Genomic DNA, 288,358 nt, shown 5'->3' on the forward strand with positions numbered 1-288,358 from the left:
TGATGAATCGAGTCTGACTCAAAGACAACTAAACATTATTGTCTTTGCATCCTTATTGCTTGCAGATGGATTTTATTACACTGGAAATCTACAAACCCACCTAAAGCATTGTATTGGCTTCTGGATTTTATGTTACACTAAGATTAAATATTCAATTAGAAGTTCTCATAAATTCTCTTATCTGGCAACCTTTATCATCATATTTCTCTGCCATAAATGTTCTTCGTGGGGAGTAATGGGATTTACATTAATATTGTAACCTTCTCTTTTTCACACACTTCTATATGGCAGCCTCATGGTGTCTGATGCTTAGGTACCTTTACATATAAAAAAATATGCTGTTTATTTTATTTTCCTTTGATCACTCTCTTCTTTTTTAACATTGTCATTATTTCACTATTGCATAGTTTTTTTTTTTTTAAATTGCTATTATTATTACTATTATTATTATAATTTTCATTATCTTACTATTACTGTTTAATTAAATCATCTAAGGCAGTTTGTTCTGGGTTGGTTGGGAAGGGATTGAAAATGTAAAAAATATAATCTCTGTACAAACAACAGCATATGTCTTTGGAATAAAAATGAAGAGAGAGAGAGAGAGAGAGAGAGAGAGAGAGAGAGAGAAAAAAGAGTATGCAATCTCAATTCAGTCCCAGTAATTATTTCCCACTGATTCAGGCTGAAGAATCCATTTGCAAATCTCAAATAAAAATGATCCATCGTCAACCTTGCTACGTTTCAGTGCTAATTTTGTCTTTTGGACACTTTGAATTAATCAAAAATGACCTATAATAACTAGTTTGACCCTAACTACTTGTAAGCGCTGTCCTAAAATGATTGAAGGATAATAGGTAAATGTCAGTTGGAGGGAAGTGTGGCAGATGTTAATGTAAATGTGAGGGCAGCCGCTGCAGGCGTTCGTGAAAACTCAGCACTGTCTGCTGGCGTTAACTGCTTTAAGTGTATGATGGTTCAGGAAGAAGCTCTAAAAGGCTAATTCCAGCTTTACATGGCCTCAACTCCTGCTGATTTCCGCTCGTAAAAGCCCCCTGTTTTCTTATTGATGACTTTTCCCTCTTCTCATTCACTTTAATAGCATTACCATATGAAACAGAAGGAGCATAACTATAAGGCGAACATCCATATTTTATAACAGTGTTTAATTAGGCTAACCTGTGTACAGGCGAAGCAGTCCTACTGCAGGAGACCTAGTTTTGCACAAATCGAAATGGGTATCATTAATAACATCTTGTGAGGATGAAAAAGGTCTGCTATACAGATGGAAAATATAAAAACATTAGGGCTTCCGGTGTTCTATGTTCAATTTATCTTATTAGTATGCAAGCGTGTGCCCGCCTTGGCATTTACAAAGCAAACTTTATATTAGAACGGGAGGCATAATACGCACACCTTGGTTTCTTACATTGGTAGCTGGCATGCATATTAATTAAAGCATGCATATTTAACTGTGTGTTGAGTATTTGTCGCTATCTACTCTACAATCTACTGTTTTCTTAGCAGTCACGCAAATGTGCATAGTAATTAATGAGCATATGTCTTCTGTGTGTGTGTGTGTGTGTGTGTGTGTTGGGAGAGGTAGAAGGCCAGCTGGGAGGTTAATTAAATATGCTGGTTCCTTGGAGGCAGAGTGGAACGTAGCACACCTGCCTGCGTGCACCAGCTCTCTCGGCGCGTGGCATGTAATGAGAGGCGCATGTGTGTGTGTGTGAGCTGAGAGCTGAGAGCTGTATTGCTCTGAGGTTGGGCCATGCGTTTCATTTACTGCTGCAAACCAATGTAATTAAAAAAAAGAAGTGATTTCATTTCTGTGGGAGTCAAAATATTGACGGTGAGCGTGTGGTATTTGCACACTGTGCGCATGAACGATAATGACCCTGAGCAGGCAGAATGAATGAGATGCTTATCCTGTCGGGAGGCAGATGCGAAGATGTTTGTGTTGTTCTGAACTGTAGAGCATTCAGTCCACCCTGCAGTTTGTATTTTATTTGTATTTGAGTGCGCAACAATGAACTATGAACTGAGCTTCCACTTAGAGGTAAATGTGGCAGGCATTATAGAATGAGGCAATTGTACCATCTGAAGGCTACAGGCAGAACAATGCTTCTTGCACTACGCTGATGGAATATGGTTGCTTGCATTTTTGGTGATGGACTCCAATTCACCCTTCGCCACCAGTTTGATTGTGAGGCGATCTGGCCAATCACATTGTCAAATCTGCTGCTTTGTCTGACAAAGTAGTCAGGAGAGTAAGTAGATTGAGGATGGTGGACTTAAATTGAAAAGACAGACGGCTTTCCGCAGTTGAAACATTTATTTTAGTGCTCATTCGTGTTGATTTAATGCTTCTCAGTGAACTAGAAGGAAGAGATAATCGGTTCACAAGCTGCTTTAATTGAGGCGCTACAGCGATCACTACACATTAAACAGACACAAAATGGTAGTTCTTGTTTAAATTTATTACAAAAACTACAATTTAAAAGTTGAGACTGCTTCATATCAAAAGTAACTTGCTCTTTCCTGCGTGCTGTCAGTATCCTCTTTGCTCCGTGATGTATTTTCTCTACGTGAGAACTTTTGGACATAGCAACAGTAACTAAAGGGGGCGGGTCTTTGTGAACGGTCAATTTAGCTGGCTTCCTCCACTCAGTATCTTTCCTAAATGTTTTTGTCTGTCTGTATCCATCCATCCATCTATCCATCCATCCATCCGATTGATGACCATTAACAATTAAAATAGTTATTAGTATGGCATGCTTGGAGGCTTTTATTTTATTTTTTATTTCATTAAAATGTATTTATTGTATTATATTTATTGTATTATTATTATATTTAATATATATTTAAAATATTTCATTTTTTTATTATCACAAATTGCTTCTTACTCATTAGTCTGTTTTACTCTTTACAAAATTGAAAGGTTGACTGAGTGAACAACATGACATGCCACTCCAATCACTTATTCATTATGGATTAAATCACCAACTCATCCAGTAAAGTGTCCTTATTCTTAAGTGAGATTATCCAATACATATATATATATATTGGACAATCCAAGGCTATTTGCTGAATCTCGGTTTTGCAGTGTATTACATTTGAAAGACTTACGAGTCCATGGGAGAACGGTTCATTCACGACAGGAACATCACTAGAACAGTCTAAGAGCCTTCTCGTAAATGGCTTAGAAGAGACCGACTATAATTCATATCTGCTATTTAACACGCCAATATGGCGATAAAATCTGAATATGAAATTTTAATTAACCTATAAAGAAGCAGCACAAAGCAGTGTCATTCAATATCTGCGAAATACATTAGCTGGCGTATGCCATAAAAATGGCAAGTCCCACAGATATTTGAATGTTCGTGATGAAGACCGTGATAACGCAGTGACGTACGGTGAGACCGGTACTGACGGCATTTGAGGAACATTTCCTTTGTTTGTCAAAACCACAACAAGCAAGTGTCTCTGCAGAATCCCTCCAGGAAGAACTGCCTTGAGGGGTGAATTTCGATGTATAACATGAAACGAATCTGCACGCAAGTCTGCGCTGGTGTTGTCTGCAATTGTTCAGTCACTCGGAGGCTGTCTGTGCACCAGTCTGACAGGATCACTGGGCTTCTGAGCTGCACCGGTCCCAGTGCTCTGCTCCTCAGCCGGCAGCTGGAGATAGCGATCAGACATTTGACACTGCGCGAAACGGCAGGGTTTGCAGACTCTGATTTGGAGCCTCAATACTTAATGAGGATCTGGAGGAGGACGACCTCAATCTTTCACTCATCTGATGCTAACAGATGCCTCCCATTTTTATTTCTGCTTCTCTAGCTTCTTTCAATCCTTTGTAGCTCACAACAATACGCCTTGAAGCAAACAATCACCAATAAACCAATTGCGCTGGTGTTATCTGCTGCCGTGAAGCCTTTTCAGTGTGTCGGAGCAGCAGGAAAGCTTTGTATGTTTGGCAGCTTTTAGATTAACTCTTCAGGGAGAATGTGCTCTTCTGTTAAGACCTCAAGATGTCATCCGAACTGTCATGCTTTCACTTATGTATTATATACACACATGTACCTTATACTTTTGTTGTTTCTTTTTGTGTTCGGGTCATAGGGTTAGGCATTTAGAACCGGTTCGAATGGAATTGGTTCTCAATTCCAAGAACCAGGGATTCAATAAGAAGCACATTTAGATTGTGCTTAATGATTCCTGTGTTCACATTTTAACGTAATGCATCTAAGAGAGCCGGCACTGAATTGCGTTCTTTTTTGCGTCTTCTTGCAGTTGAACGGACAAATATACACAACATTTTTTCAATATAGCCTTGTAAACACTACAGTTTTAGCTTTTTGTGTGAATGTGTGAATTTGAGGAAGAAACCGTGGTAACACTTTACTTGAAGGGGTGTGCATAAGACTGACATGACACCTTCATAATCATGACATGACACGTGTCATGAATATGAAGGAGTTTTTATGCATGTTTATGACAACTGTCATTAAGTGTCATTCGCTTAATTATGTCATTTTTAATGCAATGATGACATTTCGGAGTTGTCTTTATTATGACAACTTGACATAAACCAATACATCACAACCTGTCAGTGTCTTTGTCATGACAACTTGACATTACCAAGACAACACAACCTGTCATAAACAGACATGAAATGACATAGCAGATTAATTATCAAATTTAAGAAACTACTTTGCTTTTTGGGTTTACATTACATTAGTTGCTAGGCAACGTGGGGGAGAGGATGCTGGCGTTGTCTGTTCGCCGCTTCTCCACCCACAAATCATGTTAACTTTACTATTACATTTAGATTTTATTTTATTTTCTTATGTTTGTGACTGTTGCTGATTGCTGGCAGCCACTGAGAGGACGTTGTTTGCCGTTTTTTCACCGCTTCTCTTCTGTTTTTGTTTGAATTTGTGGTTGGAATTGGTTTGAAGGACATTTGATGTTGCTCGCTGCAGCTGCTCTCTTCTGGGTGTCGGCTGCTCACTGGTGGTCTCCCTCGGGCTTGAACTGCATGGTGGCTGAGGTTTGCTCCATGCTAGCGTCATCAGCGTCCGGCATGATGTTGAGATGTAATTTTTACTTGTTATTCAAGTATTGTTATTTTTTCCCTTTGTTGCACTTTGAGATTCTTCGGAATGAAAAGTGCGTTATAAATAAAATCTATTACTATTATTATTATTATTATTATTATTATTATTCTGTCATGTGGTTGGTTTTGACGTTGGCTGTCATTAGGCTATTATAATGTCATGATTTTTTAATAAATATAATTTGTCATTTACATGTCATTAAGTGTCAATACTGTGTCAAAATATTTTATAACATTGTCATGAATATATTTCTTGACCTAAACTACAGTGGGACAAGTTGAATTTGTCATTAACATGTCATTAAGTGTCAATACTGCGTCGAATTATTTCATAACATTGTCATGAATATATTTCTTGACCTAAACTAAAGTGGTACAAGTTGAATTTGTCATTAACATGTCATTAAGTGTCAATACTCTGTCAAATTATTTTATAACAGTGTCATGAATATTTAGCTTGACCTGAAATATGGCATCATAGAGGAAATCGTACAGAGTCATTAAAAACTATTAATATAACTCAAAATGATAGCGTGGCATAGACATATACACCTATATGATGATGTCTATGGTGGCACCTCTGGTTATGTGTACGCTGTAACAGTTGTTGGCAGAGCCTCAGTCAGGTTAGTTTGTTTAGGTGTTTAATGTCAATTAGTTTGCAGTAAGTAAAAACAATACACAATAACGTTATTTTGGGTTTAATATACTTTATTTAAACTTTCGCTCACTCTTTAACGAATAGTTTGAGTTTATTCTTACCATTCCGTTTGCTATGGTGGAGTCTCGTGTGCTGGTGCACCGTCTAAAGGGGTTCGGGCGGAAACGTTGGCCCTATATATGTTCCGGCCTAGGCTCTAGCCACTACCATTCCTTGTTCAGCCCGGGGTGGGGCTCTAAAGACTATTTCTCTTATTTTTATACATCGGAAGATAATTTATAAAGTGAAGTCATTTGACAAAGTGTTATTTTTCTGTGTTTGTTTATGTGTGTATATGATGTTGATATATATATATGTTTATTTTGTGTGGCCATTATTTGTGTACGTGTTTTCCCCTTTTTGCGTTAATTGGTGCTGGTCACCTGTGTATAAATTCATGCCTTGTGTTTTTAAGAGTCAGTTCTGTGAGAGGGCAGGTCTTAAAAATTAAATGATTGATTTTATTTCTCGAACTCCTTTTCATATTTTTAAGACATTTGAAATTGTCTATTATCTAACCTTCTGTTGAAGCTGGTGGAGGAAACTTAAAAAATAAAATAAAACATTATGAACTGAAAAATATTAATGATGCTGTTATTAAAAAATAATTTGACAGCGTATTAACACCTAATTACATTTTAATGACAAATTAAACTTTTGCCACTGAAAAATTTTTATGACATTATAATGGCCTCAGTCAACATCAAAACCAACCACATAACAGTTTAAGGTTAACCCTATAAGCTAAGTAAGTTTCTTAAATTTGATAATCTGTTATGTCATGTTTATGACAGGTTGTGTTGTCTTGGTAATGTCAAGTTGTCATGACAAAGACACTGACAGGTTGTGATGTATTGGTTTATGTCAAGTTGTCATAACAAAGACAACTCCGAAATGTCATCATTGCATTTAAAATGACATAATTAAGCAAATGACACTTAATGACAGTTGTCATAAACATGCATAAAAACTCCTTCATATTCATGACACGTGTCACGTCATGATTATGAAGGTGTCATGTCAGTCTTATGCACACCCCTTCAAGTAAAGTGTTACCATAAATTGATTTAAATTTTTGTATACCTGAGCTTTGTGTTAAATATTTGTTTGTATTTGTGCGCTAAAAAAATCTTATTTTATTGCTGACTGTTTACTTGTCTTTAATAATATTCAAAATGTATATTTAGTTAGTCTAGTTGTTTCTGCTGTTATACTTTTGTGAAAACCACAGGCAAAAGGTCCTTGTGTGTTCTGTAGGTTACTGATTTTTGTTCATGGTTTTCAGCTGCAAAATAATGTTTTGCAAAAAGACACAGAATAAATATTTGACCTATATATATATTATGTTATGCTTTCAGAAATCCATTCAAATGATTTTAAACTGAAAGAGACCAGGATTCCAACCTCTTTCCAACCTCTCTAAGCAAATCTTGCACACTTGATATCGATCAAACAGCTTTCTCTGGAGTATAGCGCACTTCATATACTGCGCCTCGATTCATGATTGCAACATTCTTGAAGAATTCAGAAGAAAAATGTTCTGACTTTATGTTTAAGTTTGGTTAAGACACACCTGGTATATACCCACAATATTCCTATGATAAAAAGTGAGTTCTGAGTCATATATTCTTTCACTGATGCCTATCACCAACTGCTGTGAGTGTGCACTCCTTGTCAGGGAAGGCTATGGGAGCTTCCTGCTTGCAACTCACTTAGGCATCAAGGAGTGTTTTCTTTGGCAGCAGCCATTGTGCAAATAGCTATATATAATATTTACACAAATGGAAATGGATTCGATTTACGCTAAGTGAAAATAACGATAGATTCAATTTACATCATGTAAAAATAGCAGACCTATTTTCTTTGCAATAAGTGGCAGATAAATAGTGGCAGACTCTTTTTGCACCTCCGTGTCAGTGTTGTTGCACATCAAACAGTATGCAGTGATAACAAATTTATACAAATTATTAATATATGGCACCTAATTGATTTAGTGTAATTAGCCTCTTCCAACAATGTGGGCATATTTGCACTTTTTTTTTTTTTTTTTGTTTGTTTGTTTTTTACTGCCAAAGTTTAAAAAAATCTGTGCTTTAAAGGAGCCCGATCTTACGAAAATGCACACTCGTATTTATACGCAATCTCGTGGAATTCAAAATGAGTTTTGCTGTGCATATGGTACGTGGTTTTTTGCGTACATGATACGCACTTTATGGCGTATTATACGTATGAACCCACGACCCCCATCCTACCCAAGAGCATGTGTCATATGCACACGAAAAACTGCGTAGCATTTGTACGCCAAAACTCATTTTTTAGAATTCCATTCTACGAGATTTCACACTCGTACTATTGATACGCATTACCATGAGATCATGTTGGATTAAAGTTTAACTTCACTGATCTTCAACCCGCTTTGTATTGTTGCAATGTCTGTATTATATTATTTGTCTGTATTATATCTGAACAATGTTTACTTGTTCTCTGTTAACTGGACCGAGCATTTCATGTTTATTTGTCAGCAAAGGGGACAGCTCATTTTTGACAGCTCAAGGGCTTTCGTGAAAACTACAGATTATACTTCTGTATTTTGGTATCCATGCCCACAGACAGTTGGATTGACAGTGGGTTATTAACAGAACAGGTTCATCATTGAAAGTGCCTACCAGTGCTTGAAGTATTAAATGTCCCCTTACTTCCAGTGCAGGCTGACTTTTTTGAGTGGCAAAGTACCGGCAACATGTGAAAACAAGTGCTGGTGCAAGAAAAAGTCATGGTATGCTTAAGATTACAAAAGTACCATCAGCCGCGACACGAACGTTGCAGAGACGTTTCAGAGCTCCAACACTCCAAAATATTCACGCCAACAGCTGAGAAAACACAGACACTTCCTCATTCAGTTAAGACAAGCTTTTCATTTTATTTAAAAGACAGAAAAGAAGATTTTTGGTGCACCCAGTCTTAAAAAGTCTGAAGGGGAGTATGCTAATCTTGTACAGGAGCTAAAACTATCATGGCCTCTTCTGCACTTACTTTTCAATGTCAGTGAGACTTTTCAATGTCCATAGGACAAATTGAGGAGCTCCTCCGGAGATCTGACGAGACAAACCACTTACTTCAGGGAACCAATCGATCCCGAGCTGCTGTTTCCAGTTGTAAAGTTTTAAGTGTCACAGACTGATGGCAACACGTTCACTTTCCATAATCACGGATACAAAAACAATTTATAACTCAAAACAAGTTATTGCTGTCTGTAGCATACAGTGGTTAAACACAGCTGCAGGTGCACAGCTGGACATTGTCACCCTTTTACTTGTATGTGATTGGTTAAAGTCGTTTTTGTCACTGCTAGAGTAAAAAAAAAAAACAACGACATCGAAACAAAAAAAAATGTTTTTTTTTTCTTCCGCAGCACATTCGCGTTCGGTGTGGAAGCAGTCATAACACAAACAGCTGATCAAAACATCAAAACATTGCGCAAATCGTTTGCGTCATTCGTTCATTGGCATCATTCGTTTTGTCAAAATCGCGTCCAGTGTTAAAGGGCCTTTACGGTGTTCTCTCGATTTAGGCAGCAGATTTTAACACACAGGACCTTCATTGGAAACCGAATGTAACTCACTCTAAACATTTACTCTTTGAACTCTTGCACCCGGGACACTGCTTGCTAAGAAATATTTTCTACTAAAGCACGGTGGTAGTTTACTGTGTATTGCAGACTAGTGGGAGTGTCCTTGGACGGCAACATGCCCAATGCATTATGGGAGTTTTCCTACCTATATGGAAAAAGGGAAGACAGCAGCCTTTTTTCCCTTTTTGTTTTCTCAGGTAAGGTAACATCGATTTCTACTGTATAGACAGCCAAGTTATTGAAAGACCATTTTTTAAAACCTTCAAAAGAATTAATGATTTAAACAAACTATAAATTAAATGCATTATAATTAAGATATATAGATAAGAACTCATCAAATTCTTTTTGAATTTATGCTGTGTTTTACTGAATAAATCTTACCAGATGTATAATCTGGTAAGTTTGAGTACTGAAGCTCTGACCCTCGCCAGGATCACTGACAAGAACAGAAATGAAAAGGGAGAGATGAAAAAGCCCAGTGTGAAATATTTCACTATCTCATGGCTGAGTTTCTACATTGCTGTCTAACTAATGAATCCCTGGCGTTTGAGTGACATCATTGAAGCTTGTTCTTTCACTCCATGCCTTCGTCGTCCTCCTCCTCTCATCCTCCTCTCATCCTCCTCTCTCTCTCTTTTCTCATTCTCTCTTCCATCTATTGCCCTTCCCATCCATTCACTGTTGTCAGTCTAATTGTTTTTTTTATTGTCAGTCTACAGACAAGCTATACAAGACACCATACATGGCAAACACAATTCATACACAGTAACAGCACTGTGTATCACACTCTGCCACATGCTCACAAACTCATTGACTTCGGTGAGGGTGCACACACACCAGGCTGATGAGAGATATAATAAATGATGACCTTTGACGGCTCTGTCTGAGCCCGCCATGGTAGCTGAATGATCAAGTTTGAAATCTCCATAGAAACTGCAGGCCGCCTGTTTCCTCCCACTCCTCAGCTGGCTTTTTTTCGTTGCCTCTTTTTGCCAGGCTAATGTGGTTTAGGAAGGCTAGGGCCAAGGTTTTTGAAGTGTGAGCATGTGCGTTGTTTTTTTCTCTTTTTTTTCCGCAATAATAAACACTGCACAATAGGCAATCAAGTCTGTATTTTTGCTTTGAGAGTGTTTCTGCACTGTTTGCGTGAGCGAGTGTGTTTTTGTGTGCGCCGTTCATGAGGGAGACAGTATAGGTGGTGAATAGCGGGAAATGAGGGGTATGATGATTACAGAGCATGCTGCTCCCACAGACTCATGTTTCCAGCATCCATCTCTTTCTTCTCGTATTTTCTCTATCCTGCAATCATTTCATCAGGCGCTCTTCTCCTCTGGGCCCCTCATCACTTCCTCTTCATCCTCCATGCCATCCCTCGCCCTGCGCCAAAATAAAGGTCTCTCTCTCTTTCTCTCTCTCTTTCTCTCTCTCTCTCTCTCTCTCCTTTGATTGTCACATTTGCCTCTATTTTGTTCTTATTAAGTCCTATTAAGTTTCCCGCAACAGTTTGGTTTTCAATCTTCATCAACAATAAAATGAAAAATCAGCATTAACACAACAGCACATTTCTTTAGTGCAACTATAAAAATGACAAAGCAAAGTACACAGTAAAGTCGAACAAGCCGATTATTAAAGTCCGAACCAGCGTTCGTTTGCGTCATCAGCTGTTTACCCGGTTTCTTGGTAACGACGGCGGCGAAAAGCAGTGTTGCTCCCGTCACTTTTATATTTTAGTTTTTGAACCGTTGGTTTTGTTACCAAAGCTTCATTACGTAATGGCACTTGCGTCTATCTGCCGCGAATGCACTCCAGCTGCTCTAAAGAACGCCAAATATGAGCAGAGATGAGATCTACAGCTCTCTGCTTGCAGCATGTCAGTGACGCTCATCAGGTAAATGAGTGAAACACGCACAAAACACACATTTTTATCAACTCATATGTCCTTAATTGCGGTTCACGTCAGTGATTTAGTATGATTGCATTCACATCAGCAGCAAACCGTACCGGAGTATTCATGAAACAAACCCCAGACCACGTTTTTAAGCGAACTCGGGTGCGGTTCGTGGTTCATCCAAACAAACCAAGCTCTAACATTCGAACCAGGGAGCACACCAAACGTGCTACAATGATCTTAGATTGGTTAGATGGCCAAATGTAGTTTCATGTATTTTTATTGGCTGAAATGAAACGCCACGCCCCTTACCATTACGGGCAGAAGTCACATCTGCGGTGTAAATAATGCCGTCAATATTGCCATACCAATTTGAGCCTGAATCCGACCCAGATAGCGGGGATGAAGGTCAAGCAGAACCTCTGAATGCAAAGCTTTTAATGGACTGAATGCAAAGCTTTTAATGGACGTTAGTGAATGGTAAGTATTTTCATTTGACAAGTATTTTTTTAGTGTCACTGCTGTTAGTATCTTTTCATATTCTGGTTAAAGTTGTACTGTATCTGAACACATGACTGAGTAGTAGCTTATTTGTAAAGGTATTGTTTTATTTGTAGCATGATCAACTTGTTTATATAATATATTTTATATAAATAAACTATGTTCAGCGGGTGTGATACACATAAGTTTGTTGGTGTTTGTAGCTGTTTGTTGGAGAATTATGAAACAATTTAGTTAACTGCCTAGCATAGCCAAACCGCGTTGGTCATGATGCAACCAAAACACACACAGAAACTACACATTTAAAAGACATTTACTTATAGGTTTAAGCCCATAAACAGCAGCTTCTGCCTTTAATGTGGGAACTGTTTTATCTTTTAGTATGAGCCTTTGAGCAAATCCAGTATTGAACTCCAGTTAAGATTCTTGAAGCTCTCTTCCGTGAAATGTGCAGCAGCACAGATGACAATGTGTGCCTACACTTAGATACGCGGTCTTAGATACTTAGATATGTGTGCCTACACTAAATATAAAATATCTTAATCTGTGTTCTGAAGATGAACAGAGGTCTTACAGGTGTGGAACAACATTAGGGTGAGTCATTAATGACATCAATTTCATTTTTGGGTGAACTAACCCTTTAACAGTGTTTTTTAAAGGTGCAGTGTGTGGTATTTATGAGGATCTATTATCAGAAATGCAATATAATATTATAACTGTTATGTTCAGTGGTGTATAAAGAACTTGCTTAATGTACCGTTATTTTTTTTACCTTAGAATGAGCCATTTCTATCTACATATCCCTTACAGTGAAGTCACCATTTTGAGCCGTTATGTTTCTACAGTAGCCCTAATTGGACAAAGTTCTCTACAGTGCGCTAGTCACTATATGCTCTCTGCTTTCTCCGACATTGTTGTCCTGTGCCGGCCCTCTCAGCTTCTCTATGTGCTTTGAAAGGGAGAGGTGGGCAGTGTGTTATTTCACTCCACAACCTCACCGCCAAGCTACTAAACTTCACACACTGCACCTTTAAGTCTACAGCTGTAACATAACTTTCTAAAATGTTACAATACTAATTTAATGTTGGTCACTTTTAATTTTATGTAATGATGTTAATAATGTAATAAAATATGAATTAACCAAAAAACTTTATTCTATTATCATTTTCTTACTCTCATGTTGTTCTAAACCTGCATGACTCTTTCATCTGTGCAGCACAAACTAATGCATTTTTGAAGAATATCTCTATAGTTTTCTTTTGTCTGTACAATGAAAGATAATGGGCTCAATGTTATCCATTTGAAACATTATTCCTAAAAATATCTTTTGATTTTCACAGAAATAAAATAAAAGGTCATTCAGGTTTGGAACGGTATGAGTCTCAGTAAATGACAGCATTTTCAGGAGAGCATTCCTACAACATCAAACTTACAGTCAGATCTGGTATGCAAAATGAATTTTTCATGATCCAATCACTCACCAATGGGGGAAAAAAATCAAAACATGTTTTATAGCTGAAAATTTCCCTCATTTTGGAGGTAAAATTGGTTCGTGGTTATTCTACCCACTCTGTCAAATCTATCAAAATGTTTCCTTTAGAAATGTGCGGTATGTATCTGTGTGAGTGCCAGAGCTTTCACCATATCAAAGCGTTTCATCTTTTGGGAGGGTTCCTATTCTCATCCCTCATAAATTTACATTCATCCACTTGATAAAACACTTTCATCCAGAGGGACTTTCAGAGCATCCAAAGTAAACATTTAATCAGTTTGTGTATTCCTTGGGAATCAAACCTATGACCTTGGCTTTGCTAGTGCCAACCTCAACTGGTTGAGTTACAGCAACCAAAAATAACACAATCCATAACTGCTGCTGTTTTATTGATATTTTGACCTTCGCGACCACTGCTGAGCTTTAGCAATCATGTCACACTGCATCACACATGCCATGTTTTGTCCCCAATTCACTTTTTATCTGAGTTCAGTTGGATTGAAGTATGGGATTTTGTTGTCTTTGAGGGGGCGAGGAGGAAGATGAGGGGAAGGGAAAGCAGCAGGGTGCGGTTTTAGCATAAGCATATGCCTGCATTAAAAATTGAACCAGGAGATGTTAAAATAACAAGGGAATGCCAAGATGTTCAATGGTAAGTAGGACAGAACGCTAAATCTTTTATTTTGTACCAAGTTGATGTATGGCCACAAAGGGTCTCTGCCCTCCAGTGCGAGTCTTCATTCCACTGAGTCCCCTTCCTACCATCATTGAACTCTCTGTTTCCCCATCCCTCACCCAATCAGGAGTGCCTGCTGCAGGTGTCCAAATGAACTCCTGCTGAGTTGCAAATGAAAGCTAATGAATAATGAAAAGAGCATCCGTGAGGTTGATTGAAATGTTGATCTTTTTTGGGATGTTTCTCTCAGTTTATGTGCTCAACTAGAGCGCTGCTGTATCCATGGAAAAGGCTGTTTAACTCTTTTCTCGAGGAGATAAAATGGTATAGTCAATTGTTTCAATCGCTGGAACTGGAAATGAAAATTTCCAGTCTATTGCTAATCCCCCCCCCCCCACGCCCATCTCCATTGTTCTCCTTCAGTGCAGTACGGGAAAGGTCAGGATGGAGAGATGGATTTAAAGCCTGTGATTGCAGCAGAGAATCATGTGTCCTTTCTGAGATGAGATTGAAGGGTTGTACATCTCCCTCTGTCATCGGTGAGTGTTGACCTCCTCCACCTCTGCCTTTTCAAACCTTAGTGAGAATAATCCATGGTCCATTCAGGCCAGAATCCATGCTGACAGATAGGAGAGAGCATGAAAACAAGCTTATCTGATTGAAATCCATCCAGAATGATGCTTCTTACTGTATGAAATAAAAGGAACTACAGTGGTACCGTAATTTACAAATATCACATGCTCACGATTTCAAACAATTATAACACATGTGAATGATACTGGTTTAACAATGTTTTATATATTTTGGCTGTAGTTTCCCATTTCACTGTAATGTAATATTACGTAATATTACTTAATTCCACTATGGCTGAACTGTATAGTTAAAAAAGTATAGTCCCAGCCAAGTTATAACCATGTCTTTAAAAAAAAAATATTTAAAGGAATTAAGTTATTAAAGGATTAAAAAGGAATTAAATCTGCAAGCAGCAATGAAAGGGCCCTCGCACCCGGGGCCACCATCATCCGGTGGCCTCAGGAGAACAGTTAATAGTGGGCGACATGCATTTAAGAAGATAAATATAGGAGAAAAATATTAGTCCTTTTGGAATATTGTCATATAAAGGAATATTGCCATGTACGTGTCTTCAGGCCAGGACTAGACGATGAGATCCATCTATTAATACCAAGTGGGGATACCTGCTGGACCGTAGGACCAAAAAGGAACCAACTTCGAACCTTGGCCCTTTCACCCTTCCCTCGTCACGAAAAAAGTAAACTCTTATTGGAGTTTAAATCTAAAATCGTCAATAGATCACGGTGTCCTCTCCTATAATAATGTATGCTACCTTTGACAAGAAATGCCACAAGCAAACATCAGAGTGAGCGTGAGAGTTGGTGAGAGATGTCATTTATTATTTTGTTTGTGTAGGTATAAGGGAACAATATGTAATATTTGGGGAATAAATATTTCTTGTTTTGGGAAAAAATAACAAAATTAAAAAATTAAGAGAGTTTTTGCTTAAAATAAGCAAAATAATCTGCCAATGGGGTAATTAAAATAATGTTTTTTTAATTACCCCATTGGTGGAATATTTTATTTTTTTAAGTTATTTTTCCCCAAAACAATTACTTTTGCTTGTATAGTAAATTCTTCTTGTTTTAAGATTTTTTTGATGTTTGTCTGTCTCTCTCTCTCTCTCTCTCTCTCTCTCTCTCTCTCTCTCTCTCTCTCTCTCTCTCTCTCTCTCTCTCTCTCTCTCTCTCTCTCTCTCTCTCTCTCTCTCTCTCTCTCATTGAAATAAACAATAAACAGATCATTGGGCTACCACGTACCGTGTAAAACGGCTTTTAATCCGTTTGCTCAGTGTGACTGAATATTGAGTATTGGATTCTGCTGGTTTCCCCTCTAGCATTAGATCCACTCCAGTGGATTTCCCAAAATTTTCTGCCCTCTCTTCTTGTGTTCTATCCTGTTCTTTCATTGCCCTTTTGCTGGATTTTATCTTTCTTTCAGCAGTCCCTCGATCCTGTTGGCCGGAGAGTAAACACCTGAGTGTGTAATTGCTCCCTGTGGCCTTCATTTTTTTTGGTAATTGCTCTAACGATTGCAAACTGCGCTTCTGATGTCCCAGACCAGCAGCTACTGTCCAAGGGCACCTCAAGGCAAACACAAGATGAAGAGTAACAGGCATGTCACACATACACAACACAAATCTCCTATTGCAACTGTCATTGCAGTGACACAATTCTATGGCCACTTGCAATTTCCATCCTGAACACAGAGTAATCGAAGGTAGGAATGTTAACATGCAACCAGTGAAGTACAATGCTGAAGAGTCCAGTTTAAATCCAAGCTGATGTATGCTGATTAGTGCTGGTTTATCCAGGGGTTTTAAACATTATAAACATTAGTTGCTTACATTAAATGTGCACTATGTACATTTTTGCAGTAAAATATCCAAAAACCTCTAGGCCAGTGTTATATTTTGTTCAGTTGAGTTCTTACAATATCCCAAATATTTCCAACTATTTGTAAATTGTGAGAAAATTGCTATTTTAACCAAGGAGCCGGGACGTCTGAGGGAGTCGCCTGTCAATTGCATCATATCTGCGTTCCCCTCGGTTTCCCCTCGGTTTTATTTGGCAGAAACGCTTTACTCATAGCAGTGTGAACAAGTGTCACAGCAGCCGCTGAGTGAATGCACAAAGTAACGTCAGAACATCATTTTAAACACAATTAAATGTATCTAATATGATAAACAGAGCTGTGCTACCTCATACTCATGACAGGAAAAGCGGAAATGGCGCCTGCGACTGTGTCCCGTCATAATAAAAGTCCCGTCGCTCGCGAGCCGTGTGTTTGCGTAACAATCGCTTCAACGGTTAAATAATTATATTATTTAATCTATTATTAGTTAAATAATCCAAAGCAACAATTACAGACCACTTACAATATGGTCTCTTTAAAGAAATTAATGATCAAATCTGTATAAAATGTATCCTCTTGCACCTTTATACTTTATTCCCCCCACAAAGGGTGCCGCAGTGAGAGCTTTTGTACCTTAGAGCAGATGTCTTCAACCCTGCTCCTGGGGACCCACTGTCCTGAAAAGTTTATTTCCAACCTGCTTCAGCACAGCTCCCTGTGTTTTTTCAACAAGTGATCCTGAAGATCTTGATTGGCTTCACCTGTCTTTAATTGGGGTCGGTGTTGAATTCTGCAGGACAGTGGGTCCCCAGGAGCAGGGTTGAAGTCGTCTGCATTAGAGGGTCCAATGTTGTCCAGTTCAGACCTTATTGATTCTCATTGTGTAGACAAAAACAGATAAAACATCAAAATGTCTTTCATTGTGTTTTACAGAAGAAAGTAATTCAATCTCTCTTATTGGTCAACAAAGCTATAATGGAAGTTTGCACCAAGATGCAAGAATTCTCCATTTCAACAATGTTACCTGACATTTTTGAAAATAAACATTACCTGAAAATAAACAATCTACATATTTATACCGAACTTAAGTCTTAATGTTCAAATATTAAGCCTGTGCTATGTTAACAGAAAGTTCAGAATCATAAAACACAAAAATATCCCAGCATTATTAGCATTTTTTTCCCAAGCAACTTGCCTAATGAGTTGATGTCGCTGTAATGCTGATGACAAGACTTTGATATCCAGCTCAATACATTCAACCAGAGAAGTGGCTTAGTAATGAACACTGAACTCTAAATGGCTAAAGGTCACTTTGAAAGCCCTTGACAATCATTATTGTGAAAATATTTGTTTAAAAGTTTTAAAGAAATGTTGAATTTCTCTGATCTACGTGGGTGCATTTTAAGTAGTTTGAATGCCAAAAAACTGGATAACAATTGCTTTAAAACCATGTCAGGTAACAGTATATCATTTGTCAAAGCATGCTCTCCTCCTCATCTCCATCACTCTTAATTTTTCTCCGTCTCCTTAACTTTCCCTCTTAAAGCTGAGCTTTGACTGATAGTCTTTTCATTTTCGTCTGTGTCAGAGAAGAACGTAAACACAGGTCAACTGATATTTACTGTATGTTTTACAGTATAAATAATTTACTTAGACAAGTTAATTTACTAAAGGCTTTGCCAGGAAAATCTGGTAACAAAGTTTAATAAAATTCATTCCCAATATGTACACATTCATTATTGATATTATGCCTGCAGCATTAAAGAGTTTTCATACTATATTAGAAAAATATTTCATAAAATGTATATACACCTCGGAAAAATACAGAGATCTGGACCTCAGATGATCCCTGTGCCGGTAGTCCGTTTTCCAGTGGACTCAGTTCCAGTGGTCCGTGTTCCGGTGGTCCGTGTTCCGGTGGACATTGCTGGACCGGAGAAGTTTCCCCAGAACTGCCTGTGCCACTGAGGCGTCCTGCTCTGCCTGCACCACTGAGACGTCCTGCTCTGCCTGCACCACTGAGGCGTCCTGCTCTGCCTGTGCCACTGAGGCGTCCTGCTCTGCCTGTGCCACTGAGGCGTCCTGCTCTGCCTGTGCCACTGAGGCCCCCTGCTCTGCCTGTGCCACTGAGGCGTCCTGCTCTGCCTGTGCCACTGAGGCCCCCTGCTCTGCCTGTGCCACTGAGGCGTCCTGCTCTGCCTGTGCCACTGAGGCGCCCTGCTCTGCCTGTGCCACTGAGACGTCCTGCTCTGCCTGTGCCACTGAGGCGTCCTGCTCTGCCTGTGCCACTGAGACGTCCTGCTCTGCCTGTGCCACTGAGGCGTCCTGCTCTGCCTGTGCCACTGAGGCCCCCTGCTCTGCCTGTGCCACTGAGGCCCCCTGCTCTGCCTGTGCCACTGAGGCCCCCTGCTCTGCCTGTGCCACTGAGGCCCCCTGCTCTGCCTGTGCCACTGAGGCATCCTGCTCTGCCTGTGCCACTGAGGCGTCCTGCTCTGCCTGTGCCACTGAGGCGTCCTGCTCTGCCTGTGCCACTGAGGCGTCCTGCTCTGCCTGTGCCACTGAGGCGTCCTGCTCTGCCTGTGCCACTGAGGCGCTCTGCTCTGCCTGTGCCACTGAGGCGTCCTGCTCTGCCTGTGCCACTGAGGCGTCCTGCTCTGCCTGTGCCACTGAGGCGCTCTGCTCTGCGTGTGCCACTGAGGCGTCCTGCTCTGCGTGTGCCACTGAGGCGGCCTGCTCTGCCTGTGCCACTGAGGCGTCCTGCTCTGCCTGTGCCACTGAGGCGTCCTGCTCTGCCTGTGCCACTGAGGCGTCCTGCTCTGCCTGCACCACTGAGGCGTCCTGCTCTGCCTGCGCCACTGAGGCGTCCTGCTCTGCCTGCACCACTGAGGCGTCATGCTCTGCCTGTGCCACTGAGGCGTCCTGCTCTGCCTGTGCCACTGAAGCGTCCTGTGCCACTGAGGCGTCCTGCTCTGCCTGTGCCACTGAGACGTCCTGCTCTGCCTGTGCCACTGAGACGTCCTGCTCTGCCTGTGCCACTGAGACGTCCTGCTCTGCCTGTGCCGCTGAGGCATCCTGCTCTGCCTGTGCCACTGAGGCGTCCTGCTCTGCCTGTGCCACTGAGACGTCCTGCTCTGCCTGTGCCACTGAGACGTCCTGCTCTGCCTGTGCCGCTGAGGCATCCTGCTCTGCCTGTGCCACTGAGGCGTCCTGCTCTGCCTGTGCCACTGAGGCGTCCTGCTCTGCCTGTGCCACTGAGGCGTCCTGCTCTGCCTGTGCCACTGAGGCGTCCTGCTCTGCCTGTGCCACTGAGGCGTCCTGCTCTGCCTGTGCCACTGAGGCGCTCTGCTCTGCCTGTGCCACTGAGGCGTCCTGCTCTGCCTGTGCCACTGAGGCGTCCTGCTCTGCCTGTGCCACTGAGGCGCTCTGCTCTGCGTGTGCCACTGAGGCGTCCTGCTCTGCCTGTGCCACTGAGGCGCTCTGCTCTGCCTGTGCCACTGAGGCGTCCTGCTCTGCCTGTGCCACTGAGGCGTCCTGCTCTGCCTGTGCCACTGAGGCGTCCTGCTCTGCCTGTGCCACTGAGGCATCCTGCTCTGCCTGTGCCACTGAGGCGCTCTGCTCTGCGTGTGCCACTGAGGCGTCCTGCTCTGCCTGTGCCACTGAGGCGTCCTGCTCTGCCTGTGCCACTGAGGCGTCCTGCTCTGCCTGTGCCACTGAGGCGTCCTGCTCTGCCTGCACCACTGAGGCGTCCTGCTCTGCCTGCGCCACTGAGGCGTCCTGCTCTGCCTGCACCACTGAGGCGTCATGCTCTGCCTGTGCCACTGAGGCGTCCTGCTCTGCCTGTGCCACTGAAGCGTCCTGTGCCACTGAGGCCCCCTGCTCTGCCTGTGCCACTGAGGCGTCCTGCTCTGCCTGTGCCACTGAGACGTCCTGCTCTGCCTGTGCCACTGAGACGTCCTGCTCTGCCTGTGCCACTGAGGCGTCCTGCTCTGCCTGTGCCACTGAGGCGTCCTGCTCTGCCTGTGCCACTGAGACGTCCTGCTCTGCCTGTGCCACTGAGACGTCCTGCTCTGCCTGTGCTGCTGAGGCATCCTGCTCTGCCTGGATGAGGGGGGCAGCACTGGCCACTTGAACTTTGTGGACCACCATGGCCTCCTGAATTTTTTGTTTTCCCCATTTTTCCCTTGTTGACCCCTCCCTTGTCTGTTCCTTCCTTGTCTGTTTCCCCTGTCCATCCCATCCCGCCCTGGTCTATTCCCCCCATCTCGCCCTGGTCTGTCCCCCCTCGTCTCGCCCTGGTCTGTCCCCCTCGTCCCGCCCTGGTATTTCCTCCCCACATCCCGTCCCGGTTGTGGGTTTTGTTTTGTGTTTATGTTTTATTTTGTTGTAAATAAATTATCAGTTCCGCACTTGAGTCCTCACACTATTTTCTTTGTGTTCCCGACGGTGACAACAACTAAACCTAAAGTGCCCTACAACCTACATGTTGTCAATTAATATTACCTAAATGCATAATTACATTGTAATAATAACATCTGAAAATATAGTGTATCCAAAGTTATTTTACAGTGTAATTTTAATATCTTTAGAAATATAATAATAATAATAATTTGTACTGTCCTCAATGTTAACCCAACTAGAATCGAAACTTTCTTTGCATTTAAATGCATATTTAGTTTACATAACTAAATGACATAACAAACAAGGTAACAGTTTATTTTAAGGTTCAGTTATTAGCTAGTTGCTAGCTAATATGCTAGCTTATTAGCATGCATATTACTAGGATATTGGCTGTTTATTAGAACTTATAAAGCACATATTAATGCCTTATTCTGCATGACCTTATTCTACATCCCTTAATCCCACCCAATACCTAAACTTAAATGCTACAAAACTACCTTACTAACCATTAATAAGCAGTACATTATGAGTTTATTGAGGCAAAAGACGTAGTTAATAGTGATATGTGTTATATGTGTATGATATGTGATATGTGTATATGTGTTCCCCATAAAGTGTTACCCCAAAAAAATGTATATGCATTTGTAGCCTACTGTTAATCTAGGTTTTATTTTACTTCTTTTTGTAAAATGACAAAAAAAAAAAAATGGATGCTAATAACCTGGCAAAGGTTGGCATCAGTTCCTTCTCAGCAGCTTGTAGCAACCTGTTAGATTTGCTTCCAGGTAGCCTGATGTGCTCCTCCAACTCCTGAAAATGGCATATAAGCCAGTCATATTAGAGCCTGCAATATCCAGAAAATGCTCAATTTTTGTGTGCACTATGCATCAGGCAGTCAGTGACAGACTGGGAGGTCTGTGGGTGTGCCGTCTGAGACTTCCAGCATCCATAACCCAACATATGCTGCTAACCAGCCATGCAGGAATTGTCAGCAGGAAGATTAATTACAAAGTACGCCAGAGTCCGGCGTCCAGTTCTACTAGCAGACCTGTTGCTCTAAATGGTGTTTGATCTTTCTCAAAACAGCGTGGAATCCGTTCTGACACCCTTTTATCACTCTATTGGTGATAAAGAGCCTGGGAAATGGGCTCTCAGAGACAGAACTGCAGCATCCCTCAGCGAAGTCAGGAAAATAACTAACTGCCTGAGAGTGGGTGAGACTGATACGTGAGTGGAATCTTTAGCTGACTCCTAGAGATGGGGAACAGGGCCCCCGGGGGGTCTTGCGTGGCCCGTCGTCGGCACGTGACGATGACGAATGATGTCTGAGCGCTGGAGTGATGACTGCAGTGTGTGTATGTTGGGATGCGGTGACAGGCTGGAAACCGCAGTGCCGTTCTCCCGGTTCTCCTGTTGACACTGGCTAGCTGTGATGAATGCAAAACTGATAGGGCTCATTGACATTCACAGACAACAGGAATCTCCATTGACTAGTTCAGCAGCGGCAGCAGCTTGTTTGGAGGAAATTCATTTAATAACAAGGCGTCGTGATCGTGGCCTCGCCCCAATTTCCATATTAATGAATTTGTGTGTGTGTGAGACATTTCTGGGCTAGATGTCGTCACCTATTAGCTTTCCTGCCCCCGTGAGCTTTGTTTTGTTTGTTGAGTTTGGAAGCATGACACATTGGAAGAATAATGGTGGGGAACACACTCTTTACTATGGGAATCAAGTGTCAGATATTTGCCATGTAAGCATAATCTTGTAGCTTCTCGGTAATATAGATGTTATATACTTTCAAATTCCAGCAGAGCTTATAAACTTGCAGGCACTTGTCTTTTAATGTATAATTTGATGTATTATGTATGGGGTGTGTGGTGAGTTGACGTTTTGAGTCCATAGACATAATAAAGATTTATGTGACGGCTTAGGAGACAGCTGTATTCGCTACGCCTGCATTATACAGCAGAAATGCAAAAGGAATACGCTATGAATTCTGTGTTTTCGCTCATCTGATGAGATGCCCCAGAGATTGGCCTCTATGAATTCGCATTTCTCTGCAAGGGCAAATTAGTTGTTGTGTTGTTTTTAGACATTATCTTATTCTCTGTCTTTTCAAATTCTTCTCTCCTTATATCTGCCTGTGGCTGCACTAGTCCAGACTGTGTGCGTTTTTTTCTTTTTCTAATTTGCTCTCCAACAGGTCTCTCATTTATCTCAGGGCTTGTGTGAGAGGAAAGACTCTTTTTCTGCTGAACTGTGACTGCTCCAAATCCTCAGGCAGAGAGAACAACTCAATCACACTGAAACACTGAGAGCGCTCACAAAGGCTGGTCATTTGTTTCAGGCTCCAGACTTTTCCTGCAGACACTAAAACTGATGGGATAAAACTTCATTCTATGTAATATTACAGTTCCTAAACTTTATGCTTTCTTATTTTCAGCGCATAAAGAAGTATATTACCCAGCATTTAACTCTTTCTCCACCATTTACAGAATTTGCTATCAATTATGAGACAACACTGTTGAAACAGAATTTTCCGGCTTTCCATGTTTGCTCTGTTATATGGTAGGCACTATTAGGCATCTTCAAAGAGTACTGAATCTCCAGATCAAAAGGCATGTAAAGAAGCAGAAACTAGTGCTAGCATATGTAAGCAGATGTAACATTAAAAGGGGTGTGTGTTTGTGTGTTTGGGGGGGGGGGTGTAATCACACACGGTTTGTCAATCTCATGTCAATCTTGAGTACCTAGAGGACTGCTTCCTTCATATGTCCAAAAAGTCTCTAGGTTTATCATATTTATAAAAGAAAGATACGCTACAGAGTCTTTCTGAATAAAACCGAGCGGCTTAAGACATATTGTGGGCTGAGCTAAAAAGTCAGGAGCGTGCACAGCTATTGCGTTGAGTGTCTAAAAGCTGTGACATACTTAGAAAACATTGGTCGTAAATAAACAATAACTATCAATCAGACTCAGTGATCTAGAATCAGATCCTGAGGCTGAAATTGAGGAGGAGCAGCAGCAACGACTACAGCAGGATCTGTGGTAACGCCATGTACTGTAACAGTATATATTTGCTTATTGGCTTGTGGAAAAATGACTAATTTCTACTTTCATTATGTTGGCGAATTTTTTATTTCTCGTTTTAAAAGATGTACATGTGGGAAATGCACAACATATATGCTTCTTTGATAAATTAACTCTACGTGATCATGTTGTTTACTTGATGTGCTCTTAGCCAACAACACACACGCAGACATTTGAAGCGACTTTACTCACTGTCTGCGGTTACAACACATGCCCGTGAAACTTTATCGTTGGGACTGCTCCATCTTTCAGCATTAGACGATCAGCAAATCCCGAGTTTAACTGGCACAGAAATACTTCATCAAATGTCCAACTTATTTTTTTTGTACTTTGTCCATGTTGAGCATGGACAGTATTCAAGAAATAGCATAGCATTATTACCCCCCCCCCCCCCCCCTCAACATTAAACGCCATACAAATCAAAACTGCCTAATGTTACCGAATGAAATTTTCGACCAAGGAAGAGCTTTAGAACTGAGCAAGGGTACAGATGGACTCAGTCTACTCCATCTTTTGATCATTGATTTTAAAAGTCAAGTCATGGGACATGAAAGTGTAACGTATCCGTATAAAGGGGCAGCAATATGCAGGTCCACATGGAATCTGCACCTGCAGAAACAGAAGTTTACATTTTTAGAGAATTTGAAAAACTGTCAATCAAGAAAAATCCCTTACTTTTGAGTTACATTTTTTAAGAAAATATATATTTTAATTAAAGCTGCAGTCTGTAAGTTTTGTTGCAATTGCAGTTATTTGTGTAATCTTTACGTGGGTTGTGCATTGGCATGGCTCCTCAGCGTGAATTAAAGGGTTAGTTCACCCAAAAATGAAAATTATTTCATTAATTACTCACCCTCATGTCGTTCAACACCCGTAACACCTTCATTCATCTTCAGAACACAAATGAAGATATTTTTGTTGAAAGCTGATAGCTGAGAAAGGCTTCAAAAAGGCCTCCATTGGGATTTAGTACATTTCCACTGACCCACTCACAAGACCCATAAAAGGCACTAAAGACGTCGCTACAACGTCCATCTCACTACAGTGGCTCTATAATAATTGTACCAAGCGGCGAGAACAGTTTTTGTGCGCAAAAAAAAAATCAAAATAATGACTTTATCTGTCTTCCGTGTAGGTCTCGGACGTGAACTCACCTGGAACTCACGCGGTAGCGGCGCTCCTCCTCTTCCGGGTCATGTATTTGCTATGATTCGAATGGCAGAGCTACGTCATATTCTTGCGCATGCGTCGAGTTCACGTCAATAATTTGATGGATTATATCGTTTTTGATTTTTGTGCACACAATAACTATTTTAGTGGCATTGTAAAATTATTGTACAGCCACTGTAGTGAGATGGACGTTGTAGCGACGTCTTTAGTGCCTTTTATGGGTCTTGTGAGTGGGTTAGTTGAAATGTACTGAATCCCAATGGAGGCCGTTTTGAAGCCTTTCTTAGCTATCAGCTTTCAACAAAAATATCTTCATTTGTGTTCCGAAGATGAACGAAGGTGTTACAGGTGTCCAACCTGAGGGTGATAAATTAATGAAATAATTTTCATTTTTGGGTGAAATAACCCTTTAATCTAATGTTTTGAGGAGTATGTGTGGCTGTCAGTCACTGTAATATGTAATCAAAGATTCTACATCTTAAAAGTATGACCAAAATAAGAATTTTCACCGGAAAATGTAATCTTAAATAAGTAAAATATCTGCCACTTTTTTGTTCTGACCAAGTGAGAAAAAAAAAAAACAATACAATAAACCGCGCTACCAACGGTGATTAAATCTAACGATCGCTTAGCTCATATAACATGAAACCATGCATATGATTATTGTTATACATTGTTCTCAAATTTCAAGCATTGTGTGACTGTGTATTCTGTGTGTTTTAACGTTACCTAGATTTCAATTTCTGAACAGCCTATTATTTGTCTTTCGACTACTGGTGAATCTCGGGTTGTTGTTTGTACCTTTCTAGATTACAATCCGCCATCAAAACTATACCTTTATTTATTCCAGCTGCTGTGAGAAAAGGCTATAAATGATCTGCCACCTGCAGCATCCTCACATGCATTAGCCTACTAGTCAGACTCCTTCTTTATATACAGACATGACATAATGTCCCAAAGAAGAACGGCACCATGCTCAAATTTCCCGCTGAAATCTACCAGTACCACATTATTACACCATTATAACACATTATTACAAGGTCCCGTTGTGAATTGGGCTAAGGTAAGGAGATTTCAAAAGGAGTTTTAAACCCTGGCTGATTATGTACTTATACCCTGCTACTAACCCTGCTGATTTTAACCAAAAAAAAGTTACGGACTGCAGCTTGAAATGTATTTCTGAGTGAGACAAGAAGTTCAGTGAGAAAAGAAAAATAGGGTGGAACTTCAGTAGAAATTGGTTGGATCAGAAAAAGTGAGTTTGATATGACTGTTATAGTTGATGGGCTGAAAACTTGGTGATGTTTGAACAAGCAGGCAGAAAGTTTGTGCATGAATAAACAACTAACTTCAATCTGTTCATTATATAAATTGATTGAGTCGCTTCAGAAAATTTGGACTGATTGGACTTAATTCATATGGATTAATTTTATGATCCCTTTATGAACGTTTTGAAGCGAACGTGGTAGTTGCATGCAATGATGGGAGAGAAATCTCTCAGATTTAATTTATAACATCTTAATTTGTGTTTTGTAGACTAGATTTGTGTTTTGTGTTCGTAAATCTTACAGGTTTGGAGTGACATGAGGGTGAACAGATGATGACATTTTTTAAAAGTTTTTTTATTTTTATTTACAATTTTGGGTGCACGAACCCTTTAAATCTTACTTAAATGTGCACTATGTAGTATTTTTGCAGTAAAATATCCAAAAACCACTAGTCCAGTGTTATATATTTTGTTCAGTTGAGTACTTACAATATCCCAAATGTTTCCAACTATTTGTAAATTGTGAGAAAATTGCTATTTTAACTGAGGACCGGACGTTTCAGCATAGCGTTTGAGGGAGTCGGCTGTCAATCGCGTCATTTCTGCGTTACCCTCGGTTTTATTCTGCAGAAGCGCTTTTCTCTTAGCAGTGTGAACATGTCACAGCAGCGCCGAGCGAACGCACAGAATAACGTCATAACATCATTTTAAACACACTTAAATGTATCTTATATGATAATCAGAGCTGATTTACCTTATAATCATGACTGGACAAAGCGGAACTGTGCGCGCCTGGCGACTGTGTCCCGTCCCGTCATAATAAAAGTCCCGTTGCTCGCGAGCCGTGGTTTTGTGTAACAATCGCTCCAGCGGCCTTGCTCAGCTCCACAACAATCGGCCCTACTCTGCTTCATACTACAGTAACGTTAATAATCAATCGCTCCAGCGGCCTTGCTCAGCTCCACAACAATCGGCCCTACTCTGCTTCATACTACAGTAACGTTAATAATCAATCGCTCCAGCGGCCTTGCTCAGCTCCACAACAATCGGCCCTACTCTGCTTCATACTACAGTAACGTTAAAAATCAATCGCTCCAGCGGCCTTGCTCAGCTCCACAACACGCGGCCCTGCTCTGTTTTATACTACAGTTACATTAATAATCACATCCATCAACATGATTTCTGCCTGAGTCCACCGGCTGTGAGGTATCATATCACAAGATACTGCGCTCACACTTGGCATCATCAAACTACACCTTTGTTTAGAATAGGCGCCCTCCAGTGAATGGAAAGTTGCACAGTGCAGCTTTAATCTTACTTATTCTTAATATGAAATATTACAATTATATATATATATATATATATATATATATATATATATATATATATATATATATATATATATATATATATAACATTTTTAAATAACTTGTGTGGATGAATAATTAACAAAAAGACCAGGAGTTCTTGTTGACAAAATCTGAAACTGAAAACAAGTCTTCAGATTCTTTCTGGTCCTGGCTTAAAGGAGACAGGGCGAAAATGTTGGTTAATAATTTGAAAACATGTGCTTTGCCCTGTTGTTGGTGTAGGTTAAATTGTGCCCGTCTATCCAGCCCCCACACACCTACGCACACTCCCACAACAACACGAGCACAGATGGCACACTCAAGGGGTTCTGGGAGAAAACAGACAGTCCATCAGAAAACAGATTTCCCACAGAGAGAGGTGTATTAGAGAGGAGGGTATGGGAAATTCAATAGTTGACGGTATAGAGTCTGCTCACAAATTTAATGCAGCTGTTGGTCTGACCAGAATTTGAGTTTGTAAGGGAACGAAATAGAGGTAATACTGTCTGAGACGGACATGGGCGGATTATGAATGTTCTATTTGTGAAGCTCCGGTCCTGTTACTGGTTTAATCATACTTACTGCACGGCTTGGCTGAGCAGCTGGATTCCTATTAAGGATGCTTGGCCTGCTACCCTATTCTTACCTGATAACAATCACCAGTCGTCCCGGCAAGGCTTTCTTTCCCTCGCTGCAGGGCTCAGGGCATTTTTATTCTACCTGATCTCTCTATGAACTTGTCTTCATCTTGTCCTCTTAATTTTGAAACCATTCTGAAATGACAGAATCACATAACCACCTCTCTGACCTAGACACCTGCAGCATCCCCTATATGACGTCAAACCAGATTTCATGGCAAGCTTATATTATTAAACCAGCAGTAATGTTTTTATTGCCTTAGTGGAGTGTGGCGTGTTCGAGCAGAAGGGTTATAAAGACAAATGACCTGTGGTTGCGCTGCAAAATATTTCTGCTTTATTGTCTTTCACAAATCAGCATGTAATGAAATTAGAGCGATGAGTTCAAATCAATGTGAGTTAAAAAAAATGCAATTACGAGGGCAATTACGAAGCGGTGTCCCGTGAGAGATAAGGAGGAGAATAAAAACGTATTACAACCTGTTTTCCTCTTGTCTGTCCTCTTTACACCTCTTTCTCAAGGGGGGGAAACAGCTGGCCAAACTTTTGAGAGCACGAGAATTAATTTCAACCTGTGAGGTGACTCTTGTGCTGCTGAAGGGCAAATTCATTATACATAATGGTGCCAGTTGCCAACCTCGACCAACCAGCGGTAGCAGGTAGAGCAGGACCGATTACATTTGGTGCCGTGTCCCGAGTGGGAGTGAGGTTTAAGGGGGTGAGTGTAATGGACGTTGGCCAGTAAGAGCTGTGCGTGTAAATCTCACTCTCCTGATCGCAAGAGGTTCTCAAGTGACTGATGCCAGCGGCTGCGTTCTTCAGCACCCTTTAGTCCCCGGCTGAAATCCGGCTCTGAGCGGGTCGAGCAGGACCGGTTACATTTGGTTCCGTGAAAATGTTGGGGAAATGTACATCTATCAGGAAAATGTACATCTTTACCCTTCATTCAAATACTATTAAAGATTTTGTAAGCATGTTTTTTCATTTGTGAAAAAGGCCTTAGAAGCATCTGGCTTAAAACAAATACAGCCTGAATGTTTAACTATTCCCAGAATTGAACTGGGAGAGACGGCTCTGGGTCGCTTTTCCCAAAACTAAAATACACTAAACGCGGCCTGACTAGTGGCTATTTCATGTAATTTTAGTGCTTGCTGTGTAGTTTTATGTTAAATTACCAAAATGCTAATGCAAAACTCCAGTGAAACCAATTTTGAGTGAGGAGAGCTATTTTTGTGAGAATTTCTTTCATCTGTTTGGAGTATTCTAAATTGGGGACTTAATTTAGAAGGCAGCAGTGAAATCAAGTCACCTTTATTTATATAGCGCTTTTTACAATGCAGATTGTTTAAAAGTAGCTTCACTGTAAATGACCATTAAAGGTAGCCTGAAAAGCCAGACCCACATCAAGATGTTTGGTCTGGAAACTCACCATAGACAGGGCTCAATCCGAGGGGCGGGATAAACGGTTGTCTTTCAAACTCCCTCTGCACGCGATAGGATAGCGCTACAACCAACCAGAGCAACGAAGGTGAAACAGAGCTTGTTGATAGATTAAACATTCGCCGTATCTGGTCAGCAAAACTCCGAACACATCTTCCCTTCTTAAGAATGACTTCAATGCCGTTCTTGGTTCTTTTCTCAGAGAAAAGCTTAACTCCAAGTCTTCCAGAGTCGCGGTCAAAGCTGATTCGAAAGACAGCCGTTTGCCAGTTTCTGTGTTTACTAGAGGCACGCAAACGCAACTCGGCCGTCGTCATTATGGCCCCGCCCACCGACTCTATACACGATGTGATTGGCCCGGCAAGAGGTAGGCGAATACAGCTCAGAAGGGTATTAAGAGTTGCTAGATGACACTTGCGGGCAGATTAAATTTGCTGCCGCTAGGGTGCATCTAGATTTCTAGGCTACATTAAAGGGATAATTCACTGCTTTTTCATATTAATAAACTGTTATTCCCTTAACTAAGACGAGTTTATACATACCTGTCTCGTCTCAGTTAATCTCTCTGAAGCGCGGTAACATTCTGATAGCATTTAGCTTAGCCCACTAAACCCAGTTCATTCACTATGGTACCAAACAGAGATCAAGTCAGAAGCGACTAAACACCTCCACGTTGTTTTCCCCATCTAATTACAGTTACACGAATAGTTGAACGATCAAGTATGATGACATCAAATAAAACGTGGCGCTTTTCTAAGCGGATTAAAAATCCGTTTAGACATGAGGGAAGAAATTTCAACAGGGACTTTTTACTGTGCAGAGTCGAAGTACTCTCAGAAGTTCTATTCCACCATACATTATAGTTCTCCTTTTTAATCCACTTAGAAAAGCGCCACATTTTATGTCATCATACTTGATCGTTCAACTATTCGTGTAACTGTAATTAGATGGGGAAAACGTGGAGGTGTTTGGTCGCTTCTGACTTGATCTCTGTTTGGTACCACACTGTAAAAAATTATTTGTTGACTTAACTTAATATATTTTGTTATCTTTTTGCATTGATTTTTTAAAGTTTCTCTTACTTATTTGGATAAGTTATCTGAACTAATTCCATTTAGTAATAAAAACTTCCCCTTCAGTTTTCTGAACTTAAATGTTCTAGTCATCATAACTTCACTTTAGTTTTCTGAACTTAAATGTTCTAGTCATCATAACTTCACTTCAGTTTTCTGAACTTAAATGTTCTAGTCATCATAACTTCACTTCAGTTTTCTGAACTTAAATGTTGTAGTCATCATAACTTCACTTCAGTTTTCTGAACTTAAATGTTGTAGTCATCATAACTTCACTTCAGTTTTCTGAACTTAAATGTTCTAGTCATCATAACTTCACTTCAGTTTTCTGAACTTAAATGTTCTAGTCATCATAACTTCACTTTAGTTGGTTGCAAAGCTGCTTTAATAAGTATTAATTGCATTACTATATTGATTTGTAAATTACATTTGATTTAGAATAAAACCTATAGCAAATTAAAATCACAGCAACACATATCAGTACACATTTATATTTATTGCAAAAACAAACACCAAAAACAACCACACAAAAGGTCTGAAATGTCCTTTCTTCAGAAAATTGCAAAAAGAAACGGCACAGACTGTTAAACACCTCTGATTTGGCTTTATACCATTTTAATTTAAACTTAATTTAAGTTCATTTTAATTAACAATGTGTAAGCTCTCAAGCTTCAGTACATTTATCAATGAGCATAAACAGCACATATGCACCAGTGTTACCTCACTGCATTTTTTTCAGCTTTGCAGCTCTCCCCAACCATTAAACCTAGATTAAAAATAAAAATAAAATAAAAAGTTGGATAACCTCATAGCTCGAGCCCAAACAGTGTGGCAAAGGCATTTAGGGCATCTTCTAGATGACCACAATCTCCGTCTAGTATGACATCCACATCCACAACATCATCTGGGAAGGCACTATCATGTCTGATGTCCTCACTCATGGTCAAGATGCCCTACATTAACCCCATGAACAATGTCTCTCTCATCATCATCTGGCTGGAAAAAAATGAGACACAGATACAAATTTTAAGTGGTGCTGTCATAAAATATTTATTCAAACATACATTAAATACTAAAGAACAGCAATACAATAATTATGCAATATAGTAAATATACTTTTTCTAGCTGACAGAATATTTTTTCTGAGGTAAATGTGACGACATTGCTTAAAAGCTATTTATTGACGTTTATTAACGTTTGCGCAGTTGAAACACTGCGATTACATGAGACAATACAGATTTCATACATTGTACTGTATCTTTAAACATATTCTCTGATGTTCATACATGTTTATTTCATGCTGTATCTACTAGTAAAGTGCAATATTCAAATGCAAAAAAGCAACAAAAACAACATTTAAAACCACTGTCATATTAAAGGGTTAGTTCACCCAAAAGTGAGAATTAGCCCATGATTTACTCACCCTCAAGCCATCCTAGGTGTATTACATTCTTGTTTCATATCGTTCATTCACTTGGCCAAATAAAAAATGTGCTTGTCCGGAAAAAAGTTCGATATTTTTTTGTTTTTCCGTGCGTGTGTGCGTTGTAAATATAATTTATTCTGAAGCAATATTCTCCCCATTGTTCAATCAGCTTTGACATATTTAAATATGCATATTTGTGATTTAAAAAAAAAAATATTGAATCATTTGAAATGTAGGATATTTTTACCTTTTATAAAGGGGATTTCCCCCCTAATCTTATTAAATAAAGGCTCTGCTTCAGGTTTCATTCTATATTGTTATATTTGATCAATACATTAAATTAAAATAAGACAATATAAGGGCTGTTACCAATCAAATAAAATAATTTACACTGAAAAATCACAACTACATTAAATAATGTTTTGAGATTTGTAGTTTTGAATAGACAAATACAAATGTTAGAAAGTATGTTTAAACATGAAACTAAACCTCCAGTAGGTGGCAGCAGGTGGCCGTCTTAATGAGTGAGCCATTGATTCGTTCATTCAAACGATTCATTCAAACACTGAATCGTTCAGTTGCTGTGAGACGCGTTACGGTTCTGCTGTGAACGATTTTCGCTGCTGAAATAGAACAAACACACTCAATATTGCATCTAAAATGTAAGTGACTAAGTGAATGTTAATGTAATGTTTATGGAACCGTCATATGAAATCAGAGTCACTTTCTGTCGTGATTGTATTCAGGAAACAGCTTAAATGGCTCTAGTGTTGTAATTTCTCCTCGAGAGGCTGCACGAGTGTCAACAGCGCGAACTTGTTATCGTCATTTCATCATATATTATTATCCACTATCGATCGCCACTTACACTAAATTAATGCACAATCATTCTTGCATTTTGGTTATTCGCTAACGTTAGTTTATTTTTTGTTTTAATCAGGCCCTTGTCCATCGGGCAAGTAAAATTCTCTTTCACTTGTCCCTGACAAGCGTTAATGTCGAGCCCTGAATCAGTTATATTAAAAAAAGTTCTGGCTAATCCAAAAATTATAAATGGCAGTGAATGGCTGCCCAAATTTTGAAGCCCAGAAAAAAAGTGCATCTATCCCAGGGCTCGACATTAACGCTTGTGGATTTTTCGAAGGGACAAGTGAAAGAGAATTTTACTTGCCCGATGGACCTGATTAAAACAAAAAATAGCTAGCGAATCACCAAAATGCAAGAATGATTGCATTAATTTAGTGTAAGTGGCGATTGATAGTGGATAATAATATATAATGAACTGACGATAACAAGATCGCGCTGTTGACACTTGTGCAGCCTCTAGAGAAGACATTACAACACTTGACCTGTTTTCCTGAATACCACCACGACTGAAAATGACACTGACTTCATATGACAGTTCATAGCAAAACAATTAATTAACATTCACTTAAATTAACATTCCCTTAAATTCACTTACATTTAAGAAGCAATATTTAATGTTTTGTTCTATTTCAGCAGTGAAAATCATTCACAGCAGAACCGCAACAAGTCACAGCAACATGTGTGTTACTGAACGATTCAGCGTTTGAATGAATCGTTTGAATGAACGACTCAATGACTCACTCATTAAAACGGCCACCTGCTACCACCTACTGGAGGTTTGGTTTGATGTTTAAACATTATTGGTCTATCCAAAAATACAAATTTCAAAACATTATTTAATGCAAATTAAATTTTTCAGTGTAAATTATTTAATGTGATTGGTAACAGCCCTTATAGTGTCTTATTTTAAATTAATGTATAGATCAAATTTTACAATATAAAATGAAACCTGAAGCATAGCCTATATTTAATAAGATTAGAGGGGAAATGCCCTTAATATAAAGTAAAAAATAATAATTAAAAAATTCACAAATATGCAGATTTAAATATGTCAAAGCTGATTGAATACTGGTCAGCATATTGCTTCAGAATAAATTATATTTAAAACACACACACACACACACACACACACAAAATATCAAACTTTTTTCCGGACAAGCACATGAACATGCTTAATGTCAAGCCCTGTATCCATTATAAAAATAATCCAGAAGGCTCCGGGGGGTTAATAAAGGCTTCTGGCGGACCGCCCTCAACTTACGAAATAAGTGTAATGCCTCTCGAAGTTCAAAAGGTTTACGCCACGTCCGACGTCATCGTCGCGGCAATTACGTTTTTTTTACACCATGTCCGATGCCGTCGCTGCGCCAGTTGCGTTTTTCTTTCCCTCTACATCCGACGACATCGCCGTGCCAGTTACACTTTTTCCGTAACTTTAATACGGAAGGCCGTCGCGCCAGAAGCTACATATTTTAACATTATAACTTTTTACATTACAAACCCATCGATTCACATCAGAATGTCTTTATTAACCCCCCTGGAGCCATGTGGATTACTTTTACAATGGATGGATGCACTTTTTTCTGGGCTTAAAAATTTGGACTGCCATTCACTGCCATTTATAATGCTTTAGATTTTTTTTAAATATAACTCCGATTGTATTCGTCTGGAATACACCTAGTATGGCTTGAGGGTGAGTAAATCATGAGGTTATTTTCCTTTTTGGGTGAACTTACCCTTTAATAGTTATTTATTTTACCTGTATCGATTCAAACTCACATTTAATAATTTTCAAGGAGTTTCATGAAACTTATCTGTATCTGATGGCGATCTGAGAGAGAGACCATGCAGTGAAGCGAGATGTAGTTTCATCCAATCCGTAAACCAGTTCAGTTTCTTGTCAAGGAGCAATAGATAAAAACATATAAAAAAAAAAAAAAAAACATTTTATAGGCTTATTGACAACATGTTGCAATGTTTACACTGTACAATGACTCAATGTGATTTAATTAGGGCTGAATACTTCAAATTTCACAATTTGATATTATTTAAATTCACAAAGTTAATATTTACCAGAAATTGCAGCAAATATAGTGAAACTGCTGTCCACCTCCAACCATTCGAACAAATAGACGGCGCGAGTTGTTGAGAGCTCCATGAACCCCGCGAGGTAAAAGCGTGTAACGTTAGGAACTCTGTATTTCAACGGCTCTGGGAGCACAACACACACACACACACACACACACACACACACACACACACACACACACACAAATATAATTATAAAACAATATAATGTCATAAATACACTTTGTAGATGAGGTTAAACACGTAACTTACTTTGTGTTATCTTGGTTAAAAGTAAACTCCATGTCTGCACTGCACGGTGAGTCATGTCCCCTGAGAGAAAAATTTTGGCTCGTTTAAATGCGCACAGCATATAAGTTACATATTGGTATAAATCAATAAATTATGAAAAACAAATGGTAAATGAGATAAAACACTTACTTTATAATATTTCCCTGTAAAAAAGTTCTCTCGCCTCAGTCGCCTGTTTCTATCCTCCGCTCTGCACCGCGAGTCAAAGAAGATATCTCTAAGTTTAGGTGCGCACGGACACACACACACACACACACACACACACACACACCATCCTACCACAATATAATGTTATAAACTTCATACTGTTAATGAGATAAAACACTATGCCGGTGTAAACACTACTCATTTGCTCAGCATTGCGATTGAATGGAAATGGCGTCTGGTCTGTCAGTCGGTGGGGGAGGGGATACGGGGGCGCGCGCATACAGCACGTGCATTTCCTGGATGTACATAATTATCCTCTCCGCCAGATGGCGCTGTTTTCACTAGCCGTGTTAATACAAAAACTCTTTACTCATTGACTCCTTGAATTAAGACTTGGTTTATATGGTGTGGAATGGTACGTATTAAATACGGTAAGTTAAATAAATGTGCTCATATCTATATAATTAGAGTGTTGTATATAAATCAGCTGCACATAGTAGATTAAGTTTAGTTTACTGTAGTTAAATAAATAGACTAAAGTATAATTGGAGTAAAATCCAGAACAGTTCAACTTATGTTTTTAAGTTAAAACAACAATTATACTTGTTCATTCAACAGAAAATCTAGTTTAGTTATTTCATCATATGTTTTTGAGTTAAAACAACAATTATACTTGTTCACTTAACTTTCAGTCTAGTTGAGGACAAGAAAACTTAAAATGCCTTGTTGTCTGGACAATCTAGTTATCTCTACTGAAAAAAATTTGTTGAAATAACAAAATCGCAAACAAATTTTTTACAGTGCATAGTGAATGAACTGGATTTAGTGGGCTAAGCTAAATGCTATCAGATCGTCACCGTACGTCAGAGAGATTAAGAGCACGCACTCGTTTAATATGAAAAAGCGGTGAAGTATCCCTTTAAATCTTCCAATCACTGAAGTGGGCTGTCACCTTTACCTCCGTCCATAGAGGGCAGTGTTGCATTGAATGCAGGAAGAAGGCTTTCACTAAAAGGGACTTTAATATTAAACTTTAGCCAAATGTTTCGAAATAACCCTTTATTTTTTTGGTTGTCAAATGATGCTTTGGAAATACTTAAAGGGGGGTGAAATGCTGTTTCATGCATACTGATCTTTTTACACTGTTAAAGACTTGGAATCCCATACTAAACATAGACAAAGTTTCAAAAGTTAAGGTGGACGTTTGATGGGAGTATTTCTTTGTCAAAAATACTACTTCCGGTTAGTCATAAGTTTCGGCAAGTTTTTTGAGATCATGCGTCCCCTTTGACGTTAATGGGGGCGGAATTTCCTTGTATGGGCCGTACGGACAATTCTACCGGAAGAGCGTGAGAGAGAGAGAGAGAGAGAGCGAAAGCAACAGGCTACGCCCATCAAAGCGCTGGCTCGTAGGCTGCGCTGCACAGGTGATGTGCACATAACAATGTCACCAAAAAAGTGCGTTTTTGGTTGCCAGACCAAGACAGTCCTGCACAGATTCCCCAAAAACCCCGCGTTAAGGCAACAGTGGATGGAATTTGCTTTTCCGGATCAGCAACTGAGTTGCGCGAATGTTTATATCTGTTCGCTGCATTTCGGTGCCGACTGTTTCATAAACAAGGCCCAGCTCGACGCCGGATTTTCCCGATCGCCTAATGCTGAATGATGGAGCAGTCCCAACGTTAGAACCGCAGGCTGTGAGTGAGACTGCTTCAAATGTCTGTGTCTTTGCCTATGCCCATCAAGTAGCCCAAACATGATCACGTATAGTTAATTGATCAATGGAGCATGCGATGTGTAGTGCGTGTACATTTGTTTAGCTGGCCACTATATGTGTAACTTTATGTTTGTGTATTGTAAAAGCACTCCAAACAACAATACACAAAGAGGGGGGAAATATGTTGAACTAAATAAGCACGCTTCTTCATTCAAATGCGCTACTATTCCGTGTCTTTCTATGTAAACACTAACTTAGCCTGCCGTGCAAAACCAGTCCGCTTACTGTCTAACGTTACACAAACCACGCGTAAACACACAAACACACGTGCACAACTGCACTTCCCACATGTACACCTTCAAAGACAAAAATACGACGATATAATTCAAGTGTAAATATGTAAATAACACAAGCCGCTAAGCATATTATATAGTTAGTGTATAACTTGTACCACATAGAGACGTCCTGCTCTAGTCGTTTTTGCTGCTGCTCCTGTTCAACTGCAGCCTCTGGGTCTGATTCCGGATCATAGATGTATGGCTGTATCTGATTAAAAGCCATATTTTTATTTTGAATAAAGTTTTTTTCCCGCTGTTAGGGATGACACGGCTTTACGACGCACTCGACTCAACACAATAGCAGCAGCGAGCACACGTCATTATTTAGCTCCGCTCACACGACACGCCCCCACCCGCTCGGCTTTTTTCGGAAAGACTCGGAACAGCGCATCTTTCTTATATAATTATAAAAAAAATAAAGACTTTTCGGAGATATGCAGGATGCAATGCTACTCTATAGGTACTCAAGATTGACATGACACTGACTGAAACTGAGTGTTTCACCCCCCCTTTAATGCGGACATTCTACTTTTTCTTGTTTTTAAAGAGTGTTTGTTTCTTACCTCACATACCTTTATTTTGAAGTGTAGATAAGGAAGCGCTGCGGCGGACTATGTGTATGTTGGCGCACATTTCTAAATGAATCGTCATTCTGATTAACGCTTCCAAAAAGGTTATTTTTTGGGTACTTTCTGTGCATATATGTTTAAAGGGTTTCTATCTACTACCTAGCTCATGGCTGATGAAGGGCACAAGGTATGTTTGAATTGTATTCTATGTATGAACTTTGAGAGACTTAGTGTTCATATTTTCTATCTAAAACATTTAGTTGGGAGTTTCTCTTGGTTTGCACTTCAAGTGGATTGTTTACAGCAAATCTAGTCTTTATTCGGTCATTATATGTTTTTTCTCTCTAAATTGAGTTTGTCAGTTGTACCAAAATCAATTAATTGTCAGCGCAGGTGTTTCATTTAGTTCATATTGCATTCTAAAAGGAGATTGTTGTAATTATAGCAATTCATAAATCCTTATAGGTCATTCAGACACTTTGAAGAGGTTCGTCAATTGTTTTAAAACTAATTCTGCTAAGTGCTTTATGTGCATTAAAGCTACTGTCAGTGTTAAATATTTTTTGTATTCAGGATTACTACAGAACAGTAATGCAAGGTTATTACATTAGCCTGTATATTAAAATATGCTTTATTTTCACATGCTGTATTGTGTAGGCCATCTAGATTGCAAATGTGTATTTTTTAGTTTATAGGTTTATAGACATTCATACAATTTGCACAGATGTCTAATTAATGTGTATTTGTTTGTTTTATTTAGCTCTTACAGTGTTTTTTGGAAATTAAACCCTTTACAAACATCAGTTCCTGAGAGTAATTGCATCTGTTCAGCCGAGAATGCTACACTCACAGTAGTAACTTAAAAATCATCATTGTCTTGCTCAATTTAGTTCTCATATGGTGTCAATGCAGGCAGATCAGTAATATAGTTGAATATTAAGTGTCCCCAACTAAGAAAGCCAAAGGTGACCGAGGAAGGGAGAGTCACAGGGGAGAGTCTAGTTGACACAATCTATGCTGACACTTCGGGGATGCGTTGTAGTCGTGTCTAGGCACAGGTCCATCATCTGATCTCGATACGGCTGAATACAGTAAACATTGGGATAAACAGAGATGCTAATATTAACGTAGATGCCTTTCTTGTTATGGTGCAAACGATTACATTGTGTGTTTAAATATGAAGGGTTTCTGGTTCCAGCTGACCTAAATAGCTTAACAATCATTAAACTGATTTGATTAATAGAAATTGGTTACATTGTGTATGCCATAGTAAAGAGATGAGTGTCTGCTTCCAAAACAATGCTAGGAAGACTGTTCCAAAGTTTAGGTGCTAAATAGAAGGATCTACCTCCAGCATTATGATCTGTCCAGAATTTTGTGACAGTAATAGAAGTGAAGAAGTATAATGCTTTAGGAGCTCACTCAAGTACTGGAGAGCTAAACCATTTAATGCTTTGTATACATTTTAAAATCTTGCTTATAACTTACAATGTTTAATAGGGTGCAGTGTTGACAGAACCAGGGTAATATGGTCAGGCTTCCTGATTCTATTAAGAGCTCTAGCTGCTGCGTTTTGGAACAGCTGGAGTTTGTTTATTAAGCTTGCAGGGCAACCACTCAGTAGAGCATTACACTAATCTAGCTTTGAGGTCATGAACGAATGAACTAACTGTTCATTCACTAGCAGTCTATGTAGTCAGCTCTCTAGGTTTTGGACAAAGCCCATGGATTATCTATACAATTTCTAGAAACAAAAAAGAAACTCACATTTTTGCCAAAGTTTTCTAAGTGAGCGTTAATGTTGGACACTGCATGTTCATTTGTTCTAGGATGTGCTTCGTGTGAAGAAGAAAGGGTATATCGGAGAGAGTGCCATTTTAAAATCACAGTGTACACTGCAGTGGAAGGGAGGGCCTGCGGCTCTTTTAATTGGCTGCGTATGAAACAGCTGTCATGCCCGCCATTTGGGCTGTAAGTCTTAATTAAACAGCAGTGCATGCTGGGCCGGCTGCAGCCTCACTGAGAAGCGGAAGATGTTCTGTGAATCACACCAATGCCTCACTCGCACAAACTCGTGAAGATGTATACGATCACAATGGCGGTGTATCTGTGAGTCCGTCTCTTCCCCTCACGTCACATCACCTCCCTCACTTAAACAGACATGCAGCAGGATGCTAACAGACAGCTTTGCTTGTGTCATTGAAAGTTTGCTGTAGTCTCAATGCACTATAAGAGAGAGGACGCAGTGTAGATGCAGTGGAGGCTGTTAAACGCTGCTCATCTTTTATTCAGGAGGGATGCCTGCTGATTTGAGCCGCTCAAATAAGAGATGTGACTGTGCTAATGTTGTTCCACCCACAATCAAGATTCATGAGGCCTAGGTGCATGTTTGTGACTGAAAGAGAAAGGAGAAGAAAGGGAGAGTCTATAGCTTTCTTTAGATTTCTTTTGCACAGCTTCAAAGCATTGCAGCGTTCTCAGCATGAGTTCTATTTTTAGCGGTCTCACTGCATCAAAGCTTTAATTCCCTGTATGTATACAAATGAAGCAATTATTCAGAACTCTTCGCCAGTCTTAGATGAGCAGTGTGACACACATCAGATCATTTTCCTGTTATTTACCCTAAATTGTAGAAAGTCTGTTTTACACCACACAAATGTATTTCATCTGCCATATTAACAAGTTGCAACATTCACACCGGTAAGCAGCGCTTCAAGTGGAGTTAATTTGTGACCTGTATAGCTCAGTGATCTCAGAAGAAAATGTTGAAAATGCACTATGAACCTATTTATCAGCACAATTCTAAGCAATATAGGATTGTGTGAAGTAATAACACAGTGGGTGTTGAGGGTACTCTATTCTTATTAGTAATTGTAAGAAGGTTCAATTGGTTCAAAATAACACAATGAACTACTTACACATGGCTTAAAAAAGATGTCTTCGGAAATTGATGCGCAGGCCTCTTAACAAGCATTTTTGGTAATTGGATCATGATCGAATAGCACTTAGAATTAAAAAGCCCAGTGTACAGTAAATGCAGCAGAAACTGCATTTGGAGAGGGTTTGAGGCAGATTGTAACCACACTTAATCAAGATATAAAAGAAAATGTGTTTTCATTATGAATATTTTACTACATAAAGCATCACATGTGTCACTTTCAAGCGCTGAAACGTTAAAGCGCTGTGTTGTGGGTCTTTGGCTTTGTCTTTATATTCTGGGCTGTAAAAAGGTAACAGACAGTTCTTTAGTGAGCTGCTCACCTGATTTAATGATCAGTACCCCATAAATGATTGCACTGTACTACACTTCAAAATGTTTATTTCTCTCACATTTCTCACATTCACCGCTATTTTTATGAAGATATACTTGAATATCTCTGGAAAAAATTAAGAGACCACTGCAATTTCTTCTTAAATCAGCATCTCTACAAGTATGGAAGCCATTCCATTCCAATGTCTGTTGAATTCCAACACAGGTACACCTCATTCTATTGATGAGAATGAGGTGTACCTATTAGGTGATCACCTGAACCATGTTATTTAATAAGGAAAAGTGTTTTTTTTTTAAAACACTTCTGTGGTCATCCCTATCCTCTTGCAGTAGGACCAGCTAAATGGCAAAAACAATGCTAGTAGTACCTCAAAAGTAATTGGAATCAAAAAATAACTATTGACCATGGCAAAAATGTGAAAAGGAAAGTTTTGAGTGAGGAAAAAGAAAGGTTCAATTCTGGCTTTACTGGTAAAGGGATACAGAGAGCATTGGGCTGCTTCCATCCTTAAAATTTCAAAGATGGCGGTTCATAAGAACAAGGTCAAGCAGCAGACATTGGGGACAACAAAGCTACAGACCGGCAGAGGGGAAAACAACTCTTCACTGACCGGACTGACTGCAAACTCATTCAAATGTCACTCAGCAACCATAGGATGAGATCAAGTGACCTACACAAAGAATGCCAAAAGGCAGCTGGGGTGAAGTGCACGGTGAGGATGTTTCGAAACAGGGCTGAAGTCGTGCAAAGCTAGAAAAAAGCCCTTCATCAATGAGAAGCAAAGAAGAGCCAGGCTGCGGTTTGCAAGAGGTCATCTTTTCTGATGAGTCCAATTTTCAGTTTTGTCCAACACCTGGTCATCTAATGGTTAGATGGCGGCCTGAAAAGGCCTACAGTCCAGTGTTTCACACCAACTGTGAAATTTAGTTGAGGATGTGTGATGATCTGGGGGTGCTTCAGCAAGGCTGGATTCGGGCAGAATTGTCTTTGTGAAGGACGCATGAATCACATCACGTACAAGGTTGTCCTGGAAGAAAACTAGCTTTCTTCTGCTCTGACAATGTTACCCAACTCTGAGGACTGTTTTTTCCAGCAGGACAAAAGCCACACAACCAGGTCAATCAGAGTGTGGCTGGAGGACCTGATGGAAGACCCTGTCATGGCCAGCCCAATCTCCAGACCTGAACCTCATTGAAAACCTCAGGATTGTGATCAAGAGGAAGATGGATGGTCACAAGTTTTTAAAATTTTTTTTTAAAAAAATGTAATCCCTGTTTAGATGTATGATGGATTATTTAGAATGTGTTTGTATCCATACAGGAGCTAATATGTGTCTGCCATGTAGGACACTTCTGTGCTATGTTTAACACTCTTACCATGTGTGGAAAACTACTGAGAAGGATTGTTTTGACAATGGGGGTATAAGAGATTGTGACTTCTGTTATGTCTTCAGTTCACATTCGATGCCAGGCACTGATGACTGTGTTGACTGTGGCTCTTTCTTGCAAGAAATAAACCATTAAAAAATGAATTAACTCAGTCAGAGTTAATTATTTTGCCATTACAGATGTAAATTCCCATTCACAACAGTCAAGTTTGTAATCCTCAGTGGTTCTTGATACTCTTGATAGCCATTTCATAATTTATTTATTTACGGGGGAAAAAAATTGTGGTGACCCAAAAATCACTTTTCTACAGGTGTTGCATAGCACAAACGTTCCCAGTGTAAAAACATCACACGTGCCTGTTGCATTTGTGCCTACGGGTTGTGTCATTTACAGTACGTTATCTCTATGTGAAACCGATTCATTTGGGATTTATGCACAGCTGCTCTTTGCAGAGTGTGCTCAATTCACAGCAGAACTGAAGAGGAGACAGTGGCATCTGAAAACCTTCCCAGTTGGCTGAATTTGCATTTCCTTCTTGACATCTACTCTTACACAAGTACTACCTCTACCTTTACTACCTCTACCTTTATTTATTTATATATATATATATATATATATATATATATATATATATATATATATATATATATATATATATATATATATATATATATATATATATATATATATATATATATACTGTTAGGTTTATCATTTAGTTATTTAGTTTAGCCATTTAGTTAGAGCATTTTGCATTTTGTGTTCTGCCTCTATGAATTAATTGCTTTTTTGCTTCTGTGCCTTTAAGACTTCTATTTAAACAGCATTCAGCTGTGACAGATTCACAAAACAATGTGCTCTGAAATGTGCCACACAATCCATTAGGATCAGTAATGTAAAAAGTAAACGTAAAACTCAAACTTCAGCTGCTTGTTTCCAATCTTGAGAACCTTCAGAAAAAAATGCAGAATGTAGGTGCTACACATTGCAAGGAAATACATTTCGTTGAGCAACTTTTCCATATTATACTTGTCAATTGTGGTATTTATGAATTCTAGTATCTTTCCTATTAATGTCTGAGACTGGTTGGGCCAAGTTTCTAGACATCAAAGTTGATGTGGAATTGTGGATGGTTGTATATGAATATCTTTTAATGGCTTCCTGACACCTGAAATAAATTAGATGAAGAGTTGATTGTGCAGTATATACCATAATTGGTATTTTTACTGACAGATTATTATTGCAGCGTGTGCTTATAGTAAACAGAATGTTGTTTTTGGTTGGTTAGGATGCTATAGGATTGTTTTTGGTGTGAACTGACCATTCGTTATGAATTAAAAAAATTCTAGTATGATGTTCTCTTTGCCATAAGAACGATAGATTCGGCACATGTATATTGAATAGTGTGGGGTATCGAAAATCGATTCCAGTTCTGGGATCGAATACTTGTACAATTTTAATTTCGATTCCCCTATTGGTTCCTTTGTGTGCATTTTAATACGACTAAACCAATAAGGCACAAGACAACTTGCACGCTGTTTTAAATATTTCTTTACACACATTTTATTTTAAACCATTGAAGCATTATACCATTTTCTGTGCTGCACGCATGTAACCATATATTGAATATGTGGATTGGGCCTCATTCATGAGACACGAACAGAACTTATTTGTATGTAATTCGTTCGTAAAGCTGCTCTGACGTAAATTTTTCGGATGCACGAAAATGTTGATTTGACCCATCTTTTTTTTTTTTCACTGTTTAATGTTGGGTAATGGCAGCGATCGTCACTGTAATACATTTTTTTCCAATCACAGTGGAGGAGGGGCGGGAAAATTTGATTCATGATTCGGATCGCATGTCAAACTGCTGAAATCCCGTGACATTGGCAATCTGAATCATAAATCAATACGCTGATTCATAACTGTTTTTAATCCTCAAATAAAGATTCCGGAAGAGAAGACAATGCTGAATAAATGGACTACTTTGATGATGTTTTTATTAGCTTTCTGGACATGGACAGTATAGTGTGCATACATTTGCATACGCTCTCTGACTACATATAAACTATCTTAAACTGTGTTCTGAAGATGAACAGAGGTCTTATGGGTGTGGAACGACATTAGGGTGAGTCATTAATGACATCAATTTTATTTTTGGGTGAACTAACCCTTTAAATCTCACTCCCATCTGGGTCACGGCACCAAAGCAACCCCTCCGGTTCAAACTGCTCGCTCCAAGCAGGACTCAAACCCGGGTCCGCCAGGATGAGAGCCGGACGCTCTAATAAGGAGGCTAAAGGCTGCAACCTCTAGGGTCAGTCGCTAGAGCGTCTCTTAAGGTCAGAGGAGTGAGGTTTACTCTCACAGTGACTAGTTGGCCTCTGTTGCACCTTCTGCCGTCTCTATAATAACACTAATCAAACAAAAAGGAGAAAGTTCACTCGTTCTTGACTAAAGAACTTGTTACTATATTTGTAATATTTTATTAAGTGCTGTTATTTTACATTTGATTAGCTTTTGAACCTGAATACCTGAAAATCTTAAAACACTTTATTTAAATCGTATTTCTGTCAGGACCACTATCATCACTATCAGGTTTTCCTGTAGCTCAACCAGTAGGGCATGGCGTTAGCAATGCCAAGGTCATGGGTTCAATTCCCAGGGAACGCAAGAATTGACAAAAAAATGTAAAATGTGTATCTTAAAAGTCGCTTTGGACAAAAGCATCTGCCAAATGCATAAATGTAAATGTAAATCTTCAAAGATAATTGACAATTAGCATATAGTTTGGATTGGCAGTATGGTTCTGCTCTGGGCATCCGTGCAGCCTAGCATAGATGAGAGCAGGGACAGCAGCGATAAACCCCTTTAGGGTAAACAGAACAAACATAATGTTTTGCAGATATCATTAATGTAAATGTAAAATGTACAGTATAATTTGGGAATTTACTCTGATTAAAGGGAAACAGAATACTAAATCCTGCCTGGATGAGAGGAGGAGCTGGGGGTGGAGGAAGGTAAATGAGCTCTGGAGAAACGCTATAGCTGCTGATAGTGCTGAAGGAGCTTATATACAGTGTATGCTGTGATATGATTATTCTTATAGATAGACATGATCAGCTAACAGCCTGATCTTGACTAACATGACCTGCAAGAATAAATGCTACGCTTAATATTTGGTCGGTTGTATTTATTTTGCGATTTATTTAATTGCAATTGCAATTTTTTTTTAATTGAGTGAGTGAGTGAATGAATTAGTGAGTGTTTACTTCATGAATAATGAATTAGTGAGCGTTTACGTCATTAATAATGCTTGACATGTATATTAGTTAGGCTAGTTGCTATGGTATTTTTAAACTTTTAAAGTGTTGTTTTTCAGCCTGTTGTTGTTCATGATACTGCTCAAACTACCATTAAATAAAACAATTGTTTTGCCACAAGACTTAAAATAACTGTGAATGATATCTAAGGTTTTGACCTTATTGGAATTAGGATACGATAAGAATCGGAAACCAATAAGCAGAATGAGAATCTGAATAGTTAAAATTCAAAAGATGAATGAACCCTTATAGTGAGCCTTTCTTTTCAAGTGCTTAAATACTTGCACACGCACTGATGTCCACATGGATATGAAGATCGATCTGTACATGGATAGTTTGCACAGACATCGGTGGATTATGCTGATGCTTTATGTGGACTGCCTGCGAGCCGAATGCAGGAAGTATACTTTGAGCTTAACTCAAATGAAATTACGAAAACATCTAAATGGTTTCTAATTTAATATTTTTTACACAGCCTCCTGAGAAGGCGTGCCTTGTAAGAAAAATGAAAACAGATTGCGCCTGCCGAGTTGCAAACAACAACAACAACAGCAGCAACAGCAGGCATCACATAACCCAGGACCTCATCTGTCCAGCTGAATGATGTTGCTTTTTATTCATCCTTCCACTGTTTTCCATTTATTCTCTTCCGCCACCTCACCTTTCAGCCCTTCATGTCACGTAACTCTGCTTGACTGACGTCTCTCCTCAGGATGGCTGACACCAAACAGGAGCTAGATTCTTTTCCTGAGGCAGTCAAGAGAAGCTCGGCTCATCCTGCTGCGGCACATCTCTAGTTACATTACAGCCGAAGTTTAGATAAAGGCTCTGTCAAAGAGTTTAATAAGAATATAAAGCAAACAAGCATTTACACAAACTTTTCGCTTTAAAGCAACCATAGGCATCTGGGGGGAAAGAAAAAGATGAAACTTGAAAATGGTAAATTTTGATGTTTATTTATTCTTTTTTTTCCACAAATAAAAAGAAAGTACTCATGCTGAATCATCACAGGAAAAAAAAATGCTCAGTCCATATACCAGTGCTAACCTTGCTCTCCTCAGAACATTAGATGAATAATAGCACTCTATGAAGTTTGGAATGCAGTAAAAAAGTCTTAAGCTTTAGTCATGTCCTCCTCCACATCAATGTTTTGTATATGTGTGTGTGATTTGTGTGGGCATATCAGTGTGTGCACATTTGTGTATGTATGTTGTGTTTGTAAGGTCTGCATGACCTAGTCCTCAGCGGTTTTGATGACCTGGAACAATGTGACATTGTAGAGGACTTGATGTCCGTTGTTCCAAGTGTAGAGCACTCTTTCTCGGGGGTTGTAGTCCATCATGGAGATGTGGGAGTATTGGTTATGGAAGGGGATGTCTGTGTACTCATAGGTTGAGGTGTTGGTGTAATATGCAAAGTAGATCTTAGCACCAGCCAGATGGGAGTTGGTGACGTAGAGTGTGCCACAGATCATGAACGACTCCCCGGCACTCCGCTTAGGGAAGCCTGTGTCCCACGTCTGAAGCACTTCCAGGCTTTGTGGCTCTAGACGGCTAATGACGATGTTTCCAGCGTTGGGAATGGTGGTGTAGACTGCCCACAGCCCGTTCTCGTCGGCCATGAGGTCGATGTCAGATGATCCGCCCCATGAGTAGGGGAAGGTGTTGTTATAGCCCGCGCCACTAAGGCTGCGCTGCACCAGGACGCTTCGAGATCGGAAGTGGTACTTGATGAGGATGTTACTCTGGTATTTGTTGTAGTAGAGGGAGCCGTTGTAGACCACGTGGCCCGTACCAGCCCAAGGGTGGGGCAGGAGATGCTGCACAAAATTTTGGCCCTTCATGAAGTCATTCATTGTGCGGTACTCCAGCACACGCCGTCCCTTAAAGTAACCGTCCATTGACCACACCTGAGACAGAATAAGATATAGAAATGTGAAATGCATGATGGTTAAAATGCATACTGCAGTGTTAAAAAATATTTGTATCTACAGTTATTTAAATAACTAAAACACATTTTCATGACTCCAAAATAAAAACATTTTAGATACATGGTATGTTATAAAATGTAAAATCTTTACAACCTGCTTAAATTAAACATGAAAGTGCCACACAATTACAAAAATGCTTGACTGTGCAAAAAACTAATATTGTTAACTTTCCCTGCCAAGGCTGCCATTGTTTTTTTTTAGTTACCAGCCCACCATCAGCATTTTTTATAATTTTTCAAAATTTTAATGGCCCTCAGAATAATTTGTTGTATGAATATCTGAACATGTAATATATCAACAGAAAGAACAAACTATCGGCTTCTGAACAACAACAAAACATTTTATTCTAGCTCTAAGCATTCTTTTTTATCAACACCTGAATGTGGATACGTTTCGTAAAAAAAACAGAAAGCCTGGAAAATCGCATTTTTGTCAAAGACTAAATCCAGAACAACAATAAAACCACAAATGGAGTGGATCAAATCCATCAACACACCCAAAGCTCTGCAGTTCACTGGTCCTGTGTCCACATTTCATTAACGTTAGGCAGTTTTGATTTATATGCTGTTTAATGTTGATGAACACATAATTTTACATATGCTATCGTTTTTTTCTGCTTCTTTTTTTCCTGTGTTTTGATCTGGAGATTCTGTACTCTTTCAGAAAATGTGTCATGGCCCTACTGTATGACAGTGAAAAACTGAAAGATGGAAAATTCTCTCAAGGGGAAAGAGATTAAACTAAATGTTTACATAAACTCTTAATTTGAAAGGAATTTAAAGGTCACTAATCCATGTTCCATAGCCAAGTGAACTCCTTTGAACAAAAGCACTGATGTTCTTGTATTCATTAAAGCACTTGTGCTCTTCACACAAACTTGTGGCTTCATGCAGCTTGAGTGCTGGTGATATTACAGCTAAATGTGGATGTAAGATATTAAGACATGAATTACAAATAATCAAATGGGAAAAGAATTTAAAAACCAACATTTTTCCCCCCCAGACATTTGGCTCTATGTATAAGAATAAACGTTTAAAGAGTTTTGTGTGCCCGATAATGGAGTGGAGAAAGCATATACCTGGATGAAAGTACAGTACATCAAAAGAGACGCCATTTCCTGACTTACTTTTGAGAGAGTGACAGCAGAGCCTTTCTTCCTGTGTAACCAGCAGTGACTCTCACTGTGCGTGTGTGTGTGTGTGTATGTTGTCAGATCTATTGATCTGTTCGCTGTGTGGGAGTGGAGATGCTGTATATGCTCTGTACTCGGCTGCAGCAGTTGTTCCCTGCCCTTTTCCACTCCACATTCACAGGAAATCAATCCTGTTAGCAGTTCTCCATCTCTCTCTGCCTCTTTTTTCCTTGCTCGCATTCACTGTATGAGGCTAAAGCATCTATCAGGCACACAATAGCCATGCATGTGCTCCCATCTTTCCCAAGCCATGTTCTGTGCACTCTTTATTAACACATCGTAATGAAACTTCAGACAGTCAGCTTATTTAGGATGGTTATTATGTTCTTTCTCCTGCATAATGAAGCCCCTCTGAGGATTTAAAGCTCCCCTGCTATCTTTTGCTTCCTCTCCTCCTTTCTCCCTCCCTCCTGCATTCTCCTTCCCTGCCTCTTACCCCATTCTCATTCCACTGAGAGATGCTGTGCATTTTTTATTTTTAGGCTACTGTGGGGCTGAGTGGTGACTGGAGAGGAGAGCAGGTGACTTATGGACAGGCAGGATAATTGGAACATTAAGTATAGCCTTTCCTTTGTGGGCTGAACGAGTCCCTGTAGATCATCGAGTAGAGCTGTGGTCGCACTGTGGTCGGGCCATCTCCGCCTCTGTGTTCCCTTCTGAAAAGAATGGCTTGTTTTGTGCTGTGGATGCTGGTGCCTGTGTCTTTGCTAGCTTGACCGGCAACGCTGTGTGTGACTTGCTGAATCTAGGAACAGTGACTGCTCAGATGATGCCTGCGTGATTGATATGACCATTGGTTCCATGGCTGTGATGTATTTGTCACTTTACATGACTCTTGATTGATATTGGCGAGTGATGTGAACATTAAAGCCAAAGACAAAAGCAATGGAGATTGACTTTCAGCAGTCAGTATCAATTTAGATGCCCCCATGGAAAAGAATAAATGATGATCCTTGCCTCTTGTCCTCCCCATGACAGTCATTTTATAGTAGACTTAATAGTGGACATTATAATGGAAGACTGAAGGCTTCATGGGCAGACAGAACGATAGCTAGAATGATTGATAGAAAGAACGATAGATAAAACCATAGAACGAAAGAAAGAGAGAAAGAAAGAGAAAATGAAAGACTTATTTTCCCAGAACTGACCTCTATCATTTTTTTTTTAATTTAGTACATTCCCCTTCCTGTCATGCAATTTCATCTTCACACTTATGAATTAAAAACAGACAGTTTGTTTAATTTGTCAACCCATTCCACCTAATTCCTACGCCCAATGGCACTTTGTGCAAACTATTGGTATAACTTCCGTTCGGCTGTAAACAATCAGTGAAAGGCTCACAATGCCATAAAACGGGCTTTTATTCTAGCTTCTTGCATTCCTTTTTTATCAACATTTGTGGGTACAACAATATGGGTAAGTTTCATAAAAAAGCAACATTTTGAACAAAAAGCTGAGAAAATCACATTTTTGTAAAATATCGAGTCCTGTACCCACATTTCATTCACTAACACTAGTTTTGATTTTTATGTTTAATGTTGATGATCACATTATTTTTCATATGCATGTGATTACATACGATCGCTTGTTTTACTGCGTCTTACTCGCGTGTTTTAATGAGGAGATTCAGTACTCCATTCAGAAGATGCATAATAGCGCCCCCTAGCGTCTAACAGTGGAAAGACGGACAATTCAGTTTTTGCCCTGGATGCGTTTTTTCACAAATAACAGAAAATTCTGTGTTTGGCGGGGAAAGAGTTAAATATCACTGTAGTAATATATATCTGTATTATGTAAAACACGTCGCCTTAATAAAACCTTTTCATTAACTTCAGCATTGCGTGATGCTATTTCATAGTGATTTCCGCATCATTCTGACAGATACTAAATTGTATTTACCTGTGAAAACAAACCCAGAAAGATACGTGAGGAGAAAAGCGAGAGATTCTTTGTGCATTCCAGTGAATTATTAATAGACTATATCATAAATTAAATCAGGAGAGGAGACCACAAAGGTGCAGTATATGTAGTCATTTTTCATACTATTACAATGGAATGCAGAAAAAAAGGAAAACATTTAAAGAATCATGAGGAACTGAATGCAGCAACTGAAAAGAGCTCTTGCCATAGATATTATTCTCATAACATGTCACGTTAAAATATCAAGTCTTATGTTATTCTAATGATGTCTGAAAATAAAATATGAATAAATATCATCAAGGATAAGCTTTATTTTTTAGGGCAACCTTATGATTTGAAATGATTCATTACAGTCTTTTTGAAAGTCCCAAACCGGAAGTCCCACACATAATTCAAAATGCAGCAGTCTCATCAGGAATAAGGTGGATTCTCCACCAGCATTGCCAGCGTTGTCGCCAAAACTAAGGTTAATATGGGTTGGCCCCCTCACAACTAGACCTAATAAGAGTAGGTCACACCTTACAGCTCTTCAACCGTGTTCCTGGAGACCCACTATCCTGGACAGAATTCGAAATCACTATTCCATATTTTAGTCCAATAATACAGTTCACTTGAAGGAGTGAATGAAACTGAGTAAGTGGATTTAGACAGCTGTTGAGTGCATACCGGTTGTATTGCTGTGCAATGTGGGATCTCGGACACAGTCTTAGAGATTTTAATTCCAACCCTAATCAATCACACTTAAATCAGCTAATCAGGATCTTTAGGATCTCTTAGTGTGAAACTGAGGTGGGATATATTTTGCAGGACAGTGGGTCTCCAGGAGGAGGGTTGCTGAAGACCTCTGGCTTAAAGGCTTGTTTCCCAACCCTGTTCCTGCAGGCACACCAACAGTTCACATTTTTGATATCTCTTTTATCTGACCCATCCATTTTTGATATTGAAGCATTCATTAATGAGCCGGTCTGTTGAATCATGTATGATTGATTAAGAAGAGTTCCAAAATCTGAGGTGTAAGACCTCCAGGAACAGGGTTGGGAAACGCTGCCTACGAGGACCTTGTTGGGACCACTCATTACAGGGCATGCGACGACTCTGGCTGCTAGTAATTCCAGGCAGTGATTGCCATTTGGCTAAACAAGTTGTTAATATTCTTCTCCCTGATGGAGTAATTAATATGGGGACAGTGTCTCTGACAGGAGACATAAGGATTGAGCGAAGAATGGAGTGAGAGTAAGAGCTTAATAGAGAAGGAAAGAGATGGAGGAAGAAAAATGGTGGAAGAACCATCCATCAGTGACTCAGCTCTCACTGCTGAGGAGCAGCTTCACTGTACCAAAACACTGACTCAGTCACTGTGTGTGTGTGTGTGTGTGTGTGTGTGTGTGTGTGTGTGTGTGTGTGTGTGTGTGTGTGTGTGTGTGTGTGTGTGTGTGTGTGTGTGTGTGTGTGTGTGTGTGTGTGTGTGTCATTGTGTGTCTCCTGGGAGAGCTAGCTCATCATAGCAATGGCAGTGATGGAGTGCGGCGCGGTCGTTCTTACCCTATTATCGGAGCTGGGGATCATTGTGTCAGTCATCCAGGAGCCGAACCTTGACCCTGAGGCGCGAACAGTGATGGGGTTACTGACGCCAGTTAGCTTTCCACAACCTGATGATAGAACACAGGGGTACCATAAATGACGGCTTCAACAGAACTGAACCAGTCAGCATTAAATTGCTAAATGCGACATTTATGGAGCAGAACGAGTATCCATTAGATCATCGTTTTAGATTTTCTTGTGAAGTCATCAGTTAAGCCCTGAATGGAACATGAGCTTGTCTCATCATGCATCTGAAAGCCAATTACTCTTTCAGCCAAATGAACTTTGGACATTTTGTTACAGGGCTTGCTAGCTGGATGCTTTAATGTTCTAACGTTAAATTGTTTATCTAATTGGACAGCAAGCACATTTTGACTTAATTGGGTCTAATGTTATCTCCCTGAACATCAGACATGTCTAGTTTACTTTAGCTTTTTCAATTTAAAACTAAATTACTGCAGTTGCTCTAAAATAACCCAGCAAAATAATCATGCCAATCGAGTGCTGCACTGAGAATCCAATAAGTCAAAATTCGTTCTATTTTCTCACTGTAACATATCACATACTGCACGTCCACAGTCAATAGATTGGTTGCTCCCTATTCCTAATTATTCAAATCAGCTCAAACCCATGTGCACTAGACGTCTTACCGAGTTTCTGCATGCAGGAGTGCAGGCGAGTCTCCAGCAGTAGCACTCGCTGCCTGAGCTCCTCGTAGTCATAGGCTCCCATCTCCTCTTGAATGGCCATGAGTACCAAGGACAGATTCCTCACCTCCTCCCTCAGCCGCAGGATCATTCTTGCATCGGCCTTGTATTGCTCCAGCACTGGCAGCAGGGGAAGCAGCTGAGTAACCTTATCCTTTAACTCCTGAGAGAGAAGGAAGGAGTGCAATGGTGGTTAGGGGAGAAAACAAGAGACGAGAAATGGTTTGGGAATTTGCATGGGCTCTCATTAACTATTCCGAATGTTCATCGCCAACCTTTCATCTCCCTGACCGGTCTCCTGCCCCTGGATCCGAATGCACCCTCACATGAGAACTGAGTATCGATTCTATGCAACTGCAATCTCTGACAATCTACCACCCGTCTGACGCAGCCCACTCATCAGAGAACTGTCAGCTCTCCGCCTCGGTGAGACCAAGCGGCTATGAAAGAGCTAAAACTTGCGGGCTGATCTCCGCTCAGCGAGGGCAATCAGTTACTGCATCCAGGCGAACTGACCGGCCTGGCATAGGCTGAGGTATATCAATAAAGGGGGTATGAACAGCAGGTGTATCAATAAAGCATGCTCACCACAGGAGGGGCTGTTTCCTCCTTGTTAAAGTTTATCGTAAATCTGGTGATGGAGCTGTTCTCAGCCCTGCGGCGCCACATCATAAATCTCATTTTCCTGTTCCGAGACACAAAAATTTAGTCTCGTTAATCTCCCACCCTGCCATAGGCGACTTTGAGCTTTCCACATTCATCAGCAGCCTCGCCGAAATAAAGCCGGGCTTTGAGACTCCCACTCTTTGAAATAGTGCTTTTAATACTGGCACATTTCTACATTTTTTTTCACAGCTCCAGTAGAGAAGGGAGGGGGAAAAAAGGATTATGGTGCTTTGAACATGTATGGAATGATTTCTGGAAAATTTCGGAATCATTTTCTGTGCAGCGTTTGGTGAGATGACTCAGACCACAGCAGAACGGGGTGGATGGTTAAGTGACGGTAGTGCATTCTGAATGATAGCGATACCCCTGGGAAGAGTGGCTGTGGCTTCCATCTCGCTCTTTTTAGCAGACGGCTACATAATACTCATCTTAAAGCGGGCTCTTCCATTTAGTCCGCTGTATATCGGTAGCGAGTCCTTCAACTGTTCTGAGATCACAGAGAGCTACAAGCACACTATCTTATTTAAAAGATAAAGATCTTCAAGAATAAAGCAGTCTTAATCGTAGCCTCTAGGTGAGCAGCTGCTAGCTAAAAAGAACAAAAAACAGGGGCAGAGGTGTCGGAATGAGTTTGAGTAGGGTGGCTGAAGGTAGGCGGGTTGTGATGTCACAAAATACTGAGGCTGTGAATGCTAAATAGTGTGCACTAATGCTGCTCCATCTCCAAGTCATATTCCCAAATGAATATTCATGCGCTAACCTTAGACTTGGTTGATCCCAGCAAAAAACAGGACATTCCCCTAATGTTCCTATGGTTTCCATTTGTTCTTTTTTGGGGGCAGAACTAAATAATAACATTTAGTTCTTATTTAGTTTTTTTGTAATCAAAATCTAACCTTTACAGAATGGTGCAGGTTTTTCTTTTTCTTTTTTTGTAACAAGAGAACTTACACAGGATTTTCTCTAATGGCTATTTCACGAGTTCACACTTACATATAATTTATAGAGAGTTATTTAATGCATATTTGGCGTGCTGTCCGGGGGGAGGGCTTTGAGCTCGGAATTAGGCCAGAACCCAGAGTACCCCCGTATATGTAAGTGGTTTTGAGTTAAAAAGTGTGGCGAACGGGGAGTGGAGGAATGTTGTGATAACACATTCTGGAATCCAAAATCTATTCTTCTCAGAACATTTTGAGAACCAAAAATTGTTAACTGGAATTTGTTTTAGACATTTCAAATTTTTTGACATTGTAATCCAGTATGAAGCCAGTTTTACATTTCAGATTCCTTTTAATATTCATGAATTAATATATTAAGTGTGTGTGTGTGTGTGTGTGTGTGTGTGTGTGTGTGTGTGTGTGTGTGTGTGTGTGTGTGTGTGTGTGTGTGTGTGTGTGTGTGTGTGTGTGTGTGTGTGTATGCCCTTGTTTATATTACACTGTGGGGTCCAAATGTCCCCATAACGATAGTAAAACCTGAGATTACCTACCCAGCCAGCGGTCCCCACTTTTCAAAAGGCGTATAAATCATACAGGATGAGTTTTTTTTCTGAGAAAGTAAAAACGCAGAATGTTTCCTGTAATGGGTAGGTTTAGGGGCAGGGGCAGTGTAGGGGGATAGAAAATACGGTTTGTACAGTATAAAACCATTACGTCTATGGAGAGTCCCCACAGAGTGAACCGTGTGTGTGTGTGTAGTTCCAGTCTCACGTTTTAATAGATCTATTTTAAATGTCATCTACACAATTAAAGCTATCTTGACCTTTTCTGATTGACTAATTGTGATTTTTTTTTTTACAGAGAAAATTAATATACTAAAATGTATTTGAAATACATTTATTATATGCTAAGTATACTACAATATTTTTACATATTTATACTTACCATAATAGAATAGAAATACCCTGCAACTGTATTTGGTACTTTGGTATACTTTTGGTATACTTAATTAATATACTTAAAGTTCACTTATTTTGTACTCAATGCAGTTCTACGGAAGTTATAGTTTTCCGGAAGTATTATTATTATTATTATTATTATTATTGTTATTATACATTTTATTTATGGTACTCAAGGACACCTTACAAAGTCCACAAAAACAATTTCCAAAAGTTGTTAAAACTAAAAAAAAAACTTTTCCTAGTGCGTGGAAAAACAAGTGTAAGCGCAGAAGCCGAGTTCATGAGGATCTTAGATATGTGTATGTGTGTGTGTGTGTGTGTGTGTATATATATATATATATATATATATATATATATATATATATATATATATATATATATATATATATATATATATATTAGGGCCAGGACTCAATTAAAAAAAAAAATCGAATTAATTAGAATGTAATTAATTAATCGAAATTAATCGCATTTTAATTGCATATAAATATTTGACCTGGAACAATGAGAAGTAACTTTTCACATGGATTTTTAGTATAATTTAATATTTTTAATTTATTTCAGTCTAGCAGACCAGTCCAATGTTTGCCATTAAGTGTAGCAAAAGCATATTTGTGATATTTGAGGCTCGATGTGCTGCGGTGATACACAAATTCCTTGTTGTATAGCTTGCACACAACCATGCTCTTGTCGACGCTTCCATCCTTTCATTTTTTTTAACAAAATTTCCCATCCACGGGGCCAAGCAAAGAGGTCTCATCAGCTTCTTCGTTCATGTGTTGTTGTCGTGACTCATGAGCGCTAGTTGGTGTTCCAGTATAATCGGTCCGTCGAAACTCATTCATTGAAAAACGTTCGGCGGTGCAAAAATAAGTGTGGTTAAAATTATGTTAATTATTTTTTTGCGTAATTAATTAACGCGTTAAAGTCCTGTAGTTAATTAATCTTAATTAACGTGTTAAAGTCCCGGCCCTAATATATATATATATATATATATATATATATATATATATATATATATATATATATATATATATATATATATATATATCAAAAAGATACAAAGGAGCTAAATTATTAGGTGCTTCATAAGTTAAAAGTAACATTTTGAAACGCATGCGAAATTTAACTGGAATTCAACGCACATTTTGTAAAACACGAGTAATGTTCAGAAATGGAAGTTTTGGTAATAACTCGAGCTGCTGCATTTTGTACCAACTGTAATTAATGAAGGGATTTGAAAAAAGCTATTTTAAGTAGTGCTGAGGTCTAAAAATATACTTAAGTGTATTTGATTGTGCTAAAAATGGAACAGTTGCAAGTACACCTTAAATATCTTGAATTTAAGGACTGTTATTACAGAGCTCATACTATCCTAATAGTGATACTTTGACACATTTTAAGGCTTAAAGGGGGGGTGAAATGCTGTTTCATGCATACTGATCTTTTTACACTGTTAAAGACTTGGAATCCCATACTAAACATAGACAAAGTTTCAAAAGTTAAGGTGGACGTTTGATGGGAGTATTTCTTTGTCAAAAATACTACTTCCGGTTAGTCATAAGTTTCGGCAAGTTTTTTGAGATCATGCGTCCCCATTGACGTTAGTGGGGGCGGAATTTCCTTGTATGGGCCTTACGGACAATTCTACCGGAAGCGCGTGAGAGAGAGCGAGGGAGAGAGCGAAAGCAACAGCCTACGCCCATCAAAGCGCTGGTTTGTAGGATGCTAAACAGGTGATATAACCAGTAGCTACTGACTTACCCACTGATAGGCCGGCGGTCGATCTGTATTAGCACTTTCCTCACGCGACGGGCGAATCACTTTCCTCACAGAGCGACTCACTTTCCTCACGCGACGGGCGAATCACTTTCCTCACTGAGCGAATCACTTTCCTCACAGAGCGACTCACTTTCCTCACGCGGCAGGCGAATCACTTTCCTCACTGAGCGAATCACTTTCCTCACTGAGCGAATCACTTTCCTCACAGAGCGACTCACTTTCCTCACGCGGCGGGCGAATCACTTTCCTCACTGAGCGAATCACTTTCCTCACAGAGCGAATCACTTTCCTCACAGAGCGACTCACTTTCCTCACGCGGCGGGCGAATCACTTTCCTCACTGAGCGAATCACTTTCCTCACAGAGCGAATCACTTTCCTCACGCGGCGGGCGAATCACTTTCCTCACTGAGCGAATCACTTTCCTCACAGAGCGAATCACTTTCCTCACAGAGCGACTCACTTTCCTCACGCGGCGGGCGAATCACTTTCCTCACAGAGCGAATCACTTTCCTCACGCGGCGGGCGAATCACTTTCCTCACTGAGCGAATCACTTTCCTCACAGAGCGAATCACTTTCCTCACTGCAGCGCGCTGCTGCACACGTCATTATTTAGCTCCGCTCACACGACACGCCCCCACCCGCTCGGCTTTTTTCGGAAAGACTCGGAACAGCGCATCTTTCTTATATAATTATAAAAAAAATAAAGACTTTTCGGAGATATGCAGGATGCAATGCTACTCTATAGGTACTCAAGATTGACATGACACTGACTGAAACTGAGTGTTTCACCCCCCCTTTAATATTAAGAAATGTGCATTGTGCAAAAAAAGAAGTGCTCTAATAAAATTATATTTATATCAATAAGTCATAAGCGATATGTCAGTCAATATGTTTAATAGATTTGTACTATACTAAGTATGAAATAATGTAATTTGATTTGCAACATATTTTAATATCACTGATGAGGATGTGAACTAAACATGGGCGTAGTGAGAAGAAAGACACCTGAAAACTCTTGGGGTTGAGGCTGCGTGGGTTTTCAGACGCAGTCTTCAGTTTGCCGTCCACTGTCTTCATGAGGTTCTCTGTGTCTCTCACATACTGCAGGTCTCTGTACGTCCTCAGATCTAGCACCTCCATGGATTGAGTGATATTCTGAACCTGTTAAATACCACAGAATACAAAGTCAAAACAGTGTGATGCATCAGGGAATGTTTTTTGAGGGCACAACAGCGTGACGCCTTCAATTTGTTGGAGTTCAAATCAGCCTTCCTGCATATTCAGACCTCCCGCTGAGCATCTAACCCACAACAACACACGGGCGACGGGAGCGTGACTTTTGATCAGCACACACACCCAACTAGCTCCTATAAACTCCTACATACTCCCAGAGGCCACACACGCACACAGACAGAAAGAAAGATTCACACGAACTCCTCCTGGCTGGACTTAAGAGAATCAAACAGGATATGGATTGTATGCTGGTATTCTCCTCATGTCCTCACTGATGTGCATGAGGGCTCTTGTCTAATGAGCTGATCTGCATAGCTGTCAGACCCAATGGTCACACTTAGCGCTGAGGATTGTGGATGTTTGGACTTTGGCAAGGGTTAGGTGGGATCACATATTCACTGTGCATTCAGTTACTGTTTGTCATGCATGTTGCTGAATGTTTAGGAGGATTGAGGATACACACGCTCCCTCACACACACAAGTGTCTGGGTGGTGGTGGTTTAATTCTGAACACATCTCTTTCAGAGAGGGACTGACCCAGGTGTCCTCATTAGTCTGCTTTTTATTAAGCAGGTGCATTAGTGCCTCACAGCTGCTGGCATAGCCACACACACACACACACACACATTTTATTGTCTGAGTGCATGAGTTATGTTGGAGTACGGCTGTAGATAAGGTGTTTAGACCCTGACAGTGAGGCAAAGCAGGATTTAAGGTAGAGTTTGTGGCAAGATTTAAAGGGATACTTCACAAAAAAAATTAAATTCTATCATTTACTGCCTCATGTCATTCCAAGGTTTTATAACTTTCTTTCTTCTGCAGAATGCAAAAGACGATATTGTGAGAATATTTATGTCCATACAGTATTATAAAAAGTCAATGACGGGATCATGAAAACTTTGATGAATAGATCGAGCCATAATTCACCCTTGAATCAAATCAAAATATTAAAAATACTATTAAATATAATATACAAAATATTAAAGGGGTGATGAGTTGAGAAATCACCTTTTCATTAAGCCTTTGATATATAAAAGTTCATCGTGATATAAGAATATGCTGTACGTTTTGGAGCTGAAAACTTCCTTGTTTGTCAAAAGCCCCGTTTCCACCACAGGAACTTTACCCAGGAACTAGGAACTTTGGGTGGTACTTCGTGTGTTTAGACCGCAGGAACCAGGGTATAAATGAAGTTCCGGGTAAATATTTCCCCCTCCAAACGGCCCTGCTCGCGAGGTAGTACTTTTTCAAAGTTCAGGAACTTTCGAGGGCGGGACTTGGGCGCTGAACATGCTGATTGGTTGAGCTCAGGCAGCATTTTAGTTCAACCGGCATTTTTAAAAGTCTTTTGCGAGGTTCGTTCTGCGTTCAGTAAATATCAGTCTTGCTCTCTGTCTGGTGGCGCGCGGTCGTCTCAGCCATCTCACGTTCATGTCCGTAATAGCTGATAATAATATACATTGTCATTTTAAATCTAGCTTTACAAGCTTTCTGCTGCATGCTGCTGAATCTGCATATTAGTGCTCTTTTCTGTCGTTGTTAATTACCTCTTTAGTAAACCTATACATAACCAGCAAAAGCAGCACAGCTTGAATCTCTTCCATACTCATTATACATTTTTTTTCACCATGTAAACGACCTGACCGATTACTTTTAAGTGTGTGTCCTTACATGACGTGACGGCGCGCGCCGCGCTCATGTTGACGAGAGGAAAGTACATTTTTCTGAGGGGTAAACTTTTTATTTCGTAAGTTATGAAGATAATGTTGGAGTAATGACTCAGCGTATATTGCCCCAGGCAGTTTTTACTTTAACTGCGCCTGACAGAAGATTTTTTTTTCTGAGATGATTATTACACTTTACAACAAATAGCTATAAATAATACTGTATTAGTCCTGGTGGCCGTTAAGAGTTGCTATGGCTACAGTTAAAACATTCCAGCTGCTGGAGAAAACAGCGTTGACATTTTTGTTGCGGCAGACAAACTGCATGTGACAAAATGATTGCGATTGAAAGTCATCACATGTAAACACCAGATCGGTTTAGAAAACGTCTCATGTAAACAGTCCACTAAATCTTTCAATCGGTACACGCAAAAATGATTACTGTCCTTCACTGATTTGGAGGAGCAGTCGCGCGCAGTCCTACATCACCGGACTAATTTGCCTAATCTTCTCGGAACTTTATCGCGGTCGAAACGCAGACAGCTGCAGGTCTGGGGAGGAGAAAAGTTCCTGTAAAAAAGTTCCTGGTACAAATTGTTCCGGGTAATTTTGGTGGAAACGGGGCTAAAGAAAAGCTTTTATAGACACCAGGCCCAGCAAATGATCGATCTCAGAATAAGTCGACCATTGACGTCATAGGACTTGTGGAGCTAAACGGATCAATACTGAGCAATAAACATTCCGAGGAGCCTGGTTGTGGAAGAGCACAGTCTCTACATAAGCTTCCTTAGGATTCTAATATTAGGAATGAGCGGTTGAACTTTATTTTTAATGTTCCAGCTTATGTGTGTAAGACTCTGTCATTTCACTGTGGAATCATTTGTAAACAAGACACAGCTTGAGCTGGATTTGCAGACATATTGAGATTAAAACACAATGCTGTTCCTTCTAGATCCTACAGGAATGGTGCAACACACTTATGTGAGCAAAACATCTTTTTTATATGTAATAGTATTGCTTTGTTACAGATCGTTTTGATTGTGTACGTGTCTAACCGAACATACATTAGCATGCTGTCACAGACTTTAATATACTTTACTTGTTGGATCATTGTGATTCGGGATCAGACTCGGACATGTATGGGTCAGGAGGACTCGCAAAGCCCAACATCCCAGGGCTAACTTTTATGAGTTTTCCAGACGGGCTACCAAAATGTAAGCCTGTCGGCAGACCGGTGAATCCTAAACAGTGAAATAACATTAATTTCTTGATCTGCGTTGTTCGCTCTCTTGACCTGTGTGTGTGTGTGTGTGTGTGTGTGTGTGTGTGTGTGTGTGTGTGTGTGTGTGTGTGTGTGTGTGTGTGTGTGTGTGTGTGTGTGTGTGTGTGTGTGTGTGTGTGTGTGTGTGTGTGTGTGTGTGTGTGTGTCTGGTTCATGCTTATATCATGATAAATGTTGTAGATTTATGTAGCAAATGAGAATCCATCAAATTACTGAACAAATTTCTTGTTAACGTTTTTCAGTTTTGTTCAATGTAATTAAAGCAACAGTTTTTCAATAACAGAAGAATATGTAAAAGTATGGTATTTGGGATATAAATTGTATAATTTATTTACTTATTTATTTTCTGCAGTGACTATGGAGTAATCAAAAGCTAATTTTTCTTAAGGTGTGTCGTGACCAGCCAAGTCATATTAATTTCAAGCTACCTTTATTTCCTTAGCTTAAATGTTCTAGACCCCAATGACTCTCCTAATATAGTAATATTCCCTAAAAAAATCATCAAAATATCTTTGTTTGTTTTTTTCTAGGAAAGCACTTGTAAATTGAATAGCTAAATACAGCTATACAGCATAGTTAAAAACATAATAATATTGAATAATTTCTAAACATTGACTCTATATTCTATTGATTTCTATATTCCATATTTCTAATAGGGATCATTGTAACGCAGTGTTACTACACACCCTAGTCTTCTGCTGGTTTGAACATTTTAGATCATTCTTTAATTCTGATCTATTACAGATATAAGATAACAATATCTAAAAATAGTCTTATTTTAAACACAAAAAACAAAGATGAAAAAATAACTCTTAAGAAATCTACTTTTGCAATGGTTAAATAAATGTTCTGTGAAAATGTTGCATTTTCCCCCTCTATATAGTGTTGCTATGGCAACTAGTGAATACACTAAGTTTCGTCATTCTGGCATGTGTGGAAAGTTAAACCATGCCTGTTACAACTAACCCCTCTCCCCTAAATAATGACAGACTTTTCATTTTAAGGTGAATTATTCCTTTAAGGTGGAGTTTGAGGCAGAGTTATACTGAGGTAGATTGGCATATGTGTGAGTCAAGTAGCTCATCGACTCACTCTGTCTGGAAATGTGCCTTCTCAGGAATCCCTCTCCAAACTGTTTTATTTTCAGCCTTTTTATTTTCATTCCTCTCTATCAGCCTCTCTATTCGTCTCTGCCTCCATCAGATGTGCTCATTAACTAGTCAAACAGCTGCTTCTTATTGTAGTGTGATTCCAAAGCGCTCTCTGATTCAGTGAGCGTGATGTTGATGGGGATGTGTGGTTCTTAATGGGCTGCCGTTCACAGATGAGGCTGGAAACCACTGAGGGGTTGGTGAGAAAGGAGGAAATGAGTGTCGGTCAACTGGCTGGGAGTCCAACACTCTATTTATGCTGACACTCGGCATTTAACTGCCAAATCGATTGAACTGTTCATATCAACAGACTCAATATCCAACAGTTTCTCTGTAACAAAACTCTCGTCTGGCTATTGGGTTCCAAAGTAAACCAGTCTGAACCAGAATGGAAATTCATGCTTATCGAAGATGGTCTTTTTTGGAGGGCTTTCTGTTTTCTCTTTTTCTTATGTATTTTTCTTCACACCAGGTTAGTATGTGGTCAGCAGTTATATATATATATATATATATATATATATATATATATATATATATATATATATATATATATATATATAGTATATGATATAGTATTTCTCTCAACTCCACATTGCTACCATGATAAAGGGATAGTTCCATTAAAAAAGTGACATTCTTTCATCATTTACTGACCCTCATGCCACTTCAAACCCATTAAACTTAAGTGAAACACAAAAGGAGAGGTTTAGCATAATGTGTGAGCTGTTTTTCCATGCGATGAAATTGGATTGTGACCAAAAGAATGTCAAGGAGCTTTCTTCTACAGCCATACAACAGCTTTGTGAGGGGAACAAAAATGTTATTTACCCTAACATGATCATGTATGACAAGGGTGTCCAGTCCTGTACAGTTTATCTGCAACCACAATTAAACACACCTGAACCAGCTAATCAAAGACTTGTGAAGGTGCAGGCTGCAAAAATAATGTAATCACAGTGTGGATAGTCATGCATTTTTTGAAACTTTGCACGCAGCTCCTCTCTGAATAGCGTTTCTGGACGAACAGTCATGTCAGTACGACACCTAGTTTGCCCATGTCAAAATGTGTTGGTTACATTTACAATATGAGCCTACAATAGAAAATGGCCATTCGTTGAAAATAAAGGTCCATGTTTCGTATTAATGTTTATTAAATGAAATATAAAGTCATAGTTTCAACTTTAATCAACAACATTTTTAACTATGTAACCGTTTACAGTAGCCGGCTGGATCTCTTCAGTTGGTCAGTATCCGCCACTCGCGTTCTGCCACCCGGGAATATCTTGGTGCCGATTGTTTACAAACATTCTGAAATGCCGTATACATCACGGAGCAAAGAGGATACTGACAACACACCGACAGACAGGACAGAGCAAGTTACTTTTGATATGAAACAAAGTCTCAACTTAAAAATTTTGTCATTTTTAAAGAATTTTAAACAATAAATACCATTTTGTGTCTGTTTAATGTGTTAAAGCCTCAGTTAAAGCAGCTCATGTACCGATCATCTCTTCCTTCTAGTTCATTGATAAGCATCAAATTAACATGAATGAACACTAAAATAAATCAGAAAGACATCAGTACACACCGTTCAAGTTTAGGTCCACCAACGTCAATCTACTAACTCTCCTGACTACTTTGTCGGACAAAATGACAGATTTGGCGATGTGATTGGTCAGATCGCCTGACAATCAAACTTGCGGCGAAGGGTGAATTACTTTAAATTAAGAGTCTCCCCCTGTCGCTTCAAACAATAATACAACGGCAATTATAATCGCCTTGCATGTTTGTGGAAGAGCACGCAAAATCAGCGGAACCACACAGAGCGGAGCCAGGTGAAAATATAGAGTCAGGCCCACTGAAGTACCTTGAAACGTACAGCATTATAATGCTTTGATGTAATTTCCACTGAAACAGGAAAACAGGACGGGACATATTGAACATGCTGAACAGCTCCTCCCCTTGTTTACTATCGAATAGCATTTAGTTTATATCACAGTTTGGCAAAAGCAGTTGAGCTCGGTAAAGCCCCAGTTTCCTCTAATCTAACTGTATCTCCTCCTAATCTCCCCTATACGGCATTCTGTGCAGAATTCAAATGAGTCCAATACGTTTTGTGGTGGTTAGCACGACTTGTGCATACGATCCGCTATTTGCTATCGTTTCTCTGGCCGAAAGAGACAGTGCGCTCACTGAAATCAGACTTAATCCGTCCCCTAAATTTTTTCCGATCCCCTATATAGGATTCACTGTGTAGAAAATAGTAATTGTGTGAACAAATGACTGATTTCAGCCGCAGCTTCAGCATCTATTTATAATGTAGGGGGCGGGACGCTTCAGATTCCAGAGAGCATTTGATTGGGCAGAAAATCTGATGAGAAACTGAAGTGCAGATGTCATCTAAAGCATTGATCCATATTAGCAGAAGCAAGAGACTGTACATTTTGAATGCTTATTTCTTCTAAATGCAAATTTTGTCATTGTTTTAGAGCACACTGTCTTATAGATGAAAGTAAGTCTAAGATATTCATACTTCTATCAAAAGCCAAAAAAAACGTCCATTTTGATTTCATGGGGACTTATGCCCACTTGATATCTAGAACATGTCAAATTTAGATGGGCTTAATAGGGTCTTTTGTGTTGTTCAACAGATGAAAGAAATATATTACAGACTTCGAAATACATTCTGTCACCATTTACTCACCAAAAATGACTGAATTTTATTTTTTGTGCTCGGTCCTTTAAAAAAGGTATCAGGCTTTATGTTTTTTTTCAGCTGTTCTTTGCCTGGTCTTAGTCTAATGAGTATGATTAGGAAAAAATAAAAAACCTCCTAACGGCTCAACAGAATGAATCCAATTTCACAGCAGTATTTAGGACGCGTCCTCTTTTAGGTGGTTGTTTGCATCATGTACTTTCACAATCCTTCTCTAATGGGGAACAGTATTATGTAATGTTTGGGATCCATTTTAATGACTGCATATGTAAATGACATTAATCTGCTAGGATTTGCTCTTGACAAGCACGTGTCATTTAGGTTATTGTGCATGTAACAGGCAATTGTCACCTTCTCCATAAGTTGACGGAGCTGTCTGCTGCGTGGGTCTCGATTACACATGTTCTGTGCTGGAGCCACGACGGTGCAGATACATTTTCCATCTGCGTCCTGTGCCGAGCTGTAGATCTGCCAGCCCTCCTCTGGGCTCGGATACAGGGCCTGCATAGAGAAAGAGATGGAGAGATGAAAAAAAGAGATAGAGAAGAATGCATGGAGAGATGCATGAGCGAAATAGAATGTGACATCTGTGAGAAGAGGAGGTTTTGATCAGCTTAGACACTTGGAGGAAATAGAGCTGCTTTGGATCAATAAAGCTGCTTCTTCTAGAGGGTGGAGTCAGGAGATGGATGTCTTGAAACAGTGTACATGCTCAAATGTGTACACACACACACACACACACACACACACACACACACACACACACACATTCTCGGTTTCGCCATCTTTGTGGGGACTTCATAGGAGTAATGGTTTATATACTGTACAAACTGTAGGCTGTATGTTTTATCCCCTTACACTAACCTTCATTTAACCAAAACATCATTTAGTGTGTTTATTCTGTCATGGGGACTGCTGGATGGTCCCTACAATGCAGATACAGTTTCAGGTTTTACTATCCTTGTGGGGATATTTAGACCATCCAGAGCAACGTGAAGCGGAGCTCGTTGACAGATTAAACTTTCGCCGTATCCGGTCGGCAAAACTCAGAACACATCTTCCTTTTTTAAGAATGACTTCAGTGCAGTTCTTTGTTCTTTTCTCAGAGAAAAGCTTAACTCCAAGTCTTCCAGAGTCGCGGTCAAAGCCGATTCGAAAGACCGCCGTTCACCAGTTTCTGTGTTTACTAGAAGCACGCAAGCGCAACTCGGCCGTCATTATGACCCCGCCCACTGACTCTATACACGATGTGATTGGCCTGACTAGAATTTGGTTTTTACAGCTCAGAAGGGTATTGAGAGTTGCTAGACGACACTCGCGGGCAGATTAGATTTGCTGCCGCTAGGGTGCGTCTAGATTTCTAGGCTGGGGTTTTCATGTTTTTAGGGGAAATTCCATTGACATAATTATTTTTCATACAATCTGTTATTGATCAATATTAATATGATTAATGTGATTTATAAGCTGTTTTCCTCATGGGGACCAAAAAATGTTCCCACAAGGACTTCAGGTATTTCCATTAGGGATGCACCGATCATGATTTTTCATAGCCGATTCCATTTTTATTTTTTTATACAAGCTTTCTCCCACAAAGCCCATTTTATTGCCACACTGTAAAAAAAAATCATGTCTTCAATAGAACATTTTCTAGTGACTGATCACATCTAAATTTTTCAGTTGGCCAAATTTAATTTATGTGGATTGATGCAATTTAATTCAGAGAAATTCAATTTGGCTAGCTAAAAAAATTGATTTGATCAGTCACTAGAACATTTTCATTTGAAGACATGATTTTTTGTTTGTCTACAGTACAGTTGCCCCCCCCCCCCTTTGTTTAAGTACATTATTTCAGCCTATATCTGTAGCCAAGGCGTAAAACTTTTATGACACCAAAATTTTAGATAATTCTAGCCTAGTGAAAATGTACAATGTCCGATGTCCAATTTCAATACCACAGCTAAATCTGCTAGCTTAACTTTAAAGGGCTGTTGCAATAATCAATATATCAAAATATATCGCACATTATATGTACATGACCTCAATCGTTTTTTGTGATGCAATATATCGCATGTTATGTTTACGCGATAATTAATGTCACCAACATTTTGCTCAAATTATGCTGTCATCTTGTATGTTTTCCGTGACAGAGGCGAAACTGGTTCTTGGCAGTTCCTTCACAGAGCTGTTATCGACAGGTGAAAAAGGCCTCATTTGAGGGGTTATGATGTTTTCCTGACAACTACTGACAGTTTGGAAGAATAAGCTCAAATGGACTCAATCCCCTGTTCCCGTGCACATATAAATGTCAATGCAGAATGACAAGCGCTAAAGCCACTTCACAAGGGAAAAGGTTTATTTCCTTTTTTTTAAATTTTTTTATTTAAAATAAAATACATTTTGTTACCCTTAATTTCCATGATCTAAAGAATTAAACGGTTGTAATTTTAAAGTGTGTAGGTCTACTTACTTTCTTATGCTGTTATATTAGGATTATATATCCGGTGGCATAAAATTGTCTTAAAATGACAATAAAATTGTCTATCGCAAATATTTCTGGGTTGATATATCGTAAAACAAAAAGTATCGTGCAGGCCTACATAGCCTACATTTTTAAATAAAAGTAAACAGTATTCAATACAGCAATGATGCAAATTGCATTATTAGCATTTAAAAAAAAATGTTAACGGCCAACTGGTGATTTTAACATTTGGCGCTTACTGAGTGGTCATAGGCCCTGTCTGTAGCCATTTCAAATCGGAGGCAACCCCGCAGTTGTTTTTGTTTTAAATTAGATTGCATCATTTCAAGATTTAACACACACAAAAGCCTGACTTCATGCTACATAAGACACACCTGCACAAAACCAAACCAGCTGACAGACTGAATGAAAATGCACTCTCTGACAGTAAAAGAAAATGTCACTTTCTGAAAACAGATGTCTTCAGAGATATATTCATATAACAATTCAATATTTATATTTGTCTTCTAATATGTGAGCTTGTTGTTCCTGGCACAGTATTTTATCTGCTTTCTCTGCACGTCTCTGTTCCCCTTTTTGTATCTATCTTCGGCATGTGTCCCTTCTCTGGCCTGCATTAAACTGTCCTGTTTACGGACTTCACATTTCCACGCAAGTGACATTTTGGGAAATGATTGCAGTGCAGTTTGTGTGTAAATCCGGAACAGAGATCGGGCAAAATAAAACAAAACATCAGATTTATGGCCGGTCGACCGGTGCATCTAAAATTGCCATCTTTACGCCATCATAAAGTAGGGAATATCTGAATCTCAACAACACACACATTAGGTTTTTATCATAGTTATCATTCCTTTTACTTCGTATTGTTTTTATACAGCCATATTTGATATACCCCTACTGCTAAATCAAAACTCACACAAACCTTTCTGCTTTTTCATTAATTTAATAGTAACAAGTTAACCTCAATACATAACATTTTGTGGCATAATTTTGATTACCGAAATATCCTTGTCCTTTAAAAAAAGAAAAGAAAAAAGAAAGCAAAAACAAAAACAGACATCAAAGTTATATTGAGGTATTTACAATGGACCTAAATGGGAACAATTTTGGGAGGATTTAAAAGCAGTATGACACTAAGGCTCTAATTTAAAAAAGGCCCTTACATTAAAACGTGTGTATTATCTGACCTGTAAAGTGGCTTCAATTATAATTTCTTTGGCTTATGCTGTTGCATTAACTTGTCAACAAGTGTTTAGAATTGAATAAAACATTATCAATCAATTCTTTTTACACTAAAATCACATTAACACACATTGTTTACCTCCTGAGGCTATAGTATTGGAATTGAGAGATATTGTATTCTTGGTTGGTCCCCTTTACTTCCATATTTAGTGCCTCACTCAGATTTGTGGAAGTGGAAATTAATTGTTGTAGTAATCAACATTAAGTCACAAATGCTTTCAGTTGAGCTTAGCTGAACCAGGGATGTTCTTTTAAGACACGATTTGGTATGTTTATGAAGATGGTTTTCAGTTTTTACTAGGCTTTAAGACTAAAAGAAGAATAAAACCAGATTGGAAAAGAACAATTGATGATGTCATTAAAAGGCAGATAGCATTTACAAGAAAGAGGAGTGGCAATAAAATGTCTCCTCCTGCTCTAACCTTCCCGTTTTCATGCTCTCCTTCCCCCTTCTGTGTTTTTCACTCTCTTTCTCTCTCCCCACACTTCCCCGATCAGATTAAATGACCGAGGGGACAGAGAGACTATGTGATTGGAGAGTAAAGCAGCCGCCCCATGAGCTCACTGTCGCATCCTTTCACTCCTGCCACTCTCTGCTCTCTTTCTGTTGCTTTCCCTTTTCCCTCCCTTCACATCGCTCCTTGTCTTCCACACTCTGTCCTCTCCTCACCTTCCCATCTGTCCCTTCTTCCTGTGTCTTCGGCTTTGTTTGTCCCTGAGCAATCTTTTGCGCTCACTTACTCAATTTAATTCAAATTACAGCTATTCAAATCAATAATGCTTTATTAGACTGCCAGGCAAATATAATTTCACAAAATCAAAAGGAATTGATTTGTAAATGTAGGTGCAGAGGCAATACAAATACAGGTTCCACAAATGCAAATAAGCACAACAGGCCTCATTCTTGAAACACGTCAGAATGTTTTTTTGTGTGTAATCTGTTTGCAAAGCAGTTCTGAAATCAATTTCGGATTCATGAAAATGTTCGTATTTTCTAAATGTTGGTACGAAGTAAATGTATGCCTGCTTCCTAATGTGACCAAAATATCCAGTTCCTTTTCTTTGAGGCAAACTGATGACACAGAATTTTAATGCACTATAATATACCATAATAATATTTTGATAGCTGAGAGTTGAAAACTGTTGAACTTTGAGTGAAATGCAGCACTCGTCCAATCACAGTAGAGAAGGGGCGGGACAAATACCACTCCAACCAACCATCCTTCTTTTAACAATGGCTGAATAATAATGTAATATAGCTGGTTACTGCATTTTTATATTTAGTAATATTATTCAAAATGAGATGCTATAATATATTACTGCCTGGCATATTTTGTATCATCATAGCCAAAGCGCCTCAACTGGAAAACCAGAGAGCTCCTCTCGCTAACCGATTTTAGAAGAGCCCCATTTTTAGCTAGCATTTTTTTGCTAGGCATATGGCCAAATATAGTCTCTTTAGAATTAAGGTAATATACTGGCCGAACCTGAGGGCAGTCCGGAAGATTCCACTGCGTTCCTGGACAAGTAATTTACATAGTTGATGCTAATTGTGAATGAGAGTGCACATGCACCCTTTCAGCAAATGATTGGAATTCATACATACATTTAACTATCATATCTGATGTTTAAGAAGCGTTTGTGAATCCTTCGGAGAGTTTTCAGGAAGGTCTGTTTTAAGCACAAATTACACAAAATGTACATTTACGAATGTTTCATGAATGAGGCACAACGAGTGTCAGTCATTCAAGTCAAGTTTATTTGTATATCTCCTTTCCCACTACATATTATTTAAAGGTAGTTTACATTGCCATACTGTTATGTCTTAATAATGCCATAGTGCTTTAACATAGAGCAAGTTTTAGGGCTAGGCGGTATGATGATATTTAACGCTAATACAAGTGATCCTTAAGATTTAGATTCTGCTATATTGTATTTATAGGGATAATGAACATGAAAGTTCATTATTTGCATGCATTTTAAAGCCTTGCCAGTTAAACATTTCATTCGTGTGCTTGTGCACAGTTTTAACATGCGCTGAGAAGCCTGTCAAACATGTGATTACTGGACTAAGTAGTCTTACTGATAATACTGTCAAATACACACGGTTAACATGTATAAACACAGTCGGTTATGTCTAAAGTGAAAGTAAAATCTGTGTGTGTCTGTATATGAGATATGAGATGTGAGCAGGTTTTATGCTTTAACACTTGGTTCGATTGCCTGGCCCGAACCTGAGTTCGATTGCTCCTTTGCCCCCCAGCGGGGGGGCTGGACTGTGTTCATATATTATATTATTTGGTTCCGAACTGTGGTTTGTTTGCCTCATCAAAGCAGCAGCTGTTTACCCGGTTGCTTAGTTGCTTAATCACTTATATTTTTGTTTTTGAACCGTTGGTTTTGTTACCAAAGCTTCATTACGTAATGGCACTTGCGTATATCTGCTGCGAATGCACTCCAACTGCTCTAAAGAATGGCGAAGATGAGCAAAGAGGAGATATACAGCTCTCTGCTTGCAGTATATCAGTAACGCTCGTCAGGTAAACACACAAAAAACGATTGCATTTACATCAGCAGCGAACCGTCCCTGAGTACGGTTCCCAAACCACCTCTTTAAGAAGACTCGGGTGCGCACCCGAGTTTGGAAGACCACATTCACATCATCCAAACCAACCGAACTCTGACATCAATCGAACCCGGGTGCGCACCAAAAGTGCTAAAATGTGAAAGCACCCTTAAATTGACAGCAGTGCAGCCTTGTGAACACTTGTCCTTAAAGGGACTATCTGCCACTTCATACTTAAAAGGGTACTTCAGCGCTGGGAAGATGAATCTGTATTTAAACTGGGTCATTAATGTAGTAGAAATGTGAAATTATTTTTGAATTTGGTGCCTTCTAGACTGAGAAAAGACAGAAAATGTATTTTTGTCTCATGGCGATGAAAGACTACAATTCCCAGAATGCTTCGCTGCCCTGTGAGGCCATTCCCAAAGCCACCAACTGGATTACTGTGACTGAGTTGGAGAAGACACTACAATTAAAAACTGAACGTGTGTGTTCAATATAATGAGTGAGTCACCGCGCGAGTATCACAGCACTGAGCACTGACTGCAGGAGTCAGATAAATGAGCTGAGCTCTCATGATGAGAGCTGAGGTAATCGTGACTACACTCGCAGCATACATTCACAACGCGAGTTCAGTCTGCCGCGTTTCAGTTCATGCCTTTGCAAGCTTAACTTTCATAGAAATTAATTTGAGAAGTTAAGACTTCCCTAGTGAAAAAAAAGTATACTTTATTGTATTTCAAATATATTCTCTTTTCCGATAGTATATTAGAAATATACTTACAAAAAATGTACCATTTCTAAATATATAAAAAATATATTAGCATCATATTTCACAATACAACTTTTAACACACTTTAAAATAATTGTATTTTAGTATATTTTCTAAAAATATATTTTAGAAAAATATACTTTAAATGAAAGTTCAGTGTACTTTTGTAAAGTGTACTTATCTGAATATTACTTTAAAATATATTTTTTATATATTTTAAACTTATGCTCAAAATTGTCATTGTTAACAATGCACTAAAAGCATTTTTTAAAAATACATAATTAATATCATTAAGCTGTATAAAAAGTTATAAATACTGTTTAAGAATATTTATTCATGCTTAACTGTTCAAGCTTAATCATGAATAAATAAGTGATAATACATTATTATTAAATAAGTAAATTATTATATGGACTAAACGCCCCATTTTTAAATATATGCAGTGTATGCTATATAAGCCCTACTTTAGTTGTGATTTAAGTGTAAATATGTTTAATAAGTTTACACTGGCAAAGAAGAATCCAACAGCACACTTAAAATACAACGCAAGAAAATATGAGTTAAATAGGCTAATTGTTTCTTATCGGAATTCAAATGTCTCTTCATTGATCTGTGACCAATCAGATTGTGTTGCTCAATGCCTGCAGCCAATCAGAGGTAGAGCTGCTGACGGTACTAGTCTGTATATGACGCTCACTCTCGGGAGGTTTGCAGCCTTGCAGGTGAAGTACAATGTTGCGTTACATTATTTATTTAATAAAACACTGAGAGCGGAAACATACATTGCTCATTCTTCGGACCAGTTCAATTACGTTGCCTGACCTTGATGGTGACGATAAACTGTTTTGGAATTAAATGGCCAAACGTTACGCGATCCCGAAAAGCACTGGAAAAAGTCCTTCTGTTTGGAGGTAAGTAAGTTAATATGTAATGTCACTAAACGTGAATAAAAAGTTGAATGAACATGCACCTGACTTTATCTCTTGTATATTCTGTTAACAGATTGCGTTCTTCACGAGTGTTTGCTGTCAACTTTCCTAGATTATGTGTAAGCGGTCATCAGACGCAAGTGTAATGAGCAGCTCACCAGAAAATTGAATATAATGTGTAATTTATATTTATGTATAGAGATGGTCAGTGGAATTAGTTCAATTATATGTTTTCCAACATCTTCCGGTGTTAATTTAATGAATAACATAGTAAGTTAATTTTGTTTAGCTTTGCTGAAACCATGCGAAACCATTTATAAAAATCGTTGGGCTTGTTTAATGAAATGTCTCTTCATTAGTTATGTGTGTTAGATTTGATTTAATTTATTGTAATGTCCTTGAAAACAAATGCATTCAACATTGGGAAAGTAAGTCAGTAAGTAATTCATTAAAATGTAATGTAGCACATTTAAAATACTGTATTGTGTGACATTATGTAATTCAAAGTATATTGTACAATGTATAGCTAAGTAATAACAAATTGTATTGTTATTGACTACAAAGTGTATATTTTTAGTCATTTGAATGAGTCAAGGTAAATAAAATATATATTATATTCATAGTATATTGCTTGTGTGTTCTGAATATACTGGTAATTAATTTGTAATTTATTAAAGGGGGGGTGAAACACTCAGTTTCAGTCAGTGTCATGTCAATCTTGAGTACCTACAGAGTAGCATTGCATCCTGCATATCTCCGAAAAGTCTTTATTTTTTTTATAATTATATAAGAAAGATGCGCTGTTCCGAGTCTTTCAGAAAAAAGCCGAGCGGGTGGGGGCGTGTCGTGTGAGCGGAGCTAAATAATGACGTGTGCCCGCTGCTGCTTTTGTGTTGAGTCGAGTGCGTCGTAAAGCTGTCATCCCTAACAGCGGGAAAAAAACTTTATTCAAAATAAAAATATGGCTTTTAATCAGATACAGCCATACATCTATGATCCGGAATCAGACCCAGAGGCTGCAGTTGAACAGGAGCAGCAGCAAAAACGACTAGAGCAGGACGTCTCTATGTGGTAAGTTACAAGTTATACACTAACTATATAATATGCTTAGCGGCTTGTGTTATTTACATATTTATACTTGAATTATATCGTCGTATTTTTGTCTTTGAAGGTGTACATGTGGGAAGTGCAGTTGTGCACGTGTGTTTGTGTGTTTACGCGTGGTTTGTGTAGACAGTAAGCGGACTGGTTTTGCACGGCAGGTTAAGTTAGTGTTTACATAGAAAGACACGGAATAGTAGCGCATTTGAATGAAGAAGCGCGCTTATTTAGTTCAACATATTTCCCCCCTCTTTGTGTATTGTTGTTTGGAGTGCTTTTACAATACACAAACATAAAGTTACACATATAGTGGCCAGCTAAACAAATGTACACGCACTACACATCGCATGCTCCATTGATCAATTAGCTATACGTGATCATGTTTGGGCTACTTGATGAGCATAGGCAAAGACACAGACATTTGAAGCAGTCTCACTCACCGCCTGCGGTACTAACGTTGGGACTGCTCCATCCTTCAGCATTAGGCGATCGGAAAATCCTGTGTCGAGCTGGGCCTTGTTTATGAAACAGTCGGCACCGAAATGCAGCGAACAGATATAAACATTCGCGCAACTCAGTTGCTGATCCGGAAAAGCAAATTACATCCACTGTTGCCTTAACGCGGGGTTTTTGGCGAATCTGTGCAGGACTGTCTTGGTCTGGCAACCAAAAACGCACTTTTTTGGTGACATTGTTATGTGCACATCACCTGTGCAGCAGCCTACGAGCCAGCGCTTTGATGGGCGTAGGCTGTTGCTTTCGCTCTCTCCCTCTCTCTCTCTCACGCGCTTCCGGTAGAATTGTCCGTAAGGCCCATACAAGGAAATTCCGCCCCCATTAACGTCAAAGGGGACGCATGATCTCAAAAAACTTGCCGAAACTTATGACTAACCGGAAGTAGTATTTTTGACAAAGAAATACTCCCATCAAACGTCCACCTTAACTTTTGAAACTTTGTCCATGTTTAGTATGGGATTCCAAGTCTTTAACAGTGTAAAAAGATCAGTATGCATGAAACAGCATTTCACCCCCCCTTTAAAACACAAATAAAGTATGCTATAACACAAAGTGTACTTATAATACAAATAAAATGTACTATAACACGAATAAAGTATACTTATAATCCAAATAAAATATACTTATAATACAAATAAAGCACATTTAATATCACTAAGCACGTAATTAGTCACTATATACTTAAAGTGTACTAAGTATACTTAAAGTTGTTCCAATTTAGCACACAAAAGTATACTAAATACACTTAAAGTTGTGCTTTAACACAATTTAATTACAACTTAAATATACTTAGTACAAAATTAGTTGTGTCAAAATAGCACACTTCAAGTTAACTAGTCATTAACACACTTCAAGTATATATATACTGAAATATATACACTTCAAGTATATATATACTGAAAATGAGTCTGGCCGCAAGTATACTTAGTATACTTTTTTTTCACTAGGGTTAACATTGCTCACCATAGCTCTGTTTAAATGAGTGCCTGCAGCCTCGAGCTGAGCTCTGAGTGTGATCTCCATCCCCCATGCGCGGGTTCAAAACATGTGGAAATAGCTCCCTCTGCTGGCTGTAGTCTTTAGCCTTTGGCCAAACATTCCTCCTATGATGCAAATATCGTCAATTTGCTTCATAGGAGGAATTTTTCCAGAAATAAAATGCATACATCTCTTGTCTCAGGGGGATATGAGGGGGGAAAGCACAATCATTTGAATATACTCCTGGGTTTCTACTGATACAAAGCCATATGCTAATCGCTGAAGTAACCCTTTAAATTCTTCCATATATCTCTGAGCTGACACTGGAAATCTTTAAAAATGTATTTATTTTGTATTATACAATGCATTAGGGATGTGTACAAGTTTTTTTTAAAGTAAAGTTTTAAGTTTAAGGTTTTTAAAGTCTTTTGAAAAGAAAGAATATTGCAATAAAACATTTTCTCCTTAACCTCTTTCTGTTCCTGTTGCCTAAGAATAATAGAATAGCAAAAAACCGAACCGAAAACCGTGGTTAAAAACTGAGGTATGCATTGAACCGTGGACTAACTGTATTGTTGCATTCCTAATTTATAGTGTTGTCTATAGCCCCGTTTCCACCAAAATTACCCAGAACAATTATTACCAGTGACGGACAGTAATCATTTTTGCGTGTACCGATTGAAAGATTTAGTGGACTGTTTACATGAGACGTCATCTAAACCGATCTGGTGTTTACATGTGATGACTTTCAATCGCAATCATTTTGTCACATGCAGTTTGTCTGCCGCTTTAAAATGTCAACGCTGTTTTCTCCAGCAGCTGGAATGTGTTAACTGTAGCCATAGCAACTCTTAACGGCCACCAGGACTAATAGAGTAGTATATAATAAGCTATTTATTTGTTGTAAAGTGTAATAATCATCTCAGAAAAAAAAATTTATTCTGTCAGGCGCAGTTAAAAGCGCAGGTGCCGTAAAAACTGCCTGGGGCAATATACGCTGTGTCATTATTCCAACATTATCTTCATATCTTACGAAATAAAAAGTTTACCCTTCAGAAAAATTAGCTTTCCTCTCTTGTCAACATGAGTGCGGCGTGCACTGTCACGTCATTTAAGGACGCACAATTAAAAGTAATCGGTCATGTCATTTACATGGTGAAAAATAGACTGTAATAAAATGAATAACGAGTAGGGAAGAGATTCAAGCTGTGCTGCTTTTGCTGGTTTTGTATAACGTTAGGTTTACTAAAGAGGAAATTAACAACGACAGAAAAGAGCACTAATATGCAGATTCAGCAGCATGCAGCATATTCAGAAAGCTTGTAAAGCTAGATTTAAAATGACAATGTATATTATTATCAGCTATTATGGACATTGATCGTGAGATGGCTGAGACGAACGCGCGCCATCAGACAGAGAGCAAAACTGATATTTACTGAACGCAGAATGAACCTTGCAAAAGACTTAAAAATGGCGGTTGAAATAAAATGCTGCGTGAGCTCAACCAATCGGCATGTTCAGCGCCCAAGTCCCGCCCTCGAAAGTTCCTGAACTTTGAAAAAGTACTACCTCGTGAGTAGGGCCGTTTGGAGGGGGAAATATTTACCCAGAACTTCGTTTAGACCTGGTTCCTGCGGTCAAAACACACCGAGTACCACCCAAAGTTCCTGGTTCCTGGGTAAAGTTCCTGTGGTGGAAACGCGGCTTAATATATCAGTGCCTAGGTGACTCGGGCACACAAACTAAGAGACTTAAATGTTGGTCGGCATTGTTCTAAGTGAGAGTAAGCCATTTTCAAAAAGCTTTAATGAAAATACGATTAGCTGTCGCAGGTGAAAAATCTGAAAAGTTTGATGAAAAGTAAAAAAGTATGCACTCCCTACGCTTAACTCCCTTGACAAACAACTCGACTGACTCAAATCAACTTGCCTTTTAGCTGTCAGTTTTGTTTAATTTGACCATTTCTTTGAATTCTTTAGTCAAGTAACGTGCGCATTTTCAAGGTCTGCGTTCATTTCTTATTGAGTTGCAATTAATTTGGACCGTCCAATGACGCTTGTGTTTTCAATTTGATCAGTTTGTTGAGTCTGGAGATGCAGGCAAACTAAACGTTTTGTTATTTTGATTAGTTCTGGCTGGCGAACATTTCTTTCTGTGTATCGGTTTCCCCAATTTATTCTCCATCTCTGTCTCTCCCCTTGAGCACGTTTTCGTTAAGGTAGCATGGGCTCCCTATTTTCAGTAACAACCTCTCTTTCTTTCTTTATTTCTCTCTCTCTCTCTCTCTCTCTCTCTCTCTCTCTCTCTCTCTCTCAAAAAAAAAGCAAAAGTAGCAAACAAAGCAAACCAACACAATGAAATGACATTAAAGAATAAAAGTCTATAAATGAATCAACCTGCTTTTTTGACCCAGTAGATTTGGACACACATAAAATCTCCCATCTCATTCCGGTGAAGGTGCTTGCAAAGCCTGAAGGCATGAGAGACAGACACACATGCAAGTGCTTGACAAAGACACACACACACAAACACGTGGCTTCTGGTGGTTCAGATTCACACTCCGATTTGGTAAGATTGCTCATAGATCAGTCATTTGTCTCATTCCGTTCATCTATTACTTGTGCATGTTGATTTGCATAAGAATTCCACATACTGTTATAAATGTCTCTCTGGGCAAAGAGCTACTTTCCTGTCCAGTCGGGCTTTCAGCAGCTGTCAAATCTAGCAGGGTTCTTACTTCCATTAGGTGCTTTGTGTCACTGTCATTAAATACTTGCTGAAACTGCTCTGCCATCCTGGGTGGAATTTTCCCAGATGAGCTGATGCAGAAATCCAAGCGTCTCTGCGAGATCAGCAGGGACAGGTCTGCCGCTTCGGCTCCGTCTGAGACGGTGTGTCCTCTCACAGCTGATATGAGACCAGCCCGAGCGTATCTCGCCCTGGTTTGAAAGAATGCGCCGTTGCTTGGGTCTTCGATTCCCAACCGAGTGTATTACCACCCTAACATTTCATCATCAGTCTCATTCCCATCCCGATGGACCTGCGGCTTAGTGTCTGAGCACGTCAGATACGGTTAGCGTCGGGCTCCGACTCAATCTATACGCCAATCTGCCACCCGCAGCCCCTCGAGAGGATAAATCTGTCGCATCAATCATCAGTGCGGTACATGCACCTCACATGTTAAACATCAGCGGGGCACGTGTGCCCATCCGATGGGTGGAAGATATGAACCGAGGGGCCAATGGGAAGCTGTGATTTCCCATAAATATGCTTTCTGCTCATTAATGTTGCATAAATGTTGAGTTTTAATTTAAGAACTGATTAGAATCACCCCTGGACTCATTACCACCCACCAATTCATTCTGCTGTAATTTCCTCTCATCTACTGCTAATGGCAGAGTAGAGAACGGGGGGCGCGCACACACACACACACACACACACACACCATATCACTCACAGGCGTGTGAAGCATCTCCTCCTTATTCTGTTCTTCCCATCCCATCCAGCATCTGTATGTTCCAGAATAGGCCAGTTATTTATAAGCATGCAGGTCAGATGTAATGAGCCATGGTTTATTTAGTAATGGTTGAGCTGTCATCTGTAAACGTGAGGGTGAGTGTATCCGCATGCATCTGTTTATTTACCTCTCATTTGCATTTAACACTCAGCAAATGTTCAAATTACTCTGTCAGTAGTGCGCAGTCTATTTGCCGGCATTTAAGACGAAGGGCAAGATAATTAATTTTCAGTGACGTTGCTGATCATACGTTGCTAATTCTGTATCTTAACCAGTTGAGACTTAAGAAAACGGAAAGCAATGAATGGTACGTGTTCTATGGTCATCTTAACTGTTGCCCTATCCTGCTGTGATCACGGTAGGTGATGAGCAGGACATTTTGTCAGCTGCTTGGTTTCTATTTCTGTCGCAGTGAGCAGGGCAACCCTGTCTGCAGAGAAATCACAGTGGTTCAAAATCCTTCTACACATAACTGCATATTAAAGATGCACTCAAGTGTTTTTTCCTTCTTCTTTTTATACAAAGATATTAATTATCAGGGCTTGACAAACTTTTTTGCTCTAGTGGTTTTCCAAAGTTACTAGCCACTCAGCATTTTGGCCAGAATTTTGTTGATGGGAAATGTGTTGTTGGCTATACATAAATGACCACTGTACACAACCAAATCAATTCTACATGTAGAGTGTAATGTAGTGTGACGGGTCATCAAATAGATCTATTTAGCTCTGTTAAGGTTGTGTGTTTAAAGCTTCTTAATATAGACAGAGAAACACTGCTTGTATTAAAAGAAAAAAAAAATTGTTGCTGTAAATATAATTTATTCTCAAGCAATAATTCTCATCAGTGTTCTATCGGCTATGGCATTTTAATTTAGCATATTTTATGTATGAGCCCATACAGTTCTCTAGTGAAACACATGTCCATATTTTCATGTGATTTGAGTTTATTTTATTAAATATATTTTTTATTATATATCTACAAGATGTGCATCAGCCCTGACACCTAGATGAATACTTTACACTTGGTGCCATGACTCTAAGTCATTCTCTTCAAAAGCTATTGAAGTTAGAAACGTGTATACCAGTGTCGTATGTAACTTTAGAGACAATCCCTAAATTCGCATATCAAACGTCCAACCTGCCAAAATGGATAGAGGGAGTGGGAGTTTTACACGCCACAGCTGAAAACCACACACAAATGGCGGGTTGGCTGGTGTTAATGTCAAGTCCTGTCAATAATAGTTTTGAAAAATGTTTAAAATCATGTACACTTAATTGAGATGAAGAAGCCATATAGTGCAGTCTAATAAGCCATTTTACTCTACATTGAGCAGGTCGCCACGCGAATCACATGACTTACTGGGTGCATCTCAGTCAGCTCCCTAGCTTCCAATAAGTATATGTAGTGAATAAGTATATTGTGCACACAAATTCAGGCACTGGTAAGGAACCTGGCTCACTATACATTGGTACACTGTTTCCATCCAAAGTTGCGAATTTAACTTTTGAACTTTATTCCAAAATGGAATAATCTCATACAACATTTGCCAATAGAGCACCGTTTCCATCCAGTGAGTGGAAGACAATGAAATCGTCACTTCCTGATAAATTTCCGTTAAATATTATTAAGAAAAATGGAATTTGCTGTTGTAGGAGAAGTCACTATATATAATAATTTTCATATATAATAAATTACTTGCACCTCAGAGCATGCACATGAATAAACACGATCATGTTCATTTATCAAAGGTGGATGTCTGCTGTTTGGGAATACACTCAATGCAGTCAAGTAAAAAGTTAAGGCTAAAAATGTATCCAAATTTGATGTACCGTATGTATCATTTGAATGCATTCATTTTTTTATTCGCATATTTAGAATTTATATGGATCTTGGCGTTTCCATCCAGAGTTTTTTTTCCTTGTCTGGCTATTACCAGACCAAGTTTGGGGAGTCTTCTCTGTATTTTCTACTGCACAATAGGCGTGATTAACTGGCATTATTTGAATGACTCTGTCCGCAATTGGATAGTCCTTCAACCAATCAGACCACAAGAGGCGTGATCAACAGGCAACGACCTATCGATTCTCTATCCGTCATCATGTTTAACCTGCCAATAGCGCGCTAGGTGGAAAAGCCAGTCTGTGATTGGTTCCTGCAAAAGTGTAACAGAAGCAGTGGAAATTAATGTACAGGTTTCCAGACTGAGTCACAGGGCGAAATCAAATCCCCGGCAGATCTGGCTGGGTTTGCCCAGTCTAGGACTGAACTTTATACACAACAGAATGATAAAAAGACGTCACCAGCACGCTGTCATGCAGAAGTAAACACAGAGGACATTAAAGTAGCATGAGCGCAGAATTGTGACTAATGTTGATCTAGACTAGAGAGGTGTAAAGTCTCATGAATTCCAATAAGACTGTTTAGTCTATGGTGCAAAACATCTGACCTGTAACAGATTTAAGAGCACATATGGAAGTTGCCCAAATTGAGAAGATCAGATCCCATGCGGTTTGAGTCATGTGAGCAAAAACAAAATTGGGCCACATTTACCTGCAGTCTGAACGTTGCTATGGTGAGCATCAATGCTGCCTGGTTTTCACGGAGCATTGTGGGACTTTTTAGGGAATGAATGTTTCAGTGCACTGGAAGGATTCTGCGATTTGAGACAGCCCTTAAATTGGCTGATTCCCTGATCAGTCCCTGATCAGACTGCTGAACTAAGGAGCTGATAATGACTAACATTATTACACCCCTATCATTGGATGATTTCCAGTTAATCATGGCTGAAAGCAACTATTTGCCAATCAAATGAAATCTTAAATTTCATAATTACAAATTTAATGTGTCGGAAGGGGCAGATTGGTTTGAAACAGGGGAAAAACTGATGAATAATATGTATAGTTCATTTATTTATTTATAAATATATTTTGGATAACTTGCATAAATAAGTGATACAAATTAGTAACTTTCATAATTAATTGCTTATTGCTTACAATATAATTCTTATGTTTGGTGTAGGTTACGTCCATGTTTTTCCCAACTTTAATATGTGATGTCGTAATAATGAATGCCTGACTCTGAGGTACAAGTTTCTCAGGTTTAAAAAACAACTAAAACACACTGTTGAGTATGTTTTTAAACCATTTTGTTTATGAGGACACAGGAAGTGTCATTATACACATTTGTATTATCCTCCTAAACCAAATACCTGTACACACACACTTCCTTTGTCCTCAAACACTCAAAAATGTCAAGTGAAAGGCATGGTAAAGAGCACACCAATAGCTCCACCAAGAGATCCGAAACAACAGACCAAAGGACGATAGAACCTGATGTGAGGGCAATAGATAACGAGATACCGCAGCTCTGTTTGTGTGAGCGGAAGGGAAAGAAATACAGAAGAAGACAAAAAAATTGAGAATGAGAGCGAAAGAGTGAAAGCAGAGAGCTGCTGAGGGGGAAGATGCGGAGGTCTAATTTCAGATTCAGAGTGGCAGTTTCTTACTCAGCTGCACTGCTGCCAAAGCCTGACGCCGGCTCCATTACACAGCCAGCCCTCACTGCGAGCCCCACAAAGCTTTCACGCACCGCTCGACCTTTACAAGCCTCGATCCCGCAGTCTGATCTTCAGCCCCAGCTTGGTTGGGAAGCGGCACACACATCCCACACACTCCCTACTGAGGAGAAGCTACCCAGGTATCGACGTCCAATTGAGAAAACGGAAGGTGATCAATAGGCACTGAGAGCAGGAAGTTGGGGTCAACTCCCCTCTCACTCCCTGTCACCACTTCTGCTTGTGCTCTCCAGCTGCCCTTTACTTTGAGGCCGCTATTAACACACTACTCAAAGGATTAACCAATTACAGTGGCACTCTCGGCCCCTGTGGTGTCTGTGGGATTGAACCTAGGGCGGTTTTCATTAGACTGATCTCTGAGTCCGGCACTGTAAAGCCTGGACATAAATGAGATCGTAAATCTGCAGGCTCTATTTCATGAGAGCGACAGGAAGTCCATTACTACTTTCATAAGAAGCGTGTGGTAGGTGATCGTCTGTTTTCAACAGAAAGACCTTTATTGGTACTCTGAGTTTCCACAGTAACAAGAAGAGAGAAAATTGCCTTCTTTTTCTCTTTAGATGTCATTTGGTGTGTTTTTGCTCTCCCGACCCTTCTTTTTTCCTATTCTCACACTCTTTTTTACCAATGCAAGGCTTTGCAATAAGCTTTGTGATTATATTGCCCTGCAGCCCAAACTTTGGCCCAAAGTCTCCACTCTAAACATGGATGTGAGCTTCAGTCATGGCTCAGAGCACTGTTTCCATCATAACATACTTCTGTAACACTCATGAACCACTTTAAAGATCAAGCATCCTTGTAAAGAACAGATGATAATGCGAATGAACACGGATGTCCTGCATGCACACAGTTGCTAATGTTCCCTTGCTAAGTTCTAAGACGCAAAACTAGAGCAGTTGGTGAATGAGATATTATTCTGTTTGTCCTCTGAGAGTATTTAGAGGCTCAATTTTCTACAGGCACTCTAAAAAGTGCCCTGCTTTTGACTCAGAAAATAAAGGATTCAGCTAGCAATTCTGAGCATGGTATTGATAATCTGACAGAGACGTTTGAAGTGCTTCCACTCCTACTTCCTCAGATCTGCAAAGGTGCCAGTAAAGGGACATGATTACAGTTTCTTAACTACAAGAATATTAATATTCATGTGAAGGTTTCTCACAGTCTTTCAGCTTGTCATCAAAGACACCTTTCTGGGGTGAAACTATGAGGTTTATTATATTACATGGAGAGAGAGAGAGAGAGAGCTAACATTCCCATTCATTCGGAGGTGGGCAATTCCTGCCCTGAAGGGCCACTGTCCTGCAGAGTTTAGCTCCATCCCTAATCAAACACACCTGAACCAGCGAATCAATGTCTTCAGGGTTACTAAAAGGCTACAGGCAGGTGAGTTTGAGCTGACAGTGGCCTTCCAGGACTGGAATCGCCCACCCCAGATCTAATTGGTAGTTGCTTTGCTTCCATCTTAGCTTAAAGGATCTTTTTAAGCCAATCAACTGAGCTGTAAATACCTCATAAATAGTCTCTCGGGGCTGCAGCAAAATTATGTCATGACTGCACTGATTGGCCAATGCACCACAACAACACACACAGCCCCAAAACATTCACTAGCAGCTATCCTGAGCTGTGACTAAAAGGCAGAAAAAAAAGACTGCGAATGGAGAAACGTGTTTTTCACAGTCAGATGGTGGAGTAACAGAATCTGGTGTTGGGCGTTGATGAACCACGATGATGGTACAATTCGGTATGTGCTATGTTAAAAAAAAAAGGACAACAAATAAAAATAAAGGAAATAAGAACAATAAAATCAAATTATCAAAACTACAAACAACAACATAAAATGACTACAATAGAGCAAAGATACTAGTAAAATAAACAGTAACTTTCAGGTTATTTAGGCATCTAACAGTATTTTTAAGATACAGAAATTTAATTAAATGAAGTAATTAACTCTTTCGTACATAGTGGTCACTACAGTGGACAGCTATTCAAAAAGCATTTTCTTGCATATGTATGGGTTTTGATGGCATAGTTGTATATCAACCTCTACTGTGGACTCTTGTGTATCATCTTATACATTGCCACCAAATGGCAAGCTGCTGCATATCCACCCCCCACCCCCCTCCATAAAGATGTTGCTCTGGAACATCCATCCATTCCTTCTATCCTAGGAGACTATTGCAGGTACAACAAAACTTGTAGCACAAAGAAATATCTAATGAGTCATGATTTTAGATTGGGAGAAAATTCTGATTAATCATCTGTCCACTATACTGGACACCATAAATCAATAGCTATATTTCAGCTACAATTCATATTATTACTGTGACTTTTTTTTTCTTCATCTGCAGTAACTTTTTTTTGAATGTAAATACATCAAAATGTAATTTGATTTACTTGTTATGAATGTTACTTGTAATGCGTTACCTCCTTTCTCTGAGGAGAGCTATGGTAGAAATGTGTCCATCTTGGACATAATAATAAAAATATCAACTAATAAGGGTAAATCGACATACAGTCTTGTTCAAAATAATAGCAGTACAATGTGACTAACCAGAATAATCAAGGTTTTTCGTATATTTTTTTATTGCTACGTGGCAAACAAGTTACCAGTAGGTTCAGTAGATTCTCAGAAAACAAATGAGACCCAGCATTCATGATATGCACGCTCTTAAGGCTGTGCAATTGGGCAATTAGTTGAATTAGTTGAAAGGGGTGTGTTCAAAAAAATAGCAGTGTGGCATTCAATCACTGAGGTCATCAATTTTGTGAAGAAACAGGTGTGAATCAGGTGGCCCCTATTTAAGGATGAAGCCAACACTTGTTGAACATGCATTTGAAAGCTGAGGAAAATGGGTCGTTCAAGACATTGTTCAGAAGAACAGCGTACTTTGATTAAAAAGTTGATTAGAGGGGAAAACCTATAAAGAGGTGCAAAAAATGATAGGCTGTTCAGCTAAAATGATCTCCAATGCCTTAAAATGGAGAGCAAAACCAGAGAGACGTGGAAGAAAACGGAAGACAACCATCAAAATGGATAGAAGAATAACCAGAATGGCAAAGGCTCAGCCAATGATCACCTCCAGGATGATCAAAGACAGTCTGGAGTTACCTGTAAGTACTGTGACAGTTAGAAGACGTCTGTGTGAAGCTAATCTATTTTCAAGAATCCCCCGCAAAGTCCCTCTGTTAAAAAAAAGGCATGTGCAGAAGAGGTTACAATTTGCCAAAGAACACATCAACTGGCCTAAAGAGAAATGGAGGAACATTTTGTGGACTGATGAGAGTAAAATTGTTCTTTTTGGGTCCAAGGGCCACAGGCAGTTTGTGAGACGACCCCCAAACTCTGAATTCAAGCCACAGTACACAGTGAAGACAGTGAAGCATGGAGGTGCAAGCATCATGATATGGGCATGTTTCTCCTACTATGGTGTTGGGCCTATTTATCGCATACCAGGGATCATGGATCAGTTTGCATATGTTAAAATACTTGAAGAGGTCATGTTGCCCTATGCTGAAGAGGACATGCCCTTGAAACGGTTGTTTCAACAAGACAATGACCCAAAACACACTAGTAAACGGGGAAAGTCTTGGTTCCAAACCAACAAAATTAATGTTATGGAGTGGCCAGCCCAATCTCCAGACCTTAATCCAATTGAGAACTTGTGGGGTGATATCAAAAATGCTGTTTCTGAAGCAAAACCAAGAAATGTGAATGAATTGTGGAATGTTGTTAAAGAATCATGGAGTGGAATAACAGCTGAGAGGTGCCACAAGTTGGTTGACTCCATGCCACACAGATGTCAAGCAGTTTTAAAAAACTGTGGTCATACAACTAGTTTAGTGATTCACAGGATTGCTAAATCCCAGAAAAAAAAAATGTTTGTACAAAATAGTTTTGAGTTTGTACAGTCAAAGGTAGACACTGCTATTTTTTTTAACACACCCCTTTCAACTAATTGCCCAATTGCACAGCCTTAAGAGCGTGCATATCATGAATGCTGGGTCTTGTTTGTTTTCTGACAATCTACTGAACCTACTGGTAACTTGTTTGCCACGAAGCAATACAAAATATACTAAAAACCTTGATTATTCTGGTTAGTCACATTGTACTGCTATTATTTTGAACAAGACTGTACACTGGAAGGAGCATCTGAGTTGGGTTTCCACAGTTGACAGGTTATACTAGAGATCTTTGATGGAATTACATCCTCATGTTCTGATATCAAAGATATGCAAAGTTCAATTTGTGTGAAATTCAATTGCCTTTGCAATATTTCACATCTATATTTGTTGTATATATTTTATAGTTTTCACAAGATTATTGATTGTTTTTAAATAAACTATATATTATATTAAATACACAATATTGCAGTGTTATTACTGTATTATGTTTAATACATTATGTCTTCAGTTTAAACCTTAAGTGCATGAAAACACATATGATATAAAATGTATGATAACCTGACTGAGGTTATCATAATTCATGCATGGAAGGGTTACATGTAAAATAACACTGCATATAATCTTCACTGTATAACTTAAATAAAGATTAATTATTATTAAAGTTACAAAAGGTATTCAGTCAAGAGCAGTGCATGATATCATTGTCTTCTGTTGTTTGATTAACATTAAAAATGCATATAGACAGCAGGAATTTTAGGCTGCTGTCACTTTAAGACACAATGCACTGATCCAGTACTCTGATACTGTACACATGCGTTGTCTTTCTCAACTGTCTACATTCACTTAAGACATAGCCTACTATGTTTGGATACTCGATGGGCATGTTGACATCATTTTTGTGTGAATTTGTCAGTTCAAGCGCAAGACTTAAAAAGAGAACTCAGAACTCAAGCTCTGTCACATCGCACATCGGATGCAAGCACAAGTTCTCTTTTATGTCTTCTTGCACTTGAATGTTTAAATTGGCAGGGCTTAAGAGTTTAGTTTAAGCAATGTGTGATGTTCAGGTTTCACTTGCACTCACGTGCTATCAACACCTGGTAAATGACTAGTCATATTAGAGCATACGGTTCTCGCAATGTCAGTTTAGAGGAAGCCAGAATGCGTATCCATCGACAGAAACATACATTAGCCTAACTCTGTCAGCCTGTTTTACGCATTGTTCATTTTCAACAAACCAGATTTTATATGCATTGTCAGATTTGAGATGAACTGCAGAGCAAGTGCGTGCAGAACTGTGGGTGGAGAGCAGTATGTTTTTTTTTTTTTTTTTTTCAGAGAACACCGCAACACCCCTTGTAATCAGCAACATGTTGACCCTTTGTAACAGACTAGAAAGAGTAAACAAAGCTGAAGACTAAGGGGAGCTTGATTGGATGTCTCTTCTAAGGCTGCAAATCTCAACATTGTTGTGTGTGTGTGTGTGTGTGTGTGTGTGTGTGTGTGTGTGTGTGTGTGTGTGTGTGTGTGTGTGTGTGTGTGTGTGTGTGTGTGTGTGTGTGTGTGTGTGTTGGTGACAGCAGGCAAAGTAGCTCACCGATCCCTGGTGGGCAGCAGCAGCTGAGCTGAGATGTGTTTTGGTGCTTTCATAACAGACAGACCTGAGTCGCTCCAAAAAAGAAATAAATCCCAATGCTCCATGTTTCCAATTCCCACAGAGTCAGTAGAATTTATTAAAACGTTTTTTCTGTTGCTCATTTATGCATATCGGTCTCCATGATGTTCCTTTAATAGTCTGGTCCCATGAAAACATGAAACGGCAGCTGATATCAGCCACATGGGCACGTGGCTTTGTCAAGTGTTTATGTTCATTACACATTTGTTGCAGATTGTCCTACGGCTTCTCATTCGCCTCTCATTTATTTTTTATAATCGAGGAGACAGTGTCACCTCTGAACCAGCGGTATTCACCACACACATAACAACTACTTACCCATCATTTGTTGCGGCACAGAGACATTCTGGTATACTTGCTTCATGCAGCTTTGAACTTTGCTGTGTAATAGACTAGAGGTTTCCTTACGAATTTCCTGAATTGTCACTATTAGAAATAGTAACGTTCAACTTTTATTTATTTATATAGCATATATAAAAAGTATTTTTTTTAAATATTATTATCCTTTAAGCTGAAGAAAATTATTGGACAGCCAGACTTTGATTTTATTCAGACAGATTAACTGCTCTTGTGACGTGCTCAAGCAGCAACTTTCCCCAGTTTCTGTTGAAGCCAATACGGAAGTGACTTAAACTGCAATTCATCGACTGGCCACTAGAGAGAATCTCATTGAGCCCCATGTTAAAATGCCCAAATTTACAGCAGAAAAAAAACATGTTTACAGCCTGGTACAAACTGCGGTTTTGGTCTATACGGCTAATTGTGTCCTTCATGACAACTGTGAGTGGGGTGAATTTTCTTTATAACTAATTTGTTTACATTATATAAAGCCTTAAAATTCTGCATAATTAAGAGATTGTTGTTTGTCCGCTGTCTGTTAGTCATCACGTCACCTCACCTCAGCTCCGCCCACGTCCCGTCTCTTTGCCCATTGTCAGTTATCCGGGATGACCGGGAGTGACGCGCGATGACAAGTTGCCAAGATGGCAACGGCCAGCTCGACCCTACTTTACGCTTCAAAAGTGCTCTTCAGAATCCTGGGTGACGTCACTGACCATAAGAACCGAGTGCAAAAGCCAAACGCGTCTGCCAAAAATACATACAATAGTAAAAATAGCTCAACTGAATGCAACAACCTGTAAAGAACTACAACTGTATGTTTGATATTTTATGTTTCCTTAATGATGACAGGCTAAAAGGTGCTGTTATTTTCTGTAATATTTAGCATTTCCTATTTTATATTATTTCTAAGTATAAAGGATATGTTTAAGATACGTTTGTACAATATTAATTTTATATTTCATTCATATTTTCTGTAAAGATATATAAAAATTAAGTAATTTGTTTTACATTTACACCATGATAATCACTTTGGATTTGTCCACTTTTTAACCAGATGGTAAATAAAGAGAATGTTACCTGAATCATATTGTAGTTAAACGTTTTAAGTTGACTAGTTAAATATAAAAATACAAATACAAATCATGAAACGGTCAATCCCAGTCTTAGATTAGACACTTAGGGTGCTTTCACATCTCTAGTTCGGTTCATTTGGTCCGAACCAAGGGCAAACAATTATACATTGTTGCATTTTTCAGATTTTTTGGTTCCTTTTCACACCACACTGATTGCTTTGGTCCGAACCAGTTGAAACGAACCAAAACGCAGGCACGTAACAACATCCACATCACTCATTGGCCATGGCGTATTTCCTAAACTGCTTTTCGATTGGTCAGAATTTATGTGTGGGAAAATTCCAAAAGAAGAGGCAAAGCCAGCAAACTATAATAACACTATGGAGAGACGACTGCGGGCTGGTTTTGTCCCTGGCCATAATCTACTACACTGTGTGTATTTACCACAGTATGCAAACAAAACATTTCTATAATGAAGCGCGGATGCAGCGTGAAACCAACGTTCTAATGCACTACAAACGGCGAGCGCGCATCACTCGTCACTTCAAGCAGAGGCGTGCATTAATTATTAACTCTTTACATGCTCATCTTCCCGAAAATATTGCCAACGATCTATCAGGTAATAATATCATGCACACAATGTCAGCGCAGCTAACTACGGCAGCTGGTTTAGTCCAAAAATGATCAGTACTTTTTCAGTTGGTTCTGTTCGAGGTCGGATCACGTTCTCACCACAAACGAACCGCTCCAGAGTTCGTTTGAAATCGTACCGAGACCACCTCTTCAAGGAGGTCTCGGTACGCTTGTTTGGTCCGCTTTTGGTGCGCACCCGAGTGCGATTGCTGCTTTCAGACCTGCCCAAATGAACCGCACCAAAGAGGGAAACGAACTCTAGTATAATTCAACCAAACTAAATGAGGCAGGTGTGAAAACACCCTTAGTCCCCATTTACACTGCATGGTTCAAGTGACCCAATTCCGTTTTTTTCCCTCTCATGTGGCAGAGATCGGATATGACATGTGAACGTGTAAGCAGGAAAAAAAACGCATTAATTCCAATATCTTCAGATCGGATTCAGGCCTCACTCATATGTGGTAATAAATCTGATATGATTTGGATACGTGCATTAGCGCCTGCCATGTAAGCGGTCGAATTGGATATTGAAAAAGGGACGGCGGTAAATGACGTCAACTGCGAACAAGGGCTCTCTTCTTTTTCTCCCGGCTCTCCTCTCTCAAGGGCTCTCCTCTTTTTCTGACCTTTAAAGATGTGTGGAAAAGTGCGGAAAGGAAAACATTGAATAATCATGTTGTCTGTGTCCATTGCATATCGTGCTGTTTTACTTCCTTTTTCCAGTTAATAACGTCTTGGGCCGTTTCGCCAATGTACAGTGTAAATGCAAATATCGGATACGGGTCGCTAATCAAAGATGATATAAGCGGGTCGTCAAAAAAATATACACGGATCACGGATATAGTGACCAAATCGGAATTGTGCATCAAGACCTGCAGTGAAAATGCGGCCATAGTGACAGATCCCAGTGGGCACAAAAACAACGTAGGACCCAGAATAGATCCTTGAGGAATACCAAATTTTAAGGGAGCCACAGAGGTTTGTTAAATTAACAGAGAATGTGCTATCCTGTAGATATGAATAAAACCATTTTAGAGCTGTCCCACAAATACCTACTTCACACTCCAGACGTTCTAAAAGAATCAATCAAATTGTCAGCAGTGTCTAATGCGGCAATGAGATTCAACATAATTACGACAACCCACCAGCCCACAATCAATCGATATCAGTTAATCATTCACAACTTTTACTAAAGTGGTCTCTGTACTGTGACCAGCTCTGTGACCAAATCTAAATTTCAACATTTTTGTCTGTCTTAACATATCAGCTGCACATTTAACCAATGGATGATTTTGGGGTGAGTCTACCTGTTTGAATAATGTGATACAGTTAGCGTAGGACTGAAGATGCAGTATGGGTGTTTTGAAAAACCTTTTTTTTTCTTCAAATCTGTTTGGTATTACTAGTAGTGCAGAAATTACACACTCCACCTTTAAGTGTAGTGTGATCTTTACACGTGACGAGTTCACATGAATTAGCAGCTGAGCTGAGAAGGGCAAAAAGAGCAAGTGTAGCGGAGTGTGATTGTTGCTCAGAGCTGACGGAATATGGCATACTTAACATGTGTAACAGTGACATGACTGTGGAATGGACAGCCGTGTGGGTCCTAGAGGATCGTGGCAGAAGGGTAGACAAGTTGCTTTGAAGAGAAGAAAGGACATCCCTGCGGCTTGCTAGGAGTCCATCAGTCACTTTGCTTCATGGGCCACACCTTCATTCTGCAGCTCATTTCACACGATCATCATCTCATCTCAAGAACAGAGGGATGCATCTCTTTTTCTGACTGAGAGCAAGCTGCTTTTGAGATTAGATTTTGAGTCTTCACAAAGCTAGAGCGCTTTGGATGGGTTCACACTTATCACAGAGAATAAATTATTCCCTGGCATGAGAGTAACATCTGTCTAATGCCTCAAATCTGAAAACGAAGGCCTTTGCTCTGGGGAAGATTGTTTTACGTATGCTAATTTACCCTTGGTTATTCCTCGAGGTGAAGTGAGGCAATGTTTTAGAGCGATTGCTTGAAATGAGATACGTGGGAGTTCACAAATGCTAATGTGATTTGGGTAATGATGACTACCGATAGCGGAGCCTAATGGGTGCCACTTCAGCTAAATAAATAAATGTCCTGAATAATTTTGACTCATTTTCCAATGGTTTACAATTTGAAGCTATTTGTTGTAGGCATTATCAAACTTCTGGAGCTTTTACCAAACCTGAGCTTCAGATTTTCAGTAATGAATAAAGAATACCTTTTAAATCCCAGTTCAGTTCTTTGATTTAGATTCAATTCAAATTTAAGTAACGAACAGGAGGTAGAATATGAGACTGTATAAATGAAAATAAATAGAAATTTCACAACTATAACCTTTAAGTTATAAAGAAAATTGTATCTGGGTTGGAAAGTTATGAACAAAGTCAAACAAAACAGACAAACAAACAAACAAAAAATAAGATTGAAGGTATAATATGTAGAACACTTTTACAGTTCAGTTAATTCCTCTTCCTGGTATTCTAATTAAATCAAAGGGCTGTTTACACGTCAGCATTTTCAACTAAAAACCGTGAACTTTCTATTTCTTTTGGCTGTTTAATTTCACAAGACAATGGTGTTTGGGGTTCTGAAAATTCAAACTTTTTAAAATTGGTTTCAAAGTGCAAGTTTTTGAAAACAATACCATTATTGTCTCCATTGTCTTTCAGGACATCGGCAGCTCCGGCCTGGCATTCGTTTTCTGATAATGTTTTTAGTTTTTAGTACAATGTTGTCATGTAAATGTATCCTTTTAAATTTATACTCATGAATTGAAAGGGTGCTAGATCTTCAGTTCTGAATGTCACCTAATCCTAGAAGGCTTCCTCTCGTTTACCCACATACCGAGTTTAACCCCTGGTGACTATGTCTATGGCCCGTCTTATGGCGTGACCACTGGGCAGACATGAGCACATGACTAGATGAATAATCAGACTTGATATAAAGCAGAGTTGGCTGAGCTGAGCAGAGACTGTAGGGCTCTGGACATGGTAACCACCTCTGCAGGAAAGCAGCTTTTAGCTTGTATTGAGTAGTAACAGTCTTCCAAAGCGAGTGTGAATGTGTTAGACAAAGCTGTGATAGACAGTTTCTGTAGACTCCTCTTCTAGACAGATGGAAATCAGCGTAGGCATCCTGACCAACCCAAACGACCCCTACAGCGTCTCCTCTCTCATCCAGATGGAGTGTCATCCCTGGCCATAAACTGTTTGGAGCAGAGCTTTTATTAAGGGGCAGATGCTCAGCTACTACAAATACCCCAGGCAGTCTCTCAACATTAATGATCCAAAACGTTACAGGGATCACATCTCACTCTCCATCCACCTACTCACACCTGGCCCCATTTTACAATACCCAACAGTTGGGAAAACACATAAGCATGCACAATCACACATGCAAGATAATTACTCACACGCTGACAACCTTGTGAAGGCTCAAATTTCAGCCAGTGCTCACTTAACAATCTTAGGATATAACAAGATGCTTAGCTCTAGAATCTTGCTTAGATTTTCATATTCTCTTTCTGTGTTTTTACTTTAAATGTGGCAGCTTTCATGCTGCCAAAAGCCCGGCCTCTCTCCCACAAGGCACTTAATTCAGTTATGAGCAAAGACAAAGTGCACAGTTCTCACAAAGAAGTACACTGGATTTGATTAAAAAGCAGGGAGCGAGGGGGTGGGAAAAAGAAAAAAATTGTGCCTCTTCAGAAGGAAAAAGTTGGCTCAGAAGCTATAAAAGTCTAACCTCGTGTCTTAGTACCATCAGATCCAGCAGACGAGCCACTGCCTCACAGAAACAATCCTGCCTCCCTTTCCTAATTTGACCTGAACATCAGTCATGAGGCGCTTAACTCTTCTCTCTCTGCCAAGTGAGAATATCCTCGCAGGAGTCATGAATCTCACCGGGTATAACTTCCTCGTCTATCATCTCCCACTGAGAATCACTCACCCACAGCAGCCATCAATTCCTCTGTAACCAACCCCCAAAGCCAGACACGCATTCAATTTACCTGCCTCTCACCCTGAAAATCCCTCTAAAAGCCTGTCTGGCAAATCTTTTGAGGATTGTAACCACAGAGGAGAGTAACCGCACTTTAACACAAAGGTTCGGCTTATTCGGATGAGCAAACAGACAGAAAGAGTAGAAAAGTGGAAGTTTACGCACACTGACGATCCTTTCCGAGGTGCCTGCACGAGAGATGGTGGTTCCGTTAAGCCCCACCAGCGAGGGCAGTGTCTGGGACATCCAATTGGTGACCATGGCCATGGTGCTGAGCACCGCGCCAATCTTCAGGAGCGGAACGCTCATGTCGTCCCCCCGGCCGGCCGCCTGGCCCTAGTGCCCTCTCACACTCCCTGGAGCCAGGGTCCAGATGCAACGCAAGAACAGACACGAACCTGATGCGTAGTCCTGCCTCTTCCTCCAGCCAAGGAACGGGTTGCCGCACGCGCACACGAGTCTCAAAACCAGCTCAAACGTACCAGCTGCTCAGATCCGACAGCATCACGGCGATGCACGACACGCGGTATTCTTCAGCTGGAGAGCGACTGCCAGTGCCTGATTCGCACTCCTCCGCTCACTCTCCCTCCCTGCCTTCTCTCTCTCTCTTTCAAGATGCCGCGCTGCGCATTGGCTGCATCTATCTAATTTTTTCTCTCCCTTTCTCTTCCCTCCCCTCAGCCTTGTTCCACATCCATCCCTCTGTCTTCCTCCTCTCCTTCGGCTCCTCTGTGCCTCTTGATCCCTCTTTTTTGTGAGTGTAAAAAATCAGAGAGGCAGGGAAGATGCACACCCCCAGATCTTTGTGCAACAATCAGCTGTTTGAAGCCGTCGCCATTTGAAGGGTTTGTCTTCCCTCACAACTGCACAGAGGCGGCTCACAGCTCGTGCTAAATTAAGATCTCTCTCCATGAGTGCATTGTTTATATGTGCGTGAAGAAGAGGAGCTGTACTCCCGGAGTGTTTAATGAGGAAGAGGATGAGGCGTTCCAGTCGGCGGCTTTCCCCTGACAGCTCATCAATCACGTGTGCATCTGATACTCCCTTAATCAAAGAGTAATGGGAAATCTGAATTCGGACGGGCGCAGCACTGGTGCTCTGCACTAACCAGAGCTGACTGCAGTCCATCAGCAGCCCAGCCATGCAGGCCAATCTCTCTCTCTCTCTCTCTCTCTCTCTCTCTCTCTCTCTCTCTCTCTCTCTCTCTCTCTCTCTCTCTCTCTCTCTCTCTCTCTCTCTCTCTCTCTCTCTCTCTCTCTCTCTCTCTCTCTCTCTCTCACCATCATCCCCAGCCTAGAGCCTGAAGCCACATAAGTCACATAATTAAACAGATGAGCCATGTGGAGGCTGTTTAACCTTGAGCGATAGACTGTTGGAGAGCTGTGTCATTCAAGCTTAAGTAGTAGGCCTACTAAGTATGCACAGTGCCTCACTCGTTACTTAAGAAAGAAAAAAAACAACAACAAACAAATGGCTTGTTTTATCTTCACTAGTTATGTACCTCAGGTGTTTTCTCTCAGACATGTTGAAAGCGACTTCTGAATTGCAGCAGTATAATAACAATCAATGAAAAGTGACAGCTGTCTGATATCCTGCGTGGTCTCGACTCACCTGATGCATGGGTACGTTTCCTGAGATGGACCAGCTCAACACTGCCATCATGTGTTTGTATACGAGTACTGCAACTACAGCGGAATAGCCCATTAAAGTTACCGTATGCATTTTCAGTGTTAAAAAAACTTTCTTTGAGCACCTCTGAGCCACGAGTTTGGATTGGGACGACCTGGCAGTATTTGGCAAACCTGACTGAAAACAATCACAAGTTTGTGCACCTGTTTAACACCGTAACTTAACCTTAAATGTTTGCCTGAGCAGGTGTAATGCAGCATAACTTAAGAAACACATGTATCTTGCTGTGGAATATACAAACCATAACTAGTCCCAGCCTGTTGGCTGCTAGGCCTACAGAGCAATCTGTTTTGTTTGTTTCTGTGTCGCATCAATAGAAGTCCAAAGGTTACACTGAACAACATGACCTTATTTCTCAGTAAAATAAACCACACTAAAATGCATTTTCAATGGCAAACGATTCAGTCGGTCGGCATGTCCAAGACCATCAAATATTCAGCACTCAGATTGCAGAAGGCATATACTACACAAGGCGTTGTTTTCTACACCAACATGCCAGCCCTGAACTAGTTTTAAAGGGATAGTTCACCAAAAAAAAAAAAAATTTGTCATCATTTACTCACCCTCATGTCATCAAAACCTGTATAAGACGATTCAGTTACAGTTACAAATTATATAATACAAATAAGTGGTTTTTACATTGCTTTACCTCATCAAAATAAGTTAATAAATACAAATAATTTAATTCATTTTACAAGAATCAACTCCTTTTTTTAAAAGTCAGTTTAATGTAATAAGTTGAAATTACTTAAGTTGATAAAAAATGCCCTGGCTCTTCCAAGTGTGTCAGGGAATAGCAGCCCAATATGTGAAGCCCAAAAAGGTGCATCCATTCATTATAAAAGTAATCCACAAAGCTCCAGTGGGTTAATAAAGGCCTTCTCAAGAGTATTGATGGTTTTTTGTAAGAAAAATATACATATTTACAACATTATAAAGTAAAATATTATACTGGGTAAACCCAGCCTGATCTGCCGGTGATTTGATTTCGCCCTACAGCTCAGTCTGGAAACCTTTACAAGGTGTAACCTTTACTGCTTCTGTTACACTTTTGCAGGAACCCATCACAGACTGGCTTATCCACCTGGTGTGCTATTAGAATAGTGGGTTTAAACACAATGACAGATAAAATTAGTGATGGAGTCGATGCCATTTATCACGCCTCTAGTGGTCTGATTGTTGAAGGACTATACAATTGCGTACAGAGTCTTTTGAATTATGCTTGTTGATCACACCTCTAGGGCAAAAGAAAATACAGAGCAGACTCCCCAGACCAGTGTTCAATCTTAAACGATTGAGCTTATTCTGGTGATAGCCAGGCAGGTAAAATATGCCTTCCGTATTCAATTTACGAAAAAAAAGTGTAACTTGCGTTAATGTATGACGTCAGCCATTTTAAACTGACAGGTGTTTCACTTTCTTTGTAATGGATTGATGCACTTTTTTGAGCCATTCACTGCTATTATAATGCTTGGGTTATCCAGGACATTTTTAAAATAACTGCAAATTAATTTGTCTGAAAAAAGAACATATACTGTACACCTAGGATAACTTGACGGTGAGTAAATCATTGGGTAATTATACATTTTGAGTAAACTATCCCTTTAGGGTGGAAAAGATGGACATGGTACTTAAAGACACTTAACATAAAGTGGATAAAGTGGAAACTGGCATAGTGCTAGCAATGCCAAGGTCATGGGTTTGATTATCACAGGACACACTAATACTGATAAAATATAAAGCCTGAAAGCACAGAATGTTTCATTAGATAAAAGCATCTGCCCAAATGCATTCATGTAAAAATCAGTAAAATTGATCTGCAACTATTACGACACAAATAACACCTCACCCACTGCTTTCACTGGCTTTACAGTCACGCAAAGAGAGAGCAAGAAACTCATTTTAAGGACCCCCAAAAACAATGTTTCTCTGTGTAGGTTTTTTAAGTAGGACAAATCGTTTTCAACCTCACAAACTGAAGGTCTTCACCAACGCTACATTAGCCTTGAGTCAAAACACACTTTGAACAAGACAGATGCTGACAGTTCATCTGAGGCTATTTAGATATGGAAATAAACTCAGTATCCAAATACTGTCAGATATACGTAGCATTTGCTGTATTCTCCATTGCCACAGTATTACCCTGAGCCTGAGATTGATAGCCTCACAAAAAAATATCAGAGATAATTGATTTTTGGAAAGAGAGGACAAACCTTCAGATTCTTAAAAGTAAACATCATTAAAGTAAACGCAAAATGGTCTTTCTCAGTAATGAATGCATTTTATGAGACCATTTGTGATAATGAGGTTTTACGTGGTAATGTCCACTAGAGGGTGCTTTTGTTTAACGGGTGGCTTCTTCAAAAGGTAAGCTCCCATCTCTCGTGTGAATGAACAGGTAGAATCCGCAAGGAGACTAAATGCTTTTGTTTCGACCAATCAGGATCATGACTTTGCTTAAATGAGATCAAAGTGAGACTCAACAAGATCTACGTTCATGAAATGTAGACTGACGTTGTCAGTCCTCTTTGGAGTGATAAAATATGATTCTAGATGCAAAATGAGATGCCTAAATTCTTTAACTGTGTGTTGCAGTTACAACTCAAATTTTGGGAGAGAGAGAGAGTTTGGTATGTGCTGTATAAATGAAACTGAAGTTGACAACTAGTCATAACTGGTAAATGTTTATGTGAAAGAGGGAATAAAACAAACAACAGTGATAAAACCCTCTGAAATTGATACAAATTAAATCAGAATGTTTTTTGATAGAGCTGAGAGGATAAAAGCATTGAGAGTGGCTCGAAATGGCCAGAAAAGAAGACACAATAGCCTACAATGTTTTCAGTATATATGTCTATATTATATATTATATATACTATATTATATATTATATATACTATATTATGATGTAATTCTATATTTTGCATAATACTTACTTTTAAATCACTGTCAGTGGAGAAATATGTTTAAATAGGCATTTAGGAAATGTACCAGCAGGGCTAGCTACACTCAACTAAAGGATTATTAGGAACCCCATACTAATACTGTGTTTGACCCCCTTTCGCCTTCATATCTGCCTTAATTGTGCGTGGCATTGATTCAACAAGGTGCTGAAAGCATTCTTTAGAAATGTTGGCCCATATTGATAGGATAGCATCCTGTAGTTGATGGAGATTTGTGGGATGCACATCCAGGGCACGAAGCTCCCGTTCCACCACATCCCAAAGATGCTCTATTGGGTTGAGATCTGGTGACTGTGGGGGCCATTTTAGTACAGTGAACTCATTGCCATGTTCAAGAAACCAATTTGAAATGATTTGAGCTTTGTGACATGGTGCATTATCCTGCTGGAAGTAGCCATCAGAGGATGGGTACATGGTGGTCATAAAGGGATGGACGTGGTTAGAAACAATCCTCAGGTAGGCCGTGGCATTTAAACGATGCCCAGTTGGCACTGAGGGGCCTAAAATGTGCCACGAAAACATCCCCCACACCATTACACCACCACCACCAGCCTGTGGTAACAAGGCATGATTGATCCATGTTCTCATTCTGTGTTCACCAAATTCTGACTCTACCATCTGAATGTCTCAACAGAAATCAAGACTCTTCCAACCAAGCAACATTTTTCCAGTCTTCAACTGTCCAATTTTGGTGAGCTTGTGCAAATTTTAGCATCTTTTTCCTATTTGTAGTGGAGATGAGTGGTACCCAGTGGGGTCTTCTGCTGTTGTAGCCCATCCGCCTCAAGGTTGTGTGCGTTGTGGCTTCACAAATGCTTTGCTGCATACCTCGGTTGTAACGAGTGATTATTTCAGTCAAAGTTGCTCTTCTATCAGCTTGAATCAGTCGGCCCATTCTCCTCTGACCTCTAGCATCAAGAAGGCATTTTAGCCCACATGACTGCTGCATACTGGATGTTTTTCCCTTTTCACACCATTCTGTGTAAACCCTAGAAATGGTTGTGTGTGAAAATCCCAGTAACTGAGCAGAATGTGAAATACTCCGTGGCTGTGGGTGTAATTGGGTCATCGGCCGGCCCGTCTGGCACCAACAATCATGCCACGCTCAAAATTGCTTAAATCACCTTTCTTTCCCATTCTGACATTCAGTTTGGAGTTCAGGAGATTGGCTTGACCAGGACCACACCCCTAAATGCATTGATGCAACTGCCATGTGATTGGTTGATTATATAATTGCATTAATGAGAAATTGAACAGGTGTTCCTAATAATCCTTTAGGTGAGTGTGTATGCTAACCAGTCAAACTGTCACAGGTCAATTGGTTTATATACACATAGAATTCAGTCCACTCCTGTTTGCTGTTGTATACTAAGAACAATCTGAGAGTTAATTTAAAAATACAGTTGCCAATCCCAAGATCTGACTGTGATCCACACGGTTGTGTATTATGCTGCAGTTATAGGCTGCTGTTGAGTTTCTTCCCTTCTTGCCCCGCAGGCCTCTCAGTCTGCTATTTCTGTCCACAGCGCTCACATCCTCATTAATGATCTTACTCATATTCACACACACACACACACACACACACACACACACACACACACACACACACACACACACACACACACGCACACACACACGCACACACGCACGCACACACGCACACACACACACACACACACACAAACATATCTTTTCAAACATAGGCTGCCGTGTTTATCGAGCACTCAATGCTAAACATCCATTTAAAATCTGATTGTGGTGCTTGCCTTCAGGGCTTCTGGTTTAAAGGGCATTTTTAATCAGTTCAGACAATTTAAATGAACTTCAGCTGCAGCATGCAGCTCTTCTGGCAGCCTGCAGGTGGCAGTAAAGATCTAGAGTTTCCTGAATGGCCTCAGAACCTCTCCAAGGACACGGATTTACTATTCAAGAACCTCTACCATAATAAATGTGTCTGGTCGGCATGTCCAAGACCATATTCGCTGTCTTGTAAGCGTTTTTCTACACCTGCACATAGAATTCACATCAAATATTCAGCACTCAGATTGCACAAGGCATATACTACACAAGGCGTTGTTTTCTACACCAACATGCCAGCCCTGAACTAGTTTTAAAGGGATAGTTCACCAAAAAAAAAAATATTTTGTCATCATTTACTCACCCTCATGTCATCAAAACCTGTATAAGATTCTTCCTTCTGGGTTATTTTATGTTTTCAGAAGACAACGGTTGTTTCATGGTGCTTGCTTGACAACTACAGTCCTCATTCACTTCCATGATATATAAAATAATATTTGTTAACAGTGTATCAATTCTGTTTCATGGAGGAAAGGAAGTCATGCAGGTTTGGAATTACATAACGGTGAGGGTTTTAATTAAAACATTTTGGTGGACTGTCCCTAATCACAGTAGATTTCACTTCACGCAATTGTAATGCATCTATATGCAGCTCAGGTTTATACTGCAGCTGTCGCATACAGATCAGTACGGATAGTAAATGCTTTGTTTAGGTGGAATTTTACAGCAGATATCCCTGTACTGCGCCGCGCAAGAGACCATTGTGCACAGAACATGTAACGTCCGTCTCACTTTCCCTCCTCAAGCACTTAAATCCTGCCCAAATCCCGCTAAATAATGTAGCCCACCACCGCCAGCACTGGATCCTGCAGCGTCACAGCACCCTGAACACATCAACTCCCATTATATGTGTCCTGAGAAATATTAGTGCTGTGTGATGTAGGCCTGTTACACATCTATCTATGTGCTCGGTGCTGAATGAAGGATGACTGAGGCCACTGGCTGGTTAAACTTGTCTCCCTGTGTTATGCCAACGTTACCTTTCCCATGATAAATGTCTAAAATGGCAGCATTATTGAGCTGGTGCTCAGCAGGGAACAGGATGTTCTGTGAGATGAAATACATTACAGAAGAGGTTTTGAGAGCTGATGCTGTAGGGATGCAAGTGTGTAATTTCCGTTTATGAGTGATGGTGAGAGTATCAGCTTAAAAGCTGAAGAGTGTAATTTTTGTGATGTTAAAAATAATTTCTCCTATCGCTAGTTATTGTACAGTCAACTATAAATATTTCAGTTTCATGTTTTATTTTTTATACTTTAATTATACAGTATTTGTTGTGTTTTGAATATATGTGTATGAAGTATACTTGCCAGACTCTGTTAATGTCAGTAAACCGTCAGTAGGTTGATTTTCCTGAATCCTATTTTATTTTTTTTAATTTCTTTTCATTTTACTATTTTTTATTTATTTAATTTTTTCCTTCTTCATTTTATTTAATTCAACTTTTAATTTAGCAATACAGTCCATCTCGTAAGTAAAAATGACTCAATTAAAATACTGGATGGTACATAAAGACTGATTAATGTCTGGTATTAAAATTCTATACTACTAAAAAAATCTATATTTTGTCAAAATAATGAATGTTATAATGTAATATATTAAAAACTAGAAATCAATAATTGAAAAAATACAAGTGAATTTTGTGTATATTTACATGACAATGATGTACTAAAAACACACACGTAGATGACGGTGTTATCAAAATCCCTGTTCACAACTAAAAAAAGCTGTATTATTCATGCCAGGCCAGTAGTTTGGCGATGTCACTATGTGCCTATAGACTGAACATGTGGTACATAAGAATGACGTCACTTGTCTGTGTGTTATGTTTTTCACTGTACACATTTTTCAGAAATGTATATGGGTAGGTTTAGAGGTAGGAGTGGGATTTAGCATCTCAAAATACATTTGTAATGCTGTATTGTTACTAAAAAGTGTAATTTTCCAACATATTTCTGCCTACAACTAAAAAAAGCTGTATTATTCATGCCAGGCCAGTAGTTGGCGATGTCACTATGTGCCTATAGACTGAACATGTGGTACATAAGCATGACGTCACTTTCAAAATATTTTTACACTGCGATGCTAATGGTATCATTTACAAAAACGTTCAAAAGCTTGCAATTCTCAGGCCCCCAAAACTGTTGTCTTGCGAAATGAACAGCCAAAACGTATACAAAGTTTTCCGGTTTTATTTAAAAACGTTCTTGTCTAAACAGCCTTTTTGGCACCGCAGCATTGGCTGCGACATGATCTCATGATTATTTGAGTGCATTTTTACGTTAAGTGTGGTTCACGTAAATTTACTTGCGGTTGGTTTTCATACACACTGACATGTACATGTACTGACAGCACTAAAATAAACATCTTTAGAGCCCATACATTTGCGATGAGCAGGTCCAAATTCAGGCTTTTATTCAGTGAGCTTCATGTCCGTACTCAGCAAACAACCACAAACGCCAAGCCCCGCGCTCCTTACAAAATCAATAATTGCCGCCCAACATGTTTTATGGCAGTAATATCAAATGCTCATTGGCTCTCACCTGCTGCTACATCCTGTGTTTTGGGTGGTGTGTGTTTGAATGAGAGAGAAACTAAAAACACTTCTTCACAGAATGGATCGGGATAAGATATTCAGCAGCTAATAACTTAAATTCCGCTATGTACCTCATACAAAACTACTGTATACCCCCAGAGAGGACTTCCACTTGTCTGTGTGTTATGTTTTTCACTGTACACATTTTTCAGAAATGTATATGGGTAGGTTTAGAGGTAGGAGTGGGATTTAGCATCTCAAAATACATTTGTAATGCTGTATTGTTACTAAAAAGTGTAATTTCCCAACATATTTCTGCCTATTACATTTCATATTCTCTAAGAAATGGTTATGTTTAGGTTGGATGTTTAGGCTAGGATTAAAGTATCTAAAATTATATAAAAATGGTAAAATGGTAATTATCTTTCAGTAAATATTTTATGTTTCTTTATGAGCAATATATACGTTCATATTGTACATTTCAGCATCTTTTAAATGTACAAAAATATGTTTTGCACTTGTAAATGTTACATGTTAATACCTAGGTATTGACAATGAGGACAGGCTGTTATAATACACAATATGTAAATAGATATTCAATAAGCCATTTAGCAGTGTTTCTTTAAAAAGCTTTACGTGAGCTTCAGGTGACAGCAAGGGATATGAGCAAACATTTAAATATCTACTATTATATCCTACATCAAACTTACAATAAACAAAAATGATAATCTGCAGTAAATATTATACTAACTGACATATACTGTAAAAATAGTTGGTTTAACTTAAAAAAGTAAATAAAAAAATAAAAAAGTAAATTTTAGTTTAATAAAACTCAAAATATCATTCTATCTGAACCACATAAAAATGTGATATGCCATTTTGCCATGTATCACTGCGTCAACATAAATAAAACACACACAATTACCCCATATGCTTATAAAATATTTGAATAATATTTGAATAAAGGTTGTCGATTCTCAAAAATCTTCATAGTATGAACTCTATTTTTTAATAGTAATACACTGTAAAAGCCAAATTTTACAGTGTAAGCATCCATAGATAATTTAGCTTTTTTTTTTTATCAGATTATCTAATCTAATTAGTATGTCTTCAAATCATAAATTAATTCTGGTTCATTTGTCTACTGGAAACGCATGGTCAAGTCGAATGCATTGCATTGTGGGATACAACATTCCCTGCAGTGTGCTTTGTGGGACACAGCAAATCTAAAAGTCATCTAAGCATACTACAGAACATTTGCATAGTCTGCACATTATGCATACTGTAAACATGGCAAAATAAAATGATAGCATGATGGCATGCTGTTCTGAATATAGCAAATCATTACTTATGCAATTTCCCTTGGTGCCATGAGTGCCAGAGAAATTATCTCACCTTTAAGGAGTACAAAAACAGCACTGTTATTCGTCTAAGATGTTTGTTTTTTTCAACATCACATGCATGCATGCACCAACTCACACATGCACACGGCGGTTTGGGCAGAACATAACTGTAAATAGAGTCGAGCAGTCTCCTCTCCTCACATCCTTTTCCAATATGGAGGGGACACAAAGGCACAGCAGTAGTATCCTAGTCTGTTCTATTTATGACCAGCCCCTCTATTTGCCATGAGTCAACAGACATGGATCAGTGGCATGGTTCGCCGAATGCTTCACTTTCTCTCTAGGTGAGGATAAGACTGCTTTGCCTCCCTTTTGAGTTAATGATGCCACACGCATTCATCTCACAACCGATTACAATGATCACCGTTCGCATTTTCCGCGCCTCAATGACCCAATTACACCCACAGCCACGGAGATTAATTCTGTGAATAACATTCGCTGCGAAAAACTGACTCGACACGCTGACCCTTCCCGCTGATCTAAACTAATCAAACATTCGTTCTGTGGTGGGAAATGAAAAAAAAAAATCCCCTCCGCTCTTGTAATTTGACTAATTACTGACAGAAAATTGGGTGTCTTAAACCTGAGTGAGAGGAAGCTGAGGCCACGAGAAGGCCTGTTAATTGAGGTTACCCCACACAGTTATGCGTGTCATCTAAATGCCTGTCTGCCCGCTTCTGGATTTGGCCTTGACGCTGTCTTTGAGAATAATTGGCTTTCAGTTTGAAGCTGAATGAAAGCTGCACCCCGTTTGAGCTGCTCTTATTCTCTTTCAATGGAGCTGTATTTTAAAACGGAAGTAAACCCTTAACCTGTAAATGGATGAGAGTTTACGTCAATGGATGTTGAGGCTTGCTATAGTTCACTGAAAACATGTTGGTATGTATTGTACTGTTAGCGTATTGAGACTTTTGGTTGTCCGACTAACCAGGGTGGAAAACGCTGAGGGTGAATGTCTTTGTAAATAAGAACTGGTGTAATTTTTCCACTTGCAAAAAAGCCGATCTGCCACATATTAAGTGGATCCCCTTGGCTTATGTAGACCTTATGCCCTAGAGAAACAAGCGGGCAGCCATCTTTAGCATTTCTTTGTGTTTAAACTAGGGCTGGGCGATATGGCCCCCAAAAAATGTCACGATATATCAGTCGATATTCGATAAATATCGCGCTAAATGTAAAATCTTTATTTCTTTAAAGTTTAACGGCATATTTTTGCTCCTGAGTGAAAGATGTAGAAACCAGACAGTTAACTGTGGTTTTAAACTATCCTTTATTGTCAAAACACTTCCCAAACAGGTGAACAATTTACTACTGAGGTAGATTTATTTATTAAAATCTTAACTGTGGTCAGCATTTTTTTATTCTACACTATATATCAATACTATCATTATATATACTTCATTGTGTAGGTAGTAAAAGACTATAAATGCAAACAGCATTTATAAGAAATATTTTGAGTCCCCCCTCTCTTGTCTCACAGTGGATTAGTCCACTGTGCATCTCACACACACAGGCACACACACAAACACTTCACCGATAGTGTCAGTGGGCTGGTCGCGAGAGGAGGGAGAGAGCAAAGTTCAATACATGTGCATCTCCAGTAAAGCCGCCTTTCCACTTTCTCCAGTAAAGCCGCCTTTCCACTGCACACGACATTCGGACACGACTGTCGGAGTTTGCCCTCTAGTGGCAGTCGCACAGAAATGTTATTATGATCGTACACGGCAACATGGGAGAGATCTTGCGGTCTCATTTGTATACTTCTCTAGAATCATATCGCAACCTTCTCAAATACGGTTGACAAAAACATGACGACACACTGCGTCTTTTAAATGTTTTTTTTAATTCTCTGATCTGTACATTCTTCCAACAAGCCATAGGACCGGACCAGCCGCCTCAAACTAGTAAACTAGATCACATAAGATAAACTACTAAGGTGAACTGTGATTCACTCTCACAGACACACACACACACACACACACACACACACACACACACGAGCGGCGCAGCGATCGTTACACAAGAGCCAGACAGCAGACGCTGACCTATCTAATATCAGCACTAAATAACACAGTTTACTCTTATTCATACATTGAATATAATGATGGTGTATGTATGTGTTTTAATTACCGGCTGACCCCGACCCATTCTGCAGATTTATTTAGAAAAATATATAATTTAATATTCATCTATTATGCATTTTTAAAAAGGTTGTAAAACAAAATAAAACCTGATAAACAAAAAGAATAATAATTCTCAACTTGCGTGCACACTGATTTGATTGGACAACTTTGAAATACATCACATCCGGTCGGCGTGTCGCATACGGTGTAGTCGCTCAAGTTCAAATATTTGAACGCATCCGAAGCTCAAATCGGATCCGTAAATTCCGCATTCGCCATTTCCATTGGAAATAAATGACTTCCGGTCCGACGGCGGTCGTTTGTCGTGTGCAGTGGAAAGGCGGCTTAAGGGCTGTCTATTTTATTAATTTTAAACATCGGATAATAGATCACCAAAGACAAACAATTCTGATAGTGATGTACAAGTCCGATGTTTAAGTGATTATAGTTTGGTAACGTTAGCTTGTTGTAAGTCACTACAACTAACAAGGTGATAAGCCTGTGTGTGAATGTAGTTAATGTGGATTTACCGCTGTGTTGGGCTCAATGTTATATGGAAGAACTTCGAAGAAGCACGATCATTTAATAATAAAATTCCGTGTGGTGAACCTATGATAAGCAGTCCACGCACATCGCTCTGTTTTATGTCGGATGGGATCGCCAAAATATCTCCGAATCACTGAAGTTGAGCGAACTAACTTGTCAACGATATCCGTGTCCTCCGGGCTGGTCGTGAGCGCTGAATTTTCTTCACTCTCTTTCATTTTTCTCGCTCCACTTCAGCGCGTAAGCATTATATCGAGAATTTATCAAACTGTTGTTATCGTTTTATCGAGGAAAATTATATTGTGGTAATTATCGTTTTATCGCCCAGCCCTAGACTGAACTTCCATTTTTACGGTAGCTCTGTAGGTTTCTATGGCATCGCTGTCGAAGAGTAGAGTAGAGTATAAGCCGGTGTAGTGGATTGACTTTATCATGAGCATTGTAATGTTTGAAGCGGATGTCATAAATGTCTGTAGGCCGGGGAGATTTTAAAACGAGTAGTTCATTCATAAAGCCGTAAGATCTTCTCTTCATGCTGTGGAAATATAAACCAGAAGACAGAACACAACGAGCACAGAGATGAAAGGGGGGCAAGTCTATATTACATTTGAAAGAAAGTTACATCAAAAATGTAAGTCAAGTATAATAAACAAAATACAAAATCACCAGGGATTTACATATTTAGGAATGACAGAATGTTCCAAACTGGCAAACTAACTTTAAGACATTCATGTCTCATAATTTACACATTTTGCACTGTACATCTTTGTGATGCGGAAACAGAGATTTCTCTGAATGCTAGTCAAAAACCGAAACACCATATGTTGTAATTCTTCTCTATTCAAAATGTTTCTATGAACTGTCAGAAGAAGGATAAATCACTGGCTATTACCAATATGTAACATGTTGCACCTGTATTAATATGATTCTGGATATACAGCTCTGGAAAAATTAAGAGACCACTTAACATTGATTTTTCAATGTTAAGTGGTCTCTTAATTTTTTCCAGAGCTGTATATATTATGACCCACTGGAGTTTTTAGTCGATGCCCATGCTCATTTTTTTCAGTTAATCAGTCGATCTAAGCACGTGCAGCATTAGCCAAAGGATTTGTCGCTAATGGGGCTTAAAAGGTTCTTTTCAGTAGTTGCGTTTATAGACCCTTATAATCAGATCTGTAGCCCTTTCTGAATGAAAAAATAAATAAAAATACTCATGTAACCATGTCATTTGGAATAAATTGGACAAATCTGTCAATGTTGGCTTCCGGAATGGTAGCTTGCTTGAGGGGATTGCTTCCAGAAATGCAGAGGAAATGTTTTAGGAAGTTGTAAAGCAAGTTATCATTCTTAACATCCACCTCATGATCTGCAAAGTTCGCCTTCCAGTTGGTTCATCCATAATGTTGAATTACAGTTAAGACATGTCGAGAGAATGACATAACACATAAATCCAATTACTTAGTGTGAATTTAAGCTATACTCATAATCATCAATGAATATGACACATTAGTTAACGTAAACATACAATGAACAAAACGTTTACACCTTGTATTAATCTTAGTTTATGTTAATCTATACAGGTGGAGGGCTTCCGATACCGCAGTGCAGCAAACACACAAACAAACTCTTCAAATTAAAGCAGCAAGCTCATTGGTTGCAGAGTCAGAGCCATGATAGATTTTTGCAGATCAGCCAGCGCCACCTAGAGATCATGACTGGACTATGTATTTAATCCTCTACACATGATAAACAGTTTTTAATAACTATTATTGACAAAAGCTGTAAAAATGTATATGCTCAGAGTTCATGTTCATAAGTTCATAATACTTATTGTAAAGTATTACTAGGTGTCAACAGCTAGCTATAACATAACTGTAACCAATATGTGATTATGTACTGTTAAAAATGTGCACATTTATTAAAACATTGCTTCATCATGCTGCAGATCTATTGAAAAAAGCCGACCCATTGACAAGACATAACAAAAGCATGTTGTCCTTGATTCGGTGGTATATGATTACACACCAAGGCAAGAGTAAAATTATTATTATTTTACATGAAAAACACAGATATTTCTGTGAGTGAAATTTGAAGCCTGTATTATTGTTCACACCAGACCAAAAAGGAGATAAAAAACAAAGACTTAAAGGGCACATATTATGCCCTAGTATATCTACTTTTTCTCTAAAGCCCCTTTCACACTGCGATTCCGGCAAAAACACGGATAATGCGACCCAGCATTTGTTCCCGGGCCGCTAGATTTGGTCCATTCACACTGCCAGCGAAATACCGTAATATGTGCGCTTTCACACACAACGCTTAACGGTCCCGGATCGAGTTGACACGTGACATCCTGATGTGACGTATAATGGCGAGCGATCTCAGCTTCAGCGCGGATAGTAAGGAGCTCCGTGGTCTTGACTTGTGTCCAGTTTGCACACATTTCTGCTTGTTTAATTTTAGTTTCTTTTGTATACGAACACTCTCTGCGTTTAAAACACCGACTAGCTCTTCTGGCACTGCAGGGTTGTATTATTGAAAAAACAAGCTCTAGGAGTCGCACGATAACTACGTACATGTTGCGGCATTAGTTTCGGCTTTTGTTCACACAGCGCTCGTCCCGGGTCGAATACCGCAATATTACTAGGTCGCCGACCCGGGTCGAATTCGGTAATCAATCCCGGGACGTGGTTGCTTTCACACAGGAGGTGACCCGGCAATGTTCCGGGAATATTGCGGGTCCGACGTGCAGTTTGAAAGGGGCTTAAGTCTCTACTACTTAGTCTCTGATGTCCTCAGTGTGTATGTGAAGTTTTAGCTCAAAATACAAAATTTGATTTAAAATTGCAATTTCTGTGTGTCCCTTTAAATGCAAATTAGCTGCAACTCTCTGCCTGTTCTTTTAATAAGAGGGGGGGTCTTCAATAGCTCGTGCAACAACAACAGAACATGTCAGAAACTAATGCTGTTCAGTTCGAACCGAACTTGGACAATAATGCCTACAGAGCCAGAGAATATATGCTGCATGGCGATAAAACAGATACAGTTTAGTTATAAATGTTACCATCTTGCTTTTATCCACTATTAGAAGTGTACATTAAAGTCTTATTCATAAACTCTATCTCCCTTGCATTATCATCAGCATACAAAGTGAACAATAACACTTGTTACAACTAACAGTAAACGAACATATACATACCTTATGCCTTTTCAAGAGGTACTTTATAAACTGGTAGCCTAAACTTTATATATGTACAGATGAACTCTTCCTTTAATTACTGCCGTGACCAGTATTGCTCTGGAGACTATAAACTGGATACCTAAAAGTTCTTGAGCTTTAACTTTTTGGCAAAACCTGCCTTGAATTGTCCCTTTTTCAGGCAATGCACCTACATTGCTTACAAGACATTGTTGTCACTATAGCTGCTAGAGCGTGGAGAAAATGGCGGACAGTGTACAGCTCGCTCTGGGCATGGAAACTATGCTAATACAGTCCGTCTGTGCTGGGTGGAAACAAAACGTGCAGATTAAGGGGTTGTAATATTATAATAGATCCCCTTCCTACATCAGAAGGGGAGAGAATTTGAGCGGCTCGTTTTTTTCACATGCTTGCAGAAAAAGCCTTACCAAAACAAATGACAACCCATGTTTTCTGGGTTGGTAGATGCACCAGGGACCTAATTATAGCACCTAAACATGGGAAACGTCTGATTTTTATGATATGTCACCTGTTAAAGGTGGTGTGTGTAATAATAACTAGTAGTTGAAATAGATATTGCGGTCCAAATTCAAAATATAGTTTAATTTTTCTACTAACTGACAACCTGTGGTGGCGAAATACTATTGTGTAAACTGGCAATGTGCGTTATAGCACAGACCAAAACAAAAAAAAAGACATTCGGACATGGAACGCACATTCCAAAGTAAAATAACTGACTGTACCAATAACTGACTGAACTATGTGAACTCATGTTTACTAAATATCTGTAAACATATGATATTGTTATGCTTTAGTACAGTCAAAAACTTGCAGCACATTTAAATTGGAATTACAATTTCAGTGAAGCGAAAGATGGCATGTAACACTCAAGAGACTGAAGAGTCTCTTTCTGAACGGTGAACTCAATTCTCTACACCTGCTATACTCTACACCAAGTGGCAATGACCCCTCTTCTGACACGGAAACATTCAGACTCTTACGCTCAACTGCACTACTTGATTTACCCGCTCAACCTCTGTTATTGGTCATGGAACAACATTACTAGCAACAAATCACAGTCCTAACCTTTTCCTATCCCTAACCTACACCAAGATGAAAATGATTGGTTGATAAGAATTAATATATATCCAGGCTCATATCAGCAGTTCTAAGCCTATAACAATAAAATTATTGTTTTTTTAACAGGAATGTTGATCCAAAAAAATGAAAACACGTTGACACGTTCTACCTGGTTAAACTGGCAACACCATTTACATTGCATCGATGTTTAAGCAGATGCTTTCTTCGAAGTGGCATACAGTTAAAAGAAACAGAAACATTAAAAGCAATTAGTTTGACGGGTAACTGAAATTACACAAAGCTTGTAAGCTCTGTTCAAACCTTCAGATGTGTTATCCACAAAGCAGCTGGAATCCACAAAGCCCCAGGATCAGATGGTGTACGCAGCAGAAATCCTTGTGCTGAACTGCTGAACTTACTCACCCTTGCTGTGCCAGTCCTCACCAGACCAAGAGCCCCACTGCTGTAGAAAACTTCCTGTATAACTCTCAAACAAGAACAAGCCTTACAATCAAACTATAGCTTAAACCTTAATAATCAGGTTCTGGAAAAGGTAAAGGCTTACTTATATTCTGTCAACCACTCATTTAATATTCAAAGATCATCCTCACACTTTCTATAGACCAGCGTTTCTCAAAGTGTTGGGCGCGCCCCACTGTTGGGGAATAGAGACATGATAAGTGAGGCGCGACAAACGGGAGGAAATCGAGGAAATGTGTTAATTTTTTGTGCCCATCTCTATTAACCTTTTGAGCGGTCCCACATGGGATTTTTATTTCTATGCCCCTGAGAGTACGGACCCACATATGGGATTAACAATGTTCAGTGACGTGACATAACTGCCAGATTCAAGCGGTGGGGCGCTTCGGCTGGCACTGAGCCAGATGCGGACGCTCAGCTCTTGACATACACCATGCAGTGTTTTCAACCACATACTGTTTATTTTAGGTTTAATTTAATAGGCAACACTTAAATACACAAGTACTAGTAAAACAATATATTTAGAGTCTGTAGAATACACACTGGTGTCTCTATGGAAGCAGCAATAACAATCCATTCAAATATAATTGGCTGACATGTTTTATTCATATCAGCTTCACATAGTGTAAGTAACTATAAAGTTTACTCGATTCTTCTCCCAGTTCACCGGTCACTTACTAATTCCAGGAGAAGCTGATGAATATACGTGCTGTAAATCTGATTGACAGGACTCTGAACTGCGCGGTGCATTTATTAAAACGGTTCAAACGTGGCAGCGCCCATCTCACATTATAGATCAAGATCAAGATCATTTAGAAAGGTTTTTAAATTGCAAAAACACACCCACAATTGGATAATTAGATAGTTGATGGTAAGCAAGTTTGTCAATATTTTGAATAAAAAAGAAAAAAACGTAATAAAAGCGATACATCCTGTCATACAGCGCTATTTTGGTTGTGGTGAGTCACGTGATGAACATGACGGGTTGCCATAGAAACATTAAGGTGAAACGTTCTAAAAAAACGTTGTCTTAAAGGGGTACTTCAGCGCTGGGAAGATGAATCTGTATTTAAACTGGGTCATCAATGTAGTAGAAATGTGAAATTATTTTTTAATTTGGTGCCTTCTTGACTGAGAAAAGACAAAAAATGTATTTTTGTCTCATGGTGATGAAAGACTACAATTCCCAGAATGCTTTGCTCCATTCCCAAAGCCACCAACTTGATTACAGTGACTGAGTTAGAGAAGACACTACAATTAAAAACGTGTCTGTTCAATACAATGAGTGAGTCACCGCGCGAGTCTCACAGCACTGAGCACTAACTGCAGGAGTGAAATAATGAGCTGATGAGTGATGAGAGCTGAGGTAATCGCGACTACACTCGCGGCATACATTCACACTCGCGGAGTTCAGTCTGGCGCGTTTCAGTTGCAAGCTTAACTTTCATAGAAATTAATTTGAGAAGTTAGAAGACTTACATTGCTCACCATATCTCCGTTTAAATGAGTGCCTGCAGCTGAGATGAGCTGTGAGTGTGATCTCCCACCCCCCATGTGCGGATTCAAAACATGCGGAAATGGCTCCCTCTGCTGGCTGTAGTCTTTAGACTTTGGCCAAACATTCCTCCTATGATGCAAATATCGTCAATTTGCATCATAGGAGGAATTTTTCCAGAAATAAAATGCATAAATCTCTTGTCTCAGGTGGATATGAGGGGGGAAAGCACAATCATTTGAATATACTCCAGGGTTTCTACTGATACAAAGCCATATGCTAATCGCTGAAGTAACCCTTTAAAAAAAAAAAACTCTCACTGGGAGTCAGCTAAAATATTTTGACTGTACACATGAAAGGTTTAAATGTGATGTTGATAAAATAAATGTTAACAGGCAAACTTAAAGCCTAGATAATTACCATTTTGTTGGGGCGATTGGGGACAGGTGGGGCTCAGAGCCCTTCCCTACCTCCAAAGTGGGGAATGGCAGAAAAAGTTTGAGAAACACTGATAGACGCAGCATTGTTTGTTTCCCTTTGAATCTCATTCTTTTCCATTTCTGCCAAGAACTGCCTCCAGACAATACCATAGCCAAGATATATCCCAGAAACCCTGACGTGCCCTTCCAAAGCCACCTCATAATAAGTAAGAGACAGTCACAATGACCTACAAAATTATTGGTTTGATAAGTGTTGTAAAGAGATAGACCCCTGTACAGGGCTGTCTGCATAAAAACAAAGAAAATATCTGTCAAGCTAAGTCAATAAACTCACCAGGCAACTATTTCAGCACTGACATCTCAAAAACTGCTGCCACACTGACATATTCCAATCAGCAATAAATCTGACATGAAATATATTATATATAAACACATATTTCAAGTTAGTCCTGCCAATGCTCATGTGCAGCTGTAAGTGCAAGTCTGGACGAAATTGGCGAAACTGGAGATTCTAATGGCAGTGGCATGATGGATTTAAATAAAACAAAAATCACCAGTTGGTAGATTGTGGGACTTGCATCACTAGAGCTGCCCTGGAGCCACCATAATGCGTCTTGCAGTTTCTGCTATTCATACCGTAGCAATATGAATTTTTGCTACTGAATGAAACATTTTGTTACATACACTCTTTGCTAAAGAAAAATATCACTCTCAGGAAAAGCTGTCACTGGGTGTTACAAAGATTCTAATATGTACCATTTAGGTGCTAATTTTGGTATCAATATGTACCTTTAAGGGACTTTAGGCACAAATATGCACCTTTTAAAAGGGTGGTGGGCAGTGACGGTTTTTGTTTACATATAAAAATAAATTAAAAACAGAAACAGACCCTGCGCATACTTCCCTACAACATATGCAAAAAACCCAGAATATCATGTCTGAATTCATCATATTCGACAAAAACAGTAGGCGAAAAGTCCCCACATTCAATGGACACTTGACTATCCCATGAGGCCATGGGAGAGGAGTTGTGAATGTAGATGAAGCAACGCAACTGACGCTGGTAGGTCACATGATAATGACAACATGGTGGATGTAGTATGACCGGATTACATTCATATAACACACATTCATATACTATATAACATATAGATGTTTGCGATCCTCAGACAGTATTACTCTGTCATATCCAAGATGAAGATTGAAGTTGCGAGGTGACCGTGTGTTTGCTGTGGCCGGTCCTAGGATATGTAATTGTCTTCCTTTATCTGTGAGGTCAGCATCATCCAAACATTTATTTAAAATTAAGTTAGTCTTATCTTTTTACCCTTGCATTTCATTCATCATATAAATTTTGGGTTCTTTTAACTAAAATTTAGTGGGGGGGGGGGGGGGTATTATTACTCTGTCTTTTCCCTGTACAGCAGAGTGGTCAGTGATTATTTTTGCTTAATTAATAAATTAAATTAAATGAATTAAATAAACATACTTTTTTTCTACAGTTGTGAAGTTCAAATTCAAATGTAGCACCTACAGAGACAGCACGCAATTTTGGACACCGAAAGTGTAGACAAAACTAGCAGACTAATTGGCTAACAGTAGGGGTGTGACTAGATTAAAATGTAACAAGATTTTTCATAGAGTAAAAGGCTCTCTCGTGATATCGCCACAACTGAGCTAATTTAGGAGCATTGAAATTAGCATAGAGTGTTAACATTACATCCTCTACTGTCATTGTTTTCGATCACTTCAACTGTAAAATATTGTAAACATCTCTAATCTGCAGGAATCACAGTTCATTGATCACGTGACGAGAGTAAGGTGAGATGATCGGCAGGACCACGGCGGAAGATTTGTGCGCAGCAGAGCCTGATAGAATGTCTGATAAATGTCTTATCTTGTAGAATGTGTGCTCAGCACCGCTGCTCCCTATACACAGAGCACGTGCGGATCAAAAGCGAAAGTAAACTGAGTCGTACAAATTAGGTGACATAACAGCAAACTAAGAGCAAACAGAGAAAAGCACTAAGAGGTGGTTACAACTACACAGCCCAGTATCAAAGCTATCTTAGTCAGGGCTGTGTAGTTGTAACCACCTTTTAGATCGTCTTTGCACTTTGGGTATTGAGAGAGTATGGTTATGGTTGCACTAATTGTTTATATGAAAAAAGACTAAGAAAAAAACGTTTTTTTATATTATATATATATATATATATATATATATATATATATATATATATATATATATATATATATATATAATATAAAAAAACGTATATATATATGTGTGTGTGTGTGTGTGTACTGTTTTTATTTCTGTTACATTTTTTTGTAAAGGATTTAAATTAGGAGGCAAAAATCTCATCTCGTCTCGTTCTCATCATGACCCCAACCTTGTGTCTTCTCTCGTCTCATGAGCTTAGTGTCTCGTCACACCCCTAGCTAACAGTATGCTAAGCAAACTAAAAGAAACACAAAGAATGAAAAGCGGTTCCATTTGGTTAATATACCATTATGTAAAAGTAACCGTCATTAATAGTCATAGAAGTAATCGTCATTTTCAGGCCATGAGTAAAGCAGCCATGAAATGTTTTTTTCAGCCAATGGAATTATTTTGGGGTCCTTTAGTTGGTCTTAACTCAATAACATACAGTTTTCCCCCCCCTTTAGTCTTTTGTTTGGCCATTTGGACAGCACTGCATTAGTTGCTTTACCAATGACTACAATTCCACCATAGCTAGAAATATGTACACACACTAGCATGCTGTAACATCAGTTGGCGATCAATAAAGTTTTATCACATCATGAAGTATTCTCATAACACCACAGTTTTCAAGGACGTTAAATGTTACCTAGAAAATGTAATTAAATGCAAAACAGACACTATTTAAAAATAAACACCTAAATGATGATAGCCTACACACTCAAAAAAACCAAATAAACAAGAAGAAGCCTTTTTTTAAGATTTATCAATCAATTTTATCAAACTGAATTGATTCTCTTACATTATTGATTAAGCATTGTTCAATTATTATTTAATTGAATATTTGTAATTATTCAAATTTGTAAATAAAATAAAATAAAAAAGTGTGCATTTTGGTTACAGGTAAACCGTTTGTAAGCCTTTATAGCAGAGTGGGGCAAACCATGCATCTATATATTCTTGTTTTGTAAACCATGTCTGGATAAGTGTGAGTGATTTAGAAAAATGGGTCAGTGGCCTCTAGCCTTCTATAGATGGAAAAATATGTTCACTCCAGGACATCAAACATGAAGACATCAATGGGCCACAAAGATTGTGTGCCAATCCCTGTCTCCCGGGAACTATTTTTTCCTCAGACCGTGGAGCTACAGTACATGTATTCACTCTCAAGTTCCCTGCGTGTGAAAGACTAGTGACATTTCAGGAATCAGCCATAAAGTGCCACTGTTTGCTGTGGTAAAAGATAATAAAAATGCTCACATTATATTAATTACTAATTCAATTGCCACTGTTTTAAAGCTAAAATGGCAAAGAATGGCCATACTGGACCCCAGCAGACAAAAGCAAATTCTTTTTTTAGTGCTCATTTAAGCAAGGCAAAAGAAATAGATAAATCCCACTAATTAAACCGCCGTTGTTTATATGATGCTACTGTGAGAGTGCAAATGGCCATTAAGAGACGAAAGGTGTTCGGAAGAGAGTCAATGCAGAATCAGAGATGCCTCTGGTGTGCAACACATGAGCGAACTTTCTTCCAGAGATTGCTTCTCTGCAGGTTATGAATGTGAATGTAGACTGTATAATTTAATGAGGAGGCTGCTGTAATTACTCGAATAGCTACGGACGTATAAATCACAACACATCCCCAGACCAGCGCCTTAATAGGAAATATTCTTGAAGGGGGAAAAAAAGGATACCACGTTTAATGCAGTGTAGAGTAAACTTCTATAATTTGAAAATGAATAATGTGTCCAGAGGCTGCGGTTTCTACACAGATTTGTGTGTTCCGTTTGGCATTTAGGAGACGTGCTTATAGTACACATGGCTTGCTTTCCGAGAAATAATTCCGGTTACCTTTAGACTAGCTATGTTTTGTCGGACAGAAAATTATGGTGACTAATGAGAACATAAGAGAAATACATTAGCATGCCAGTTTTTCAGTTGTGGGCGTAAAAAAAAAAAAAGTGATAAAGTGATCATTTAGAGAAGATGAATTTTTACAGGCAGACAGGGAGGTTACTAAACTGTCTCCATTTACTCCACTTGTCCTACTAATTCCATGGCTACTGTAGGATTTTTTTGGTCCATTTCCCACCGGTGACATTCAGTAATTGTGTGTACAGCCCATTGATCTGTTTCGTGATTGCACAAACAAAAGGAACAAGGGGAAGGTACATGAAAAAAATAAGCAGGAATCAAGAGGGCTGATTTTAATGTAATGAAGAGAATAGTTTGCATAGTCATCAAAACATGACATGCAGCAACTTTGTCCTATCCTTCTATGTTATTTTGTGCAGGGTCACATACAGTATTGCCTTGACATAGAGCAAAGAGTAAAGTAAAAGGACAAATATTTTAAATACACATAGTTATAAATGTGCTCTTTGTGCTTATGTTGGTGGACTGAAAAGCATTTATACCAGGTGTCGCTTGATGACGCCTTCATTTCGCAGAATCTGTTGTTTTCACCTCTATGGAATCCGATGGGACTCAGGCAGAAAGATTATGGATGCGCTAATGGATTAAAAATGTATTGACTGTAGTATGAAGCAGGGTGGAGCAGAAAGCCGTTGGGGCGGAACGAGGCCGCTGAAGCGATTGCTAATGAGAAACCAGCGTGACACACGGATCCACACCACCTAAACACTACCGCTTGTTACTTCCTTTTATGTTCTAATGTTACTTTGTGCATTTGCTTGGCAGCTATTATGAGACACCAGTTGGGGGGGTTACTTTAGCACACCTCCTCTCCATCCCTCGCTCATAGCAGACTGACGGTTAGAGCGTTAAGGATATTCAAACCCAAAAGCTGTCAAACCGACGTCTTCAGAGAAGGAACGCTATTCCAGAGCAGAACTGTTCAGATTTTGATTAAAAGATTACCACTGATTACCATTAACTTTCACTAATTAATGGTTCAACACAAGACAAGTAATGTGCAAAATAAAAATGTTTTCATGACAACTTTAAATAATAATAATAACTAGATATATTTAACGTAAATAAAAAATAAAAATAATGAATTATTATTTTGTCGGTTAAAGGTGCACTGTGTACATTTTTGCGGCATCTAGCGATGAGGATGCGAATTTTAACCACCCAGCGCTAATCCCTCCCTTTCAGAGCACATAGAGAAGCCACGGTGGCCAACAAAGGACAAAGATGTCGTCTGAGACAACAAAGAGTAGCGAGAGCTCTGTTTGTCCATTTTGGGCTACTGTAAAAATATGACGGCGCAAAATAGGGACTTTACTGTAAAGGGACCCGTGGTGTATGTAGATTGAAATGGCTCATTCTAAGGTAATAAAAACATACCGGTTCATTATATAAGGTTATTGTATTTTACTTTGTGGTCATTCTTTTTTTCAACGCCATATTGGCAGGCAGGGACAGCCGGGAGTGAATATGAAATGAATGACGCCAACATGAGTTTCAAGGCAACAGAGAAACACAACAGGAGTAACATTAACAGATAGAGTAGCAGGCAGACTGCATCAATGTGCTCGTTTTACACGACAGACTTCAATTCTTTACGCGTAAATGATAATGCTGACATATAAACCGCTTCCATTTTAAAAGAGAAAATATAATGTGAATAGATTAACGTTACTTATGTTAGCTGTTAACACAAACCCATCTAAAACAGCGTGTCGCTGAGTGCGTCTGTCCTTGTTGTGGATGTCAAATAAAACCATGTCATGATCAACAAACGTCTTTTCTTATTTTTTTGTTTCAGTATTTATTTATTGACCCTTAGTTTTGTTTATGGTTTCTGAATGTTATTTATTTATAAAAGCACTTATGTTATTCATGACTAAGTATCGTATTAAAGGGAATTCTTATTTTTGTCATTAGTTAAGTGAGACAAAAGTAGTTAATTCACGGCATTTAAACAACTTTCTATGGTAAAATGATTTCTTCTTTGCTTTCCCCCGCCTGTCCTGGTATCCTGGCACACAGCAGCTGTCCACCATGTTGAAATAGTAAGGTTTGGTTTTAGTAACAGTCTCAGGGCCGGTGGTCCGCACACGCACATCACGCACTGCGCGTAGGGCACCAAGTGCTTGGGGGGGCACCAAAAAATCTGGGTCGTGAAAAAAATCATCACAATAGGCTACTACTAAATAACAAATAAAGTATTTCTAAAAGCATGTTAATATACAAAAGCAATACAAAAGTAATATAGGCCTAGACCAAATTAGTCGAGAAAAAGGTGAATCTCTGTGCCAGTCTCCCTCTGGTGCTAACTCCAAAAAATCAGCTTATTAAAATAACCAGTTTTCCCCGTTTACATGCAAACCAGTAAACGGACAACGCAAGTAAACCGCGTTTACATGACTATTTATAAACCGGGTTATTTCCTTGAAGTGCCATCAAAAATAATAATGTCCGTATATCTGACTCTGAGTTTTTTTAAATGTTATGTCAGTTGTGATGTTAAATAAAGCGTGCGCCGTGTCAGCGGGAGATTCACGGCTCATATTATCCCATATGCAGTTATGCAGCGTTTTGACTGAACCTCTTCTAGGCTAACGTTACTTCTGCTGCATGAGAAAAGAGAACACCTTTACAATTTTCTGGGTCTTAAACGAGTCTGCCTTTGTGATATGTTCTTACTGAATGCAAAACGCTAGCTCGCTCTGTCTGGATGCATTTAAATCTGCTCTAAGTTTGCGTTTTTGTTACCTATCACACAAGCGCACTTCAATAAGCCAACAGAAAGCAGGTTAATGTGTTTACATGCAGCGCGAAATCGAGGTAAGAGGCAAAAAACTACCTGTTCCGACCGGTTTGTGCTTACGCCGTTTATGACATTACTCCGATAAAAGAAAGCGGGTTACCGCGTTTACATGACCATGTTCTTTGTCGGCTTATTGGACATAATCGGCTTAAGAATGTGCATGTAAACGCACCCAATGTCAAATTTGGCAGTAGCCGCAATGCAAAACATCCGGGGCTTTTAGCACCTGCATGGTGAGTCTTTTATTTTAACGGGGTCCAGGGAAATTGTGAAGCTTGGGCTGTTAAAGATGCAGTTTGTTTGAGAAGGAAAGGAAGGCCAATCGTTGGGGTCCTCTTCATCGTTATATTTGAATGACAAATAAAGCTAATTTTCCCCGTACGTTACGTCACGTGTGCATATAGCTATCAGTCTAAAGTTTAGAAAAACCCTGCAACTGAACGTGATGTGATTTTGCCAAATTAGACGGCTTAGAAAAATATTTTTCGTTGTTGTACTATGGCATGCAGTTATTCTCAATAGGTTCGGTTTGCTTAAGCTGGGCATACACTGTGCGATTTCTATGGGTTTTCAGCAAGGTTACCTTCTCACACTGTACGAGTAGATCGCATGCGATGTAAAGCCAAAGCTCACGATTGATGTGCTCTCACTGTGCGGTCCGACCGTCGAGCTCGTCTTGACAGTTCACACTGTACGGGTGAAAAATGCGCAAAAAAACCCTGTGGCGACGATAGAACGTGGTGTATTATAGAGAGGTAAATGCATCAGCTATTGATATTAAGAGGATTTAGAATTTATGTATAAAATTATTATTATTATAAGAGTAGGCCTAGTTTTATTATTAAATTGATATTACATAAATTTGCCCCCTCCCCCCAACAATAATGCATAATCGACACACTGCATAATAAAATAATAAATAGATTACTCCTCACTATTTAAAAACATTTAGCCCGATTAAACAAGGAATTATAGGTCTAATTATATGATTATAATGTCAGAACACTGCAATAATAATATCCGTCTCAATGAAAAGTAAGAGCAGAATTATCTAAAAACAACTAGTTTAACACAAAATGGGCCTACTTCTCTTATTTTTTTCTCACAATATGGACCAAATAGAAATATTAAGAAAATAAATAAGAAAGAAAATAAGGCAATAGGCTACGTAATCGGTATGTTGAATTACATTTATCTCTGGTTGTCTGAGAATATGCGCCGAAAGCTTGTCAGATTTTACTTTCACTTTCTGTAGTGAATAATTGACTGGGTTTGAGACTGCGTTTAAACTGCGCATTGCGTGATATCCACTGATTCGCGTTCATGAAGAAAAAGAAAACATTGCAACATGACATTGTGTCAAGATGGACAAGGTTAAATATTAATTAATATTTAAAAAATAAAAATAAAATGTGAAAGTAAAACAAGTAAATGAATGATCAACTAGCTAAATGAATAAGATGCACTGGATATATAAAACACAAACTGGAGTCACAACAGTTTACTTAATTTCTGCTATTTGATAGCTGCCTACATAATTAAAGATCTCCCTCTTTTTGTTTTCTTCCTTAATGCTTTTAAAAATTAAATGGTTGAACTTCTGCTTTCGCGCAGGCGCAGTGAGGGGAAATAGGGCAATCAGTTCGTAGCTTTGCTTCAACTGTGCGATAACCTCACGAGGGCGAGCAGAATTTCTGACATGCCAGAAATTCATCCGACCATCCGATTCCCGATCGTGAGAGGTTTGTCGCCTCTCGTTTCCCTCTGTACACTGCACGAACACCTCACGACAAACGACGCACGATATACCTGAAAATCGGCCCGACCCAAAAAAAGAGTCGCACGAGTCAGAATTCGGCTCAAAATCGGACGAAAATCGCACAGTGCATGCCCGGCTTTAGGGCACTGAAATGGCTAGCGCCTGCCCTGACCAGTCTGGTTTTGTTGTTATTGTTCGTCGACTATAGATACCAATGCTAGAGCTGCTCTATCGAGCCCCTGATTGCCTGCCAAAATGACTGAGTTTAGATTGTGTGATGACAACCTCCGGTGCTCTATAGATCCTCCTAAATATTACACACTGCACCTTTAAGTGATTGAGGAATCACATCATTGCATCACCTGAACCAAACTTGTCTTTTTTTCAAAGTTAAATGATCTGATATTTTGACATCCACTAATTCATGCTTATATTCTAAAACTATGGCTGAAACGACTACTAGCATTGTTGGTCACCAGATTAAATTATATATTGAATGTTGGATCACAGGATTTGGGGATTTTGAAACCATACCAAGTTTCTTAACTAACTTAACCTGCAAAAAGTCCCTAAAAAAAAAAAAAAAAAAAAAAACATTCAACAGTGAAGTTTTATACTACTGTGTGCATTAACCAGTCCGATCCAGCATGGGAACTCATGCTAATCTAAGCTGGTCTTTTTTTCTGCAGGATTGTAAGCAGCAATTTCAGATTTCTCAAATTCCAGGCAAATACTTCTGTAGCTTTTCATTCTATTCAGTGTATTAGCAGTGCACTTAGGTGAAGAGCCATGGCCCATAACAATGAGATCCTGGCTTTGCTTCCATAGCATGCTATCACATTGCTAATCCACTCAGAATAGCACTGGGAATGTGAAATGAGTCCACTCCAAAGACAAATTTCTCATTATTAATATGTTACACTTCATTCCATTTTTCCTCATTAAAAGACGCCTGTTTGCAAACCCTCTCAGAGTTGTATGGTAATTTGAAGCATCAAGTAAACTAGAAGCACTAGCACTAGCAACGTTAACTATAGTCTAATGATCAAGCTCACTCAAACCTGCATGGGGTTTGCTTCTCTGAATCTCTGAGATGATTATGAAGTGCAGTATCTGTTCAGTGCTTTATGAGAAGTATGAGAAATGGTGAGGTTTTACTGAATATATTTTCAAAATGCCTGTATGAATTACTGGAAAACACATTATTATAGTGCTCAATTAAAGGGATAATTCACAAGAAAATAAACAACTTTTTTCATTTACAGCTAACTAGTTATTATTTGCTACACTCATGGGGTTACATTTACATATTCTTTTCAATTATTTGAAATGACTGTCTGTTGATGAATGTCCTGGCCATTCTTTTCCATACAATAAAAGCAAAGTGAACTTCAACCAAAAAACTAAAACTAAAGCTAAAACTATTAACTTTATGTTGCAACACTTTATTTTGATTGTGCACTTTATACATTCTACTATTTCTAAGTAACTTTGCAACTGCATGTCAACTAAATTTCCTCAGAGTCAATCAATCAATCAACTTTATTTATATTGCGCTTTTACAATCACGATTGTGTCAAAGCAGCTTCACAGTGTCAAACAGGATAATATTGCGACAAAATTAGATTTGGCTGTACAGTCGTTCTGGAGTAAACAGTAATGTTATCAGCTTATTTTAATTTATCATATAGCAACAATGTTGGCAGATCAGTATTTAAGTTTATAGAATTAAATAAGACCTAATTCATACATTTTATTTGTATAATAAGTTGAATAACTTTAATCATATTTTTAGTGTCCCCAACTGAGCAAGCCAAGCCAAAGGCGACAGTGGCAAGGAACCAAAACTCCATCAGGGCGTCTCCATCAAAACTCCATCAGAGTGAAAGTATACAGTATACAGTCTTCTTAAATGTGCACTATGTAGCATTTTTGCAGTAAAATATCCAAAAACATCTAGGCCAGTGTTATATTTTGTTCAGTTGAGTTCTTATAATATCCCAAATATTTACAACTATTTGTAAATTGTGAGAAAATTGCTATTTTAACCAAGGAGCCGGGACGTCTGAGGGAGTCGCCTGTCAACTGCGTCATATCTGCGTTCTACTCGGCAGAAACATTTTACTCTTAGCGGTGTGAACAAGTGTCACAGCAGCCGCTGAGCGAACGCACAAAGTAACGTCATAAAATAATTTTAAACACACTTAAATGCATCTAATATGATAAACAGAGCTGTGTTACCTCATACTTATGACAGGAAAAGCAAAAATGGTGCCGGAGCCTGTGTCCCGTCATAATAAAAGTCAAACTGCTCACAAGCCGCATGTTCAGCAACAATCGCTCCAGTGGCCTTGCTCAGCTCCATAACAATCTGTCCTACTCTGCTTCATACTATAGTAACGTTAATAATCACATCCATGAACATGATTTCTGCCTGAGTCCTAGCACGATTTTTTACCACAGGCTGTGAGGTGACGACCACATGTCCCAAGATTCTGCGCTTGGCATCATCAAGCTACACCTTTGTTTTGAATAGGAACCCTCTGGCGGACGGAAAAATTACATAGTGCACTTTTAATACCTGTTAACACTGTTTTGATGGACCGCAACAGACATTTTACTAACTATAAGTAACTTAAAGGGGTCATGAAATGGAAAAATCTAATTTTCATATAAGAGGTCATTGTACTATAAAAATATCCTGTAAGTTTCAGAACTAAAAACCTCGTTGTTAGCCCAAAAGAAGCATTTATTGAAACTAAGATCAGAATACGTCTCGTCTCGGATTAATTTTTAAACAAGTCACAGTTTCACCGCAGGCTTTTCAGAGACTGAAAATAAAAGATGATGAAGTGCCGAATGTATTGGGTCACTCGTGTCGCCAAAAGTCCCCAGCCCTCCGTTGAAAATGAATGGGATCATGTTGCTTTGTCGCGGTGTGAATGGGGTTTGAGGAGGGGAAGATTTTCATTTAATACCAACATATCCCTCGACGCAAAGCTATTATGGTCTGAATGTACCACTTCTATGATATTTTTATGGTATTTTTTGTCATTTCGGCAGCACAAGTGTCCATTTGTTTGCAGTATATGGAAAAGAGCACTATAAGCCTTGCGCATTTCTCTGAGAGAAAGCCTAACAGGTTTGACTGTTCCTATAGCTACAACTAAAAAAACAGACATTTATAGTCCCCGCACATGAAACTAGCATTTCAACAGGACAACGGCAACAAACTTGGATCTCTGACTACGTCTTCCTAATGCTATAGACGGAAGACAAGCTAAAGAAATAAAGATAGGCAGAAGATCCGATCTGTCACTCATTTTTAATAAAGCTTTCTAGAGAGCTAGAGGACCAGCAAAGGTATCAGCCCAACTGCAACCATCGATTCCCAGGCGATCCTAACGAGAAAAATGTCAGGCTGCGAGGAGCTCTCTGTCTCTGTTCCTGTCAAGCTCCTGCTTCTCCTTTCTCCTCTCCCACGGCTGCATGAGGCAGATTGCAGGGGAGAGGTGTGGAGCGAGAGAGGAGAATTCTGAGAGCGTCTGAGTGGCTGGGGGGGCCTCCTCCTGCGGCAGACATATTCGCCTCCCCCCAGTCTGGCAGAGTGCTGACATATCTGTCCTTGCTTTGCTACAAGCTCAGAATTAAGATGGCAGCATGTGAGGCAGGGAGAAGTATCCCAGATCGGGCATGCTGCATGTGCTGGCGGTTTCCAGCATCTTGTGCAATTTTGCAAGAATTCCTCTGTGTTTTTCTCGTCCATGATATAGTGTAATGGCTCGGATGCTGTCATTCTTTAAATCTAATCTTTCCCTTTGTCTCTCTGTGTCAGTATTTTCTCTCCTCCACTGCTCTTCTTGCACCTCTGGATCGCCGTGAAGCCAAATCGCTCAAAGCGCGTCGCAATCAGCTGGAGACAAAGCCCCGAAGCTCAATCTCAAAGAAATGTCACATGCATCATAGTCACCTCATTCATCAAATCAGAGGATCCCTATCATACTCGATTTCGCTCTCTATCTCTCCCCCATGGGCGTTTTCTTTGGGAGGCAACTTCAACTTCAAATATTGTTTGTCATCATATCATAATACTTTTAAGTGTGACTTGGTTCAAATAGGTTGTTAAAATAACTATAAAATAGATTTCATAAAAATAAAAGTAGACTATATTGGAGAATTGGTTCATTGTTGATAGTTTAAGCTAGAGATACTGTATGCCTGAACAGTGACTTTAGACAAATAATTGAATCTACTAAAGATTCGCACGGGATTAGTATTATCTAGGGACCTCTGTGATTTAGAAATGACTCCCCCACATCTGAGTTTTGTGTGGCGCATTCGCACTGGATAAGCAAAGCCTGTGATTTTACTCGAATTTACTGACTTCTCCCGGATATGATGTCAAGACTTTGTTATAGATATAGCTTAATGAAATCATAAACAGGCATCGATATCGTTTTGATTATTTTATAGTAATAAATAAACATAATTTCGTTCAGTTAGCGAACAGACGCCATGAACTTGAGCTCAGGCCAGCGGCAGGAGTCAGATTTCATTTATCACGAGTGAGAAGCTGACAATATACGGCTGAAGATTCAGTTTCAAAACTAAATGTAAAAGCGCCTATTTAAACAAGATTGTCATTGTACTGTAGCTACTGTTCTGTTATGTTTTTCATTAAGAACAGATGTTAATATTAAACACACCATTCAATCAGTTTACTCCCAAATTGATACTGATTCTAAAGTGAAAGTATAATCCGTGTGGGCGCGACTGCACGGGAATTCATAACGGTGCGCATTATGAATGCAGACTTTATGACAGAAAAAGATATAAATGCTCACAGGAAGAAAAAAAAACTTGAAGACCCACCTAATTCTGGCCAAATCACAGAGATGTTGATTCGCACGGGACTAATATTATCACAGGAGGTTTAGCGAAATATTGTAGGTAGGCCTAATTTGTGGGGGAATTTTTACTTTACAAATTATAGACATGGCTGATTCGCATCGGGATTAAGATCACAGACATTCTCTGCAATTATTACAAATCACCAGAGGTCCCTAGATAATACTAGTCCCGTGCGTATGGGGCATTCAACCTCTAGTCTAGATAAGCATAATGAAAAAATATTTTCATCTAAATTACATAGTAATGGTCTGTAATTTCACAAATGAAAATTTGCACGTGATCTGAAATTCAAATCTGATGTCTTTAATTGTGCACGAGGGTTGCCAGGTCTGTGTGACAAAACCAGCCCAAAGGCCAATCAAAAATAACCCAAAACCATTTCAGTCAACCTATCCAAATACAATACTTTCACTGATTTAGCAAGTTTTGTGACTATAAAAAAAAAAAAAAAAAAAAAGGCAAATTTTTTTGAGCAAGCAGGGAACGGCCACTTAAAGGTAAAATAAATCACCCTACAACCTCTGTCTAAGATCAGAGAACTGGCAATTTTGTGTTTGTGAGCTCACAACTTGGCCGATGCAAGTCTATGTGCGACATCAGGTCTCTAATGAATGATTAACTGAAAGTATGGGATACCCAGAATTATCAAATAAATACATAACTGATATTTCTGATTAGCACCATTTAAATGCAATTATCATTTGAAATTGGGGTCAAATTAAGCATGGGCCTAAAGTAAATGAGAAGACCTACACGCTTCTTATACCTTTGCATACGCCATTGTGACGGGTGAATGGTGGTGTCACGGTTCATGAATACATCGTCTCACCTTTTCTGTGTGTGTGGTTGTGTTGGAGGTGTGGTTACTGATTGCTGATCACTCCAATCACTTCCACCTGCTGCACTCATTATCAGGGCTATTTATATGTGTGTCTCACTCAACTCTGTTGTCAGATTGTTGCAGTTTGGCCGGAGGTCCCTGGCTGTCCATGTTCCTGGATTCCGCCGGTTTGAATTGCCCATTGCATCCCTGCGTCCCTGTGCTGGGTGGCTGTGTCGTCGATGTTCCCTGCCTGCAAGCGAGACCTGAACTATTCTCCTGTTACTCACACATACTGTATTTTCTGTGAACGCTGTGAACCTGAGAAGTATTAAATTACTATTTGAACTCGTTATTGGATCTTTTGCCTTTTTTCCTGTCACCAGACGTAACAGGTGGTCCTTACAACAGCCAACTTTTAATAAATTATATAAAGACTTGTTTTGGTCACGAATCAGTTGAGGGAGTGATTCAAATGACTCTCACACCATAAATGACAAGTTGCCACCTACTAATCTGAATGAATCATTTTGGTGAACGTATTCAAAAAATTTGTATTACATAAATTTTACCAATGAAAATATGGATTATACAAGGCCAAATTGCTATGTACAATCTATTAAATGATGTATTCAAATGGTTCAAAACCCTGACTCATACCCTGATTCTAGCCAAATGCAGATACTTTTGTTACCGAAACGGATACCGATTGAAACAAATTACACATGGGCTAAGGTAAACCTCTGCCTTTTACCTAAAACTAAGTGCATTACATTACACTGTCGTTGCTTCCCTCTTAGTACGGTGTTGCCGAAGACACATTCTCTTGTTATTGTTCAGCCATTGTGGTGCATATTGATTTAATGATATAATTCTAATTAAACTCAATATGTAAGGAGTGCCAGTGCTATTCAGCAGGAGAAAATCAAAGTGACAGAATGATAGTGGTCTAATTATTGCTCTGTTCTTTACAAGGATGTTTAAGATAATAACCCCGGAGGCAATTTCTTTAAAATTCCCTCCATTACTTTTCTCTCTCTCGCTTGCTTTTCCCTCATTTTTTCTTGTGTTCCTTCAGCAGGATTATGGATTCAGCACATCTCTTCCACTGCTAACCGAAATGAATTTCATTCCAACATTATGTGTAAAACAGAACAAAATAATAGTGTGTGAAGAGAGAAGCAGAAATAAGAGCTTGTGTTGTAATTTAAGGATGTATTGCTATAAATTGGTTTAACAGGCTTCTAAAATATGTCAAATTCAGGCACTTGGACTTAATTCAACTGGATTATTTACACTATGGCTTTAAAATCTACAGCATATCAAGATCTTAAGTTAGCCATTGCTCACTGTGCAATTGTAGATTTAGTCTACATAAAGGTTAGAGTCATCATGCTCATATTCTATGATGTCAGAATATGATTCTAATACTGCTCCATTGGGCTGTGATTATGGGGCATGTTTCAACCGAACAAGTAGGAAAATGCCTCTGCACTCAATTGGATAGAACTTCAACCAATCAGAGCAATGAGTAAGTGACGAGCGATGCATAGTTGTCAACAGAACTCAACTGCACACACGCTGGAAGAAGTAGAAGAGTTCAGTGGTGTAAATGATCTTTGCCGGTGTTGTAAAAATTATTTAAGGATGCACGTACCAACCAACACGATCATCATTTTTGAAAGAAATGGTAAAGGTGATTACGTTGCGATAACTGTTCATCATTGTCTATCCATTGTCCTGACAATTTGAACCTCAAATGGGGCTATGTTCGGCTGGCATACATAAAGGCGTCATTAAAATGTAATTATTATCATGCTTTATATCATCTGTAATTTCATTGTGCAAGTGCAATCTATCAGTGTTCGTGGCGCTCATGGCTCATGAACATGAATCGAAGCGGAGAAGAGAGGGATCTTTGAAACCGATATTATTTATAACTGATATTATTAAACAGAGCATATTTTAAAAGCTTTTGTAAAACTGTTTCAAATGCTTTGGTCAGACTGTTTTCTCTCACATCAAAATCACTAACGGGGGATGAGTTGGAACTGAACAGGCCGTAAGTGTAAGTGATTATAAATGCATTAAAAGCAGAGGGTAAAATCATGGCGATCTTTAAGAAACTTTTAGTTATAACTTTTTAGTTATTATTGAATTAATTTAAGGACAGACACAATTTGTTCAGTAAACCACTGTTTAATATATATATATATATATATATATATATATATATATATATATATATATATATATATATATATATATATATATATATATATATATATATATATATATATAAAATAAATTATTACACCCATAATATTTATCAAATAATCCTGAAAAATATAGTTTTCTTAAAAATGTTAAGCATCAAAACTGTTTTCAACATTGATAATAATCAGAATTGTTTACAGAGCAGCAAATTAGCATATTACAATGTTTTTGAAGGATCATGTGACACTAAAAAACTAGTAATGATGCTGAAAATTGAACTTTGCCATCACAGGAATTCATTATATGTTTACTGTATTTTTAATAAATAAATGCAGCCTTGGTTAGAAACTTTCAAAAACATGCAGGGTGGGGGACTTGACAATATTATTCACTTTAAAAGGGGGGCCCAGCAGAAAAAGCTGGGGAACCACTGCTCTAACCCCTCCTACACTGAGGCTACTGTGCTCTGATTGGTCAGTCGGCCCAGTCTTTTGTGATTGGTCGACTGCTTACAGTGCGTGCCAGAAACTAAATTTCCATTAGCATAATCTGAATGTCAGCTCTGGAGGATTACACATTGATACACAGTGATACGAACAGTAACAATGGTATTGGTTTTTGCACTGAAGTTTGTGCAAAGTGGATTTGCAGCACTGAAAACAGCGTATTCTCAACATTTCAACAACTCCGCTACAACTACAGTGTTTGAGGGTCTAAGTAGATGCTGTTAGCGGGAAATGAAATGAAGACCACAGGCTGGCATTATGCAAATGTCTTTACATTAGGTTTGTAACTGGAAGTAATGCTGGAATTCATTTCATAACTTTATTTTGAAGTTAAAACTTTGCAGACCTTTTACATTGACATTATTATATTACACTATATAATAATGGTAATATCCAAAAAGCATTACGGGGCATATTAAAATTCAGCCAAATATTCACTCACTGTGATAATAAATAACTAAAATGAGTTTTGTTACAGATTTCTATATCTACATATTATAAGGCCATTAGACACGGCTGGTCAGAATCTGACTGCTTGCAGGAAGAATTGGTTCTTGAGTCTGCTTGTTCTGGTCTAAATACTTCTTAATGTCGGGTTGCTATTCTGGGCGTCCATCTATTAGTCGTATCTATAAGTTTAGATTTGACTTGATCTGGAATGTATGCATCTGAAATTATTATTGTGAGTTTAATGTGCTTTTTTGTGTTTTCCTTGGGTTGTTTAGTCTCATCTGGATACTGCGCACATTTTGTGAAAGTGCTTTGTAAAGTACTTTTGCATGAAAGTGTCTGCTAAGAACATAAAGTAACACATTTCCGAGAGTGACTTATAAAACAGACTTCATTGCTTTAATACAGTGATATCCCTGTGGCAACAGTTCACTTAAAGGTCACCAAGTAGTCACAGATAACTAATATACAGACTAACCAAAAATGTAACTATTACAGGCTTTCAGTCTAACTGGTTTGAAGAGCGCAGTTTTCTTTTCTGTGTTGATTAATTTCCTCTCTATATGTCATTGTGTTTAATATGTTTGACAACATAAGGTTTGTATGGCTGAATAAAATAATGAACCACCATTTACCTCTACTTCAGTCTTGGTTAGAGAAAAAGCAAACAATAGATTTGTTTTATTGTTCAATAGATTCATATATAGGGATCACGTTTATTCATTCTTCTTTTGTTATTGTCTAAACTTCTATTACAACCTTAAATTCAAGTTGTCCACCATAATGGACAAATGTAATAATAATAAAAGAAATAAATACAAATAAATATATACAAATTACAATGTTTTGATGTTTTAATAATTCATGTATCAGATGGTTCAATAAGCAGCGCATTAGCATTTAGATGGCCTTTTCCATTTTGATTTAAAGTTGCTTATGATAGTGTCATTCTATTAAAAAAATGATATCTGACATAGCAATGCAGCAAGATGTATAGGGTTGGAGGTGTTGAAGTTTATTTCATTTATTCTCATAAAGAGTATGAAGATGTGCAACTGAAAAGAAATTATGCAACCGCAACTTTCTAAAACAATATTTGGTGAACACTTAATTTGATGAAAGAATCGTATCTTACATATTCCTTCCAGACTGAAGGACAAACATTTCTTGAGGACATTAAAAAGTCAAACAGAACATGGAGCCATCGAGAACCAATTCCTGGTTGCACTTAATTTTACAGCATGTGAACTTACACGTAGCTAAATTGTACTTGCCTAAAATAATATTGGTAATATAAAGTAACTACAGCTAGGGGTAATTAATTATTATAATAAGTGCATAGTATGTACATGGGGAACAGGACCGTTAAACAAAGTGCTAAATCACCATATCTTAAAGGCGATAAATCAATAAAAATATCATAATTAATTCAAATCTATTTTGATAGAATTTTATCATGAGACAGCTAGCAATTATGATTTGGACAAAATCTAAAAATAAAAGTAATGATTTCAAAAGTTTTACTTTGAGATAAAATGCAGTGTTTCACTAGTCATGTGATCTCAATCTGCTGCTCTTTTGAAGCAACCATGTAACTTAAACAGCTTTTATTAAGCTATGACTGTATTCGGATTATCAAGACTTATTGACTTGATTATCAAACAAAAAGTCACAAAAATGTCATGGTCCCCAGAATATTTTGTTTTATCTGAACATGAAATATATAAAAATTAAGAACAAACCCTCTGATTTTAAACAATTCATGCATTATATTTTTATCAACACAAATAGGAGTATTTAATTTTTTTAAAGCAACATTTTGAGCAAAAAGCTGAGAAAATCAACTTTTTTTCAAAAGCCCTATTTGGATTCTTGTTTCTATTCGTATTGTTTCTCACATAGAAGTCCATAAAAAATGTGCATGTCACCTCAGTGATAAAACTCCTGCATTCAGATGGTGATTTATTCACAAGTTTATTCACAAGGAGTGCGTTTTGCGATCCTGCGCACCTGGAAACGCTGCTCACGTTGTCAATAACATGATTGCATGCTGTATATAAAATGGAATATGCTTGAATAAATGCATATTTCCTTTAATAATAAATAATAATTAGATCTAAGATAGACGGACATTTGATTATTGTATTTGATCTCAAAATAAAGGATGTAATTTTATTTTACATGAAAATGAGCGGATATAAGTTAATACAGCCTCTTATTTACATGAGGTAAACAAAACATATATAATTGCTGCCGTAAAAATGGTCCATTTCAAACGTTTGTGTTTTTCTTCTTTTTATTTTTTGTGAGGTGATGAAATATATTGCTCTTGTAAATACTTAAAATCATTCATTTCAGTAATGATTTAAAGATTCTAATGATCTTTAAAATGCATCCAAATTCCAGCAAAGCGCGACTGTAAGTGGTCAAAAGGGATATAAACAGTGAATTTTGAAGTTATATATTTCTGAAAACTCAGAGATGTGGATTGAGACAGAAATTAAATCACCACACGACCTTGATGTTTGTAAAAAAAAATTACGCAGGTGGTGGGAGAAAAACACTGACATTCTGGATTCGGATGGCAATACAATTATCACAGACTAGCCCCTGTAAATGATGAAAATACCCTATGAACCAATTACCACAGAAACCATTACCATCCAAATAGGGCTTATGACTGCATCTGGATTGATATGCTGTTTAACGTTTAAATGGTATCAGTAGAAACCCTGGAGTATATTCAAATGATCATAATGTGTCATCGACAAAAGATTTGGCAAGAGGTTAAAGACTACAGCCAGCAGAGGGAGCTATTTCCGCATGTTTTGAACCCGCGCATGGGGGATGGAGATCACACTCACAGCTCAGCTCGCAGCTGCAGGCACTCATTTAAACAGAGCTATGCTGAGCAATGTAAGTCTTTTAACTTTTCAAATGAATTCCTATTAAAAAAGTTAAGCTTCTAAAAGGCATGAACTGAAAATGCGCCAGACTGAACATGCGCTGTGAATGTATGCCGCGAGCGCAGTCGCGATTACCTCAGCTCTCATCACGAGAGCTCATTCAGCTCATTCATCACAATGCATGTAATCTGACTCCTGCAGCGTATGTGCTGTGACACTCCCTCAGTTGCTAAATCACATTATATTGAACAGACACGTTCAGTTTTTAATAGTAGTGTCTGTTCTCTAACTGAACTGATTTTATGGAGATGAGCGCGGTGGGAAAGTGATCAGTGATTTAGTAGCGGTGGCTTTGAGAGTGGCTTCGTAGGGCAGCTAAGCATTCTGGGAATTGTTGTCTTTCATCCCCATGAGACAAAAATAAATTTTCTGTCTTTTCTCAGTCTAGAAAGCACCAAATTCAAAAATAGTTTCACATTTCTATTACATTAAAGGTCCCGTTCTTCGCGATTCCATCTTTCAAACTTTAGTTAGTGTGTAATGTTGCTGTTAGAGCATAAATAATACCTGTAAAATTATAAAGCTCAAATTTCAATGCCAAGCGAGATATTTTATTTAACAGAAGTTCCCTTTCAAAGCCTACAGCGAACGGCCGGTTTGGACTACAGCAGGAAGTGCAGGGATGTAATGACGTCATTAGAACCGTTTGTTGACTAACCCTCCGCCCACAAGAACACGCAAAATAGGGGGCGTGGTCTTGTTGCTCTCCCACGTGGAGAAGAGCGCACATTCAGCGCTTGCATCTCCCCGTTATGGTAAGAGACCTTTCCGGGCAAAGTGAGCTAAGCTGCTGTCCAATCACAACACGGGAAGAGCTGGCCCAATCAGAACTTGTTACGTGTTTCTGAAGGAGGGACTTCATAGAACAAGGAAATCATCAGGCCGTTTTTAGGACAGAGGAAACAGTGCTGTACAGATAAGTAACAGCTACTGTACACAAGTAAATTGTGTGAAAAATACTGTATTTTTTTTACACACAAAACATGAACTTATGTTATATTGCACACTGTAAACATAATTCGAACAAAGCTTGGAAAACATGCGAAGAATGGGACCTTTAATGACCCAGTTTAAATACAGATTCATCTTCCCAGCCCTGAAGTACCCCTTTAAACGCTCTCTAAATATCCGTCAATGGCAGGAAAGCATTGCATCACAAATGATGGATAATTCTGTCAATGCCAAGGGAAATAGTTCATTTTTATTTCAAATAAATGCCTCTGCGAGTTGATATGCGATAGGTAATTGGATGAGTTTGTAAAAAGGCGTCCTTGAACTTGGATAAGTCAAGTCAAAGCTAACATCACCCAACTTGCACTCCACAACACTGATCCTGTTATCAGCAGGATTTCTTCTGTAATTTTGTCTGGCTCAATCAGATAATAGTGGGTGGAGCTAGTGTAAATAGTCTCTGCCAACAAAAAGATGCTTGTTTAAAAAAAATTACTTGTACAGCCAGTTTGATCATACTTAATTTAAGGCAGTTAAGTAAAAAAAAAAAATGGAAAAGCTGATTAGGTGAAAATTTGTAGTGTGGACATGTCAAGCTTTTTTCCTGCTGCTTCTCACACGTGCTGGCATCAGCAGACTTGATTCTCAAACATATAATGTGTGTGCACATCATTTGCTCTACTTCAGTCCCAAGGGTAAGTATCAGAGTGAGCAGTGTGCTGCTGTGAGGAAACAGGAGAGGCTTGTTATCTTTGAGACTATCAAATGAGGACTGACAGTGCTTCTCTTTCTTGGTTTTTGAAAAAGACATTCCCTCAGTAAAGGGCCTGGCTCAGGTAGTCACTGTTGTGTAGCTTATTCCACTTCTGTGTCCGCTTTCAAGCACCGCCACTGAGAGACGGGAGGAAAGGGAGGAACATTTCCTCATCAATGCCCTGTCTAAGAGTTTGTCACAGCTCCGTCACCCGGAGTGGCCAGCGTATCGCTTTGGCTGTCTGTCTTACAGAAGAACAAACATGTAGATAAAAAGAGTCTCATCTCTATACCTCTGCCTCTATGGCATTTGCATCTCTTGCTTTCAAATCTCTCTCTCTCTCTGACATACAGGTTATCTTTCTGCAGGAGATGCTGCATTGTCACACCTGAGGGTGACGAGAGAAAACTACGCGGTGGAAAAATAACAAACAGGGACAGGTGGAGACAAAAAAAGAGAGAAACCAAGAAAGAAAAGACAGAGAATGGGTTGCTAGTATAAAGAAAATGAAAAATGAAATCTGTTTAAATCTCAGTTGTTTTTCTCACGCACACCAAAAGCCCTTTTCATGAGGCACAAGTGAAATGAATTCCTGTGTAAATCGTTTATAAATCCATTCTCACGCAAATTTTCCTACTGAACTGACACTTTCGTATGAAAGGTTTTGCGTATGATTTACATAAAATTACTGTATTTGTGTTTCATGAATAATCCCATTCTGATTAAATAGAAAGCATTTTTTGTCTCCATGCAAAAGGGCACCGGTAGTCTCACAATGTTCCATGTTTGCTCTGTCTTGTGTTTTTGGTTAAGTATCTGTGACCCAGTTTTCCCCAGTTTGTCTAATTATCTATATCATTCACCTGTGCCTCGTTTATCACCTTGTTATACTCACTTGCTTTTGTGTACTTAAGCCCTCAGTTCTCCCTCAATGTTTGTCGGTTCTCGTCTATGTTCCTACGTGTGTAAGAATTATCTGAGTTTCGTTATTAAAATTCCTGTCTCCTGTTCTTTGACGTTCATCCTCGTCTTTGGGAGCTTCTATCCTACACGTTCTGTGACACACGTGTCTCCTCTAGAGTTTCAGAAGAGTTCAACTAAAGCCCTATTCGGACGGTAATTGTTTCTCGTGGGGTCGTAAGGTATTTTTATCATTTACAGGGGCTAGTCTGTGTTTTTTTTGTTAACTTTTTTTTTTTATTGCCGTCGAAATCCAGAATGTCAGTGTTTTTCTCCCACCACCCGCATAATTGCTGTCCGAATCCACATCTGAGTTTTCAAGAAAATATTGCATCAAAATGAACTGTTTATATCCTTTTTGACCAATGCAGAGCACCGTATTGTTGCGCTTCGCTGTAATTTGGATGCATTTTAAAGATCTAGCCTACACTTGACTGAAATGCTGGAAAGTATAATCTTTCATCCCTGCTCAAAAGAGAAGAAAAACACAAACATTTGAAATGAGCTGTTATTATCGCAGCAATTAACGCTATTTACACAAAAAAAAGTTTAGCTGTTTGCTCAGTTTATTTAAATAAAATAAGCTGAAACAACACAAATCTTTAGTTTTTTACCTAATTGCCATTTTACTCAATTTTATTATGTTAAATGAACTAAAATTTGTAAAATGTTACGTTAACCTAAACCATTTGTGTTGGGACTACATGAATCATGTATGTTGCGCTGACTGAACTGGGCAGTGTATTTCTAGTTCCCAGCATGCTTTGCATAGGGATGGATCATGAGAGTAAATGTTGAAATTAAGTGCTGCATACTGTGTCTTTTTGTAAAGACCTGTTAATGTGTGATTGTTATATTTGACATTTAAAAGTTATTTTTAAGGTTACCATTATCATGATGTGTAAAGGCTGTGCTGTTCTCAATGATCTGAAACTGTTAATGCCAGTGACGAGAAGCTTTACTTGATCATTACTTGCATGTTACAATTAACAAGTGATTAAGTGTTGTTGACTAATAGTTTTTATAGAAATTAAGAAAATATATTCATGTGACAATTACTATAGACTAAATATGGTCATCAATTCTGCCCCTTTTTAGCCTACTTTAGTTGGAATGACATGATTTTTTTTGTAATTTTAACTAAATGATTTTAAGTTCATACAAAAAGATTGCAAAACATTATTTCAAGTCATTAGCATTATTGCATCATTGAATTCCATGGAAAAGCTGTCATTAATTTAATTATGTTCATTCAATAGTTTATTTTTTGAGTGTAGGTTAAGATTGCAGCATTGTATTAAATTATTTCAGCTCATTTCCACATTTGTTTTAAATAACATCTTCCTATTTTCAAACAGGAGATTTAAATAATGATTAATTTTCTATTAATTAAATTAATAGGATTTTATTCTTACTGTTCTGAGCATTTGACATTATTACAACAGACAATCCTTCGACTGACCACGTGAGCAGCCGTTCCCAGGTGCGGAGGATCACACAACTCGCTCCTCCACCGGGAGTAAATCACCATCCGAATGCATGAGTTTTATCACTGAGGTGGCATGCAAATGTATTTTAACGGATGTCCGCATGAGAAACGATTACCATCCAAATAGGGCTAAAGTCTCCAAACTGTGTTTAGGTTTGGAACTGACATTTCTTATAAAATTCTTTTGAGTAATGTACTATCCCCCCTCCCACCCCCACCCCCCATTGTAAGCAATACAAACATTTCCTTAGGACATAATTAGATGCAATTTCACTGGTAATAACTAATGCACACAACCGATAATTTGACACATAGCCTATCCAGTATTTTGTCATGTCTGTTTGCATTCACTTAAAGCTGCAATGTAATTTTCCCATCTGCTAGAGGGCGTCTATTCAAAACAAAGGCGTGCTTTGATGGCGCCAAGTTTGAGCTCAGAATCTTGGGACATGTGGTCTTTACCTCAGCTGATGGAAAATAGGACAGAAATCATGTTCATGAATGTGGTTATTATTAAGTATGAGTCATGAGTATGAGGTAACGCAGCTCTGTTTATCATATTAGATACATAAGTGTGTTTAAAATAATGTTATGACATTACTGTGCGTTTGCTCAGCGGCTGCTGTGACACTTGTTCACACTGCTAAGAGTAAAGCGTTTCTGACAAATAAAACCAAAAACCGAGGGGAACGCAGATATTACGCAATTGACTGGCGACGTCCCGGCTCCTTGGTTAAAATAGCAATTTTCTTACAATTTACAAATAGTTGGAAACATTTGGGGTATTGTAAGAACTCAACTGAACAATATATATATATATATAACCCAGGCCTAGTGGTTTTTGGATATTTTACTTCAAAAATACTACATAGTGCACCTTTAACATATGACCGCAGCTCAAATTATAGCGAATAGTATTTAAAAACGCAAAGGTCATGGGTTTGATTCTTAGTGCATGAATAAACTTTGTGTATACCTTCAATGCAATGTACATTGGATATAAGCATCTGCCAAATGCATAAATGTAAGCATAACCAAATGTGTTTACATTAACACCCTTCCTCCAACGCACTGCCAAATTGAATCGATGTGTCACAGAAGTCCACCGTTCAAAGGTTTGAGGTCAGTTTGCTTTTCCATATCCTCTTAGAAGGAAATAAATACTACTGTATATTAATAATAATCACAAGGACACATTACAGTAAACCATTTACCAATGTTATTCAAATGTTGTTATCATTGTAATAACACTTCACAATTTTACTGTATTATTGATCAAATAAATGTGGCCTGACTATGAGACTTAAAAAAATTCTTCAGAAAAAAAATCTTACTGAAAGAAAACATTTTGTTTTACACACAGGAATTACAGCAGCAGCAACAACAACAACAAAAAAACATTTTTAGACAAGATCTAATCTGTCATATTAAAATTGTGAAAACTTCTTAATCAGATGACCAGATATCAGCTAAGTATCCAATTAGACCAAATCTGAAGTGAAAATAATCAGATCTCATCTGTTTTTGCTCTTTACAAATAAAAGTGAAACTCACTGACAGTGTAAATGTGACCATTGCAGTTCAGAATTCATTCTTGAATAGCTTTGCACCCTTTCAGAGTTTCACATTTGCAATCAATAGGCTCTATATATAACATTTTCATTTATTGTGAACTGATGGCCACATTTATTTGTCGAAAGCAACATAAAGCAGACTGACACAAATGAGGCACCATAGAGGCTGTGAATTTAAAACATGGTGTCAATATATTTAGTAGTCAAGTCTTGTTGCTAAGAGTCTTGCGAGCAAATTATAGTGTGCATTGTTCTGTTACCAAATTGATAAGCAGATTGCTTTATTTTAAGACGAAACTGTTGCATAGATACCACTGCGATCGATCGTGAGATTGTGAATTCTTTCCACCACAATAAGCAGCCTTTCACATACGAATAAGTATGTATATGTATCACACCTCACATGTATGTGAAGCATGTAGTCAGGTGACGTGCACAGAGCCCATTCCCAGCATAAAGAGTTTAATATCACATGCAGAGGCTTGAGGCTCTGTGTGCAACTGCCATATTTATATTCCAATCTTCTACACCGAAAACCCACATCGCAGAGCTCATAAAAGATTCATTCAGCGGTGGAAAGCAAGGTCGCAATGGAAACCGGTCAGGAGGTAGTTACTACAACACACCTGCATCAGACAAAGCCAAAGCTGGCGTGCAATCACGTGGGCAGGCAACCCCACCCGTCCCGTTATTACGATAACCTCCTGCCCGGAGACTTTTGACTGGCCGCAGCTGACCTGGCCCCCGTGTCATCACGTTAGGGTGCGTTTGTGTACACGTTTTATTAGGTCACGACGTGCGGTGACAGTAGCGTGTGCGGCTGCGTACAGTATTAGTAGGGCAGAGCAGGGGAGGACGGGCCTCTTACGGGCTGCTCTCTCGGCTGTCGGAAAACTGTCACATTCGCTTAGAGTCAAGGCCACAGAGCCGAGGGAGCCCGGCAGACCTGATACCGCATGCCTGATATTCACGCCACCAAGCAGACAGAGCCGTAGCTCAACACAAAGGGAAGCAGAAAACGATGACACGCTGCTTGAACAGGATGCTCTGTTAATCTGCCGCTTGGGTGACGGAACAGATTCGGCAGAACTAAAAGAAGAATTTCATGTACCCGCTGTGCTAAACGTAATTTAATAATGTCAACCACGACCACGCTGCAGTGAAATTTCACACGGTCCCGTGGCTTTTTTTATTCCAGCCGTTAGAGGAAAGCGACAGATATTTGGGATCGGATTGAGTTGTATAACGCTTTAATGTTACAGCCTTCTGCTGCAAAGATGAGCCTTGGGGTCTCGCCTGGGGAACGACATGCAAACAGACCCTCTAAAGCTGTCATCTAAGGACGTGTGGTCTGGTGCTCCATTAGGCCGCAAGACAGTCAATCACACACATCTGCACTTTTTGAAATTCACAACGGCACCTAGAGGCATATAAAAGCTCAGCCAAGACACCTGGTGTGGTCAGCTTAGGCCACGGTTCCCCCGAGCCACGCTGAAGTGTGGTGTCACACCAGGACAAACATGCTTTCAGGTAGAAACATTACGGACATTTTTACTGTTTAGTTGTTTTGGTTTAGTCTGAACCAACGTCCGGAGGGAGACTATTCACAAATTTAGCCAAACACACTGCTGCAATGGTGCTACACCTGTAAAAGGAACATCAAGCAGATGTTCAAATGTTCATATAAACATCACTAACAGCTTGTGAGTGCCTTTTACATTTTAGGTTTTCCACTTTTTACTCCAAAATACACTATCACATATGAATGGAAACATTAACATCATGAGGGAAAAACTCAGTAATTAACAATAATTAGAAAATGAAAAATACCGAATCCATTAGTTAAACTGTTGCATAAAACAATGTTGTACACAGAATAGGATGTTTCAATCTGATTAACTGGCTTTGTTTTTTGTGTTGTTTTTTCAGATGCATGTGCTGGTGGACAAATAGTCTGTGTAGTCAGTTCCAAGTAAAAACTAAACACTAAATCTGCCAGAACTTGTAAAGTTCATAGCATTTCCTACGAATTCAATGCTGAATTCAATCTATTTTCATCTTCCTAGCTTTATCTCTCACCCATTTGCAAGGTTCGCTTCACACACACATTTGATTTGCCACAGGTTTTACGCAGGACGCCCTTCCTGACACAGCCCAGTATTAGTGCTGGAAAGCATTCACACTCACATTCAAGGCAATTTTGGAATATCCAGTCCACCTTACCTTCATGCCTTTGGTAGAAACCGAAGCAGCCGGATGAACCCCTTGCTAACAAAGGGAGAACCACACAAAAAGCACTCCTGTCTCAGCTGGTGCTCGAACCTGGGACCTTCCAGATGTGAGGCAAATAGATTACCCACTGTGCCACCGTGCTACCCAAATCTGCCTTGTGATGTTTGAAACCTTTTGTCTGAGCATTTTCTCTTCTTTTTTTTTTGTAGAAGAAGAACAGCATTGGACAAGTTGCAGAAACATGCTTAGAAAATGGTGAATTAAATGTTAAATTAATTTTTTTAAACAAAACTACAATTGTTTTAGATATACAGTAAGTTTCTAAAAAGATATGTAATAAAAGCAAACTAGAATACTTGTCAGTCAGATAGTTTGTGATAGTTTCATCTTGAACACTGGGCAGTTGGCCAGAAAAATTAAGTATTGTCTCTGCATAACCAAATTAAGATTTCTGTTATCAGTCTGCATTTTCACTTCTAACCCTACTTCTAAACCAAGCCAACAGTCATTTTGAAAACACCTGAGAAACAATAAGGTGTTTCTCTATCGGCGCCCTAGTAAGGCTGCATATTTCAGCTGCCACGTCATCAAGCGCCGCTGAAGACCGTCTCAAATTGAATCCTCCTCTTTTTGGATCCTTGAAAGGCAGTCTTAATTTTGCGCTCTTCAATCGGCTCATTTTGAAGGATCCATCAAGTGTATCCCTCGCGTCCTTCAGTCACAATACTTTGCACACATTTCAATTCACAAAAACAAAATGACGGAAAATGAGCATGTCTGAGTTCATTATGTTTTTTTACAAATATAATGTTTTTGGAGATGAAGCTATACATGTTATCTTATGGTTTGGTGTAAATTATACACTAGAATAAGATGGTCTAGTAAGTGTGCCATGTCACACATGTTCCAGTCTATATGGTCATAGGATGAAAATCTATTTTGGAAAATGGAAGATCACGCGCGTGCGCTTGACATGCGAGAACCAATGAAAGTTCATTCTCATGTTACGCAGCCTGTTTGTGCTTTCTCAGGAACGAATTAAAGGTGTCATAAACTGGCTATTTTATTATTTATACTGTTGTCTATAAGAAAATCAACTAATGACGTTTGTGTGGTTTTTACATTCAAAAACATCATAATGAATAAGTATTTGGCTATTTTCCTACACTTTTTTTGAGGTTCTCTCCTGAACGCTAGGTTTTGGTGGGCATGCCGCACTGGAGACTTGGAGGTAAACGCCCACGGCTAGGATTGGATAAGATTTGCATATTTAATGAGCTTTAGCTCCCCTGTCAGTTCAGTTCACAAGGGAGGGATTGTTTTGAAAGTGGCAACCGGAATGATTCTCTCGACCACAGGATATATGTGAACATGTAAACGTATTTATCGAACAAACACAATGATTTATTTCACATCATCCCGCGATTGGTTGGAATATTATTTTTGTATTACTTGGCCTGCCCGTTCCATGGATATAAGCGCAAACTGCACACACACACCTACACACACGTGTGTGCGTGTGCCCAGATCAAGAAAGGAATATTTCACATATTGAGATTCACCGGCCTGCCGATGGGCTTTCGTTTTGGTAGCCCGTCTGGAAAACGTATAGCCCCGGGACTACTATTGCATATAAAAAAGATGTTTTATTCACATAAGTGTGTTGCACCATTCCTGGATCCGGATCCAATATAGAAGGAACAACATTGTGTTTTAATCTCAAACTGTTTGCAAATTCAGCTCAACCTGAGACTTATTTACAAACGATTTTGCAATTAAATGAAGCAAACGTGTACAATGTCTATTAAAAATAAATGAAGTCTCACTGGTGTGTGATACTTCAAGTACATCTTCCTGTGACTTACATTATTGGCAGTGTGATTAATGCTGAGGAGGGACGCTTTCAATGCTAAAAGCCTCCGAAGGACTGGACTTGAAGGACACAGCCTCAATCTAAGCCTTCAGTTTGACAAGCACCCTATATGGATATATACATCCTTGGATTAAGCTGCAAAGTGAATTTGTAGGCCTAATTTCTAATGGGCTACTACCACTTTTTGAATGGGCATTTATAAAATAAATGAACTAATAAAAAAGATCTGTCATCTGGAATTAAGTAGCAACTTCCATTTTACAAAGCGTACAATGGTTTCAAAATTCACATTTAAAATATGACTGGTGTAATTTACTATGAACAAAAGTGCTATGAAATCCAAAAACGCTAAAACATTATGTAGTTTTACAGCTACAAGCTAGACAGCTCTGTGCCGACAGTCAAGGCCTGTGTGTTTGTGAAGACCCACAGAAGTGTCAACACATATTGTGAGCCTCCTCTTATGTGGATAAATAAATAAATATTGATAGCAGCAGGTATTCGCACCGCACAACTGTCATGCGAGGAACAACCTAGAATCTAATATCACACTTCTCTTGCTACTCTCTCCAGCAGACTACACAAAAACACCACAACGGGCACACAGCAGTATAACATCTGTGCTCACACCAGACACAAACACATGGACTAGTGCTCACGCATGCATGCATTCTGCGGTTGTGGCTAGAAGGGATAAAGCAACGGCCGGAAGCGAGGCGAAATCTCAGGATGAAATAACATTAAATTAAATTAGCTACTGTTTTATTAACGTCTACACCTGTCCCGACCCTAATACACTAACGCAAATACAGTAATTAAATGACGCAGTATTGATGTACGCATGCCCAGTAACCGTAGCTGTATCCCTTCTAGTCTTTAACGCATTCTGCCCACATCCGACCCCTCCGCTGTGCCACACACAATACAGGCTCATCAGTGGGTCCTAATCAGCCACCTCTCAAAGTGTAGGCTGTGCCATTCAATCGCCTCATCTGGCCCTGCATCCGCACACGCTCCCTGATTGTAATGCATTACAATTGAATGTTAATGGGAACACTTGAAGGTGGGCGAAGGGAGGAGGCTTATTCATTTCTCATTGCTTGTTAGTGCCGCTCTTGCGCTGCCTGTGACATTATTATGATGTCAACTATAGCATCATTATAAGCAGACGCCCCCGCATGTGTTCCATGTGAAACCATTAACATTATTTTCTCTGTCCACCTGCCATTGTGATTGTTGTGTGGTTCAGGTGTGCCCTCACATACATTATGCAAAAATAAGAAAGGCACACACTCATAGGATAATGGAAATTTGCATTAGTTAGTAGCTTTTTATATTTATATAGTGAAGTTGAATAAGGTGAGCATTTTCTCACATTACATTTCATTTTAGTTGTGTGTAGGGCTGGGTGATATGGTCAAAAATATTTGTACAATATTTTTTCCATATCATTTGAAATCGATGTTCAACACGATATTCATTTACCATTACCGTCATTTACAAAATAAATATTTGTTAGACCTTGAGAATGAATATAAACTTGTAAACTTGTTTGTTCACAATGAAACTTCATAGAGTAGCTACGTTTTCATTCATTTTCAATTTTTTCACTTTGGCTAAATCGGAACTCGCCCCCTGAACCCTCATTCACTATTCCGTACGTTATTCCACTAATACAGGTCATGTGTTCAGTTCACAGTTATTGTGGTGCATTGTGGGATAGAATGTGTACACTCAATAACATCCACTATAACAATCCACAATAACATCCACTGGCTCGAACCAGAGTTCGATTGCTCCCCCCTCTCCCTGCCCCCGCTGGACTGTGTTCATATTATATTATTTGGGTCCGAAGTGGGGTTGATTTGCATCAAAGCAGCAGCTGTTTACTCGGTTGCTCAGTAACGACAGCGAGCGTGAAGGTGGCAAAATAATAGCATTGCTCCTGTCACTTTCATATTTTTGTTTTTGAATCCGTTGGTTTATTACCAAAGCTTCAGTACGCAATGTCACTTGTGTTTATCTGCCACGAATGTGTTGCAAATGCTCTAAAGAACATGTCTGGCTATCACCAGACCAAGCTCAATTTAAAATTGAACATTGGTCTGGGGAGTCTTCTCTGTATTTTCTACTGCACAAGAGGCGTGATAAACTGGCATTATTTGAATGACTCTGTCCGCAATTGGATAGTCCTCCAACCAATCAGACCACAATCAGACCACAAGAGGCGTGATCAACAGGCAACGACCCATCGTTTCTCTATCCGTCATCATGTTTAACCCGCCACTAGGTGGAAAAGCCAGTCTGTGATTGGTTCCCTCAAAACTGTAACAGAAGCAGTAGAAATGAATGTACAGGTTACCAGACTGAGTCACAGGGCGAAATCAAATCGCTGGCAGATCTGGCTGAGTTAACCCAGTCTACTAAAGAACGCCAAAGACGAGCAGAAATGAGATTTACAGCTCTGTGCTTGCAGTATGTCAGTGACAATTGTCAAGGAAAATGAGTGAAACACACAAAACACATTTTTATCAAATCATACTTCATTAACAGCGGTTCACTTCCGCGATTTAGTATGATTGCGTTCACATCAGCAGCGAACCGTTCAAGATTTCACATGAAACGAACCCCAGACCACCTCTTTAAGCGGACGCTGTGCAGTTTGTGGGTGCGCACCCGAGTTCGGGTTCACATCATCCAAACAATCCGAACTCTGACGTCAATCAAACCCGGGTGCGCACCAGAAGTGCTAAAATGTGAAAGCACCCTTTGCACGAGTTCTACTGGCGGAACTCATGTATATGGTGTAAATTAAACACACTAAGCCCTTGATCTCTTGGAATTTATTATGGAACTGATTTATTATTTAAACCCCTTTTTCACTTTTGAATTTGTTTTATGCAACATTCTATATGCATATAAGTTGTTGAGGAAATATTTACATCCTATAGGTATATGAGCTGTTGGAGAAAAATGTAATTACATTTAAAAATATCAATATAATAAAGTTAATAAATTACACATATACATATATACATATACATATATACATATATGTATGTATGTCTGTATTGTAAACACAAGGTTACTACAAGTAATTCTCAAAATAATTAATATATCATACACTATAGTTAAGTGCAATCGGCCGTGTGCCGTGGTGTGACGGACTTAATTAAACTGAAACAATTACGAATACGAAAAAGTAAATGAATTCATCATCACATTATTTATAAAACAATTCTAGTTCAGTAAACTACAGAGAAGCTAACACTGGTTATTAGGAATTATTATATATTATATTATATTACATTATAATTATAATATATATTATATCCTTGCTGTGCCCCTGTTAGTATAGCGTATTGACAGGCCGCTAATAGTCTCGTTGGGAAAAAAGCAAGCAATATCCAGCACATTCTGTGTTGTTTCATTTCGTGGGCTGTTTTGCATTCACTGGAAAAAAGAAAGAATGAAAAACCTTCCAGGGACAGCTCACTGTACATTATCACACCCTCAGAAAAAGAGAATATCTGGTCAACCTTTGATAAAGAACAATGGGCAAATGTATTAAGGATTTCATCTTTCTGAGAAACACCCTGGGATATTTAATGACCATAGAGTGTCGTGGCAGGTTAACATCTCATACAAAGGACAGTGCCTTTTATACTATAGTGTCCCCATCATTATTTGGGGGCATTAAGGCTCAGGTACAGTATACTTCATTTTCCGCTCCATCTTGCACACAATTGAGCGTGCAAGCCTTTCAAAGTATTTTACCGGGAGCGTAGATAGGCGCGTTTGCCATGTGCATGCTATCTAGTTGTCCCTTTCTTTTCAAGCTTTTCAAATCGCTCACAAATGCTCCGTTGTCCGTGCAGGTGAATAAAATGTCTGCATGTGAAAAGAGTGCACGGACATTAGCATGCCGTACTGATGATGAGAATTACATCACACAGATAGTCTGCAAGCTGAACAAAGCTGCAAGGGAAGTATAATTTAGGATTAAAACAGACCACCAGCAAGTCTTCCACCAGAAATCTTAGCTTGCTCCAAGAGGTCTCGCATCCAGGTAGACACCAGACTCAACCATACTTAGCTTCAGTGGGAAACCATGCAGGAACTTGAGAGTGACAGCCTCTGGTGTTAGTGAAATGGAGAGTAGCTGGCCGCTCTTGTTCGTGCTCAGAGTTCTGGTGGAGAGATTTATGCCGCTGGTCCGGGGCCTTTTCATTTATCTAATTCCCCGTTTGGAAGTCAACCGATGGTTGGCAGAGCACATCCTGTCCGACCATGTCCTTGATCTCAAAGGCGACTGAAGCTTTGTGCACGTCACTGCCCCCTTTTGACCGTCGTCCAAGAGCACCGTCACCGCTACTGATATTTATTGGACTCTCAACAGCCAAAATCCACTGTGAGGCCATTTTCATTGCCAAGCTAACTTTAGAAAGGAGGCGTAATAGGTTCACGCACATTATCTCACATCTGATCAAACGGGTGTATAATAGGCCTTTTAGCTGGTGGGCAAGACGAACTGACTTGGACTGCACCATTCATAAGTCAGAGAATGGGCTTTAACAGCAAAGCTTTCCTTAGCCTGAATGTGCACCGAAGGCAGTGATAGTCTCCGGGCAGCTGCTCGTATCCAGGCCGCTCTGGTCCACTGCCATGCAAACACTTCATCCTGACCATATCTGGCTGGATCATGCTGCCACCAGTTGCTTATTTGAATAGATCCTTCTTGGACACTATTTCACAAGCCCACAATATAGGCCAAGATAGAAATGTTTTTACCAGCTGTAAATTACAATGCTGCCCCCCAATAGTCAAGACGGGTGGGGGGGGGGGGGACTCCAAGTCACGCAACCCGTGAGGACAGAACGTTCGAGTGTGGAAGCTGAAGTATAGGCCGCTTACCACGCCTGTCCGATCACTTGCATTTTTTTCCTGATAACAGTGGAAACGGCTTAAAATACTCCATAATTTATGGTCAGAGTAATATATCATTCAAACCTTTAAAAGATCTAGTTATTTTGTGTAAACTCACAATAACAACAAAATATTGTCTTTATTGAACTGGGGAGTATTCCAAAAAAAAAAGCTGGTTATGTGACATACCTGGGTATGTTTAAGGGTAAGGGTATGTAAGCGGATAACCTCAACTTTCGGTTCCAAAAACCGAGGTATATGAATATAACCAAATTTGTTAAATAGTAACAGTTATATAATGTACACTACTATATATTCATTCTAAAATCACTATTATAACAAGGTAATGATTAAATGTTAATTTTATTAAAATATATGTATTATTTTCGTCACCTTACACATGGATCTGCATTCAATTAATTAGCATCAAACAAACAATATATTTTTTAAAGATTAATTATTAAACAAAAAGATTGAAATAATTATTGCACAACCACCAAATAGGTGGCTCATTATGTAAATGAAGTAATGAATGAATGAATGAATGAATGAATGAATGAATGAATGAATGAATGAATGAATGAATGAATGAATGAATGAATGAATGAATGAATGAGGCATTTATATAGTGCTTTCATATGTACTACTTAACACCCGAATCGCTTTACACTCATGACAGGGGTCTCTCCTCAGCCACCACCAGAGAGCCAATTCAGTGGATGGGGATTATTAGGAGGCCATGATTGGTAAGGGCCAATGGAGGGAATTTGGCCAGGACATCAGGGTTACACCCCTACTCTTTACAGGCAATGCCATGGGATTTTTAATGACCACAGAGATTCAGGACCTAGTTTTAACATCTCCTCCAAAGGATGGAAATCACCATCAAATAAAAGAAGAGGAAATAGAACGCCACGCTTTTTCTTAGCATCTGTGACTGGTTAATCACTGATTTGATGCTCTGTTGAGAATGTCTTTTGTGTTAACCCGGGAACATTCTCTGAGTTGGCTGAACTTACTCACGGATATGTTTTTGGAACCAGCGTACCTTGAGTAAGCAAGGTTTAAGTTAACCTTGCTTTCTGGAGCGTGTCACAAATATTAAACAAAACTGAGCATAGGCTATTTGCCTTACAGACATATATAGAAAGCAAATACTCTCTGCTTATGTAATCCGTATGATAGGTGCATTTCCCTAAAGATGCGACCACTATACTACAGAGATGAGAGTCAGCATCAACTTTATCTTTTTTTTTTTTTTGTGGTAAGCATTATTTGTGCACTTGACTACTCAGCCCAAATAAATTAAAGACACCTATTCAGGGGAAGCTTCACTTGACGCCACTTGACTAATAACTTATAAGAAGGGCAGAAATTCCATCTGGCTGCAGTTTAACTGACATTATTCATTTTATTTCATATTTCCCTCTTAATAAAATTTCAGGATTGTGGCACTTATTTTCTACTGTGCTTATTATTAAGTGACTGCATTTGAATGACTGAGTAACAAACAGCAGGTCTAAAGCATATATTATTTCACTTCACTCCAGCTGGGCAGCTTCCCACTGGAGGCACGTCTCTGTTTTTCAAAGGCCTGTGCATTTAAACATTTTTATTAAAGAATTGCAGCCATTTGCTTTTGATGCATGTCTCTGATGTATTTACGAAACAAAGGGAAAAACGATAAACTTATGAAAGGTTCGCCACACAGTCACAACCAATTAGCACCTCTTCTTAGCAGAGGGTTCAATATAATAGGGCTAAATAGTGAGTACCCCCCCCCCGATCCCCACCCCCACCCCCACACACAAAACTGTGGGCACCAAGCCTCCTATAAACAATGCCCACCACTAATTTTGCCACCCTTGATAAATAAGAGTAAAGGCGGCTGTGAAAGAAATCTTCATTGATTATCCTTTTGATCTTTCACTAAAAAGTGAAATAAATAAAAATTCTAACCTCTCATTGAAGTAAAACAATTGAAAGTGTGTGTGTGTGCTGGGGGGGGGGGGGGGGGTCATTATAAAATAAATGTTTTTCTCCTATGCATGCTGACCTCAATTATTGGCACCCCTAAAAATTCTTGTGAGTAACATATCAAGTATATTCCAGGGCTCTACATAGCGCCCATTGTGGGCGCATTTACGCCTGAAAATTACTGCGTGCCGTGCGACTGTGAAAAAACATTTAAGCGCACCGGTGGTGTGAGTGACCCGATCGATTCTCACGAATGGATGTGTAATACAATCGGAATAAAAACTACAACTCCTAAAGTGCATTAACACTGAGAAACTGATAGGCTACATGTCCTACTGCAATCAACTGCTTTTCATGCCTTCAGTCAGCAGAATAAGTGCAAACGTGTGCGACGGACGGACTACACTTCAAACAACGACTGTTTACGAGGTGAAACGAGAGTGTGACGACGCAGCCATGTGCACTAATCAGACGCTGCGCGCTGATGATTTACAGCCAAATCAAAATTAACGGGAAATACCACATTTGGATTATCATAAACAAGCTCAGAAATTAACGGATGCTTGGGGGCAAAAGAAGTTTCAATCAACTAAAGATATTACAAATCTGCCTGGAAGAGGACGTGTTTTTATATCATCCTAATGCACAGCGAGGAAGAGAGTTTGAATGCCCAAAGACTCTCCAAAGATCACAGATGGATAATTACAGAGATTAGTTGAGTTTTGGGGTTAGAAGGCCTAAAAAAAATGATCAAACAGCACCTACATCACAACTACTACTACATCAAGTCATTTGGGAAGGCTTCAAGAAAAAACCTCCTCGCTCATCCAAAAACAAAGCGCATTCAGTTGTCAGACATGACTGGAACTTCAAAAGGGACCTGGTTCTGTGGTCAGATGAAACTAAATAGAGAGCTTTTTGGCAGCAAACCCACCAGATGGGTTTGGTGCAAACAGGAATAAAAATGCTCACGGTTAAAAATACAGCTGGAGCTTTAATGTTTTGGGCCTATTTTTTTATGCAGGACATCTTGTTGAGATACATGGTATCATGGATTCTAGCAAATACAAGACAAGATATTATCAACAAATAATACATTTTAAAAAATCAAAACCTGACCGCTAGAAAATCACATAATGGGCCTTGGTAGGATATTCCAACAGGACAACGATCCAAAACAAACACCAAATTCAACACAAAAATGTGTCACGGAGCACAAAATGAAGCTTCCGACCATCCCAGTCCTCTGACATGAACGCTAGAAAATGAGTGCGAACTGAAGAGAAGAAGCACCGACATGTATTTGAAGAGATTCTGTATGAAGGAATGATCTGAGATCTTGTCAGGTGTTCTCCAAACTCCTCAGGCATTATAGAAGAAGTCTCAGAGCTGTTATCTTGGCAAAAGGATGTTGGAACAATTGGGTGCCAATAATTGCGGCAAACGTGAACTACCGAAAAACATTTCATAATTTGTACATTTTTTAATGAAAGATCAAAATGATAATAACCAATGCAGAATTATTATTTTTATTTTTAATTTTTTGCAGCTGTCTTTGCTCATATTTATCAAGGTTGCCAGTATTAGTGGAGGGTACAAAAATCAAAAATGATAATTTCATTGATGGATGGCTTCAAATGGAAGCACTCTGCCTTCCAGGAGCTATCCGATGCTCTCCTGACAGCTCTGTGATGCCATTAAAGTAAGGAATGATCAGACACATCCACTGGGCCCCTTGAGCTGCATATCTGAGCTAGCGTGTTTGCCTCTAAAGCACTGCTAATTACATTTGATGAAGATGTTGATTGCGAACAGATTTGTGGCTAATGTCTGTCATTGTGTGGCTGCGGTATCGACATTCGTTGCTGTCATCGTATACAGTATGTGATTTACACTTAAAAAATGTTTTTTAAAATAAACAAATTAAAAGTTCCTTTAAGTCGCACACTTTCTTCTGTGTGTTAAGTCACACACTTTCTTCTGCGCTAATTATAGCAGTCAATAGATGTCCAATCCTAACTGAGAGTATCCACTCATAAGAGTCAAAACTAATTAAGAAGATGATACCCTAATAAACATACTTGTTGCTACAGACAGAAAGTTTACCACACAGTGACTATAAATAATACAATGCGTTATACGTACTTGGGTAAAAAAGTCCTTTACATCCAACGCAGCACTAAAGGTGCACAGATTCATCTTAATGATTATTAAATGAATCATCGTCGAGAGCTGAGAACAAAACAAGCTTTTAATTCGTTAAAATGCTATTGTTACCAATCTGCATTCTGCTTTAAACTTTACATTTTCCCAGAGCCTAATTAACCCGTTACATCCAATCTTATGGCCTGAATAGAATGTCATCCTCTGCTTATTTAAGGACACAACGCATAGGCATATGGGCATTTGCACAGATGCACAGGCGTACACACATGTGCTAAGTGAATGGAAGCAATGCAATCCCATCATAAAAAAAGAAATTGCCAAGGTCAAGTAAGCGTCCATCTGTATCACTGGATGTCATGGCCCCTGGGCATTAGAAGTACTTAACAAACATGTCATGAACAAACAGGTGCATCTGTCTCATTAATACATGTTGCATATTTCATGGTTTGCATACATCTCTTCATTGTGTTAATTTGAAGATTTAAATGTCTGGGAATGGGGGGGTTGGGAGTATGATGGGAGTCCATGTATGCGGAGGTTTCTTTGCATCTCAGTGAAGTATTCCAGGCAGGATGGAGACACACCAGAAGCATTCATCAATGTTTTATGTCTACATTGCTACATCAGGGAGATGGGTGTTGCGATTTTTTCTCTTCTCCATTTAATATTTAATGCAAACACTTACAACAAATTGTCCCCTAGGGCCAATTATAAGAAGTTTGTGGTGAAGAAACGGAAATATACATTCCTATGGATGCCTACAGGACTCTCATATCTTTTACTGATGCGTTCTCATTTACATATCCTAATGTAAGTCTAGAACAGCAGCACTGGCAAATTTGCAAACTGTGCACACATCTTGTACCGTATCATTTCCTCTAATATTAAAATCATTTGCAGGCTGCTTAACATACTGTTTTATAGAGCACACAGGTTACATCTAATCAAATGCATCATCTCCAGTCTCTAATTACGCCACATAGCTGGAAGTCACGTGCTCTTGGATTTTATTCAAATTCATTTTTACTTACATTTTTTATATGCAATAATAAAATAGTTCTTAAATGATTTTAATGATGTATAAAATAGAAAAAAATAAAAACATTACAGAGCTGTTTTTTTTTTTTTTTTTGCCTTAACCTTTAAAAATTTTCTCATATGCATTCTTCAGTTTAGTATCTTCTAAAATCCAGAACATTATAATGTGTACATTATAGTTAAGTACAAAGAGTGCTGGTTTTGACTGGCTGGAACATGGTCCATAAACGTATTATAATAGTCCAATTTACTTTTAATTATTATTACCTTACAAACCCATCACAACATCTTCATTTAGTTTGAAACAATCCAATGCAAAACGGTAACCATACAGGAAACATGTAAGGCCTAACGCAAAGTACCAAATAAGGCTATAACGAAAAAGACTATAACAGACAGTGTGTGTGTGTGTGTGTGTGTGTGTGTGTGTGTGTGTGTGTGTGTGTGTGTGTGTGTGTGTGTGTGTGTGTGTGTGTGTGTGTGTCACAATTGTGGCAAACTGCAGCAGACGTACTTGACATTTTTACTGTACAAACGCTCCGTCTGTTCAGTCAGATGACACCCGTTCTGTCATTTGCATGATTTCAAAGCAGATTATAACAAAATATTCCTTTTTCACATCATTTTTTAGTTTTACACATACAGCAATCTAAAGTATCTCTGGTTGCCCCTAAAGAGTGGTGGTCATGTACTTATTTTATGTCACATCTCATTTCCAATTGGTTAAATTAATGGTGTTACAACTCATCCTGTTTCCAGCACTCCCCAGTCTCCACTAAAACTGTGCTTTATTGCAGAATATAAAGCCTCAAATTAAATATTGACTAACTGCACTGCTAGTTAAACCAGCTTTTAATAAAGTTGCCTCATCAAGTTGCTAATCACAAACGCCATTTGGCTAATAATGCGGTCCATGATCCTGACCAATGTGGCCGTAGTAGTTTCAAATTTCTTGAATTAGAAGAATTTAAATTGGCGATGTATAATAATAGCTGTAGTGTAAAGGACAACGATTAAAATAAGAGTAGTTTATGAAAAACTCAATTACCGTGTGAATATGTATGAATATTTCCGGGTCAGGTAACGTGCTGTCCTTCACTTCAATTCGTATCTGTCACTTCAGTTCTCGTCACGCGCGGCGCGAGGAAATCTTACACTCGAAGGGAACAAACAAAAAAACGGCTCTTACAAGTGCTTCTGTAACAATAAGAACTGCGCTTCAACAAACACAAGTCTGGTTGTGAAACGTACAAGGGTTGAGGACAGTGATTCATTGCGCAACTTTTCGGTCCTCAAGCTGTCCTCCTCTTAATCGACTTCCAAGATTCTTAGAAAATCTTCCCTGCGTGCTGAGACGATTCAACAGTGATTCAGCCATTAACCTCCAATGAGCTAATTAGTGCTCAGCACTTGTTTGGAAACTGATAATCAAAGAAGCCACTGTGCATCTCGTATGCGTATTTACAGCACGGGCTGTGAAGACGAACGCGAGCGGGATTTCGCATGCAACGGAGGCGTCTTACCTCGCAGCGTATAGAGAATAACATCAGCAGCAGGAACATGGCACTGAAGAGATGCATTCCTCTCGAAATGACAGCGTTCCGACCACCACCGGCACTTGGACACTTTCGTTTTCAGAGCTCGCCCGCTCTCCTCACGGTCCGCGCAGGATTCTGTCAACGTTCTGTCGAGCGCGCGCGACGATCCACATCACAGGCGGCACGCGCTGGGGTTTATTCCGCTCACGGAGGCAGATTACCCCCACTGTGCCACGGCAGAACGAACCGCCTTGTGTTTTATGATTAGTGCCCTGTCTTTTGCTTGTGACCGCCACCAAGAGGTCAGCGTTGTAAACGGGCACGGGAAAATGAAGTATAGCAGTTCCCCTCTCAGCAGGCTTTTTGAAGTGGGATCGACTGACCGAGCTCCAGTTGCAGAGGTTGGAAGGTGACTAATGTGTTTGCGATGCTCCGACGCTAGGAGCAGCACACTTTGACGCTTTGGGAGCGGATTCAAAGAAATGCCCTGGTGAAGATGCAGCCCAGTCGCTCCAGTGTGTGTGTGTGTGTGTGTGTGTGTGAGAGAGAGAGAGAGAGAGAGAGAGAGAGAGAGAGAGAGAGAGAGAGAGAGAGAGAGAGAGAGAGAGAGAGAGAGAGAGAGAGAGAGAGAGAGAGAGAGAGAGATTTGCACTTGTGCTCAGTCTGTTGCACAAACAATGGATTTTTGGGATGGGGATAAATGACACGCATGTCCCCAGGAGATCTGTGACATTATGATATGGGCGGTTGATGATTGGATTAGACTTTGAGCAGCGTATTAGTGGCTCTTTGCATGTGAAAGAGAGTTGCTGACAGTTACCAGCGTCTCTAAGTAAGGGATAATGCAGGTAGCAGACGGTCATTATTGCTAAATAAACCCGACAGTGTCTTGACTTGTATCACACTGGACTCAGGAGTTTATTTTGTGATAATGACCAGCTTACTGCACATTATCCCACTTATTACACGGCTACTTAACAACTAAATAAATAAATAGACATACAATTTTAATTTGAAGCAAAATTGTTTTGTTTAGTTGTAGAGACCATGAAGAGACTGCTAAAATATTTAGGAGACGTGGGTTCCTTGGATGAGTATTCAGTACAGCGTAATTGCCATGGGCAATAGCATATTTCAGAAATATAAATTATTTTCTTATCAATTTTATGTAAAGCACATTGAATTGTTTATAAAATGTGCTATACAGCAAATTTGATATTATTATTATTATTATTATTATTATTATTATTATTATTATTATTATTATTATTACAGACTAAAACACTGGGCATCAACAGATTCATTTCCAAATAATTATTCAGCAATGATTCATTAAACCTAAAAAGATTAAAAACAAAAATGACTGTACATTATAACTTTATAATGTTACAAAAGATTTCTTTTTCAAATCAATAACATTTATTATTATTATTTTTAATCTTTCTATTGAATTGAGAACCTCAGAATTGGTTTCCTGTAATGCTGTAGTACTCAAGGCTCGTTTTTGGTCGTCGCTCCTAAACGGTGGCTCTACATCATACACTGAGAAAGATTCAAAGATGGTTGTTGTCATAGTCTTGCAACTAAAGATATCCTGCGATAATTTTCTCACAGTGTCAGAAATTTAACTGATTGTTCTCGAAGTGTGTTTGCTGCTACAACCTGAACAACATACATGTTGTACCCAAGTTTATTAGATTCATATACAGTGTGATTTGTAATGATTTTCAAAATAGCACAATCTGTAGCAGGCATAAGAGGATTTGACCTCAAGAATGGTCACAACTGTGGGGATATCAGTATATTGCCAATGCCTTGTCGGATTTATTTGTTAAATTCAGTCATGTGATTGGATGTAAAACTTGCTAGTTCAAATGCAATCAGTAACATATTTCTAATTTGATTAATTTTGTTACTGCAGTGCCAGGTCAGACATCAAAGATGTAACCAAAATGACTTGTATATCTTACTTTTATATTAAACTATTTTGCAAAACAATTTGGGATGTCCTTTACATGGATATGATTCTTAATCTGTAGGGTTTAATACGGAGTTGTCCTATCCTTTGCAGCTGTAACAGCTTCAACTTTTCTGGGAAAGCTTTCCACAAGGTTTAGGAGTGTGTGTTTTGGGAATTTGTGTCATTTGTGGGGCGCATTTGTGAGGTCAGGCATTGATGTTGGACAAGAAGGCCTGGCTTGCAGTCTCTGCTTGAATTCACCCCGAAGGTGTTCTGTCCGGTTGAGGTCAGGACAGTCAGTCAAGTTCCTTCACAACAAACTCGCTCATCCAGATCTTTATGGACCATATTTATGGCCATTCCCAAACTATTCCCACAAATGTAACTAAGGGGCCATGCCCAACCCCTGAAAAACAGCCCCACATCATAATCCACCACCACCAAATTTTACACCTGGCACAATGCAGTCAGACAAGTACTGTTCTCCTGGCCACTGCCAAAGCCAGACTCGTCCTTCAGATTGCGAGACAGAGAACATTTACATTTACATTTACATTTAATCATTTAGCAGACGCTTTTATCCAAAGCGACTTACAAAAAAGGGGAGAGTAATAGAAGCAACGGAACAGACAAGGCCAAAAACCTGTAAGAGCTGTAAGAAATCTCAATTAATTAGCACAATACACAACAATTTTTTTTTTTTTTTTTTTTTTTAAAGACAGACATCTACAACAAAAACTCACGTCCGCAAAGTGCCGAACACTGGATTTTGATAGCTATGATAACAACCCATTAGGACTAAGGCTGTTGCCCCAGCTGTTGTCGTTAATGCAGATTCAGTGGCCCAATGGGTTGGTTTTGTATTCTAGCTAAACGCGCAGCAATAGCCATCTACAACAAAAACTCACGTACGCAATATACAGAACACTGGATTCTGATAGTTATGATAACTATGTAACATACCCGCCTGAAGACACAAATCCGGATGAGAGACGTAGATATGATCCAGGAGTGTGCGCTTTTGGTCGTTGCTGTGGTGATCAGTAAGTGCTATTCTGTATTGGTCAAGTGCAAATGGAAAAGATGTGTCTTAAGATGTTTTTTAAGAATGGCTACAGACTCGGCAGCACGAATTGAGATCGGCAGGTCATTCCACCAGGTGGGAACGGTCCAGGAAAATGTCCGTGAGAGCGATTTCATGCCTCTTTGTGATGGAACCACGAGGCGCCGCTCGCTCGCAGAACGCAAGCTTCTGGAGGGTGTGTAAGTCTGAGCAAGTGAATTTAGGTATATTGGTGCAGAGCCAGAGGTTGTTTTGTAGGCGATAACTAGTGCCTTGAATTTGATGCGAGCAGCCATTGGCAACCAGTGCAGTTTGATGAAGAGAGGCGTAACATGCGCTCTCTTCGGCTCATTAAAGACCACTCTCGCCGCTGCATTCTGGATCAGCTGCAAGGGTTTGATAGTGCATGCTGGAAGCCCAGCCAGAAGAGCATTACAATAATCCAGTCTGGAGAGAACAAGAGCTTGAACCAGGAGTTGTGCAGCCTGTTCTGATAGGAAGGGTCTAATCTTTCTAATGTTGTATAAAGCAAATCTGCAGGACCGGGCTGTTGCAGTAATGTGGTCAGTGAAGTTTAACTGGTCATCAATCACAACTCCAAGGTTTCTTGCTGTCCTTGATGGAGTTATGGTCGATGAACCAAGCTGAATGGAGAAATTTTGATGAAGTGCTGGGTTGGTTGAGAAAACAAGTAATTCTGTCTTTGCAAGATTAAGTTTAAGATGATGCTCTTTCATCCAGTCAGAAATGTCTGTCAGACAGGCAGCGATACGAACACTGACTGTAGGATCATCTGGTTGAAATGAGAAGTAGAGTTGAGTGTCATCAGCATAGCAGTGATAGGAGAAGCCGTGTTTCTGAATGACAGAACCTAATGATGACATGTAGATGGAGAAGAGAAGTGGTCCAAGGACTGAGCCCTGTGGAACCCCAGTAGCTAGATGATGTGACTTAGACACTTCACCTCTCCATGACACCCTGTAGGACCTACCAGAGAGGTAAGACCTGAACCACTGGAGAGCAGATCCTGAGATCCCCGTCCTCTTAAGTGTTGACAGGAGGATCTGGTGGTTAACTGTGTCAAAAGCAGCAGACAGATCCAGCAGAATGAGCACTGAGGATTTGGAAGCTGCTTTTGCCAGTCTCAGTGCCTCAGTTACTCAGAGCAAGGCAGTCTCGGTAGAGTGGCCGCTTTTGAAGCCGGATTGGTTGTTGTCTAGGAGGTTGTCCCGTTCAAGAAACATAGAGAGTTGATTGAACACAACTCGCTCAAGGGTCTTTGCAATGAAAGGCAGAAGGGATACCGGTCGGTAGTTTTCTAAGAGAAGTGTGATTGGTCACTCCAGAGAACACGTCTCCACTGCTCTAGTCCAGTGGCGGCAAGCTTTACACCACTGCATCAAACACTTTATTTGCAGTTGGTGATGTAAGGCTTGGATGCAGCTGCTCGGCTATGAAAACCCATTCCAATAAGCTCTCTTCTACTACTGTTCTTGAGCTTATCTGAAGGCCATATGAAGTTTGGAGGTCTGTAGCTATTGACTTCTGTACACTGTGCGCCTCATGAGCTGACCTTGCTCTGTGATCTGTTCCCAGTTGCTTCCACTTTGTTATAATAGCACTAAACAGTTAACCATGGAATATTTAGTAGTGAGGAAATTTTACGATTGGACTTTTTGCACAGGCGTGTACCTATCACGGTACCATTCTTGAATACACTGCGCTCCTGAGAGCGACCCATTCTTTCACAAATGTTTTTGTAGAAGCGTCTCTCTCTCATCCACCCGCAATTGATTTATTTTTTCATTTCTTGGCCCGCCTGATAGGGGTGGATATAAGCGTGAAACGCACTCACATAAGTGGGCACGCACTCTTCAAATATCAAGTCAAGAGAGTGAACAACGCAGTTCAAGAAATTAATGTTATTTCTCTATTTAAAGCTACAATATGTGATATTTTCCCCATCTAGCAGTGAAAAGGTATATGACCATCCAGTTTCTGTTCCTCTCAATTCTGATTTCGTTTTAACCCCTGCGGTGGCCGATTTAGTCCAAGATTAACATCCCCCTCTTCACATTTGCCACGGTGTCATCGAATGTTAAAATGTGAAAGGCGAAGCTTAAATTTATGGGTATGTCCCTCTTTTGCTAATGTACTTTCAAGATGGAGGGGCAACATGGCGACCGGCATTAAAACCCCTCACCCGTATGTATTTTCAATGGCATATTATAAACTTACGCAAATACTTTATTACTTGAAAGAAGTAAATATACATTAATGAGCACATATTTTTGAAAGAACTAAGTGTTTTTAGCTAAGAATAAACTAAAAAAGTTACACAGTGTAGCTTTAAGATTCACCAACCTGCCAACGGGCTTACGTTTTGGTCTGGAAAACAAATAGCCCTGGGACGTTGGGCTTTGCGAGCCCCCTGGCCCATAAACCATAACATAACATAACATAACATAACATAACATAACATAACATAACATAACATAACATAACATAACATAACATAACAGTTCTAATCCCGAATCACAATGAACCAAAAAATAAGGGATTCTCCAGCCTGTGACAGCGTTGTATGTTCTGTTAGACAAGTACACATAATCAAAATGATCTGTAACAAAGCAATAACATTACATATATAAAAAAACATGTTTTACTCACATAAGTGTGCTGCACCATTCCTTTATGATCCAATATAGAAGGCACAGCATTGTGTTTTAATCTCAATATGTCTGCAAATCCAGTGTTGACCTGTGTCTTGTAACGATTATCTTGCTATTTTCGGCATGTTTATTGCTCAGTTACGCGATCAGTTTAGCTCCACCAGTTGGTAGGGATGGGACGAAATATCGTTTGACAAAATATCGCGATACAAAACGTGACGAAACGCATCGAGGCCGAAAAAAATGGATCGCGAAATAAAGATAGATGGCACTGCTGCATGATTTGCGTAGTATATTATAAATAATTTAGTGTATTATATGTGTGTGTGTGTGGGGGGGGGGGGGGGCAGACATAAAACGCAGCGCGCATTTTCTGTTTGATCTGAGGCATAGCCCGTAACGTTAGTTGGAAAAAGTGAGAGCAGTCAGACATAGGATATAGCAGCAAATATTAATACGGAAAGAAAATGATTGACATTAGGATTAATATTCTAAACCAAAAATTCAGTTATTGCCTACATAAACTACCATATTTTCTGTTTAACTTTTATCAGACTCCAGAAAGAAAAGTGCGTTTTTTCACTGAGCACATTCTCTGCAGTAGGGATGCGCGATATACCGGTACTGGAAAAATACCGGTATATATTTTATTTAAAACGGTACGATATCATGATTTGGCACATTTCGGTATATGCTGCTGTTCCGAAGTTCACCGCTAGATGGCAGCGCTCTACCCAAACTGAGCCGAAACAACCCGCAAATGTGACAACAACATAGACGGACAAAATGGATAAAGCAGTTGAATCTCACTCAAGATGCCCAAAACGAATTAATAAAGAGAGGAGTAGAAGTGACATTTGTAATGACTTTGCTTATAAAACTGATGAAGAACCATCAAACCTAGCCAAGAAGCATCTGTCACTATCCTGACTTTAAGACTTCTGAAGAGATCGACAGGTCAGTGAATCATTCAAACCATCTCATTTAGACATTTATTTTCTTTTAACACTGATCAACGCACACACACAGCCTAACATAAGATCGAATATCATAATCTCCAGCGTTCGTTTCAACCAATGACATTTAGATCTCATTATATTTGCACGCGTACTATTGCACTATTTATATTCGCGTTAGACACAACCGACTGTGTTTATGTGAATACTCACTAAAGACGGACATTTGTACATAATTCTGTGTATTTGACTGTTTAAGGAAACTTAATGTGTAATGTACGAGCGTGACTAAGTGACAGGCGTGTGTGTGTGTGTGTGTGTGTGTGTGTGTGTGTGTGTGTGTGTGTGTGTGTGTGTGTGTGTGTGTGTGTGTCGTATTCTCATATCTCCTGTAACTGTTATTACGAAATGCTATAAAATCTCTTGCGTGTGAGAAATGATTTCCGTTCTCCATCCCGAGACGAGCGTGAAATGTTGAATCGGATTATGCAGATTGCTTTAGTGTAGTGCGATGTCTTTTGAAACCAGAAGCAATTTGCTAATTTTGAGAGATTTTTGCTGAAATTATTTCTCACAAGAAAGTTTTCAAATGACTGATTTGATGTGATAAGCTTTGCTGATTAATTTACTAATAAACATTTGTGGTAATTTCCCACTTTATAAACTCAAAACTTGCATAATTGTTCTCATTCGCGTGCAATATACCCGCGCTAATATCAGACCTTGTGGTATCGATTTAATATCGGTACTTCGGTATTAGATTGTGGTACCGTACCGAAGCCAAAATTGTGGTATCGAGCCATCCCTACTCTGCAGTCTGAGCGCTATCCACTGCAGCTCACTCTCGCTCATGTCTGAGGTAAATCATTAACACCGTCACCCCGCTTACAGTTCACGTGTTTTATTGAACTAAATACATTACAATCGGCTAAAACGAATGCACAGGTTACTTTCCTGATCAAGCGCGTTCCCGAGTCGTCCGTGTTCTTCATCCACGTGAATCGCAGCCCATGTTTTTGCTCCCATTATAGCAATCAATTAAATGTTTCAAATAAATGTTTTGCATGTGTACTTAGTATGGCATTGAATTTATAGTTTATTCGTTTATTATTTAGTTATTTTTAAACAATTGATTGTCCAGAACCATATATAACAACTTTTGATCAGGCATTGAAACCGCTACCAGCGGACACGATTTCACAGGGGGACAGGATTTGTCATGACACCGGCAGTTCAATAGGGAATGCGGATCTCTTAAAGGGGCCGCACTATATTCCTACTCGTGTAATATGGACCTCCTCCAGGTATGGTGTGGATCTGGTGCGCTCACTGGTACACATTACCAATTTTTCATACGAACTTTGCCCTGTTCTGAATTAAACTGCCAGTGTAAAAACTCCCTTTATATTGTTAAAATAGAGAAATCACTACTTACTCATTATTTTTAAGTTTAGGCTTAAGAGACATGAACAATTTCTTAGATAAACATATCTATGACCTTTGATATGTCTAGTCTTCATGCTGTATTGATTATTATTGAATAAGTATGGTTTCACTAATAATAAATGTACATTTGCATAAAGCATGCATATTTGTCCATACCTATGTTGATTAGAGTATTAAAAACTTAAATTTAAACTTAATTTAAGATACATTTACAATTGCTAAAAAGGTGCAATTAAATTGCGATTAATCGCGAGTTAACTCATGACAATCATGCAGTTAATCGCGATTCAATATTTTAATCGATTGACATCCCTACAGTGCCCTCCACAATTATTGGCACCCCTGTTTAAGATGTGGTTGCGGACTTCTGAAAATTCTCCTTTTTTTTTAAACAACATAGAACCAAAATGCAAAAAAAGAGAAAAATCCTACCTTTCGTTTAAGTACATTACTTAGGTGGTAAAAAAAATTTAATAATTTTCACAGATTTGGAAAGAAAAAAATATATTTTGATATCGTATCGTGATGTATCGTATCGTAACCCTGGCATATCGAGGTGCATCGTATCGTGAGTTTAAGTGTATCGTCCCATCCCTACCAGTTGGTGGGCGGGGCTACAGAAGTAGGTGTACACATTTATCTGTAGAGGCGGTGTTTCACCCTTCTATAACGTCATTGATTTGAGAGCCTTGTTTTCTGGGCCTGGTGTCTATAAAAGCTTTTCTAACAAGGAAGTTTTCAGCTCCGAAACTTACAGGATATTCTTGTATTACATGACCTTTTATATATCAAAGGCTCAATGGAAAGATGATTTCTCAATTCATCACCCCTTTAAGCATCAAATCAGCATATTGATTGTAATAGAATACACTTGGCGAGCACAATAAACTTCTTTCAAAAACATAAAAAATTTGGTGCAGAATTTAGTGCAGCAGCTTTGACATACATTGCATCCTCTCACTTAAACTGCACCAATGTTACACGTGCCTTAAAATGTTGTTACAGTGTCTAGACAGTAATATGTCCTTTTCGTGGAAAATAAATAAAGAAGAATAAAAATATTTAGAGACAGACAGTAAGGAGGAGGAGAAGCAGAACCTCTGGATGTTGGAGTTTGTGGTTGGGCTCTGAATTTCCTGGGTTTTGACGGGTTGGATTATGTTTTTTTGCCCGCGAGCAATATGAATGTGCATTAATAAACAAAGATGCCTGAATACACACTCTGGTCAAAATGCTTGACACTCCTATTGCATTATTTATGAATTATGAAGAAATGTAAACATATAATAGCCATAGTAGGCCTACTTGTTGATCGCTCATGTGAAGGTTGCAGGCCTCTAGGACAAGAATTCATTACATTTATATAGCGCTTTTTTGGGTACTTAAAGCAATTTACATGGAAGAGGGAATCTCAGTATATAAGGACTCAGTATATAAGGAACCTGTATACGATGGAGCTATGTACATTTATTCACTGTTGTAATAGGAAATGCCAATGCACTGCATAGATTTGTAGTCGAGTAGTGATATCAAGGCATATTATTTGAAGCTGCAGAAAACGTCAATTTTTTTTCTTTGTTCAATGCAAGTTTTCATAAATGCATATCAGATAAGACTAATGAGTTCGCTATATCAATCTGTGTTCTTAAATATGACAAAAGCATGAATTTATTTTACACGCACACAGTCTGGTTTACTACCTTTGAGAGGACTCTCCATAGACGTAATGTTTTTATCTTGTACAGACTGTATTCTAGATTATATCATATTAGACTAACCTGACCCCTAAACCTAGCCATCGTTCAAAACTTCTGTATGTTTTATAAGCTGTTTTCCTCATGGGACAAAAAAGTCCACACACAGACTTTCAGATATTGCCATCTGTGTGTGGACATTTTGTCCTCATAAAGTAGGGTTTACCTGAACCTCTCAGAGAGAGAGAGAGAGAGAGAGAGAGAGAGAGAGAGAGAGAGAGAGAGAGAGAGAGAGAGAGAGAGAGAGAGAGAGAGAGAGAGAGAGAGAGAGAGAGAGAGAGAGAGAGAGAGAGAGAGAGAGAGAGAGAGAGAGAGATACAAAGTTCTGTTTTCTGAGTCATAGAGCCAAATCAAGAGTTCATTCTCTCCCTCTCTGTTTTTGCACACTTGGCTGCACACTATGAAGAGGACATGGAGCTAAAGTGTCTATATTTTCCCCGCTATCTCTCTCTCTCTGCGTCTCCTTCACGGTGGCAGATAGTCTCTTATACTGAATTCTGCAGGACACCGTGTCTAGAGTTTAGTGTGTGTGTGTGCGCACATTCAGGAGGAAGCATCAACTGTATTAAGCAGTTATTGTTCCTAACAGCAAGATAACAACAATTGAAAGGTAAAAGCTTAATTATTTTCTAAATGATGTGCATCAAGTGGAAAACAGAGAACTACCAACAGGCTGCCTTCAGATGGTTATGTAGTGGCTTTAAGGAGAATTGAAGATTGGAAACAGGAACAGATCGATACCTGTTCATTTCAAAGACTGTGCATTGATTTTGGGCCCATCCTGATATGGTAGAAAAGATGCATTGGAGTCTGAAAGATGTCTGAGCTGCTGTGTACCCCTCGTGTGTGAGCAGCGTAACTGTGTCTTATGCAGTACCATCAGCATTCTGCCGGTGACTTCCACTTACCAAGCAAATGTCAAACAACGTCAGTGAATCCCAGCATGAGGATATATTTCAGCATACTAAGGACATGGCTACGGTGGCCCAGTAGTGCAGCCGTACTAAATTAAACCACAACACAACAAAATCGCCACAACACAACGGAATTAAACCACAACACAACAAAGTCGCCACAACACAACAATCTCGACCACGAGGAGGCTCTCGGAGTGCAAAAAAGTTAGTTTTCCTTCCCATTGCTTTATAGATTAGCCAGTCTTACAAAGATATAAAGACTACGATCAGTTTTAAGTGTGTAACCATTGTATATCGACATGAAATATCAATTCAAACTCACCTACATGCATTAGCTGCATATTTATACTCGTGAACGTTTTTTACTTGCGATCACAGCTTGGTGCCTTGCCCAAGGGAACCTGCCAATTCCACCAAGTGTTGAGACCTATAATTTTATTAATTAAAATGACTTTTTTTGATTTGTTTAAATGCTCAAATTCGCTCAATGGCTGCTGTGACACTTGTTCACACTGCTAAGTTGTTATTTCCATTTAGATGTTTTAATTGTGTCAACATAAATTATTTCAGTTGCAGAATTATTTTGCTTTTTTTAAAGGATAAGCTTTATAATTTTTCCCTTTTATTCTACAAGTATTTGATAAATGTATTGGTTTTATAAGTATATCTTAAATTTGTACATTTTAGTGGGTTATTTTTATTTATTTATTTTGTATTTGAAAAAAAAGATTATTTAAGTTCCTTTTATTTTTATTCTAAAGTCAGTTTTTCTAGCTGAATTTAATTGCTTCAACTTTATTTCAGTCGCAAAAGTAACGTTTCTATTTTATTTTACAAATGTGTTCAGTAGTTTCAGATTTTAATTTTAGTTTTATTTAACAGCAATATGGTGAGAATAAGTTTTATTTGCAGTGTTGCAGAGAATGGACAGGCAGGTAAGGAAACTATCAATAGGAGGAAAAGGAGAGTGGGATCATAAATAGTGTTACAGATGGTGTTGGAGCTTAAAGGTTTATGACAGTTGACCGTGAAAAGCACACAATGATGGTCCAAACAGGTGCGAGTATATGGGTAAGAGAAGCGGCTCACTAGCAGAGGAGGCGGGCATTGGAGGCAAGCAGCCCACAGTCCTTGTTGTACACCAGAAAAAAATATTGAATGTTAAGTTTGTTCTTATAGTGCTCTTGATAGCTAGTGATTGGTGTCAGGTGTGGGTGATGGCTGACTGAGTGCAGGTGAGAACCAGGAGGGATGCTGGGAAATATAGTCTTGAGTGTGAGTGCAGCAGTGAGGCACATAAAAGCTTTGATAGGAATTTTATAGAAAATAATTGAGAATGCTGGTCATTCCTCGGTCCCATCTGCAAGCCACAGACATACTTTTCTGGGCCATAATAAGCCCGGTCACGTGTTTTGCCACTGCCCTCAAATGGGGCAAGAGGTATAAGAAGTGTTTTGTTGCCATAGCAATGTCCATTACAGTCCCAGTAGGAGAAGGTGTGAGGGGCAGATTGCTCGTCGGCCAGCGGCAGACAGAATCAAACATGGCGTTTCACACCCTCCCATGGGCGGTTGCACATTTAGTACCTGCTCGTAACCAAGGCAACTGGGGCAAGGGCGCACAAAGTTCAGAAGTATTGAGATGCAGCGCACCGATGCGTTGTTTGTATATGTCCACGAACTTAGATGAGTAAACAACACATATCTGCTCTTAGATAAGGCTTGTTGTGTGGGTTCACTGCTGCTTGCTGATGGATCGTTTGAAGAAAGACATTCACACATGGACTCCGCGAGACTGTTGTAATCACATTCATCAGTAAGATCACAGTGCTTAAGTCTAGACCCATGCTTTCTGAACCCCACAGACACACATTCATTCAGTGTTGATGGGCTATGTTCAATAGCCTGTATTTGTGTCTAATTGAATGCAGAAAGAACGAGAAAAAGCATAACTCGGTTTTCGCTGCCAACCGGAACCTGCAGTTATTTGCTGTCGGCAATTCTCTCGGTCTCGTTTTTTTTCTGCTCCATTGAAACAGAAGACATTTTATGTTTTTTCCCCCATGAATTTTAATTTGAAAATGGGCTTCCTGTGTTTTCGACAACCCAGAGAATGTCGTTTTAATGCACACTGATGTCAGGTCTGTTGACAGTTGGCCCCCCATGTCAAAGTTACACTGGCGGTGATTGCATCCCTCGTTTCTCAAACGTGGGGTAACAGTAATAGCCATCTGAAGACGTATGGTCATAAAGGGCATTCTGCTGTGAAATTACATGCTTTTCTTTCTTATTTTTAAGGGAATTTTTCATGCAAATATGACAACTGATTCTGTAAAGGGCTATTAGGGTTGGCATGACAACGGCATTTGTAAACCAAGGGCCGTGGCGCCATTAACACACTCTCCAGATTATGACATCACTCCATCTCTGATTCATAGGCAGGCTGGGTAAACAACAGAACTGTGAAAGAGAGGCTGCATCCTTGCTTCTTCATTCAGCTTTGCCCGGAAGTAAAGCCGCGTCCTTAGAGGTTAGATCGGGTATGTCTTCCAATGGCTGTTCCCATCGAGCGTGTATGAGCAGACAGAGAAAGGGGCTTGGGGATAAAAGAATGGTTTTACATAATTAAGCAGATAGTAGCGATTACAGGAGCTTAGCCGCAGAGCGCTGAACTCCACGCACTTGGGCTCATTATGAAGTTAAATACTCCAAACTGTCACTGATGGTTTAATTACAGCTCTGCTATGGAACAATCGCCTCAAACCCGTCGGCACGATCTGCAAACCAGCCCCCGAAACTCATAGCATCAGCCCGGAAAGGAACCGAATTTCCCTATTTTCCTGCATTTATACACCCCAGAGATGAAGGGAGAGTAATTAAACAGTCATTATGATGCACTTCCCCTGCTGGCTGACAGTGCTGCACTCTGATGGAGGAATTCCTCTGCTCTCACTTTCAGCTGTTCTGCAGACTCGGAAGTAATGGCACACTTAAGGGCGTTACATAATCGGGATGGGGAAAAGGCACGGGAGAGTGGGGTAAACTGTGCCACTTTTCGCTCTAGGCAATAAGAAGAGATGGTAAGTAAAATAATCACAGGTAACAAATAAGCAATGTTGCACTGTAAAAAAAAGTTGTTTTTTGTTGGTTTAACTTAAAAAAGTCAGTAGCCTGGTTGCCTTAAAAATTTGAGTTTATTGAAATTAAAAATTTGAGTTGATACAATGAAGGAAATTTGTTTAATAAATAGAAACTCAAAATATTATTGTATCTGAACCACATAAAAAGTTGATAAATTATGAAAATAGTACTATTTGGCATAATCACAAATTAAACACACACAATTACCCAATATGCTTACAAAATATTTTAATAATATTTTAATAAAGGTTGTGAAATCTAAAAAAAAAAATCATTGTATTAACTCAAAATTTTAAGGCAACCAGGTAATTTCTTTTTCTAAATATTTTTTTACAGTGTGGGGTACAAGTAACACAAGTTATATAATCAGTTACTTTTTCAAATAAGTAGCACAATTTAATTTGCCTTCCTATATATTGACTGACGGCTCTCCTGTCCTCATTTTGAGTTAAATCAGGAACACTCTTACAGCAGTAAAAACAAAAATGACAAAACACAAAACCAGTTATAAGGGTATTTCTTTAAGCTTTTTATTGATTTCATTGATGTATGGTTTGTTAGGATAGGACAATATTTGTTCGAGATACTATTTGAAAATCTGGAATCTGAGGGTGCAAAAAAAATAAAAAAAATTGGGAAAATAATAAATCACCTTTAAAGTTGTCCAAATGAAGTCCTTAGCGGTGCATAATAACTAATATAATACATTTTTATATATATTTACGGTAGTAAATACACAAAATATGTTAATGGAAACGATCTTTACTTACAGTTTTTCTAAGCTTCTAAAACACTAAAACCCACTGGCTGAACAAAGTTCTCAGTTTAGCTAATTGTGCGGTCTGTTGTCAATACCTTTAACCGTTTCACATGGTAAAACACAATTTGCAGATCTCACTTAGACTTTGCAGCAAAACTCTGAACACACTCTCATTCTCAATGTGCACTCTAATGCATACGTCATCCATACCGGTAAACACAAGTGGCAACAATCAAATACAAATGGAGAACACAATGTCATTGATCGAACACAACCACTCAAAACGGATTGAACCATTTTTCAAATCATGAGACACAACCAATATAAGTACAGTGCATTGTAGGCTGTATTCTGTACAATGAACAAATTGTATTGCCCTGAACATTTTACTTTAACAGTACTGACTGCTCAATATATTTTGACTGGTAGCAGGTTTACAAGAATTACAGTATCACAGAGACATAGGACAAGTTTATGAGCTGTAGGGTAGTACTGTAAAAATCAGCCGATCTAATGAAAATACATATCTGTTGCACAAATTGTATTTATCGTGCGATTTATACACAAAAATGAGTTATGTGCATATGTTACGCACTTTATAACATGTTATTTGCATGCACTCCACACAACTAAACCTACCCAATGGGGTGACAATGCAAATCATATGCACGTGGCTTATAAATCACACAATAAATACAATTTGTACGTGTTATATGTTTTTCTCCACATTAAATGATACGATAAATGCAATTTGTGCTATACACATTTCATGAGAAAAGAGTTGGTAGAAACAGGGGTACAAGCAGGAGGAAGAACAAAAAATTGCAAAGCAGAGTAGTAATTTCTGAACGATTTTGAGAATTTAGATTTTTTTTTTTTTTTGGTGTATTGTTTACTGACTGCTTGATATGTCAATTTTGATCATTTAGTTTATGATTTGAGAGCAGTGTTTGATTTTGTGTTTGATTGTAAAACTGTTTTGAGGCGAAAGTTTCATTTTGCCAGAGGAGTCAGAGGATTTAGAAATAGTGCTTGAAGAAAATGGAGCAAGGTTTCAGAAATTGTGTTCTAGCAATTGAGAAAATCTGTAATATCCTAATGATTTTTTTGGCACTATTTTTTTTATAATTTTGACAATGTATTGTTAGCTATTGCCACAAATATACCCGTGCAACTTATGACTGGTTTTGTTGTCCAGGGTCACATGGTTTATCTAAAGTAATTTGTAATAGCAATTTTTGCTGTTCTGCCTGTACAAATAATTTTTGCTTATCTGTGTGGCTGAAGTGAAACATTAAAAGTTGTCAGCAATGTATTTAATCTCACTTTATTAACTAATGTCTTTGCTGCTGACTTTCAATGTTTCAATTCAACCAAACTAATAAGCAAAAATGACTTTAGATAAACCTCATATTTGTTTCATTTTGTTTTCATTGCTGAAGTAAGAGTGTTTAACTTTCTTCTCCTGTGCCTTGTTCTTTTGCGATCAAAAATGGCAGCACAGCTGAAAGGTTTGATCAGCGCCCTCTACTGTACAGGTGTGAATTTGCATTTCCTTCAGACTTCCTTTCATTCATTTCACTTTTGGTGTCAAAGGGCCTTTACATTTGCCAAAAATATTACGTTTTTTGTTTTTTTTTGTTTTTTGGTAACATGTTGAATTTATTTTTTCATGTATAGTTAGTTTTTTGTTCTGTTCATGCTTGTGTTTAGGTTGTAAATTAGTTGTAAAGTCTTCCTCTGTCTCTTTGCCTGTATGTCTTCATGATTACTGATTGGTTTAGTTATGTTCATGTGTATTTAGTTTTTCAGCCCTTTTTGTTTGCTGTCTATTTGATCCCAGTGTTTCAGTCTGTTTATTGGCATCTCTATGTCATAATATGTTTGTTTTTTAGTTCCTGATCATGTTCCTGAGATTCTGTTTTGTAAAGATTTGAGTTGCACGATCCGTAGACTATTGCACTTAGATCCTGTTTCATCTCTGCTGCAAAAAAAACAGTACCAAGTAGTAAGCAATATTAATTGTTGCATGGCTCTGTGGAATACTTTTGGAATACTCTGTGGATTTTGATTGGTTAATTGCACCATCCAATGGTATGTTATTCCTTGAATAACTGGCAAAAAAGGGTTTGTAAACAAATTATTTGTGTTTTCGAAAGTAAGGGATAATGTTCATCAAGCTGGTTATTGCAGAATAAACCCCTTCTGTCAGGATTTTTTGTGATAACAACTGACTGGATGAATATTATCCCTTACTTAAAATTGCAGTTAGCAATTTTGGAGACACAGATATTTGAAACTGTCACCCGAACAAACACACCCCTACCTTCATTGCTCTGCACCCAAAATGACAAACAGCAGTAACTATGCAACACACATGCAAATAGCAGCTGCTCACTCTCTCTCCTCCTCCCCGAATGTATATGGCCCTATTGTTGACTGGCTACAAGAGTGCTGTCGTGTTCAGTCCGATCCACATCGGGGGGTTTTCTCCTATTTACAAAGCTAGGACTATGTACAGGCCCAATTTGGTCCCATTTTATATAGATGTCCTTATCTACTATGTACTTGCATAGAAAAATGAGTACATGTACTTATTGTGTTCATATTGTATTGCAAAACACTTTTGTTAGGGACAGGTGTGGTGGTGTGTGTAAGTTTTAGGGTTAGGTTAGGTGTAAGGGAAGAGTCAACAGTGTAATGGTATCATTACAGATGTAATTACATGCAGGTGCTTTTTAAAATGTAATTACAATGTAAAAACATGTATGTACACAATAAGTGCATTGTAACAAATTATTAATTTAAAGGTTAGTGCATAGTAGTTAAAGGGTTACTTCAGCAAATAGTATATGGCTTTGTATCAGTAGAAACCCTGGAGTATATTCAAATGATTGTGCTTTCCCCCCTCATATCCCCCTGAGACAAGATATTTATGCATTTTATTTCTGGAAAAATTCCTCCTATGATGCAAATTGACGATATTTGGAATGTCTGGCCAAATGTTTGGTCAAAGGATAAAGACTACAGCCAGCAGAGGGAGCTATTTCCGCATGTTTTGAACCCGCGCATGGGGGATGGAGATCACACTCAGAGCTCAGCTCGCAGCTACAGGCACTCATTTAAACAGAGCTATGGTGAGCAATGCAAGTCTTTTAAAGGCTTGCAAAGGCATGAACTGAAACGCGCCAGACTGAGCTCGCATTGTGAATGTATGCCGCGAGTGTAGTCGCGATTACCTCAGCTCTCATCACGAGAGCTCATTTATCTGACTCCGGCAGTTAGTGCTCAGTGCTGTGACACTCGCGCGGTGACTCACTCATTATATTGAACACACACGTTCAGTTTTTAATTGTAGTGTCTTCTCCAACTCAGTCACAGTAATCAAGTTGGTGGCTTTGGGAATGGCCTCACAGGGCAGCGAAGCATTCTGGGAATTGTAGTCTTTCATCGCCATGAGACAAAAATACATTTTCTGTCTTTTCTCAGTCTAGAAGGCACCAAATTCAAAAATAATTTCACATTTCTACTACATTAATGACCCAGTTTAAATACAGATTCATCTTCCCAGCACTGAAGTACCCCTTTAAGGGCACCTATATAAAGTGGGTCCCACGATTTATTTTCAGCACACACACAGAGAACACACTAGAAAATATTCACAAATTGTTTAGGTGTTGATTTAATTTTTCAACAGCGTTTTTTTAGAAGTCGCTTCCTTGCCTCAAGTAACAACAGATTTACAGTAAGGATTGAGGTTTATTTTAGTGTAAGTTGCTTGTAATTATGCATATGTAACTGTTATTTCTATAGGAAATACTGTACATGTAATGTAACAATGGCATTAAAATAAAGTGCTACCAAATAATATGCTTAATTATATACACAAATCAGGCATAACATTATGATAGGTGAAGTGAATAACACTGATAATCTCTTCTTCGTGGCACCTGTTAGTGGGTGGGATATATTAGACAAGTGAACATTTTGTCCTCAAAGTTGATGTGTTAGAAGCAGAAAAAATACAAGCGTAAGGATTTGAGTGAGTTTGACAAGGGCCAAATTGTGATGGCTAGATGACTGGGTCAGAGCATCTCCAAAACTGCAGATCTTGTGGGGTGTTCCCGGTCTGCCGTGGTCAGAATCTATCAAAAGTGCTCCAAGGAGGGAACAGTGGTGAGCCAGTGACAGGGTCATGGGCGTCCAAGGCTCATTGACTCACTTGGGGAGCGATGGCAAGAAGTTAATGCTGGTTCTGATAGAAAGGTGTCAAAATACACAGCGCATTGCAGTTTGTTGCATATGGGGCTGCATAGCCGAAAGACCAGTCAGAGTGCCCTTGCTGACCCCTGTCCACTTCCAAAAGAGGCAACAGTGGACAGGTGAGTATCAGAACACTGGACCTCGGAGCAATGGAAGAAGGTCTGGCCTGGATGGCAGGGTGCGCTTAGCTCAGGAACACATGGCACCATGCACTATGGGAAGAAGGCAAGCCGGCAGAGACAGTGTGATGCTTTGGGCAATTTTCTGCTAGGGAAACCTTGGGTCCTGCCATCCATGTGGATATTACTTCGACACATAACTTTCATGGAAACTGTGGGGGGGTCCTCCGGTAAAAAAAAGAAGGCGTTTGTTTTTTTTTGTTTTTTTGGCAAGGTTGCCTGCTAAAATGCGCATTACTGGGTCTATATATCACATAATTGAGGCCGCTTAAACCCTAAACCCACGGACATGGAAAACAACCCGCGGAAAAAACGCAGACTTGGCAACACTGTCGTTAAGTTCTGTTGACATTTGACAACTAACGTTATGCGTCACTCCATTGCTCTGATTGGTTCTAAGTCTATCCAATTAAGGTCTTTCTTGGCTCGGTTGAAACACATCCCATAATCACAGCCCAATGGAGCAGTATCAGACTGACATATTCTGACTAGAATTGAGTATGACCACGTCAGGCTAGCTCTAAGCAGTTGCAACTTTAAAACCATAAAATGAACAGATGCGCCCTGTAGAACACTTTCATACATTAAAATAATTAGCAAACCCAGCTTTTATCTGCTCATACACAACAGCTTCTGTTTCTGTAAGTGTTTCTTAAGGGTTATTAACTTCATTCCTGTAGCTCACTAATTGAATACGTTTGAATATTAATTTACATTTATAAATGTGATCCTACCATAAGTAATCAGCAAGTAGATTGCATGCAATCCCTCGCCATCATTCTCCCTTCTGTGTTTCTTTTCTTTTGACATCTTCCTCTCTATATTTAAGAGTGAATGCTCGACAGTCACCTCTGGCCAAGAAGCCACAGTGGTCTGATTGAACCCTTGGCTCTGGCATAATCTCTCTTTCACTTTCTCTTTCTCGCTCAGCCTATCTTTCTCTCAGCAGCCCTGCAGGTATCAGTGTGTATAATGAAGTGTCAGCAAATCTTAGGGCTTGTTGTGTGAAGACCAGTGCTGTCTGTTATTCCCTCCGGCATTACTGAACCAGTGCAGCTGGACATAGAGCGGGCTGTATGTAGAGCTGAGCGATCAACAAATTATAATGTACAGATGTTATCATTACATCTCTCGCTCCCACAAGACACCAATATTTTTTTATACACAAACCCACCTCCCCTCCCCGTAAGGGCTTCATTAGATAAAAGGAAAAACAGCTCTTTTTTAGCACTGCAGTGCAATTATTCAGTGTAGTCAAGCATGTCTGGGTGTGACAAAGCAATTTGCCTTTTCAGTTTGCTGTTCCTGATACAGATACGAGTTTGAGAAATCAGCAAGAGGAAGAGAAAGAGGGAAAGAGCAAGTGTGTCGGTTCAGTGCCCTCAGCGCAGCGGGCTATCAGCCGTTATTTACCTTGCGAATTGAGCGCTGTGTGGTTCGGTGACTGCTGATCAACCTTCTGCTCAGGGTCTTACACTGTAGGGTTTGAGAAAGGGCTCGTCCAGTGGAGGACATCCTGACGGCTTCTCCTTGAATCAAGGTTAGTAAAAGCACAGAGCAGCAGGAGGCTGTAAGTGCAGGAAAATGTGGTCGTCGTGAGTGAGGGGAGCGTTCATGGCCACTGACTTCATATTTATCTTCTCTTACTTGCACTTCCTGGATAATCGATACTGAGGGATTTAGGCCAGGTGGAGAAGGGGAGGGCTGAGATGGAGGACTTATTTCCACACACACTGTCCCTCTGTCATCAAATGCCTGAATTGAGATCAGCAGAGGGCATCAATTGACACTCAAAAATAGAGGCTGCAGGAGCAGTTTTGTAGCCTGATGCCACAAGAGTTCTAACTGGTAGAAAACTACAAATGCTTTAAAGAACCCAAGTGGGCTGCCAATGGTTCCTCTATAGGAACTGCTATTAACCTTAGTTACTGTAATCTTCATATACAAATGTTTTAACATTTCAAAGAAATGGTTAATGTATATAAAAAATAAAATAAAAACATAACAATGAGCAAAAGCATAAAATGACTTCAAAAATAGCTGGGTTAAAACCAATCCAAAAGTGCTGGGTAAATATTGGACAGAACACATTGCACACTTTAACCTAACTTCTGGGCTAATTTGACCTCATAAATGGTTATTATTTTCATTTATTATTGCATATATTTAATTTAGGCATAAATTATTTAGTTAGGCTATATATAGCCTGTTGGTTATAAATGGAAATGAAAGGACATTAAACAGACTAAATCAAATAATTGTGATGCCAAAAACATAAAACAGAAATTGACAGAAGCAATACTCAGTGTGCTTCTCGTCTGTGGGAAAAAGAGAGCTGAATCAGTATTCTATTCAGTACGGTCTGTTAATATTCACCTTTGTAATATTAAAGAAAAACAGTTTTATGTCTCCTCTGTCGGACATTACAGTCTCATCTTCTGTCACGCGTGGCACAATTGTTGCTCCCATTCAAGTGGTTGTCCACACTGTAATGCTGCCTGCACATGCTATCGAAATGTGGTAATTCCCACTTCAGAAGTCACGATTATGAGCACATCGCATTCAAGTGCTTTGTTGCTGGAATAAACAGGAATCATGGAGGACACCAGGTTTAGCTATTCTTGTCTATTTATTGAATTTTTTTTTATTAAAAGCTAAATTATATGTAGTTTCACATGCACTGAACCCCCTAAACATTAAAGCCATTCAAATTTTACACACAATGAACACAATAAATACACAAGACTAATAACCATACCTGTCACAGCAGTAGTTCTCCCATCTCGGGAATTTGGGAATCTAAATTATTTACAAACTTCCCAGTGGTAAACGCAACATCAGATGAAGTTCACATGTAACATTTACCTATAGCAAACTTGTATTTACGATAATTCCTATAGCACGTGAAGGCAGCATAAGTACAGCAGTTACAGATGATTTTGGTTGTGGCCATTGGTTACCGTGACACTCACTTAAAGGGTTACTTCAGTGATTTAGCATTAAAGGGGTACTTCAGCACTGGGAACATGAATCTGTATTTAAACTAGGTCATTAATGTAGTAGAAATGTGAAATTATTTTTGAATTTGGTGCTTTCTATACTGAGAAAAGACAGAAAATGTATTTTTGTCTCATGGGGATGAAAGACAACAATTCCCAGAATGCTTCGCTGCCCTACGAGGCCACTCCCAAAGCCACTGCTACTGGATAACTGGATCACTTTCCCACCATGTTCATTTTCATAAAATCAGTTCAGTTAGAGAACAGAAATTACAATTAAAATGTGTCTGTTCAATATAATGTGAGTGAGCCAAATGAGAGTCACGGCACAAAAGCAGCAGGAGTCAGATTATATTTATCACAAGAGCTGAGGTAAGCACATCCGCGGCATACATTCACAGCGTGTGTTCAGTCTGGCGCGTTTACATAGAAGCTCATGTGAAAAGTTGAAACACTCACTTTGCTCCGCCGGCTGCTCCGTTTACATGAATGCATGCAGCTGCGAGTAAAACATGAAAACATGCGGAAAACAATAGCTCCTTCTAGTCTACTGGCTGTAGTATTTAGCCTCTAGCCAAAAAAATCCCCCCCCAAAAATCCAGAAATAAAATCTCTCATCTCAGGGAATATGGAGGCGGGAAGCATGATCATTCAAATATACTCCCAGGTTTCTACTGATACAAAGCCATATGCTAAATCGCTGAAGTAACCCTTTATGATAGACCCTACTTCAATGACTTCTGTCTGCAACACCTAATGTTAGCGGCGCAAACAGCAGTGGCTTACTATAACCTAGCAGGCTAGGTAGTTTCCGAAGAAGTGCATCATTTACTGTCAGTGAAATTTAACCTAGCAGTGGGTTGTTGGTTAAAACCAACATGGAGAAAATAACCCAACAAAATGACCAAACAGGCAAAACCCAGCAGTCTTGGTAAAAATAAATAACCCATAAAATTTTAGTGCTAATGTAATGATTTTTCTAGAACTACACAAGTCTACACTCTAAAAAATGCTGGGTTAAAAACAACCCAAGTTGGGTTGAAAATGCACCAACCCAACAATTGGGTTGTTTTAACCCAATGGTTGAGTTAAATGTTGCTTAAGACAACCCAATTGCTGGGTAAGAACAACTCAACCATTGGGTTAAAACAACCCAATTGTTGGGTTGGTGCATTTTCAACCCAACTTGGGTTGTTTTTAACCCAGCATTTTTTAGAGTGTTCTTGTGTTTACAAGACTAAAGCCTTTAAATTAAAAAGCTTTTACAAAAGAACTGTGTCCTACGGTAACTTTTGTGTATAAAGTAGGCTAATATGAAGAACCTTTGCAATATACAGAGAACCATAAAGCCAACTGAAAAAAAAAAAATCTTGATAAGAAAAAGATGATTTGCTGCAAAGAACCATTAAAGAGCATTTTTTTCACAATTTTCATTCATGAAATGAATAATGTGAACCTTGTGACACCATTAATTATGAATTATTTGTGCTGCTTCGTATTTTTCGGGAAACCTTTTTTTCTAGGATTGTTTGATAAATAGAAAGTTTAAAAACAAAAGTATTTACTTGAAACGGAAATCTTTTGTTACATTATAAAGTCTTTACTGTCACTAATGATCAATTGAATGTGTCTTTGCTAAACAAAAATAATAATTACAAAAATTCTTACTGACCCCAAACTTTTGACAGGTATTGTACATTTAGAAAGGTTCTGGGATGAAACATTGTCCATAAAATGGTAATTTGTTCCAGAGGCTATCACCCCCTCGAGTGGGCATATATGCTAAATAGGTGCGTTTTCTTCTTCTTTTTTTTTATTCTCACAGGTAGAACCAACAAGATTCTGCATCTGAAATGCTGTTGTCATGGAGACTAGTTACTGTCATGTGGACAGGCCGGTGGGGACTGGTGTTGGGATCAATAGGCGATCTGAAGACAGAATGTTTTCTTTCATTCTAGACTGGGTGCCAGCATGAGGCTCTCTTTACCCTTCAATTGTGATGGAGGAACTATAGGAAGAGACCATTTTAGCTCTCACAACAGCTGAACTAGGGGAGATGTAAATGAGTGAGCTTCCCTGTTTTAGGAAAATTGGCTAAAATTGGTCTCCTTGAAGTTAAAGGGATATGTGAAAGAGATTTAATTTTATTTTATTTTTTGCGCAGAGCGATCTTATGCCTATTCCTCAGAGTGATATGTATTCACTGTAGACTTTCATAAACCACTCACGGGAGCTTCAAAAGCCAAGTGATTTATGCCTGTCAGCGTGTGTAGAATGTGCTATCTTCTGCTGGGTGTGCGTGCGTGTGTGCATGCGTGTGTATATGTGTGTGTGTTTGTGTGAGAAAGAGACAGAAGTGTTCCAGTCTGGGGAAGGTACTGACCACTCTAATTATCCTCTATTTTCTTCAAACATGGCGGAGCTTTTGTGCGCCTGTCTCCTGAGATTCGCTCCCCCTTCTCATTTTCTTTGAGATTCAATTCCACTTCATCCCTCTCTGTCTTCTACATATAAAACACCTTCTTCAATTATTTCGCTGACGTTCATATCTGTATTATTTGACGGCCAGGTCCGGTCAAAGAGGCCGTTTGCCTCACTCTTCTGTCACTGACTACAATCAATCTGAGAAAAAGGCCCATTTTCTAAGCATCTGTGTGTGACCGAGAGAGATAGCGAGAGTTAACTGTACAAACTGAAAAAGTAAGAGAGAGTGAAAGAAAAGATCCCCCCCCCCCCCACCCACCCACACCAACACAATTTCATGGCATCAGCACATCTCACAAAAAGTTGGGACAAGGCCATGTTTACCACTGTGTGGCATCCCCTCTTCTTTTTATAACAGTCTGCAAACGTCTGGGGACTGATGAGACAAGTTGCTCAAGTTTAGGAATAGGAATGTTATCCCATTCTTTTCTAATACAGGCTTCTAGTTGCTCAGCTGTCTTAGGTCTTCTTTGTCGCATCTTCCTCTTTATGATGCGCTAAATGTTTTCTATGGGTGAACGATCTGGACTGCAGGCTGGCCATTTCAGGACCCAGATCATTCTTCTACACAGCCATGATGTTGTAATTGATGCAGTATGTGGTCTGGCATTGTCATGTTGGAAAATGCAAGGTCTTCCCTGAAAGAGATGACGTCTGGATGGGAGCAGTTTTCCACTTTGCCATATTCCATTTTAAATGAGCCTTGGCCAGGAAAAACCACCTGCGATACTGGATCATGTTTAGATATGGCTTCTTTTTTGACCTATAGAGTTTTAGCCGGCAACAGTGAATGGCACAGTGGGTTGTGTTCAGCCACAATGTTTTCTGGAAGTATTCCTGAGCCCATGTTGTGATTTCCATGTATGTGATGCAGTGCCGTCTAAGCACCCAAAGATCACAGGCATCTAGTATGGTTTTCCAGCCTTGACCCTTATGCACAGAGATTGTTCCAGATTCTCTGAATCTTTGGATGATATTATGCACTGTTGATGATGATAACTTTAAACAATTTTCTCTGAGAAACTCCTTTCTGGTTATATAAGAGATGGACATAAAGATGAATTTCCCAACAATGACAAATTGTTAAAGTGATATCAAGGTCAATGACAATTAAAAATATTATTTAAGTAAATGTATGAATTATGACTATGAATTCATATTATTCTTTATTTATTAAGTAATAATATGAATTAATTATTTATTTATTATATATATATATATATATATATATATATATATATATATATATATATATATATATATATATATATATATATATATATATATATATACAGCCAAATGAAATGCTAAGATCGTTGTATCACAAAATTAGCTACAATATATTAATACAGTGCCTTGTGAAAGAATTCGGCCCCCTTGAACTTTGCAACCTTTTGCCACATTTCAGGCTTCAAACATAATGATATGAAACTGTATTTTTTTTTGTGAAGAATCAACAACAAGTGGGACACAATCATGAAGTGGAACGAAATTTATTGGATATTTCAAACTTTTTTAACAAATCAAAAACTGAAAAATTGGGCATGCAAAATGATTCGGCCCCCTTAAGTTAATACTTTGTAGTCACCTTTTGCTGCGATTACAGTTGTAAGTCGCTTGGGGTATGTCTCTATCAGTTTTGCGCATCGAGAGACTGAAATTTTTGCCCATTCCTCCTTGCAGAACAGCTCGAGCTCAGTGAGATTGGATGGAATGCGTTCGTGAACAGCAGTTTTCAGTTCTTTCCACAGATTCTCGATTGGATTCAGGTCTGGACTTGGACTTGGCCATTCTAACACCTGAATATGGTTATTTTTGAACCATTCCATTGTAGATTTTGCTTTATGTTTTGGATCATTGTCTTGTTGGAAGACAAATCTCCGTCCCAGTCTCAGGTCTTTTGCAGACTCCATCAGGTTTTCTTCCAGAATGGTCCTGTATTTGGCTTCATCCATCTTCCCATCAATTTTAATCATCATCACCATGTTTGACAGTGGGGTGTGTGTTCAGGGTAATGAGCTGTGTTGCTTTTACGCCAAACATAACGTTTTGCATTGTTGCCAAAAAATTTTCATTTGACCAGAGCATTTTGGTTTCATTTGACCAGAGCACCTTCTTCCACATGTTTGGTGTGTCTCCCAGGTGGCCTGTGGCAAACTTTAAACAACACTTTTTATGGATATCTTTAAGAAATGGCTTTCTTCTTGCCACTCTTCCATAAAGGCCAGATTTGTGCAGTATACGACTGATTGTTGTCCTATGGACAGAGTCTCCCACCTCAGCTGTAGATCTCTGCAGTTCATCCAGAGTGATCATGGGCCTCTTGGCTGCATTTCTGATCAGTCTTCTCCTTGTATGAGCTGAAAGTTTAGAGGGACGGCCAGGTCTTGGTAGATTTGCAGTGGTCTGATACTCCTTCCATTTCAATATTATCGCTTGCACAGTGCTCCTCGGGATGTTTAAAGCTTTGGAAATCTTTTTGTATCCAAATCCGGCTTTAAACTTCTCCCCAACAGTATCTCGGACCTGCCTGGTGTGCTGTCTTCATGATGCTCTCTGCGCTTTAAACGGACCTCTAAGATTATCACAGTGCAGGTGCATTTATACGGAGACTTGATTACACACAGGTGGATTCTATTTATCATCATTAGTCATTTAGGTCAACATTGGATCATTCAGAGATCCTCACTGAACTTCTGGAGAGAGTTTGCTGCACTGAAAGTAAAGGGGCCAAATAATTTTGCACGTCCAATTTTTCAGTTTTTGATTTGTTAAAAAAGTTTGAAATATCCAATCAATTTCATTCCACTTCATGATTGTGTCCCGCTTGTTGTTGATTCTTCACACAAAATTTCAGTTTTATATCTTTATGTTTGAAGCCTGAAATGTGGCAAAAGATCCCAAAGTTCAAGGGGGCCGAATACTTTCGCATATATATATAAATGGTAATTGACACAACAGTTCAGCAATAAACTGCTCAATAGATTTACAGAAATGGAATGTTTGTGTGTGTGTTATTACTTGTGGTCAGTGGCTTGCTCTGTTATTTTATATTGCATATATTTTCCAAAAGATTGTGTACACCTCTACTTCTTCTATACAGCACAGCTCACATAAGCAGTATAGGCTTCAAAATAAATATGCACGCTTATGTGTGCAGTGTGAAAAAAGGCCCTAGGGATCAAATTGAACTGTAATTATGCTGTGGATGTCTCAGTCAATAAACCAACAATAGAACATTTCTGTCAGCGCTGTTCATGCGAGGACCTATTGGTTCTTTCTTCATGCCTGAGGTCTAAGTGTGTATGCTGTTCTCTAACACTATGAGTCATTTGGGCTTGGTCATGAATAAACGAACACTTGAGTCTCAGAGAGTATTTTTCAGATTGAGAGGTAATGCACTCTACACTGAGATGAGAACATGCAGAGCACTGAGAATGAAGGCTCAGTCGATCTCATTCCAGGGTCAGTTCAAAGTCAAGGAGCCTGGATCCATCTCAGGAGATACCACAGGTAAGGGAGATGAAGGGATTGCGAACAGATTGTGTGTGTGTTTTTTGTGGGAGTTTATGCATTGCGTGTGTGTTGGCAGTTCCAGTCTGTTGGTTGACAGGCTTCCTGTTAATGAGCAGCTGTCTAGCATCACTATTCATGAGACCTGGCTGTCACACCTCACACTCAGAGCAGCAACATATGAACCCCCCTTGGCTCTTATTACTGGAGATGCTTAAGCAACACACACACACAACTCTACTCTAGCCCTTTAGACTCATACTTTTGCTACCATTCAAAACCCTGTTACTCACCTGAAGGATCAAGAATTCTACATGATTGAAATAGACCAAACATTTAGTAGGAAATTACATTTATAGACATTTTAGCTCCTAAAATCCTAAAAAGCTGCCTACTCTTGTAGCAAAAGGGGAAAAAATTAAAGTGTGCTATTAGAATAAAAACAAGAAAGTATACTTTCAGTGTACTTTTTACATACTTCTCAGAAATAGATCTAAAAGTGCACTTAAGTACTTGACTTTACTGACAGAAAAGACAGATACTGTAGATGGCAGATATGGTGGCACTATTACGTATCTTCTAGTATAGAATCTCTGAATTAAAACACAGAAGAAGAAGCTGAAACAAGTGATAGAAGATTGCTTATGCAAATGGCAAATAACACATCATCAAACATTGGGGGGATTGGGGGAATAAATAGGAACATAGTAGTAAACTTAAAATGCAAAAATAATATCTAAATAATAACATATGTTATGTTTGTAAGAAAGCTTACAAGCATATTTGCAGTATAAAACTAACCACTAAACTAGAAGGTTACTATAATTCAGTGTACTTTCATAAATTAAAAAAGTGCTATAACTATTTGACTATATAGTAAACTATCGGCATACCTATAAGCTCACTTGTAGAAAAGTTGCAGTTCTAAATAAAAACCTAGTTGTAAACTAGATGTGTACTAAAAAGTTTAATACTGTTACTTAAAAGTATTCTTTTGTACCCTAAAAAGTGGACCAATTTAGTCCCAAATAGTATTAAAACAGAACACTTACAAGTATACTTCTAGTTCATTGATTATACTTAGCCTGGATGTCGGCCTAACTTAGCCCCGCCCACCACGCCTGACTAGAATCTGGGTATGATGACAGCAGGCTATAGTATACTTACTATATTCCTAAAATATACTTGAACTTTGCTTAAGTATACTTGTTGATTTAAGTGTACACATTTTTTAAGGGTTGACATCATTTTAAGGTACGAGCTTTCAAAGCACTAAGTATACTCTGAAAAGTAACATAACTATTTTTGCCTTATAAGATGGTTTCTTTTAGTTGAACCCAAAATACACTGTGAGATCAGATGGGGGGAAGTATTGAGTTGAGTATATCTAATGTGTTTCGAATCAGTCATTTATGATGATACAGTTAGGATGCTGCCTGATAAGGCAGTAAACAGCAGATTTTGGAGATTTATGTTAGTTTTTTACACTATTAAAATGCAAATGGCCCAGTTACAAAATCTTGCTGTGATAACAACTCCATGCTTTTGCATAAGGCACCAGTATGAATTAGCACATATTGCACATCTAATTTATGTTGGCTAAGGATGCATCGCCCACGAACAAAGCAAAGTTATTGTTATAATTAAATTCTAGGTATTGCGAGTATATATAAAATCTTTACAGCTTTTTCCAGCTTATGTTGCATTGTCATTTCGTCATTCATGCCTTGAAACTAAACAGATTTTTACGTTCTACACATTACTGTACTTTATGGCCTGTACACAAACTTTATGTTGATGACCTTATGAAGATATGCAGTTTTGCATATGGGGTCAGTTATGCCATGTTAACCACCCTCAAATAACCTGACATCCAACACACCAAGAGTGTTGCACATACTGATGCTAATAAAATCAGCTCTGCATCTGACATTCCTCTCAGGAGTGCTGCGCTTTCATCTTAAGAAGCCGAAGAGCTCTAGGGACTTCACTAAAACAATTTTTTCTGAAGTCCATGAGGGGACAGATGCAAGTCTGCGTCACACCCCACAGGACAAACAGTGAGTGTCTGCGTCTGTGTGTACAAGAGATGTGTGGCAAGATGAAATGAGAGAACACAGAGCTGTGTTAATGGGCTGAGTGCAGGCTCTGCTAGTATAGACATACTTATATATGCAGGCTCATATTCAGCTCTATATGCCTTTTTATAAGTATATTACTGGCAAAATGCATACTAATGCATACTACAGCTTAAAAGCATTCTAAATGCATTTAGTTAATATAATGAAATCTTTCCTATGTTGATGATTTCCTACTGAAACAAGAAGTTTGGATGGGGAATTACAATGCTGCTTGGTATTGGCTACTTGCAAGTCAGCTACTAGTCCAGGTTCACCGTGATTTTGCCAAGTTTTGTTGATCTTGGAACAACATTGCTGTCTGAAAACTTTGTCCATATCCCTATCTAACCCTATCCATAACTTATCCCTAAATCAGAGGGAAATGCTAGTTAAATAACACTGATGTAGAAGCACCAAACCCTGGTTGTAAGCCTAAACTTGACATAAACTATAATCTTGTCCCTCAATTCTGATTGGTTGATTGGAATGTTGTTCCAGGATCAACAAGGATGTTGATGTCCCGCCAAACCCCCCCATGGAAGAAGAAATCCGCTGTGTTTACAACTGTGATAATGTGCTTACCAAGATTAACAAAACGCCGGTCTGTCAAAAGTATTTAAATTTCCCGACATAGACTCTTTAAAACACATCCAAGGGTTTTACACTGTATTGAATTATTGTATCTGTATTGTAGGGTCATCGACTTTACATTTCCACTCACCTAAACATGATGCTGAACTAAACAATCTGTGATTGGTCGCTCATCATGTCAGTCAGATGGCCTCTTGTAGTCCTTGGCCAATTGAAGCTGTCATGGAGTCCAGACCTTCTGATTTCACCAAGATAAAACATGTTCCTGGATCAACATCCTTGTCGATGAGTGCCCCACCCCTTAATACCACCTGCCGGCTGACTACTGACTAGTTTTAGCCTAGACATCATGCCCATGGACCACTGGCTAAACATCACAGCTGCTTTGTTTCCAGGCAGACCATTGAGGCACACAACACAGAACCTTCCGGAAACTATAGCATTCAACCAGATGACGCCTTCAAAAATCCTCAAGTGCTTGTGTGCCGTATGCATCGGACGTTTAGCGTGACGCCTGAGGCTGAGACTAGTTAGCAGCAGGTTGTATTAGGGGTGAGGTATTCTTTTTCTAGAGTGCATCTGATTAGACAAAAATGTGTAGAGATAAAGACTGCTAAAAGTGAATGTTGTAAAGTAGCAGAAAATGTAATTTATGTAAAAGGGAGCCCCTCAAACATGACAGTTTTCACAAAGAAAAGAAATAATTTCCGGTTTTAGTTCAATCATAGCCACAACAAAGAAATGATTTCTTACAACATGGCCATAAATTCATACGTCATGTTGATCAACCCAATTGTGTATACAGTGCTCTGTAAAAAAAGAAACCAAAAGCCTACAGAAAATGACAGCTATTACTTTGCCTTGCACATATCAAAGCAAGTTGTTTGAAATAATCTGTTTTTCTAGTCATTATAGTGCTATTTAAACTCTGCGGACCCTGTACAGGGTTACATTGTTAATTACATCATTATATATATATATATATATACTTTCAATTTTAAATGTCTGTGAAGGAGCTATGATGTCATATGTGGTACCATTTAATAATAATAATAATGCGTTCAATTTATATAGCGCTTTTCAAGGCACTCAAAGCTCTTTACATTGAAGGGGGGGAATCTCCTCAACCACCACCAATGTGCAGCATCCACCTGGATGATGCGACGGCAGCCATATTGCGCCAGAACGCTCACCACACACCAGCTGATTGGTGGAGAGGAGACCGAGTGATGAAGCCAATCAGGATATGGGGATTATTAGGAGGCCATGATGGACAGGGGCCAATGGGCAAATTTGGCCAGGATGCCGGGGTTACACCCCTACTCTTTTTCCGAAAGACATCCTGGGATTTTTAATGACCACAGAGAGTCAGGACATCGGTTTAACATCTCATCTGAAAGACGGTGCTCTTTGTCAGTATAGTGTCCCCATCACTATACTGGGGTGTTAGGACCCACACAGACCACAGGGTGAGCGCCCCCTGCTGGCCTCACTAACACCTCTACCAGCAGCTACCTGGTTTTCCCAGTTGGTCTCCCATCCAGGTACTGACCAGGCTCACCCCTGCTTAGCTTCAGTGGGAAACCAGTCTTAGGCTACAGGGTAATATGGCTGCTGGTGTTTGAAAGCTTAGAGTCTCTACTGGAGATATGCATCACTTGTATTTGTTTTATACAAAGTAATGTATTTACACTAAATTACTCTGTTGCCATTTCCGCCTGGATTTGGCCTACCCAAATTGAAAAGTTTCCCATACACACATACAGTGCAGTAATACCAAAAAAAGGGATGCTTTTTGATTTTTTTTGTGGGGGGGTGGGGGGGGGGGTATAAATTAATTTTTGAAAGTGTGTAATATGAGCTCTAGCACCTGTGACAAGTGTCCCGAGCGCTCATCAGCGTCGCCCTGGAAACAAGGCGGGAACACCTGCACCCGCTCATCACAGGCTGAGCCGTCACAGCTGCAACTCATCAGCGGGCGGCTTTATAAGCCTGCCCGCCGCCCAAAGAGGTGAGAGATGTCTCCAGAAGACTCGGCTAACTGTTGTCTCCATTCTCCCTCCAGAGAGCAGCGTGTGACGGCCAGCACTCACTCTGAGCACGGATCCAGATCACCGCGAGCACCGAGGACGCAAGAAGAGACCACACCGAGCACGGAGCACCGCACTCAACGCACTTTCACTTTCACTTTGTTCAATAAATCCACCCTTCGGGGAAATTCACCTGCCCTCCTGTGTCGTGTACTTCTTCACCCCGTCACACTGGTGGAGAATGCGGGCAAGAGTGTGAAGAAGTACCGACATCAGGTTCACGTGGAGTGGTTCCCGTTTCCCCGAGACTTTTTCCCTGGATTTATTTTTTCCCCACACTTATTGGTTTTTTCCCTCTGTTTCCCCAGGTGGCGCTCCTCCCTGCAACGATGGACGAACTGTTGAAACACCTCACCGAGGTGAGCATCCGCCAGCAGCAAATTATGGAGCATATGGCCTCTCGACAAGACACTACCGAGCGGGAGCTGCTCACACTACGGGCGGCCGCGGCCCAACGCGCTCCGCTGCCTGACCCTCGCGCCCAAGCAACCCAACTCATGCCACGGATGACCGAGCACGACGATGTCGCCATATACCTGGAGATGTTTGAGACCATCGCTACCCGCGAGGCGTGGCCAGAGGATGAGTGGGCTCGCATCGTCGCCCCGCTGTTGACCGGGGATGCGCAGCGGGCGTACTTCGCGCTTCCCCCTGCGCAAAGCACTTCGTATGCGGTGCTAAAGAAAGAGATCCTGGGCCGTGTCGGGCTATCCGCGATCAGCGCTGCACAACTCTTCCATGACTGGTCCTATGACCCACGGCGCCCGCCCAGACTCCAAGCCGCGGATCTCTCCCGTCTGGCACAACACTGGTTGCTGGCCGAGGGTTCCACCGCCATCCAGGTAGCGGAGCGCGTCGTCATTGACCGCCTCCTGCACGCGCTCCCGCGCCACCTCCGTCAAGCCGTGGGGATGCGGAAGCCCACCACCAAGGATGAGCTGGTCGAGGCTATTGAGCTGGCGGATGCCACCTTCCACCGGGAGGTCGGGGAGCGAGCGTCGCCTTTTCCCCGAAGGGTGGTCCAGGAGCGACGCACGCCGGAGGGTACCTCGCGACCAGTAGGCAGGCCGGCGGTTCCCGGGCCTCCGGACGAGCCCATGCCCACCGAAGCCCCGCGATCCCCTGGACGAGCATGGCTGGCAGGCTGCGCCGTGCACACAGAGAACGCGCCGCGGGCGGAGGTGAAGATTAACGGCCGTCCCTTCCTGGCTCTCCTGGACTCCGGCAGCGCCATCAGCCTCGTACAGGCGGCAATCCTGCCGCCGCGAGGAGATTCGAAGACCTCCGTCCCCATTGTGTGTGTGCACGGCGATACCCGAGAAGTCCCCGCACGTCGCGTGTCCATCGAGGCCGCCCCGGGCACCTGGGCCATCGAAGTCGGGATCGTCAAGGATCTGCCGGTCCCCGTGTTGCTCGGAAGGGACTGGCCGGGGTTCGACCGTCTCCTCACCGCCGCCACTCAGCCTGTCAGCCAGCCCGGGAGCCGCCCAAAGCGCCGGACCGCGCGGAGACCCAGACGGCGTCCTGTGCTGCTGGCTTCGGACAGCCCCCGAGACGGTGAGTCCACCCCCCAAGCTGCTAACCTATTCTATGATCTCTTCCAGCAGGTCTCGGGGGCCGGGGCGTTCGCCCGCGAGCAGCACGAGGACGACCGTCTGAAGCACTGCTGGGCTCAGGTACGGGTCGCGGAGGGGAAGGACCTACAACCCGCGCCGCACCCTACGCCCCACTTCAGAATTGAACAAGGCCTGCTCTACTGTGTCGCTCAGCGAAGGGGGGAGGAAAAACACCTGCTCGTCGTGCCCCGCAGCAAGACCGAGGCAGTGATGGAGATCGCCCACGCACACCCCATGGCAGGCCACCTCGGGGCTCAGAACACCATCCAACGGATTCGAGATCGCTTCCACTGGCCCGGCCTGGAGGCCGAGGTGAAGCGCTTCTGCCAAGCCTGCCCCACCTGCCAGCGGACATCGCCACGAGTTCCTCCCCCCAGCCCGCTGATTCCGCTGCCCATCATAGAGGTGCCCTTCGAGCGAATCGGAATGGATCTGGTGGGACCGCTGCCGAAGTCCGCCCGGGGGTTCGAACACATCCTCGTCATCGTGGACTATGCCACCCGCTACCCAGAGGCCATTCCCCTCCGGAAAGCCACCACCAAGGCCATCGCCCAGGAGCTCTTCCTTCTGTGTAGCCGGGTGGGCATCCCCGCCCAGATTCTGACTGACCAGGGCACCCCGTTCATGTCCCGGATGATGGCAGATCTCTGCAGGCTCCTGAAGGTCCAACAGCTCCGCACAACGGTGTACCACCCCCAGACCGACGGCCTCGTCGAGCGGTTCAACCAGACGCTCAAGCAGATGCTGCGGCGGGTGGCCGCCGAAGACCCGCGGGACTGGGACAAGATGCTGCCCTACGTCCTCTTTGGCATCCGGGAAGTCCCCCAAGCGTCCACCGGCTTCACCCCGTTTGAGCTCCTCTTCGGCCGGCAACCCCGCGGACTGCTCGACGTGGCCAAGGAGGCCTGGGAGCAACAACCGGGGGTACACCGTTCCACGATCGAACACGTGCGGCAGATGCGCGACAGGATCGACCGCGTGATGCCCATTGTCCGGGAGCACCTGGCCAAAGCCCAGCAGGCCCAACGGAGGCACTACGACCGGGCCGCCCAACCCAGAGAGTTCCAGCGCGGGGACCATGTCTTGGTCCTGGTCCCGACCGCCGCCTGTAAATTCTTGGCCACCTGGCAGGGTCCCTTCACGGTCGCCGAGAAGGTCGGGCCCGTCACCTACCGGGTCCGGCAGCCTGGGAAGAGGAGAGCCGACCAGCTGTACCACATCAACCTCCTGAAGCGCTGGGTCGGGACCGGGCCCCAGCTCTCCGCGTTCACGGACTCCCCACCCGTGATGGTAGACATGGACCCCCAACTGTCGGCGGCCCAAAAGTCGGAGCTGCAACACCTGGTCAGTCAGTTTTCTGCGGTGTTCTCCCCTCGCCCCGGGCGGACTCACGTCTTGGAGCACGACGTCCGGACGGCCCCAGGAGTCGTCGTTCGGCAGCGGCCCTACCGTGTTCCGGAGGCTCGGCGACACGCCATTGAGGCAGAGGTACAGGAGATGTTGAGGTTAGGGGTCATCGAACCATCACGCAGCCCGTGGTCCAGCCCGATTGTGATGGTCCCAAAGCCCGATGGCACCTTCCGCTTCTGCAACGACTTCCGCCGGCTCAACGAGGTCTCGGAGTTTGACGGCTATCCCATGCCCCGCGTAGATGAGCTGCTGGACCGCCTGGGGAGGGCGCGGTACATCTCCACCCTCGACCTCACGAAAGGGTATTGGCAGGTACCCCTCTCCGCTCAGGCCAAGCCAAAGACAGCCTTCTCCACTCCGAGCGGCCACTGGCAATACCGCGTCCTCCCTTTCGGCCTGCACGGAGCACCCGCCACCTTCCAGCGGCTCATGGACATCCTGCTCCGACCCCACCAAGCCTACGCGGCGGCCTACTTGGATGACGTGGTGGTACACTCCGAGACCTGGGAGGACCACCTGGACCGGCTGCGGAAGGTGCTGTCGGAGTTGCGTCGGGCTGGGCTGACCGCCAACCCCCGGAAATGCCACCTAGGACTCGCGGAGGCCAAGTACCTCGGCTACCAGGTGGGACGGGGCCTGATCCGACCCCAGGAGAAGAAGGTCTCGGCGATTCTCTCCGCTCCCCGTCCCGCCACGAAGACGCAGGTACGAGCCTTTTTGGGGTTGGCGGGTTACTATCGGTGCTTTATCCCTGACTTCTCCTCCTTAGCCTCTCCCCTGACAGACCTGACCAGGAAGGGGCTGCCAGAGAAGACCCAGTGGAGCACCGAGGCGGAGGCGGCGTTCCACCGCATCAAGTCGGCCCTCACCTCGGCACCGGTCCTACGAGCGCCCGACTTCAATAGCCCCTTCCTGCTACAAACGGACGCCTCCGACACCGGGTTGGGAGCCGTCCTCTCCCAGGTCACCGACGGCGAGGAACACCCGGTGATCTACATTAGCCGAAAGCTGACCCCAGCAGAACAGCGCTACGCAACCGTGGAACGGGAGGCGTTGGCCGTCAAGTGGGCAGTCCTGGAGCTCCGGTATTACCTCCTGGGCCGCCACTTCACCCTGACCACTGACCACGCACCACTACAATGGATGGCCCGGGCCAAGGAGACGAATGCCAGGGTGACGCGGTGGTTCCTGGCGCTCCAGGACTTCAACTTCACCGTCCAACATCGTGCCGGGACGGCCAACGCCAATGCCGATGGTCTTTCCCGGATGTGGTCAGCTTTCGCAGGTCTGTCAGGCTCCACTCCCCAACCCCCCCCAGTTTCCCCGCTTCTCCGCAGGACCAGGACGTCGCTTAGGGGGGGGGAGTGTGACAAGTGTCCCGAGCGCTCATCAGCGTCGCCCTGGAAACAAGGCGGGAACACCTGCACCCGCTCATCACAGGCTGAGCCGTCACAGCTGCAACTCATCAGCGGGCGGCTTTATAAGCCTGCCCGCCGCCCAAAGAGGTGAGAGATGTCTCCAGAAGACTCGGCTAACTGTTGTCTCCATTCTCCCTCCAGAGAGCAGCGTGTGACGGCCAGCACTCACTCTGAGCACGGATCCAGATCACCGCGAGCACCGAGGACGCAAGAAGAGACCACACCGAGCACGGAGCACCGCACTCAACGCACTTTCACTTTCACTTTGTTCAATAAATCCACCCTTCGGGGAAATTCACCTGCCCTCCTGTGTCGTGTACTTCTTCACCCCGTCACACACCCTGCAGACAGTTTGGGCCGTTTTCAGCATATTCAATTAATTTAATTACACTGTGATATTGTATTTATTACCACTGTATATGGTGGTGGGAAAGGGGGTGTAGGGGTGTAGCAGTGTGTGTGTGTTTGTGTGTGTGGGGGGGGGGGTCCTCCTTTCAGATCCAGATGAATAAATCTGATGAATACATGTTTATCACTTTTAGCAGTGTTTTATGTAACTTTAAGGGGGGTTTTGTAAAATGACACCAACATTTTAAACTTAGACCACTGTATGTGTGTAAGAGCAGCTTTTCAATTTGGGTAGGCCAAATCCAGGCGGAAATCCCCAAAATGGTCCCAGATCTTAAGAGCATAACAAACAACATTAGTAAATACATTTACCAGTTTTTCTTCCTAACAACGTTTGACACTCCATCACCACTGAAATAACTTTCTACCAAATCAATTTCCTGAATAGAATAACATAAGCGCTTTAAAGAGAGAATAAACGCAATACAGAAAGGGATAAACACAAAGTGGTCCATCATGCTTTCTTAGGAGCAGGCGCAGCTATACTAAGAACAATGTATTATAATGTAGGGCAACATATAATGAATTCTCATTATAGTATATAGATTTTTCGTATTTCTAGCGTTGCTATGATGCTCTGGGTCAGTGCTTGCTGCCCAAGACACAAGATGTCTATAACGTGTTGGCCCCTAGCTCCTAGTCTATTCGATTTCCAGGTGAACACCATGTCCAGCACATCGGTCCTCAAACAGACTGCATGATTTGAGACGGGTTACGTGCTGAAGCAAGTTCAAATCCCTAGCCACAAATATCAACATCGAGTAGAACTCTTCCCACTATATTTCACACTAATCCAGCTTAATGTAGATTTTTTCAATATGCATTCTTTTCCCAAACAAAGTTGGGTAAAATTAGATTTCTCATTCAATCTACCGCTCACCGCTGCCTGGTAATAATGATGAATTACTACAGTCATTTAGGCCAGTGTCTCTTAAGGGCCTCGCAGGAATAATCCCACAAATTACATTTTCAACTTGCTCAGTTAGTGGCTGCTCCAGCCCTCAGTTGCATACACAAACTATCTATTTAGAGCTCTGCGTTTGCAGTAATTAGTCTTAAAAATACTTCATGTTTTTGTGGTTAACACATACCCGCTTTTCTGCAAGATCTCAGTTCTCTGTTAACATACCAATATGTCAAGTAATTATTTTCTTGCCTCAGGGTAACATTCTGCAGCAGAGGGTTAACGTTATGAATTGTGGTTTTTATTAAATCTTAGCTCTGTGTGCTGCACTTCTATAGTTCACGTTACAATTAACACGATCAGTGGAAGTGACATCAACATGCTGCTGAGCTGCGAGTCGTGACAGATTCAAAAGGAATGCGCAGATTTGGATTGATTTATGGCCTGTTTTACAGCAAATTTGCTCCGTCTTGTTCTGCCGTAGTGGCGATTACAGCACAGATCTTTCTGATTACCAGACTTAGCGCATGTAAAAGGAAAATCAAAGGGAGGACTGTAGGTAGTTTAAATTCTCCTCTCAAGATCAGAGGTAGCCTAGCCACAAAGACTCCCTTGCTCTCTATACTTGCCTCTCTCTCTCTCTCTCTCTCTCTCTCTCTCTCTCTCTCTCTCTCTCTCTCTCTCTCTCTCTCTCTCTCTCTCTCTCTCTCTCTCTCTCTCTCTCTCTCTCTCTCCGTTTAAAGATTTATGGTGAGTGTCCTTGCTCTCCTAAAAAGCTACTGAGTCTGATTCTTTCTGATAGAGATCCAACCATGTCTGTATCCATTCTGGGCTAAATTGCTGGGTTTGATGCAAGATGGAGGTAAATTTGAAGGTATCTACAGTACTCTGAGGCAAAAGAAATATGCAGAGCTATTTTGAACTCTGAAGAAAATGGCTTTTTGATGTATCTATGACATATACGTTCACTTCTGATTAAGGATACGAAGGAAAGTGTCAAGGCGTCAAGAGCGCTGTCCGAGGCACTGAGCACAGCTACAGTTCATTATGGCAATTGCTGTAGTCATTAAATATTCTGCAGTTGTTGACAGAAAAGTTGTCAGTCTGTATTTCCATTAATGTTCCTGTCAAAAACATTTGTTTTCTTCTAACTTCTATTTTCTTCTTTCCATGATTCACACACAAAGCCCTGCTTATCCATCTTTCAAAGTCTTCTAGAAATCTAGAAATGCACTATAAGCAGTTAGCCATGGTTTTTATATTACACACATAGATGTGTCCAATAATAAGAATGTTACTAAGATACAGAAATTCAATCTCTTTAGGGATGAAGGGATGAAGAACTCTATCCCCAACAAAGATGGGAGGAAAGAAAACGTTATAAAAAAAAAAACAAATCAGCTTTTTTAAATCAGCTTTATTTTTCAGTCTATTTTACCTTAAAGGGTCAGTTCACCCAAAAACTAAATTGACGTCATTAATGACTCACCCTAATGTCGTTCCACACCCATAAGACCTCCGTTCATCTTCAGAACACAGTTTAAGATATTTTATATTTAGTCCGAGAGCATATCCAAGTGTATGCATGTGTATATACTGTCCATGTCCAGAAAGAGAATAAAAATATAATCAAAGTAGTCCATATGTGACATCAGTTAGTTAATTAGAATCTCTTGAAGCATCGAAAATACATTTTGGTCCAAAAATAACAAAAACTACGACTTTATTCAGCATTGTCTTCTCATCCTGGTTTGTTTTCAAACCTCAAATGAAGATTCAAACGGTCATAAATCAGTGTATTGATTCATGATTCGGATCGCGTGTCAAACTGCTGAAATCACGACATTGGCGCTCGGAATCATGAATCAATACACTGATTCATGACCGTTTTAATCTTTATTTGAGGTTCGAAAACAAACGCGGACTTCCTGGGAATTATTACTTTTTTGACCACAGAGAGCCAGGAGCTCGGTTTAACGTGTCGTTACAAAAGATTGAGTATATAATTGAGCAATAATATTTTGAGTTTCTATTTATTAAACCAATTTCCTTCATTGTATCAACTTCAATTTGTAATTTCAATAAACTCAAAATTTCAAGACAACCAGGTTACTTGCTTTTTTAAGTTAAACCAACAAAAAAAAAATAGTTTTCACCTTATATGTATTAGGGACTTATGCGATTTCAGATGCAGTGACTGCAAAGTGTTCATCAAAAAGTGAGAAGTTTGCATCCTTCGATGGATACATTCTCAACATGTCTTCCCCATGAGACAAACAACTCTATGTAGTATGAAACTGCTTTTAAAATCACTAGAATGACTAAGAATGAGTCTTTAGGCCCAATTTTAACAATCAATCGCATGTTCTGAATTGCATGGCACATTTGCTAGTTTAATGATGGGAAAAATGGTCGGTGTGTCTGGGGCATGGTCTAAATTTGTTGTCCCTATTTTTTAAATGAGTGTTTTTTGGGCCTAACATACAATAAACCAATCAGCATCTCATCTCCCATTCCCTTTAAAAGCCAGTTGCGCTTGCAGCATGGCGAATTCACTATTTACATGCCAGAATATAGACACCCTCAACCTGATGAGTCAGTTTAAATACATGCGTGTATTGCCAATATTGGTTAAATAATCAATCAACAATGCACCTGAACCACAGACTGTAAAAAAATATGGACGTAGTGTCCGTGACGTCACCCATTGGATTCTGAAGTGCAGTTTTGAAGCGTAAAGTAGAGACGAGCTGGCCGTTGCCATCTTGGCAACGTGTCATGCCCAAATAACAGAAAATGGGCAAAAAGGCAGGATGTGGGCGGAGCTGAAGTGACGCGATGACTAACAGACAGCGGATAAATGGTTATCCACCTGTCAATCGCCCTTAATTATGCATACCTTTAAGGCTTTATATAATGTAAACGAATGAGTTATAAAAAAAATCACATCCCTCACAGTTGTCATGAAGGGCAAAATTAGCCATTTAGACCAAAACCACAATTTGTACCAGGCTGTAAACATTTTTTTTTTCTGCTGTAAATTTGGGCATTTTAACATGGGGCTCAATGAGATTCTGCTCTTTTCTGGAGCCTGTCTCTAGTGGCCAGTTGATGAATTGCAGTTTAAGTCACTTCAGTATTGGCTTCAAGAGAAACTGTGGGAGGCTGTCGCTTGGCCTGAACACACTTTGTTTTCAGATCAGCACGCACATGGGCGAACACATGGGCACCAGTGCATTTGCTATTTAAAGCTACACTGTGTAACTTTTTTAGTTTATTCTTAGCTAAAATCACTTAGTTCTTTCAAAAATATATGTGCTCATTAATGTATATTTACTTCTTTCAAGTAATAAACTATTCTCGTAATTTTATAATAAACAATTGTAAATACATACGGGTGAGGGTTCGGATGGTGGTCGCCATGTTGCTCCTCCATCTTGAAAGTACATTAGCCAAAGTGGGACATACCCATAAATTCAAGCTTCGCTTTTCGCGTTTTAACACTCGATGGCACCGTGTCGAATGTGAAGAGGAGGATTGCTTGAGGCTGGTATATGATGATGGAGGATCACTCTAAAGCCCCTTTCACACTGCACGTCGGACCCGCAATATTCCCGGAACATTGCCGGGTCGCCTTCTGTGTGAAAGCAACCACGTCCCGGAATTGATTACCGAATTCGACCCGGGTCGGGACCTAGTAACATTGCGGAATATGTAGCAGAGTCGCCAAGGAAGTGGAAAAGAGAATTAAGACGGCAACGCAACGGGCAAATCAACAAGACAAAAGTAAATATTGGAGTGGCCTTTCCAAGATGGAAAGAGCTCATGAGGAGCAACGATTTTAAAAAGAACGCCGACGTTGCCTGCTTTCTTCTCGACAGGTAATATTAATTCAGCCTATTTGTGTATATTGGAAGTTTTATTGTTGCTTGGCTAATTGTATCATGGTGTGCTGTGCATAACACTAGAACGACGTCTAGGATAGTTTTCCTCGCGTCAATGATGAAAAAGTATTGTTTACCTTATAACATAAATCCGTGTTCTGTGGCGGATAACATGAGATTAATATTTTAATTGCATTAATTTGTTTGCCTTACGCTAGTGGTGTCGTACTATATAAAGAATAATGATAGCACTGATAAAAGTTCCTTTACTAAGATTAGCTTGCATTCGTCTGGGAACCTGATAGCTGATGTTAGCAATGAAATGGTAAAAAAAAAAAAACTAAAACGTAAAACTATTATTAATTTTACATAAATTAATTTGATCATAGATCATTTGGCAAATTAAATAACTGCAAATTATAATAGTTTTCAAAAGTAACCTCATCACTTGAAGCAACACTCACCGAAGAGGTCGAACTGGAAGCCATGACTAAATCGGCCACCGTAGGAGTTGAAACGAAATCGAAATTGAGAGGAACAGAAACTATTATTCACTGGATGGTCATATACCTTTTCACCGCTAGATGGGGGAAAATATCACACAGTGTAGCTTTAAACAAGGTGGCGCTGTGTGTGAAAATGATAACTGCGTCATGCCTAAACTAGGTAAACACTTGCAATGCGGTTTGCGCCACAATGCGTCAAGTAGTGGCCCATCATCTCATGTGAGTACGATTAGTGGGTTTTTAGAAGCAGTAATTTTTACCCGAAAATACCTTTATCGAAAAAAAAACAAATATACAGCAAGATACCAATATTTCTGACTAGATTCTGACTCTTAACTCTCTAAGAAAACACTATAATGAAGAACAAAAAGGCTCAGTTGAGAGGCTTAGTTTGTTTCCATAAGCAGCATTATTTTACCCTGCCTCATATTTTGCCTCCACAGATCTGTATTACGCCACTGGTGACTCATATCTCAGCTTAATTGTATTATTACCAGTAGTAGCTACAGTATGGCTACTATTGTATTTTTATAAGACTCAATTCACTTTCTAACATGTCTTTTTTTGTGTAAATTAGTCTGAGTGAAATTTGCATAACACTCTTAAATTGGGTGGTTTGATGCTGCCACTCAGACAAGATGGTTCGCCCTTCGTGCTGAAGACTACATTAAGTGAAAATGACATGGCGACGCCAAACTGAAATCTCAAACAGAAGACAAGCGGCCGGGCTTTTCCGTCTCAGAGATAATCATCCGACGCTGTCCCTGTCAGCGGCCAGTCCACAGAGTTTACTGCAGCGCTGCTAATGCCAGCTCCACCTTCCTTCCTCTGTTCGGCTCAGTCAATGTTTGCTTTATAGATAATCACTTCAGATGGCCCAAAGTCAGAGAAATAATTTCTCTCCTCCAAAGACAAGAGAAAAGAGAATAAAGAAGACGGCGGCTTGAGCGCACACAAATGAGCAAACATCCATGTTTGCATGTTTAAGTATGGAAATGGCTTGTGGAATAACGTGTTTACGTCATTTTGACAGATGGGTGGAGGCCTCCCACAGCAGCAACACTAGCTCTGAATATAAATAAGCATTGCTCTTCAGTGTCAGGGCTATAATAACAGTTTCACACAATTGTGAGAAACAACAGTGAAAGCTCTTCTTTTATTGATGGAGTCTGTGATTCTGGGGTTTGAGAATAGTTGTGTCTGGGATCACACGCAATTCACCCTTCGCAAAGACCCTCACCCTTAGTTACTGTTGCTATGTCTGACAAGTCATGGGGCTCTCACGCCACACCATATTTCACCAAAGTGAAAAATACGTGGCGGAACAAAGAATACACAGGTTACTTTTGGTATAAAACAAAGTTTCAGCTTTCAAATTGCACATTGACATTTAAAAAAAAAGAACCAAAATGTAAACAATATATACTGTTTTGCTGCTCTTTAATGTACTGTGACGCATAGCTCCATCACAAGGACGACTTGAGCAGGACATTTCTTAGTAATACACATTTATTTTGAGGTGCATTATAAGATGTTACAACTGTTATTCTTCACCATCAGCATTAACAAGTATGGTCACCAATAAGCCAATGTGTAGGGTACAACAGAGCTATAGGCTCCACGGGGTAAAAGGCTCCTTTGATTTTTCCTCTAAATCACTAGATGGCACAAACACTTGCCTCAGCACTTTACAAAACATGCGCTTTTCAAGATTTGGAAATGTTTCTGATCTTTGATATGATCACAGGCAGGAGCGCAAAGTTGATTCTGTGCTCATTTGATCTAATATTTGATGTTTTTTGTTAAATGTTGTAGATTTAAATAGCAAATACAAATCACAAAAATTATTGAATATATTTTGAGACAAAGGTCTTGTTAATGTTTGTCAGTTTTATTCAATCTAATTAAAGCAAAAGTTTTTTGATAACGGAAGAGATGTAAAAGTATGGTATTTGTTACCTTTGATGACGTGATGATTACGTTACTGTTTATCATCTGTCCGTCATCATCTAAAGCTCGCCCTGATGATTTCATTGGTCCGAACAGTTTCTGTTGGGGGATAATTACTTCTCTATGGATCGAGGTCAGACCGAACCGCCCGACCTAAAAACGTTGTGGGCGGGGCTAAGTTCGGCTGGCATCCAGACTATTATCTTCCTGTTAATACTGTGAAGCTGCTTTGAAACAATTGGCCTTGAAGCGCTATATAAATAAAGGTGATATGATTTGAAAGTATTTGTGTCAATACTGTGTGCCTTTTGCCCCATGCTTGTGAACCTTTTATCCCATTTGTCCCCCTTGACAAAGCCCCCCCCGCCGCGACACCCCATACATTTTTAAGATTTTTAAATAAAATAAACCACTCTTATGATTTATTTTCACACAAAAACTTTGGCTCCATAAATGTTCAAATACAAACATATATATTTCTGTATCATAGCAGTAGTGAAAAGCACATTTTTCTTAAGGTCTGTTGTACCCTATATTTCTAACATGAATGATTGATGTTACATTAAAACAAATCTTGCTCCATCCTTTATCTTTACACGAAAGGGGTAAGAACGACAGTCAGTCTGCATGAATAGACATGGTTTTAGGGAATAGTGGCCCACAGCTGCTTAGCAGAAGTCTTTCAGTAAGACAGCAATAACAAGAGTAAGCCAGTTAGCTGGAAACTTGCACAATATAAAACAAAAACCTACGTATTTTGATCACCAGGTAGAACATACATCAATAATTATTCATTTTCAAATTGTGATTCTGAGAAAGCTGGTCCAAATAAACTGGGTACTGGCCCATCTTTCAAGAGCAAGCGTTTTTGTGAATCCCGCGTTCAACTGAAATTTGAGAAGCAGTTGCCAGTAAAAGTTATTCGCGGACAGACAATCCTCACTGTCCTCACAGGGCTCCTCACTGTCCTGCAGAGTTTAGCCCCAAACCTGATCAAACACACCTGACAAGCCAATCAAGGTATTCACGATCACTAGAAAATCCCAGGAAGGTGTGTTCGATCAGGGTTGGAGCTAAACTCAGCTGGACAACGGCCCTACAGGACTGAGTTTAAGGGTGCTTTCAGGACTAGCACTTTTGGTGTGGTCATATCAAAATGTGAACGCTTTCTTCCGAACTCGGGTGCCCAAGTCCGATTAAAGACGTGGTTTGGGGTTCGGTTCATGTTTACTCCGGTACGGTTCACTGCTGATGTGAACGCAATCATACTAAATCGCGGCGTAGAACGTTCACTGATTCAAGTTATAAACGCCGTGTTTAGGAGGAATAGACTTATTTGAAAAACCAATAAAAACTATATTTTGATACTTTAGACATTGTACTAATCATAAGTAACTTTGCAACTACTGTACCTGTCAACTAACTCTCATTAATTTTTTACTACTTGTCAACCAACTATCATTAGAGTATTAGTAGACTGGTAAGTTGACATGTATTTGCAAAGTCACTTATAGTTAGTGGAATGTCTAAAGTGGAATGAAATAAAAACATTTTATTTGATGCGTATATCTCTGTATACATTTTTAAATCAATTTATTTTGTTCTCATTGTGTTTCGTGTGGGCATCCTGCATGCCATTGATTGTCCTGTCCACTACCCCCAAATGCTGGTCATCCTCATTGTTGAGCCCTGTAAGCGTCTTCCTTCACTCCATCTCTCTCATTAACCTGAATGTCTGTTTAATTCATTCTTTTTCTCTGTGCGATGACGACACGTTCAGCCCTATTAAAATCAATGTCACACTGAAAGGTAGAAGCAGGGGACTGAGAAATTGAGTGAACATAAAGCAAGAGAAAGCCTAAAATGTGTGCAAGGAGAGGGTGGGGGGCGAAGGAATGGATGAGGAGAGGCTCATTACTGCTTCAGAAGAGCTGTAGAGGCTGAAGCACATTAGCTGGGCTGGTATAAGGGGAATCTCCATTCACTCCCCCTCTGCATCTGTCAGATCCCAGCACATCACATAGAGGCTAGAGGATAAAAGCACGGCTCAGATGTATAGATATAGGTAAGAGACGTGCTGAATATATCCCGATGCCTGAGTCAGAGGTCTCCGAACATCATCAATGTAGGAATCTCACGCCACCCACTGATAAGAGATCAGTGTAAGGCACTGGCCAGCTATCAGCCTGTGCGGGAACACGTCGTGCTGCTCGTGCGTGTGTGGCTGGGACGAGCTGCATGTGGAGATCCAGCTCCACTTCATCGCTATCCTCCGGCAGCCGCGGGGAGTGACCTTTGCAGGCAGAGCGCTTAAGATAGTTAAAATTTGATTGGATTGAGGGAAGCTAAAAGAGGGGAAAATATAGCCTTTTTCTTTCATTGATGCTAACCTTGAAGAGTGTCCCAGTGAGAATGACTGCGCTTTTCCCCCTAAGGTGGACCAGGGGCCTCATTTATAAAACATTGTGTAGAAACCGTCCTACAATTGATCTTATGGTCATTTCTTAAATGTGATTGAGAATGAACGTATACACAAAAAATGTGCGAATGAATTGTGCGCAGATCAATGGTTTCAGATTTTCGCCTTGTAAATGCTGTCTAATTAAAGGCGCACTGTGTAGTATTTTTTGCAGTAAAATATCCAAAAAACACTAGGCGAGGGTTATATATTTTGTTCAGTTGAGTTCTTACAATATCATAAATGATCATAAACTATTTGTAAATTGTGAGAAAATTGCTATTTTAACCAAGGAGCCGGGACATCTGAGGGAGTCGCCTGTCAATTGCGTCATATCTGCGTTACTCTTGTTTTCCGGTTTTATTTTTGTCTGACACGCTTTTCTCATAGCAGTGTGAACAAGTGTCACAGCAGCCACTGAGCGAACGCACAAAGTAACGTCAGAATATCATTTTAAACACATTTAAATGTATCTAATATGATAAACAGAGCTGCGTTACCTCATACTCATGACAGGAATAGCGGAACTGGCGCCCGCGACTGTGTCCCGTCATAATAAAAGTCCCGTTGCTCGCAAACCGTGTGTTGCTTAACAATCGCTCCACCGGCCTTGCTCAGCTCCATAATACTCTGTCCTGCTCTGCTTCACACTACAGTAACAATAATAACCGCATCCATGAACATGATTTCTGCCAGAGTCCTATCCTGATTATTTTCCTCTGGCTGTGAGGTAAAGACCATGTCCCAAGATTCTGCGCTCAAACTTGGCATCATCAAGCTACGCCTTTGTTTTGAATAGACACCCTCTACCAGACTGAAAAATTACAAAGTGCAGCTTTAATGTCATTAACTTCTGAAAAGACAGTCCAAATGTTTTAATTGAGAATGGCTAGCAGCAAGAATAACTTGGATTTTCAAATATCTGTGCTAAGCAGTTTTCCATGTCAAAGTTTTTACCAATATGAATGTTGCCATTGACTTGGACTTTGCCACAACAGAAGATGTGATTGATAATTGTGATTGATGATGGTCAATTATCTTTTCTCTAAGCTGGGTTGAGCCTGGTCAGTACCTGAATTGGAGGACTCCTGGGAAAAAATATTTATTACTACTAATTTATTATTATCCTGTGGTCTGTGTGGGTCCTAACGCCCCATAGTAAGATACTGTAACAAGCATGGCACTTCAGGTGAGACTTTAAACAGAGATCCTGGCTCTCTTTGGTCATTAATAATCCCATGGCACATCATAAAAGAGTAGGGGTGAAACCTCAGTGTCTTGGCCAAATTCCTTCCATTGGCCCTTACCAATCATGGCCTCCTAATAATCCCCATCCACTGAATTGGCTCTATCACCCTCTCTCCTATCCACCTATCGCTGGTGTGTGGTGAGCGCACTGGCACTGTTGTACTGTGGCTGCCGTCGCATTATCCAAGTGGATGCTGTGCACTGGTGGTGGTTGAGGAGAGATCTCGGTCATCAGTGTAAAGCGCTTCGGGTGTACAGTAGTACATAAGAAAGCACTATATAAATGCCTCATTCATTTCTTCTGCCATGATGGGAGAGAAATTGTGAATGGTAGTGAAACAACACAACTGACATGACAATGACAACATGAACGACGTAGAACATACGGATTACATTCATACTAGAACATAGGGGGAGACTGGATACACCAGTTCAGTTGTAACACTGTCAGTTTGACAAGTAACCGTGTTAATTCTAATCATTTTTTTTATAACAAATTTGTTTTTATTATACAAACCCGATCACAAAAAAGTTGTGACACTGTACAAATTGTGAATAAAAAAAGAAATGCAGTAATTTACGAATCTCATAAACTTATATTTTATTCACAATAGAATATAGATAACATATCAAATGTTGAAAGTGAGACATTTTGAAATGTCATGCCAAATATTGGCTCATTTTGGATTTCATGAGCGCTACACGTTCCAAAAAAGTTGGGGCAGGAGCAATAAGAGGTTGGAAAAGTTAAATGTACATATAAGGTACAGCTGGAAGAACCAATTTGTAACTTATTAGGTCAACTGGCAACATGATTGGGTATAAAAAGAGTCCCTCCGAGTGGCAATGTCCACATGCCAGACCACATACTGCATCAATTACAACATCATTGCTGCGTAGAAGAATGATCTGGGTCCTGAAATGGCCAGCCTGCAGTCCAGATCTTTCACCGATAGAAAACATTTAGCGCATCATAAAGAGGAAGATGCGACAAAGAAGACCTAAGACAGCTGAGCAACTAGAAGCCTGTATTAGAAAAGAATGGGATAACATTCCTATTCCTAAACATGAGCAACTTGTCTCATCAGTCCCCAGACGTTTGCAGACTGTTATAAAAAGAAGAGGGGATGCCACACAGTGGGAAACATGGCCTTGTCCCAACTTTTTTTAAATGTGTTGATGCCATAAAATTTTAAATCAAAATATTTTTCCCTTAAAATTTTACATTTTCTTTGTTTAAACATTTGATGTAATCTATGTTGTATTCTGAATAAAATGTTGAAATTTAAAACTTCCACATCATTGCAATCTGTTTTTATTTACAATTTGTACAGTGTCCCAACTTTTTGGGAATTGGGTTTGTATAAAGTCTTAAAGTTCTGCGTAATTAAGGGCGTGGCCACTTTGAGTGACAGCTGAATTGTCGTTTGTCTGCTGTCTGTTAGTCATCACGTCACCTCAGCTCTGCCTACGTCCCACCTCTTTGCCCATTGTCAGTTAATGCAATTGACGCACGATGACAAGTTGCCAAGATGGCAACGGCCAGCTCGACCCTACTTTACACTTCAAAACTGCTCTTCATAATCCTAAAGAGTCCATTTTTTTTTTTTTACAGTTTATGATAATCAACAAATATATTTACATTCTGTTTGCACTGTAGTTATGATGAAAGCATTCGTTAGTGTGCAGAAATCGAGTTCCAGTGACGAGATCACTGCATTCATGCGCTCAACATATCTGTGATCGCCACAATGCTCATCACTGCGCATCTCATGCCATGATCTAAATATAATGCTATAATACACTTTTCATGACCAGTTAACCTTGAAAGCTGCAATAGTAAAAACATGCTGAAAGAGAATTCCACATGTAATACTTAGCTAATTCATATGCAGGGTGTTAGCCAATCACAGCAGTGGGCGTTTACACTTAAGTCTCCCAGCAGACACACCCATTCAAATCAGAGGACAAAAATTTAGGGAAGGCCTTTTATTTCTGAACTATTACCATTTAAATGTTAAAATCATACTAGCATTTTAAGTGAACCCCAGGAAACATTATATAACAATAAAACAATGCAGTTCATAATCCCTTAAAAAAGTTGCCTACTCTATAGTAAGGAACTATGCATTTTTGGATGCAGCCTTGCTCTCTTTGTACTGTTGCTGACTTCACCAGAAGGATAAGAGTTTACTTTAATGTCTTCTAACACACACTTGTATTGTGTTATGAATTTCCTTTGGAGCGCAGTGGCACGCAAAATCAAGAGCTAGAAGCGTTTGCACCAACATATTTGCGTAGTGCGTTTCAAAACTTCACAATTTATAGAGGGTGCTTCTCAAACAGAAGGCTGCATATCGGCTGCCACGTCATCAGCACCTCTAAAGGCTGTCTCAATTTGAAGCAAGCCACTGGGAGACCACAGTCATTCGCCATTCACTGAAAGACAGTTGATAGAAAGATTTGTAATACAAAGTAAGAGGCATCAGATCCAGTATTTCCTGGAAAGAAAACGCCTCTCACATGTGTTGTTTACAATCAGAGGTGAGAGATTGCATTTCACTTCTGAATAACTGTTGTAGTTCAAATGCGATAATAAGGTGCTCTAGGAGATGGGCTTGTTGCGCCAACAACATGAAGGCAATTTATTCCCTTTCAAGAGGTGAGCGGGTATCTCTTCCTGGTTGCAGAATGCTTCATTTGTGTGCTTATAAATAATTGCAGAGGTTGAGAGGAGAAAAAGAACAGCGCATTAGCAAAACACGCAGCAGACAGGGACAGATGAAGGGGAGGTGTGCGGGGTGGGCTGCCAATTCCCTCCCCTATTTCATTGTGTCCCTCCGCAGATATGGTTAATTCTCCTTGGCTCACTTTTTAATCCAGAGCCATTTCATTATTGACGCGCACACACATTCACAGAAAGGGCTGTTTGCTTCCCCTTCTCCTAGTGGTTCCTCTCCTGGGGAAGGAAACAAAAGTTAATTGAAATAAATGAACTGGGGAGTGAATCAGAGTTGATTACATCTGCGAGGTAGGAAGTGATGTTGATTACAAGCGCAGAAGAGCGAGAGAATGTAGCGGCGGCTAATGAAGAGACATTCTTGTCTGTTGCCTTTAGAGAAGACATCACAGTGCCTCTGATCCTCTCCGAAAAGACTCTCGCCTCAGAACCCGAAAAAATTGCTCGCGCTCCGAAGACAATGAAAAGGTCTCCTTAAAAGAAAAGCAGTTTTAATTCGCTCATCACTTTTTCACAAATACAACTGTCAGCCAATGGATTAGTATTATCATTCATACTTTAGAATAACTGTACACTATGTAAAACTAGTAGCACAGACACTATACACAGGAGGGTTCAGAGGTCAGGATGGGCAAACGCAATCAATCTGCAAATATTTAGCCATTTTTGGGATTGTCCGATTAAACATGATTGTTCTACTTTGTGTTGTTTCAACCTTGTCAATAGATAACTTTTATTTTGGCTTTATTTTTCAAATAAAATACATATTGTGCCTAATTGTTTGGCATTGGAATATTTGGTAGTTTGCTTAGTCAGTATTGTCTCGTTTTCCATGTACAGATATCTAAACATTATTAAATCAAGATACATTACTTGAGAGAAGCCAAATGACATAAGAAGTCTTGTTTTCTGAAAACAATTTATAAAAAATAAAATAAAAAGGTTTAATTCAAACTTTTAACTCAATGTTTTTGTCTTGTTTTCCAGTAAAAATATCTCAAAAAAGGACATTGCATTACCACACTGTAAAAAAAATAATTTTCATGATTTGTTTTTACCAACTTTTATCTTTTGTCAGTTCAGCTTAGATAATTAATGTGGTTCAGGTAAAATAATATTTTGAGTTTCTATTTATTTAACCAATTTCCTTCATTGTATTAACTCAATTTTTTTATTTAAATGAACTTAACATTTTAAGGCAACCAGGTAACTTACTTTTTTAAAAAAAATTTTTACAGCATAAGAACAAATTTCTGCACTGTAAAAAAAAAAAATGGTTGTTTTTTGTTGGTTTAACCCGGTTGCCTTAAAATTTTGAGTTTATTGACATTAAAAATTTGAGTTGATACAATGAAGGAAATTTGTTTGATAAATAGAAACTCAAAATATTTTGTTTCTGAACCACATAAAAAATTTGATAAATCATGACAATTGCACTATTTGGCATGTTTCACTGCGTCATCAGAAATAAAAAACACACAATTACCCAATATGCTTACAAAATGTTTTATTAATATTTTAATAAAGGGTGTCGAATCTCAAAAAAATGTTCATTGTATTAACTCAAAATTTTAATTTCAATGAACTCAAAATTTTAAGGCAACCAGGTAACTTTTTTTCTAAATATTTTTTTACAGTGTGCTAATTTGGTCAGAAGAATATTTTTAATAATAAAAAAAAACTTTTTCTGACCACATTGGCAGATTTATTTAAAGCAAAAATGAATTTAACGTGGATACATTTTTCAGAAAACAAGACTGTTGTAATTTTTCTTCTCAAGTATGTATCTTGATTTAAGAATTTTTAGTCATTCATACTGGAAAACTAGACACAAATACCAAGTAAGAAATCGTTTATTTGCAGTGAAGGGAAAACTACCAACAACCTTGTCAACACAACAGACAGAAAACTTTTTTCTTATTATTTTCCCCCAATTTGATGTGATCTTGAGTAAACACAGTGTAAAATGCATTAAATCCCAGCAATTTTGTCTTTATCATAAAATACGTCTTTATAATTTGCCAGTATCATAATCACATTGGTTTTACATCATCGGCCAACTGGCTCTTTACACATTAGTAAAGGCATTCAAAGACAGTAAAGAAGCATTTGGCATTCAGCTAGATGACCATGTATTCTGCACCAAATTGGCTGTATATTACAGCATTGTTTTGTTTGTTTGTTTGCTTTCTGAAAGTTTATCTCTTTCCATTAGTATTAAGCACCACAGACATCTTCCCTGTTCCTACCTCTGCCCCTGAGACAACATATCATTATTACACATAGCAAAAAAACAAATTGTTTTAGCACCATAGTGGGAAAACACAACAAACAAGACATATCAACACATATACACAGCACACAATACTCTGAGGTTGACCATCATAAATTCAGATATGAATGAGTTTACATCAAAAAGAAGCATAATTCAGTGAGTCTTCAGTGTAATGTCCATATGACACCTCTCTCTTTCAACCCAACACAGTAATTCTTATTCATTACCACACACACATATGAAGCAATTGAGCGGTGTGGAGCAAAGGTTGATACGCTAGCACCATGGAAACATGGATCACTGACGGGAAAACATACTAGGCTGCCCGCTAACAAGACAAGCAGCTTAAGTGAGCGGACTACTTTACATATTAATAAGCAGCTGGGCTCCATTTGAGTCATGCACATAAACTGCTTAGCGTTTTGAAAAGCTCGGGCCTTATTTAACATTGTTTATGTATGAGCGTATACTGATTAAAGATGAGTAACACTGCAAGTTTGACGTGACAGGGAATATTCGAGCGAGGAATTACAAACAGATCAGGGTGGTATTTTCTTGTCAAAACTACTAAAGAGGTATAACTTCGCCTCAGTTGGCATCACGTTGCAGTCAAGGCAGGAAAATGGGTCTCAGAAATATTTACTCTTCAATGTCGAGGCAGATCCCTCAAGTGGCAAATTAATTTTAAATCATCGCTATCAAACGAGACAAACAAAAAATGAGATCCGTGTCACAGGCTGTAAATTCAACATATATGCTTTGGGCTAAAACGTTCTGTGGAGCAGATGACAGACAAATGATGTATTGGTTTTTCAGCCGGAGCAGTTCTCGGAACTCTAGTGGGTCACGCCTCATAATTTAATCCACAGGTGAGTATAAAGATAGGCAGGAAAGGGGATAAAAACAGACTTCCCTTTGATAAATGTGCTTAGTTCATCCTGGTTGGCATCCTTGCGTTGCAACCATGGAACTGAGGGCTTTTGAGACCCATCAGCTGTTCAAAAGTCATTTGAAAACATGCCACAAACCCACCGTTTACATGTTACGCAATAAATATCACCCGTGGCCTCGATTCTCTTTAGCCGGCAAGTCCTCTGCGTTAGCCGTTAAAACACACTGGTCCGACTTGGAATCCGAACTTCTGGTTGTTATTCCCAAAGTCTGATACCGCTACATCTATGAGCGGAAGAAGCTCTGACCGTGGAGAGTCAATCTGAAGGACAGTCCTCTCTTGACCCTTACGTGTCTGCGGGAAGAAAATGAAACGTGAGCTGAAAGGTTTTACCTTCTCAAGTGTATTTTTGCTCTGCAATGAATTGCTGAGTGTATCCTTGTGCGGTTCTGCGGCTGGATAATGCATTCAACTCCTGCTGAAAAAGGCTTATTTGGGTGTCTATTTTAGAATTAGCACTGATTGTTTTTAGCTCCTCATTCTGCGCAGACGGAAGGCTTATTTGGAGAAGAAACTAAGAGTGGGTGTTTTTTAATACTTCCCATAAAGGGAAAATTACAGTTTACAAACCAAAACAAGGTGACAACATAACTAGGTTCTTAAAGCCCCCTACAAAATAGCTGTTTTAGATTAGTGCTTCATTTAAAGTAGCTAAAAATAACAACAAGCAGAGGTATTTTGGCCTCTTTTTTTAAAATGTAGAATTTGTGGATTAGAGCACAGATGCTTTTCATATGCTCTAGCTCATCAGCTGGGAAACGTGTTTAGTGTTTCCTTTTACATGCCTCATTTATCTTTAGAAATGGCACTATACTATATGTTTGAGGGGCTTTATTCGCTCAACTGTGGTTGTCTGACAATCTAAAACAATGAATACAGTTAGGACCACTATCGTCAAATATGACTGATTGACTAGTAGCATATATTTTGGATTGGCGGTATGGCGCCAGCAACAATAACGCCCCTTTAGGGTAAAAAGAACAGAACCAACATAATGTATTGCAGATATCATCTGTAACACTTTACAATACGGGTGCACTAATATGGATAAATTCATGCTTAACTAATGCACAGATAATCATGAGTTAATGTATTATTAATGGTGAACTAACCCATTTATTAATGATTACTGCATCAGCAATTAATGGAGATTCTAGATGATTAATAGATTAAGTAATCATTGTATTGTTATTAGTTAAATGTGCCATAATGTATTCATTTCTTAATAACATATTATATTAACTAATAATGTATATGAATGTGTTAATTACCATAATGGATCACAGCCATGCATTTCAACTTCTAGTTGTCTGCTTTAATGAATCATTAGCTAATGATTTATTAAGGTATCATTATGTTATGACTTTACTTGTTGTGGCACATGAATATTAACAAATTCAAAAATGAATTCAAAACCCATAATTACAATCACATATGAATTAATCAATTAGTTAATTATTAATTAATTAAAGCAGACAACTGGAAGTTGAAACGCATGGCTTTGACCCGTTGTGGTAATTAACATGTTAATTTTTAATTATTAGTTAATATATTATGTTATTAAGGAATTAATAGGACATATTTAATGATTGAAAAAATTTAATGAATGAAAAAATAAAAAAAATAAAAATTCTACAAACTACTGACAAATTGGCCCACCTAGAACAAAAAGTCCCGACAAAAACTACTTTCAAATAAAAAATAATTTGTCACTTGGAGCATTTAGTCACAAAAGATAGTTGTTTTCAGACCTCGAATAATGCAAAGAAACAATATTTTTTTAATAACACTGTTTTAGCTTAGAAAGAGTTCAGAAATCAATGTTTGGAGGAATAACCCTGATTTCCAAACACAACTCTTATGTTTCTTGGTATCAGTCAGTCACATTGCTGTTGGGCGACTGTTTATGCTACTCCATAAAGTCGCCCAACAGCAACAGCAAGTGACCGACTGATAGGGAGCCTGCCAAGATGCATGAAAACTGCGACTGGAAATCAGGGTTATTCCCCCAAACATTGATTCCTTACGAAGTTAAAATATTAGTATTTACTTGTTTTCTTTGCGTTATTGAAGCTCTGAAAACATGGTATATTTTTTTGTTATTTTGACCAGCTATCATTTTCTGCAAAAAAATGCTCTAAATGACAATATTTTCATTTGAAATTTGGGGAAAATGTTGTACAATTTCAGGATTCTTGGATGGCTAGAAAGTCCAAAAGAACAGTGTTTATTGGGAATAGAGATCTAGTATAAAAGCAAGGATGCATAAATATATATATTTTTTATATATATATATATAAACATTACAATAAAATCTTACTGACCCCGAACTTTTGAACAGTATTGTATATGTCCACATCAACAGAACTGCAGTGCTGCTCAATGTCATAAGTAAAAGCTTATTATATGGGATAATCTCAACTACAGAAATAACCTCACCTGACAACCATCATACTGTGACATAATAAAGGGCGTTTTGGCTCGCGTCATCTCCTCGTCGTTGCTTCCGCGGAACCGCATGGCATGTTGATGGCTTTGACTCGTTGCGTCGTACCAGCCGATGGAGTTCTGGCAGCTGTAGGTGAAGGTCTGCGAAGCTGTGGCGCTGAGGAGCTTCAGGAAGGTCAGTTGGACCACGGGCACGGGGTTTCCATCGGTGTCAATGTAAGAGAACTACAGAAGTGGGGAATCATTGGTTAGCAGCACTCCGCTCAATCAAAGGCACTTCGGTTGACACATTTATTGTGTGGCATCCATACAAACTTGCACATCTCTACTTGATTTTATTTCTAATGAAGGCAAGAGTGAGTGACATCTGTCTGCCTAAATCTCTGTAACAAGGTCAGATGTCACACCTTAGGAATGAAACAGGCCTTAGCTGTTAGTCTCAAGCATCATTTAATGAGTCAAGACGGATGGAGGTCGCTAGTGTGCACTCAAAGAGTTTGGCCCGAGGCATTTCAGATAGATATGCATATAAATTCCATCATATGCTCTTTCTAGACTAGACATAACATTTCTTTTTTTCATTTTTTTTTTTCATCAAAGACACACACCCATTGAGTGATGCATCTCGGTTGATTGTTTGACAGTTTCGAAAACCTCTTTCACCATTTTTCGCCAATAATTTGAGAGTAAAAAGCCTCCATAACAACTGGTCTATATGTATTGCATTAGACAATACGTTTCTAACAAACTGTGCTCTTTTTGTTTATCGACAAAGAATTTGTAGGCAAAATGCTATACTAAAAAGGTGTATAGATCTAAACTCGATGCTGCAAACATGTTGACAGTCAGACCATTTTAAAGATGAGAGAAAAAATATTTGAAGAGAAATCTACCTGTTTGCCCTTTCTGTACTGGCTGTACCAACTGCCCGGTTTTTCTTTGTTCCAGGCGGCCAGCTTCACCTGTGTCGAGAGATGAGGAGACAGATCAGACGTGTTTTTCTTCAGACTCCAGAAGGCCTGTTGAACTGAGACTGCAGGAAGACGTGTGTAGTGTGCGTGAGTATGGTTCGAGAGTCACCATTTCGAATCGTTTATCAGGGTGCAAGCAGGTCTCCCCATCTGCGGTGAAGTTGCAGAAAACCTTGATGGAGTCTCGATGGCAGCCTTGGTTTGGGTCAATCCAATATTCACCTAAGAGAGGGTGGATTGCAGGATCTCTTTAAATTGTTTTAAATATTCATGTCACTTTGAACACTTGAGCTATGTTCATATCTTAGTGCTCAATTACAATGTATTGCTCAGATCTTCAATTTTTTTGTATAGCCGTTCACATTGTTGTTTTAAATGTGGCCGATATCAGATTTTAGTGTGAACAGATAACAGTATGACGCCGTATATGCAACAGAACGATAAAAAGACGTCACCATCATGCTGTCATGCAGAAGTAAACACGGAGGACATTAAAGTAAGTGATCACGGGTTTATTTATAGTGTGATCTGCTGCGGAAATGTATGCGCAGGCAATATATATATATATATATATATATATATATATATATATATAAAAACAAGATGAAAATGCAAAAGAGAGCAGAGTTTTTAAACATTTATGACCCAAGCCCTCGTGTTTTGCTTATAGGGAAGTCCTGCAATACTTAAGAGTTCTGATATGAGTCACATATGAGCAAAAAATAAATGGGCCACATTTACCTGCAGTCTGAACGTAGCCATTAAAGGGTGGCCATTCATTCAACTGTCACTTTCACTCAGCATTTCAAGTATTTTTATTTTTCCATTAAATTAATAAAGAGCACAAACAAGGCTTTTCCCTATGTAAATTACAATAGTTAGTTATTTCACAATAATCAGTGCTATTTGCTAAAGTCATGTGGTAAATTACAATTCAATTTCTGAAGTTGAACTGAAGTTGAATCAAAATTAAAATAAAGACATTCTTGTAGCTTGTTGAGTATGGTGCTAGAAACACCAAGGTCATTAGTTTGATTCCTGGCAAAATGCATGAACTGATAAACTGCAAAACTGGAATTGTAATTAAAATCGCTAAAAGCATCTGCCAAATGCATAGATGTAAATGAATGGCAATGAAATTCAAAGAAATTCATATATGGAAAATTTGTCAAGACAAACTTTTAATGTTATTTTGATGTCCCGATGTATGGTGTAGGCAAGTGCTGCTATACACAATACACTTGCTATACAGTGCCAGTGAAGTATATAATAATAATAATAATAATATGTTACATTTACATGGCGCTTTTTCTGGGTCCTCAAAGCGCTTTTACATTGAAGGGGGGGAATCTCCTCAGCCACCACCAATGTGCAGCATCCACCTGGATGATGCGACAGCAGCCATGTTGCGCCAGCACGCTCACCACACACCAGCTGATTGGTGGAGAGGAGACCAAGTGATGAAGCCAATCAGGAGAGGGGGAGGATAAGGACACCATGATGGACAGAAGTCAATTGGCAAATTTGGCCAGGATGCCAGGGTTACACCCCGAAGGACATCCTGGAATTTTTAATGACCACAAAAAGTCAGGACCTCGGTTTAACGTCTCATCTGAAGGACGGTGCTCTTTGACAATATAGTGTCCCCATCACTATACTGGGATATTAGGTCCCACACAGACCACAGGGTGAGCACCCCCTGCTGGCCTCACTAACACCTCTACCAGCAGCAATCTACTTTTCCCATTTGATCTCCCATTCAGGTACTGACCAGGCTCAGCCCTGCATAGCTTAGCTAGTCTTGGGCTACAGGGAGATTTGGGCTGCTGGTATATCAGATAGTGGTAGTCTGCATCTTCCACAACCAAGCACTCAAGATTGCACTGTGAATTCTATTCAGCTCAGATTTTGAAGTGTTCCCTAATTTGCATAATTTGTTTAGTGAACAGACAGCATGTGCAAATAAACCAGGCACAATAAGCCGACATTCTAAGTGAATTCCACCCTATGGATGTAATTAATTAACTAAAGGGAAATGTATGAAGATTTTCTCACCATCTTTGTATTCCGGGTGACACAACATCAGCTCCTTGCACGTGCGGGCAGGACTCTCGAAGGTCCCAAGTGGTTTTCTCATGAGCTCCACCTCCGTTTTCATTGAGTTGAGTGAAGCGAACACCTCCTCCATGCCTTCTGGCTCGTCCAGAGACTCGTCTGCCTGTAGGAAATCCTCCATGTTAAGCTGGACTACTTCCTCCTCCTCAGACTCTGCCCTGGCTCCGACTCCTTGTCGGTTTGAGTGTCTCCTTCGCTTTTTGCGTCCTTCTCTGATTGGCAGTGGCTCGATCATGGTGGCTGCTGGGCCCTGGGGAAACAGAGTGATCAGAGACATAAGGAGATGGGATAAAAACACAGACAGAAAAGCAAGGAGAAATCATGGTGGCTCACAGGTGGTCCAGGTGGGCCAGCAGGTCCTGTATCTCCTCTTGCACCGATGGCTCCCTTTGGGGGTGGGGGGGTGGGTTTGAGAGAAAAACAGAAACAGTTTAGTCAGGCATCCCTGAATTTGGCACCTTCCTCAAAGGCCACTGCCAACTCAGCGCTTCATATAGCGATCTGTTCAGAGGGATTATCCAAGTTGGAGCAGCCGGATACAACTCTAGCACTGCCAATGTCTGACTCAGGTTTCATAACAGAAGCAAGAGCTCACATCAGAACAAACAAATACCATATAAACAGAGGACGGCTGAAAAACAAGATTGCATTGAAAAAATATATACCAACCTGGTCTCCTTTAGATCCTTTCTCACCTATTGCACCCTACCAGTGAGAAAGAAAATGACTAATGAAAATGTGATTCTCCAAATCAATTTAAGCATCACAGGTACCTTCAAAAGTAGTACTTGTTCAACACAAAAATGAATATATGACAAATATATAAAAAATATCGGATTATGAATAAATGGAGTGGTGGAAAAGGAAACGTATCTGAAAAAGCAACTCACAGACAAGCCAGGGAGTCCAGGTGGGCCAGTAGGGCCAGGGGGACCACCAACACCCTATTAACAAGAGATCAAAATAATTTTGTTGTCGTCAATAGTTAATGTCACTGCACTGAATCTCAACTTAGAAGATACTGGCTATAGAACTTAAAATTGCTAAATCAGTTCTCATGAAATGTTGACTTGGCTTTTGCTCAAAGAGTTTCTGATTGGCTTGTTTGTGATGGAGATTTTTTGTGCTTTACAATTGCCCACTCTACTTTATTTATGCATAGACAACTCAGAAAACTGTATATACATATACTGTATAGGTTATATTGTTTATAATAGCAGAGATGTATACATACGCCATCTCCTTTGGGGCCTTGTACTCCCTGATTTCCCGGCAGGCCTCGATCTCCTTTCTCTCCCATCTCTCCCGGAGGTCCAATAAGACCAATCAGCCCACCATGGCCCTAGAAGCACAAAGAAGCTAATATATACAACTTGTGCACCGAGCCATTACAATTTCCACATGCTAAACACAAAGAATATATCAGCATGAGCACATTGCCGGGAAGTTATGCTTTGAGAGTATTCAAGCTGTTCAGTTATATTCTCAGCTATCTTAGGCTGTATTGTTTACATCTTGCGTAAAAAGCGAGAACATGTATGTTCGCCGCCAGGCATCATACCTCACACTGTCAAGTGCTTATGATGCTCTCATACCTTATCTCCTTTAATGCCATGATCTCCTTTCAGTCCTGGTAATCCAGCTGGCCCCTATATAAAGCAAAGCCAGTCACAGAGTGCGATTTCATTGCGAGGCAGTATTTGCTGCAAGCCTAAAATCATTTGTCTTCTTTTCTTAGTCCAGTTTTTGATACAGTTGTAGATCAATATGGGAGAGAGAAAAGAAGTAGTGGAAACCCTACCATAGGTCCTGGGGGTCCTGTTTGCCCTGGGGGCCCGTTTAACCCTTGCTCCCCCTGGAGAAGAACCAGGCAGAGCGATAAGTTCAAGATCGATAATGCGGTCAGAAAGGTCAGTAATAAGTCACATGGTTAGATATCTGCTATCTACAGCAGATTGCTGTACTGTAAAAAAATAGAGAGAAAAAAGATGTGATTAAACTCACAGCAGAGCCTGGAATCCCACGCAAACCCTCTGGACCAGGGTTTCCAGGGTGTCCCTGTGGTCCGACAGGCCCTGTCTTTCCCATCGGACCCTCTGCACCAGCAGAACCCTGACAAAGATAACAATGTAAAAACATGTACATGCTACCTATGAGATTTTAGATGAAGGCTTATTATAAAAGACATACCTTTGCCCCCTTTTTTCCCTGTTTCCCTTCTTTTCCCTCAGGACCTACATGTCCCTGTTAGAAGGAGACTAGTGATTAGATAACACGGTATGGAAATCATTCTGTACTCAATCGACAGTAGCCAAACCCACCCTCCTTCCAGGTGGACCTGGAGGCCCAGGCTCCCCTGATGCTCCTTGTGGTCCCTGTTAAAAATAAAATTGTCATTTTAATTAGTTTCAAAAATGTATCCTTAAATCAACATCAGTAAGTGCTTGAAATATTCTACTTACAGCTTTACCAGGATCACCACTGTCCCCCTTAGCTCCTGGTCCACCATCAATACCCTATAACCAAGAATGATTCAAATCACCATGTGAATATAACATCATAATGTGCTGAATTGATGCAGGTGTTTGCTTGCAGACTTACATTAGTGCCTGGCTCTCCAGGGGGTCCCGAGTCTCCAGGAAATCCAAGGGGACCCTATTGAGGGAAATGGATTATGTCAGAGTAAAATCTTTCTGACGTTTTTAACTACGAGAACAGTTACTCACTGGGTTTCCTTTGGGTCCATCCGATCCAGGTGTGCCTCTGATTCCTGGGGGCCCTGCAGCCCCAGAGGCTCCGGTATCACCCTTCTCACCCAAATCACCTTTTTCTCCCTTGACATAGATGCAAAGTTAGTTATACTTTGGGGATGATAGGCTAGCGAGAAAAAGATGTAACGCAAAGAAATTACTTACAGGGGGGCCGGTTTCACCCACATTTCCTGGATTCCCTGCTTCTCCATCCTCTCCCTAGACAGAGGGCAAAAGAGACAAACAAAGAGAAGAAAGCAAGAAGAAAGCGATCATCCATCATACTTAGGCTAACATGTTCACATAGTTACAGAGGCGGCACCCTCCAACAAATAAATACAACCTCCCCCATAAATCAGAAAAGCACTAGTACATATACACAGTAAGAGAGGTCTACCTTTTCTCCCACCACTCCTGGCTGGCCCACTCCGCCTGGCATGCCTTGAGGACCCTTGCCACACAGAACAAAACAGAGTCAATTTCATACATAATGCATGCAAGACTGCCTCCCCTGCTTGCACACTGTTGACATTACAGTGATGAGATTACATTTTATTAAGCTAAAACGCCATATTGTTCAGCTTCCTCCTGGCTGAGGCGTTTATGGCTGCAGTGGCTGAGTATGAATCTCTCAGATGAGTCTAAACTAAAGTAGCTGCCCTGGTCTCTGGAGTCTCTCAGTGCCTTTAAGGTAGGTGAACACATGAAGCCAAATGGATATCCAGCACATGTAAAGTATACATGTCGTTTTCTTCATCTCTCATTCTGACTACCTGCGTTGCACATCTCCTCTCTTCTCCAGCTCTGGGAGATCGCTGGCGAATGGGTCACTGCCGCGTCTGTCTCTGTTCTCTCACTTTTCAATTATTAACACATGGGAGATGTTCAAAGGCGGCCATTAATAGAGGTAAATATAACTCTCTCTCAGGGATGATAGTCTAATATTCCTTAATCATTCATAGAGAAGTAAATATAACTCTTGCAGAAGGATCATATCCCACTTCTTGTTAATAATTTAACACTCAAAATCATCAGAGGGTGGGCAGAGAGAGATATGGGGAGGATGAAAGACTGAGGAAAGAGCAATGAGGTGTCATATGTGACCTTATAACAGCCTAGGGGGGTTCATCTACGGCACGGCAGAGTGCTGATACGCAGGACGGATTTCTCATCAGTCTCAGCAGTACTCAGATGTTTAACTACAAAACAGCCCCTAATTCAGCGCTAATGCACTGTCCTGCACTTGAACCCTACAGCAAAGCCGGCTGATAGACAGGAAGGAAAACACAAAGACACTTACCTCTCCACCTATGGGTCCCTGGGGGCCGCGTGGACCATGTTGTCCTGGGGGGCCCTGATGAGAAGCAGAAAGATTAAGCATTTCCTACATAGACATGTCCTTTCTCTCTCTCTCTTTCGCTCTCTCTGCTCCTCTTTTTCTACAATCAGCACCTGTGTCACAGAGGTGGTTTTTTGTACATCTCTGACTTGGTGACAGGCTATTACGGGCGGGCTGATTTCCTCTCTGTGTGCTGTGTCTGGGTTTTAATGAGGACCATCTTACTTCTCCATTCTCTGGCTACACTGCATGAATTTTCAGCTTCTGAGGCATACCTGTTAGTGCTGCAGAGGGCGGAACACGAGCCATTAATCAAACTGGCCAAAACCCGTTGCTTGCGCCCCGCACGCAGTCACCACCAAGAGATATTAGTGCTTCGCGATGCATCCAGCTGGATAGACTGCAGCGAGGATCAACACCAAAGCTTAGTGTGTAGTCTCAAAAATATACAACACCCCACACTCGAGAATCCATCACAGAGGCTTAACACAAACCCGTACAGAGAAAACGGGAAATTCAGTGGCTATGCATTAGGGCCCGGAAATCCCATGATCCACAGCATTCGCTCATGGATGAGACTTTCCCAGTGAGGTCTTGTGGCTTTGTTTTTGCTCAGTTTTGATGCACTTCATCTAATCGTGCAAGTGTGTGGAACCGTTGAGAATCTTGTTTTGCATTCCTTCATGGTTGACGGAGCCGCGAGAAGACTGTCACAAAGGAGCGTGCTCATTAGACAGCCCAGGCTCACAGTAATCTGATTAGCAGCTGTCATGCTGCCTTCCACTTCAGAACCAGCCTTGCTCTCTCTCTCTTCTGTCACTCTCGGCTCACACAGGCCAGACACTTATACACTCACACAGATGAATGATGCTCCAGTCTCACGGCTTCTCTAGCGGTTTCCTTATCTCTCACTGTATTATAGATTTCTACTGACTCCCATCCTACACACACACACAGTCCTGTTTAGAGAAATGTTGTGCAGGTTTGGAACGATGGACTGACTAGTGTGATACTTGAGTGAATGATTATTTCTTCATGAAAAAGTTATGTTTTTACATTTCATGTTTATATAAGTAAATATGTAAATGTGAGTCGTGCTCATCTGCCATGCTTCTAGGGTTTTATGGGTGTGGTAAATATTTGTATGAAATATTGCTCCCTAGATCTAAGGGATTTTTTAAGGGATCATCCAATGGATCAACACATGATCGCTTAGAACAGTGGTTCTCAAACCTGATCCTGGATTTGGTCTCTTAATCAAACACCTCATTCAGGTCATCAGCAGAATATATCAGATAAAGCAGATATTCAAATGCTGCATTGTTGGACCCCTCCTAGTTTTCCCCGTTAACTATAGACCTGATTTAGCCTGGCTGTGAATAAGAGAGTAATAGAGAGTAATCTGTTAAATTTTCACTGACAGCCCAACTTTTGCCTTGCTTTAGACATCAGGGCTGTGATTGGACGGCTATTAGATGTCTTTTAAATGCAAAATTGCTTGCTGAGTTAGCATAGTATAACAGCACAGTGTCTTTGACAAGCATTATTTTTTGAGGTATCATTCTAGATTTGGGACAATTTGCTTGCAGAAGTTTAGTACTTTGAGTGAAGGGATTTGTTTCCTTTAGAATCCTCCTTTGATTTGGAGAATGTTTTTGAAATTCCCTTTATATATTTCAGTGTCTGAACTTGAAGGTAGCACATAGAACTGGAATTTGAGCTAGAAGTAAAATTCAAATAAATTGAAAAACAATATAAATGAAAATTAACTTCATAAATGTCTTACAAAAGTCTCACAGTTTAGTTTTAATGGGACTTAAAGGGTTAGTTCACCCAAAAATGAAATTGATGTCATTAATGACTCACCCTAATATCGTTCCACACCCATAAGACATTTTATAGATATTTTATATTTTAGTCCCAGAGAATATGCAGTCTATGCACACTTTACTGTCCATGTCCAGAAAGAGAATAAAAACATCATCAAAGTAGTCCATACGTGACATCAGTTGGTTGATTAGAATCTCTTGAAGCATCGAAAATACATTTTGGTCCAAAAATATCAAAAACTACGATTTTATTCAGCATTGTCTTCTCTTCCTTGTTCCTCAAATAAAGATTCAAATGGCCATGAATCAGTGAATCGATCTTTGTCACGTGATGTAATAAAACATCATCAAAGTAGTCCATATGTAACATCAGTTGGTTAGTTAGAATCTTTTGAAGCATCGAAAATACATTTTGGTCCAAAAATAACAAAAACTGCGACTTTATTCAGCATTGTCTTCTCTTGCGTGTTTGTGTTCAATTCTCAAATAAAGATTCAAACGGTCACGAATCAGTGAATCGATCAATGATTCGCATCACCAGTGTCACACATTTCAGCAGTTTGGCACGCGATCTGAATCATGAATCAATATGTTGATTCATAATCTTTTGAATCTCTAGGATTGAGGATTGAACACAAACAAAGAAGAGAAGACAAAGCTGTCGTAGTTTTTGTTATTTTTGGACCAAAATGTATTTTCGATGATTCAAGAGATTCTAATTAACCAACGGATATCACATATGGACTACTTTGATGTTTTATTCCCTTTCTGGACATGGACAGTATAGTTTGTATACACTTGACTTGGATACGCTCTCGGACTAAATATAAAATATCTTAAACTGTGTTCTGAAGATGAATGGAGGTCTTACGGGTGTGGAACGACATTAGGGTGAGTCATTAATGACATCAATTTCATTTTTGGGTGAACTAACCCTTTAATTTATATATACTTCTTTATATTTAACCATTTTATGGACTAGGCTGGAAGAAGACTTCAACACCGACTACAATCAGTTCAAATTCCAATTCAGCTTCCTGCGGGTTATGGCAAATTCTATTCAAATTCCAACTCATTAGCCTATAGGTAAGCAATTATTTTTCAGTTCAATTCAATTTTGCGCAGGATGTAATTTCTTCAGTCAAATTCTGAATGCATTGTGTAGCATTTATTGGTATTAAGAAGAAAAGAAAAAAAAGTATTCATATAAGGACTTTGTGATATGTAAATCTTACCAGAGATCCAACATTGCCACTCTCTCCTTTCTCTCCAGGGGGTCCGGGCATTCCCTGAATAAGCAGATTTAGATTTAAAGTCATACGGTTTCAGAATTAAGGTGGATTAACCCCCTCAACGAAGTGTGAAAACTATGTCCCATCTGGAGGAAGATGAACAAAGATTTTGCAAACACAGTGCATTCATGCATGCAATCAATAGATATGGACATCTGGAACTGACATAATGCTCAATATGACATGTAACAACTCAGAGATGCAGGTTTGAAATGGTAGTCTAGTTTAAAAAATATCCAGCAGACCTTCTTTTTCATAGACCCAACTTTGACTTTGTTGGTTTTGTTTTGTTTAACCTTAACAAAGTGCATACAGATGTATGTGGCATATTATTTACCTGCAACCCAGTTGGTCCAGTCGCCCCTTTAAAACCACGTGGACCTTCATCTCCTTTTGGGCCATACATTCCTTGCTGTCCCCGGGGCCCTGGCTCCCCATCCAGACCCTGAAAGAGACATCAGTGCTGGACTGTGAACACACAGAATTCCAAACAATCTCCAACACGTTGAGTCACACACACCACACTTATACATACTGGTGAACCTGGCTGTCCAGCAGGTCCTTGGATCCCGGGAGGCCCTGGAGGACCCTGTGAGATAAGATACAGAGATAAAGTTATATACCTCTAAAAGAAGTTCATGTAATATTCAGTGCTTATGACAAGATAGAGATAGATACTCACCCCCTCTCCTTTGTCTCCTTTGCTGCCTTTCTGCCCTGGTCCTCCTGTCTCCCCCTGAAAAACATACTCATGCCCATAAATAACAACCAGCATCAACATGTGCAACTGCTGAAAAGCTATTCAAAGCTGTACCTTATCTCCATCATCTCCAGGTGGACCAGGTGACCCTGCAGGACCAGGTAATCCCACAGGCCCTTGTTCTCCATCTCGCCCAGCAGGGCCAATCGGACCTTTCTCACCCTGAAGGGGAACAGAGGTAATTGGTAATTACTCTAGAGGTTAGCAGAAAATCTTCTCATTTCACAGAGTACAATATCCTGTCGACTCTCACCGGCTCGCCCTTCTCTCCCATTGGCCCAGCGGGGCCGACACCTCCCGTACGACCAGGCTGACCAATGGCGCCTGCAGATCCAGAGGGCCCTCTCTCTCCTGTGGCACCCTGTGCAGACGGAGAAATGCAACATTTTAGTTAGTCAAACTATATCGTGGAAAATACAGAAGAGGAGACAATAGATAATCACTTACAATTGGTCCTGCAATACCAGGGGGGCCCTCTCCACCCTTCAGACCAGCAGTACCCTAATAAACCATAAATGTAAGAAATAACACGTCAAAAAAACTCTTATCTTTAATTTTTACGAAGTCTGTTTTCATATTGGAACAGGTGTCAGTTATGTAAAGGCAGCAGCCCTCACAGCAGGGCTTATGAGGAGATTCTCATTGAGATAAGTTACCGGAGTGCCAGGCAAGCCTCTTTCTCCTCTGAATCCACGACGACCAGCAGGACCACTCTTCCCGGGCAGCCCTGCGGGGCCTAGGTCTCCCTGGAAACCAGAGAACACAGAAAGATGGATCTCTGTTTCAACAACTCTCTCACTCATTAGGAGTCATCCATCACTCTTTATAGGCACTAAGTCATGCTGGGAGCTCTACTCATATTGAATGAACAGAAACATATGGAGTGTAATGAGCAATGTAACTTATAACTAGATGAATGTGTTTGGTCTGTTTCGCGATTAGGATTAGTTAAATGCATATATCTAACCTTGGTTCCCTCTTTGCCTGCTGCTCCTGGCAGACCTTGCTCTCCAGGGGGTCCTGGGGCACCTGGGTGTCCCCTGTCACCAGTGGGGCCAGTCTCCCCAGTTTTTCCCTGGAATATGAGATAAGTGAGACAACATTCATAAACGAGAAGTTTCATGGAACTGATCAAAGACCAATCCTGGATGATCAACTCACCTGTGGTCCAACCACTCCAGCAGGCCCGGGGGGACCTGTCTTTCCTTGAAATCCCTGTATGAAAAAATGTAATGTGAACATTAAAAAAAATAATAATAATAATTCAGAAGAAAAAACAGCTAATTTTAGCCCATGACATTGCATTTCCTACTGTTTACAAAATAACTAATTACTAATCAGTGTATTTAGTTATGGGAATTCGTTTAGAAATGTAAGGTTAAACAGCCCCTGTCCCAAATGACTGTAGCTTGCTGTGCAGTCTGCACTAGCTCAGCTTTAAGAGCACATAGTGGCTCTTATGGGTTTTTTCTAAAGTCCCCAAGACCATAAAGTGTCTTATTTGTCATTTAGCGATTTAGAATGGTGCTCTCAAGTCACATCAAAAGTGCCATTTGGGACATGACCATGGTTACCTTCCTTTGAAAGGATTCTTTTAAAAATATGAACTGACTCACTGGCTCCCCCCGTTGGCCCGGGTGACCTGGCAACCCGTCCTTTCCCGCAGGGCCCTGAAAACAAAGAATAAAAAATATGTAAGAGATATTCTTTCATACTCTCAAACAATTTTATTTCTTTATTGGTCACTTACATTTGGTCCCTTTGGCCCGGCCTCTCCATTGCGTCCTTGTGGTCCTTGAGGGCCCTAAAGCAGAGTGGAAAAAGCACTGGTATTCATTTATCTCCGGCAATGAAAAGAAATGTGAAATTTCACAGTAGTCTGGTAGATTGAGCGTGTAATATGAAGAGAATTGTAATAGATAACATACTCTCTCTCCTGTGGCACCTTGTGGCCCGTCGTGACCAGCAGAGCCCTGAGCATAAGACAAAGAAAGAGATGTCACATGAATTTAAACATTTACAGTACAATCTATTTAAAAGGGCTTCTATAGGATCATTATCTGCATGAATATGGATTTCTTACCTTGGCCCCTGGCTTCCCAGTCGGTCCTCGTGCTCCTCTTCCCCCACGTGCACCCTGCAAACAATAGAAATCAAACATGCAAATATGTTTATAAAGAATGCATAATTAAAAGAACTGTTCAATCTATTGTTATTGTCTGTTTTCTTAGATCCTTGCATGTGCGGAGGTGTCACATATAAGCATGCTAAAGACTTACATTTGGACCTCTTTCACCATCGGCACCGGCCTGTCCAGCAGGTCCCTGTAAAAAAAGTTTATGAAAAATGAGCGCACACACATTAATGTAATCCCTCGGACAATGTACAATGGCACTGGCCTCTCACCCTCTTTCCTTTCTCTCCTTCAAGCCCAGCTGTTCCAGGAAAGCCCACTGATCCCTGTGGACCAATGCGAAGGTTAATCAATTACCACATTCCATTCATTAATCAACCTCTACATTTAATTAACCACAAATTAACCTCTGAAGTCCAATTACCATAAATAAGCCAAATAATAATTGTAGCTTCAGATAAGCTATTAATAAAACAGCTTCTAAATGGCCATTAATCATCCTCAGTAAAATTGTAATATGGAAATATTAATATACCATGACTGAGACCTGCGGCTTTCGCAATTCAGTGTAAAAATCAGGTTATAGTAATTTCAACGATGATGCTTTACCTTGGACCCCTGTCTGCCGGGATATCCAGGCAACCCTGGAACTCCAAGTTTGCCCTGCACATGGAACGGGGAGTCAGAAAATGAAAGAAAACAAAATAATTAGAATAGAAACAATTCCCAATAGACTGTTGGTTTGGAAATAGCAATTACCTTTTCTCCAGCAATGCCCGCAGACCCAGGCTCTCCCAGGGGTCCTGACTGGCCCTTCGGCCCCTCTGGTCCATCTTCGCCACGATTTCCAGTAGACCCGTTATCACCCTAAGCATACACACACACAAGTTACTATTACATCTACAAATAAAATCTACATCAAGCCATATGTGAAAGTAAAAACTCTTACATTATCTGAACACACTGTGAGTGGTCAAAAAAGGTTGAGATGCATTTGCTAAGGTGTGCTGAGTGTTGATACGGTTGCTGTGTGGTTGATAGGGTGTTTGGAGTGGTTAAAAGCTGTTAGCTTTTTGGCCCAAGTTAATATAGTCCACTTGTGCTAATGGCCCTGTTTACATCTGGTATGAAGATGCGTTTTGGTCGATCGGATCACAAGTAGAAGAGGCAGAAACATTCCCGTTTAACATCCCTTCTTTTTTTTCTCCTTCTGTCATGATTTCTTCGAGGGGAGGGTCTATGGCAGGAGTGGGGAATGTTGATCCAGAAGGGCCACTCTCTTGCAGAGTCTAAACGCAATTTCAAAAAACTTCAAAAACGCAATTTACTAGGATTTTCCCCCCTACATTTCACTGTGCCTACTTCAGAGATCACTTTTCCCACCTAATTTTGCCAACCATCAAATGCCTTACCTCTTTAGAAATCTGAGACCCTGTAGTTTCTTAGGAAATAAGCAGAATAATTGTGTGAAGTACTGGCACAGAGTTATAGCGGCTAGAATATTGTTTTTTTTTTACACAAGCTGAACGATTAAGTCGTTTATCAAATCGAAAAGCTGCAATTTCAACGTGTTGAGCATCCAGATTTGTAGCCATGTTAATAACGTTTGTAAGAAACCAAACCATTTGTAAATCCGTCAAGATTTCAGCGAGATAAGAGTATTTATGTTCGTACAGATCACTCATCTTACATCAGGTTCCACAGAGCCCGACAGAAAGCTTGCCTGTGATGACGATGGTGACTCCGCCGTAAGACATCTAGCTTTTATTATGGATATCTATGGTTCCAACCCTGAAAAAAGACTCACCTGCCTGTAACTTTAGTAACCCTAAATACCTTGATTAGCTTCAGGTGTGTTTGATTAGGGTTGAGCTAAACTCTGCAAGCAGGGCTGGACTGGTAATCTGGCGTACCGGGCATTTGCCCGGTGGGTCGACGCACTTTGGGGCCGGTAGTTTTTTTTGTTGTTTTTTGTGCGACTGACAACATGCAGCGACAGGCCCATTGGTTTGTCTTCTAAATTGACAAGCCGAAGCGAGAGAGACCTCCCCTCCATATTAGGTTCTTTTTTCTGTTTATTTATTAGTAAGCTATTTGAGCGCATGGAACTGCAAAGGTGAATATCCGCACAACGCAGCCGCTGACGAACGTACGCTGCGTTTAAATGCTGCTCTAAAGGCCTACGGAACTTTGACTCCAAATTTGTTATACAATCGTATGATAAGGAAACATTACAGGTTCTGTGTTGAATCAGCTGAAAACAGCCGCGAGCATGTATTCATGACGAGGTAAAGTGGAAAACGGCAATACACACAAATGTTTCACTTTAGCAGAACCACAATTTACATGGCAGCTAACAGCGAAGAAATATGGTGTTTTGGAAGAAACATTTATTAAAAATGTTGCTATATTACTTAAATTAATATTGCAGAATATAAATCACTTTTATAGAGGTTGTTTTCGTATTTTCTACAGACGTTTACATTTTTTTTACTTACAAATATAATCGTTTATTATATATGTTTTATATATTTAAGAAACCATATAGCCATATAATGAGGAGCAAGGTTTTTACAGTCTGTTTTACAGTATGTTTTTTACGCTGTGACTACCATGATCTTACATTTAAATGAAACTGGCCTACAGTTAAACTATAGGCTATAAAACAGCTTTAAAGTCTGGATCCCATGAATTAAGGACAAAGCTTTTTTTTCCTCTTTAAAAGTTGTATTAACTTTTTTTAAATAGATTTAATGAAATTTAATAGCCTCATGAAAGATAGATATCAGTGTCTTAAATTATGTGTAAACTCTTGAAAAATATAATTGTTCAACCCAGAAATGTGATCATTTACTCACCCTAATGTCATTCCAAACCTAAATGAATTTATTTCTGTGTAGCATAAAATAAAATAATTTGAGCCTGTTTTTTTGTTCATACAATATTCAAATGGTAGCCTAACCAAAATGGTTTGGTTGCCAACATTCTTCAAAACATCTTATTTTGTGTTTCACAGAAGTCACACAGGTTTGAAATGAAACGAGAGTGAGTAAATGATGACAGCATTTAAAAGCAGTAAATTTACTTTACTGCATCCTAGCTCAAAATGTTCAGTGCTTTACTGCCAAGGGCATTTCTGTGTGACAAAAAAGCAATATTAAGTTTATCTGCATTTGCAGCAAATTCGATAATATCTATCATTATTTGTCCTTGTCCTAGTTTTATTGATATACTCCAATTTAAGCCCCCAACCCCAGCAAAAACATTCACGGCGAACTCATGGGCCGGATGTGCTGGGTATGCCAGAGCTGAATTTTAGCCCCAGTCCAGCCCTGTCTGCAAGAGAGTGGCTGGCTCTTCTGGATCAACCTGGATCAACGTTCCCCATCCCTGGTCTATGAGCAGGTAAATGTATGTTGTTGTTGTTTTTTCAGATCTTCCGATCTACTGGACAAAATAAGCTCATGCAATTAACATATGAATGTGACCGGAGAAAACAGTAGCTTTCGTTTCTGCCCTGATAGCCACAAGACCATGCCAAACACTGTGAGTGCGTGGTAGAAATCAGGAATGATGAAACAACATTGTGCTTCGTATGTTTTTCATCTTCAAACCAAACATGTGTCTCCAGCCAAAGTTTAAATCATTTCCGGCTAAGTTTACGCGTTAGGTCAGTAGGCGGAGAGTAGGCGTCTTTTGTGGCTGTTCGAACACACTCCACTACATGAGTGTACACTACGAAAGAAATCCGATCGAATGCATTTTCAACTAGATCTTAAAGTGGTCAAAGCTCAAAATGTTTTAGTTATTCTTGTTATCTGATCAACCAAAACACATATCAGGTGTAAACGGGGCCAATGGTATTCTATCCATTTAACATTTACCATATAGCTGATGGGTTTTTGCCCGTTTTTGGAATAAATTTTAAGTACTGTAAATGTAAACGTTTACTTTTAAATTGTACTGTAAGGCTTTAAAAATGAACAAAATACCTCTACTTAACAAGCACAAATGGAGTGAAGATTAATTTGTGCCTGTAGCAGAAACATGTGGGACAACTTACACATTGTAGTTTAATACTAGTCTAGGGGGGAGGAAGGTTGGCTGAAAAAATTAGGATCAATAATAATAATGGTGTTTGTCTAAGCAAGCAGCACTATTTACAGCCTATTCAGGCTGAAAGGAAAAACTCACTTTGTCTCCTTTAATGCCCATTTCTCCCTTGGCCCCTGGGAAACCATCTTCACCCTGTAACAGACAAAGGGAATTCAATTAGACAGAACCACCTTCAAATTGCTCCTCACAGGTAAAAACCTATAGAAAACAGTACGACTGATGAAGCGGCAGAGAAAATCATGCATCAACTGAGGCCACTATCAGTAAACACTGTGCCTTATCTTCACACTGATAACTGAACTGGTTGCCTCGTTTTCCATTGTCTTTGTTATGAGAAAACAAGCAGATTAGTTTTTCTCTCACCTTCTCCCCCTTGCTACCCTTCAGTCCCCTCACCCCATCTGCGCCCTGTTAGAAAAAAATCAAAATGTATCAGTGTGCCACAGGGATCTCTGCACAATCTCCAAACCTCGGGTAGGGAACGTTCACCTGAAAGAAAAAAATCTGATGTCTTGACATGAGTGGACCCCTATGACTGTTTAAAATAATAAAAGTCCCAGCTTGCAAAATTCTGGAGGTAAGACACACAGCTACAAATATAAACACAATTGTGACAGAACATAGACAGAGACGATAATGATCTGGATGACACCATCAGAGTAGATTTATGTGCTAGCAGGATAAATCCGTTTTTTATTCTTTGACCAAATGCTGAAGGCATCACACACACTTCCACACAAACAAGCCCAGACAGGTTTCGTTTTCCTCCTTGTTGCGTTTTCGACTGTCCATCATGAGTGCTTCGCACTGTCAAGGTTTTTCCGGGGAGAATTAAACTGATCTACCTGAGCCAGTCGTCTGCCATTCACCCAAAGTCGAACTGTCAATCAGAAGTCTGCCATCCTCGACCAAATGTCTTTGAGTGCCTTTGGAGCAAACCGAACAAGCTGCAATCTCAAAACCGCTCACCTTCACTCCGCGGGGCCCGGGATATCCAACCGGCCCTTGTGCTCCTGATAAACCCTGAATAAAAGAAGAGAAAATGCCTGTTTAACGTTCAGGCAGTGAAGGGGAAAACACTGACAATACCATGTCATTAATCTACGGCTGAACTATAGCGGTCCATGTGTGTTGGCGAAAATGCGTTAGAATGAATACTCAGTGCTGCGGACTGTGAGGGTTCGTGGTGAAAACGAAACAATGACCAGACTACGCCGATGGCTTGATTCAAGTGTGCAATTACAGAGATAGTGCACGCATAAAAGCACGCAGTTATGCTTTGTGACCGGTGATAATTTAGCGACTGCAGCTGGAGCGCCTGTAACAAAAGGCTTCAGACAGAAGGGACCGTGAACAGGGCAGCGCTTTTCTGTGTGGTGCCGCATTTAGACTCTTGGCTCTCTCCATTTCCTCTTCAAATTGTCACTGCTTATTCAGGTCAGTGGAGCAGCAGTGTGTGTGTGTGTGTGTATGTGTGTGTGATTGCAACCCACCTGGTGTCCCTTCTCCCCAGGGGGTCCCTCTCTTCCAGGATGACCCTGTGATTTGAACAGGATAACCAGGTGTTAGCATGACAGCCGGCTGATTAGGGGACATCCTGTTTCTGCGAGAGAGTTAATGAGCCAACACAAAAGGCCAGGCCTGGACTAAGGACTCTGCATCATCGCTTTTTCAGCATTCTGTGCATGAAAATTATGCTGTGAAGATTTACTAGGAATGTTTGTTGTAGCGGATGTAATTTGCCAGTGTACATGTCTGTATACACCATAGTGCCCCCTGCTGGCTGGTTGGAATATACTTTTTTTATTATTATTATAAAATAAAATCCAGTCCTATGATGATTTTGGAGAACAGTACTTACTGGAGGACCATCAATCCCAGAAAGGCCTTCCATTCCAGGTTTTCCCTCGGGGCCCTGTTTGAACAAAAACAAAACGCAAACACACACACATGCTCAATATTGAATCCTCTGATCCAAGCCACAAACCAAAACCTCCTTTATACTCAGCATGCCTAGCTTGTTAACTGCAATCAATATCCATAATGTGTCACATTTGAGAGAAGATGTACTGTATGTGTGCATGTGTATGCGAAGTTTCACTATTGATTATCTGTCTAGCTTCATATGGAAATCTGAATAAAGGCACACACACTAAGATGCTCACTCATCCACACGCAATGCTTTTCAAATGCGTTTCTACTAAAGGGTCAAAGGTGTGTGCATTATTACTGAAATAAAGCAAGTCTTGTGGAGTTTACCTTCTCTCCTGGCAGACCTATAGGCCCCTGTGGACCAGGGAAGCCCTGAAAAAGAAGAATATAACTCTTTATTCAAACACAAAAGTGTGGGTTTTGTTCTAGCAGTGTATATTTGCATTGCTGGCGTGGCTTCATTAGGCAGCACTGCAGTGAAGATGGATGAATACCTGTATGCCTGGGTTTCCCTGTTGACCTGAAGGTCCAGGCTCTCCAGGGGGTCCCTGAGAAATGGGGGGAAAAATGTGAGCCATTGTTTTTGATAATCATTTGTTTGTAAAGCTGTTAGCTTAGGACTTTTGTCCCACTTTATTTCAAGTGTCCTTAACTTTTAACTATCAAGAAAAATAAGTACAATGTACTTTTTGTGTTCATATTACTGCAAAACATTTTGTGCTATTGAGGTGGGATACCGGTATGGTTAGGGACAGGTTTGATAGGTGTGAGGGTGGGTTAAGGTGTTGAATAATTACAACAGTATAATTACAGATGTAGTAACAGAAGTTAATTACAGCTATAATTACATGCAGGGTTTAAGTGTAAGTGCAATGTAAAAACATGTATCTACACAATAAGTGCATTTCATCAAATCATTCAATTTCAATGTAGTTAAGGAGACTTAGGGTGCATTCACACTTGTCATGTTTGGTTCGATTAAAACGAACCCTGGTGCGAATGCTCGGTTAGTGCGGTTCATTTGAATATATGTTAACGCTGCCATCCGAACCCTGGTGCGCAACAAACAAGCGGACCGAGACCACTAAAAAGATGGGTCTCGGTCCACTTCCAAACAAACTCTGGTTCGATTGATATATGAAGGCAACACGGACCAAAGACATGTAAACGAACCAAAAACTGGACGTGACGTCACAAGATGCGACGCTTCAAGTCATCTGATCAGACGACGCAGAAAGATTTGTGTATCCAAAATGAGTAACGTTAGAGGGCAAACGTGGAGCAACGAGGAGGTAAGTGCCTCATCAATATTTGATCCAAGCATGTTTCGGAAATGCTAGAAAAAAAACACATAAAAGCAAAGCACAAAAAGCATACCTGGTTCTTCTCATCAAATGACCTGTGTTGCCCATTAGTCGGTACAGACGACGAAACTGCCGTCTCTTTTGCAGCAGATCTTCATTTGCTGTTTTGAATGTTTTGAACATTTTATGAGAGTTCTCAGCTGGTAAAAATAATGCCATATGTACACGCATAAAATGATCGCGTTTAATCCAGCACACAGCGTTGTTTTGAATGTTCGGTAAGCAGCTCCTACATCATATAAACCGACCAATCAGGTTGTGAGCGTCTCCCTATGCCTTTGGTTCAGTAACTTTAGGTTCGCTGTTAAAAATGCCAGTGTGAACGCTAAGCGGACCAGGACTATATGTTTTGTTTTTGTTTTTTGGTCCAGACCAAACGAGCCAAACTAACTGAACTACAAGTGTGAACGCACCCTTAATATAAAGTGGGACCTAGTCAAGTCCTCCTAGGATGTTACCTCTATAGTTTGTAAAACTAAATATAATTTGTATTATTAATAAGGTGGGTCATTTCATGGACATTCTCTTTTTCACTTTCTAAAAAGGTTTTGTTGAAATGGTACTTTAAAATCAAGGGCAAATGTGCATTATTGGTGCTTTAACTAAGTGCTTTAATCACTCTCTGCCTGCCACAGAGAACTATGGGAAATATAGTTTTGTTATGCAAAGCTGTCGCCTCATAAACTGGCTAAATGAGTAGTATTTTCTGCCAGGCTTTATCGCTTTAATCAACAGTACATAAAGTGCATATAAACTAAAATATACATTCAACCTTCACAATGAAAATGTAAATGAATAACTTGAGCTCTATGAACGGTAATCGAGGCATGCTGTTGATTACCCAGATTGTAACCAATATCAATTAGTTTCTCTTATGATTATTTAATTGACACACCCCCAAATCTGAAAGTCAGGGCTCAAATTAAATCCTATCTTCCAACTGGTAATTAAACCATTGTGGTGCCAATCAAGTGCATTCATCTAGCAAATTCTATCATTCCAACATGACTTGAAGGCAGTAGATGTCAGTTGAATAGATGGAGGCCTGAGGTAACTTTTCTCTATAATTCTTAAGGTCTTTGTTACCCTGTCTGCCAATGTAACAGATCCTCTACGGGTTACTTCACAATGATTTTATATAACATCTGACATGTTGTTCCGAACAATCAAACTAAAACCTCCTACTGCTCTTTTCTGGAATGTATTTGTCTGGCATTGTGTAATACATGCATAGAAAACTTCACAGCAGACCCACCAAGTTGCCCTTTGCCCCTTGACCACCATCGACGCCTTGAATTCCCTAAAAGTAAAAAACAAGGTTATATTTTACAATCTTAATAACACAGCACCTCTATCCACCTTGTGCATGCAAACTAGCCTTTATGTAACTCTGATGGATAGCAATTGCCCTACCTGCTGCCCAGGTGGACCAGGTGGCCCTCTTGGCCCCACTAGTCCTCTTAGCCCCTGTAAAGAAAAACAATCAGAAACTCATCAGAAACTCCCATTAGCATCACCAAGGTCAAGTGCGCTAATGACCGAACAGTATATCACTACAGATTAGTATTGGTTTACACACAAGGGTGCTTATGTACATTTATGTCAAGTTTGTGCTGATGTGTATGTGTATACATGTTGTATAGACCCTCTTGCCTCTAGTACGTACGTCTCTATGTGTGTATGCGTGGCGAGCGCGTGTGTTTTGTTTTCGTCAGTCTTGGTCTTTGTACGCCGGCCAAGCCACCTGTTCCAGAGCCACATCTGTGATCTCTAGGGAAGTGATTGATATGGAAATATAATCATGCAGGCCAGGATTTCATCTCTTCCCTTCACCAATCTCCCAGCTCATCTATCTCCATCCCCGCATTTATCTCCACAGCATCTCCCGCTCTCTCGGCAGGCACTGAGCTGTAATAGTGCTCAAGTCCCTTACTGCTCTGGGTGATACATTTAAACAGCCACCGCCCCAGTGAATCACAGCTCACCTGCCGCGATTTAAATGGTGCTTTAGCCACCGTTAATCAGGCTGTGCCAAGCAAGGACACGGGCTGCCTGTTAAATGTTTGAGACGCGCATGTGTTTATGTGTCAGTTTGCATGTGTATCTATCTGTGGGTTGGGTTGGATCACTCACAGGTTCTCCCGGTTGCCCTCTTGGTCCAACAGGCCCATCCGAACCCTGTAATAGGAAGTTTGGCGATATAAACATCTTCATTGTGGTAGACAGAAATCAGCCATAAGTCTTTAAACAAGCATGTCAGAAGGGTTATGTATGCAAACATATTCCCATTCTTGAAAGCTGTGATCAATGTGAATCGCTGCTGCATACATTCTTCAACTTTGCATAATGAGAACATCCCACACAGTGCACAGCTTGTCTCTTTTATGCGATTTGTGAGTACACACCTGGGGCAGTGCAGGCAATCTTTAAACAGATTATTAGCAATCTGATAAAAGACTCATTAAGGGGGTTGAACAAAGCTAAAAAAAACAGGATAGAAAAAGTCATTCATTACCTTATGACCGGGCTCTCCAGGTGGACCTTGGGGTCCAGGTTTCCCCAAGTCTCCCTGAGGAATGTTCACAAGAATGTCAAATTTGAGTTATTGCACACAACATGAAGTCTAAAATGGATCTGAGGATCTATTAAAAGTGAAGCGGAGCGTTTAGACACATCTAAGAGCCACTCTTGACTGAGCAGTAAACAGACTGTGTGATTTGATTAAGCAATTAGGTGTTCTCTACGTACTCTGTGTCCTTTGTTCCCTGGAAGACCAGGTAGTCCATCAAAGCCCCTGTCACCCTGCAAAAAAGACAGAGATCCATAAGAAAGATCGACAAAATCAGCCATTTCAAACACACGTCCCCCAGAACACTTCATTAACTAAAAAAAACATGTCCTTTCACAATGTCATTAGCTTTGCTTCGAACACGCAAATGCACAGACGCAAGCAGTGACTATGGGCCAGAGGTGTGTGTGGCATGTGGCAGGGTTTGACAGGCTGCCTCAGAGGAACCTTCCCATCTGCTGCGATTCTCAGCCCGCATCCGGTGCTGGGACTCAGAGAGCTGCGGGAGTACCTCGCACTTCCTCATCAAACAAACTGCTGTTGTGCTAAATAGATCTGCGTGATTTATTTACTGACGGGTCTTGCAGCTGGACAGGGCTGAATGCTTGCTATTGTCAGAGCACACAATAAAACACAGCTCTCAATAGCAAACGGTTCCATCAATGGCCAAAACTATTAGGGTCAAATTAAAGTTTCCGCTGTTCCCATTTAGCGTTGGCAGCTGAATCTACAATTTGAGCATATGCATAAACACATAAACTAACCAAACAAAAAAACATTTCTCTTCAGGCATTTTTAGTGGTTGCCCATGCAAACTCACCAACATATAGAGTGCTGAGGGGACAAGTCCAAAAACCAGTAAATTAGCATTTTTGCACTTGTGGTTCCATTGTCCTAAAATCAATGTTTTTTTTAAATGCGTTTTGGTTAAATTCCTGAATTAAGGTTTGCGGCTAACACAAGCTCATTTTCATTTTATTACTACAACATAAAATATTGTAGACAGGAATCAAATACTTAAATAAAAGTACAGATAACCTTTTCAAGTATCACTCCAGTAAAAGGGTTCCTTTTCAAATTTGCTTTAGTAAAAGTACTTTATTTTAAATGTACTTAAGTATTAAAAGGAAAAGTTACTGATTTATGTATGTTTATTTATTTAGTAAATTTATATTCTCTTTCCTCCTGCTGAAAATATGTGTGTGTGTGGTGGTGGGGGGGGACTTAGTAATTTGCATGCACTCAAGCTCCAAGGATCTCCTGTTCTTGCCTCATTTTGTGAAATTTGTGAATTCAGTGAATTGTTAATTGACCAAACCATTGAATCAGTGAGTTGTTGACTCGAGAACAGATGCGATCAGTCCAATTCACAAATTAATCGCTCAGTGCCATTTGCGAACCGATTTAGCTTGTTCACAAATTGAACACTGATATCACATCTCAGAGCGGGTGATGATTTCTTCAGTTCAAAATAATGAGGAGCAACATGTTTTTATGAAATGTAGTTCTGTCATGACGACTCTTGTAGTGTTTAGCATGGTAATGAGTATGACAATGTTGATATATTTGTTCTTGTCAGAATTGATCTGCTCCAAAGTTGAACAAGCAAGTTCATTGGCTGCTGATACAGAAGGAACCATCAATTGTATCCTATAGAGAATGATGTGATTGCAGGCAGGTTGAGTTGAGGACCTACTGTATCAGCCTGCACCATCTAGAATTTCATGACAGAACTATGTATTGAAGTAAAAAGTACAATATCATGCTTTGGAATTAAATTAAGTAGAGTTCCTCAAAATAAAAATACAGGCTACTGTCCACCACTGTAAAATATATCAGTTATACTTTTTTAAGCTTCGGTGTCTTGAAAAAAGCAGTCGCTAACAAGTGGCTAAATGGGACTACTGAGGTTGTTGTGGATAAAGTAAAGGTAAACTCATCAACTCACTAGTCCACTTTTACAGCCTAATTGTGTTTATACTCACGCTTTTGCAAACTATTCTAACTCAAAACTTGTGGATTTGAAATATTTAAAGGGGTCATAAACTGGCTTTTTTATACTGTTGTCTGAGGTTAACTTAAGACGTACATGTGGTTTTTACATTTAAAAACATAATGAATAAGTAATAGGCTATTTTCTACACTGGTTTTGAGGCTCTTTCCTGCACGCTCAGTTTTGATGGGTATGCCGCATGCCTAAAGAGTTGGAAGAAAATGCCCACGGCTAGGATTAGATAAGCTTTGCATATTATAATTAGCTCTGGCTCTCCCCTTGAGTACACGTGAGTAATTGTTTTGAAAGTGTGGGAAAACGGCAACCAAAATGATTTGCCCAAAGGACTCGCAAAATATATTTTTTCATACAAACACAATGATTTATCTCTCATCCAACTCCAATTAATTGGAATGTTACTTTTTATTACTTGGCCCGTCTGATCGACTGATATAACCACAAACCATGCATCACTAACACACATGCTTACACACACACATACACACACACACACACACACACACACACACACACTGCAGAGTCAAACAAATCATTATGATTAAAACTTTTTTTTTTCAAATATCAAGACAAGAGAGTGAATAACGCACATCAAGAAAGGAATGTTATTCCACTATTTAAGATAGTCAGATGGCAGGCCAAGCTTACATTTTGGTAGCCTGTCTGGAAAACACATAGCCCTGGGAGGTCTGACTTTGCGAGTTCTGGCCCATAGTCCCATACATGTCCAAGTCTGATCATGAATTGCAGTTAAATGAATCAACAACACCTCAAATAAAGGATTTTCCAGCCTTTGACAGCTTACTAAGTTATGTTCAGTTAAACACGTACATATAATCAATAGATCTATATCAAACGATCTGTATCAATGCAATACTATCAGATATAAAAAAATAAACATTTTACTCACTTTTAGTGTGTTGCTTTATTCATTCATGTAATCGCATTCTGTCTGCAAATCTAGTCTCTTGTTTAAAAACAAATCTGTTGTGAAATGAAGGAACAAACGCGCATTGTCTTCCCCATGCAAGCAGGATATTCATTAAAAAATAAAGTTCAACCATGCATTCATAATACTGGAATCTGAATGAAGTTTCTTTTCTTTAAAGTATTTTTTTGTAGATTTTTTTTACTACTATTCTTTAAAACTACCCTTTTAAAGTGTTGGTGTAGTTTGGTTTTTGGTCTGGTTCTAGCTTAATTTTCTAAAAGTTGGATTCATTTGTGAAGATATAGTCTTGAACAAAATATGTAAGTGTAATAACTGCAATAAGTGTAAGTGTAATAACTTTCGTTGGTCTCAGAGCTTATTTTCTGGAGAAATCCCAAAGCCACTGGAAAATGGTTGTGTCAAGTGGTGAGGCCAATTTTCAGATATCCTACAAATACACGTCATCACAGCACTCTTGTGTTCTAATTATCATAGGTTAGGTTTAACATTGACTGTTAAAGTCAGGTGTGTAAGATGAACTCGAATTGCAGAAGAAGCTGATGTTTATGGTGAAATAGAGCCACAGTCCTTATTATTGTGCATGGCCTGTCCTAATGGGACTATAAGGTGAATAACCTTTGCTCCTGTCTCTCCATGAGCCCCCCGACCTCCATCCGCTCCTGACCGACCCTGCAAGGTGAAACACAGAATACCACTTTGTCATCATATTCTATGCACCACTGTGCACTGCTTATGCAATATTCATGAACCAAAAAACACAGCACATCAATATAGAAACTGTTATCGCCCCAATTCATATTCATGATGAGTTTAATTAAATGGATCACACTTGAACTCTGATCACTCTTCCATTGATTTCTTTACACTGTGTGTGAGATGTTAGGTCTTACCCTCTTCCCAGGTTTCCCATTAAGACCAGCAGGACCTGGCAACCCACGTGGCCCCTGAAGTGAGAGGAATAAGAAACAGATAGAGAGCGAGATGGAGATTGTGAGTCCAAGGTTTTTTAAAGGCTACTGAATGTAATATAAAGGGGACTGTCCTAACCGGAGGCCCATTCTCTCCACTGTCGCCTTTCAGACCACTGGGACCAGGAAGACCCTGAAACAAACATGCATTTTCAAAGACAGAAAGTATCAGCTGAATCCAAACCTCCCCCTCCAAAACAATCAAAATTTGAAGAAGATAGCACAGGCTGTGCTAAAAAAAAAAAAGTCTGAAATAAACTGGAAAAGAAATGAGAAAGATTTCTTACCACTGGACCTGGCCTCCCTGTGAGACCTAATGGACCTGGAGGACCTTTCAATGATAGCTAGAAGCAAAGAAAAATAAAAACAGACAAGTTGAAAAGTTTCAAATTTATCCTATAGTTAACCTGCATTGTACTTGTTTATTTATATAGTTCAAAATGTAAAAAAAAAATCCTTATGATCAAACCTGCCTTTAAGGTGCTAACAGCTACTTATTTGTAATAATATCCTGCAATAACACTGTTCAGCGTTTCCAGAGCATTATGTGTTCATTGGCTAGTGATACAGAAGGAACCATCAATTGTATCCTATAGAGAATTATGTGATTGCAGGCAGGTTGAGTTAAAGGGGTACTTCAGCGCTGGGAAGATGAATCTGTATTTAAACTGGGTCATCAATGCAGTAGAAATGTGAAATTATTTTTGAATTTGGTGTCTTCTAGACTGAGAAAAGACAGAAAATGTATTTTTGTCCCATGGGGATGAAAGACTACAATTCCCAGAATGCTTCGCTGCCCTGTGAGGCCATTCCCAACGCCAACAACTTCATTACTGTGACTGAGTTAGAGACACTACAATTAAAAACTGAACGTGTCTGTTCAATATAATGAGTGAGTCACCGCGCGAGTCTCACAGCACTGAGCACTGACTGCACGAGTGATGAGAGCTGAGGTAATCGCGACTACATTCGTGGCATACATTCACAACGCGAGTTCAGTCTGGCGCGTTTCAGTTCATGCCTTTGCAAGCTTAACTTTCATAGAAATGAATTTGAGAAGTTAAAAGACTTACATTGCTCACCATAGCTCCGTTTAAATGATCCTGTCTGCAAGCTGAGCTCTCCCTGCAAGCTGAGTGTAATCTCCCATCCCCCAATGCCAGATTCAAAACATGCGGAAATGGCTCCCTCTGCTGGCTGTAGTCTTTAGCCTCTGGGCAAACATTCCTCCTATGATGCAAAAATCGTCATTTTGCATCATAGGAGGAATTTTTCCAGAAATAAAATGCATAAATCTCTCGTCTCAGGGAGATATGAGAGGGGAAAGCACAATCATTTGAATATTCTCCAGGGTTTCTACTGATACAAAGCCATATGCTAATCGCTGAAGTAACCCTTTAAGGACCTACTGTATCAGCCTGCACCATCTAGAATTTCATGACAGAACTATGTATTGAAGTAAAAAGTACAATTTCATGCTTTGGAATTAAATTAAGTAGAGTTCCTCAAAATAAAAATACAGGCTACTGTCCACCACTGTAAAATATATCAGTTATACTAAAGTGTTTCTAAAGTGTTCTGAACAGTTTTATGTGTTCTTGCACGGTAAACTGTAGTTAGGAAGCTATTCTACTTTATCTAAAAAAAAATTGTAACCTAATAAAGTCAGTTAAAGCTACACTGTGTAACTTTTTTAGTTTATTCTTAGCTAAAAACACGTAAGTTTCACGTAAGTTTATAATATGCCATTGAAAATACATACGGGTGAGGGGTTTGAATGCTGGTCGCCTTGTTGCCCCTCCATCTTGAAAGTACATTAGCCAAAGAGGGACATAGCTGTAAATTCAAGCTTCGCCTTTCGCATTTTAACACTCGATGGTACCGTGTCGAATGTGAAGAGGGGGATTGCCATGTTAATCTTGGACTAAATAGGCCACTGTAGGAGTTAAAATGAAATCAGAATTGGGAGGAACAGAAACTATTATTCCTGGATGGTCATATACTTTTTCACCGCTAGATGGGGGGAAATATCACACAGTGTAGCTTTAAATTCAGTCATATTTAAAAATAAATTTGAACAATGAAACTACAGTACCATTGTTTAGGGTCTAAGGGTCAATATGGACTTTTTATTTTATTTTAATAAATTCATTATTTTATTTTAAAGGATGCATTGATACAGATTCATCAACAGTGACAGTAAAGACTTTTAAATTGTTACCAATTTTCTATTCTATTCTATTCTATTCTATTCTATTCTATTCTATTCTATTCTATTCTATTCTATTCTATTCTATTCTATTCTATTCATCAAAGAATCCTGAAAAAAATGCATCACTGTTTCCATAAAAATGTTAACTGTTTTCAACATTGATAATAATCATAGATGTTTCTTGAGCAGCATATTATAATGATTTTAAAGGATCATGTGGCACTGAAGACTGGAGTAGTGATACTGACAATTCAGCTTTGTCAAATATTTTTTCAAATAATTAAATTGTATATATTTTACAATACTGGTTTAGTGTATTTTTGACCAAACAAATGCAGCTTTGGTGTACATTCAAGACATGAACTATATTTAAGAGATAATCCATGGCTACTTTGGCTAGCTGTGCATATAAGTATATGCTACTAAATATAAGTAAAAAAATTAACAAATCACTCATTAATCATTAATGAACACGTAGTCATGTTTCATAAATCATTAGTTAATTATTTACTAATCACTTGTAAATGACTTGTAACAGAATTTACAAAACATTTATAAAATGTTAGCATATCACTTGATAATCACTTATGAATGTTTTGTAAATGATTAGTTCATCATTAACTAACCACTTATAAATGACTTACAACTGAACGTTATTATAAAGTGTTACCGTTTAATGTACAGCTAGCCATGGATTATCTCTCTTATACCATTTGGGAGCATTGACAATTTGAATCTCTCATTGATTATTGCAGTGCTACATTTGACTAGAAATGTTGTCAAACGGGGGTTTATTTTCATCAGCTACCACTCATTAAAACTAGCAATCTGCCTGCTTTAAATCAGACAAAGTAGTGAGGTGAGGTTACATTTATTCGATTGAATTATTATTTATTTGAATTAATTAGCCTTTTGAGAGAGAGAGAGAGAGAGAGAGAGAGAGAGAGAGAGAGAGAGAGAGAAAGAGAGAGAGAGAGAGAGATAGAGAGAGAGAGAGAGAGAGAGAGAGAGAGAGAGAGAGAGAGTATCTGATTGTGAATTGTCTGTGCAGCATCTCTTTACTAGCAACGAACCTGTGAGTTTAATTACTTAAAAAACAGTATCATTACAACCTCCTCGCCGAGTAATAAAATGTAGTAAATCAGTAAAGTTTTTTTATTAATAAACCTGACAAGTTTCTGTGCTTCGGAATGTTTCTGTGTGTGTGCAAAGTGCGATGGTCACTCTCTGTGTGCTAGTGACGTATGTGTGTGTGTGTGAGTGCGCTTTAATGAAAGCAGCGCATAATATAGAACAGTGATTAAACTGACTTGGAATAGGGCTGAACAATATTCTGTTTTAACATCGACATCGCGATGTGCGCGTGTGCGATAGTCACATCGCCGGAACATGCGATGTGAAGGGTAGTAGTATTTTTATACGGTCTATGGTAGTAGCCCATGGTGGAAGCACACAGTAAACACGAGTTTGTTGCTGGAGTGACATGCACGTTCCTCATGCCTGCACAGTGATTGGTTCGCTGTGCCGCTGCTCACCGCTCACGGCCAAACATTCACTGCTAAAATGCGCACCGAAGAGGATCTGAAGAGGTACAAAAAAAAAAAAAAAAAAAAAAAAAAAAGGTTCGTACCAGAAATCATCTTTTTGGGACTATTTTGGCTACATAAAGGAGGATGTTGAACAAAAAGAGGCACTTTGCATGGAGTGTCTTGTGGCCACAAAACAAGAAAACACCACCCATTTGTCTGATCACTTAAAACGGCACCACAAAGATCTTTACGACGAATACAAAGCAGGGCTCGACATTAACGCTTGTCCGGGATATGTGGGTGTTTTGAAGGGACAAGTGAAAGAGAATTTTACTTGACTGACGGAGCCTGATTAAAACACAAAATAACTAGCGAATCACCAAAATGCAAGAATTTGTGTGCATTTATTTAGTGTAAGTGGTGATCGATTGTGGATAATATATAATGAACTGACGATAATAAGGTCGTGCTGTTCACGCTCGTGCAGCCTCTCGAGGAAAAATCGCAACACTAGAGCGTTTTCCTGAATATAATCACGACTGTAAATGACACTGATTTCATATGACAGTTCCATAAACAACTAACATTCACTTAGTCACTTACATTTTAGATGCAATATTTAGTGTTTTTGTTCTATTTCAGCAGTGAATATCGTTCATAACAGACCCGAAACACGTCTCACTCACAGCAACAAGTGTGAACGATTCAGCGTTCGAATGAATCGTTTGAATGAACGACTCAGTGACTCACTCATTAAGACCGTCACCTGCTGCCACCTACTGGAGGTTTAGTTTCATGTTTACACATACTTTCCAAAATTTCTTTTCGTCACTTGTAATGAAGCTTGCTTATTAGTGAAATTATTAATATCACGGAATGGTAATTATTGACTTTAGCCTGGATTGATGGCTCTCAATATCGCAATATATATCGTTGGGGGAAAAAATATCGCAATGTAATTTTTTTCCAATATCGTGCAGGCCTACTTGGAACTATCTTTGCATAAAGTGGTTTAATAATTGACTGTTCGCAAAGACCCAGCTGATTTAGTTACTGTTGCTATGTGCGACAAGCCACGCTCTAACACCACACACACACACACACACGTTCTAACAATACACTAACAATAGCGCTTCAGTTAAAGCTGCTCGTTAACCGATCATCTCTTCCTTCTGGTTAATTTATAGTATCAAATAAAAATGAATGAACTTCAGAAGCAATGTTGTTTCAACCACGGGAAGACGCCAGTACACCGTTATCCTAGTTTAGGTCCACCAACATTACTCTACGAACTCTCTTGACAGCTTTGTCAGACAAAAATAGCAGATTCGGCAGATGACAGTATATGTGATTGGTCAGAGTGCCTATCAATCAAACTGCCGGCGAAGGGTGAATTGCACACTTTCCATTCAATCAGAACAGACCATGGTATAAAACACTAAAGCTAACCAAAGCGGTCTCTAGATATGGCTTGAAGCCTTTAGGGCAATTTTATGGTATTATTATTTGATACTTTCAACAAGCCACACAATTTGAGGTATCATTCATATCAGTATCACAAGTGGTGCCAGATAAGTTTGAGACAGTATCCCCTACAGTTGATTATTTTGGGGGTTAGTGGTTTGCTTAAATCTCTAAAATTAAATATGAGCATTAGAAGAGACAGATTTGGGTGTCTTACTTTGGTCTGTTGTAAGATGGCTTGAGCTTGCGCCTCTTGAGCAGATACGACAGGTCCCTTTTGAGAGTCTCCTCCATACTGGAACTGGGGGGGGACAAAAAAGATAACTGACTAAATATTTCAAACACATTAGGCAAATCACTATTAAAGATGTATTTTTAACATGTTTAGCACACAAAATTGGAAATATACTGGATGCAATTAAGATTAGATCACAGCTCCACCATGTGGCCAAAATAGGCTATTGAGACTGAGGACTCATGTTTTGTGACGTACATTTTTTATTATATACCTCTGGCAAACTACTCTTGCTAATTTGATGCAAGTGGTTTAAATTCATTACAGAAGGAATGATCTCATCTTACGGGTAACATGAGCAAAGTGCCTGGAGGACCCGGTATCCCATCAGCACCAGGCAGCCCTGGACGTCCCTCCGGACCCTTGTGTGAGGAGAGACAATTAGTTCAGTTCATTGATGGAGCATTTCTGTACGTGCATGTGTGCACAATTGTGTCAGCAATACCTATTTGACAAAACAATTGCATGAACAACAGCATTCTTCAGTTATTCCCTACCCATTGGCTTGTTTCCTGAATGCATTATAACACCTATTGATTTTTTTTTACGTGATGCCTGTATCAAAGCGTACTGTGCTTATTTGCCTGGTGTAAAACTTTTAAGAGCTCAGCTAATCAAAGCTGTCAATCACAAGTTCTCTCCCAACAACACAACTCTTCAACCTTCAAAAGAAAAGATAAAACCTCCAGCTGGAATATATTCCTTTGCCTTTCAGCTTCAGAAATGTTATAAGACCTCTGTAGACGTACAGGGCCAAAAAGAGCTTACATCTGAAGTGAATGCGCTTTCTCAGCCTATTCTGATGTTTTTACTAAAACTCAACTCTTTTGTGAAGCAGACACCCCAGAGAAGTTGATTCACAACCGAACAGAGGTGCTAAACTGAGCAGAGACAAAAGAATAATCTATCTTCATCCCCACTGCCAGAGGAAAATGATGAATTTATGCTCTTTACTGCAGTTGGACGTCTGCTGTCTCTCTCACCCTGCTAAGGGATCGTGTGCAAAGAGTGAGTCACACTATAAGTACAGACACACTGTCCAGAGAAAAATTAGGTCAAACTATCAGATGAGTCATGGCTTCCTGATGCCTAAGGTCTCCGCAGAGGTTGGTGGTCCCTTCAGGCGGCTCTGAGTCATCGGTGAGGTTTGTTCCATCTACACAATCACTCATCCCCATGGATGTGTCCTGCATGTCCTCGGCTCCCGGTTCATGCCAGGACTTGTGGTCAGGTGATTATGAGGACACTCACCATATCACCTGGGTCCCCGCTGGGTCCTGAGGGGCCAGTGATGCCAGGAATTCCTGGAAGACCCTGGGAAATAAACAGACACACAATTTAAAACAAAAAAGACACCACTTCAAGATGACATCAAAATCACTTGAAGACTGTAAAGTGTTTTCTTATGTTTTTGCTATTGATTTCTATATGTACTTACTGGTATTCCTGGTGGGCCAGGAGGTCCTTCAAAAAATGTGCCCTGGTTGGTATAAAACACAAGGAGATTAGCATTGGATTGCCTGTGTATGTAATTATCAGCGTGTTTAACTTCGCACTCCAGCACTCACTGGTTCAACCACACCTGGCTCTCCCTTCTGTCCTTTCTCAAATCGCCCATGCTGAAAGAGGAAGAACATGTGAAAGATTTTTTTTTTTTAAGTGGTTGAGATTAGATTACATTTCAGTAGTTGACACCAAAGTCTGTGTAATTTCATGAATCTTAATACCAATGTTCATACCAAAACAAAAACCAACTAATAGAACATGGACATTTATTTTAAAAGTTATGCGTTTAGAAGCTCCAAAAAGTACGGAAGCTTATTGCATTCACTTGAGAGAAAAAAAATCTACTCTGTTTTTCTGAATTAATTACTTAATTATCTCAGAATTATGAGATAATTTTTCATGAATAAATTTTTTTTGCTCAGTTTTTCTGAATTAATGACTTAATTTTTTTCTTGAAAAAGAATATTTTGTTCTGTTTTTCTGAATTAATGACTTAATTATCTCAGAATTATGAGATAATTTTTCATGAATATTTTTTTTTGCTCTGTTTTTCTGAATTAATGAGATCCTTCAAAATCCAGCCAAGAGCTCTATTTTAGCTGGATTGCATGGAAGTAAACATGTCCCGCCTTTCAAATTTGTGCAGACAGCCGATCTCATGAAAATTCGTATAAATAGTAGTATAAATAAGTGTGCAATCTTGTGGATGTATACGCTAAAATGAGTTTTGGTGTGCATATGGTACACAGTTTTTCACGTGCTTATGATACGCACTTTATGGCATATTATACGTACGAACCCCCTATCCCACCATCACTTTACGCCATAAAGTGCGTGTCATATGCACGCGAAAGACTGTGTAGCACGTGCATTATCTCAGTAAACATTCCACACAATATACATTCCAGACGATATACATTAGACACAATTTCACACTATTGATACGCATTACTATGTGATCGTGTTAAGATGATGCATCTGAAATGCATTCAGGCTGGCTACGTGGTGACACAAGAGACAATCAGGCAATTGTTGAAAATACTGGATCCCCATGGAGTGCAATAGCTATGTCAAGTAGATCCGAATGTTCATTTCTGCTGTCATGAGGTGTCTGCACAAAGTTGATGCACTAAAAACAATACAATTTTTATTACTTAAAGACAATGTCTCAAACCCAAAGTAAAATAAATCCGGATTAAATTTGAAAGGCGGGACATGTTTACTTCCATGCAATCCAGCTAAAATAGAGCTCTTGGCTGGATTTTGAGGGATCTCATTAATTCAGAAAAACAGAGCAAAAAAAATTTTATTTATGAAAAATTATCTCATAATTCTGAGATAATTAAGTCATTAATTCAGAAAAACAGAAAAAAAAAATTATTCATGAAAAATTATCTCATAATTCTGAGATAATTAAGTCATTAATTCAGAAAAACAGAGCAAAAAAAATTTATTCATGAAAAATTATCTCATAATTCTGAGATAATTAAGTCATTAATTCAGAAAAACAGAGCAAAAAAAATGTATTCATGAAAAATTATCTCATAATTCTGAGATAATTAAGTCATTAATTCAGAAAAACAGAGTAGATTTTTTTTTCTCAAGTGAATGCAATAAGCTTCCGTAAAAAAGCACATCCACCCATCATAAAATGAATCCATACGGCTCCAAGAGTTTAATAAATGCCTTCTGAAGTAAAGCGGTGGGTTTTTGTAGGAAAAATATCTGATTTAAATCTTTATAGACTATAATCACTGGCTTCCAGCAATGGCCTTACACAACTAGGATGGCTTGAGGCTGAGTAAATTGAGGTAATTGAGGTAAATGATGGGTCAATTTTTATTTTTAAGGTGAACTATTCCTATAAGAACTTGCATTTCAGCATATCTCAATTAGCTAATCCTGGTTTTTGCAGATTGCAAATTTTGAAATAAATCTGATACTGTATAAAGACAGTTTATGCTAGTATCAACTTTGTACCAAAGCAATGGTATTTTGGGCCTCCCTTGCTGTAATAAATCCATATTTGCCTGTGTTGTCAGTTAATTTATTACAGAGGTACTTTACCTCTCCATCCCATGTGCCTGGCTTCTCCCTCACTGCGGGGTCAAATCGGTCCTCATAAATCTCATATTCCTCATATTCCTGCTCAAAACTGTCCGAGCCATTTTTTAAATCATCAAACTCCATGATCTATAAGAGAACAAAATATGTCAACAGCATACAGTGAGAGTTTTTATCACCTCAAACATGCATGCAAACCCTTAAACAGAATCCAGAGCACACACCTCATAGTCCGTGATATTAGGGCCAACTGTCACAGTGGAAAACAAGAGCTCATTGTGCTCATCGCCGTAAAGGTCATCACCTAACTCCTCAACCTCTGGTGTTTTAATCGGCCTCTCCTCCTGCACAACGACACAGCAGAGTCAGAAGTGGCACAGCCATGGCAACCGCAACCATGGAGATACTGAGCACAGTCAGTCATTTCAACTATACGCTAGTTTAGCTTCACTGGTCATCTGCGCTTTAGAGACACTACGGCCCAAAACAGTACACACGTGCATAAATCAAATGCAAAATGAGGGGGCGCTATATCAAGTCTATAGCCCTCTTCAAGTCAACTAGTGTTACGAGCAACTGTATAATGACAATTTAGCTTGAAGTTACAGCATTCAAGAGTAACAGATGTTTTAATGTAACTCTATCGCCCCCTTGAGTATATGCATCATGACTGTGCACGTGGAATTGAATTGAAAACTATGTCTGCGTACTTGCATATGTTTCTGGCCTAACTGTGCTCCCCATCTCTAGGTCACTGTTGACTGATTAAAATGTTAGCGCAATTCACAGGTGCGGGTTATAGAAACGATCTTCAAGGTGTTAATACTGCTGAGCTGGTGAGTGTGGGGTAGGAGGTTTTAAAAACAATGGGAGATGTCAGCACCAAAGCCGTATGTTCTGGTGGCAGCCATAACAGCATGAAAAGAAGGGTGAGCAAACTTGGCACACAGTTTACCTCAGCAGAAGTTTGATTCATACATTAAAAACTACATCTATCAGAGCTGTCAGAGGGAAATGTATCAAAAAGATGCATGAAAATGGATTTATGTCAGACCCAGTACTATTTTTCACTCGTGGAGCGCATCTTTCAGTTTCAATCTGTAAAGTGTGCCAAGTCAAGAAAAAAAGCACACTCTAAGTGTAACCCCACAACAAAAACCTGAATAATATATGTGTCATGTCTCGCATTCGACTTGTGACGTGCATCAAAGTGTCACTGTTGAAATGAGCCATAATTCATATGCATCATTTTCAGTCAACGCATCTCACTAAAGCTGCAAACTATGACTACAATGTATAGACTACAACATCTGCACTGTAAAAAAAAGTCTGTAAAAATAGGGCACAATGTACTGTGTAAACATGAAGGAATTTTCCGTATGGGTTTTTTACAGGTGTTTTTACCTGTAGTTTGAATTACACATCGCATTAGTTTGTGTTTTAAGGGTCAACGGAAATTTCCGTGAAATGACTGGATAATGTACTGTCAAAAAAGTACTAGTACATTTTCCGTTTTAATTTTTTACAGTGTGGGAAGAAGAGTGCAGTTATTGGTGAGGTTAGAATGGCAGAGGCTGGTTAGTACCATGGATGACTGGTGGTTAAAATGGGAGAGTCAGTGATCGGTCATGAGAACGAAAGGGAGGGAGGAGGAGTCACACTGGCACTTAATGTTCTACCTCCACCTCCATCTTTGGGGTTTGAGAAAATGCAGGTGCTAACACGGTCTGGTCCTCAAGACCTGTCACAGGCTTTGAAGTGGTTCTGGTGTGTTCGTCCTGATAGGTGTCGGGTTCATGAGTGGGCATGTCGGGTATGGAGTCCATCAGATCGACTGTTATTGTCGGAGATTGTTCTGGTAACTTGGACTGATCCGTCGCAGGTGGATCCGACTGCTCTACCGCAGCTGTTAAAGCTCCTCGATGAGCCAAATACTCCGGCAGCTTAGAAGAAACCTCAAGGAAACCTTCTTCAAGAGCTTCTGCCTCCTTTCTCTTCTTACGAGACTCTTTTTTCCCTTTCTTATCTCTCTTTTTTTTGTTCTTTTTGCCTTTGCGGCCTTTTTTGGAGCGTTTCTTTGGTTCCGCAGGCTCGTCTCCCTGCATGATGTCATCAAGGTTATGGATGGGATTGGCCTTTTATAAATGGGGGCAAGAGGTCAGAGGTTGGGTATAGATGAACAGAATTAAAACAGTTAAGAAGTTCAAGACAACACAACATATCACTGGTAATCTCTGCATAATTTCATCTCAAATGAAAGTGGCTGACTGATTTCACTAGACAATGCATTATCCTCTTTGCAAATGAGGTCATAGTTCAACTTGTTTTCAATTCAGATATGCGCTATATTATCATCCTACAATTCAAGGGGTCAGAGTTGAACTGCTTACAGGCTATTATGAGAGGCCCTGACTGAATGGGCTTGATGAGGCCTGTCGGGGGGAGATTATATGAATAATGTGAGAACCACAGCAAGGTGCTGAGATGCCAAGTCGGGCAGGATAGAATCGGATCAGTGTGAGCTCTGGTAATAGGTCAGTAATGTGAGCAATGCTGATGAATCCCCGCCATTAGTCCCTGTTCTCTCAGCTGTTGTGGGAAATGAAAGCCAACTGGCTCTGTCTTTGAACGGCTGCCGATAGACACTTTCCCTGGAGCCAACTTGGAGAGAGACATACGCAGACATTTACATTCTGCACACTCGCACAAAACTGGGCGTGGGAGTTGTGAGGAGAAATGAATGTACGATGACCTTAAACGTTCCTCCCAGAAGGCCGCAGAGAAATGCTAACCCACTGACATGAATACTCGCTAGGCTGACTCACCCGCACGTGGAACACAAATCACAGCAAACACAAATCATCGAAATCGGAAAAAAAAACACATCACATTATGAAAACGAGTAAGGGGCAGTCTAAGGGGTCACTGTTGATTTAAAAGACAAACTGTGCTGCTGCTTACATAGGACGTGTTATTGCATCCTGTAAACAGCTATCTGTCAGCACTCTCATTCCTTTCAATAGTAGTTGCTAGGCTGGTGCAGAACCCCCATTATTATTCGATTAGAAATCTAAAGCAATAGAAAGTTAATTAAGGGAATACAGAACTTTTTGAGGCAATCACCTGAACATTTAATTCTATTTGACTGGAGCCATAGGAACATGTCATGACAACAATCAACAACACTCTTTACACCTGGAATGAAGATGCATTTTGGTTGATCGAATCACAGGTGGACGACACTAAATACTAGTGTTGTAGTCCTCGAGACCACTCTTAAGACCTTAAGAAGAGTCTTGTTTTGGTCTCGACCACATTTGTACTCTGTTAGACTAAGAGGACTCTGGTTTTAGATTCAAGACCGGTCAATTTACTGCTTAAGATGCAAACAATAACTTATTTCTAATTTGTGAGTTATTCATTATGCCGATTCAGAAATGAATGAGGAATTGTATCAAAAATGTCACCAAAAAATAATACAAATGCAAAAAGTTCTTGTATGAGATCTTATTATGGGGAACTTTTTTATGAATAACATGTGATATAATTAACCAATAGAACAAGAGCAAGAAAGCTGTTTTCACAAATTTGAGAATGACTGCAAACGATTTTGCTTTAACAAAATTTCAATATTTATTTTAAACACTATCCTCAACATTATTTATGCACTTGTATTTCACCAATTCAGACGCATCTTCTGTATCACTTCTGTAGTGCAAGAAGAATTTTGTCGCTAACAATTTCATTTGATTGGTAACAGCTCTATATATTATATTTATTTATTATAAGTTTTAAGTCATTTCTCATGTGGTAATGTGGATCTCTATGAATTCAAGGTGTGATGGTCTGGTCTCGGTCTCGTCCTGTCTTGGTGTTGTTTTGGTCTCAACACCTCAAAGTGTTGGCCTTGTCAACATACATGGGTCTTGGTCTCGGAATATTGACTACAGCACTACTAAATGAAGGTGTACATTTGGTCAAAATGTGCTGAGCTTGTCCACTTTTTACCACTTCCCAGTGGAAAATGCGATTGACCGGGTTGCTTTCATAGTGTAAATGCTCATGTGGTCAAATGTGTTCGAACAGCCACAAAAGATGCATATACTCTCCGCCTACTGACCTAATGCGTAAACATTAGGGGAAGCACTCTAACCAGACAGGATTTAAACTTTGTTGGCTGAAGGCCTAATTTGGTTTATAGATGAAAAAAGTACACAATGTTCTCTCATTATTCCTGATTTCTAACACACACACACAGACACCCACACACAAACACACAGACACACACACTCACACACACACTCACACAAACACACACTCCGTTCAGCGTGGTCTTGAGGCTGAAACGAAAGCTGATGCTCTCCACATGTTTTTGTTGTCTCCTGTCACATTTATATGTAAATTGCGCAAACTTATTCTGTCCATTAGATCAAAAGATCTGAAAAAGCAGCCCATACATTTACCCACACATAGTTAGACCCAATGAAATCAGGGCAGAAGTGGTTGAAAGTGGATAAAAGAGATTAAAACACCACATATAAAAGAATTTGTGTCTCCCTCGTCCACTTGTGATCCGATCGACCAAAAGCCAGGTTATTATTATATTATAATAACAATTATATTTTAATACCAGGCATCTCACTTTTAATAGGTGTGAAAAAACATTTAGTAAAAATATTACTATTTAAAATAACTCTTTTTTTAATTTAAATGTATATATTTTAAATGTAATTTATTTCTGTGATCCCAAGCTGAATTTTCAGCATCATTACTGCAGTCTTCAGCGTCACGTGATCCTTCAGAAATCATTCTAATATGAGGATTTGCTGCTCAGGGAACATTTCTGATTATTTTAAATGTTGAAAACTGTTGTGCTGCTTAATATTTCTGAGCAAACCATGATGTATATTATTAGGCCTAGCCTATATACGGTATTAAATATCATATTATTTAAACAGAATACACATATCTCCATCAACTGATAACTTTATTATTTTTATTATTATTGGGGATATTAATACAATCGTCACCATCATCCTATTTGCATATTTTATTGTTGTAGGCTAATGATTGTTTTGTTATTATTGTGACAAAAAAAACTGAAAAAAATCTGTTCTGCAGTTGTATATTTAATCATAAAAATATATATCTTATATTGGTTGTAAAACAAAAAGAAAAATTGATTCCTAGAGCTGACGGTATGCTAGTGCATCTGAACTAGGCAACAAGCAATTTAATCATATGCATGCCTGTGCTGTTTATTGGCTGAGATGAGTGCACTGGGAGCAGAGCCCAGAAGCCAGAACAGTAAAAAAGTGCAAACAGATTAATGTAAATGTGGAATTAAGAAGACAAGGCAGCTCAACCACTCAAAGGAAGTTTTGACAGGGCTCTTCCAAAGAGAAGAGCTTTGCCATGCTGGAACAAATTATGTCTTCATAAACTTCTGCAATTCTGTTGAAAACTATAAGGCTGGTTGACTCAAGGATCATTAGAAAAACAAGTGTCTCTCTCTCTCTCTCTCTCTCTCTCTCTCTCTCTCTCTCTCTGTCTCTCCACATGATGCTTAAATGCTAAAACATGAGGGGTCTGGAAGATAGCACAGACAAAATGTCAGTTATGTTATTAAGGTGTACAGTATATTCAGCTGTAAGGCAATGAGGTTTTTTGAGAACACGAGGAGTCACACTCACAGAGGAATCACTAACCTCGTCAAGATCCAGGCTCGGGGTACTGTAGGGCAAAGGGCTGTCACAATCGGGAATGTAATCCTGGCAGTAGTCCGCCGCAGCCTGAGGATCATCCACGAGCAGGAGCTGCTGGATCTCGCCCTGTAACACACACACATATACCACTCACATTGATGGAGTAATATCCACATGTACTGGTGTAATTCTGGTGATCAAAGAGAAATAAAACCCCATTAAAATACTGTATAACCAGAGAACATGCTGATGTAAAGTCAGTTAAGATGAAAAACAACTTGTGTAACACTGATGAAATCCACGTAAAACTGGTTGAATATATTTTATATGCACATATAGCATTACATTTTGGAAGTGCACTGCAAACAAGAGTTTATGCAACAGGAAGAAATATGTTTTTTTTTCTCTTTTATATACTGTATATATCTTCCTCACAATAGCTTGACTTTTTATTAAAACATGCTGATGTATTAGCGAGTTGTAGGAATAAGTTGTTAATTTCTGGCCATGTAACCACAAAAATGTTATGGGGGTTTTATGTGTTTGGTTTATTAGTAACAGTGGACTCAAACTGAAAGATTATTTTTCAGGTATGGCTGAAGTAGTTCAAGCTCCCCCAGGACGCCACAAGGAGATGCTAGAGGCTCCACAGAAAATTGAAGACAAAAAAATGAATGCTTCCCTGACGACTACTAACTATGGCAAGATGTCAGTGGTGGAGAAAGGTAGAATGATAGAGGTGATAATGCACGAGTTACAACAAAGAATCGCGCGTTCCACAAATGCAGTTAACGGGGGAAATGAACCCTACCATAGATTATGGACTTCTGAAACAAAGAGGATATAAGCAAATAGTGATCCTCAAAAGTTGTTATATGCAAACCGCCCTTGGGAAAACTTAAAAAGAATCACTTAAAAATCACTTAAAAAGAAAAGAAAAAAAACAATAGATGAAAACGCCAACATGCGCATAAATGTTAAATAATATGCATTCAAAGTGTATGCGCTCAATTGAGGTGGATGCATTTTTTTATCCGAACATAAGATGTAACAAAAACAAAAAACTCACGTGGCTTTGCCTAAACTGTGGATGTGATTGGATTACTGGACTAACCAGTCGATCAGTTTCACTGCACAGCATCTCAAATGTTGGTCTGATCATTCTGAAATGCCAGAGCCATAATCTGTCATCAGAATGATTTGGTTTAATTCCCTCACAGAAGCGCCTCACATGATTGCGCTCCCAAACATCAGGCATCCGAACGCACGCATGACAGCATTCATTGTCTTCATCTGGGTGCTCTGAGATGCTAGTCATTTATGATGGGGGACGGATATTTTGTGCCAGTTTCCCAGGAAGTGACAAGTTTTTTTTTCTCTTGAACACATGGGATGGAAACACTGCTTTATTCGCAAATGTTTTACCCAATATTCCAGTTTTGGAACTTCGCAGCTTTGAATGGAAACATAGCTGCCTTCAAAAGGCTTGAGATGGCCGATCAAATCAAAGGTTTTTTAGTTTCTCCAGTTTTAAAGGTGAAAAGGTGCAAGGTAAAATGTAAGTAGCTAAATATTTAATATGTGTTTTAAAATGTAACGACCAACAGTAATATCCTGTTTTTGTCAACGTGTTTAATTTTGCATTGAGCAGCCTCTATGATTCATGTAAGCTAATTCATAATTAAATGTGACTAGACAAGAAACATAAACAGAGCCATTTTTGTCACATTAGTCATGGAGTTTCAGAAGAAATATTAACTGCATATATGTTTGCAAAAATTCAATACTGAATTCTTAACTGAATATATCTTTATTTGAAATCAAGATGCAATACCATAGGAGAGAACGCCCCCTACTGAAAGGCACCCTATGATTCCACTGAATTGTTTAGACGTTTTGAACAGTCTTATGTTCAGATGTTAGCACAGAACATATACAGTATGATATCCACAATAAAGAGATCTTTCATCATAAGGCCAATGGAGAATCTGTGACTCATCGCTGGGGTCCTGCCAGCACATCAGTGGGTGGAAGAACAAGAAGTCAAAGACTGGCAATACACAAGATACAACACAAACTCACTCGGCAACAGAGTACAGCCAAACCACAGCATTTCTCACATTCATCTGACATATGCTGGATCTTTAAAGAAAAATAAATGTGTATACCTAGCCAATTAATTACACTGCACAGACCCCACCAGTTTATCTGTCTGATGAAATTAGGGTCTCCTTATAAGACATGCTTGACAACTCAAGGACTCAACAAGCCAGTTAGCACAGTTCTGCATATTTTAAAAACAGCCATTTTGGATCAGTGAACCAGAGTGTTTGTTTTTGTGTGTGCGTGTTCTCAGTTCTCCAAGACTTTTCCGAACTTGAGTAATTTGTAAGAATCTGGAAGCAATAGATGCATTAGCCCTGACCATAGTCCCCAGGCTCCGAGCAGCTCTCCCACGCTGAGAGATTTGGACCGGAACATAAGCCCTCTGGATTCCCCTTGAATCCAGGGCCTGGGAACTGGCCTCAGATCAGGTCAAATTTACTCATTCCCCAGTGCTAGCCTCACCCAGTTAACTCTGACCCCATGACCCAGATGCAGTTCTATTGGACCCCGTGAAGGATAAACGAGGAGAATTAGTCACCGTTCATCACAGTGGTTCTGCTCAACTAGTTTTTGCCTGTTATTTAAGAGCACAAGAGGTGGTAGAGGCTCTTAATCATGGCATAATGCAAACAGGACTGACTGTCTGGCTTTGCTGCCCAGTCAGTCAGTCAATGACTTGCACATTTATTTAAGAAAAACTGGCTTCAGACCATCTTCTAAGTCATCATCACATCTGGTTAGTTTTAGGGTTAACAAAATGAATATCTAATGACTAAAGGGGTTTTCCTGGTGGAAACTGAATCAACACATTGGAAAAATTTGATATGCACATTTAAGTTTTGACTTTGTTTTTGAGGTGGATTTCATGCTGGAATGTTCAAAAAGACATAATTTTTCACATATTTATATTATTGCAGCACGTCCCATTTCAGCTTTCCTCTTTTTCATTCGAACGCGTTTCGAAAATGTCAAACCCCTTATCATAACACTACTAACTCAACCAGGCCTTGCCAATTTTTTAACGTATGCCTCGGACTGGAAACATTTCAAATGAGTCATATTGTGACGATGTACTGTAAGAGGCGTGATTGTCATCGGTGTGAAACAATATCAGGGTTCAAGTGAATGACGTTCTGTCTTAACGTAGCTATATATGTGACAGAAAAATACACTAGGCTGTAGTTAGGGCCGTGCATAAACATGTGAAGGATGCTCTTATAGTTGCCCTTTTATGTTCCAGGAAAACGTCTCGGTTACGTATGGTAACCCTCGTTCCCTGAAGGAGGGAATGGAGACGTATGTCGGAAGGACCGACGAATTGGGATCACTTTCTATCAGCTTCGAGATATAGAAAACGGGCCAATGAACATTGGCGTGCTCTGCAAACACTGGATTGGGACAAGCCATGACTCCCTTGCTATTAAATGTATTTTTAACAATAAGACATTGTTTTTGGATGGATTTTGGCCAGTGTGGATTGGAATGGGAATTATGTATCGCCGGGTGGGGTTTCGTCAAAAACAACTAAAGCTACAACAGGCAAAGGTTTAATATAGCATGGAAGGATTTTTTTTTTTTTTGGGGGGGGGGTGAAAGCAAGATAGATGACCCTTAAATCTCCATTAGACTGACAATAGCATTCACCCAGAATGTTAGTTGACGTCCTGAGGGTGCAAGCCCTCCCTGTGCTCTCTACTGAGGCCCAGTAGATATAAGCATGAGGACACAGCCAAAAGCAGTGATGAGGCTTCAATTCTAATCTATATCTATAACTAGAACCATCAATCACAATCAAGATGAGATTAGTCATGGAGTTTCAGTGCATGTTCAAACTTATAATTTTATTCATCTGAATGTTATATAAACACCATCAGCCATATAGGCTAAAATGAATCCAAGCAATACTCAACATTTAGTGTTGAATTAGACAGGTATTGAGACCTGGATCGAACAAAAGATTAGTTCTCTCATGAAAAAGAACAACTACACATGTCAAGATCTTTATTAAATAATAACTTAAATTTGTGGTGTAGCATGAATTCAATACTTTAATGAAACTTACATGGTGTTTTTTGTTTTATCATTTTGATATCATTCACTTGGTCGGGATATTCAAAAACTCATCTTTTGTGTTCCACAGATTAAATAAAGACTAGTTTGGACTGAAATGAGAATGAGTACAACAGAATCTTAATTTTTCAGGGCTTTTGTGAAAATGGCAGTCTCTTATAGTTTCCCCCCCTCGGTTTAGCCTAAAACACCGTGTTCACAGTCATCCAGTAAGGAATGTTGAGTACAAACAACCCAGCAAGCAATTTTGCATTTAAAAGACACCTAATAGCCTAGCTGTCCAAACACATCCCTGATATCTAGGCAAAATTCAGACTGTCAGTGAAAATTTAATAGACGTCTAACCATAGCCCAAAAATAGACTAAACATGAACATATCAAAGAAATGAAACCCAATACCTTGTAATCGCTGTTAACTTTGCTTACAAGATGCAGCTCATACATCAGTTATTTTGACATTTTGACATAACGGTGAAATGGCGGCTATTGATTGCTGGGAAGGAGGTTTTTCAGATATTCCGTCACAGCGTTCTTTCTGTATTTACGATTCTTTGCAGCCATTAGGTGCTGCCACAACACGTTGGATCCTTCATTTGAAACACTGACAGTAATTCGCTAAACGTTTGCTCTTTGAATTCTTGCACCCGGAAACAATACAGGTCAAAACCATTATGACTAAAAGTTTGCTACAAAGTATTTCCTTATAAACCAAGACGGTATTAGATTCTGGTAAGCATATTCATCCGCAGGCAGGCTGGCAAGTGGCTTTGGACGACAACATGCCCAGTGGATAGTTGACTTTTCCCTACCTATTTGGTATTTTAGGTAGGAAAAAACCCCTTTTTTGTGAATGTGTGCTCATTCAGAGAGCACTAATTCACAGGTGAGCAGGGTGGTATTTCCAGGTATTCTCTAGCAGTGGAAACATGCCTGGACAGCCACTGTTTATTTCTCTCTGATAAGTAAAGACTCCAATGTTAGCATCCCAGGCAAATGTCTCTCTAATCCACTCTATTGCAAACTATTCCATTAAACATAAAACAAGCAGACTGCCACTGCTTATTCCATTAAAGCAAAGCAGAGGAATAAACATATATGAATTTTGGATGAAATTAAATTATACTGATCTGAGAGTTCCTGTCACCTCTCCAGAGAAATATCTGGTTTGCTGTTTGTTTGAGAGTCGCAGGGGAGTATGATGAGCATATACTGCAGTATTTATAATATGAATATGAAATAGGAAAATATGGAATATGAACACAGAGTTATGGAATGATATTTGAATAAAAAAATTATAAGTAAAAAATAAATTACATATTAAATATTTTATAATATTGCAGTATTTGTTGTAACGTCTTTAACTTAATATTATTACATTTATTTATTAATTAGTTTCTAATAAGAATGTAATGAGAATCATAATTTAGAATAAGAATTGCAAACATAATACATAATATATAATATTTATATATTATTATAAATAATATTTCAGTGGGGAATTTCAATGTACAATGTACAATTGTAATTGACATAGACAATGTACAATGACCCAGGCATTTCTTTTATGAGATTCATTTATTCAAATAACTGTTACTTAGAAGTACACATGTAGAGTACAATAATATAAAGTTTGGACCTTTTGTATTAAGTTTGAGGCAAGACACTACAGACAAAATCACGAGCTGGTGAACTTTGAGATTTGGGGCATTTTTGCTCCCAAGTCCTAATTCAGACTAATGGAAAGAATATCTCTAAATTTAGGAATATACACAATGTAATTCAATTCAAAAGGCTTTTACAGGGGGGTTTGTTCATATATCATTCACCTGATTTATAGAAGATTTTATTATCGTTTTCTTGCTGTTGACAGTATTTCAAACTCATTTCCAGGAGATAATGTGTGTATTTTACAAGCTATAAATGTATTGTTTTGCTAGTATGTATGTGTATTTAAATGTCTGAAACCTAAAATAAACATTATGTGGTTGAATGTGACGAACGGTGAGTGCATCCGTCTCTGACTCAGCACTAGACAAAAAGAGAGTAATTAACTTTTTTTCTTCCAAAGAAAGGTTGAACCCCCCACCCCCAGTTAACTTGTCCCAACATTGCTATATGTGTGCATGGGAAAACATGTGCATGCCCCTGTATTCCAAAAACCAGGATGTCTAATGATTCATACCTCAAAAACTTCCTCATCTAGTAACCGTGTTCCAAAAACAACAACTCCATCAGTGCTGACCACAGGGTTGTCTCCGCGCATTAACTCCAGCGTCTGCACCTTCTTACAGTCCAGGTAGAGTGTAACAGACGTGCCCTCCACACTGTAGGCTATACGATGCCATCTGAGAAGAGATGCAGTGATGCAGACAGCAGTGTTAATCAGGGTTAACAGCAGAGCTTTATCCCAGTGCTAACCCAGGGGTAAAAATTATATTTACTCATCTTCCATGAGCATGGCTAGAGGTGGATTATGAGTCGCTTTAATGTGGAAGCGCTCTATAAATGGGCACACTGATGCTGCAGTCCCATAGCCAATTCAGGAGCCTATTGTTTAAACATTACTTTGGTTTGCAAGGGCCCCTTTCAAAACATTTTCCTCTAGCAGTTATACATGTTGAAATATGTCTACTAGTAATGATTTATTAATGAATGGAAGGCATGATTCATATACATCGCCCAGCCAAAAAAAAAAAAAGTCGCTGCTTTGATTTAAATAGGCAAATGCTTATGTTTCTAGCATGTTATATGTTTAGAAACAGACGTGTGATTTGCAATGTGCTGTGACTTTACAGAGTGCTTGACTCTTGCATTGTCAATACAAGATAAAATCACAATTGTTTATTTCCTTAATAGGTGCATACATTTTTATAAAGTCTCCTCCAGCACATCCTAAAGACTTATTCATTATTCACTCGTCTGGACTCAGAGGTGCCGATTCATGTGTCAAATTTATTCTTCATGCCTGATGAATCTTGTCATCCTGGAATATGGCCATGAAGTGTTCCTACATTGTTGTTTAAGAAATGATCCATCAATTCGGGTTAGAAGATCTGTTGTGATGGTGGTAGTGGTTAAAATGAATGCTCCCTTTCATTAAAATAAATGCTGTGAATGTTATTTCCATCAATGGTCCAGATCTTGTATTGACAATGCAAGAGTCCCGTACTCTGTAAAGTCTCCTCCAGCGCATCCCAAAGACTTTTAATGGGACTTTTAAAGACTTTAAGTCAATTGGTGCCAATTCATGTGTGAAACTTATCCTTCATGCTCCCTCCCAGCCATTCTTTCACAGTTTGAGCCTGGTGAGTGTTATCATTGCCATCCTGGAATATATATGATGTTACATGGTTGTTTAAAAAATGAAAAGCTACACACTCCATCAATCAGGGTTAGAAGAACTGTCGGCAAACATATGCTAGAACATAATAATCAATGCAATAATGATCCAATCATTGACTCTTAAGTACTTGCCTATTTAAGTTCAAACACTAAGTTTTTGTTTTGGCAGGTTAGTGTATATAAACTGTAGTGTGAAGAAGTTCCAACATCTTTTGACAACAAAACAAGTTCATGTTTTTCTGTTTACACCTGGTATTAACATCCATCTCAGCTGATCTGATTAAAGTGCACAGCACAAAATACACAAGTTTACATGCAGTCCAAAATATTTTGTGGACAAATCACTCAAACCATATTCAGAGGTAGTCAGAAAATGATGAACATATTGAATTTGTACTGTAAAAACTCATATGTTCTAGTGCATCAAGGACAACAAAGAATGACAGTTTAAGTGAACGCGCAATTAATATCAGTCAGGTTTAGTCAGAAATGTACTTTGGCAGATTATAATCAGACCACCTGAGATGATTATTAATACCAGATGTTAAAGAATCTTTGAAAGTTTGGTATTCACTCAGTTCCCATTTAGTTTGCACATTTTCATGGATGAAATTTTAATCTAAGATAGCTAACAGGTTTTCCACAGTTGAGTGCAGAAGCTTAATAAATCTGATTTAGTTTAAAAATGCATGCTCTCTATACTGTGAAGATTTCAACATTTCAAAATTTGATAACCTGTTCTTCCTCTAGTCTAGAGTGATTTTCCTCTGGATAATGTTTACCAATAGCCCATATATTATTATTATTATAAGCTATCTAACAATTATCCTGTTTCCATATGAAATACATCAGATTACAGAAGTAAAATTGATTGTGAATGGCAAATCTCATTGTTTTTTAAAAGAAAGAAAAATTAAGGGCACTCCAAGGCTACTAAGAATGCATGAAAGCACTCACTTCCCATCAGCCAGATTGATTTTCTTAAAAATGGGGTAAAGATCTGGAGCTGGCTGGCCTCTGTGGTCTTCATAGAGGAATACGGGCGATCGGCCCATCTCCAGCCCCAGCTGTTGAACTCCTTGCTCATCATACAAAGACAGCAGGAAGAACTGAGAGTTCTTCTTAGCCTTCACCGTGGTCATCAGAGAGAAGTTCTCAGGGAAAGCAGAATCTATGAAGAAAACAGCAAAGCATTGTCCACAAAGAACAGGGGGAAAAAAACTTCAGGGGAAAAAAAAAACAGAAAAAACAACAACAATGGCCTCAAATACTAGAGAAGTTCTAGTACATTTCAAATAGTCCATACCTGGAAAGAACTGTTTAGTCGGGGCACTGAGTTGAATCTTTTTGTCTATTCTGTAAGCCATGTCTGTTTCTGATGTGTCCTTTCTCTCTGTGCACAGACCGGCCTCTACTGACACTCCCTCCATGTCTTCAGACAGCTCCAGTACCCGTAATACATCGATCAGATTAGCTGTACACAAAGTAAAAAAGTACTCTTTAGTATACTTTAAAACTTATTACAGAAATAATGCTTGAAAAGATTATGCTTAAGTGAGAAATAAATGTATTGTTTTTGGGTACTTAACAGAATTATAATATATAATTAGTGGAACTTTAGAGTGCTTTTAAGTACATCTTTTATAATATTTCATTATTATTTCATTTGTAATGATGAAGTTGCAATTTAGTAAATTTAAAATATATTAACTTTAAATGTAATATGGAACACAATGCAGTTTAAAATAGGCTATAACAATGAAGTACTTTACATGTGCTTTAGTATGTTAGTCAACATCTGGAAATGGCAGAAAGAAATTCTAAATATCTCACTTCCTGTTTGGGTTTTCATACTTTGCACACAGGGTCTTTTTGTAGGTATTGGGCTGTTACATGTGTGTACCGAATTTCATACTTGTACGTGAAACGTAGCTCGAATTGCGCTTAATTTAAATTTTGTAGGTGGTTCCATCAGATCCGTTTTGCCACGCCTAATTCTGAAACTCATATCAGACATACATTTTCACCACTCTGTTTTTGAGCATGTTTAGGCCCTCAAAAAAGTGATTAATTTGGGAGAAGAATAATAATAGGCTGAGCAATTCCAATAGGTTCCTCACACCATCTAGCCTGACGTGGTCATACTCAATTCTAGTCAGAATATGTCAGTCTGAAACTGCTCCATTGGGCTGTGATTATGGGGTGTGTTTCAACTGAACCAGGAAAGACCTTAATTGGATAGACTTAGAACCAATCAGAGCAACGGAGCGACGCATAATGTTAGTTGTCAAATATCAACAGAACTCAACTGCACTGTGTTGCCAAGTCTGTGGTTTTCCAGAGGGTGTGAAGTGACCTCAATTATGTGATATATAGCCCCATGAATGCGATTTTTAGCAGGCAACCATGCAAAAATAACACACATTTTATCCCTCAAACAGCATTTTGTTTGCGGAGAACCCCAGAAGCTATTGTTTTGGGCTAGTAGAGGGCGGGTTTGTTGTAAAAACTTGGCAATTCTGTCTGCACACACAGTGAAATAAACAATCTTTGCCGGTGTTGTAAAAACAAAACAAAAAAGAAATTAAGGATACACAGTTACTTCAACTTGATCATCATTTCTGAAAGATGTGAAGGTGAATGCATATACAAACAAGCTCTCCGTTTAAGATTAGAATAAATTCAACCAGGCTCCTTTGATGACGTGGATGATTACGTTACTGTTTATCATCTGTCCGTCATCGTCTAAAGCCCGCCCTGATGATTTCATTGGTCCGAACTGTTTCTGTTCGGGGATAATTACTCCTCTATGGAACAAGTCCAGGCCCGAACTGCCCAAGCTCAAATGTTGTGGGCGGGGCTGAGTTCAGCTGGCATCAAAGCTACACACCATTGGTGCTCGAGCCCTAATTATTCAAAATGTATGGTACATGTAAAGTTGAATGTTTGATTCTGATTGGTTGATTGACAGGTCTTGACCAAATTGCAGTTCCATATCACTTCGCCAAACGATTTCAGCAATTTCAAATGTCTTTATGACATACAAAACCCTCACCTTCACATTGTGACCGCATTACCACAACGGGTGTGCATTATTTTTTCTAATAATTCAACGGCCAGAGAAAATTATTCTTCACATAAGTAATAATTTGTATTGCCAGCATGTGAACAGCTTGTAATGAAACTTAAGAAACGAGACCTTTCCGACCTCCTAGGCTGCCTGAAAGCCTGTAGACTGATTTTTATGTGAAGGACTTGGGACATTTGCCAGGATAATCAACAGGAGGTGACATTTACGTGTGCTCCCAAGAGCCTCTCTTCCAATCTATGACCTATGAAATCAATGCTTAGCTATACAATATTCAGGATAATGCTGAAAGAGCTGGTCGGTACTGTAATGTTGATGTTTCATCCAAAGAAAAGGGATTAATTCAAACTATATCTCCCAGACTCAGATATAGTGTATACAGTCTCAAATATAATTTATAATCAAACTGTAATCATAACACTGTCATTTGAATGACCTTATCTGTTGAAATGATCACATGCTTTCTTAACTGCTTTTTGTTGCGTGATTATTTTGTTATTGAGAGGAAAGCACGCAGCACATATTTACATTCATGGCGTCGAACAGTGTATCGCTGCAAAGGTATTTCCGACTTCTTTTAGAACTTCATTATGAGTTTTCGAGGGCCTTGAATCATGTTCAGTGTCTTGTACGTGAAGTGGGCATGAATGCGCACATTAGCCATAAGTTGCTGGCTGCAGTTCACTTAACAGCCACCAGTGTCGCTAATAATGAGGTTTTCAGAATCCTATATCCACTTTAAAAATTAGGCTAAAACTTTAAATTTGACATTATTACAAAGTACACTTTTAAAAGTTTACTTAAGGGTGTTAAGAGACAGTCACGACAGTGTACTCTATATAAGTACACTTACGTGGCCTTTTATTTCAATTATATTATCTGCAAAAAAATATACTTTTTATAATTTGAAATACACTACAAGTGAACATTAACTGAATACAATTAAGTGCACTTTATTCAAAAGGTTATGGCGAGGCCAACGAACTATGCTGTTTGTCAGAAAAGTTCTGGAAAGTCTACTTGTTTAATGTGTTTGTATTGAAAGAATACTAGTTAGGAACACTATAAGGAATTTGAAGCAAAGGACTAGAGCCTGATGGCCCTGCAGCTGCTTTATTCACGAAGCCAATCCCCTTTGGGACACAGCAAGAATGAACAACAAGCTGATAGTTTGGCTGCTGTTAGTTTGCTGATTTGCAGCCAGCTCAAAGTGTGCCGATCTACTTGGAAGTTTCAAGATACAGTCCCATTCAAATCAAGGCCACAGCTGGATATCGATGGGGTGTCATTATGGGATATGTTATGACACAGTCTAGCCTGAGATAGTTAAACACACACCTGACAGCTGACACCGCCAGAACGTCTTTCAAAAAAATGTCTCCCTGACTTCTACTGTCTAATGTCTACGATCAATTGAAACGTATTCACAGGAAAGTGGTAAGAAAATACCTTTTGGCATTTATAAATAACTGCTGTTAGATGCAACAAGGACCCTAAATTTAAATTGCCCTCCTGTTTCCATGGCCCTCCTTTCTCTCCTCTGTTAATGAAACATGTGGGAAGAGTTTGTCCATGCCAACCAACTGCCTCAAAAAAAGAAAGGAAAAGAGTACTGCATTTTATGACATTATTTATTTGTTTAGCAGATGCCTTTATACTGGGTTTGCTCAAAGCATGGCAACAGACTTGTAAAAAGGCAGTGCTGAAAACCAGACGAGACTCAAACACAATGGGAAACATCAGGTACTCATTTTTAGAAAGGGCTGTGTCAATTCATCTTCCATTTGTTACAAAACCTTGTAAATAAACGGTTTCAGGCTCAATGCCCGTTGTCTCACAAACAACCATAAATGCACCACCCAACTCAGCCACATCTGTTAATGTTCACTGGTTTAAGTTCATCAGTCTAAGGTGAAAAGTATTTGACAGTTCAGTAAATCTACATCTGTGAAACTAAGTGGGATTTCCATGATTGGGAAAATACAACCAACTGAAGGGGCTGGTGTGTTTTCCTTTCAATAACTTATTATTATGCTCTCTTTTAAATACACATGTACACATACATCTGTATACACACACGCGCATGCAGAAACAGGTCAGTAAGTCAGTGGTGTTTATATGTCTGAGCAGACATGTAATCTGCGTCAAAATAAACCCAATTATCACAGGACTCGGCCTAGCAAGCATCAGACATCTTGACTCGACATCTCAGTCACATCTGCCCCAAAACCATAATTCTTGACTGTTGTTTAATCTAAAACCAGTCAATTGAGAAGTCTAACAAAACAAGGAAATTACCCTGACAAACTTTGTGAAATACCTATCAAATCTATAAATCCCGTTTTGTTTTTACCAAATTTTTGATCAAATAAACACAGCCTTCATCATAAGAGATTTTTTTAAACATTAATCAATCTTACCAACCCCACATCTTTAAACAGTATTGTGGGTGAACAGTTTTGTGTGTGTGTATGTGTGTGTGTGTGTGTGTGTGTGTGTGTGTGTGTGTGTGTGTGTGTGTGTGTGTGTGTGTGTGTGTGTGTGTGTGTGTGTGTGTGTGTGTGTGTGTGTGTGTGTGTGTGTGTGTGTGTGTGTGTGTGTGTGTGTGTGTGTGACATATCAAGACACAAATCATAATGACATGGGTATGACATGGGTATTACAGCAGAGGGTGAGTTGTGAGGACATTTCCCATGTCCCACTTTTTTTAATGGGCTTATAAATCATGCAGGATGAGTTTTTTTTTTTTAAATAAAAATGCTGAATGTTTCCTGTGATGGGTAGGTTTAGGGACAGGGGCAGTTTTAGGGGATAGAAAATACAGTTTGTACGGTATAAAAACCATTACACCTATATGGAATGTCCCCACAATTCACAAAAACAAACATGCTTCTATGAGTTAATCAATCAGTACTCAGTATAAAGACTTTTACATTAGACTGAAAATTGATGTGAACACGGAGCAAAACGCAACTGACAAATGCTTTGACTAGTGCTATCAGTGTCACTGTGTCAGGGTACAGGAAAAAACCCTAACTCTCTCACAATACTTTCTATACAAAACAGTAAAGTTCAATGAGCAATATCAATGAGAACAAACGTTTACGTTGCTAAGAGTGGTTGCTAAGGGTGCTGTGTAGTGACACACAGAACCTTTGGGGGAAACAGTCATAGTCAGGTTTTATTGCGAAACACAGCTATTGGTCAATTAGAGTCAAGGATTGGAACACTGTAAAAAAAAAATTGCTCCAATTGAAAATTTTCAAGTGACTGATCACATCTAAATTTTTCAGTTAGCCAAATTGAATTCCTGTGATTTAAATAGCATCGATTCACAGAATTTCAATTTGGCCAACTGAAAAATGTATTAATTCACAGAATTTCAGTTCGGCCAACTGAAAAATTTAGATGTGATCAGTCACTAGAAAATTTTCAATTGGAGCAATTTTTTTTTTTTTTACAGTGAACTAATCATTTTATACAGTTTACCCACTTATGATTATGGTGAAGTCGTGCACTCACTCAGTATCATTTGTTTACCAAAACGCTGAAATTCTAGAGGGAATGGTTAAAACACAGCACTATTAAATATCTGCCATCTGACCGCAGAGAAATTCACATGACAGTAATAACAGTGACCCAATGGTTTGAGAACAGGAGGAGAAGGGCCTCCTCTGAGTGAGAATTCTTCAGCACATTCCCAAGATACTCAGCGACTCATGGTGAACGTGTTCATGAATGCTCTCAAAACAAAGCATCCTAGACACAGGCCGCCAAGTTACCTCTTAAGGAAATACAAATGAATGGTGCATCAACATTTATGACATTAAACCAATAGCATCCGGAACTAACTAAAATATTCTGTGAAGTAAGAATACCAATGTTTGATATATTGCCTGGGAAATGAGACTATTATGCCTACAAATAACCCTAAATGGGTACAAAGTCAATGTGTTTACAAGGGCATCTGTAGTAGGATAGTAGATGGGAAGAAAAAAAATCACATGCCCAAAATAAACCCAGGTTAACAAATCTTTTACAAAATAAACTGAGATCTCCTGAGGTCTAGAGAATGTTCCTCCCCAATCATGATGAAGGGGCCTGGGGCAGGTGGGCTGGACGCCATGTTGGATATCCGGAGCTGGTCCAGAATGCTGATGCTCTGTTTGTCCGCCAAGAGCCAAACCTGAGCCAAGTCTACAAATCACATTCATCAGAGGTTGTGAAGCCCAAGGCGGTGCTACCTGTTTGTTTTATTCACCTGTATGCTTAAGCCAAGTGCTGCTCTCATAGATCTACCTGTCACCTACACCTGTCTGGGTGTGGCAGTCTGGCACATCTGAAAACGCTTTATACGTTAGAGACTGCTTTCCAGCATCACCTGGAACTGCTGAACAAACTAAAGATTTATGTGAGTTGAACACATTAGCAACTGCAAATGACTTGATGAATGAACCTGATGAATGATTAATGAATGAACCTGCTCACCCCATGAACACACGTATCGGTGTATCGAGCACTAAAAGTGTTTTTAAGATTTGAAACACATTTAATCCAGTGCAGATCCAGTTAAACACACTTATTTTTAAATAGAGATAGTTACACAAACACACACAAAAATGTCATCATTTACTGTACCTACGCTCATGTCTATCCAATCCTCTATGACTTATATCTTCTGTGAAACAACTATTTCAACTTCTTTTTTTTCTGTTTTCCATTGATGAAAAAAATACGTTTTTGGATAGACTTGAGGATAAGTAAATAATGAGATCATTTTCATTTTAGGGTAACTATCCCTTTTAAAAAAATAAGTGTGTTTAACCTGATGTGCACGTGTATTTCAAATCTTACTTGCAAATACTGATTAACTAAAAGGCCACTTAAAGGGATAGTTCACTTTAAAATGAAAATTCTGTCATCCTTTACTCACCCTCAAGTTGTTTGAAACCTGTATGAATTTCTGGACCCACTTTATATTAGCTGGCCTTAACTAATATGTACTAACATTGCAATTAATGTACATACATGTTTTTACATTGTACTTACATTTTAAAAATACCTGCATGTAGTTGCGTATGTAAATAATTTCTGTAGTTACATTTGTAATTACACAGTTGGCACTTCCCTTACACCTAACCCTACCCTTAAACTGACCCACACCACCACACCTGTCCCTAACTCTACCCGTATCTCAACTCAATATCAGCAACAATTTGAACACAGTAAGTACATTGTACTTATTTTTTGATGTAGTACTTAAGGACAACTAATATAAAGTTTCTTCAGCTGAACACAAGGGAAGATTTTTTGAAGAATGTCAGTAACCAAACAGTTAACTGGAGCCATTGACTTCCATAGTAGGAAAAAAAATACTATGGAAGTCAATGGCTCCAGTTAACTGTTTGACTACTGACATTCTTCAAAAAATCTTCCCTTGTGTTCAGCTGAAAAAAGAAATTCATACAGGTTTGAAACAACTTGAGGGTGAGTAAATGATGACACAATTTTAATTTTAAAGTGAACTATCCCTTTAAGTGTGCTTAAAGAAAGTACACTTTCATGTCTATTCCTAACTTTTAGAAGCTACTTATTGTTTTAATAATCCTTTGTAGTGTTATAAAGTATTTTTTTTATGTTATGACTAACATACAAAAAAATTATGTTATTCAAGTACTTAAAGGTGCACTATGCAACTTTCCGTCCATTGGAGGGCGCCTATTCTAAACAAAGGCATAGTTTGATGATGCCAAGTTTGAGCATAGTATCTTGGGACATGTGGTCTTCACTTCACAGCCGGTGGAAAATAGGACTCAGTCAGAAATCATGTTCATGGATGCGATTATTAACGTTAGTGTTAAGCAGGACCGAGTGTTGTGGAGCTGAGCACGGCCGCTGGAGCGATTATTATACAAACACAAGCCTAGCGAACACCGGGACTTTTATTATGACGGGACGGGACACAGTCGTCGGGCGCGCACACTTCCGCATTGTCCAGTAATGATTATAAGGTAAATCAGCTCTGATTATCATATAAGATACATTTAAGTGTGTTTAAAATTATGTTATGACGTTACACCATGCGTTCGCTCGGCGCTGCTGTGACATGTTCACACTGCTAAGAGAAAAGCGCTTCTGCAGAATAAAACCGAGGGTAACGCAGATATGACGCGATTGACAGCCGACTCGCTCAAACGCTATTCTGAAACGTCCCGGTCCTTAGTTAAAATAGGAATTTTTTCACAATTTACAAATAGTTGGAAACATTTGGGATATTGTAAGTACTCAACTGAACAAAATATATAACACTGGACTAGTGGTTTTTGGATATTTTACTGCAAAAATACTACATAGTGCACCTTTAAGTGTTACATTTCAATACATGCTATTCTAGTTTCAAAAGAAATCATATATTTTAGTTTATGAATGCTTGTCAATTCACATGGCAATGCACTATATTTATATATTTAAAGTATAAGTATGCTAAAGTGCACTTTGTTTTTACAATGGATATCTATCATTGGGTTTGTCACATTGCATCCATCTTCCCCTGTGCAGGGGGTTACAAAAAGGGTTAGAACAACATTAAATCAGACCAACTCAAGAACATTAGATTATTATTTTTTTGAACATTATACTATTCCAATCTATTCCAGTAAACTCTGAATGAACCAGTCAATTACTTTGGTTAAATTCTACTGACTTAATGTTTGTACAATGTGTACTAATATGGTTTACATTGGCTGCACTTGCCATGAACATGCTTAGATCATCAGCCTTGCTGTCTCTGCAGTTCTCATATTGTCCTGCATCTTTATTTACTGAAAGCAGTTACCTTGGGATGGGACTCATGGCTAAATTATTAGCTGTTAAATACACTATAATTTAGAGGAACTGCCTTAAGTGTTCATCAGTCAGCAGTGGTGTGTACGCAACTACCCTTTTGACGCATCAAAATGTTCATGAAAAGATCGCAAAACTAATCCATATTAATTGAGCCATTTAGTGGACATATTCTGAAGAGACTTCATCATAACAGATTAAATTTAGTATTTTGTTCACATTCAAACAATCATCAACGAACATAAAAAGAAGCTCAACTGAACCTGCTAGATGTGCAAGAAGCTCAAACGAAAATGAATGATATGAGGGTGCATAATTAAAAACAGAATTAACTTTTCTGGTGAAGTATCCCTTTAAACGATAGATTTAAGTGCTTGTCTGGGTGAAGTCTACGCACTAGCCACTAAAGCCGCTTTTCCACCGCAGGAACTTTCCCCAGAAACTAGTGACTTTAGGGTGGTACTTGGTGTGTTTCGACTGCAGGGACCAGGGTTCTAAATGAAGTTCCGGGTAAAAATGTAATTCTCAGGAAGTCCCTTTTTACGAGTTCACACTTACATCAAATTAAATAGATTAAAGATTATGCGTATTTGGCGTGCTGCCTGGGAGAGGGCTCTGGGCTCTGAATTTTTGACCCAAACCCAGAGTATCTGTCTACTTGTGTTTAAATAGTTTTAATTATCTGATGTGCTCCTCCCGAAATCACCTCGTGAGGTTGTATGTTCTGGGACTTTTAGGAGTGGGACTTGGGCCCTGAACATGCTGATTGGTTTAATTTGTATTAGGTATATCCGTGCCGCAAGATGATTCAAAAATTGGTTGGGATAATATCGACCCTGGCAAAAAGTGGTCGGAACATGTCCCACCCATCCCACCTGCAAATTACGCCCGTAAGTCAGTAAGTGTTTATCCTCCCACACTGAATGAAGACCACAGGAATATTTATCACACTGTGAGAATGACTCCAGCGATCCACAAAGTTTAACTTAACATGAAACCCCACTGTCATTTTCCATACAACCGGAGGCGGACAGATATCTGTACAAGTCTAAATCTGTGACAAACAACATTCAACACCCTTCTGAGGTTGGATATAATGGAATTACTGGTCCTGACCCCTGACCTCAAGAGGCCTGGAGCCAAACCCTGTAGACAGCAGAAGCAATCAAGCGAGGATAGATGGAACAATACAGCTCAGACCCGCCCAAAGGCACTCCAGAAAGGCTGTCCCATCTCAACACTCCTAAACCACGGTCACACACTTTAACACTCTTTCCACATTAGACAAGCAAAAAAACACGCAGTTCAAATCTCAAATTACCTTCTGTGTGCTATTGGATCCTATTTCACATTGTTTGTTTTTCAAAATAGTCTTCTATTTGTTCATACATCTCCAAGAAAATGTAGAGTGGTGGTTATAAGCGTGGAAATAATCAACTGAGATCTCCCCAATGGACTAACGCTAAATGAAACAGATGGAGAAACTGCTCAACAAAAACTTTTGTGAGCATGGAGCATAAACGTGATTGAGATTTGAGTCCGGGTCTGTTTCACGTTATCGCTAATGTTTGGAAGCTGTTCAGACTGGTGGCTGGATGTGCTAGAAAAACCTGGAATCTCCCCCACCGCAGCAGTGAATTCTTCCTCTTTTGGATTCACGCTCCACTAAACCCGCAGTTTGGACGGAACAAGATGGTTTAATACAATCTCATTTTGCGCAACATGCAACCAGATCCCCAGCTGAAAATAAAGGAACAGGGAGTTCTATTCGGAATCTTCTAGTGTGTTGAATTTTTGATGGCAGTGGGAGCAGTATGTGGGCTTTAGAGACGGTGCCGTGGAGCAATGTGGGATACTGTATCCAACGTACTTAGTGTTTGGGAACTGCTAAGTGGACGACACTATTGTGCCTGGGAGCTGAGCATCATTACACATCAATCTCACATTCCTCTACTGTAAAGTTGGCCCTGTGATATTTGCTCACTGCGAGACTTCCAGCCAAACTCACTATACATGGGACCACAAAGGAAACACCTACAGCTCTGTGTTCCTCATTGAACACTGCTGTCTCCCACCCCAGTTTACAAATTAAACACACAAACCATCCCAGTCTAAGATACGCAAGTGCACTGGCACACCAGAAAAAGCTTTCCATTAGGGAGTTACTGTGGTTTCCATAACATAGCTACAGTTGTAAGTAAAGGTGCGGTCATATCCGTTGTTGAGTGGATTTTCGTGGGAAAAATACAGTCATATTAAGAATCCACGCAATCAAGAAATGGAAAGATTTCCTCACACAGATTTAGCAACAGGCTTCAAATTGGTCATGCGGATTCATCACTGACCAACTGAAATATACTTGGTTTGAAAGTCACATTCACGAGTTCGCACTTACATATAATCAGATGTAGGATAAAATATGCGTCTTTGGCATGCTGTCCAAGAAGAGGGCCTCGGCTTTGAAATTTGAACTGCATTTGTACAACTCTAGCCTAAAGTTTTATAAAGATATATGGGTTATAGCTCCTGGCGAGAGATTGCCCAAGCACTGTGCAAGGATGAAACATTCTGTCAACAAAAAAAATGTCATAATGCACATGCGTGAGTAAATGTCAAATGGAGTATACTTTAAAAGGCTGTCGTGCATGTAACGTATATTTTGGGTTTGACTCAACCATGGTGTCATTTCAGGTTTGAAAGAACAGTGTTCAACATTTATGACAGAACTGGGTCATACATTTGAATTGCACTTAATTTAAAAATGTCCTAATTTATTCATTTAACTTATAATTATCATGTAGTCTTAATTTAGATATTTTAGTAGTGGAAACTCAGCTAGCTATAACTAGCTTATTCAGCTATTTCTATGTATTTGGCAAAGCATTAAACACTATCTCCCACAACATATAACACTTAATTTTAGTATTTACACTCCCTTTCAAATGCCATGGCAAAGCATGCTAGGAAATAGCCTTGTTTCATGGAAATTTAAGTTTGTCTAATTTAAAAGAATCAAGTTAATAGAACTTAAAACAGTTACACAATTCAGATTACTTCAAATGTGCAGTTTCATGAATTCAACAGAAAATAAAGTTCTAAATACTCATAAAAGCACATTTGTTTGAACTTATTTGAATAATTTGAGTTTGCCCTACTCAACCCAATGAATTATTTGAATTACATTAGGGTTACAGTGAAACGGCTACTCTAACAAGAAAAAGAAAAAAAAAAGTAGGCCGAACTTACATTTTTTCATGGGGAACTGATTGGATGGTTGTTGTTGTTTTTTTCCTATTGCTGTGATCTCGTGAGTTATTTTACGATTGTTGTCAGATTTTATTCGTTATTAAAAATGTATTTGCATAATCTTTCCCCATTCAAGAAGAAAGGAGCTGCACTTGCATGACTAGAAATAGTTGCCCAGGGTAGTTATGAATATGGCCACAGAATGAACTGAATTGGGCACTTTGGTGGAAAGCAGCAGGAGAGGAGATGTTTGCATTGGTATCATGATGTACATGAGGACATCACTCCTCTTAAAGGATCATAAAGCCTTTGATGCAAAATACAGTTTATGGCCATACAGAAAAAAGTATGGAGCTTTGCTTCTGTGAGCCAGATGTTTGTATTGTTATTGGATGGGTGACACATTTTACACAGCAGCACCATTGGCCCACGTTCATCAGCAGCAGGGAGGCATGTCTGTTTAGAGAAAGAAAGGGCTCTTTTGAATGAAACTCCAATACTCACTGGCCTCTTGTCTTTAAATATTCTCATCCATACTGTTTCATGTATTTGTTTGTTCAGTGGGATCAAAAGGAACATGCACGGCTGCTCTACTGCAGGAGTTCCCAAACAGGCCATGTGAAAGGTGAGGATCGGGGGTGCAAAGCGGCAGGCATTTGATAACACGATACTCATAAAGAGACGATGCAACATCAGAAATAGTCCTCCCACAGCTCCTAAAACTCAAGGCCTTTGAAGAAGATGGGACAGATAGATTGGATATAAATATGGGGAGGAAGAGAAAAAGAAGAATCACAAACAGAAAAAAATGCCTTTGTTCTCCATGTCAGACATGACAACAAACTGTGGCTTCAAATCTTACATGAAACTCACACCAGACTTACTCGGGGCGATCTGGCAAATACCCGACAGCTGACTCAACTAACCACATCCTGCTCCGCCATATCAGGATCCACTGCTGCACCAAACAGGAGTGTTACCACCACGGCTTCACATCACCTTAAAACTCTGCAAATGCCCTTCCTACTGAGATGAAGTCTGACTTATCTGACCCAATCAACATTTACAATGAATATAAAAATTAAAGACAGGGTACATGATTTCTTCCAGAAACTGCTGGTTAAAAGTCTCTTTACATCCTGATAGCAATCACCAAGTTAAGTGGACTTTATATATAAGACCATTGAAATGTTCATCCAATCACTGAATTCAGTCCGATTGTAACAATAAGACATCAATGTATATTTCCATGCCTCCACGCACCTGCTCGCGCAGACCCCACGTGTCATCATCAGTACGTTTCCTGCTATTCAGAGTTAGACAGACGTCAGTCACCAAGCACCGGAACAGCAGCCACCTTTTACAGTTCCTCTTTAACCAAAACAACGAGCATAGGCTGTTCACGCCATAAATTAACTACTGTAATTTGGAAGAGATGGAAACCCTTGACATTATGCATTGAGCAGTTTGTGATTTGAATATATGCATTTCAATGGCAACAGTATCAAGTGCAAAATGAATCTGCAGCAGTCAGGTGGTACAGGTCAGAGCTCTTGAAGTTGATTATATTCATTAGGGCCCGAGCACCGATGGTGTGAGGACCCTATTGTAATTGCTATTATTGTTCTTCCCCAAATGAATCGCTTTTTTGAGGGCCTAAACATGCTCAAAAACTCATTAAACTTTGCACGCGTGTCAAAAGTGGTAAAAATTCTGATTTTCTGGGTTTCAGAATAAGGTCGTGGAAAAACGGCTTGATAGCACCCCCTGTAACATTTCCACGAAGTGCCCGTCCCACTATGTTTCATGTACATGTATGATATTCGGTACACACATGTAACAGCCCAATACCTACAAAAAGACCCATGGTGCAAAGTATGAAAACCCAAACAGGAAGTGAGATTTTTTTGAATTTTCTCCGCAAAATGTGTGCAGTTTTTGCCATTTCCAGGTGTTGTACTTTAACAAACTCCTCCTAGAGATTTAATCAGATCAACATTATATTTGCAGAGTCTCATCTATAGGCCTTTGAGTTTTCTCTGAAGCGAGTGTCCGTGGCGGCCTCACAAAGTTAGATGTTTTGCCATGCAACACAAGATTGTTGTAACTCGGACATTTTCCAATATGCCCCGAACTTCATAAAAAATGTCTGATAAGAGTCCTCTACTGAAGACATCTACATGCTAATATTCAGTTAGTCATGTTGCCACCTGCTGGCAAAAGCAAATGGCATGCTTTACACTGTAATTCACTCCCAGAGATGAAGTACTAAACATGCTAGAAAATGTTTTTTATCATGCAACATGTGGCAAAGTGCTAATGTAGTTTATATGAATAATGCCACGAAACAGGAAGTTGTAACTCAGTCATACAATGTCCGATCTGCCCTAAACTTTACGTTAGATAATAGTCCTGACCTTGTTGACCTGACCGGCAGCCATGTTGTGCCAGAACGCTCACCACACACCAGCTTATGGTGGAGAGGAGACCGAGTGATGAAGCCAATCAGGATATGGGGATTATTAGGAGGCCATGATGGACAGGGGCCAATGGGAAAATTCGGCCCGGACGCCAGGGTTACACCTCTACTCTTTATCGAAGGACATCGATAGGACAGGAAGGACAGGATTTTTACCGACCACAGAGAGTCGGGACCTCGGTTTAACGCTTCCACCACTATACTGGGGTGTTAGGACCCACACAGACCACAGGGTGAGCGCCTCCTGCTGGCCTCACTAACACCTCTACCAGCAGCTACCTGGTTTTCCCAGTTGATCTCCCATCCAGGTACTGACCAGGCTCAACCCTGCTTAACTTCAATGGGAAACCAGTCTTGGGCTACAGGGTAATATGGCTGCTGGTACATGGGTAATGTCATGTGCTGTAAAACATGAGGTCATGACGCCATCTCTCGTGACACTTTTTTTTGCTCTCTGCTGAACATGCGTTCATGTGTTTTGGCGGAGCCATGGCTTTGGAGACGCTCTGATGGGAGGGTTGAATAACTTTAAGCGATATTGATTGTGATTAAAAAAAAAAAAAACCTTTACCCATTTATATTTATCATCCGGCAGCACCCAAGCTGCTCAAGTTTGTGTAAAACCTTTGAATCTTTTTTTCCAGCATGATTTGAGGTGATCAACAAAAGAAAATCAAGAACATCAGACTGAATGTCTCAATAGATTAAAGGTCCTGTTCTTCGCGTGTTTTCGAAGCTTTGATTATGTTTACAGTGTGCAATATAACATGAGTTCATGTTTCGCGTGTAAAAAAAACAGTATTTTTCACACAATTTACTTATCTGTACAGCGTTGTTTCCTCTGTGCTAAAAACGGTCTGATGATTTCCTTGTTCTATGAAGTCCCTCCTTCAGAAACACGTAACAAGTTCTGATTGGGCCAGCGGTTCCCGTGTTGTGATTGGACAGCAGCTTAGTGAACTTTGCCCGGAAAGGTCCTGCCTCTTACCATAACGGGGAGATGCATGCGCTGAATGTGCGCTCTTGTCCACGTGGGAGAGCAACAAGACCACGCCCCCTTTTTTGCGTGTTCTTGTGGGCGGAGGGTTAGTCAACAAACTGTTTTAGTGACGTCATTACATCCCTGCACTTCCTGCTGTACTCCAAACCGGCCGTTCGCTGTAGGCTTTGAAAGGGAACTTCTGTTAAATAAAATATCTCGCTTGGCATTGAACTTTGAGCTTTATAATTTTACAGGTATTATTTATGCTCTAACAGCAACATTACACACTAACTAAAGTTTGAAAGATGGAATCGCGAAGAACGGGACCTTTAATATCTCTTTTTTTTTGCATTATAATGTTTCATTTCAATTTAGTTTTTTTTACTTTTTGCTGGCTTCATGTTTATGCCTATACAGGTTGCACCACCTCACTTAGATGCACTGCACCACGTTTAGAAAAAGCAGTGATTATATGCTCTATGCTGTATATAATCACTATAAACATGCCACTGACCTTTTCACACTAAACATAATAGCAGCATGTATTGTTAAATTCAGTTTATGCTAAGAAACCACCATAACATTGCAATTATGATTAATGGATTCATTTCATTGTATAAGTTACTACACAATACTAAACCATTTTTCAAATGAAATTGACCACATCTTAAGGAGTTAAGGAGTTGGCATATATACTACATATGTACAATAGCACAGTTTACCAACCGCCCAACAGGAATTTTAATCTACTGGAGTAGGTCAATAAGCACTCATTCAACTATGTCTCAAGCCAACGTTAAACTGTTTCACAGCAAACCGACATGGGTCACGAGCAAACTCAAACATGACGTGATAGTCCCCTGGAGAATGTCCTTCATTGACTATTCCAACTACGTAACTTCACCTGATCAATGGTTTTAGCCTAATAAAGCACATGCTTCTAAATAGATGGGGGGTGGGGGGAGCAATGAATTGGTATAATATAAAAACAGGACAGTGTAATGAATTGTTACAGTAGATTTAAGTGGCAACACTTTACAATACGGGTGCACTAATATGCATTAATTCATGCTTAATTAATGCACAGATCATCACAATGTTAATGCATACTTATTTGCTATGACTTTACTTGTTGAGGCACATGACTGTTAACTAATTGTTCATATGTGATTGTTGATTGTTGTTATGGGTTTTGAATTGATTTTGAATTTGTTAATTAACAGGCATGTGCCTCAACAAGTAAAGTCATAACATGCAAATCATTAGCTAACGATTCATTAAAGCAGACAACTAGAAGTTGAAATGCATGGCTGTGATCCATTATGGTAATTAACACATTAATTTACACTATGAGTTAATACTATATGTTATTAGAGAATTAATACAGTATGACACATTTAACTAATAACAATGAATTGATTACTTAATCTATTAATCATGTAGAATCTCCATTTGTTGCTGATGCAGTACTCATTAATGAATGGTTTGTTTCTTCATGAGGCATACATTAACTCATGATTATCTGTGCATTAGTTAGGCATGAATTAATGCATATTGCTGCGCCCCTATTGTAGAATGCAATTAAGTCTTTGTTTAAATTAATGTTAAATGACAGAACTAGTACCATCTGAATCAGCTAATTTTTAGTTAAATTTGATACATAACTAAAATCAGTTCGAGTCTGTGTAAATAAGGAGGATTATAACACTGTACTTCTATTGGACACAGGGGCGTAGCACCAAATTTTGGGCCCTGGGTACAAACCATCTTGCTGGGCCCCCGTACCATGTATGTGTATGTATAGAAAACGGACTTTCCTGCCTTGGGCCCTGGTTACTCAGTACCCTTTATCCCCCCAGTCCCACGCCCCTGATTGGACACAAAGATTTTGCAGACAGTCTAGACCTACATTTGACACAGTCGTGAGACTGAGTAATAAATGCTAAAGTTGTTTTAAAAAAAATACAAAAAATATAGTGTGTTATTTATTTATTTATTTACATTTGATTACCACAAAAACCCCGAAGTTATTTTTTAATTTTTTTAAATAGTTTAAATATTATTTTTTGGAAAGCCTAAGTTTGTTAACTATGTGTAATCTATGGTTAAATACTTAAGACAGGTGCGAAGCTTGAATAAATAAAGCAACAATAAATATGCAGTCTAAACGATGAATAAGCAGAGTCATAGAGTGTGTTGGAAATCGCCCATTAGCGTCTGTCAGTCATCCTGAAACTCAATGAACAAGTTCAAACCGGCGGAACAATGAATATTCAACATTTACCACGAGCGTCCCCCACAAGCTCGTTATAAAATGATTAAGGGAAAAAGTGATAGGCGTAAATTCACACGATAACAACACATTTTGCACAACTTCTCTAAAACATGTTATTGACTCCCTGTCTGTAACAAGTGCACAGGAAATACGTATGTCCCAAGGTTTAAAACTCTTATGAAGAGGCTAAAAGCACTAGTGTAAAAACTATAATTTTAAGTTTCCATGTAGGCTGCTTTACCTGTTTGCGTCGTTGTGGTACAGAGAGAGAGAAGCAGCGGTACTATCGCGCAGACCGCAGTCTCCTTCAGCCGCCTCATGTTCAGCAGCACCCGTTACCTCCACTCAAGCGGTTTATCACACAACCAGGAGATTACGACTGAGAAAGCACAGAAGCCATATGCGAAGAAAGAAAGAGAGAGAGAGACAAGTGCTCCGGTCTGTAGTTGCACAAGATGGAGAGGCTTTTTCTCCTAGTATCCTCCTCTCCTCCAAAACCGCTCTGTCCCTCTCATTCAGTTTCTGCCTCCTCTCCCCCCTTTCCAAACTTTCACCCACGTCCCCTCCTCTCCCTCCAATGATGCGTTCATCTCCAGACTCCGATGCTTAACTGTAGGACACGTGTCAGAAATTGGATGTGATGTTGCTTTGTATGGAGAGTTGGTGTTTTTACCATAATACAGTCATACAGTTAAGTTTTAAAGTAAAAAAATAAAAATACAATAGTCTATTTACTGGTCCGGTCTTACTGGTTTTAGATGGGGTTTGGGCACCTTTCAGTCAGAGTGGGAGACCATCTTAAACAAGCTAAAACCAGCCTAAACCAGCAAATCTGTTTAGGCTGGTTTAACAATTTCTCATCAGCAATGAATAAAAACCTATTTTACTCAGTATTTACTCAGAATGTATGAGATTAACACACAGGGAAAAATATATGTAATACATTTCTGTTAGTTCGCTGAAGTGGTTAAATTACTTTTATGCCTTTTTATAATGAAACTCAAATGTATCCAAGCCTTGAACTTCATAAAGGGATAAGAGTATAAGAACTTGGAACAGCTTTGGTCAGTTAATGAAGCGTAGTGGGAAGGGAACAGTGGAAAGGTTATCTGCTGATCTCTCTCCACTCGGACTAACAATGCACCCTCAGCAACTACTGCAACAAGATCATGACTACATGATACCTCACAAGGTGGCCCCGGGCCCCTCCAAATGACACTAGCATTTAGGCTATCCGATCATTGGATTACATAGTGTTTGATTATATACGCATTACTCAATTCTTCTCAACATATCAAAATTCCACATGGCAGATCATGAAGAGTGTGGAAAAAAAAGAATGTGCTTTTTTGCATGTGAAGGTTGAGATGTTTTGCATATAAAAAAGAGAAAGCCCAATGGGGCCTTTTTTTTTTGACACAGTATATCCTTTTTATATTGCCTTGCAGAGTTTGGAGGGCTGCTTAGGCTCTTTGGCCAAAAATTCTGCTGCGGCTTTGGTTTGGACTCGCAGACTGACAAGCCTTTGCGAGGTAGATTCCTCTAATTGAGAATAATTAATGGAGCTGACATCCCCATAACCCAGGCTATGACAGACCTTTGTGAATGAGCCAGCTCTCAACGTACATAGGAAAAGTGATGCTCTTCCTCTGACAACCTTCCTCCTTGGGAGGAAAAACACAGAAACTAAGCGTGGGACATGCTATAAAGCATAACAATCTCTCTTTTCTTCCTTCTCTCTCAGTTGTGTCCTGCAGCCCCCTCACAGCATGGCCTTGTACATATTTGTCTTTTCACGGGAATTGCTTATTGTTCTCAGGTCACTTTTCATGTGTTCCTCTCTGATTATTACAAATTCTTCATGGTTAATAACTGCTACATAAATCAGTGTTGTGTGTCATGTATTACTAAGTAATTACTCTAATTAAATTACTTTTCCCTTGAAAAAAAGTAAAGTAATGGATTACAGTTACTTCTTTATTAAAAGAGCAGTCTATCCTTGTATTATTCAACTGGTCGAGGTTGATTTGGGATTTATAAAGTAATTAATAATAAGTAATGGAATACTTTTTAGAAAGAGTTATTAGTACATAAATATAATTACACTGTTAAAGATGAATTATTAATAAGAATAAGTTGCTAATAATTAATTACTTTTTTTAGTGTACCTTCCTTAACTAACAACGTTGACATGCATCCCCAATTTAAGGCTTCTGGTTGGCTCAGAGAACCTAACAAAATCAAAAGCTGGATGCAATACAAAAAACTTTATGTTGAGTAAAAAGGGGCCTTTCTCAGATTCATAAAAAACATTCTAGTCAGTGATAATCTGCCCTGTGGGTGTGAAGATAAACATGGGACAGTTTTTTTGGAAGTGTACAAAGAGAACAAAAGACGTAAAAGCCACTGAGATATTACAGATCCCAACTGATCCTTTGCGTAAACCTTATACCCTCACACACGCTTTCACCTTAATTTAGTCAGGCTCTCATAAGTTAGACCTGCATTCCTTGTGGTTTTAGCAGATAGTTACTAAGAATGAAGTTGGACATTTAAGCAGAAAGTGAGAAATTCCAAATTTTCGCAGTGAGGGATTCAGATGTTGGACAGTCTGAAGACAATTTTGGATACTCTCAAACAAAATATCCATCACCAGAACACCATGCCATTTCAAGCTGACGTCCATTTCACCTCTGATTTTTGTGCCAAGTGAATACCATTTTGAATGGAATTTCCCCCCCAAAAAATGATGTATCATTGATAATGATGTTGCACGATTACTGTTACCTACATGACAGAAAGCATCTAAAGCATTAAATATTCTATTTAATGCTTCTATATATTCCAGAGGATAACTGGCACCCCGACTAAGCATGGTTTCTCCCAAGGTTTATTTTTCTCCATCATGCCCTGATAGAGTTTTGGTTCCTTGCAACTGTTGCCTTTGGCTTGCTTGCTCAGTTGGGGACACTAAAATTTCGATCTAACTTTTCAACTAAATATCCACACACACAAAAAAAAGTACTAAATTAACTTCATCAACTATATTACTATCTGCCCACAATTTTGTTATATGATACAGTTTTTCTCAGTTGCTTTGGTACATTTCTCACATTACTATTTACATTTGAACAACAGTTAATGCAGTTCTCAAAACAATTAGTACAAACTGTAAAACCTGGTTGATAACCTCTAAAAGCATGTCACTTGCTCAAAATGGATAGCTTATTCCTCAAAAGCAAGTATTCAATGAAAGTGTCAGTGTCATCAAGATGAAAAGTCCTGACACCATTGTTTATGAACAAGATAGTCAAATGGCTTTGTCATGTTTTCATTATGACCGTTTACTCTGTAAATGTTTTCCAATGCAAAAAAGACAGGTCTTGGTGACACCTGAAAATGCTCGAGACAGCACTATATACTTAGCCTGACGTGGTTATACTCAATTCTAGTCAGAATATGAGTCTGAAACTGCTCCATTGGGCTGTGATTATGGGGCGTGTTTCAACCGAACCAGGAAAGACCTCAATTGGATAGACTTACAACCAATCAGAGCAACGAAGCGACGCATATGTTAGTTGTCAAATGTCAACAGAGTTCAACTGCACTGTGTTGCCAAGTCCGCGTTTTTTTCTGCGAGTTGTTTTTTTTATGTCCGCAGGTTGAAGCGACTATTATGTGATATATAGACCCATGAGTGTGAATTTTAGCAGGCAACCTCGCAAAAATAACATTTTACCCTCCAAACACCATTCCCCCCAAAGTTACACATTACTGTATTTAGTGAGGTAACTGTAGCCTGACAAGCCAGACCCACATCAAGATGTTTGGTCTGGAAACTCACCATTGACTCAATCCGAGGGGCGGGATTAACGGTTGTCTTTCAAACTCCCTCTGCACGTGATAGGATAGCGCTACAACCAACCAGAGCAACGAAGGTGAAGCAGAGCTTGTTGACAGATTAAACATTCGCCGTATCCGGTCGGCAAAACTCCGAACACATCTTCCCTTTTTAAGAATGACTTCAGTGCCGTTCTTTGTTCTTTTCTCAGAGAAAAGCTTAACTCCAAGTATTCCAGAGTCGCGGTCAAAGCTGATTCAAAAGACCGCCGTTCACCAGTTTCTGTGTTTACGAGAAGCACGCAAACGCAACTCGGCCGCCGTCATTATGGCCCCGCCCGCCGACTCTATACACGATGTGATTGGCCCGCTTAGAGTTAGGCGAATACAGCTCAGAAGGGTATTAAGAGTTGTTAGATGACACTCGCGGGCAGATTAAATTTGCTGCTATAGATAGATAGATAGATGGATAGATGGATAGATGGATAGATAGATAGATAGATAGATAGATAGATAGATAGATAGATAGATAGATAGATAGATAGATAGATAGATAGATAGATAGATAGATAGATAGATAGATAGATAGATAGATAGATAGATAGATAGATAGAAACTTTACATAATCAATATTCAATGCCCAAATAAACATCTTAATAATGTTTCTATTGGCAACAACTTTAAAATAGCTGTTTATATAAATGCATTACTCAAAAATTAGTAAATGTCTAGAAGCTGAAAGTCATCAAAACCAATGTCTCTTCGCGCCATATGTTAATGATTAAGTTGAACATAATTCATGCGTGGTACTCTAATTTCATAAATAGAGCACTTTGCATTTATATTGTGTTTAGCTTCATGTTGCATTTGGCACTTTCTCTGTTTGTATAAATCATTGAAATGTGACAGCCGCTTTTGTCTACCCAGGCCGTTCATAGAACATATGGCACACCAATCCGTTACATTAAAGCACATCTGTGTCTTCACGCAAATTAGTCTTGTGTAACAGTTCAGAAACGTACAGCGTGATATAAGAGCTGGCAGGGAATGAAACTATTCTAGATTTCCTTGAAGAGGAACCGCAGAACAGCCACCCATAGAGTGTGATAAAGAATCTCCATCTTGACTGCATTTCTACATCCTTCTAAATCTTGAGGTGACATCAGTGACGTATGTCTGACAGGCACTTGAGTAAAGTGCTTTTGTGTATCTGCAGCATTTATCTATAATTGTCTCTTCTTGCGGAGACTCCGTGAGTTAGTGAGATTGGAGACAGTCGTTGGAGGGAACCTCAGATAAGAGAAGTACTTGCTGAATGATGCAGGTGACACACTGCTGCCATGTAAAACAATATAGAGGCTAATATTTTCCCACAGAATTAATCCCATTAACCACAGAAAGAGAAAGTGAGGGTTGGTCTGAACATCTGGGAGTAACAACTGCTTGCTTTTATGCTTTACAAAGGTGGAGCATGCCGGGACAGGACAACAATCTGTTCAAAAGAGGAAAATATGCATCTGATGTTTCAGTGACAGAGTCTCCACCGCTGCCAAAACATAATTTGAGGGATTTTGAGGAGAAAAAATGTCTTTGATATTAATCTTTTCTCGATGGGAGTCTTTTCACGCGTAGAGAATATAATCCTGTTATATAATTCACTGTGATGCATGTTCACAATGTCTTTCAACGGTTTGGCATTGCTTAAATTAAGTCCAAATAAACACAGCGAGCATAAAGATTTCCAATAAACAACAAGTGTGAAAACAAAGAGAGCTTAATTGTTTTTATAGTGCACTTGTAGGGTAGCCTACTTC

The 288,358-nt window shown here is 39.5% G+C and overlaps 3 protein-coding genes and 1 long non-coding RNA gene across 9 annotated transcripts in view; all 4 read right to left on the bottom strand.

Annotated features, from left to right (window-relative positions):
- Positions 1 to 18,318: 18,318 nt before the first annotated feature.
- LOC137049008 (paternally-expressed gene 3 protein-like) lies at positions 18,319 to 20,586 on the bottom strand. The gene is made up of 4 exons (XM_067427406.1): positions 20,458 to 20,586; positions 20,170 to 20,376; positions 18,721 to 20,115; positions 18,319 to 18,666 (listed from the first exon to the last, which is right to left on the bottom strand). Exons 1-4 carry the CDS (start codon positions 20,584 to 20,586, stop codon positions 18,319 to 18,321), a joined length of 2,079 nt encoding a protein of 692 aa, XP_067283507.1.
- An 11,146-nt stretch (positions 20,587 to 31,732) lies between these two features.
- Positions 31,733 to 36,257, bottom strand: LOC137045000 (uncharacterized). Of its 2 annotated transcripts, XR_010898673.1 has the most exons (5): positions 35,667 to 36,257; positions 35,499 to 35,558; positions 35,232 to 35,369; positions 34,938 to 35,054; positions 31,733 to 31,861 (listed from the first exon to the last, which is right to left on the bottom strand). It is a non-coding gene; the product is annotated as an uncharacterized lncRNA (long non-coding RNA). The 2 variants fall into 2 exon arrangements; XR_010898672.1 differs by lacking the exon at positions 31,733 to 31,861 and having other exon boundaries at positions 32,655 to 35,054; positions 35,667 to 36,250.
- Positions 36,258 to 47,226: 10,969 nt separating this feature from the next.
- On the bottom strand, positions 47,227 to 157,763 carry olfm2a (olfactomedin 2a). Of its 2 annotated transcripts, none has more exons than XM_067421439.1 (6): positions 157,258 to 157,763; positions 66,429 to 66,578; positions 59,037 to 59,192; positions 53,625 to 53,844; positions 52,936 to 53,042; positions 47,227 to 48,200 (listed from the first exon to the last, which is right to left on the bottom strand). In XM_067421439.1, exons 1-6 carry the CDS (start codon positions 157,312 to 157,314, stop codon positions 47,526 to 47,528), a joined length of 1,365 nt encoding a protein of 454 aa, XP_067277540.1. In that variant the 5' UTR covers positions 157,315 to 157,763; the 3' UTR covers positions 47,227 to 47,525. The 2 variants fall into 2 exon arrangements, with proteins under 2 accessions (XP_067277540.1, XP_067277533.1); XM_067421432.1 differs by lacking the exon at positions 157,258 to 157,763 and adding an exon at positions 95,573 to 96,213.
- Positions 157,764 to 210,558: 52,795 nt separating this feature from the next.
- Positions 210,559 to 288,358, bottom strand: part of col5a3a (collagen, type V, alpha 3a) — a 172,109-nt gene continuing 94,309 nt past the window's right edge. The window contains exons 1-67 of one of the 4 annotated variants that reach the window (XM_067421452.1): positions 282,946 to 283,183; positions 265,098 to 265,265; positions 264,749 to 264,962; positions 262,632 to 262,794; positions 256,277 to 256,399; positions 252,248 to 252,703; positions 250,793 to 250,912; positions 250,572 to 250,697; positions 248,567 to 248,617; positions 248,437 to 248,478; positions 248,250 to 248,312; positions 247,286 to 247,360; positions 246,921 to 247,004; positions 241,786 to 241,842; positions 241,578 to 241,631; positions 241,421 to 241,474; positions 241,146 to 241,199; positions 237,747 to 237,800; positions 237,514 to 237,567; positions 237,132 to 237,176; positions 236,412 to 236,465; positions 236,254 to 236,298; positions 234,129 to 234,182; positions 233,962 to 234,006; positions 233,564 to 233,617; positions 233,196 to 233,240; positions 232,672 to 232,725; positions 232,066 to 232,110; positions 231,781 to 231,834; positions 228,346 to 228,453; positions 228,196 to 228,249; positions 227,859 to 227,912; positions 227,732 to 227,776; positions 227,536 to 227,589; positions 227,381 to 227,425; positions 227,203 to 227,256; positions 227,069 to 227,122; positions 226,614 to 226,667; positions 226,420 to 226,527; positions 226,109 to 226,198; positions 225,900 to 225,953; positions 225,706 to 225,813; positions 225,507 to 225,614; positions 225,375 to 225,428; positions 225,228 to 225,281; positions 225,030 to 225,137; positions 224,636 to 224,689; positions 221,533 to 221,586; positions 220,630 to 220,683; positions 220,398 to 220,451; positions 220,209 to 220,316; positions 220,084 to 220,137; positions 219,945 to 219,998; positions 219,804 to 219,857; positions 219,673 to 219,726; positions 219,487 to 219,594; positions 219,284 to 219,337; positions 219,078 to 219,131; positions 218,717 to 218,824; positions 218,373 to 218,426; positions 218,152 to 218,187; positions 217,816 to 217,869; positions 217,423 to 217,732; positions 215,477 to 215,589; positions 215,290 to 215,358; positions 214,388 to 214,621; positions 210,559 to 212,242 (exon numbers count right to left, since the gene is read on the bottom strand). In XM_067421452.1, the coding sequence (XP_067277553.1) occupies positions 212,096 to 212,242; positions 214,388 to 214,621; positions 215,290 to 215,358; positions 215,477 to 215,589; positions 217,423 to 217,732; positions 217,816 to 217,869; positions 218,152 to 218,187; positions 218,373 to 218,426; positions 218,717 to 218,824; positions 219,078 to 219,131; positions 219,284 to 219,337; positions 219,487 to 219,594; positions 219,673 to 219,726; positions 219,804 to 219,857; positions 219,945 to 219,998; positions 220,084 to 220,137; positions 220,209 to 220,316; positions 220,398 to 220,451; positions 220,630 to 220,683; positions 221,533 to 221,586; positions 224,636 to 224,689; positions 225,030 to 225,137; positions 225,228 to 225,281; positions 225,375 to 225,428; positions 225,507 to 225,614; positions 225,706 to 225,813; positions 225,900 to 225,953; positions 226,109 to 226,198; positions 226,420 to 226,527; positions 226,614 to 226,667; positions 227,069 to 227,122; positions 227,203 to 227,256; positions 227,381 to 227,425; positions 227,536 to 227,589; positions 227,732 to 227,776; positions 227,859 to 227,912; positions 228,196 to 228,249; positions 228,346 to 228,453; positions 231,781 to 231,834; positions 232,066 to 232,110; positions 232,672 to 232,725; positions 233,196 to 233,240; positions 233,564 to 233,617; positions 233,962 to 234,006; positions 234,129 to 234,182; positions 236,254 to 236,298; positions 236,412 to 236,465; positions 237,132 to 237,176; positions 237,514 to 237,567; positions 237,747 to 237,800; positions 241,146 to 241,199; positions 241,421 to 241,474; positions 241,578 to 241,631; positions 241,786 to 241,842; positions 246,921 to 247,004; positions 247,286 to 247,360; positions 248,250 to 248,312; positions 248,437 to 248,478; positions 248,567 to 248,617; positions 250,572 to 250,697; positions 250,793 to 250,912; positions 252,248 to 252,703; positions 256,277 to 256,399; positions 262,632 to 262,794; positions 264,749 to 264,962; positions 265,098 to 265,265; positions 282,946 to 283,024 (5,673 nt within the window). In that variant the 5' untranslated portion in view covers positions 283,025 to 283,183 and the 3' untranslated portion in view covers positions 210,559 to 212,095. Of the gene's footprint in view, positions 212,243 to 214,387; positions 214,622 to 215,289; positions 215,359 to 215,476; positions 215,590 to 217,422; positions 217,733 to 217,815; positions 217,870 to 218,151; positions 218,188 to 218,372; positions 218,427 to 218,716; positions 218,825 to 219,077; positions 219,132 to 219,283; positions 219,338 to 219,486; positions 219,595 to 219,672; positions 219,727 to 219,803; positions 219,858 to 219,944; positions 219,999 to 220,083; positions 220,138 to 220,208; positions 220,317 to 220,397; positions 220,452 to 220,629; positions 220,684 to 221,532; positions 221,587 to 224,635; positions 224,690 to 225,029; positions 225,138 to 225,227; positions 225,282 to 225,374; positions 225,429 to 225,506; positions 225,615 to 225,705; positions 225,814 to 225,899; positions 225,954 to 226,108; positions 226,199 to 226,419; positions 226,528 to 226,613; positions 226,668 to 227,068; positions 227,123 to 227,202; positions 227,257 to 227,380; positions 227,426 to 227,535; positions 227,590 to 227,731; positions 227,777 to 227,858; positions 227,913 to 228,195; positions 228,250 to 228,345; positions 228,454 to 231,780; positions 231,835 to 232,065; positions 232,111 to 232,671; positions 232,726 to 233,195; positions 233,241 to 233,563; positions 233,618 to 233,961; positions 234,007 to 234,128; positions 234,183 to 236,253; positions 236,299 to 236,411; positions 236,466 to 237,131; positions 237,177 to 237,513; positions 237,568 to 237,746; positions 237,801 to 241,145; positions 241,200 to 241,420; positions 241,475 to 241,577; positions 241,632 to 241,785; positions 241,843 to 246,920; positions 247,005 to 247,285; positions 247,361 to 248,249; positions 248,313 to 248,436; positions 248,479 to 248,566; positions 248,618 to 250,571; positions 250,698 to 250,792; positions 250,913 to 252,247; positions 252,704 to 256,261; positions 256,400 to 262,631; positions 262,795 to 264,748; positions 264,963 to 265,097; positions 265,266 to 282,945; positions 283,184 to 288,358 lie in introns of those variants that run through there. The other 3 variants (XM_067421459.1, XM_067421477.1, XM_067421469.1) reach the window with 3 other exon arrangements.

The sequence above is a fragment of the Pseudorasbora parva genome, chromosome 2 (assembly GCF_024679245.1).
Source record: "Pseudorasbora parva isolate DD20220531a chromosome 2, ASM2467924v1, whole genome shotgun sequence".
NCBI lineage: Eukaryota > Metazoa > Chordata > Actinopteri > Cypriniformes > Gobionidae > Pseudorasbora > Pseudorasbora parva.

Bases quoted from the DNA above. Each gene is read 5' to 3' on its own strand.
- LOC137049008 (XM_067427406.1), bottom strand. From the start codon at position 20,586: ATGGTGGTCCACAAAGTTCAAGTGGCCAGTGCTGCCCCCCTCATCCAG. The intron at 20,377-20,457 runs GCAGAGCAGGAC...TCAGTGGCACAG, and splicing joins AGGACGTCTCAGTGGCACAG to GCAGAGCAGGACGTCTCAGT. The intron at 20,116-20,169 runs GCAGAGCAGGAC...TCAGTGGCACAG, and splicing joins AGGACGCCTCAGTGGTGCAG to GCAGAGCAGGACGCCTCAGT.
- olfm2a (XM_067421432.1), bottom strand. From the start codon at position 95,716: ATGAGCGTTCCGCTCCTGAAGATTGGCGCGGTGCTCAGCACCATGGCC. The intron at 66,579-95,572 runs GTGCGTAAACTT...TTCTCTATGCAG, and splicing joins CCTCGGAAAGGATCGTCAGT to GCCCTGTATCCGAGCCCAGA. The intron at 53,043-53,624 runs GTAAGACGTCTA...TTCTATCATCAG, and splicing joins CTCCTGCATGCAGAAACTCG to GTTGTGGAAAGCTAACTGGC.